The sequence below is a fragment of the Cervus canadensis genome, chromosome 1, assembly GCF_019320065.1.
Source record: "Cervus canadensis isolate Bull #8, Minnesota chromosome 1, ASM1932006v1, whole genome shotgun sequence".
NCBI lineage: Eukaryota > Metazoa > Chordata > Mammalia > Artiodactyla > Cervidae > Cervus > Cervus canadensis.
Genome location: NC_057386.1, coordinates 33,480,427 through 33,754,117, shown reverse-complemented (window position 1 = coordinate 33,754,117; position 273,691 = coordinate 33,480,427). Strand labels below are relative to the sequence as shown.

The following is a 273,691-nucleotide window of genomic DNA, read 5'->3' as shown; positions in this document are numbered from 1 at the left end:
TAAGAGCTTCCTCTGGAACCAAATACATTTCCCTTAGTTATTTTCCCTCACCTTTCCTACCCTCTCTCCCTAATGCCAACATTCATCCAAGCCCATAAACATGTGAACACATACTATGCGTGTACTAGAGGCACAGCCACACACAGGAATTCTTTTCTGTATCCCCAGATATCTTTCACTGCCTGAGATCAACTGTCTCCTGTCCTGGTCTCAAAGCCTCAAATTCTTACCTCACACAGGTTCCCCATCTCCTTAGAGTCCCGAGCTCAGCTCTGCCACTTCATCACCATGTGCATCTTCACATGCACTGGTCAGCATGCTTCCACCCACCAGGGCCAGGTAACCTGTTGTGATCCTCGCCCCCTGGGGCTCCTGGGAGGTAGAAGATAGGGGACCAAATGCCTGGGTCATCAGCCTGAGTTTCTGAGAGGCTCTCCTACCTGCAGCTGGACTGGTACTCCTGGATCCCGAATGGTCCATGCACCATGCAGAAGCCTCCGCCCATCTCCAAGGATGTGACAGAGAAGGATATAGTAGACTCACTGCCCAGTCTGCATCAGGCCCGAACACAGAAAACCTTCATAAAATTCCTTGGCCGACGCCAGCCTGTCATGGTTAGAGATGGATGCCTACGCCCTGGGGGAGAAGGAGCAGTGTTCTTGGCTGAGGGGTCCACGGGCTGAGCCTTTTTGTTCTCCCCTGTCAGGTGGCCTTGGGGCAGCACAAAGAAAGCTATTTCTCTGACCCTGGGCCTCAAGCTGTGCTGAAGCAATTCCAGGAGGAGCTGGCTGCCCTGGACAAGGAGATTGAGGTCCGGAATGCAGGCCTGGACCTGCCCTATGAGTATCTTCGACCCAGCATGGTAGAGAACAGTGTAACCATCTGATGCCTTGCACACATCATTCCCAAACTTTGCCCTCCCTAAATACCCTTTGAGTACCCCACCCTCCTTGGCCACAGCCTCTGGTGAACAGATTGTCCCCTAAGCGGTGGTCAGTGCTCAGGGATGCTACATCACCCAACTCTAGGGAATACATAATGAATCATTCCCACTGAATTTTGGAACTCATCCCTACCCACAGCTGCCCTACCTTAATGTCCACCTAGCCCTACACTTCTTTGTCCTTTGTCCCCGTCTCCTCTTTCTCAAAGAACCTAGTTTGTATATAAATGATATGAAAAGATATATAAAATAAATGAAAAGATTTAATTAAATAATAAAGTTGTTTATGCATGGTGAAGGAAGGAGGTAGGAAAAAAGATCTTAGTTTGTTTCCTGTCCTCTCATTCAGATTCCAAGGAAGAAAAATAAAGATGCTTTCCTGGAACAAAAATTTCTTCCTGTAATTAATGCCTCCTTCAAGGGTTTTCTTAAACCTTTTAAACCTAAATTAGGGAAGTTCTGACTGATTGCCCAAAGCATTTAATACCAGCAGAGTTGTATAAGAAATTATAAATCAGGGTTGAGAGCAGTGTGGAAGAAAAGAGAAGGCAAGGAGGGCCTATTGGTAGAACTGAGAAATCACCAGGGAAAATATACATGTGAAATGTCAAGCGGTTACCCTGGATGACTAGGTCTGTACCTTTGACAGGGGCCAGTGAAATAAATAGGGGCATGTAGGATTTAGAATAGAATCCATTTGAATTCTCCTTCTAGTTGTAGGAAAACACATTTTAAGAAAACAGTCCTTAAAAACAGGAGTTTCACACCCTGGAAGATTCTTCTTGTTCTTTTCCACCTGCATCTGTACAGAGACACATGTGGAAGAGAACAAAAACATCTTCTGTATGAAGAGGACTCTCACCAGAAACATACTGCTAGGGAGCAGATCAAAATTATACTTCCAATATGAGTTTAGAAAAACCTCATGATTTAATCACAACTGTGAAGGAATATCAAAAAGAAGGGGTAAGAAGGGAATTAGCAGAATTATTAGAGAAATGGAAATCGAAACTACAATGAGGTACCACCTCACACTGGTCAGAATGGCCATCATTAAAAACTCTACAAAATCCAAATGCTGGAGAGGGTGTGAAGAAAAGTACTCCTATACTGTTAGTGGAATGTAAGTTGATGCAGCCACTATGGAGAACAGTATGGAGTTTCCTCAGAAAACTAGAAACAGAATCATCACACGATCCAGCAATCTCATCCCTCAACATATATCCAGGCAAAACTAATTCAAAAAAGTACATGCGCACTATTCACAATAGCCAAGACATGGAAACAACTTAAAAGTCCATTAACAGATGAATGGATAAAGATGTGGTACATATATACAGTGGAATACTACTCAGCCATAAAAAGAATAAAATAATGCCATTTTAAGCAACATAGATGCAACTAGAGATTATCATATTAAGTAAAGTCAGGAAGAGAAAGACAAATATCATATGATATCACTTATATGTGGAATCTAAAATATAACACGAATTAACCCATTGATGAAACAGAAACAGACTCACGGATACAGAGAACAGATTTGTACTTGCCAAAGGGGAGGGTTTGGGGAAGCGGGAGGTTGGGGTTAGCAGATGTTAGCTATTATCCATAAAATGGATAAACAACAGGGTCCTACTGTACAGCATGGGGAACTATATTCAATATCCTATGATAAACTGTAATGGAAAAGCATATTAAAAAAGAAGGTATATATGGACCTCCATGGTGGCTCAGTGGTAAGGAATCCACTTGCCAATGCAGGAGACACAGGTTGGGTCTCTGATCCAGGAAGAACCCACACGCTGCAGAGCAACTCGGTCCGCGCACCACAATACGGAGCCCCTGCTCTAGGGCCCGGGAGCCACAACTACGGAGCCGCTGTGCTGCGACTCCGGAGGCCGCCCTGCCCTAGGGCCAGAGCCCCGCAACAAGAGCAGTCACACAGCTAGGAGCGTGCGCGCCACACTAGAGTAGCCCCCGTTCACCACAACTAGAGAAAAGCCCGAGTGCACAATGAAGATCCAGCACAGCCAAAAATAAACAGATGTCGTTTGTAAAAATCATTTTAAAAAAGCAATATATACATATAAAACTGAATCACGTTGCTATACAGCAGAAATTAATACAATATTGTAAATCAACTATACTTCAATGAAGAAAATCAATGGAATATGAAAAAAAAGAGTTAATTAAGAGAGCACATGTTAGGGGAAGATCAGGAGCACAAAAAAGAAAATAAAAATATTTAAGATATATATATATATATAAAAAGAAGGGAACTAGCAGAATTCTGGGAAGAAACACAAGGCGAAAGAAAAAAACATAGAAGAAATATAAGATAAAATTAGGAAGAGTAAAACAGGGACTAGACATAGAAAGCACAGTATAAAGGTTAGAAATCTAAAAGCTAATAAAACATAATGCAAATCAAAATAAAGATGAAAGGTTTAGAGGGAAAATACACAACGGGTATGAATGACTGGGAGTGAAGAACAGACAGATTAATTGCAATTCCTAAAAAAAGCAACAATGAGATAGAACAGTGGAATAGAATACATATGTTAAAATATATATAATGGAAGAAATCTCTCTTGAAATAAAAATCTACATATTGAAAGGAAAAATCAAGTATCAGTGAAAACTGACCTAGAATTGTCAACTCAGAGGTATATTCCTAAAGTTACTGGATTTTAAAGGTGAGTAAACAATCCTGTAGGCAGAAGGGCAGGAAGATCAAGCCACAGCAGTCAATGCCAAACAGCAGTGGGTCCATCCCTTCAAAATATTCAAGGAAAAAGCTAGCCAAGGATTTTTCCTGTCTCTGAATTCTTTTTTCTTTCTCTCTCTCTTTTTTATTGTGTTAAAATACACATAATATAAAATTTGCCACCTTAACCATTTTAAAGTATAGCAGTTCAGTGGCATTAAATACATTCACACTGTTGTGCAGACATCACCATCATCCACTGCTCTCTTCATCTTATAAAACTGAAACTCTATAGCCATTAAACAATAATTCTATATCCTACCCTTCCCCCAGACCCTGGAAACCACCATTATACTGTCAGTCTACATGATTTTGATTCTTCTATTTTATATAAGTGGAATTATATAGTATCTATCTTTCTGTGGCTTTGCATGAACCCTGACTTCTCCATTTATTCATCTTGAAACTGATTTTTTTAAAATATGGGGACTTCTCTGGTGCTCCAGTGGTGAATAATCTGCCTGCCAATGCAGGAGACACAGGTTTGATCCCTACTCCGGGAAGATTCCACATGCCACAGGACAACTAAGCCCGTGCATCACAACTACTGAAGCCCACATGCCCTAGAGTTCAAGCTCCACAACAAGAGAAGCCACTGCGTTGAGAAGCCCGTGTACTGCAAGGAAGAGTAGCCCCCTCACCACAGCTAGAGGAAGCCCACTCACAGCAATAAAGACTCAGTGCAGCAAAGAATTAATTAATTAATTAAAATAAAATTTTAAGATATGGTGTGAAATAATAGTCCAATTCCATTTTTTCCGCACCTGGATAATTAGTTATCCCAGCACTGTTTGTTGAGAAGTCCATCTTTCCCAACTAGGTTATAATGCTGACATAAACCAAGTTGCCGTGTATGAATGGGACTGTTTCTGGCTATTTTATTTCCTTTATCAGTTTGTCTTTCTCTGTTCCACACTAACATAATTACTACATTTTTATGATGAACATAGCCTATTATTTGAAAATAGATATTCATTTAATTTGTCCTTAAGGGTGCTTTCACTTTTCTTCGACTTCTGGCCTTCCATATAAATATTAGATTCTGTTTGTGAAGTTCCATAAAGAAAACCCGTTGTGAATGTGTCGCTGTTGTCGCTCTGGGTCTTACATTGCTGTGCACAGGTTTTCTCTAACTGAGGTGAGCAGGAGCTACTCTCAAGTTGTGGTGTACAGGCTTCTCATTGCAGTGGCCTCTCTTGTTTCAGAACATGGGCTCTAGAGCTTTCGGGCTTCAGTAGTTGTGGCACTTGGGCTTAGTTACCCCTCAGCAAGTGGGATCTTCCCAAACCAGGGATCAAACCCATGTTCACTGCATTGGCAGACATATTCTTATCCATTGGATCACCAGGAAAGTCCAAACCTGTTGTGATTTTGACTGGTATTGTATTGCATCTACATGACTTTTTAAATCTTAAGCTAACTTTGTACATTTGAGATGTATCTAACCCAGTCATTTTTTATATTGCTGAATTCAATTTGTTAATATTTTGCAATTTTTACCTCTATGTTATTAAGAGAAATGCCTATAATTTTCTTTTCTTAAGCAATCCTTCTCTGATTTTGTCAAGGTTTTAACTGCCCAGTAGAGTTATTTGGGTAGGGTTTCTCTTTTTGTTGTTGTTGCTATTTTTGGAAACATCTTATCTAAGACTGGAATTATCTTTTCCTAGAATATTTTACACAACTCTCTAAAACTTCTAGGTCTGTTTGAGTGTGTATGTGATTTTTGTTGCTGTTGTTTTGTTTGCTTGTTTGTTTTGGTAGGAAGATTTTTAACTATATGATAAAATTCTTTAATAGTTTAAAATATATTTAGGTTTTCTATTCTTGAGGAAGATTTAGTTCTACTTTGGGAATTTGTCAACACTTCATCAAATTTATTATCATTTTGTATTTACAATATTGTTTTATTTATCAATTACCCTCAGCAGCAAAGGACACAAGGCCAGAAATGAGAGCGTAGACATTCCCTATGAATACCTAAAACCCAGCAGCATAGAGAACAGCATCAGTAAATTAGCCCCAATCTATTCTCTTTTCAAAGACCTCAGACCACCATGATAGTTACAAAAAGGAGAAGAAAAAATCCACAAAATATCAGGGAGCTGAATCAATGAATTAAAAATTTTAAGATAATACATTAGGAATAAAGATGCAGTTGATAGGATCAGTAAAGTAAAAAACTGACTCCTTGAGAAGACCAACAAAACTGACAAACTTCTGCAAGACCGGTCAAGCAAAAAAGGATGGAAGTGCAAATAAACACTTCCAGCAATGAAAAGAATCATATTAACAGCCCTAAACCTGTTCTTCTTATAACAATTGACATAAACAGAGATAAAGGACATGGAATATCAGTCTCTGATCCAGAGATAAAGATGATGAGGGGTTTGGGGGGGTGGGGAAGGAGAGGGGGGCCTTGCTAACAGAACAGGAATTTCTGGGACTCTCACTTAAAACTTTGATACACACTATTTACAATAGCTCAGTGGTAAAAGAATCTGCCTGCCAATACAGGAGATGCAGGAGACTGGTTCTATCCCTAAGCTGGGAAGATTCCCTGGAGTAGGAAATGGCAACCTACTTCAGTATCCTTGCCTGGAAAATTCCATGAACAGAGGAGTTTGGTGGGCTGCAGCTCATGGGGTCACAAAAGAGTCAGATATGACCAAGTGACTGGGCACAGCACAGCACATTTACAATAGCCAAGACAAGGAAGCAACCCAAGTGCCCATTAACATATGGTTGGATTAAGAATTATCATATATATATATATATTTTTTTTCTTCCCAATATACTCAGCCATAAAAAAAAGAATGGGGTTTCCCTGGCAGTCCAGTGGTTAAGAACCTGCTTTCCAATGCAGGGGATGTGGGTTTGATTCCTGGTCAGGGAAGTAAGATCCTACATGCCATGGAACAACTTAGCCCGTGAACTGCAACTACTGAGCTCAAATGCTTTGGAACTTGTATGCCACAACTAGAGAGTCTGTGTGCCACAACAAAACAATAACAACATAATACAGTGAATAAGGTAGAAACAGACACATACGGCCCATTAAAAATCACCCACTGCTGCTAACCTTTCAACAACTCAGTCACCATCTCACCCAGCAGGAGGTGGAGTTTGAGCTTAGAACTTGCCTTCTCAGAAGGATTGTAAAAGACAGTCTCAGAAATAAACTCTCAGAATTTTTTCACTGGTCATAAGCTTTTCTGGAGAAACTCTGTGAGGTAAAGATTGAAAGAACATGAAGACTGAGTTTCAGAAGAGGAGTGGATGAGGGAGGTTAAAAGACTGAGTCTGAGTTTATGAGTATGGGCACGACTAGGCTGGAGAGAAGAAAAATTGAGTTAGATTGTTCATCTAACAATGGACATTTATGTGAAGAAATGAAGCAGACAATTGGACCAGGATTACTGAGACCCAAATTAAACTATCAAGACTGAATATGGGTAGGCCAAGGACTCACTCCAGTCTTCAAATCATTCCACCATAATAAACAATAGCACAGAGAACTGTATTCAGTATCTATGATAAACCATAATGAAAAATAAAATGCTAAAAAAGAATGTACATATATATATATACACATAACTGAATCACTTTGCTGTACAATAGAAATTAACACAACACTGCAAATCAACTATACTTCCAAAACAAAAAAAGCCCGCCATAATCTGCCAGGAGAATCTGGTACAATCATTCTTCTTTTACTGACAAAATCTGCCCAGGCATCATTGGACATAAGAGGCTCTAAATCTTTTTTAATGTTGATTCCTGTATGAACTCCACACCCCAAATTTTCCCATCAATCATCTTTCTACCCTCCTTTTATACCAGGCTCGAAACACCTTCAGGAATCTTGGTCACATCCCTCTGATGCGACTTTGATCAGTTCTTACCTCTTACTCCATCTGTACTCATGCAGGGCAGGCGGCACTGTTGCACCAAATCCAGGTGGGCACATTCTCCGTGAATGGTTTACACTGCTGTATGTGACATGGTGGCCACCTGTAAACAGTAAGAGAAAGGGTCAAGGGTTGTGATGCCAAGTGTTCTCTTTGAGCTAGAAGTTCTAGACTAGAGGTCACCATTTTGTCTCCGCTCTCCACAACAGCCAAGCAGCAGCTCCTGTTATTCCACTGCTGCCCCCTAGAGGGCTCTCTATTTAAACCGTGAACAATAAACTGAGGAATTAAAATGTGTGGTTCTAGAGTGTCTCATCTTCAGACCAGATGGGTTACATTTTTCACTATGTGGACTGGCTGAAATTGAAGCAACAATTCCGATTACTTAGAAAGAGGACCGCTGACACTTAACTGGATCGAATGTTACAGCATGAACACTAGACGTGGCAAAATGATGAAGTTCCAGCAGCAGGCTCTGTAAATTATCAGGGATTCCTAAAGCACTCCCTCTTTTCTATCCCTGCTACGGTTACTGTGAGTTGGTTTTTGTTTTTGCTTTTGTTTGAAACCTATATTGTATAAGTAATGTTTCTTTTATTCCTTCCTAATATGGCTTATTTTTATTCTCTCACTTTGTGAAAAAAAAATTAAGCTCATTTGAGATTTGCTTATTTTATTGGTTTTATTTTTAAATGCTTTATGTGTATTCTTGTTTCTCCATCTCCTACATTATCAATTCGTGTTATTTGCTTCCTCCTACTCTCTTCATGTTTAAAGCCCTCTACTAATCTTTTAATAACAGAGAAAACTAGGTGTATAGGTACATGAAAACTCTCAGTACAATCTTCATAATTTTCCTGTAACTCTAAAACCAATCTTAAAGTTTATTTTAAAGATTAAAAGATTGGCAAGGGTATACAACAAACTATTTAAAACAGAAGTCATGATCTTAATAATAGACAAGGTAGAATATGAGCCAAGAAAGCAAGGTTACTTGAGAAAGCTAAAACTGGCAATGAAAATAAAACAATTATGAATATTGATTTACCAAATAACATAAAAGTAACCTTCAAACAGCAGAAATTACAAGGTAAGCAAGGAAAAGGAAACAGAAACATGCTAATAAAAAGGAGGCTTTAGGGACTTTCCTGGTGGTCCAGTGGCTAGGACTCCATGTTCCCAGTGCAGGGGCCGGGGGGGCCGGGTTGGATCCCTGGTCAGGGAACTAGGTCACATATGCTGCAACTAAAAGATCCTGTATGCCGCAACTAAGACCCAGCAGTCAAATAAATAAATACATTATTTTTTTTTTTAAAAAAGAGGCTTTCATTTACTTGTCTCATCCAATCCAAAATAAGTTATAATTTTTTTAAAAAGCTAAAAACAGAGTGGCCCTAAACAATACAATTAACATAGCAGACCTTACTAATATACATCAAACATTACATCCTGAAGTGGAGGACACTCCGTTTTTTCAACTGTCCAATAGTATTTATGAAAATTCATCATATTTAAGACTTAAGGACTATTGCAACCCCCCACCTACAGAAATAATGCACAAACTATCCTATAATCACATTGCAACAAATGGATTTAATAAGAAAATCAAAGAGTCCTCTCTATTTGGAAGTTTAAAAATAGAACTCTCTTTCATATAATTATTGGATCAAAAGGGAAACATACCCAAAACCAAGGAATTAATGGAAATAATAATAAAAATAACATAAAGAATATATACCAGAATCTATGAAATGCAGTTCAGGTAGTACTCAGAGGAATACTTCATCATCTTAAATACATACTTCAAAACAAAATGCAGAAATCAGAATTCCTCTTTAAAAGTTAGAAAATAATAACAAAATAAACTAAAGGAATGCTGCAGAAAGGAATAAATGCAAAAACAAATTATAATAAATTCTAGAAAACAAAAAAAGCAGAACTACTATATAAATCTAAAATACTTTCTTTAAAAGTAAATAACTCATTAGCCCAAACAAAACTGAGGAAGTGAGAAAGTGCAAATACAAAAAAGAACAAATAATGGAAGGAAATAAAGAGATAGAAGATATTTAAAATACACAGAAGGGGAAAAAGTGGAAGCAGTGACAGATTTTATTTTCCTGGGCTCCAAAACCACTGTGGACAGTGACTACAGCCAAGAAATTAAAAAATGCTTCCTCCTTGGAAGGAAAGCTATGACAAAACTAGACAATGTATTAAAAAGCAACGACATCATTTTGCAGATAAAGGTCCATATAGTCAAAGCTATGGTTTCCCAGTAGTCATATATGGATATGAGAGTTGGACAATAACGGAAGAATTGATGCTTTCGAATTGTGGCGCTGACTCTTGAGAGTCCCTTGGACTGCAAGGAGATCAAACCAGTCAATCCTAAAGGAAATCAGCCCTGAATGTTCACTGCAAGGACTGATGCTGAAGCTGGAGCTCCAACACTTTGGCCACCTGATTTGAATAGCTGATTCCTTGGAAAAGACCCTGATGCTGGGAAAGATTGAAGGCAAAAGGAGAAGGGGGTAGCAGAGGATGAGATAGTTAGATAGCATCACTGACTCAATGGACATGAATCTCAGCAAATTCCAGGAAACAGTGGAGGTCAGAGGAGTCTGGTGTGCTGCAGTCCACGGGGTCCCAAAGAGTTATGACAACATAAGTTAGCGACTTAGCAACAACAACAAAATACCATAACTGACTTTGCTCAACATCATGCAAATAAATTTGAATTGACTGATAACTGTTTAGTAAAATAGACTGTTTTCAGTCTAGAACTTTTCATGTATACTGTTTTGGTTTTCAGTGAGTATAAATTTCCTCCCCGTGAATTCTAAATGGTTCTTTTATATGTGCTGGTTAGCAGGGAGCTAGAGTGTTGGGGAGAAAGAGAGGCAAGTTTTCAGCTTGTGTGGTCAGGCAGCCAGGAAAGGCAGGGATGCACAGAATCCAGATTTCTAGGGGAATAATGTTGTAGGGGGCATTTAACCTTGAAACACCAGCATGCAACTCCTAATCTGAGCCAATACCTTCAAAGAAAGGATAAAGTGGTCTTATGTTGGAGCACTCCCTGACTATTCCAGAAGCCAAAGCAAACACTCTCTGGAAGAAAGCGTCTTCCACATACTAAGATCAAGCAATGCCTAGGAAATCCCTTGGATGGAGGAGCCTGGCAGCTGCAGTCCATGGACTCACAAAGAGTCAGACATCACTGAGCACGCAGGCAATCAATCAAATCAATGGATTCACAAAGATTATCAAATATATAAGGAAGCCAGCCACTATGAGTAAAAATCAGAAGTAGCAAGAAAAAAAAAAAAAAACAGTTAGATTCCAAGGGGATAAAGCTATTAGAAGCAACAAATACAGGGCTTCCCTGGTGGCTCAGGTGTAAGGAGTCTCCTGCTAAAGCAGGAGACATGGGTTTCATCCCTGGTTTGGAAAGATCCCACATGCCTCAGAGCAACTGAACCCGTGCATCAGAACTACTCTGAGCCTGTGCTCGAGAACCTGGGAGCTGCAACGGCTGAGCCCACAAGCCGCAACTGCTGAAGCCTGCATGCCCTAGAGCCTGTGCTCCACAATAGAAGAAGCCTGTGCACCACAGCTGGAGCGTGGCCCCCGCTCACCACAACTAGAGAAAAGCCTGCGTGCAGCAATGAAGATCCAGCACATCGAATAAATAAATAAATAAAAATTTTAAAGTGACAAATTCAGAATATAGAACACACATACACACAAGAAATGTTAAAGAGTAAAAAGAGTTGATTTACAAATGAAAGCATATAAAAAGATGATCAAGATTGGATAGATCAGGAAAAAATATATTCTAGAAATAAGAAAAAACAGGATTGTTGAAATTAAAGTCTTAAAGGGTGGCTTAAAAAGCAGATTTGGGACAATTGAAGAAAGGATTAGAGAATTAGAAGATTTGTCAAAAGGATATATCCAGAATATGAGAAAAATAGATATGGAAATGAAAAATATAAAAGAAAGATTTAGAGACATGGAGGATAAAATGAGAAGGTATACCATAGAAATAACTGGAGTTTTGAAAGGAAAGTATGGTCATAAGAGACAACAGAAATATTTTAACCAATATTGGTTAACAGTATTCTAGAACAAATGAAGCATTTACACTCACAGATCAGTGTATCCCAAAGAGAAAAAAATGAACATAAATTCATAACCAGAAACATTAGAGTAAAATTTCAGAATAGCACAAATGAAAAGGTCCTGAAAACAGCGGTAAAGAATGAAAGATCATCACCAAGAGCAAGAGTTAGCATGACAACAGAAGTCTCAGTAGCAACAGTAGAAGCCAGGAAACAATGGGATTGGGGATTTATCACATTCAAAGAACGCACAGGTAGACCAAGAAATGTGAACACGCCAAAACTCAAATGTGTTTTCAAACTAAAAAAATAATAATAAAGAGGAAATTTATGTCTAAAATTATACTTGAAAACAACTTCTGGAGTCTTCCCTAGTGGTCCAGTGACTAAGATTCTGTGCTCCCAGTGCAGAGGGTTGGGGTTTGATACCTGGTCAGGGAACTAGATCCCACATGTTTGTATACCACAACTAAAAAAAGACCCTGCATGCCACAATGAATATTGAAGATCCCACATGCTGCAACTAAGACCCGGTGCAGCCAAATAAATAAAGATAAATATTTAAAAAAGGAAAGAAACAATGGAGGCCAAAATAAAGTAGAATCATATTTCTTTAAGGGATGAGAGAGGGGAAAAAAAAAAACCTGTTAACTCAGAATTCTATATCTGGACTGGAAAAAAAAAACTGGAGGATGATGATGAAATAAAGACATTCTCAAATGAAGAAAAACTAAGAGAATCCATTGCCAACAGAGATGCTCCAAAAGAATTGCTAAAAGAAGTTATTCAGACAGAAGGGAAATGATATGAGCAGGAAACTTGGGTAACTGGGAATAAAGAGCAACAAAAATTTTAAATATCCTCTCCTAGTGAATTATTCAACATGTTTGATGGTTGATCACAAGTATTATAGCATTACTAGGGCTTCCCAGGTGGCAGGGTGGCAAAATATCCACCTGCCAATGCAGGAGACACGGGCTAGATCCTGGGTTGGGAAGATCCTCTGGAGGAGGAAATGGCAACCACTCCAGTATTCTTGCCTGGAGAATCCCATGGAGAAAGGAGCCTGGTGGGCTACAGTCTGTGGGGTTGCAGAGTCAGACACCACTAAGTGACTGAGCGCACACACACACATTATAACATTATAATGGGTTTTAATCTATGTAGATGTGATATAATAGGCTGACCTCTGATTCCATCTGCTTCTCTGAAAGCAACTGCTTCTCCCTCTGCTCAGCATGTCTTTTCTCTGCCACGTGGCTTCTGGTTTTTTTGTGACTTCTATTTCCTACGGTCATCTTGGCTTCTCTCCATCTTGGATGCTATGGCCACTGCCTGATTTGTCTCTGTGGTTTCCATACCATTGCTGCCACCAGAACCACACACACGCACTTACTCACATCATAGCGAGAGACTGGCCCTGTTCCTTCTGGTTTGGTCAGTAGCTCCACTCAAGTGTAACTCTTAGGGTCCTAGACAGCTTATGATTTGCCTGTGGCTGAAAAGCAGTTTCATTTTGTGTAAAGTAAGAACACCCAGAGCTTCCCCTCAGCACAGGCTGTGGACGGGGACTATTTCCTTCTAAGGGGATGGCAGGCATGATGGCTGCCAGGTGGAGTACAGCTGCACTAAACTGTTAGTCTGAGAACCATGTCATGCACTTTCACCCTTCTAGGCCTTTATATGGTCTATTCTTTCTTCCTGGAATGTCTTTTCCTCTTCTCTGCCCAGAAAACTTTAAAACCCAGCACAAGTCACTCCATTCCCCCATGAGTCCTCCTTGCCCATTACATTCATTCTATTCAAGCATTTAATATACTGTTTGATCCTGTCTATGCATTTGTCTCCCCAAGCTTTTAAAAGGGATTCAGGAGATAATCGTTGCTGTTTTCATTACCAAATATGTTCATTCATACATTCAGTTAGTCATTCAACAAACACTAATTAAATGTCCACTGTGTATCAGTCACTGTATCAGATATTGGGATGCAAACGTGAACAAGGCAGACAGAATCTCTCTCCCCTTGGAGATTAGTGTGTATTGCACTATGTGGCACATAGTAAATGCTCAATAACTTATTTTGAATTGAATTGCACTTGCTTATAGTTCCTCTACCAAAGAACTTTTGGCAGGTAACTTTTGACCTTTCTCAGACATCAAAGCCTTACACATGCAAAGCAGTGCACAGTAAAGTGTGCCATGGGTACCCGCCTACAATTTCAAGAGGTTCTTCAAACTTTTTTTTTTAATCTTCTCTATTAGTGTTTATTTATTTGGCTGTGTCGGGTCTTAGTTGCAGCAAGCAGGCTCTTCCTTGCAGTGCAAGGGCTTCTCTAGCTGTGTTGCACGGGCTCTAAAGCACTCAGGCTTAGTTGCCTTGCAATATGCGGGATTCTAGATCCCCGACCAGTGATCGAACCTGCATCCCCTGCACTGGAAGGTGTCTTCTTAACCACTGGCCCATGAGGGAAGTCCTGGTGCTTCAAACTTGACTTAATCAAAAACCAACTTGATCACATTTCCCAATCTTTCCTTACATGTCCCACATCTCTGTAAATGACACCATCATACACCTACTTGCCCCAGTCAAGAACCAGGGAGTCATACTGGATCAATCTCTTTTGCCATCTCTCCCTCTTCTCTGCCCTCTCTCTCTCTCCTTTCTCTCTCCCTACCATCACCAATGGAACAACAGTCTTGACAATTCCACTTCCTTAGCATCTCTTTCACCCTCCCCCATCTCTGTTCCTGCTAACCCTGCCCTGTTTCTGGTCCTTATCATCTCTCACCAGCACTCCAAAGAACTTTTCTCATGGGTCTCCTGTTTCCTTTGCAACCACATCACTTACGTCTTCCTGGCCCCAACCTCATGGATTTCCCTGAAATTTCACCAGCATCCTGGAACTCTTGCTGCCTATTTGCCCAAAATGCCTACCTTCTCCCCAATTCTCCTCCATCTCTGCCAACCTGGCAGATGCCTACTCAAATTTCAAGACTCAGTTCAACCTGCTCCCCAATAAGTCTCTTCTGTCTCCCCAACATAAACTGACCCCTCCCTGCCTTGTGCTCCACATCCTATACAGAATTCATTCACAGTAGTACACAGTTGCATTTATTTTTTTATCATTTTGTTTCCCCCACCAGGCTAGGAACTCCTTGAGGGCACAAATTTCATATTCTTAACGCCTTGTGTATAATAAGGGCTTCCCAGGCAGCTCAGTGGTAAGACTCTGCCTGTCAATGCAAGGAGATGCAAGAAAAGTGGGTTCTGTCCCTGGGTGGGGGAGGGGTGGAGGAGGAAATGTCAACCCACTCCAGTATTCTTGCTTGGAGGATCCCATGGACAGAGGAGCCTACTGGGCTACGGTTCATAGGGTCACAAAGAGTCGACCCGACTGAGCACGCATGCATATAACAGGTGCTCAGTAAACACTTTGTGAATGAATCCAGTAAACAAGCAAAATACTTTCCTATCTTTACCCTTCTTTTTCTGTGAAACAAGCAACCAGTCCTAGGGAACTTCCCTGGTGATCCAGTGGTTGATAAGAATCTGCCTGCCAATTCAGGACATGGGTCTGATCCCTGGTCCAGGAAGTTCTCACAGGCCACAGAGCAACTGAACAGAGCACTGCAACTAGTGAGCCTGCTCATCACAACTAGAAAGTAGCCCCTGTTTGCCTTCAACTACAGAAAGCCTGCGTGCAGCCATGAAGACCCAGTGCAGATAAAAATAAATAATAAATGACATTTAAACATTACTAGCAATGCAAAGAGGCAAGAAAATATTACCAATAATCAGAAGAAAATAGAGTCAATGAAAACAAACCAGATATGACAGAGATGATGGAGTCAGAAGACAAGGGCTATAAAACAACTACTCTAAGTATTACAATAAGATAATAAAGAGAGAATTAAAAATACAAAATAATCAAATGGTAGATCGAGAGAAGATAAATATAACTACAATAAACATTTCACAAGACACACGGACTCACAGATTTAATAACACACTCTTCTGTGCATAATAGGATAGTAGAGTGATCACAATCTCAAACATTGCTAATGGGGATGTAAATGGATATCATCCTTCTGAAGGGCAACTTCTTGGTAACATCTAACAAGATCACAGGCTTCCCCGGTGGCTCAGATGGTAAAACGTCTGTCTGCAATGCAGGAGACCCAGGTTCAATCCCTGGGTCAGGAAGATCCCCAGGAAAAGGAAATGGCAACCTACTCCAGCACTCTTGCCTGGAAAATTCCATGGATGGAGGAGCCTGGTGGGCTACAGTCCATGGGTTGCAAAGAGTCAGACACGACTGAGTGACTTCACTTCTTCAACAAGATCACAAGTGTATCTACCCTTTGAGCCAGCAGTAATGTTTCAGAGAATTCATTATTCAAGTCTACTTGCACACAGGCAAAATAATGTAGGGGAAGGTTAATCATCTCCTTATTCGCTTTAGCAAAATATTGGGGGAAAAAATCTAAATGTCCATCATTAGATGACTGGTTAAGTACATCATAGTAAATTTATTCAAAGGAATAGTCTACCATTGTAAAAAGAATGAGGAAGTACTCTGTTCTGATACAGAAAGATTTCCAAAATACAAATTTAAAAGCCAAAATTAAGAACAGTGCGTTTAGTATGCTCTCTTTACATGCATTCACTTTGTTGGCTTGTTCATGAGAAACTCTAAATCACATGACAAATGAATACCATGGTCTCCAGGAAAGATGTGTGTAGGAACTAGAAAGACTGGAACAAGAAGAAGGTTTTCATTCTCTACCTTTCTATTTATTCTAAAAATTGAAGTGAAACTAAAGCAATTACAAGTTCTTGGAGACAGTAAGTATTAGTACTATCTTATAGGAAGTGATTTGTCTTTAGGGGTCCAGAAACATAAAAATATCCATGACCTTTTCCCCATTAATTATTCTCCTGGAAATTTACTCTCTGGGAGGAATTCAATAGGGACTTCCTTGGTGGTCCAGGAGTTATGAATCTGCCTTCCAATCAATGCAGGGGATGGGGGTTCGATCCCTGGTGGAGGAACTAAGATCCCACGTGACACACGGCCAAAAAAAAAGAAAGAAAGTTGAACTCATAGACACAAAGAATAGAATGGTATTTGCTAGGGGCTGGGGGATATATATATCTAATGTATAACATAGTGACTGCTGATAATGCTGCATTATATAATTGAAATTTATTAAGAGAATAGAACTTTAGTGTTTGCACCAAAATAAATTTGTTGTTGTTGAGCCACTCAGTTGTGTCTGACTCTTTGTGACCTCATGGACTGCAGCACACCAGGCTCCTCTGTCCTCCACTATCCATGGAGTTTGCTCAAATTCATGTCCATTGAGTTGGTGATGCTATCTAACCATCTCATCCTCTGCCATTCCCTTCTCCTTTTCCCAAATAAATAAATAAATGGTAAATATGTGAGATTATGGATGCGTTAACTCAATTGTGGGAGTCACTTCACAACATACATGCATAATCAAATCATTAAATGTACACTTTAAATTTATTAATATTAAAATTTTATTTATCAACTATATTTCAATAAAGCTGGAAAAAAATATTTGGGAGCCAAAGTACTCGTGTCCGACTCTTTGAGACCCCATGGACTGTAGCCTGTCAGGCTCCTCCGTCCATGGGATTTTCCAGGTAAGAGTACTGGAGTGGGTTGCCATTTCCTTCTCCAGGGGATCTTCCCGACCCAGGGATCGAACCCGGGTCTCGCGCATAGTAGGCAGAGGCATTTACTGTCTGAGCCACCAGGGGAGAGCCCTTATGGGGGTTAGCCACATCCATATCCTCTGATATAGCTTACTGTACGTGTGTACCATCCTCTCATTTGCTTACTAAATATGGCATGCTAGATTTTTTCTTCATGCCAAAACAATTTATGTCCATTGCAGAAAATGTAGGTAATGTGGATAAACAAAAGAGAAGAAAAAATAATATGAAAACCACCCAAAATTCTGCCACCCAACAATGTTACCTTTTTGTACACTTCCTTTCCATGTAACCAGAGAGGAGACCTACAGTGCATACTCCTCCATCTAAAAGAATTTCCCCTCTTACAGCCCCTGCTGCTAATGCTGCCTTAGTTTATACCACATAACTCCATCCCACAGGTCACCAGGATTAGACACCCTCCCTGTATTAGTCAGGGTTTAGTCAGGAAAGCAGACACCACCCTGGGTTTTTCAAACCAAATAAAGGAAATTGGTTCCACAGGAAATGGAAAAGCTGAGAAGCCAAACACAGGATGGTGAGGAGACGGAAGGTTAGCAACTGGCCAGAAACAACCGCTGCTCTGGGCAGAAGGGACGGCAGGAGAAGGAGGTTTTATCAGAGCACAGAGTCTGGGGCCAGCAGAAGGAGCCAGAACCAAGGAGGCGGGGCGGGGGGGACTTCCAGGGAGCTGGAATCACAGAAGCAGGGTCTGTTGGTGGGGGAGAGGAGACTTCTTGGGAGAGAAGTAGCCACAGTCAAGGACCTCACAAGAAGAGAGAAAGAGGGGAAACTATCCCAGCCTTTTCCCTCCTCCTGTTCTCCAGCCATCTGTCTTCCCTTGGCCAAACTTACCTAGAAGGCTCTGGGCTAAAGAGCCTGAGTAGTGATGGGGAAGGGGACAAGGGAAGGGGGAACCTATGTAGTATTTTTTTTTAGTTAATTAATTAATTTTGGCTACACTGAGTCTTATTTGCAGCTTGCAGGATCTTCCATCTTCCTTGTGGCATGTGGGATCTTTAGTTTCAGCATGTGAACTCTTAATTCCCACACCAGGGATTGAACCCGGGGCCCCCTGTATTGGGAGCACGGAGTCTTAACCACTGGACCACCAGGAAAATCCTACCCATGTAGTATTCTTACCAAAACGGTTTAAGCTGAATCTAATCAAGAAGAAATAATCAGGCAAATCAAATTGAAAGAAATTGTGCAAAACAGCTGTCCTAGACTCTCCAGAAAGTCAACGTCATAAAAGATGAAAAATAGCCAGAGAACTTGTCTAAATTAAAAGACATTGGGGAGACATGAAAACTAATTTCTGTGTGCGCTCATTATTTGAATACTGGATCCAAAAAAATAATATGTAAATTGTGGAAATATGAATCTGAGTAGCAGATTAGATTACAGTTGTATATAATTGCTAAACTTCTTGAGTGTGACTGTTTGACTGTGGTTATACAGGAGAATGCCCTCAATCTCAGGAGATATACACCAAAGTATTTGATATCTTCAACTGACTGCATACATATATACATGGAGAAAGAAAGTGTGATCAAGTAAATGTAGCAAATGATAAAATCAGTGACTCTAAGGAAAGGGTCTATTGATTTTCAATGTACTATATGTGCGATTATTCCAAAAACTGAACGGTTTTCAAACTAAAACCTTGAGGAAAAAATTAGGCTTTGGCCAGTGGAATAAGGTGAAAAAGATGAACTGAACCAATCAGTTCTTAGGAATTTGAACCTAAAAGCATTAAAAGAAACTGTTAGCTCCAAGGGAGGTAGGTGCACTGCAGAAGTGGCTGGCTGGTGGGATGGCAGATGAAGAAGAGAATCCCACCTTTGAGGAAGAAAATGAAGAAATTGGAGGAGGCGCAGAAGGTGAACAGAGTAAAAGAAAGAGAGTTTTTTCTAAAGAATTAAGGTGTATGATGTATGGGTTTGGAGATGACCAGAATCCTTATACTGAATCAGTAGATATTCTTGAAGACCTTGTCATAGAGTTCATCACCAAAATGACTCATAAGGCAAAGTCAATTGGAGGAAGTCATGGTCGGGTACAAGTTGAAGATATCATCTTCTTGATTCGAAAGGAGCCAAGAAAGTTTGCTAGGGTTAAAGACTTGCTTACTATGAATGATGATTTGAAACGCGCTAGAAAAGCATTTGATGAAGCAAACTATGGATCTTGACACCTATTGTACTTTCTGAAGCTTCATTATCTTCTGGGGAAGCCATACTTAGTAACTATATTTTCCACAGTAAGGTCCTGATACCTAACCATGTGAATGAAAAACGGAGAACCACAAAGTTTTCAGGCTTTATTTTCACACCTTCAATTTTAAAGTGATATATGAGCCTTTAATTGCCTGCCATTATATTACCATACTTGAATTACTTATTGGATTTTAATGACCACATGTAAGTCAAACTATCTTTGGATTGCAGACCATTCAGTTTCTTCTGCCTCTTGACCATGTCAATGGTAAATTAATATTTATATATGCCATTAATTATATTGGGCCATTGTAGGTTGTGCTGTAGCTGTTTAATATGTGAAATCTAAATGGAACCTTTGACTTTGATAGCTAAGATGTGTTTCATGTATTTCTAAAGCTTTTAGACTGCAGTAGTATAAGTTATTAAAAGATAGTGAACTGGTTTAGGTTTCTTTTAAGAAGAGAATGATATTAGAAAATATAGCCTTTTGTAGGAGTGTTTATTTGTCTTAAGATAATTTGTTTTAATACTCTTTAGATAACAAGAGTGATTTAATTTTAATTTTTTATTTTTTGAGAAACTAAAAATTTCCTATGAATATTTCTGTGTTGGAAGACTTACTGGATTAAACATCTTTGGGGTTTATAATATACTATTCATCAGGTTTTTAAAAAATTCATTTCCCCAGGTTAGATTAAAACTTCTGAAAGTGCTTTCAGTAGCAGGAATGGCATTGCTGAAAAAGTTGATGGCAGGTAAGCATTTGGGGTAGTGTTTTATTAACATATATGTTAGTATTTATTTATTGTGAAAATGTGTACTTGACTAAAACCATGTGTGGCCATGGAAACCACTTTTGTAGTTCAGGATATACAAATTTTGTGTGTTTTTAGCTCATTGTATTATTCCTGCATTAAGCTTAAAGTAAGGATTAAAACAGCATTTAAAGGGATCACTGGATACTACTCTTTGTGAAACTGAATGTTTTGTGTGCCACTTATAAACATTATCTATGAATCAGTACTTAGGAAGATTTCACTTTCTTAACCTATCAATATAAGGAATAAAGTATGAAAAATTAAAAAGATTACTAAAAAAAAAAAAAAGAAACTGCTAGTTAGCAATAAAGTTGTAGGTGACAGAAAAACATGGCTGGAGTTAAGTGAAAGAAAATGAAAGTTGCTCAGTCACGTTTGACTCTTTGTGACTCCATGGACTATAGCCCACCAGGCTTCTCTGTCCATGGGATTCTCCAGGCAAGAATACTGGAGTGGATAGCCATGCCCTTTTCCAGGGGATATTCCTGATCCAGGGCCATCTGAGTCACCTGGGAAGTCCAGCGCAACAAACTAGGGAATTCCCCGACAGCCCAGTGGTTAAGACTCCATGCTTCTGCGGCAGGGCAGCAGGTTGGATCCCTGGTTGGAGAACTAAGATCCCGTATGCTACAAGGGCAAAAACAAAACAAAAACAAAATAAAAAGTCCCAACAAACTAAAATCATATGCAAATCAAAATTATGTGGTGGGAGAAACGCTACGTGGTACTGTTCGAAAAACAGCAGCCACGTATTCTTCCCATCTCCATAAGCACACGCCACGTCTCCCATCAGGAGGTAAAGTCTATTTCTCCTTTCTGATATGAACTTGCTTTGACCAAAGAAATGCAGCAGAAGTGACACAGTGCCAGCTCTGGACCTACAGCTGAAGGTGCTTGACTGCTTTATTCCTCTTGGAGCCTTGAGTCACCATGTAAAGAAGCCCTGCTGGAGAGACTGGTCCAGCCAGCTCCCAGCTATTATAGACACCTTAGCTGAGAAGCCACACTTGTCAGTGAAGCCAGCATCAGCCTCCAGCCCCAGTCAAGCTGACCCAGCCACCACCTGACAAAGCAAGGATGAGCTGTCCCTGCCAAGCCCTTCCTAAATCACTGTATCATGAGCCAATAAATAAATGGCTATTCTTGTTTTAAGTTAAAGAATTTGGGGGAGGTTTACTATGTAGTCAATAGGGAACAGAGCAGACAGTCAGGGACACAGAGATGCCTATAAGGAGAGTGAAAAACTTCCTGAGTTTTATCACTCCAGGTCATGCCACAGGTAGACTCAAAAAAACCCCCACTCCTTTCTTGAGTTAAATTAAGCAGGGATTGGGAGTTTGGGATTAGCAGACACAAACTATTATATACAGAATGGTCCTAAAGTATAGCACAGGGAACTATATGTGATAAACTGTAATGGAAAAGAACATGAAAAATGTTCTTTATATATATGTATATGTATATATATATATATACATATACATATAACTGAATCAATTTGCTGTACAACAGAAATTAACACAACAATGTAAATCAACTATACTTCAGTAAATGTTTTTAAAAAATGAATAAATTAAGCAGGTCTCTGTCCCCTGTAACAGAAAGAGCCAGACACAAATGTCCCCTATCTTTTCTCTTTGCAGATGTTTTCATTTTTCAAAGGGTCTGATGAATATCTCTTAGTTGTGCTTGTCCCCATTCATTTCCGTATTTATAAACAGCACCTGATTTTTTTCAATGGTTTGTTGTAAAATGCATCATCAAATAAAAGGGGGGATAAAATCATTCATGCAACCTAAGTATAATTATAGTGTAAACAACCATCCACTAAGTTTGAGATATAAAACAAAGCCAGTCTTTCCAAAGTCTCTGTTTACTCCTCAGTTGCAGTCTCTTCTCTACCTCCCAGCACTAAACACTGTGATGACTTCTGCATTGATCATTTTTTCTCTTCGTTTTTCCACCTAGATATTCATCCCTAAACATGACTTAGTTCTGGAAATTTGAGTAGCAAGAACCAGTGAAGGAGGGTAAGGAAAGGGTGATGCTTCAACTGTTGAAGGAGATGAACTGAACTGTCTCTGGGTCATTGTCTGGGCTTCAGCTTCCCTGAGCATTTACAAGAGACTTTTATGGGAAAATCATTGAGTAAGACGATGAGTAACACTAGGCATCAGGCTCAGCACCGTTGAGACATGAGGCAGTGTCGCAGCATGGGCCAGGTTTTAGGTGTTCGGCCAGGACACAGTCGGAAGGAAAGGCTGTTCTGTATCTTCTGTTCACCAGGACTTGCCCTCCAACTCTTCCAAGAGGTCAAAGCAGAGCATTTCTAGACACTATCCACAGCAGGTCAGGCAGCACGGCATGCAAGAGTGATCAGCGGGTTGATGAAGTTCAGAGAAAAATTTGGGCCAGACTCTCTGGGCATTTTGTCCTTGATTTAAAAGTCTGTATGAGAGTGGGGGTGGGGGTGGGGGTAGGGGCAATAGTGGTGGTGGCCCTCCACCATTTTGTCTCTCTCTGGGGTTGTACAGCTTCAGTCTAGTTTGTTTCCTTCCGCATCTAGCACACAGCTGTCATCCTCAGATTGCCCATTATCCTCAGATTCCTTTCACCTTTCTCCCGTGTCAGATTCCTATTTATGGTATTCCATGCTGGAGGAGGAAATGGCAAACTACTCTAGTATATTTGCCTGGAGAATCCCATGGACAGAGGAGCCTGGTGGGCTACAGTCCACGGGGTCACACAGAGTTGGACACGACTGAGTGACTGAGCATGCATGCACGCCTTCCTCTTGGTTTATTCTCTTGTTCAAAAAGCACAGCCTCCAGTAGCTTCTTCAGAAAGGATGCATGGGAGGGAAATGCATCCTTGAAATCTTGCCTATCTGAAAATGTCTTTATTTATCCTCAAATTTGACTGATAATTTAGTTAAGTGGAGAATTCTAGGTTGGAAATCATTCTGCTTCTATATTTTTTAAAAATTTGCTTTATTTATTTATTTATTTTTTGCTGAGCTGAGTCTTCATTGTGGTGAATGGGTTTTCTCTAGTTGTGGCATGTGGGCTCAGTAGCCCCTCAGCATGTGGGATCCTAGTTCCCCAACCAGGGATTGAACCCAAGTTTCCTGTACTGGAAGGTGGATTCTTAACTCCTGGACCACCAGGGAAGTCCCTGCTTCAGTATTTTGAAGGCATTGCTCTGCTGCTTCCAGTGTTATTCACTGAAGTATGAAAAGCCAAATCTAATTCCTGATCTCCATCTCTTTTTCTTTCTCAAAGATTTTTAAATCTCTTTGACCCTGTGTCCTGAAATTTCATGATGATGTGTCTGGCTGGGTGGGACTGTTTTCATCCTTTTTTCTGGGCATTCGAAGGACCCTTCAGTCTGGAAACTCATGTCCTTGGTAAATTTTTCTGTACTGTTTTATTGATGGCTCAGATAGTAAAGAATCTGCCTGCAATGTGGGAGACCTGGGTTTGATCCCTGGGTTGAGAAGATCCCCTGGAGAAGGGAAAGGCTACCCAGTCCAGTACTCTGGCCTGGAGAATTCCATGGACTATACAGTGGGAAAGAGTCGGGCATGACTGAGCGACTTTCACTTTCATCGATGACTACCTCCTTTAAATGTTCTCTGTTCTCTCTGTCTAGAGCTCCTATTATTCAGATATTGAACCTCCCAAGCTTATACTCTAATATTCTCATCTTTACTCTCCTATCCATCTCTTCATCTTCTTCAGGATTTTTTCAAGTTTATCTTCTAACTCTTCTATTACATTTTTCAGGTCTACTATCCTGCCTTAATTTTTAAGGCTCTTTTTTATTCTCTTAATATTTATAATTATATAATCCTGTTCTTACAACAGACCTCCCAGGTGGTTCAGTGGTAAAGAATCTGCCTGCCAATTCAGGAGACACAGGAGACTCGGGTTTGATCCCTGGGTCAGGAAGATCCCCTGGAGAAGGAAATGGCAATCCACTCCAGTATTCTTGCCAGGAAAATTCCATGGACAGAGGAGCCTGGTGGGCTACAGTCCATGGGGCCAAACAGAGTTGGACACGACTGAGTGAGCATGCATATGGGTTCTTATAACATGAATTTGATATATTCTCTTATCTTTAGGAATTTATTACTGAGAGATTTTTAAAGTATTTATACCCCTGTACCCTGTGTGGTTGTTTTGAAGAAGGAATTCATAGGGCCTGGACTCCGTCTCAGGCCTGTCCATGCTGGCCGTGCTCGGCTGCCTCTCCAGCGGACTCTGAACTCTCTGCTTAGTGCCTGTGGGGACGACAATGGAAGGATAAGACCCCCTCCAGACAGGGGAATCTTGAAGATCACATCCAGGCTACTCATTGCCTAAGAGGAAGCATACCGTAATCACCCCTGTCTCCGGACAGGTCATAAACTTTTTTTCGTATCTATCAGGATGTAATCACAGGCTTATTGATTATTAACTGGTTGGAATGTAACTGCGGGCTTATTGACTATTGACTGTTTGGACACGTACACATGGGGTAGGCGGTGGGTTTAGACACGTACACATGGGGCAGGTGGTGAGTTTGGACACATACACATGGGGTAGGTGGTGGGTTTGGACACGTACACATGGGGTAGGTGTTGGGTCTGGACACGTACGCATGGGGTATAAAAGATTTTCACAAATGCTGGACGGGGTCCTTGGCTAAGAGGAGACTCTGCCTTGGGCCCGCCGGCGTAATAAACTGCACTCCACTATCTGCATTGTCCTTCTGAGTGAGTCTGTTTCCCGGAAAGCGTGGCTATAACAGTTTTGCTATTTGTTTTTTTTTTTTTTAACTCTTACCTTCAATGTCAGAAGCAGCATCTGATTCTTTTGCAGGGAACTTGCTTCTACCCACATTTTCAACCCATACAAGTGGACTTATCATTTGCTAATTCTTTTGTCCTGAATAATACATTTAACTTGCTTGGGCTTTAGTTTCTTCATCACTTAAATGAGGATGATGATAGAATCTATTTTATTGGGGTTGTCAAGGATTAAGTAAAATAATACAGAGGACACTGATTAAGTGCCTTTTCAAGCTTGGGAAGTCTAAATTGTCCAAGGTTACACAACTAATCATAGAAAACTCAGACTTACATTTATGATTTGACACATAATTAGTACTCCATAAATTTTACTATTATGTAATAACAGTTTAGAAGAAAGGAGGACACGATCCAAGCCTGGCCAAAGAGATTCAGCACTGGGGTTGTTACTGGAATGATTTGAAAGGAAAGACTCTTTTCTTATTAGGTTATTAAATTGATAAAACACCATCCCAGAGCTGCTACTAGCCTCCTGTGATGGTTAATGTTTTATGTAAAATTGACTAGGCACTGGATGCCCAGGTTGAACCTTATTTCTGGGTGGTCCCTGAAGGTGTTTCCAGAAGAGACTAGCATTTGAATGAGTGGGCTGAGTAAAGCAGAAGGCCTTCCCCAATGTGGGTGGCCTTACCCAATCCACTGAGGGCTGACTAGAACAAAAAGGTGTGAAGAGGTTGCACTCTGCCTGACTATTTAATTTGCCCTCAAGCACTCCCAGTCCCCAAGCCTTCAAACTCAGACTAGAACCTATGCCATCCGCTCCCCAGCTCTCCAGCCTTTGATGCACCATCAGCTCTCTTTGGTCTCCAGTTTATAGACGGCAGATTATGGGACTTCTCAGCCTCCATAATCACATGGGCCAGCACCTTATAATAAATCTCTTTCTAGTATTTGTATTCACATATAATTTATAACAATATATAATTTAAGATTCCCTAATTTATACAGATAAAAATCTGGGGACCATGTAGGAATGGATAATAAGATGATAGTGGAAGGAACATAAAGTTGATCAGGCCAAATTTATTGCTATGGGCTCACTAAGCAGAGATTCTGCATTTAGTCTGCAGCTTGGGAAGTTAGAAAGGGCTCTGACAGGTTGATTGGCTGAAACATGGGCCAAAATGCAGCAGCGGGGGCGCGCAGTGACTGAATTGGAAATGCTGAACCCGCCTTGGTTGAATGTGGAGGAAAGGATTCAAAGGATTAGGGAGATGGGAATGTTACAGGGGATCTGTTATTTATGGCTTACCCACCTGGGAGGGTCTGGAAGACAGCACCACCGCTACTGTGAGAAGTAAACTTGTGAGGGGAGCCTCCTCAGAGCCTGGAGGAGCTCTGAAATTGCTCTTCGCTATAGGCCAGACCTCCCAGTGAGAACTGCAGCCAATGAACTGGGAAACCTAAAGGCTATGGGAATAGGAGACCCAGGTTCTATCCCTGGATCAGGAAGATTCCCTCAAGAAGGAAATGGCAACCCACTTCAGTATTCTTGCCTGGGAAATCCCATGAACAGAGGAGCCTGGCGGGTTACAATCCAGGGGGTCACATAACAGTCAGACATGACTTAGTGAATAAACGACAACAACAAAAGGCGACAAGAGTAACTGGATTCCAGGATGGCGAAGGCCAAGTGGTAGCACGCAACTGCCCAAGGACAAGATGGGCTTGATTACCATAACAGATAGCAGAGTCAAAGTAGTAATCAGAAGTATTAATCAGACTCTTGCTGACCTAGTTGGATGGTTGATGATGGTGTTCCAGAAGTGAAAAAGATAGGAAGCCTATTAAACTTGATCTGTATAAGCAAAAGAATTCCAGGTCAAGTGAACAAAATATAACTAGAATAATGGTTCGACAGTCAGTTCCCAGACTTGAGCCAGTTTACAGACCCAGAACCCCTTGAATGAAGGGGAGGCCAGTCCCCTTGAGGAAGGACCCTGGTATGCTACCCCAAATTTATGCTGTTGATCTTTCTTCCAGCCTTCCCCTAAGGGGACCAATAGCTATTACCAGAGTAACTGTGCATTGGTGGAAAGGAAACAGTCAGACCTTTCAAGACTTTTGGGCATTGGCTCTGAACTGAAATTAATTCCAGGAGACCCAAACTGTCATTATCAACCCACCAGTCAGAGGAGAGCCTAATGTAAGACAGGAGATCAATGGAGTTTTAACTCAGGTCTGTCTAATAAAGGTTCAGAGGCCCTTGAATCCATCTTGTAGTTATTTCCTTGGTTCCAAAATGCTTAATTGTAATAAATATGCTCAGAAGCTAGCAGAATCCCCTCACTGGTTCCCTGAACTGTGAAATGCTAGCTAGCATGGTAGAAAAGGCCACGTGGAAGCCCCCAAAGCTGCCTCTATGTAGGAAGGTAGTAAACCAAAAGCAATACTGCATTCCTGGAGGCATCACAGAGATCAGTCCCACTATCAAGGATGTCAAGGATAAAGGGGTGTTGATTCCCACCACACGCCCATTCAACCTGCCTTTCTGGTCTATGCAGAAGACAGGTGGGTCCTAGAGAATAACAGTCATAAGCTTAACCAGGTGATAACTCTGATAGCAGCTACCATACCAGAGGTGGTTTCTTTGAGCAAAGTAACACATCTCTTGGCACCTCACCTGCAGCTACTCATCTGGCAAATGCCTTTTTCTTTGCCTCATCAAGCAGTCTGCTTTAGGTGGCACTGCCAATAATAGACCTTTACTGTCCTACCTCAGGGATATTTTACCTCTCTAGCCTGATGTCATAATTTAGTTCACAGGAATCTTGATCACCTTTCCCTGGGGCTTCCCTGATGACTCAGACATAAAGAATCTGCCGGCAATGTGGGAGACCCAGGTTCAATCCCTGGGTCGGAAAAATCCCCTGGAGAAAGGAATTTTATCCCTTTATGGCAACTCACTCCAGTATTCTTGCCTGGTATCCCATGGACAGAAGAGCCTGGCAAGCTGCAGTCCATGGGGTTGCAAAGAGTTGGACATGACTGAGAGACTAACACCTCACACACTTCCTTTCCACAAGCTATCACTCTGGTGCACTGCACTGACATATCCTAACCAGACTAGTGACTAGAGCACTAGTGAGCAAGAAGCAGCAACTACTCTACACTTGGGAAGACTCTTGCCCGCCAGAAGGTAGGAAATAAACTCAACAAAAATTCAGTGAGTAGAAGGTAGTTATCAATACCAGCCACATGGCTAGTCAGAGAAATGAGGATTGTTAACTCATAGAGGTTTCCTTCTTATTTTGTTATGATTGTGTGTAAGTTATCTTCTCTTTCCTCTCTTATTTCCTTAGCATGCAACATAAGATGTACTGACTTGAGATCACAGTATTTAAGCATTGTTAATTCTACATCATACAGTTTAAGATAGAGGATAACAAGGAGAGTAAACATCACTCAGGGGCTTTACCTCCTCTTCTGAGGAAGGGGCTAGTGCATTTTCAGTTGTATTGTGTCCGGTGGAATTAAACCTTTGTTATTCTTTACTTGAAGATTAGTATGGTTTAAGGAGATACATATGACCGTCAGCTTAACAGGGGGTGGACTTGTGATGGTTAATTTTATGTGTCAACTGGATTGGGCCACAGGGGTGCCCAGAACAGCTAGCTACAAATTATTTCTGGGTGTGCCTGAAGGTGTTCCAAGAGGAGATTAGCTTTTGAATTAGTGGACTGAGGAAAGAAGACGGCCCTCCCCAGTGTGGGTGGGGCTCATCAAACCCACTGAGAGCCCAATAGAACAAAATGGTAGAGGAAGGCTGCATTCACATTCCACCTGATCCTTTGAGTCAGGACTTCAATCTTTTGCTCTGAGCAGTTCAGGTTCTTGGGCCTTCAGACTCAGCCTAGAATCGACACTGTCAGCTCTCTGGCTGTCCGCCTTTGAATTACACCATCAGCTTTCTGGGTCCCCTTGGCTCTTGTTTATCTGGAGAAAACTGACTAATACACCCTCTTTAACAGCTCTCAAGGAGAGTCTATGTGAAAGTGAAGCCAACACAAAATAAGAATTAAGAGATGGAAACAGATTACTCATGATGACGTGAGTGCCCAGATCCAACCTGCCTGAGGTATTATGCGCCCTTTCTAGTACTATGAATCAATACATTTCTTTCTCGGAAGCCACTTTTAGTTGAGTTTTCATCACTTGCACAAATTGCAACACAATGAGAACATACCATTTTGAACTTATGTATTTCACTTAATGTATCATTACCATATTTTCATGTTATTAAATTATACTCCAACATTATTTTCTTTGAAGATGCTTGCTCCTTGGAAGGAAAGTTATGACAAACCTAGACAGCATATTAAAAAGCAAAGACATCACTTTGCCAACAAAGGTCCGTATAGTCAAAGCTATAGTTTTTCCAGTAGTTATGTATGGATGTGAGCTGGACCATAAAGAAAGCTGAGTGCCGAAGAATTGATGCTTTTGAGCTGTGGTGCTGAAGAAGACTCTTGAGAGTCCCTGGCAAGGAGATCAAACTAGTCAATCCAAAAGGAAATCAACCCTTAATATTCATTGGAAGGACTGATGCTGAAGCTGAAGCTCCAATACTTTGGCCACCAGTTGTGAAGACCCAACTCATTGGAAAAGACTCTGATGCTGGGAAAGATTGAAGGCAAAGGAGTAGGGTGCTGCAGAGGATGAGATAGTTAGATAGCATCACTGACTCAGTGGACATGAATTTGAGCAAACTCCCAGATATAGTGGAGGACAGGGAAGCCTGGCGTGCTGCCATCCATGGGGTTGCAGAGAGTCGGACAGGACTTAGTGACTGAACAATAACAACAAATCAGAACTAAGAGACACTCAACAATTTCCACACAAGTTTTAACCCTCACTGTTAAGATACATTTTTCCCCCCAACCCTTCCAGTATTTTTGAGGCTCCACCTTCCTGAAGGTTGCCCCCATACTCAGGAGGAACAAGATGGTAAATCCTTCTAACAGATGGAAATGATAGCAGTGATAGCCATCTAATTCCACATGTGAACATCTATCCATAATTGTTCTGTTACTGGAGACAGGGGCAGGGGGCAGGCAGGGCAGGTTCAAGGGAAACTCCCTCTTATTCTTGAATAGCAACAATTAAGTTTAAGTATGGAAAAGATCCTGATGCTGGGAGGGATTGGGGGCAGGAGGAGAAGGGGACGACAGAGGATGAGATGGTTGGACGGCATCACCAATTCAATGGACATGAGTTTGAGTAAACTCTGGGAGTTGGTGATGGACAGGGAGGCCTGGCGTGCTGCGATTCATGGGGTCGCAAAGAGTCGGACTCGACTGAGCGACTGAACTGAACTGAACTGAAGCAAAGCTGAACAGGATTTATACTCAAAGAGCTCAAGTAGGAATTCTGCAACAAAGTTCTTCCTTTGTTGCGACATTTATCTTTTGCAAGGAGGGTAGAACTTTGTGGTTATTTGTTTAATATATAGTCTGTCATCGCCATCTTTTTCTCCAGAAAGGAAAAAAAAAAAACAATTTTATGACTAATGTCAGGGAGTTTTTCTGCTTATAAACAGGAATTTAAACAGTGTTTCCTGAGAGTCATAGAGTAGGAGTATTTTGAGTACGGGTCATACAAATCCACTTAAACCAGCTTACATTTACGAAGGAAATTGTATTTTAAGGACCTGGAGTTAGCCCCAGAACTCAAGGGCAGAGATCTGACTGGTCCTCAGAGTCTGGAATCAGGGACTAGAGTGCTTCCAGAGACACCGGAAGTCCTGTTTATCTCATCAGTCTGAGCTGAAGTCTCAGCCTTACTTCCAAATTCCTGGGAAGGATTGGCCAGCCACAGTCAGGTACTTATCTCTAAAGCAATCAACCTCACTCAAGAAAAGGGTGTGAACCTGAGGATTGGGGGAGGTCAAATTCCCAGAAACCTGGCATTGGGAGCAGAGCAATAGATAAATGAGTCCTTCGGGTGACTCAGAGCCCCAAAGCCTCACAGAAGAAGAAGCTTGTAGTTCAGTCGCTAAGTTGTGTCCGACTCTGCGACCCCATGGACTGCAGCACACCAGGCTTCCCTGTCCTTCACTTATCTCCCGGAGTTTGCTCAAACTCATGTCCATTGAGTCCGTAATGCCATCCAACCATCTCATCCTCTGCAGCCCACTACTCCTTTTGCCTTCAATCTTTCCCAGCATCAGGGTCTTTTCCAAAAAAAAAAAAAAGCTTAGAGGAGGGGAAAAAAATGGGGAAGGGGCAGACTTCCTGATTTGGTCAAATATTCTAGACACTCCCTCTTGGGTGGAGGAGGCTGGATTGATTCCTGGCATCCTGGCTATTTCCATATTTAGCAAACAGGTGAAGGCAGTGCCCCCTGGGTCAGGATTCTGACCATGGCCATCTTCTCTTCACATAACCATCCTGGCAAAGCTCATCTATTTCCAATGCCTTGAAACACCATCTATATGTTGACTGTTGTTGTTCAGTTTCTAAGCCATGTCCAAATTTTGCGACCATGGACTACAGCACACCAGGCTGCCATGTCCTTCACTATCTCTCAGAGTTTGCTCAAATTCATGTCCACTGAGTTGATGTTGCCATCCAACCAACTCATCTTCAGTCATCCCCTTCTCTTCCTGCCCTCAATCTTTCCCAGCATCATCAGGGTCTTTTCCAATGAGTTGGCTCCTCGCATCAGATGGTCAAAGTATTGGAGCTTCAGCTTCAGCATCAGTCCTTCTAATGAATATTCAGGGTTGACTTTCTTTAGGATTGACTGGTTTGATCTTCTTGCTGTCCAAAGGACTCTCAAGAGTCTTCTCCAGCACCGCAATTCTTTCAACAGATGAAAGCATCAATTCTTTGGCTCTCAGCCTTCTTTATGGTCCAACTCTCACATTCATACATGCCTATTGGAAAAACCATAGCTTTGACTATACAGACCTTTGTTGGCAAAGTGATGTCTCTGTTTTTTAATATGCTGTCTACATTTGTCATAGCTTTCCTTCCAAGGAGAGTCTTTTAACTTCATGGCTGCAGTCACTGTCTGTGGTGATTTTGGCGCCCAATATTTTGACAGCAGAGTCATCCATATAGCAGGGCATAAGCCTAGAAGCACTGGGAGCCAAAACATATGAAAACCTTCTGGGAATGGATCCAGCCATGAGAATCCTAAATAATTCAGATCAATTGGCTTTGGTGTGGTAAATGAACTAGATGCAGGTCAGAGGGGGTGGGCAAAGGTGGACAAATTAGGATCCTGCTGCAATAGCCCAGACAACTTCAACAGGGGAAAAGATCATGGAGATGCAGGGATACTAAAGAATTCAAGAGACATTTAAGAGATAAAAATCAACAAGGCTTAGAAAAGGGGAGGAGACAAGAGTAACTTCTAGATTTTGACATGCATAACTAATATCTGATGAAAATGATTCAGAGGTTGGGAATACTGGAATAGGATCAGGTTTTGGGAGGAAGATCATGAGTTCAGGTTGAATGTGTTGAGGCTGATGGGTCTTTTAATATTGAAAAGATGATACACATCAGGCAACTGTGTACAGGGAACCTGGTGGAGAGGTGTGGGCTGAAGGTATAAATGTAATCTTGTTACAATTAACTTATTTTTAATTGGAGGATAATTGCTTTACAATATCGTGTTGGTTTCTGCCATATATCAACATGAATCAGCTGTAGGAATATATATGTCTTCTCCCTCTTGAACATCCCTCCCACCTCCCACCCCACCCCATCCCTCTAGGTTATCACAGAGCACTGGTTTGAGCTCCCTGTGTCCTACAGTAAATTTCCACTGCCTATCTAATTTTACATGTGGTAATATGTATGTCTCAATGCTACTCTCTCAATTCGTCCCACCGGCTCCCTCTCCCTTCCACAAGTCTGTTCTCTATGTCTGCATCTCCACTGCTGCCCTGCAAATAGGTTCATCCATACCATCTTTCCAGATTCCATATGTATGTGTTAATACATGATATTTGTCTTTCTCTTTCTGACTTACTTCATTCTGTATAATAGGCTCTAGGTTCATCCACCTTATTAGAACTGAGTCAAATGCATTCCTTTTTATGGCTGAGTAATATTTCATTGCGTTAACCTCTGAGCCACCAGGGAAGTCCAATATTCCATTGCGTATATATACCACGATTTCTTTATCCACTTATCTGCTGATGGATGTCTAGGTTGCTCCCATGTCCTAGCTACTCTAAATAGTGCTGCGATAAACACGGGTGCATGTGTCTTTTTAAATTATGGTTTCCTCAGGGCATATGCTCAGCAGTGGGATTGTTGGGTCATACGGTAGTTTTATTCCTAGTTTTTTAAGGAATCTCTATACTATTCTCCATAGTAACTGTATCAATTGCTGGCGAGGGTGTGGAATAAAGGGAACCTTCTTGTACTGTTGGTGGAAACTCAAAACTAAATGTAATCTTAATCCTTGTCACCATGCAGTGCTCTAGTCCACCCCCAACTTCCATTCACAGCCTCTTGACCATATTGCCTAATCCACTGGTCTCCTCCAATCTACTGACATGGAAACTTCAGTGAATGGTTCAGAATGTCACTCCCCAATGTGGAATCCCTTCCATTAATTTCATGATAGAATTTCCCAGCAGGGCACAGATTCCTGGTATTTGCCTAACTGCATCAGACTGGACACAATAGAAGGTCAGATAATAATCAACCTGACACTGGTATAGAAGGGCAGGATTCAATAGGACACAATCAAAAATCTCTTTATTCCTTTTTAAAAAAAATATGTATCTATATATGGCTTCCCTCATGACTCAGTGGTAGAGAATCAGCCTGCCAATGCAGGAGGCACAGGTTTGATTTCTGCTCTAGGAAGATCGCACATGCCGCGGAGCAACTGAGCCCATGAGCCTGTGGTCAGGACCCGGACACCCAACTCCTGAGCCTGTGGTCGGGACCTGGACGCCCAACTCCTGAGCCTGTGGTCGGGACCCGGACGCCCAACTCCTGAGCCTGTGGTCGGGACCCGGATGCCCAACTCCTGAGCCTGTGGTCGGGACCCGGATGCCCAACTCCCGAGCCTGTGGTCGGGACCCAGATGCCCAACTACTGAGCCTGTTGTTGGGACCTGGATGCCCAACTACTGAGCCCAGTGGTGGGGCCCTAGTGCCAGTGCTCCGTGACGAGAGAAGCCACTGTAATGAGAGGCCCACACCCCACAACTAAAGAGTAGCCCCTGCTCTCCATAATTAGAGAAAGCCTGTGCAGCAAAGAAGACCCAGGACAGTCAAAAATAAATTTTAAAAATTATTTTCAAATATGCATATATAAATCCCATTTTGTTTTTAATTTTATTATATTTAAATTATTTTTATTCATTTGGCTGTGCCAGGTCTTAGTTGCAGCATGAGAACTCTTATTAATGGTTGCAGCATATGGGATCTAGTTCCCTGACCAGGGATTGAATCTGGGCCCCTTGCATTGGGAGGACAAAGTCTTAGCCACTGGACCACCAGCGAATCCCCAAATCTCTTTCTTCTTAACCCTCCACTGTTCTCAGACCTGCTGTGTAGCATCTCCCTTCTGGACCTCTGGATTATATTACCACCTGTAGCTTTCTTTTAAATTGTTATCAAAATATAAGATATATATATAGAAAAGTATATATATCATGTATATATAGTCCAGTGAATTTTCACAAACTGAATAGACTTGTATAAGTAGCAGCTGAGATCCTATAGCCTCTTGTGTTATTTTGGCTGTTGGAATTAGGATAATTTCAGATATTAAAAGGCCTAGTCTAATCTATTACTAAATTTGCACTTCTCATCCAATTCAAAGTATATTCACTTCCTCCTAGTTCAGGTGTGAGACTCAGAAACCCTACAAAAAGGAAAATGAAGGGAGTAGTCTATAACTTTAAATATTTTCTTTCTGGTTTTTCCCTTCCTTCCTCTCCCCTACCTATACTGCTCTGGCTTCTCCAGAATCAAGATGAGGAAAAGGATGAAAAGTGAAAGAGCAAAGATCAGGTACCTTTCTGTGTACCTCCCCAATCTCCCGACGGTGTAACTCAAATTATCCCAAGAATTCTTTCTCCACACTTTCCTCATATCCAGGAAGCAGCACAAGGCAGCCTCCTTTTTGTGGCTCAACCAGCATCCACCTAGGAAGGAGAGGGGGGATCCTCTTGGAAAGCACTCCAAGTCTTACTTTTATTTTTTGGCTGGCCTCACCATACAACATGTGAGATCTCAGTTCCCTGACCAGGGATCCAACCTGCACCCCCTGCATTGGAAGCATGGAGTCTTAACCACTGGATCACCAGGGAAGTCCCAAAAGCACCCCAGGTTTTTACAAATGGTTCTTTCCATACCACCTAACTTGGCTACACTGGGCCACCAACTCTTCAAAAAATTGACTGCACACTTTCTTCCTGATTAATCCCTTTCTTCTGTTAAATATAGATTGGAATAGAAGAATTACAATTCATAAGTACAAAAGCAAGGACAGACCATCACCATTTTGTAATCCTTGATGAAACAACAGATCTAGGTAATAGCCATAACAACTAGTAAAATCATTAGGCAAATGGTTAACACGGCACTCTACAGTGGATGTATCAAGCTGATAACCTACTCTATTATTACATATTAATATATGTTAATTTATGGAATAGCAACATATATATAGTGTGTGTGCTTGGTTGCTAGCAGCATATTGGCATAAGGATAGATGTATAAATCACAGGAATAGAGTACAGATATAGACCCACATATATACAGTCAATTGATCATGAACAAAGATTCTGAGGTAATTTAGGACAGTTTTTTCAACAAAAGATTAGTCTTCTCAACAAAAGGTCCTGGAATAATTGGATGTGTGTGCATGCTCAGTCATGTCCAACTCTTTGCAACCCCATGGACTGTAACCCGGGGCTCCTCTGTCCACAGAATTTTCCAGGCAAGAATACTGGAGCAGGTTGCTATTTCCTTCTCCAGAGGATATTCCCGACCCAGGGATCAAATCTGTGTCGCTTGCGTCTCCTGCACTGGCAGTCAGATTCTTCACCACTGAGCCACCTGGGAAGCCCAGAATAATTGGATATCCTTATGCAACCCATTTCAGTATTCTTTCCTGGAAAATTCCATGGATAGAGAAGCCTGGCAGGCTACAGTCCATGGGGTCACAAAGAGTCAGACACGACTAGGCAACTAACACACACACACACATATGATACAAAAGAACAGATCTTAACCCTTGCCTCATACCATACACAAAAATAACTCAAATTATAAGCTTCAGTAATAACTGAAACTATAATATGTTTAGACAAAAACATAGGAGAATTTTTTAGTTTTGATTTGGGTAAAGTTTTCTTAGGTAAGACAAAAAACGTATCAATTATGAAAGAAAAAAAACTGATAAATCAGACTTCATCAAAAACTTCAAAAGACACTATTAAGACAATGAAGATGCCACTGCCAAGACCAAGATGACCACAAGAATCGCAGCATTCCTTAAGAATGTCTGAGCCAAGGAACCAGGCACCCTTCACCATGGGGCGGGGGGGTGCCTCGCTGTAATTCTGCCCGCACTCAGTCCCACAGCAAGTACTCACTCACGATCAACCAGGCCACAACACAACTACCCAGGGAGAGACCCCCTCTCCAATGGCACCAAATAAATTTGTGAAAACCACACACACACACACACAAAAGACAATGAAGAGACATGCCACAGACTGGGAGAAAATATCTGTAAAACATTTATCTAATAAAAGAATTGCATCCAGAATATATAAAGAACTTTTACAATTCCATAATAAGAAGACAAAAAACACAATAAAACAAAATAGGTCAAATATTTTAACAGACACATAACCAAAGAAGACATATGAATGGCACACAAGCATATGAAAGGATGTTCAAGATCATCAGTCACCAGGGAAATGCAAATTAAAACTGGAATGACTAAACCTTAAAAGACTGTCAATACCAATGTTGGTGAGGATGCAGAACAACTACAACATTGCTGGTGGGAAAGTCAAATGGTACAATTACTTTGGAAAACAATTTCACAGTTTCTTATAAAGTTAAACATATAATTACCATATGACTCAGCAATTTCACCCCATGTGTTTATCCAAGAGAAATGAAAACATTGTCCACACAAAGCCTTGATGATGTATATTCATAGAAGCATTAAATCATGTTCAAAGCAGAATTATTCATAAAGCCCCAAATTGGAAACAATCCAAACATACTTCGACAGGTAACTGAATAAACCAACTGTGGTATTTCTATAGAATAGATTATTACTCAAGAAAAAAAAAGTGTCAAAAAAAAAGGAATGAATTGAAGATGAAATAGATACACTTCCTCCTCTACTTCCCACTAAGTACAGCTAAAAACTATGAACATCTACATAAAAAAAAATTAAGAAGACTCTAAAAGGTAGAGATAATACGACAGACCAGCTAGGGACCTTGGGAACAACATGGCAGTGAGTTTCCTGGGTTTTCTTTTTGCCTCACATAGCTCAGTCTGGACGCTGGAGAAGCTACCAACCTGGAACACCAATGGGCACAAACAAAATAATCCCCAAGAAATCTATCTCGTCAAAAGAATAGAAAAGGGGCAAATCAGCAAGACAAAAACCTCCTTCCTTCCTTCCTGTTCCAGCCAAACACCATGGGAAGAACCATAGCCCTATCACCATTGATATCAGCTGAATGGGGAGCTCAGACTTCCACTCTTTTTCTTTTTTTTTTAAACATTTATTACTTATTTATTTAGCTGCACCTGGATCTTAGAAGCAGCACATAGGCTCTTCAATCTTTGTTGCAGCATGTGGGTTCTGTAGTTGTGGCATGCAGGATGTTTATTTTAGTTGTGGCATGTGAACTCTCAGGTGCGGCATGTAGGATCCAGCTCCCTGACTAGGGATTGAATCCAGGGTCCCTGCATTGGAAACATGGAGTCTTAGCCACTGGACCACCAGGGAATTCCCTAGACTTCCATTCTTGCCTGGCTGTAAGAAGGTACCTCTACGGTACTGCTTTTCATTACTGTCTGATACTGAAAACTGTCCTTTTCATTATAGGGGACTGGAATGCAAAAGTAGGAAGTCAAGAAACACCTGGAATAACAGGCAAATTTGGCCTTGGAGTACGGAATGAAGCAGGGCAAAGGCTAATAGAGTTTTGCCAAGAGAACACACTGGTCACAGCAAACACCCTCTTCCAACAACACAAGAGAAGACTCTACACATGGACATCACCAGATGGTCAACACCGAAATCAGATTGATTATATTCTTTGCAGCCAAATATGGAGAAGCTCTATACAGTCCACAAAAACAAGACTGGGGGCTGACTGTGGCTCAGATCATGAATTCCTTATTGCCAAATTCAGGCTTAAACTGAAGAAAGTAGGGAAAACCACTAAACCATTCAGGTATGACCTAAATCAAATCCCTTATGATTATACAGTGGAAGTGAGAAATAGATTTAAGGGACTAGATCTGATAGACAGAGTGCCTGATGAACTACGGATGGAGGTTCGTGCCATTGTACAGGAGACAGGGATCAAGACCATCCCCATGGAAAAGAAAAGCAAAAAAGCAAAATGACTGTCTGAGGAGGCCTTATAAATAGCTGTGAAAAGAAGAGAAGCAGAAAAGGAAAGATATTCCCATTTGAATGCAGAGTTCCAAAGAACAGCAAGGAGAGATAAGAAAGCCTTCCTCAGCTATCAATGCAAAGAAATAGAGGAAAACAATGGAATGAGAATGACTAGAGATCTCTTCAAAAAAATTAGAGATACCAAGGGAACATTTCATGCAAAGATGGACTCAATAAAGGACAGAAATGGTATGGACCTAACAGAAGCAGAAGATATTAAGAAGAGGTGGCAAGAATGCACAGAAGAACTGTACAAAAAAGATCTTCACAACCCAGATAATCATGATGGTGTGATCACTCACCTAGAGCCAGACATCCTGGAATGTGAAATCAAGTGGGCCTTAGGAAGCATCACAACAAACAAAGCTAGTGGAGGTGATGGAATTCCAGTTGAGCTATTTCAAATCCTGAAAGATGATGCTGTGAAAGTGCTTGCACTCAATATGCCAGCAAATTTGGAAAACTCAGCAGTGGCCACAGGACTGGAAAAGGTCAGTTTTCATTCCAATCCCAAAGAAAGGCAATGCCAGAGAATGCTCAAACTACCGCACAATTGCACTCATCTCACACGCTAGTAAAGTAATGCTCAAAATTCTCCAAGCCAGGCGTCAGCAATACGTGAACCGTGAACTTCCAGATGTTTAAGGTGGTTTTAGAAAAGGCAGAGGAACCAGAGATCAAATTACCAACAGCCGCTGGATCATCAAAAAAGCAAGAGAATTCCAGAAAAACATCTATTTCTGCTTTATTGACTATGCCAAAGCCTTTGACTGTGTGGATCACAATAAACTGTGGAAAATTCTGAAAGAGATGGGAATACCAGACCACCTGCCTTGCCTCTTGAGAAACCTATATGCAGGTCAGGAAGCAACAGTTAGAACTGGACATGGAACAACAGACTGGTTCCAAATAGGAAAAGGAGTACGTCAAGGCTGTATGTTGTGACCCTGCTTATTCAACTTATAAGCAGAGTACATCATGAGAAACGCTGGGCTGAAAGAAGCACAAGCTGGAATCAAGGTTGCCGGGAGAAATATCAATAACCTCAGATATGCAGATGACACCACCCTTATGGCAGAAAGTGAAGAGGAACTAAAAAGCCTCTTGATGAAAGTGAAAGAGGAGGGTGAAAAAGTTGGCTTAAAGCTCAACATTCAGAAAACTAAGATCATGGCATCTGGTCCCATCACTTCATGGGAAATAGATGGGGAAACAGTGGAAACAATGTCAGACTTTATTTTTTGGGGCTCCAAAATCACTGCAGATGGTGACTGCAGCCATGAAATTAAAAGACTCTTACTCCTTGGAAGAAAGTTATGACCAACCTAGATAGCATATTTAAAAGCAGAGACATTACTTTGCCAACAAAGGTCCATCTAGTCAAGGCTATAGTTTTTCCAATGGTCATGTATAGCAGTGAGAGTTGGACTGTGAAGAAAGCTGAGTGCCAAAGAATTGATGCTTTTGAACTGTGGTGTTGGAGAAGACTGTCTGAGAGTCCCTTGGACTGCAAGGAGATCCAACCAGTCCATCTTAAAGGAGATCAGTCCTGGGTGTTCATTGAAAGGACTGAAGCTCAACTGAATGCTGAAGCTGAAACTCCAATACTTTAGCCACCTGATGTGAAGAGCTGACTCATTGGAAAAGACCCTGATGGTGGGAGGGACTGGGGCAGGAGGAGAAGGGGACGACAGAGGATGAGATGGCTGAATGGCATCACCGACTCAATGGACATGATCTGAGTAAACTCGAGGAGTTGGTGATGGACAGGGAGGCCTGGTGTGCTGCGATTCATGGGGTCGCAAAGAGTTGGACACGACTGAGCGACTGGTCTGAACTGAACTGAAGGTACTGCTGGGGTGGTTGGGAGAAAACGTGGTAGAGATCCGGGACTTTCATCCCTACTTGGAGCCTCCCTTCACAAGGTGATCACACACTCCCATCCCCACCCAGTGATAACAAGGTGCCACTCCCACTCCCCACCAGACTCAGAGGAGGCCAAGGGCATTGATAGAGTAGATTAAAAAACATGACTCAATAGATGCAAGAACACTATGCTGAGTGAGAAAAAAAATAAGCCAGTCTCAAAAGGCCATATACTATTCATTCCATTTGTATAATATTCTAGAAATGACAAAATTACAGAGATGGAGGACATATTCATTGGTTGCCAAGGGTCAGGGATGTTGAGGAGAGAAGGGAGAATGTGAAACCAGGGAGGATGTGTGCATGTGTGCTCAGTCATATCTGCCTCTTTGTGATCAAACCCTAGCATCTCCTGCATTGGCAGGCGGATTCTTTACACTACATCACCTGGGAAGCCCTGAAACTGGGAGACCTCTGGGTTAAGGGAACAGTTATGTATCTCACTTGCAGTGGTGGTTTCACAAATCTATACATATGATGAAATGGTAGACAACTATATACACTTATTGTACCAGTGTTAATTTCTGGGTTTTGATCTTGTACTATAGTTAACATTAAGGACCTCTTTGCAGTTTCCTGTGAACATTTAAATATTTCAAAATAAAAGGTTTTTTTAAATGAATGAACTAATGATACCAATAATAAAGTAGAAATCACAAAGACACTATGTTGAGTGGATAAAGCCATATATATATATATATACATATGTGCATTTTTAAAATATGATTCCATTTATATAACTCTAGAAAAGAGAAATCTAATCTATAGTGACTGAAAGCAAATCAGTGGTTGCCTGGGGCTAAGGAGGTTGACAGGTGTGGGGCACAAAAGAACATGTTAGGTTAATAAAAATGTTCCATATATTTATGTGGTCACAGATAGAAGGTCAAAACTCATGGGAATTTACACTTAAAATGAATGCATTTTATTGTACCTAAAATATTCCTCACTAAAGCTGATTTAAGATCACAGTAAAATGAAAGAAGACTATCAAATCAAAGAAAAAAGAAAATATTTTAATGTACAGTAAGATATTAAATTTTATGTTTTCATTATAAAATATGGCATTTTTTGGCCATTTGAGTATAAGATGGATGAGAAAGTCACATCCAATTATAATGCCCAATATTTACATAAAAGCCTTGCTAACACTGACACTTTGCATAGATTTTCCAGGTAATATTCAGACATTGTATACCCTCAGATCATCCTCAAAAGACTGAGAGCTGGAGCCTTCAAGGCACATGTGTTGATCAATTACTTTTCTAGCTATGTATGGTGTAGCCCATCTGAAGCCAGAAAGTGACCACAGTTGTACAAATATAATGGACGGGAAGTGATCCTTCAGTATAAGGGTTTCTTGATATAATCCACTCTTATTACAAGAGAGAAAGGGTGAGATCTAGCCACCTCCTGAAACAGTCAACTTAGTACACAGAAGTACAGAGTCACCACCATATAACACCAGAGAGAAAACCTCAATTTAAAACTTTTCTAAAAAACTGCAAATTATTGATGACAAAATCTCTACACTACCTTCACAGTTTTCCTGTAAATCTAAAACTATTATAAAATTAAAGTTTATCTTTTAAAAGGAACTTATCCCTTTATAAAATAACCCACTGAACTTTATATACAAATACTGTTGACGCTGCGACCTGAGCAGGAGTTGTGACATTTTTGAAACATGAATCCGAGAAACCTGCATGACGTCACCAGCTTTACGTGCTGCTTTTTGATATTAGGTGGAGACCACAAAAGTGCTCACAGATGAATGCTCTAGAGTGGATTTGTGGAAGAGAGACTTAGAAAACTGCACTCAAAATACACCCCCCAAAACCTATCAGTTAACTATTGCTGCTGCTCATAAAAATGTTTTTAGATGCCAGGAATGATGGAAAAGATAACCAATACTACTATAAAATGAACATAAACTTGTTGACCAGTAGACAGCTGCTCTCTGCCTACTGATGAAAAGATCTGGAATAATAACTGTGAACAAATACAAATTAGATGAGAGAGGCCACATTAAGGAGGTCTACTTTTTTCTTTACTGAAGTCTGGTTCATTTATAATGTTATGTTAATTTCTGCTACACAGCAAAGTGATTCATTTTTACATAAAATGTATTCATTTTCATATTCTTTCCCATTAAGGTTTATCAGAGGATACTGAATATAGTTCCCTGTGCTATGCAGTAGGGCCGTGTTGTTTATCCATCCTATAAATACTAGCTTGCCTCTAACCCCAAACCCCCAGTCCTTCCCTCTCCCACCCCCACTCTTGGCAGCCACAAGCCTGTTCTCTATGTCTGTGAGTCTATTTCTGTTTCATAGATATACTCATTTGTAAGGAGACTTACTTTAAAGTAGCTCATCTAGGCCAGCTGGTGGACAGAACTGTCCTGCCACCCCTCCGAAGCTAGACAGGTAGGCACTGTGACAAAACCCAGCCCCACCCCCCAAAAAATAGCTACCACAGTTGTTCAGAAGAAGGAAAAAAAACCACCCAGAATTTCTACTGCCAATTATATATAAAAGGAAAGAGGAAATATTAAATAGTGACTCAAAGTGAAAATATAAGGCCAGTCACTGGGCAGTCTTCCCATACCCAAATGCAATGCCTTTTAAACTAAATGACTCACCCAGAGATTTTCTAGAAATAGGAAAAAAGTCAGGAGATGCCAGGTTCCCGCCCCTGAGAGGAGAAAGTCCCAGCAATTAAGAAAAGAGTACCAGGACTTCCCTGGTGATCCAGTGGCTAAGACTCCGAGCTCCCACTGCAGGGGGCCCTGGTTAGATCCCTGCTCTGGGAATTAGATCCCACTTGGTACCACTGTGGGTTTGCATGCTAAAACGAAGATCAAAGATCCTGTGTGCCACAACTAAAGACCTGGCACAGCCAAATAAATAAATAAAAATAAATATTTTAAAAGGAAGAGTACAACTTGGAAAAGGACCTTGGAAAGAGAGTGAGGAATCCACATCCAAACCCACTTATACATATTCTAAGCTGCCTGGGGAGAATGGCACTCACAGGCTGGCATCATGTTCTAAGTCACTATCTCTCAAACTCAGACCACAGGCACCCAGGTGCTCCAGCCTACAGACTGTCACCGCCCTATACTTCACATTATTAGCATTCTTTCTATCCATGTATCAGAAAGTCAATTCAAAGTGGCTTTTATAAAAGGCAAAGACATTGATTGGTTCCTGTAATCTGAAAAGCCAGGAGCAATCTGACCTCAAATGTGGCTGAATCATGGGGTTCAAACAATACCATCAGGACTCAGTCTCTCCCTCCATGATTCAGCTTTGCTTTCCTTGACGTTGGCTATATTCTCTGTTAGGTTTTCTTTAAGTGGAGGCCACTGCCGTCAACAGGGTTATAGTCTGCAAGTTTGGGAGCCACCGTAGAAACACAGAGACTCCGTTTTTTCCATTTCCATCCAAGTCCAAGAAGCAAGCATCTTTGGCTCTGATCAGCCCAGCCTGGGTCATGTGTCCACTTCTTAAGCAATCACTGCCCAAGAGGATATGTTACTGTCATTGACTGGTGTTCAATGGGTCACTTATAATAGACAAGGATCAAAATCATTAGGCAACCTGAGATTCACCAACAATCCACATCTGAGTAAGAGCAACAACAGTCAGCACACACACAACACCCAGGCCTCTCTAGCAGACTGAGCAGTCTTTCAGAGTTTGTTCTCCTCAAGATAATAATAACAAGCATTATACTTTAAAAAAGCTTCCCTGAGGAGTCTGGAATTATTATGAGCTAATATATGTAAAAAGCACTTAGAAGAATGTCTGACCCAATGTAAATACTACAGAACTGTTAATTATTATCATGGAAGAAGGATCCTGGAGAAGAAAAAATATCATAACAAGCAGGGTGGAGGTATAGAACAGTTTAAATATTGAAAGGAGGGACTTTCCTGGTGGTCTAGTGGTCGAGACTCCACACTTCCACTGTAGGGAGCACGGGTTTGATCCCTGGTTGGAGAACTGAGATCCTGCATGCCACGGAATGGTGTGGCCAAAAAAAAATTGAAAGGAGTGTAACCTAATTTTGTAACAAACTGGTAAAGCAGGATATATTGGTTAAACTACTTTTTGCTTCTTTGATCCAGAGTTTGCCACAAGATTGTTTTAAAATATCTTTTCAGTCATCTCTACAAGGGGATATGGGAGCGAATAAATACTCAATACTGATTACAAGATGGTGGACTAATAGATGCTGGAGTCCACCCTCCTATAGCAAACTCTACCCATAATGGAAATGAATCTGAAAAAAAAGCACGTGCACACACACACACACACCTAGATCACTCTGCTATACACCTGAAACAAACACAACATTGTACATCAACTAAAGTTCAATTTAAAAAATAAAAGAATAAATAAAATAATGGATGATCTTTTAAAAAGTCAAATGGCTCCAGGGTATGTGTGGAACAATCAGCTCAGGTCCCCAGAAAGGCTCAGAAATTAGAGTTCCAAAGACCCCTGAAGACAGGGGTGCAGGTTAAGACTGAACACAGTAAGACTGACTGAAAATCTGTATGAAAAGCAAGCAAACAGCCTCCATTAATCCCTGGGTTAATGAGCTGGGGCTCAAGTTCATCAGAGAGAAATTTCTGGTGGCACAAATGATCGCAAAAAATTTTCAGAATACACAGAGATAGCTAGTAGTAAGTCTTTCAACTGATCCTGTCTTTATTTAAAATTTTGATATTTTGTTGTTAATTTTTTGCAATAATTTTGATTTTTTTCAAATATTGCATTAAAATACTATTTACCTTGATTACCAGGTTTTGAGGCACCCAAGCTAAGTGCCTCACTTGCCTCTCTTTAGTCCTCAACTAGGTTACTGCCTTTTCAAACCTTTAGTACAAATCTGTTACAAGGAACAGCTTTGGGTTAGTGATTGCTTTTAAACATGGTCCAACACAGGGTGGAGCAGAGATTTATCAGCAGTGGACAAGACATGAAAATCGTCTAGAAATCAGTGTGATTAAGAAATCTGGGGCTTTCCTGATGGCTCAGTGGTAAAGAATCCACCTGCCAATGCAGGAAACACAGGCTCAGTCCTTGGTCTGGGAAGATCCCACATGCTGGGGAGCAACAAGGCCTGTGCCACGACTACTGAGCAAACCCATGCTCGAGAGCCTGGGAGCTGCAACTACTGAGCCCCGGTGCTGCAAACACTGAAGTCCACATGTTCTACAGCCCATCTTTTGCAACAAGAGAAGCTACTGCAATGAGAAACAGGTGCGCTGCGACTAGAGAAAAGCCCGTGCAGCAATGAAGACCCAGCACAGCCAAAAATAAATAATTAAGATTATTTTTTAAAAAAAAGGAAAAGAAAAAAGAAAAAGAAAAAAAATAAATAAATAAAGGAAAAGAAATTTGAATACATAGAATTAGAACAAAGAGTTTAGGCTGGTTTTGGGTATTGGCAGGGATCCCAGAGAAGGGGTGGAATTTCTGTGTTCCCTATACCCTCTGATGAACCCCACAACTCATTTGTCCCTTAATCTTTGTCTCTCCAAGATGGAATGAGAAGCCTGAGATGCCCCGGGTCTGGGCTTGCAGTTCAGTCCTGAGAAGAGAGTGCAAGGGTTTGAGACTGGATCCCTGAGGAACAGAGATAAGCAGTGGGGGCTGGAGAAAGTTCCAGGATTAACTTCTCAACGTCTTTACAGAAATGTTGAGAAGAGTCAGTGTCAGAACAAGTAAATCCAAGTAGTTTCAAGATGTCAATCTATTGGAAAGGGATTCTGAGAGGCCTTTCTTGATACAAGGTTTACATAAAATGCTAACTGGTAACATACAAGTGTGGGTCCCTGCCTGCTCTACCAGTGATGCTGGGGAGATAAGCATGAGGGAGGGGCTCACATCAGCCTCTGCCAGAGGGAGTCTCAGGATAATGTTTTGGATGATTCCAATCTTTGATTTTTCTTGCATCAGCAACTAAGCAGTGAGTACTGCTAGGGGAATCACACCCCAAGTCATGTTTCTCTACCTTTTTTCTGTGATTGCCCCCTTACAAAGCCTTTACCGTCGTGTATGTGCTTATGTATGTGATCCCTGGAAGGGCCATAAGCCATTATAGAATCTATGATGTTGTGGCTCCACCCATGAGAATGCATGGCCTGTAGCCAGTTCTTCCCCACACTTTCTGGACTTTATTTACCCCCTCAGGGTCTTCCCCTCATCACTTACACTCTTGTTCCTCCACATCTCAACCTCTCCACCCACCTCCAGCCATGGCCCCCTCTCTGTTCCCTGCCTGGCCCACTTTCTTTCTTTCAAGAAATTCTGGTTTAATTGAAATGGGGTGTAAATGAAAGGCCTTGTAGTACACTGTTAGGTTTAGAATTTTAGATGATCTACTTTAAAAAAAATTTTTTAAGAGTAATACATTGTAAATATGTTTTATTTTAGTTTTTGGCTACGTGACATGAGGGATTTAGTACCCTGACCAGGGATGGAACCCATGCCCCATGAAATGCAAGCATGGAGTCTTAACCACTGGACCACCAGGGAAGCCCCCAGCCTTATTTCTTGAAGGGCATGCTACACTCTGATCTGCATTCTGTTTCCTTCTGTCTACTGAACCTGTTCTCCATAATATCACAAATGAACTCCAAGCCCCCTAACCTCAACACATACTCTTCCACCCAGCAATCTCCATGTCAAAGAAACCTTACCAGCATGTGCCTAGAAGATAGCAAAACTGGACCCTATGTTTCACAACAACTCTTTCTAACCACAGGGATTTTAAATGGTTGTGAATATTGAGTAACATTGCTCTGCCCAATCCTTAGTGGTCCTAACTTAAGACTCCCTTGGAACAATAGGACTTGTCTCTGCTGTGTACAAACCTGTGGACTCTCTCCAGGGTACAACTTGCAACTTTTAATCATCATAAACATTAAGAACAGCACCTTTCAAGCAGTCAGAAATCCCTGACTTAGGCTCCTCCATGAATAATTCAGTTAACTAGTGGGTTCCTCTGCCTGACAAAAAAAGACACTTAATTTTGTTGACTATTTTTATCTGTTCATTTTATTTTGTTCTTGTTTCTTTTATTTGGTGGTCTTTCACCCTTTGTACCTTTTCTTGAACTTTAACCCATAGAAATAAAGCCACCAAGTATATAAGGATATAAATACAAACATGCTTTCTGTAACATTCATCATATGTCTAAAAAGTATAAACTGAATGATCACTGGCAGAGGAATGGTTAAAACCAACGTGGAGCACCATGAAGCTGTTAAAAGAAAAAGTCCAAGGAGTTCTCTGGTTGTCCAGTGGTTAGGACTACATACTTCCACTGCAGCAGGGTATGGGTTCAATCCCTGGTCAGGGAATTCAGATCCCACGTGCCAATAGCCTGGCCAAAAAAGAAAGAATGAGTCCAAGGTATAACTACTGAACCACAGAGATGTCCATGAGGTAGAGCTCTTAAGTAAGGAAAAAGTATACAATATGGCACAGATTTTTTAAACAAGAACCAGCCACTCCTAGAAGTGTATTCATCATTGACGATGATTCTATGCAACCCACCGAAATCTGAGCAGACTCTCTTTGGGGTTGACTTGGGGATACTTGTTGGGATCAAAGCAGCAGAGGTGGTAGGGACAGGCAGCAAGGGGCCAAGAATCTGCCAGCTTTCTTCTCTCTGAATGAACATAGCTCCCTGGGAGCAAATCTTTGACTCTCCTCTGAGCATTGAGCATCCCCTCACCAGCACCCTTTTGAGGTCCCACAAAGGCTCTTCCCTCTCAGCCCCATCCCAACACTCCCTTCATAGGCAGAGCTGGTGGATGAGGATGAGGGGGCAAATATGCCTCAAGGACCAAGACTCTACCTGGAAGAAAAGAGATTGAGACTGAATTCTTTTTCACATTGTTTGATATGAATGAAGTTCTCTCTGAAAGATTGAGAAGGTTCCAACAGAGATCCACCAGTGGGAAAGAACCCTAAAGTTCTCCAAAGGGAAGCCCCTGTGAGCAAAGTCATCTGGTCAAATGACCAGGCTCAGCATTGAGACTCAAGGTTTAAGGGGCTGAGGCTGGACATGGCCTGACCCTGGCCCCTGGCACCACGGTCACGCTGGGAGACCCTGCATGAGCTAAGAGCTGGGAAGCCCAAGTGTGGGTCACTGTTGTGGCCTGTGCAGCAGGTCCACGCAGCACTAGACATGACCCATCAGATGGTGCAGGAACGACGTTTCCCTAGTGCCACCAATGAACAAGAACAGAAGTGAGTACCACACTCAGAGAGGGGGGTGCTGGGCTTCCTGAACACGGGGGAGGGGTACTCAAATTACTAACTGGAAAAATATGTGATATAAAGTCTACCCTCAAATCAGAGCCTATGTTTAGTTTAAAGTTACACAGTTTATAATGCTGTGTTTGTACGTCCAATTTGTCCTCAAGGAATAAACACAAACTTCTCTAGTCCTGTGCCAAATGTGGGCTCCAAACACTCATGGAGTGGGGACAGTGGGGTGACCCTCTAGCCAACTGAAGTCTAAGCCACAATGGTACAGGAGAAAAGAAGGGGATGAAATTGCTCTTGTGTTCAGAACACTTAAACAAGACTTTTTGGCTATGAAATGCAAGGTCCATCCCCCTTGCCCACAGTCCCTGGGGAAGTATCTAGTGAGAGAAGCTTTGATCAAGCAGCTAAATTGTTCTGCAAAGAGAGATGGTGGGAAAGTGAGACAGAAAACAGGGCCCTGGGGATCTGGAAGAAGAGGAGAGTTCAGCGTTGGGGTGCACATATGGGCTTCCCTACTGCAAAACCCAGCCCCTGGTCCTTCCTGTGGTAAACAGAACAAATGTTAACTGTAAGGACCAGTAAACATTTTAAAATAAGAAGCTTAATTCTCCCTGTCGAAAATAAGAGACTTCTTCCAGCTCTTTCTTTTCTTTTACTATTTATTTGGCTGCATCAGGTCTTAGTTGAGGCACAGGCAAATTTTCGACCTTCGTTGCTGCATGTGGGCTGTTCAGCTGCAGCATGAGACCTCTTAGCTGCGGCAAGTGGGGTCTAGTTCCCTGACCAGGGATGGAACCCGGACTCCCTGCATTGGGAGTGTGGAGTCGTAGCCACTGGACTCACCAGGGAAGTATCTCCAATCCCTTCCTTAGAGCATTAATGTTAGAAAACTTGTAAGTTCTTCCTCTGTCTCTTTGAAATGTATGGGAATCTTTTTAGAAGCTAAACCAGCCTCTTGCAGCTTTATGACCCAGGAATGTCTCTCTCCCAAGGCCCTGGCAGTCATCTCTTTGAAATGGAAAAATCAGGAGAGAGAGCACCCCTATCTCCCAGTTTCTGTGAGAGGGTAGGACCCTAACTGAGGTGAGCACCTTGCTCTGACATGCAAAACTACCCCCTGTCATAAAGATATGAGGATACTGGTTTTCCTATGATTAACCCTATTAATAACACCAAGGATCACCAATCACCAGGTAAAGTTAGGATAAACAGTGTGTGACAAATGGTGCTCTCAAGCCTCTTACTTGAGAACTAGTTACTGTTTATCTTGAGAACATGTGTAAAGGCTGCATCTGTTTGGCACTATAACAGGACGGGATTATTTTATCTTTACAATCTCTTAGCAGATGGCCTGTGACGCACATCACATTCTGCTAATGCTTATTCAAGTATAAAACTATTTTCTTTCCTCCACTGCCTTTGTGGAGAGCTTTCCCTGGGTTGGGAAATCTTGTTTTTCATTATATTTCCCAATAAAATGAATAAGCTGCAAAAGAAAAAAAAGAAGTGAGAAGGTTTTGAGGAGTAAGACCTCTAAATGGAAAGGACATGGAAAAATAGTATGGGGTGAGGAGAGGCAGAGAAAGTTCTAGAAATACTGATGCCAACATTCAATTGAAAACTGTTTCCAGAATGTAAGTAATAGAATAATAGCAATGAATACATATGGAGACTACTGCCAGGTATTGTTCTGTTTTAAACATTAACTTATTAGCATATGTAGTAGCTTGGATTATTGTTCTTAATTATCCATCCCCACCCCCACCCTGCCTCTGAGTACGCTCCAGCAGGCATAAAAGGTGTCACGGAACAGCAGAGAAGCAGGCTGAAGTATGGACTAGTCTTGGAAGTATGACGCAAACTTTCATTTTAGGTAAGAGTGACACTTTAAGGGCACGTGTGGAAAGGCCAGGTTCAGCTACTACAAAAAGATGGGGAATGTGAGCCACACTATTTGGATATTACAGGATACCCCAAACTGGAGGAAACTGTGCTGGGGGCCAGCAGATACCAGCCCCGAGCACTGAGGATGCAGTAGGCGGGAGTGGGCCCAGAAGATAAGAAGGGGAAGGGCACCCAGTAAGGATCAGACACTTCTGTAAGATCTGGAGGCTGGAAGGCAGGACTGGAATCCCTCTCATGCCCACCAAAGGCAACATGTCAAGTCATTTTTGAGGGTCTGGCTCAAGAAAGCAGGTTTACCTTGCCCTGGCCTAGCCCAGGCTGCCAAACATGTCCACTGTGAGCCAAATGCTTATAAAGACTAGGGCCAAGAAGACTTGGGTAGGGACCAGCAAGAGGCTTCCTGGGTGGGTGCTAAAGCCTGAGCCCTGAATCATCCTCCTGACAAAGTCCCACCGCTGCTCCCTGGTTCCCCAGTTTCTGGCCCTGAGTGCCACAAATGACCAGGAAACAGTGGGGGTGGGTGTGTGTGCTCAAAGTGGGATAAAGACAATGGGGAAGATGAAAGAAGTAGAACTTCATGATTAACAAGAACTTTACACCTGATTTTTTTTAGGAAAAAACTGGATTCTTGTGGGGAAAGCAAGCACCAGGGTCAGTGAGGCCAGAATAAAAATGTACCTGGAACATATAGAAGAGAAAGAGGCTGCATTCATTCTGGAGGGACAAAGTCCATGGGAATCGCCCAAGAATGCTGGGTCCCTAAGTGGCTCCACATTGCACCCTCACACCTGGGTGCCTAACATTCTCTGCACCCACTATGAAGACAGGACAAAAGGAAGTGCTCACTGCCCTGCCTCAGTTAGGCCTCCCTCAGTATCTGAAGAGGTTGGCAGGTGGCGCTAGCGGTAAAGAACCCACCTGCCAATGCAGGAAACATAAAGTGATGCGGGTTCGATCCCTGGGTCCGGAAGACTACCCTGGAGAAAATGGCAACCCGCTCCAGTATTCTTGCCTGGAGAATCCCTGGGACAGAGGAGCCTGGTGGGCTATAGTCCATAGGGTCCCAAAGAGTCGGACACAACTGAACCGACTTAACATGCATAGCATGCAGTATCTGACATGTATGTGTCGGGGGGGGGGGGGGGGGTCCTAACCCAGCCAAGTTTGACACGAGGTTGGGGGTGGGGTGGGAAGCGAGTCTCTTAGCCGTTACTTTTCCAAGTTTTAGGCAACCTGGGGAAACTCTGGTCATTTATTGAAGGGCTGCGCTCAAATCAGGTAGCAATCCGAAACTGAAGACTGACTGGGCTGAACTGGATCCAGAGAAGCCCACTCCCCAGGAATGTCCCAGCGCAGTCACCCAGGTCAACCTTCCAGGGCTCGGCTCACCATCTTCCCCAGATCCCAGCCCACAAAAGCAGGAACTTCCTCCTTCGCTTGGAAGACCAACACGCTCCCTCTTCCTTCGAGCTCCCCCAAAGTCTCGGCGACCTCGGGGACTGTTCTCGTCTTGCTCCCTTCAACCCCGAGTCCCCTGACCTCCTCGGGAGGAGGAAAACCCGGCCACATCCGTTCTCTCGGCTTCCCCCAGGCCGGGGCCCCTTTATCTCCCTCGCAGCTGCGCTCGGGCGGGGAGGCGCGGCTCTTCCACACAGCCGGCTCTGCGGCGGCTCGCAGGTTCGGGCTAGTCTGGGGCGGAGACTGGGAACGCCTGAAAGTGGTGAGGAGGGCGGGGACGCGGGCCCATCTTTAAAGGCCCGGGACCGGCCCTGAGGCGCCTCAACACCTGCCGGCGGCCCCGGGCAGCCTCGAGAAGCGCGCACGGACCCGGCTCCCCTCGCTTCAGCCGCCGGGGCGGCCATGGGCCACTACCGCATCCTCGTGGCCACCGGGGCCTCGCTCTTCGCCGGCTCGCACAACCGCGTGCAGCTGTGGCTGGTCGGGGCGCGCGGGGAAACGGAGCTGGAGCTGCAGCTGCGGCCGGCGCGGGGCCAGGTCAGCGGGCGAGCGGGGAGGCGGGAGGCCGGCGAGGGGGCGGGATAGGGGGCGAAACGACAGCAGGACCGTGTCCGCTGGGGCTTTCAGGTGTTGGGACGCCGGTGCCTGGGCCAGGAGAGGATCGGGAGCCAGGGTCCAGGCAGGGCGCACACCCTTCTCCCTCCCCGACGGCCCTGGTCCTCACAGCCTCCAACTCCTTCTCCAAATGACCCGTGCCTGTGTCAGTATAGGATCTGAAGTCAAGCGGGATGCTCCTAGTGAGGAGGGCGCGGGGGAAGCTCAGTTAAAGGACCGATTGAAGTGCTGATGCTCAGACATCAATTAAAGACACTGCGGGCCACGCGCCGGGCTCCCTCATTCTGCCGGTGTGATAGGGGTGAGACCCACCGCGCAAGCGTCCGGAGGCAGAACGAGGAATGCTGTATTTGAAGGCCATGCCAACCGAGGCTCCACAAAGGTCCCCTCCTCTCTTGTCCCCACCGCATTACTTACGCCCCGCCCACCCCGGCAAAACGGCCTCTCCTGGAACCCTGCTACTGTCTCTGGGTTCTGGTCCCACAGGAGGAGGAGTTTGAGCACGAAGTTCCAGAGGACTTGGGGCCGCTGCAGTTCGTGAAGTTGCGCAAACACCACTCCCTGGTGGACGACGCGTGGTTTTGCGACCGCATCACGGTGCGGGGCCCTGGAGCCTGCGAGGAGGCCGCGTTCCCGTGCTACCGCTGGGTGCAGGGTGACGGCGTGCTGTGCCTGCCAGAGGCCACCGGTGAGGGGCAGTGTCGGGAGGAGGGGTGTACGGTCCTGGAGAACAGATGGGAAAGGGGGTGGGAGTGGGTAGCTGAGGAAGGTCAGAGGCCCTTGAGCAAAGTGAGCGTTCAGCAAGTTAAGTATGGAGAAGGCAGAACACCGGAAAGTTATAAAATACCAAATTATACACAGAAGAAAAAAAAAAAAAGCTCCAAGTGGAGCTGGACAGGGACATAAGTTCACGTGTAGATCCCACCCTCCAAGAAGATGAGGGCAGGGGATGGGAGTCCATCAATGATGGGAAACAGAAGCGCCCAAGTAAAAGCAGAAAGGAGATCTGTATGGGATGAGGAACAAGTTGGGGCAGGGCAGGTACAGGTAGTAAGTGGAATAGCAGATGGAGGCGACCCTGAGAGGAGTCAGCTATGGGAAATAATAAACAATGTTTGTTATTGTGACTTGGAGAGCTGGGTTTGGTTGGAAAAACACGGAAACAAACCATGAGGGACAGGGTGCACACTGACAGCAGGTGGGGGTGAATGAGGACAGCCAATACAGAATCTGTTACCATGGAAAATAGCAAGAGAGATGATCATGGAGGAAAATGCAGGCCAGGACAAGTAAGGATAGAAAGACATCACTTTGACACTGGTGAGTATACATGCAGCTAAGAGCAGGAACAAGGTGATAACAGACTCTGAGGGTCTAAGCAGAGTGAAGTCAGAGAAAGAAAGCAAAGAGCTGTTCCTCATAGATTTCCAAAGACGGCTGAGGTGTGGTAGGTGAGGTTCAGCACATGTGAAATTAACCAAGGCAATATATAGCAGAAAACAGGTAAGGGCATATGGGTGACTAAGATTTTATCACTTTTTTTTTTTTTTTTGGCTGCACTGCTCAACATATGGGACTTTAGTTCCCCAGCCAGGGATTGAACCCATGCCCCCTGCAATGGACTTGCAGAGTCTTAACGACTGGACTGCCAGGGATTCACAAGATTTTATCACCTAAATTACAGTGGTTTTTCCAACAACAGATACTGATGAAATAAGATCAAGCGGGGAAAGGCGAGTTAATGGACAAGAAAAGATGTCAAACATTAGATTGTCTCAAGGCAAGAGATGAGGGATGAGATTAACAAAACCCAGAGTATCCAGTTGGCAATGACAAGGTAAATGTGTCTCAGAAATCAATGGAGTGATGCAAGGCCAGAGATAAAAGCAACAGAGCAGAACTGAACACAGGGCCCATGACTGCTGAAAAGGAAGATGAGGACAAGCGGGGGAGAGCCCAGGACCACACAGACTGTGGCCAATTGTCTTAACATCTCCCCAGCCCGTCTGGCAGGAAACAATGCATTGGACGTGTTCCAGAGACATCGAGAGAAGGAGCTGAAAGAAAGACATCAGATATACCGGTGACCACCCACCCACAGGGCCTCTCAGCAGTAACCCCCTTCCCTGACCCCGCCCCCACTACTGACCTGGGCACCCTTCCTGAAGCCTTGTCCCCATTTCCTAGCTGGGCCACCTGGAAGGAAGGGTTACCCCTGACAATAGCTGCGGGCTGTGAGGACGATCTACCTGCAAATATGAGATTCCACGAGGAGAAGAGGCTGGACTTTGAGTGGACACTGAAGGCGGGGTGAGAACAGGCCTGGAGTTCAGAGTGGTGAAAGGGCCGGGAGATCTAAAAATGGTGGTAGATGGTGAGGGGCTGAGGGATGGGCGAGTGGGTTCACACCTTGATTCCCGTCTAGGGCTCTGGAGATGGTCCTCAAACGTGTTTACACCCTCCTGAGCTCCTGGACCAGTCTGGAGGATTTTGATCTCATCTTCTGGGGCCAGAAGAGCCCCCTGGCTGGTCAGTGGTTCCCCAGGTCTCTATAACCTGTTGATGGCCTCTTTTGATGTCCCGACCTTCACACTCCACAGTCCCTCATAAGTGTTTCGCAGATGAGACTATATTGTGCTGGGTCATTTCTCAGAGGCCCCAAGATGAAAAGATAGGGACTGGATACAGGGTGGTCACATGCCTACATCACTGGGGTAGGGCCTGGAGGAGGGACATCCCAACTGTGTAAACCTCCTCCTCCACTCCACTCCACTCCACTCCACCCCGACACCACAGAGAAGGTTCACCAGCGCTGGCGGGACGATGAGTTGTTTGGCTACCAGTTCCTCAATGGCGCCAACCCCATGCTGTTGAGACGCTGCACCTCTCTGCCCTCCCGGCTGGTGCTGCCCTCGGGAATGGAGGAGCTACGGGCCCAGCTGGAGAGAGAACTCCAGGTATCCCTCCCACCCTGCACTGTTCTCACCTTGGCAGTGCAGCCAGAAGTGGTGAAGGGGAGGGACCAAAAATGAGTTGAAGAAGGGAGGCTGTGGTAACCCTTGGTCCAGACTCCAGTGCTGGAAAAACTGGAGGTGATACAGTATGTAGGGAAAACTCTGGGGAACTCCCAGCATGGAGGAGAAACAGGATGGATCCCCAGGGCACAGACAGGGCTGGTGGTGTTACCAGGGACAATGTTGTCTCCTGGTTGATGTCAGTGCCCTGGACACCAGTGTTCAAAGGGAGGAAGAAAGATGGAAAATGTGCCATCATGAGGGGAGAACTGTGGAGGCTGCTTGGGTTTGGAGGAGGTGAGCTGCATGTGAGGACGATGAGCTAGGCCACATGTGAGCATGTCACGGGCATGTGTGCTGGACTAGGCGGCAGTGCTGGCAGGGCAACCTCTGCAGATTCCTTGACAGAGGAGGTGAGTTTTGGAGTGAAAGAGCGTTGGCTGAGCTGGTGACAGCTGAACACAGGGAGCAGATCACTGCAGGATGGTGGGGTAGGGGCCTGGCCATCTGGACAAGGGGCCAGTGTGCACACTGGACTGGGCAGGCCTGTTCTGAAATCAGACCTGAACAAGACACCTACCTTCACTAGGCTGTTTGTCACTTAAAATGAGAGGAATCAGCCAAGATGCTCTGGTTCTGCCAATAAGACTCCGTAACTGACACAGGATGATGGCAAGAATCAAGATAAATATCTTAAAATGTCTTCCCCCTTTGCCCCTGCCCTCTTGGGTTAGACTTTAAACTCAAAGGATGGATACATTCCTCCTTTCCCCAGAATGGTTCTCTGTTTGAGGCTGATTTCATCCTCCTGGACGGAATTCCAGCCAACGTGATCCGAGGAGAGAAGCAGTACCTGGCTGCCCCCCTCGTCATGCTCAAGATGGACCCCAGTGGGAAGCTGCTACCCATGGTCATCCAGGTGAGGTGCCCCAGGCACCCCCTCCCAACTTTGCTGCTGTTCACCTCCACCTCTGCACTTGAGGACCCAGCCCCCTGGTTCTTGGCTCTCAAGCTCCATCCTCACACAGTGAGACCTGTCCTCATGTCACTCTGCTTACAGCCTAGTTTCTCCTGACTCGCCCAACTGGAAGGACTTGTTCAAGAGTCATAATGGCCTTTTGGAGTTCTCATCCTATACCCAGTGGTTCTCGAACTGTAGTGTGCCTCAGAATGACCTAGAGGGCTTGTGAAAACACAGTTTGCTGGGTCCCAGCCTGAGATGTTCTGATTCAGTCCGTCTGGGATGGGGACTGAGAATTTGCTTTTCTAAGTTCCAAAGTGACGTGGATGCTTTGAGATTGGGAACACATTTTAAGAGTCACTAATTAATCCCTCAGCCCACTCTCTTTTCTCCCACTGTTCTCAACAGTCAGTTTAACAAACCCTGTCAACTATCTCATACACCCAGCTTCCCCTTCCATCCCCCACCATAACTCAGACCCCCATCACATTTCTCCCAAACCACCATCAGGACCTCCTCACTGGACTCCCTGCTTCAAATCCCCTGCATTCACCCCAAAGACCATGATGGGTGCACGGTGCCACAGCAGTGAGAGGAAGGGTGGAAGGGGCCTCATTCTTCCTCCTCTTAATCCTCTAGATTACAATCTTCTGGATGGCAATAATCGTATTTACTCATCTGTTTCCCCAAGATGGCTGACCATAAGGTCACGCATAAAGTGGGAATTCAATGAAGCCTTAATTTCTTTTTCCCAGATCCAGCCTCCCAGCTCCATCTCCCCGACCCCACCACTGTTCCTGCCCTCAGATCCTCCACTCGCCTGGCTCCTGGCAAAGACCTGGGTCCGAAATTCAGATTTCCAACTGCATCAGCTCCAATACCATCTGCTTAACACCCATCTGCTGGCTGAGGTCATTGCTGTGGCCACCATGAGGTGCCTCCCAGGGCTGCACCCTATCTTCAAGGTACCACCTCTACCCTCCACGTCCTACTTCATTCAGACCCCAGAGAAAGGAAAGAGGCCAATATCACATGATACTGCATGTGTGCATGCTAAGTTGCTTCAGTCGTTTCTGACTCTGCGGCCCTATGGACTATAGCCTGCCAGGCTCCTCTGTCCATGGGATTTCTCTGGGCAAGAATACTGGAGTGGGTTGCCATGCCCTCCTTGGGGGGATTTTCCTGAACCAGGGATCAAACCAGGACTTTTACATCTCCTGCACTGGCAGGCAGGTTCTTTATCACTAGCACCACCTGGGAAGCCCCATCATACGATATTATAGCAGCAAGAAAAAATTTATCACTTTGTAAAAGAAGGGAGAACAGAAGAAAGAAAGACTATCAATATTTTGAGACTTGTGTTTTAATTGAGTCACTTAACATTTCTTCAGGACATATTACAAAGGAACCCTCTGAAATTCTCAGATATGACAATCTAGCAATGGGCCGAAAGTATAGCCAGAATATTGCCAGTAAACCAAAAGCCTTGTTCCTGCCTTAGTAGATTTACGATTTAGCCAGAAAGACACATGGTGCCCATAAGAACTACCCAGAGAACAATACCTGGACCTAGAATTTGAAATCACAAGACAGCTGGTAAACACTAGAATACTGATGGAGAATGTTCCACCCCAACTGAGAGTGCTAAGTAGGAACAGAGCAAGAGGCAAGGAGAGCGGCCCAACAGGGTGCTTATTCCAGCCCAGGAGAGAAATGGAGAAAGACATGTGTTGGCAAGGTGGTGACAAGAATTTAAAAAAAAAAAAAAATCAGGGACTTCCCTGGCCATTCACTGGTTAAGACACCACACTTCCACTGCAGGGGGTACAGGTGCGATCTCTGGTCTGGGAATTAAGACCCCACATGCCACATGGCTCAGCTAAAAAAATAATAATCATCAGACTTGGGGAAGAGAAGGAACAGTAGCTGCAGCAAGCCTGGGTATCAGACCAGAGCCAGAAAAGTCAGAGGTCTAAGCTTCTACAACACTCAGGAGCCCAAGGGTGGGTGTGGGAGACTGACCTAGAAATCCTATAATTTTATAAAAGAGTGAGCTCAGCATCTACTGATCAGCTGACAGCAGCAACAATAAGACTCATGCTTGCTTAAAAATGTCCTCAAAATTTTGATGACATCTTAGATATAGGGAACAAGGCAAAAGGGACGAAACTGCATATGAACATATGCATACGAAACAGGCTTATGAATCAGAACAACTGTCAGAAACAGGAAAGATGGGAAAGAAGCCAGCTGGGAAGCAAAGATGAGATTCAGTTTGAGGTTCATGGAATCCGAAGTGTTAGCAGGACACACAGGTGAGCACCTGGCAGGGAGAAGGACTGAACTGTACTTCAGCTAGGGGCCTGCCAGGTCCCTTAAAGCCTGGCCAGCAGTAGCTGTGGCCTCTCGGGAGGCTGGGGTGGCACCGACAAGATGGAGTCCAGTGTGATGAGCAGAATCTTGGATTTTACTCATCTCATGGTGCTCCTACACCACTATCTTCTGCTCACCTTGGATAGGCTAAGCCTCTATTCACACTGACAATATCCCCCCTTTACGAGTTGAGCCCTGTGCCCACCTGTCTCCACTCCCAGAGAAACATGTCAAAGAGCTGCGCTGTTATCAGCACACACAGGAGAGCCAAGCCGGCCAATGTCCCAGAGGTGATCTGTGCAGGCTCTGGATTCAGACTGCCAAGGCCTGACTCCTGAGTCCTAACCTCTGTACAGGTGTGAGCTCAGTGTCCTCATGTCTAAAAGGGGACGAAAGGAACACCATCGTGGGGCTGCTACAGGATAAAATGACCTAATAGTATGACACAGGCTAAAAGCTAAAAAAAAAAATTAGTTCTTGCAATTTTTATTATCACCACCTTTTTGGGGGGGTGCTGTGCTGGGTCTTCATTGCTGTGCACAGGCTTTCTCTAGTTGTGGTGAGCGGGGGCTACTTTCTCATTATGGTGTGTGGGCTTCTCACTGCAGTGGCTTCTCGTTGTGGAGAACAGGCTCTAGGGCAAGTGGGCTTCAGTAGTTGCAGCTTGTGGGCTCTAGAGCTCAGGCTCAGCAGTTGGCATACAGCTTAGTTGTCCCCCTGGCATGTAGGATCTTAGTTCTTGGACCAGGGATTGAACCAGTGTCCCCTGAATTGGCAGGCGGATTGTTAACCATTGGACCATCAAGGAGGTCCCGATTATTATTAAGAGTTGTTTGTCCTCAGGCTTCTCCTCTCCTCAAGTGGATGTTAGGCTTTCTATGACACTCAGCAACTTTCATGAACTTTCTGAAGTTTCAGTCAATGTGAGCTGCTTTGGCCTTCTGACCCCATAGTTCTCTCTGGCTCATTCTGTCTCCAGCAACAACTACTTAGATAAGTACCAACCCTTTGTGAAATCTGTACATAAACTGGGTGGAAATGAAAACAAAATAGTCTGAGATACAAAGAAATGCATGGAAGATCAGATGGCCTTTTTTAATAGCTAAGGGAAAACTATTTCTTGAAAAGCTTGCAAAATAGAGGGAGTCTAACTGCCTAATTTGGGGTGGGAGGAGATTTGATAACAGCCTCTCTGCTGCTGCAGTGGCTCAGCTGGGAAAGAATCCTCCTGCAATGCAGGAGACCTGGGTTCAATTCCTGGGTTGGGAAGATCCTGTGGAGAAGGGAACAGCGACCCACTCCAATATTCTGGTCTGGAGAATTCCATGGACTGTATAGTCCATGAGGTCGCAGAGTTAGACATGACTGAGCGACTTTCACTTCACCTCTGCTGCTTACACAGGTGGCACAGTATGGCTCCTCCTCACTGAAGGTACCCAACCCTACCCCTCAAAACCTGACAATGAAGCAACCAAAGGATGGAAGTGTGACTTTGGGAATGAGTAGAGAGACTAATTTAAGCTGTGAGGATGACAGAGTATAAAAGGAAATCAGCCCTGGAGTAGGAAATGGCAACCCACTCCAGTATTCTTGCCTGGAAAATCCCATGGACAGAGGGGCCAGGTGGGCTACGGTCCATGGGGTCGAAAAGAGTTAGACCCGACCAAGTGACTGAGCGCTTCAGCACATACTATGATTTAAAATGGTGGTTTTCTTTTGCATTCCTACCAGAAGAGTCTGGGACTTCCAGTGCTTCCATATCCTTGCCAATATGTTTAGTCTCTTTAAACTTTTGACCTTTTTAATAAATCTGTAGTATTAAAAAAAAAAAAGAAAGCAAATTAGGGACCCTGGTGGTCCAGTGGTTAAGACTCCATGCTTACAATGCAGGGGCTGCAGGTTTGATCTCTGGTCAGGGAACTAAGATCCCACACACCACACAGCCAAAGGGGGAAAGAAAAAAAGTAAAAGCAAACCAAAAGGTGCTGATTCTCAAAGGCCACCTACACTCCAGGTAGAAATCATCAAGATAAATAACAGCTGCTACTCAAGGGCATCACTCATGTAAGCATCACTGCAGCCTCTGAGACAAAAGACAAAAGACCCGCTGTTGTCACATGAGGATAGGAGATGAGAAAGGTCAACATTTAGAGGGTCCTGTACCTTGGATAAATATAAAGTGACTGCTGAAGTGAAACCCAGGTCAGTGTGGCTGGAGAGAATGACGACTCAGAGAGGTGACAAGATCATGAGATGGTATGATCACGGAAACAGGAAGAGACCAGCCTGTCAAGGGAGGAAAACGTCAGGAGGAGAGAAGGCCATCATGCTGCCTACAAGGAAGGACCTGAGCATGTCCCCCATAATCGACCCCCTCTGTTCTCCCCTATCCTAGCTCCTGATGCCCCACATCCGCTACACGATGGAAATCAACACCCGGGCACGGACTCAGCTCATCTCAGACGGAGGCATATTTGATAAAGTGAGTGGGGCTGCATCACTGACCGACTTTCTACCATCTCTTGCTGCTTTCAAGATCCCAGACCAACCTGGATGAATGTCCTGACCCTTAAACCTATGAGCCCTTTATATCCATGTTTCTAAATGTGAAAACCCCACATCTGAGAACCCCTTGTATACTGTGCACTGGCTTCTTCCTCAAGGCCTTGCATCTCTCTTGTCCCAGGCAGTGAGCACCGGTGGAGGGGGCCATGTGCACTTGCTCCGCCGGGCCCTGGCTCAGCTGACCTACCGCTCCCTCTGTCCTCTTGACGATCTGGCTGATCGCCGCCTGCTGGGAACCCCGGGTGCTCTCTATGCCTGTGATGCTTTACGGCTCTGGGAAATCACTGCCCGGTGGGTGAGGGGGAAGTCAAGAAATGAGTCAGGGGCGGGGGGTGAGGGGGAGAGAAGGCGAGTGGGGCTCTGGTCCCAAGGTCAGCATGGGGCAGAAGGAACATGAAAACAAGAAGGTCCAGACAGGAGAAGCAGAGGAAGGGATCCTGGGGAGAAATAAGGAAGAGTAAGGAGTCAGTGGATGGGGTCCGAGGAGCAGACTGGGGACAGAGAGCATAGATTGGGAAAGCTGTGGATGCAGAGGCTGAGGGATCTGGACAAATCAGCGGGTTTTTTTTAGGAAGAAAGGCTGTCAACAATGTCTGGGAATGTCTAGAACTAAGGACCCACATGTCCTTCCTCTCTAGGCTAGTCTGTAGAAACAGCTAGGAGTGACCCAAAAGGCAGGCCTAGAAGACTCTATACTCAGACACAGCAACAGTCAGCTGGCCAGAGACCATGGAAAAGTATAGAGGTCAGAGGCCGGAGCCTTCTCCTCTTAAGGAGCTCACCTCCCTTCTCCCCGGGGCAGGTATGTGGAGGGGATCGTCCACCTCTTCTACCGCGGGGATGACGTTGTGAAAGGGGACCCTGAGCTGCAGGCCTGGTGTCGGGAGATCACTGAGGTGGGGCTGCGCCAGGCCCAGGAGCGAGGTGAGATCCCTCCCAGAGATGGGAGTTCCTCAGACACTGAGTTCAGAACCCCACCTGTCCATCACACCCCCCGCCCTCCACACTTCAAACATCTGAATACCATTCCCACCTCCTAAGACTCAGGACAATTCCCAATGCCCAAGGATCAGCCTCCTCAGGGACCCTGACCATCATCCTTCACTTCCACCCCCTCCCCTAACCTGCCACAGCATGGCACCCCCCAGGAACGGTGGGGGATCTTCCCAGGCCCCGCTGGGGCTCACGTTCTCTCCTCATGGCTATCTTTTCCTTCCTGAGAATATAAATGGGAAGAGTTTTCCACCAAAGTCCATGATGACCCCTTCTGTTTTCCCTCTTCTTCTCCTGCTTCCCACTGTCCAGCACATACAGACAAAGTCCAGGCCCACTGCACAATGACCACAGTACAAGGTCATTTCTAGATGTAGACACAATGCTTCACAGGCTTTGGCTCAACCCTGAAGTCAGTGTCCCCTTGGGGCTCATGTCACTTTGGCCGATCTAGCCTCCCCCACAATCAAGTCACTGCCTTCAGCACCCCCACTGGCATTCTACCCTCTGGGGAAGAAGCAGCCTTTCTCAATTCTTCCTGGCTTCCTCCTCCTCTCTCTAACACACAGAGGCCAGCATGGCCTGCTCCAAATCTTCCTTCCATCCCTGTCCCTCACATTTCACACCGACATCTCTGCCTCTGTGGAGCAACTACAGATATTTACTGGGGAGTCGCTATGGCCAGCCTCTGGGGGTGCCGTGAGCACTAGCCTGACACTCGCCCTCAAGAGGGAGCGTCCCTCTGGGGCATCAGTAGCTGCACCACCCCCCTTCCAGGACCAAACTTTCTCTAGTACATCTGCGTCTGTCCCCTGGGCTCCACAGGCTCCCGGGAGACCCCTCCTCCTCTCCTTGGCCATCTTTTCCCCAACCAGCATCTACATTTGGAAAATTAAAATAAACATCCACATGTCAACTTTAGCCTCCAGTAAGTGCTTCTCATTCTCTATTCATCCACTCTCCCTCAGTTCTCACAGCCCACCTTTGCCTCATTTTCTCAACAGACTTTTTAGGGGAAAATGTGCTAAAATAAAAACAAACCTGAGATTAGCAGTTAGGAACCCGAGCTCAAGGTCAGCCTCTGCCTTTTCCCAATTACCACAGTCCTATTGTTTGTTTAGCCGCTCAGTAGTGTCCAACTCTTATGAGACGGCCTAGACGTAGCTCACCAGGCTCCTCTGTCCATGGGATTTCCCAGGCAAGGATACTGGAGTGGGTTGACATTTCCTCCACCTGGGATCTTCCCCACCCAGTGAACTAAACCCATGAACCCACATCTGCATCAGCAGGTGGATTCTTTATCACTGAGCCACCAGGAAAGCTCTAGAAGCAGTTTAATCTCTTTAGTCTTTGATTTTTTTTAATCTATAAAAAGGGAGTGATTACATTTGTTCACCTTAACTGACAGGATTACTGGGTCTCTGAGCCCCCACCTCCACTGTAAATTGAGTGGCTTGAACATAATCTTTGCAGAAAGCCTCTCTTGCCTGTGACATTGTAAATCTACAACTTCGCTTATCCTTCACATTATAAATTAGACACCTGCAATTCCCTGTCTGCAAACAAGAGGAAACATCCCTAAATTCTCAACTACTTTTTGAGGCAAAGGGTTTCTGATCACTCAAACCTTTTCAGCCCCCCACCCTTCCAAAATAACAATAATTGCTTATTGGAACACTTGTTCCATGTCAGGTGACTAACTCATTTATAAAGTAGGTATCACTCTCATTTTACAGGTCAAGAAATTGAGGTTCAGAGAGCTTAAGTAACCCAACTGTGTTACTTGAGTCTGAGTTGAAGCCCACATCTGATGCAAATATATTTGAACAAATGAACCAAACAAACATCCATCAATGCCAAAATGTAGACATCCAGACATCGGCCTTTATTTCTCTCCTCTCAGACTGTAGCCTCTAAATCCTGTTCTGTTTCTGCCCAGGTTTCCCTGTCTCCTTCCAGTCCCAGAATCAACTCTGCCATTTCCTTACCATGTGTGTCTTCACGTGCACTGCTCAGCATGGGGCCATCAACCAGGGCCAGGTATGGAGCACTGAAAGCCCAGATCCCTGAAGGCAAGTGTCTGGACTTGGGGGATGCCCATGGGAGAGATGGGGTTCAAACCCTAAGTACTAGGATCCTAGGGATGCAGTTTCTTCCCCCAGCTGGACTGGTATGCCTGGGTCCCTAACGCCCCATGCACAATGCGGATGCCCCCACCCACCACCAAGGAAGATGTGACAATGGCCACAATGATGGGCTCACTACCTGATGTCCGACAAGCCTGTCTTCAAATGGCCATCACATGGCATCTGGGTCGCCGCCAGCCAGACATGGTAAGAGAGGACTCTGGGGAAATGGAAATGACAGTTGGAAGGGAACAGCAGAGTGAAGGGCAAGGCTCTAGGTGTGTCTGCCTTTGAACTCAAAACTGACTGATCCTTTGTTCTTTCTTAGGTGCCTCTGGGGCATCACAAAGAAAAGTATTTCTCAGACCCCAAGGCCAAGTCTGTACTAAACCAATTCCAAACAGATCTGGAAAACTTGGAAAGGGAAATTACAGCCCGCAATGAGCAACTTGACCTGCCTTATGAATACCTAAAGCCCAGCCACATAGAGAATAGCATCACTATTTGAGCTCTAGGGCACCCCCCGCCAAGGGAAGACTGCAGATCAGCTCTGGGGCTGACAATTCCATCTTGAGTTTCACCGTTTCCTAAAGTCTCTGCTGTGTTGCTGTTCAGTTGCTAAGTCATGTCTGACACTTTGCAACCCCCTGGACTGTAGCACACCAGGCTCCTCTGTCCTCCATTATCTCCCAGAGTATGCTCAAATTCATCCTGCTGCTGAGGTTATTTCTTTTCCCAATTAAACCACCTACATCTGTATCCTATGAGCCCAAGGGCCTTTGTAGGCATGCATGCTGAGTCGCTCAGTCGTGTCCAACTCTTATGCAACCCCATGGACTGCAGCCGGCCCCTCTGTCCATGGGATTCTCCAGGCAAGAATACTGGAGTGGGTCGCCATTTCCTATTCCAGGGGATCTTCTCAATACAGGGATCAAACCTGTGTCTCCTGCACTGGCAGTTGGATTCTTTACCACTGCACCACCTGGGAAGCCCCTAAGGCAAGGGTCTGATAATATGTCAGGCTTTGGAGGCCACACTGACTCTTGTCACAGCTATTCAACTCTCCTGTTGTAGCACAAAAGCAGCCACAGGCAACATGTAAATGAATGTGATTATGTTCCAATAAAACTTTATTTATGGACAGTGAAATATGAACTTGTGTCACAAAATATTCTCTGTTCAGTTTAGTCAACCATTTTAAAATGCAAAAAACAAAACCCTGTGGATTTTCGCCCTCAGGGGCAGTACCTGCACCACGGTGCCCCTGCAGCAGCCTGAGGCACTGACCTTACCTGAGAAACATCCAGAGAATGCTGGAGGGCAGGGAGGGCCGGGACGATTTCTTGGAGAAATCCACAACCTCAACTCATCCTCCTTTCCCAGAAGCTTGACTTCACGCTTGGTGGCCAACTTAAAAATTCCTGACTCTACCTTGGCAGCTTTTCCTCCACCCCTGTTTATCCTATTCATACACCTACCCCAAAGTCCTGAATGAGAATGGTGCTTCTAAGGCAAAAGAAAAACTTTCACTCCAAAATGCTCTCCTTCCAGATGGTATCAAACAAAAGAGATGCAAGATACATGTCTGAAGGTCACTTCCCCAGGAGCTTCAGTGCCCTGGGGTCTCTAAGTGTTTCCCAGGTTCCAAGTTCTCTTTCAGGATCCTTTAAAGAACAATATGTACAAAATAAAGGGGGAAATATCACAAAGTTATGCTAACCACTGGCAGTGTCTGTCTGGTTCTGGGGTCTTGGGATCAAAATGACCCCTCTCAATTATACTATGACCACTGTCCTCACTAGAAAAGGTACAAAAAACTCAGTGAAAAATTATGTTCTTCAAACACCACTATTTCCCTGAATAATGTTTATACATCTGTTTTTCACCAGTGAGGTATACAAAATTTTTCTTTGGAAGGTATATAATCTACTCATATCTTTAAAATCTTGGACTCTATCTTGTCCAAAGTTCCGTTTTCTCAGTTTACAGTAAGGAAGAAAAGTGACATTTCTGTGCGCTTATTGCCTTCTCCAGCACATTTGGCAGGGCCACTCACCTTAACAGTTTGTTCATTGAGTCCGCTTTCCCTGGACTTTTCCTAACGCCCTTATTTTTCCTGGATTTGGTATCCAAAACTCTTCAGTATTCCATGTTTGGCAACAAAATGTTACTTAAGGATTTCCAATACCAAGAACTCTCAGCAATTTTAAAGCGTTCTAACCACGACAGCACGCCTGGGCTCGGGAAGGGGTTGCCATCTCCTTTTACCGTGTCAGAGTGTCTATTTCAAAGAGTAGGGATGAGTAGAGAGGAGACAGACGTGTTCTCTCGGTGTAAATCTGTCTCAATTACCATTTTCCCATCGCCGGACACCACTCAAGACTAAGGTATCTGAGACCAAAATGACACAATCTCAATCCTCGGCTGCTGACAGTCCATCGCCAGGTTTACCTGGAGCTCCGCCAGAGATAAACGCTGTTCCAAGACCAGGCTACCCCTTCTTCCTCGTCACGTGTCTTGACAAACTTGGTCACGTGACACCCTGGCTCCTCCCATTCCAAACTGGAGAGGGGGGTAGCCAAGAAACCGGAGGACTTTGCTCCTACAAAACTCGCGCCCCAGTTATTGATCCACAGTGGTCAATAACGGACTCTAATTCCAGAAACACCGCCGTTCCTCGCGGAAGTCCCGAGAGGACCCGGAGGCGGCAGCGTTCTCCGCCTGGCGCCCCCCGGCCCGATGGTTGAGCCCGGAGACCACGCCCCCTCGGTCTCCCTCCCAGCTCTGCGTCCTCCGCAGTTCGAGTCCCCAAGTTCAGCTCTCTTTCCAGCTCCTAGGGGCTTCCTCTCACCGATTTCCTACCTGGCCCATATCTAGGCGATCCCCGACTCCTTTCTTCATGGCGTCGCTTCTGTGCTGTGGGCCCAAGCTGGCCGCCTGCGGCATCGTCCTCAGCGCCTGGGGAGTGATCATGTTGGTGAGGGGACTGCCGGGCGACTACCGGAGAGGAGAGGGCCTGAGGGCCTCATTGTTGGAGGGCTGGAAGGCTAGGAGACTCCAAGCCTTGAAAAGCAGCAAACAGGCTGGAGGGGGTGGTTGATTAGCCTCTGGAGAATGAGACAGAACTGCATTGGGAAATGGGGATTTGGAGGGGAGAGGGGAAGCTGGAGCTTGGAATGGGAGCCGGGGCTGGTAAATCTGGAGTACCCTCAAGGTAAGAGGAAGGAGACCTAGGTTCTTGAGAGATCCTTGAGCTGAATGGAGTGCAGTGGGGAGAGGGACCGCTTGTTCCCGAAATGGGTAGCTGGGCCTTGTTTCCTCAGAACTCTACCCACTCCACTAAAGGGAGAAATATTATGGAGAAGTGCCGATTCTCTCAACCCCCGCTTCGCCCTGTCCCGTGATAATGACGTCTCCAGAGAGGAGGATAATCAGGGTTCCTGGGTTGCTTACTATTCCTGCCCTTGCCCCAAACACGTCTTCTCTGTGTCACCATTCAAGCTCTATTCCAGGTGACCGGAGTCCAGATCCAGGAACAACCATCCCTAATCCCAGCTCATTCTGGTTAATTCCCAGACCCAGATGTTGTGGCAACATTCGAAGTGGGAGGAGTTCAGGCAGCGACCAGGTCAGATGCCTGAGTTAAAACAACCTACCCTTTCTCTTTTTTCAGATAATGCTCGGAATCTTTTTCAATGTCCATTCTGCTGTGCTAATTGAGGACGTTCCCTTCACGGAGAAAGATTTTGAGTAAGTGGAGAGGCGGGGGATGTGGTCAAAATTGGCGGGGGGCGGGGGGATGGCGCGGAGAATCGCAGGAGCCTGGACACTTGGGGCCCGGAGGCTGGGAAACTGGGTGCTCTAGCACCCAGGAGCAGTCTTGGGTGTCAGAGCTCAGAGACCATCCTAAACCCACCACTTCAGATGTGGCTGTTAAGAATTTTACTGGACTTCTCTGTGCCTCCGTCCACCCCTGCAAAGTGGATGCTATAACAGAACTCACCCCAAAGGTTTATGAAGATTGAATAAGATAATACACGTTAAAGCGTTTAGAACGGTACAGGGCACATAGTAAGTGCTCCGTAAATGTGTGCTGTTAATGTTTCTGATATTTCTCTGCCTAATCCCCACCCCTAGGAATGGCCCCCAGAACATATACAACCTTTACGAGCAAGTCAGCTACAACTGTTTCATCGCGGCGGGCCTTTACCTCCTCCTCGGAGGCTTCTCTTTCTGTCAAGTTCGGCTCAATAAGCGCAAGGAATACATGGTGCGCTAGAGCACGGTCGCGCTCCCCGTCTCCAGCCCCCTCCTCTATTTAAAGACTCTCCCCACCAGGTCACAGCCCCCCGACCCCCATTTTCGTGCCCTCTGCGGACTAGGTTTTCTTGGCGAGAGACCCAATCCCTTGTTCTCCAACCTCTGGCGCCCGGCTCCTGCGGAGGGAGGTTGGGGTTTTGGCCGTTCCCTGTCCCTCCGGCCCCCTCGCCTCGTCCCGTTCCACAATAAAGAGAAACTGCTCTCTTAAGACTTGTGTGTGTGTCTGGGTTAGGAGGCGGGTACCAGGGCTAGAGGTCGGCCTCCAAATAGGGAATCCCGACCTCTCGACGGAAGTGTAGTGAAACCGGGCCGGAAGTGAGGCGGTGTCTTCCACTCTCCTTCCCGCGCGCCGAGGCGGCCTAAGTAACCGCGGCTCGTGAGGCGGTGAGCGCCCAAGCTGGAGCCAATCAGCTGCGGGAAGGGGCGGGACTTCCTGCGCGGGGGCCGGAGCCGTTGCACCGCCTGGCTCTTCGTGGTCCCGGCTCCGAGGTAGCGGCGGCGGCGGCGTCTCAGTGAGGAGGCGCGCGGGGCCATGACGTCAGCGTCCACAAAGGTTCGACCTCTCTCGCGGACAGCGCTCCCTGGCGGCCACGGGAGGGCGGGCCCCCCAGTTGGCTCGCGGCTCTTCCGTCCCGGGCGGGGGGCGGGCGGGAGTCCAACCTGGGGTGGGGCTAGGGGCTCCGGGCGGGACGGCGCGGGGCTGTGCGCCGGCCCCCCGTAACGCTGCCCCGCCCCCAGGTCGGAGAGATCTTCTCCGCGGCGGGCGCCGCCTTCACGAAGCTCGGAGAGCTGACGATGCAGCTGCATCCCGTGGCCGACTCTTCCCCCGCGGGGTACGTGAGCCCGGGCTGGGGACCTGGACGCTGAGAGCAGACGCTGGGACTCGATCACAGACACCAACACTCTCTAGGGCAGGGACAGATGTTAGTTTCCCTTCGTGCCTGGCACAGCGCAGAGTAGGTCATAATAAATGATTATTGAATGAATGAATGAATGACAGATAAACCACAGACTGAGGCTCGTAATCCGGACTCATTTCACAGTTCTGTCCTGCTGCGCATTGGCAGAGCATAGACCACCACCACTACGCATTCAGCCCAAATCATGTGGAATTCCGTCAGACTGCAACAGATTGTCTTTAGGGGTTCTGTTTGTAAGACACCGTCCCCCACGCCCCGACACTTGTTGAACTGGTTTCAGTGGGCTGTTTACAGCAGCTGTTTCACGTTGATGGGGGAGCGGTTTTCTTCTAAGGTTGTTGCATTATCGTTTGGATGAGGGTCCTCAGGGTTCCCGCAGGGCCTTAAGAATTTTTTTGCTTTTTTTGTTTGTTTTTTAAAGAGGACCTCTTCATGGAAGGGGCCCCGGACATTGCAGGGAGGAGGCTGGTTGCTGTGGAATGCGTAGCCTGTGGGCTGGCTCCACACCCCTCCTCCCACTTTCGCTATTCCCCTCTCCCCTTCTGACAGTGCCAAGTGGACGGAGACGGAGATAGAGATGCTGAGGGCTGCTGTGAAGCGATTTGGGGACGATCTTAATCACATCAGCTGTGTCATCAAGGAACGGACAGTGTGAGGGAGGGCTGGCTGGCAGAGAAAGGGCGGTGGGCAGCTTTCTTCCTCCATACCCATTTGTTTCATCTTCCTCAAACTCCCTTCCAGCTCAACATCTTTCCTACTCTGTTAGCAACAGAGTCCCTCGAGAACTGAAAGAATAAAAGAATTGTCACAATTGGTCAGAAGTTACTAAAATGCTGTGGTCATCAGGACCTTACATGAATTTAATTTTAGGTTGCCCAGTAGTTTAAGATACCCAACAGTTGAATTTGCTAATAGGAATTCCCTGGTTATTTATACAGATCTTTTGAACACTCCTGTGGTGTTTCCAGGGATATGATCCTGAACTAGTCGATCAGGATCTGTTAGTAAGTTTCAATCTACCTGTAGGTCACCCAGGCTTACCTGGTAGCTTTCCACATCCATGCATCTCTCCCACAAGAGAATTAGAGGGTGGGCCTTTCCCACTCCTCAGTTGAGGGACTCCACTCTTCACGCTCCATTTGCCTTCATTGGCTGCAAAGCTTCCAGGAAAACAAGAACCCTAGCAAAGGTCGTTGAGGCCCTCACCTGGATTCCTATGAAGGAGCTCCCCAGTGTTCCTTCAGAGTGGCCCATCTCCCCTTCCCCCACCCCCTATTCCCTCAGCCTTTCTTATGACTCCCTTCCTAACTTGCTCTCTCGTCTCTTTAGGGCTCAGATAAAGGCCACCGTGAAACGAAAGGTATATGAAGACTCTGGTATCCCCCTTCCAGCCGATTCACCTAAGAAAGGGCCCAAGAAGGTGGCATCTGGTGTACTGTCACCTCCTCCAACTGCTCCTCCACCAAGCAGCTCCAGTGTCCCTGAGGCCGGGGGTCCCCCCATAAAGAAACAGAAGGCTGGTGAGGGCTGTGGAGTTGCTGCCTGGGGATTAGATGTCCCATCCGAGGTTCAGTGAGAAAGTTGGGCTTTGGTCAGAGGACAGATCTCTTTTCCTATCCCAGTGAAGTTTACAGAAACTGGCTGGGGTGGGCAAGGGAGGGAAGGAAAGGTTGAAAGTTTGGGAAGTGGGTGGGGTGGGGGGAGAACCATCAGGGAACCTAGAACCTAGCTTGTGCCCCGCTCCCAGATGTGACACTCAGTGCTCTGAATGACTCGGACGCCAACAGTGACCTGGTGGATATTGAGGGGCTAGGAGAAACTCCTCCAGCCAAGAAACTCAACTTCGACCAGGGTAGGAGTCCTCTTCCTCCCACAACAGCTGAAGGGATGGGGGATGGTGGGGAGGGTCTCAGCAGGAGCCCCCTCCCATGAACTGGGGAAGAGAAAGTTCCCTGCTATGCATGCAGGGTCAGGTCTATAAGGAGCCAGGTGCTCTGGGTAGGCGGGAGTCGTACTTGGGACTCGCTCCATCTCGGCCCATTTTACTTCCTGTTCCAGACAGCCTGACCCTGGATTCTGGCCTTCTCTTGACCTCCGCTGATCCTCCTCTGCTCTCGTGCTGAGTCTTCCACCTCTGACCCCTCTCACTGTTCACCCTGGACCTGTGGATCGCTTGGGACTCTGAGCAAGGCCTGCATGAGACAGGGTGGAAAGGCTGCCAGGGGCGGCCCACCTTGCTGTTCCTGTATGAGCATCTGCACCCCAACCCCTGGGTCCCCCCCAACTGATGGACGTTTTTATACAGAAAACAATAAAGATCTCCCTCTCAGCCTGGTGCTTTCTGCCTGACATTACTGGAGTACAGGGGACACTCTCTGCTTAGCTCCTGGGGCTTAGCCCCTCCTCGGCAGCTCTCACCACCCTGCCTGGAGCAGCACAGCCAATATTGGCAGGCTCTCTTCCCAGTGCCAATATTTCTGTGCTGCTAGAGCCAGGGGAGCTGGGCGTGGGCAACAAAGACTCCACTTTGCTCTCTGGAGGTAGCACGTACTCCAGGGTCTCTGGCAGCCAGTACTCCTGAGACTGCCTTGGGGACTTCAGAGGGGCAGCTTCCAGGGCTTTCACACCTCCCATTCCCCGCCCTACCCCACCCCACCTCCCACCTCACCAGAAGGCCCCAGATGTTTTCTGTGTCGCTTCTCCAGGGTGGCCTCCCGGGCCAAGCCTCAGCGGTGCCTCCCCCACCCTCGCTCTAACACCACAGTGTGGTTTGGACGTGGCCACAGTGCCGTACAAACCACAGTGTGCTGCTGGGGCGGGAGCAGGACTGGGTGGGTTGAGAGGAGGGAGCACGAGACAGTGCTGTGAAGACCCCCCACCACCGAGGGTGGGGAGATAGAGAAGGCTGAAAGGCAAACATGGCCCCAAGAAGGGTTGGGGAAAACAAGAAACTCGAGCTAGGAGCTGAGCAGGCAACTGAAGGGAGAGGGGCCTATGGGGTGAGCTTACAGTGTAGTAAGACTGGAACCATCTTCCCTGTAGGAACTCTGCTCAAGGGATCCCTAGTTTGGGGGGGGTGGGATCTGAGGAAATAGGGAATGACTGTGGGGGACCAACAGACTGCCTCTCGACTCAGCAAGGGCAGGGACCTAAGGCTTCCTGTGTCCGTTCCTCCCCTCCCTGGGTCAGAACCCAAGAGAAAGCAAGGAAAGACAGAAGGCCAAGGACAGCAGTGTTGGGAGTTGGCAGTCCAGAGGTGGTGGGGCCGGAACATGGTGGGGAGAGGGGGGCCGGAAGTCGCCCTGGGCCCTGGGCCTGCCACAAGATGGAGGCCAAAGGCAGGAAATGGAGGCCAGGGGGAAAGGGGAGCAGCAGGGCCCAGGAAGAGGGCCTTCTGGACCTGGGGGCCAGGTATTCAACCCCCAGGACTGTCCCCACTCCTCATGGCCCCCCAGGACCCAAGTCCCACCCTCCGCAACAACCCCTACCAGCCTATTCACCAGGCCCAGGAAGGCGGGCCCACCCCAGAAAGCCACGTTTAAGCTGACAAACATGCCTCTCCCCACCCCCACCCTAGGCCTTCCCTCAGCCTTTTTCTCCTGTCCAGGACTTGATTTTTAAAAAACACCCCCCAGAAAGCAAAATCCAAGGGCCAAAATCCCTTCCGCAAATCAAAATAATATCCTCTCAAACCCAAAAGTTACCCTCCCTTTACCACCCCCGCTTCCGACACACCCCCCAAAACTCTTAGCAATCAAAAAGATCTAAGATGGTGGTGTAAGCAGTCTTTTTAGGCCCCGGGGGATGCCAGACCCCCTCAGACGAGACCCCTATCTGTCCCACATCAAATCCTGCCAAGGCTTCCTGCTCCTCACACGCCCCTCCATAACCCCAAAACTGAACAGCTGCCCCCAGCTCCCATCCTCGGCAGAGCCTTTGTGGGGATGGATGAAACAGAAATCAAACACTATACTAACGGCTGGGGATGTTGGGGGGCCCTCTGGTCTCAGTCTTTGGTTTCTATCTGGGGGACTGCAGTTTCGAGGTGTAAGAAAAAGCCTCTTCAATCATCCCCCCAATTTTAAGACTGACAAAGCCCAACCCCACCCCAGCACGCACCTCCAAACCTCCCCCCCAACCGCCACGTCTCTCCTGAAAACAGGGGACACTTTCCTCCCCACTTACCTCAGCTACTCTCCCCTGAGATCCTGGTCCCCTATTTTGAAGGGAACAAAATTTGGGGTGCATCCCTCACATTTGGGGTGCAGGAGAAAGGAGCCGCCCCAGTCGCATCGCTGGCCTCCTTCCTCTCGGCTGGCTCAGGGAGTGGGGAGTGCCCTAGGGAGGGGGGACCCCCACAAGAGAGCACAGGAGGGGGTTCCTCCACTTCCAGTCAGAATTGGGGACACCCCCCCCCAAACCCGTCCCAGCCCATCCGTCTCCAACTCGGCGGGAGAGGCAGCTGCAGTGCCCCAGTCAGATTCCCCCAACACTACATTCCTCACCCCATCTAGAGGGGTCCCGGGGGCCCCAAAAAATCCCAAAAAAATCTAGGATGTTGGCAGGACGGTCCTGGACTAGCTCCCCAAATTTGGGGTCCTCAGATCCCCCCGTTTTTTCAGGAAAATTCCGTCTTTCACCTGCCTCCCGCCAGCCCTGCTCTGTCCCGATGCCAATTTTGGAAGTCACTCCCTCCTTCCTCCTCCCGTCTCTCCAGGCCCCCCCGCTCGGGGGCTAGGGTCCAGGACACCTGGCTTCCAGGCCGGGGGAGGGGGGCACTCCTCGAAGGGCTAGGGGCCAGGAGGTCAAGCTCATAGCCCCAGTCTTAGGGAAGCAGGAAAGCCCGATCCTCCCTTCCCCTCCCCCCTGGCTGGTCTCCGTGGTGGTTTAGGAAAGCCTGGAGGATTGGAATCTGCCATTGCTGTTGCACAGGCAGTTTTTTTTCCTTGGGTTGGGGGGGTGGGCGGTGGGAGGGAGAGACGGGAGGAGAGCCGAAGAGAGCAGGGACCAGGGTGTGCAGAGCTGGCCTGGCTTACCCCCCAGCCCCTGCTGCCGTGGGGAACCCCCCCCATCTCACCCACACTCGCAGTCCTCTGTCTGCTTTCTGTTTGGGGCTCTTATCCTAGAAAATCAGGGTACAAGATTCACCTCCTTGTACCTCATCACCACCTCTCCTTGCCACAATTTCAACAGCACTGCCCTAGTCAGGAGTGTCCACCTGACCACAAGATACCCCACTTCCCCCCACCTTCCCCTAAGTCAAGGTGTGCACCCTTAATAAATTGGGGTTCAGAATCTGAAACTACCTTTTCTCCCTCAGATCTATCCAGGCCACATAAAAATAAGAAGAGATACACTCCCTTTCCAAATTTCTTCCTTCAAATCTTGGGCATATTTGGAGGTTCACTAAAGAGACTTCTAGAGTCTAGGGTGAGAGGGAGCTAAAAGCAAAGGATATCCCAAACCATTATCATAGTCCAAATTAAGTGAACCCTAAAATCAATCTCACATCATGATCCACCACTCAGCTTCAACAAATGCACCAAAGAGTGGCAAAACACCCCAAAATAAGGACACCCCAAAACTTTAGTCTCCTACCCTCGGCCCTCACCTTGTTTTTTCTCCTGGAAAAAGCCTCCTGGCTCTCATGCATACACAGAAATATCACCCTCCTCAAAGTCAGCTTGCACAACATTCATATATAAAGCCTTGCTCCCTGGCAAGGACCCACAATCACAGAAGGCCTTCAAATTTGCTCCCAGGTTCCTATTATGTTCCACCTCAAGGTAATAAAAACCCCAAACTGAATTTCATGTCCCCCCAAATATAATCTGAATCTCAAAACTTATCTGGTACCCCCATCAGACTGTACCCTAAAACCACCATGATTACTCTACTTGAAATCAGATAGGCCACAAACACCAATGACTATGAATCCCCTAAACCAAATTTTCATCCATCTCTGAAGAACACGTCGCTGACTGTGGGTGTCAGAATCCCCAGAACTAATGTAGCTTCAAATCAGCTCCATGAAAGTGTTAGTCACTCAGTCGTACCCAACTCTTTGCAATCCCATGGACTGAAGCCCACCAGACTCCTCTGTCTATGGGATTTTCCAGCCAAGGATACTGGAGTGGGTTGCTATTTCCTTCTCCATGGGGTCTTTCCGACCCAGGGATTGAACCCAGGTCTCCTGCATTGCAGGCGGATTCTTTACCGACTGAGCCACCGGGAAGCCCAGTGTAGCTTCAAAATCAGCTCCGTACCTCTGACTTACTACTGGCCCTCAACCCTGAATGCAGCCCTCAGGGCCCAGAATGATTAGAGTAACTCAACACCCCACAATTGACAGATAGACCAGATAACATAAAAGTAACTCCACCCTGATACCAAAGGAGCCACAGGTCTAACTCCCACCTCCAACTGGGCAGAGACCAAAGTAACCCTCATTTGCAGAATCCACCATACCATCTCCAATCCCTAGTTCCCCATTCCCAATGTCTCAGCAGTTCTTTCCTGCACCCAAAAAAAGACATCCTCAGTTCTGAAGAGGAGGGCCCCAGGTCTCTATATGCAGCCTCATGGATTATGGCCAGTCATGGCTACTCTGGGCAACGGTAGACGTTCCTGAGCCCAAATGCAAGTCCTGCTTGGCAGCTAGACTCAGCTCTGGCCCCCATTCTCCAAATGAACCTCGTCTCCCCAAACAAAATACGAGGGTGTGACCCGTGCCTATGTCCCAGCTCAGGGACTTAAATTGGGGTTATCAGCCCCTTCTGCCCTCTCTCCCTTCTGTTACCCTGAGGCCCTCCCTTTCCTCTTCTGTCTGTTCAGTGCATCTAACTTTTATATTAATGTTCACTAAAAAATTCACCTCTAAATACAGATAATAGCATCTAGGTTAATAAGAAAGAAATCCTGGGCTCCCAGGGCTCAGACCCCCCTCTCTTTGTCCCACTCATTTCCCTGGTTCCCAAAGCCCCGGATTTCTCACCCCAGGCAGGAATCCCAGGTTCAGAGGGAAGTCCCCTCTTGTCGCCTAACTCTCCCTCCCTCCGCCCAACCCTAGTCCCCTGGACAAAGTAAATGCGAGCAAAGAGGGGAAGAACGACCGCCCAGACCTAATCGATCCTGCGCCCCCGGCTGAATGGACCCCCAGCCGAGTGGAGACGAAGGGCGCTGCGAGGCTAGTGCTCTTCCGCCCCCTCGTGGAAGGAGCCGAACATTGCCGAGCTTCGCCTGCTTGCCGCGCTGGACCGCGGCGTCCCGCCAGCCTCTAAGCGTCGCCGACGGGCGGGTGCTCGAAGCCCTAAAGAGCTGGGCCTGGGGGAGGGCGAACGGGCTTTGGGCGGGAATCTGCCTCTCTGGATCCCTAAAAGGATTCAAAAGAGCATCGGGAGCGAAAAGTTCGGACCCTAGGTCTCTTGAGCGTCTCTCGGCCGCCACCCGGGGCTTTCCCCACCTCCTCGAGGGGAAGCAGCTGGCGGAGCCGTCCGGTCGCAGGACAATGGAAGGAAACGAACTAGAAATCATATCCGCCCCCTCCCTAACGCGCCCGGTCAGAGCCCCTCTTTTGCAGGCCCCGCTAGAGAAGCCTGTTGAATGACCACACCCTCCCTGTCTGAGACCCCACGGAAGCCCACTGTCTCCTCCCCAAACCGGGTGTTTCTTTGGGCTCCCCTCAATCTCCCTTAATACCGTACATTGCCGGGGCGGCGGGTTGCTGTATTCACTCCCCTGTAACAGGCTCCTTTCTAAAACCAGCACATCAATTTTCGCTGTCCCGAGTCCCCCGACGACCCAGGTCACCCAACGACTTAGTCACCCATGTTTCCCATCTCAATATCCCCAACCTCCTCCCCAATACCAATGTCCCACCCTCGGTTCCACTTTCAGTGGCCCAAGACCCCTTACGTTACGACCACCCAAGCGTTTCCGAGGTCCCGCCCTGGAGCCGGAGACCCCGCCCCGGGTTCGCCATCTGGAGAGCGAGGGAGGAAGGAAGGATACAGACCCAGGCGTTCACCCCACCTCCACCCCCGCCCCCGACATCCCGGCCAGATAAAGGAGCCGAGGCCAAGAGGGGAGGGAGACCCCGCCCCCCTTGAGAAGAGAAGCTGAAGCCCCTGCAGGACGGGGGTAAGAACCAGAGACTGAGGGAGGCAGACTCCTGGGTCCCTTAAGAGGGTTGGGGCTTGTTGATGGTAGGAAGACCGAGGCCCAGAAATTGGGCTAAACTAGGGATCCAGGACTAGAGAGTGGAATTTCGTGGTTCGGGGAAGGGAGCTTCGATTGGGATATGGAGGGATGAGGACCACAGGTCGTCTGGGGTCTCCAGGCAGGATCGTACACCTGAGACCAGGCGCGCGGTGAGGCAGAGGGGAAATGGGGATACTGGAAGGGCATTGGGAGTCTAAGTAAAGGCGCTGTGGACTGCATTCCCAACGCTTGCCATCGACGCAGCGGTGTGGGAAACTTCAACTCGCTCCAAGCGCTGTGTTAGAAGAGGAAATCGGGCGATACTGAGGTTGAGGGCTGACAGAACGAGATGAATTAAGTAAAACTGCGTGAGCCGGGGCCGGCGGCTTTCCCCTGCACCTCAGGAGGAAGAGGCAAACTGCGGGAGGGAAGGCGTCTTGGGACGACAAGGATCCCTGAGCCCCGTCCTTGGCACCCGCAGGCCTCCGTCGCTATGGGTTCCACCGCTACTCCGGAGGGAGCGCTGGGCTACGTCCGCGAGTTTACTCGCCACTCCTCCGACGTGCTCGGCAACCTAAATGAGCTGCGCCTGCGCGGGATCCTCACTGACGTCACGCTGCTGGTTGGCGGGCAACCCCTTCGAGCTCACAAGGCAGTTCTTATTGCCTGCAGGTTCGAGGGGTGGCTCATGGAGTGGGGTGGGACCAAATGGGAAAGGGGCGGAGCTATAAGGTCTTTGGGAGGACCCGGAAACCAAGCCTTCCACAAACAGGAGGCGGAGCGACAGGGAATTGAGGGCGGGGTGAGAGTCAGGGAGGCGGGGCTTTCTATAGGGTCGGGGCTTTCGACAGGGTCGAGTCCCACCTTGGTTCTCCAGCCCCTAACCCGACATATCTTCCCTCTCTCCAGTGGCTTCTTCTATTCAATTTTCCGAGGCCGTGCAGGGGTAGGGGTAGACATGCTCTCCCTGCCCGGGGGCCCCGAAGCCGGAGGCTTCGCTCCGCTTCTGGACTTCATGTACACTTCGCGCCTACGCCTCTCTCCGGCCACCGCCCCAGCAGTCCTCGCGGCCGCCACCTACTTGCAGATGGAGCATGTGGTCCAGGCATGCCACCGCTTCATCCAGGCCAGGTGAGGGAGCCCCAACTTGGTATTCCTCGTGGGTGAAATGGCATCCCCGGTATCAAGGGCAGAGGCCAAGATTAGGGAATAGCACTAATGTCCATCGCACTTTTTCTCAGCTGTGAACCTCTGGGCATATCTCTGCGGCCCCTGGAGGCAGAACCCCCCGCGCCGCCAACGGCCCCTCCACCAGGCAGTCCCAGGCGTTCGGAAGGGCACCCTGACCCACCTACTGAGTCTCGCAGCTGCAGTCAAGGGCCCCCCAGTCCACACAGCCCAGACCCCAAGGCCTGCAACTGGAAAAAATACAAGTTCATCGTACTGAACTCTCAGGCCTCCCAAGCAGGGAGCCTGGCAGGGGAGAGGAGTTCTGGTCAACTTTGCTCCCAGGCCCGGCTCCCCAGTGGAGACGAGGCTTCCAGCAGCAGCAGCAGCAGCAGTGAAGAAGGACCCATTTCCAGTCCCCAGAGCAGGTACAGAAACTGGAAACCACCCCACCCCACCCCAACCCCAGAATTTATAGCAGTAGCCTCAGCTCAAGAGGCACAACCATTGGGCCTGGGTGATCAATAACAGGAAGTGAAGGAGTGGGCTTCACCTTAGGGAGCTGGCCAGAGGCCAGGCTTACTTGGTGAGGTGAGCCCTTGGCAATACAACTGGATGGGGCACATTGGTCAATACCCCACCATATGATGTCTCCTAACCATTTTTCTGGGCCTTGACATCTGCCTAGGCTTTCTCCAACTGCTGCCACTGTACAGTTCAAATGTGGGGCTCCAGTCAATACCCCCCATCAGCTCACACCCCAGGCTCCAGAGACCACTGGGTCACCTTCTGGGAGGGCTCATCCACCACCAGGTAAGAGCCTCTCCTTCTACCCTCCTTGGCTTTTCTCCTGTGGCTACTCAAGGCCAGTTGGGGCCAAAAGACCTCAGGGAAGGCCTAGTCCATTTTCAAATTAGAATCACCTAGAGAGCTTTTTAAAATCCCATTGCCCAGGTCACACCCCATAGATCAGAATGTCTGCAAGTGGGAGCCAGGCATCAGTATTTTTTTTAAAGCTTCCAACGAGCAGCAGTGTTTGGGAACTTCTGGCGTGTTCCCATCCAGGGCTGAGTGGTCAGCCCAGGGCTGGCAAAGCCTCTCTGGCAAGCTGTCATCCAGGGTGGTGCAAGAGAAGAGAGGGGGGGCTTCCCTGGTGGTCCAGTGGCTAGAACTTCATGCTCCCAATGCAGAGAGCCTGTGTTCAATCCCTGGTCAAAGAACTAGATCCCACATGCCTCCACTAAGACTGATGCAGCCAAAGAAATAAATATTTTAAAATTAAAAAAGCGAGTGAGAGAGAAAGAAACTTAAACTTCCACCCATAAGTAGGGGCCTCCACCTCCTACCACCACTATTGGATTGATGAGCAGAATACTCTCAAATTATACAGACATAGAGACAGATCCTGGCTTGTCCTCTCAAATAACCATGTGACCCAGAGCAGGTCAAATGAGCCTCAGCAGCTTTAACAGTAAATTGGGGGGGGGGGGGGGGGGGGGGGGGGGGGGGGGGGGGGGGGGGGGCGGGGTGGAAACAAAACAAAACCTGCTACCCTGTGGTCTGAGAATTCACAGCTATTGTTGTCATGACTCAACCTCTCCCCAGGAGGTGAATTTTTCAGCTGCCAGAACTGTGAGGCTGTGGCTGGGTGCTCATCGGGGCTGGACCCCGTGGCTTCTGGGGATGAGGACAAGCCCTACAAGTGTCAGCTCTGCCGGTCTGCCTTCCGCTATAAGGGCAACCTGGCCAGTCACCGCACGGTGCACACAGGTAGGGGAGGAGCAGGGAGAAGACCCTGGCCTTTGTGCCCCCTGCTATTCTTCTTGACCTCCCTTCCTCTCCGCCTCCAGGGGAAAAGCCCTACCACTGCTCCATCTGCGGAGCCCGCTTTAACCGGCCGGCTAACCTGAAAACGCATAGCCGCATCCACTCGGGAGAGAAGCCCTATAAGTGCGAGACGTGCGGCTCGCGCTTTGTACAGGTACGGAGTCAGTTTCAGAGCCTGATCGCAGGCAAATTTTCGAGAAGGCGAGGTGGGCCGAATGGGGAGGGTTCCGTCCCTCCCAGGGGCGCGGCCTGAGATTCCCTCCTTTCCCAGGTAGCGCATCTGCGCGCGCACGTGCTGATCCACACCGGGGAGAAGCCCTATCCTTGCCCCACCTGCGGGACTCGCTTTCGCCACCTACAGACCCTCAAAAGTCACGTTCGCATCCATACCGGAGAGAAGCCTTACCACGTGAGTACCCGACCTGGCCTAGCCCTGATGCTAAGTCGCTTCAGTCATGTCCAACTCTGTGCGACCCCATAGACGGCAGCCCACCAGGCTCCGCCATCCCTGGGATTCTCCAGGCAAGAACACTGGAGTGGGTCTAGCCCAAAGTCTTGGAATTACCTCCTGTTTACCGACGGGCGGGGCTCTTAAAGGAGCGGGCCTGGAGGCCTTTAGATCGAAGCTAGGTGGGCGGTGTCCTTGTGAGAAAGGGGTGGGGCCTGAGGTAGGGGTGGCAGTCCTGGACGGGGCTCGGTCCTCCTGAAGAGGAGGTGACAGGTGGAAAAACGCTTTGCTGAAGGGGGGCCTCCTAGGCCTTCCGCCGAGGATTTGGGAGGATGTGGGGACTCAAGTGAAAAGTGAAATCGCTCAGTCGTGTCCGACTCTTTGCGACCCCGTGGACTGTAGGCCACCAGGCTCTTCCATCCGTGAGATTTCCCAGGCAAGAATACTGGAGTGGGTTGCCATTTCCTTCCCCAGGGGATCTTCCCGACCCAGGGATCAAACCCGAGACTCCCGCATTGCAGGCAGACACTTTAACCTCTGAGCCACCAGAGGTTAGAGCCATCTCTGAGCTATATCCCCAAGAGCTTCTCTCAGGTGGAGTGCTAGGCGGTTCTCCCTCGCTCAGCATCTAAAAGGTGGTCGTGGGTGGCGAAGAGACCTGACCCGGCTGTCATCCTACAGTGCGACCCCTGCGGTCTGCATTTCCGGCACAAGAGTCAACTTCGGCTACATCTGCGCCAGAAACACGGAGCTGCTACCAACACCAAAGTGCAATACCACATTCTAGGGGGACCTTAGCCGAGTGCCGCCCCGGCCCCACTCCCTTCCCGGAAGACGGAAAGCTGCGGCTCACGCCTGGGTTCGCTGCGAGGTGTGCGAGGCCCCTGGATATCAGCGACGGCCACCACCTTTAATTTCTCACTGCGGGAAGCAGGGGTGGGAGATCCTGGCTTGATCTGCCTGTTTTGCTGGTCAAAACCTCTTCCCCGCAGTCAACATTGTTTCTGAGCAGAGAACAAGCTAGGAGCTGGAGGAGCAGAGAGACTGGAAGCCTGATTTCCTTAAGGAATCAGGCCTCCACCTGCAGCCCCCGTCTCATTTATCTGTAAATATAATTTATTGAGGCTTCTGGGTGGCACCAGGGCCTTCATACTATTGCATTTCCCATGTCCTTCTTCTACAAGTGTGATCAAAAGTGACCTGAAACTTGGAATGTGAGTGAGGTCACAGCTCTGCTGGCAGAGATTAGCACTTGGCTGCCTCCTTTGGCTTGAGTGTTTTATATTATTATTGTCTTAACTTTTCTTTAGAATTGTTCTTTTCCCACTTGCTTGTTGGTTTGTTTAAAATGGAGAAAAGGGTTCCCTGTGCCCTGCCCCTTCAATTCTAGGTCTGGAACCTTTATTTGTTCTAGGGCAGCTCTGGGAACATGTGGGTTTGTGGAATCGGGTCAGGAACCCTCTCTAATATTCTGAATATTGTAGGTTTTCTAGCAGGCTAGCACTGGATATAGACTTTTTCTGTTCTTCAAGGAACCTATGATGAAGTGGAGGTAATATATACCTCCTGGAGGCAGTTGGTGTGGGGCCTTTGTCAGTCCTGGAAGTTGGGGGATGACTTGAGAGGCTTTCTCGTAGGCCCCTGACTGTCCTATTAGTCTGGTCACCTAGGTTTGGCTCCATGGTAGTTTTGGTTATCTGATAGAACTCACCCAGGAGCTTGAGTTGAGCCCACAATCCTCCCACTAGGGCCTGTTCTTAGCACGAAGTTGATCCCTCCATGCAGGAGAGATCTGCAGTTCCATATCAGAAATGATGCAATCTTTTCTGAGTCTGCCCAGTCTCTAAGAATGCTATGACGTAGGGGAGAATTATCTTGAGTAAAGACTATGACCCTTCCTTTACTGCAGAGCCACCTAGGTTAGAATGTTCCTTGGGGGTTCTACATGAGATGAGCCTCTTCTTCCTTTAGTAGGTATTTGGACATCTTCTGGCAAGTGTCCAGATTTCAGAAATTTCTTTGCCTCTAGAAGTCACAGGTGCTTGGTAACTTTCTTACCTTAGAAAAGCTGAGTCTGTGACCTGGTCTTCCCGTCACTACATTCCTGTCTGGAACCAGTGAAAGCACTAGAACCTTCCACAGGGAGAGAAAAGGGGCTGAGTTCCATTATGGATTTGCTGTAGTTGGGATTATGATCGAGATTAGTGTTGGGATTAAAGATTTAAAAGACTGACTGATGGACCATCTAGTTAACCAAGTATCCCGTAGGATTAAGAGGCTGTTTGAGGGACACAGTCTCTGGTGTAGGCCAAGTAGGTAGAAAGTTAGAAATGGGTTGCCTCTTAACTGTGTGGAGCGTCTGGAATGTTAGATGATACTCTGAAGTATTACAGTCCTGCCCCTGTTGCTCTGGGGCCTGTTGGTTTAGGGACATGGGGTAGAGGGTAAGAAGCACTTTGAATTTGTGGGATGGAGCTTCCTCAAGACAGGTCAGTCCTAGTGGCTGTCACTTGGGGACTGGCTAGAAAGCTACTTTTTCCCTCTTTCCCTCTTAACCTCAGTGCAGAATTGAAGGAGGGAGGGAAAGCAGAGGAAAGAGTTGAGAAGAAACTACATATATATATATATTTTAAGGAGATTGGATGAGCAGGTGGAGAGTGCCAAGGGGTGGAGATATTAGATCGTGCAATATCAGAATCATGGAATAAAGAAGCCTCTCTGTGCTGCCTGTTGTGTCCTAGGTTCTTGCCTGTGGTGATCTGGGGATTGGGGAAAGAGGGTTCTTCCTCATGGACACCATCTTGGATTCTGTGCCCATCCCACTGTCCCATCCATTTTAAGTGGCCCTTGTTCTCCTCTTCCCTGCCCTTGCCTTCCGGTTCATTGTGTAGGAACCAGTGACTTCATGAAGTCTCTCCGGAGCCACCTGCATCCTGCTGCTCTGAAGTCACTTCCTGCCTGAGGTGTGGAGGCAGCAGGGAGAAACCAGGAAGCCACAAATAATACCAAGATGCTGGGGGATGCATCTGTGCAGGGGAACTTAATGCTTGGGACACCCCCTGCCACCACGGAAAATGGATAGGACTTGGGTCCCCTGAGGACAACAGGTGTTAGAGGGGGCAGTGAGACCATGTGGTTAGAGCCACTACCCCTCCCCCAGCAGTGATGTCTTGGAATCCATCCAGTGCCTAGTACTCGATTCTCTTCCACCCTTTCTCTTGTCCTGTGTGTCTTGGATGCACAGCTTTGTTCTGCCCAGAGGGTGAAGGGTCACTAATTCTGATAAATTACCTCCCTCTTGGACTTAAATTCCTTATCTGTGAAATAAGTCCATTAACATGGAAGGAATAATTTCCTTCCAACATTTATAGTTTGTGGTTGTGTGTCTCAGTCTTTTAAAACCCATGACATGGGTTAGATGTTTTTTTAAGTACAAAACAAACTAAAACCTCCCTTCCTCTCCCTCTACGGCTTATCCCCTGTTTAAAATAAGACCAGCTAATATTACTTACCTCCTGCTTCATGTGCATGCTAAGTCACTTCAATCATGTCTGACTCTTTGTGACCCTATGGACTATAACCCACCAGACTCCTCTGTCCACAGGAGAGATTCTGGGATTCTCCAGGGAAGAATACTGGAGTAGACTGCCATGCCCTCCTCCAGGCGATCTTCCTGACCCAGAGACCTAACCCATATCTCTTACATCTCCTGCACTGACAGGCAGGTTCTCTACCATTAACACCACCTGGGAAGCCGAAGGCATTTTAGTGTATAGATTTTCTAACTCAACCCCCTGACAACCTAAAAGTAGGAACTATTATTAGCCTCAGTTTACAAGTAGGGAAACCAACTGAGAGATTCAGTATCTTGGCCAAGTTAATAAGTGATGAAGCCAGGACTGGAACTACAATTTGATTCTACAGACTGTACTCTTAACTATTATGTTATATAACCACACCAACTTCTACATCTTTGATACAGTCCCTTCCGGCCAAAGTTCTGACTCCACTTACAAAAAAAAAAAAAAGAGAGAGAGAAAGAAAGAAAAAAACTTTTTAGGTATGACTATTTTTATTTCCCACATATAAAAAAGTATAAGGCTCAATATGCTTTTTAAAATTACACAGCCGCCCTCCCCACCCCAGCCCCACTTGTCTGACCCCTTGAGCTCAGATTTCAAGGTCAGTGTTTTAAGGAAGCTTGAAGCCAAATCATTAGTGCTACATGAGGTTGGAAGAACTGGGTACTGGTTGGGAAGGAAGGGCTGATTGCACCAGTGGTCATGGCTTGTCTCTTTAGTCTATCCCATCATGTGGTTAGGAAGTGGTTGTTACCAGAGGGCAGAGGGAAAGTTTCCAGTCCCACTGAAGACGGGTGCTGGTGGGGCTCTAAGTGAGTTCACAGATGCACTTCCTCTGCCCAGTTATTTTTGGTTTCTGTGACCTGTAGGTTTCCTGTTAGTGGGAACAGAAGGGACAGGAACAAGTTCGCATTACAGAAATATATGCCAGGAGTCCAACAGCCCATTCTCCTCTTTCCTTGGCCTCTGAACCCTCTCCGGGATCCAGGCATCTAGATTTAACCTTATCTCATAATCGCTCTACGCCCCCCACCCCCGCCCCGCGTTTCAACTCCTGGACCCCTCATTAAATAGGTTTTCCTCTCCTGAACCAGTTTATCCACCACCAACCCCCACGGACTCCTAACGTGCGCATCTCTGTGCAGAAGTCCGGTCAAATTAGCCCGCTAGGTGGACAGGAGACCGAAGCTGCAGCAGGACACGCTCCTGGGTCACGTGGGGCCCAACTATTTGGCCTCCGAAAGCCCCTCTTCACGCATGCGCCCCATTCGTTGCCCAGTACAGGACAGGTTCTAAACTCCGCCCCGTCTCTCTGGCTCCGCCCCCTGCTGAGGAGTCCCGCGTCCTTATTGGTGAGCTTCGATGCAGACCCGGCTGGCCAGGTGCTAACACTTTCAATGAGAAGATAGATAACCCACCTGGAGACGGGTGCACCTCAGGGGTGGGGCCCAGTTCAGCCACCTCCCCCGTCTGTCCCGCCCAGGCCTCGACTCCAGACTTGAAGCCGGCGGAGCCACGCCCCCCGGCGCTGAAAGTGGGGGCTAGCGCGGGCCTGGTCTCCCCATTATAATCTCCCCCACTAGGGGAGAAGCGCAGGCGTCTCACGCAGCCTCTCTGCAGCTTTCAAGCCTTCGTTGGTACTTTCCTCTCTGCCACTCTCGCCTCTCCGGCGCGGCCCCAAGCTGTCCGGCTGGGTGGGTGGGCAGAGGTGGAACGATCCGCTCCGCTCCCGAAGGGGCTTAAAGAGGCAGTCCTGGTACCACCCAGATGGCATATAGGGCCGAGCCCCCCGACGGGGGCTGGGGATGGATGGTGGTGCTCTCAGCGTTCTTCCAGTCGGCGCTGGTGTTCGGGGTGCTCCGTTCCTTCGGCGTCTTCTTTGTGGAATTTGTGGCGGCGTTTGAAGAACCGGCCGCGCGAGTCTCCTGGATCGCCTCCATAGGAATCGCGGTGCAGCAGTTCGGGAGTGAGTGCTGCTCCTGGGTCCCTCGACCCTCGGAAGGGAGTGGGGGATGCGGGGACGTAAAAGACATGGGGAGGGGGAGCGGTGCTGGAGAAGGACGCCTGAGATCTCGCAGAACTCTCTCTTCTCCAGGCCCAGTGGGCAGTGCGCTGAGCACGAAGTTCGGTCCCAGGCCTGTGGTGATGACAGGGGGCATCCTGGCTGCGCTGGGGATGCTACTCGCCTCCTTTGCTACCTCCTTGACCCACCTGTACCTGAGTATTGGGTTGCTCTCAGGTGAGACCCTGAGCAGGGCCGGTGAGTCAAAACCTGAGTCTTTTTGGCCTCAGGACTTTTACTTTCTTCCTGCTCCTTCCGAAAGACTTAAGGGAAACTCAAAGAAAGTTTTGGCTAGCACCTGTGCCCTGAAGGGAATTCTTAACAGAGGTAACTAAAGTGATAAACAGGTTAGGGGAAATCAGGAAATTCAAAGATCCAAGGCAAGGACTAGTGGAACTGGAATGTAAAAGGAATAATTACTGTAAAGTTGTATAAGATACTTTGGCTGTGAAATAAACATCATTATCCTATTTACAGATGCGGAAAGTCTTTAAAGCTTATGCAATTTGGCAGATGAATTTCACACAGCCAGCAATGGTAGAGCCCAGGTCTAACTCCAAAGTTCTGTGGTAGTGACTTTACAAACATTGTCTCTAAGCTTCCAGAGTCTGCTAAGTTGTATTACCTCCATTTTGCAGATGAGATTGAGGTCAGGAGGTTAAGATACACAAGGTCACACAGCTAGAAAGTATCGAGCCAGGGGTGTGATTTAGGCCTGTGCTCCATTTTGTTGCTGGGCAGTGTTGAGTTCTTTAGGGAGTGTTCTGAGTTTCTTAAGGGGTCCTCAACTCAACCCCCATTTTTTCCTTTTGACAGGATCTGGCTGGGCCTTGACCTTCACTCCAACCCTGGCCTGCCTATCTCGTTACTTCTCTCGCCGGCGATCCCTGGCCACCGGGCTGGCCCTGACGGGCGTGGGCCTCTCCTCCTTTGCTTTTGCCCCACTCTTCCAATGGCTGCTCAACCACTATGCCTGGCGGGGGGCCCTACTTCTGGTGTCTGCCCTTTCCCTTCACTTGGTGGCCTGTGGTGCTCTTCTCCGTCCACTCTCCCTGGCTGAGGACCCTGTCGTGGGTGGCCCTAGGGCCCAAATCACCTCCCTCCTGCGTCACGGCCCCTTCCTCCGTTACACCATTGCCCTCACCCTGATCAACACTGGCTACTTCATTCCTTACGTGCACCTGGTGGCCCATCTTCGGGACCTAGGTTGGGACCCACTGCCCGCTGCTTTCCTCCTCTCGGTGGCGGCTATTTCTGACCTCGTGGGGCGTGTGGCTTCTGGGTGGCTAGGCGATGCTGTCCCAGGGCCTGTGGCAAGACTCCTGATGCTCTGGACCACCCTGACTGGGGTGATACTGGCCCTGTACCCTGTGGCTGAGGCGCCCACTGGCTTGGTGGCCCTGACTGTGGCCTATGGCTTCACATCAGGGGCCCTGACCCCAGTGGCCTTCTCCGTGCTGCCTGAACTGGTGGGGACTGGAAAGATATACTGTGGCCTGGGACTGGTACAGATGGTAGAAAGCATCGGGGGTCTGCTGGGGGCTCCTCTGTCAGGTAAGGGGAATAGGATTTCCAGGTAGGCCAGGGCTACTGTGTTTTACCATGGTGGGGGGAGGGGAATTGACATAGTGTGTTAATACTGCCCTCTGCCATGGTAGATACACAGCTGATATGGTCAGTGATAGCAGCCTTGAAACAGGTCCAGGGGAAAGAAACTGGGGCTGTGGGAAGATTAAGAGGACCTCTGATGCACCGTTGCCAGTGTACCTACAGCTGGGCTTTTCAGAGGACTCTGCCAGACATAGCATGCTTGGCCCACTGGGCCCCAGGCCAGGGGTCTGAGCCATCTGGTCAAAGTTCCCCGTGCTTCAGAAGCCAGAACCTTCAGATCCTTAATGTTTTCCTCTAACTATTAACTGAAGGCATGGAAGGGAAAGAAAGGTACAGGTGTGGCTGACTCGATCTGTATCCCCAAATCTGGGGATGCCCTAAACTGGCTAGTTTGGCGGTCCTTTCTGAAGGCAGGAAGGTGGTTGAAGTGACATTTTGAAGCCCCTTGGGAAGCCAGAGTTCTCAAACTCACCCAGTCTGAACTCTTCCAAGATGATGGGTTAAGGATCATTTTCATCCCTCCACCCCAAAATGTGTCAGAGCCATCAGTTCCAGGAGACAGATCACCCATGTGTATTCTTTTTCTCTCTTGAACCTAGGCTACTTCCGAGATGTGACAGGCAACTACACAGCTTCTTTCGTGGTAGCTGGGACCTTCCTTCTGGCAGGAAGTGGAGTTCTCATCACTTTGCCCCACTTCTTCTGCTTCTCAGCTCCTACCTCCAAGCCCCAGGACCATGTAACAGAGGCACTGGATACCAAAGTCCCCCTGCCTGAGGAGGGGCTGGGAGAGGATTGAGCTCCAAGAAGGGGCAGACAGACCCACAAAACAAGCGGTTGGTGGCTCCAGGTCTTCTGCCCCATCTTGGCACCCACAGAACCACAATGCCTTAAGCATCCTGATCTGCCCCCCTCCCCACCCTGCCCCTCAGAGCAGGCCTGGGGCTCCTGCAATGTGTGTGCCAACCCTTTGTATTTTCTCAAGGATTCTTGTCTCTTGTTTGCTCCCACAACGTTTTCAGAAGGATCCAGTTCAGCCTGCTCCACTGAGCTATGAATCAACTGTGGAAAATCAAAGGCCAAGATACTTATCATAGTTTTTTTTACATGTGATCTCTAGTGTTGCCCTCCTTGGAAAAGATCTGTCTTTGGGATAAAACTGAATAAGAAAACTGGACAAAATTCAGAACCTCAGAAAGTGCTTGGGCCCATAAGTCTGAGTGGGCTGAATGGGGTCACACTGGGGAATGGAGTGGAGGTATCCAGGACCTCTGGTGACCCAGAGCGTTTAACCCTGGACTCTGCTCTCTGGACCACAGTCCCTCCCACTTGCCCACCGACCTCCCTCTTTCCTACTCTCCCCTGTAAATTAGAAATTAAGAAAATGGTGTGAGATGTGGGAGAGGGGTGCTAGTTTGGAAGGGAGAGATACAGCTAAGAGTGATGAAGTCTAGGATGCTTGTATTTTCCTCAGGCCAGTAAAGGGGGACTGAAATGCAGAAAGACTTATCTGGGAAATGAGGATGGGGCAGCTAGCACTCATGAGCACCCCCCTTCCCCCAACAAACCTGAAGCAGACAGACAGTTCCTCAAAGGTTTCCTGTTATAATGGCAAGCACTTGGGCAAAGAGAAATGGACTGACAGGACAAACACCCTTCCCACCTGCCATGGCTTAGGGGGATCCTGTTCCCATCAACCAGCTTTTCTGGATATCTTAAGCAGAATGTTTGCAGCATAGATTTCCTGAACAATTGGAGCTTGCAGGAAAAGCAGATAAAAAGTCTTTATTGGGGGAGGGGCTCAACAAGTGGTGTCCAGAGTGGAGTGAGGGTCTCCCGGGGAGAGCAGGGCAACCTGAGGTACCGGGAGCAGCTCCCCCATCTCAGGGGGTGGAGTGCCTGGACGTGAAGCCGGACGGCAGGAGGGCAGCGCCTTGGGCAGCCCCAAATAGATGAAGCTGCCAGAGAGGACGAAAGAGCCGCACGTGAGGAAGGAGGTGGTGAAGTCTCCAGTCTCATCCCTTAGGAAGCCTGAGAGGAGACGGAAAGGAACTTAGAGGCCTGGGTCCCCAGATGCAGGTGGGGGGTGGGGGTGGCGAGCGGATCTGCTGGCTCTGGCCCTTACCTGACAGGGGAGGGCCTAGAAGCCCCCCGAGGCTCAGCAGCATCATCACCAGCCCGGTGGCCTGTACCACATTTCCGATGCCCACCAGCTCCGGGAGCACACAGAAAATCAACGGGGCGTAACTTCCGGCGCTCAGGCCGTAGGCCCCAGCCGCGGCCAGCAGGGGGCCCCCCCAGCTGTCCTCGTTCCCCCCCACCGGCACCAATCCCACCGCCAGCAGCCCCAGGCCTGTCAGAGCCCCGCATATCGTCAGCAACCGCGGGAGGGGCACCCAACCCTGGTCCGCCAGCCAACCGCAGAGGAGCCGAGCGCCGATATCCCCCATCGCAGCCGCCGCCACCACCAGCGCCGCCCCATACCCGCCCAGGCCCCGATCTAAAGCGTGAGGAGCCAGGTGCACGTAGGGGATGAAGTAACCGACCCCCACTAAGGCCGTGCCGAGTGTCAAAACTAGGAAGGCCCGGCGTCTGAAGAGACCGAGGCCGAGGGCAGCTAGAGGGCTTCGGGGTGGGGCCAGGGGGTCGCCAGGAAGAGCAAGGGGTCGTAGCAGGGCACCACAGGGGGTGAGGTGGAGGGTGACGGCTCCGAGGAGGAGCAGGGCGCCCCGCCAGCCGAAATTATCAAGGAGGAGCTGTAAAGCGGGCGCCAGGAGCAGCGAGGAGGCCCCGTTGCCCGTGAGTGCCAGCCCCACGGCCAAGACTCGACGGCGGGAGAAGTAACGGGAGACGGTCCCCAGGGCAGGGGCGAACACCAGGGCCCAGCCGGAGCCTGTGAATGGATAGGACCGGGTAAAGAGAGAAACCAGGGATGCCAGGCCCTGCCATCCCAGCTCTGTTTCTCGCAGGAGGCCCCCGCCCTCTTGGCTTCCGTACCCGACAGGCTCCTAGCTCCACCATCACCCTCTTAAGAACCCGGGTATCCCTCTCCCTCACCAGCAAGGACGCCCAGGCCAAGGTAGAGGTGCAGCAGACTGTGTGCGAAAGCCGAGAAGACGAAGCCGAGCGAGGTGAGGACGCCCCCAACCATCACGACGGGGCGCGCCCCCCAGCGGGTGCTCAGGGCACTGCCCACTGGGCCTGGAAGGGGGCGGAGTCAAGGGAAGACACGCCCCCTGGACCCCCAAACTCGCTCCAACACTTCTCATTGCCTGTTTTCCTGGCCTAAACTTCTCCCCCGTCTTATAGCAACACCACCACCACCACCCCGCCCTGCTTCGTCTCAAGACCTACTCAATTTTAGAACTTAGAATATTAAATTCGACCTAGCTCTGAAGGTCGAACTCTAAAGGTCGATTTTTCTTAGGTTGTTTGGTAACCAGTCAGGTGTGTCCCCTACCACTGCTCTCACGGCACCTCCCCCGACCCCAGTTCCTGCCTTCCACCTCGGGGCCCCTCCTTACTGGCTGCCTGCTGCACTGCCAGGGCCAGGGCGCTGACCCATGCCGTCTCCTGAGCGTTTCGGTCAAAATACTCCGCGAAGTCAGGGAAGGCGAGGCCCAGGGAGCGTAACACCCCGTAGGAGAGCCCATTCACCGCGAACCCTGCGGCCGCCACCACCCAGCCCCAGCCCCCGTCCGGGGGTCCGGTTGGCTTGGGGGTCATCGCCTCCTGGGGAAGGCGGAACATCTATCAGAGAAGTCGCCACATCTGTGTCTCCTTCAGGGACCTGAGCGTACCTGAGATCCAGCCCTGAGCGCGACAGGACGGAGGTGGGGGTTGTGTGTGGGGGGGGGCGGGGGGAGGGGGGTGATGTTCGGGCCTTGGGCTAGAACTCCAGGTTCGCGCCGTACAAGAGCGGGATAACAACCAGATCCCCCAGTTCTGAGACTCCCCCTCCCACACACACCAGGTTCCCCTTACCCGACCTCTCCGGGCGATCCGGGGGAGGGGAAGGGCGAAGAATGGCTCGGCCCGGTTTTCTCCCCGCTTCCCCGGAGGGCGGGGCCTTAGAGAGGAGCAAATGCAGAGATGGAGCCCCACTTGGACAGGCTCTCAAGGTAAACAGGGCGCCTGAGCCACCTGGGACGCGGGGGGTGCCGAGGGCGGGAGCGAGCTGAGACAGCCAATCCACCGAGCCGAGTCCCACGGGGATTGAATTATCCATTTACACCCCCAATCCCGAGGAAGGGAGGGGCGAGGAATGAACACCTCCCCGCCCATGCCCACGCACCTGCCGCTGGCTGCGCACCCGGGAGATGCATGGATTGCAATAGCCAGCCTCCCCAACGTTGGTAGGCAACGCACGGGGTGGTTGCGTGGTCCCATAGGAGTGGGACCCATGGGGGTGGTCCTCACAAAGCCTGAGGGGATGAGTAGCTCCAATGTTCTCAGGGAACGTTGCTGGAGAACCTGGTAAACCTCCGGTGTTAAATCACAGACCTCCATGCAGTACATGTTGCGTGCTCAACGACAATACGCCCTCCAGGACAGAGCGGCAGGAAGAGGACTTCCTTGTGATGGGCCAGGCATATATACACGTCATGTTGCATCTTCACGATCACCCTGTGAAAAGGTGTTCCCCCCATTTTACAGATGAAGTCACTGAGACTTAGAGTAGTTAGGTGATTTGCCCGAATCACCAAACTTAAAAAAAAAGAAAGAAATATTTGAGTTTGGGTTTGTCCAACTGTGATCCATCCAAGAACACACCTACTATTGAAATAGAATCTGCCACCACGGAGGGAAACGTCCTGGAGACAATTTGATGCCAAACTGACCTGGAAATGGTAGATTGATTCTGAGCTACGGGTTTCTGGGACTAGAAAGGATTCTTGAGATCAGAATCCCTGAAGATTTAGATGGGAATTTTAAAAACAAAGTAAGAAATCCGAAAATTGAACCCAGGTATTGATTTCTTGGAAAAACTTTCCTTTTTACATTAAGATTAAGGTTATCATTGATTTACTTTGAAGCAAGGGATGTGTTCTCTGGTGTAATTATTAAACAACATCAGAGAAAACCTGGCAGTTTGCATTACAGTTTGGCCGACAGCCACATTACCCAATAGCCACATGGTGGCAGTGTTTCCTAATTGTTGAGAAACTCTGCAAATAAACAACTTAATTAGTGAAACTGTAAACCTAACAACACAATATGGTCTTCGAGGGCTCTCTACTGCCCATAAGAGGAAACAAAAGAAAACAAAACAAAATTCTCTACTTTGGATAAAAGCCTTTCCCAGTCAGAGGTAGACCCAGACTATCTTTCCATCCCAGCCCCCCTCCCCTCTTTTCTACACTCTTCCATCAGATATTAGCAGCTCACCTGCTCTATGGGCATTTCTAGCTTTTTATCACTCCTTAATTTTTGAATATGTCATGCTCTGTGCTTGAACTGTCCTGGAGGGGGTACAGGAGCCTTGCCATGTACCTACCACCCTAGGAAAGTGGTCTCACCAGCTTCCCTAGTCTGGTGCTATTGTGAAAGACACCTGGAAGGCAGAACCAGCCTATCCTCAGGCAACAGGGAGGGCAGGGACCCCACTTCCAGCAATGGCCCATGAGGCCCCTGCTCCAAGCTGAATGAGGCCAAGTGAAACAAAGCACTCCCTCCCCATGGTGAAGTAGAAATGCAGGGGGATGACAGAGGAAACTGGGTCTTTAGGGCCTGGGAGTTGTACAAAGTGATGCTGAGCACCTTTACAAGATACTTATGAATCCACACCACTATTCATGCCTGGAGAATCCCATGGACAGAGGAACCTGGCAGGCTACAATCCATGGCATTGAAAAGAGTCAGATGCAATGAATGACTGAGCACACAAACACATTTTGTAAGAATTTTGTAAGAATATTGTGTAAGAATTACATCTCAATAAAACTGATTTTTAAGGTTAAAAAAAATCTTAGATTGGTGAGGATGTGGAGAAAAAGAAACACTTAGCACTGTTGATGGAAATGTAAACTGATATAGCCAGTATATAGAAGTGCCTCAAAAAATTAAAAATAGAACTGCAATGCTGTGCTGTGTTTAGTCTCTCAGTCATGTCTGACTCTGCAACCATATGAACTGTAGCCCAGCAGGTTCTTCTGTCCATGGGGATTCTCCAGGCAAGAATACTAGAGTGGGTTACCATGCCCTCTTCCAGGGGATCTTCCTAATCCAGGGATCGAACCCAGGTCTCCTTCATTGCAGGCAGATTCTGTACAGGCTATCAAAGAGATATCTGCACTTATGTGTCCATTGGAGCATCATTCACAATAGTCAAGATGAGGAAAGAACCTAAGTGTCTATCAATGAATGAATGGATAAAGAATAATATTATACTCCATTAGTTTGTTGTCCAGTGGCTAGTCATGTCCAACTCTGTGACCCCATGGACTGAATGAAGCATGTCAGGCTTCCATGTCCTTCACTGTCTCTCAGAGTTTGCTCAAAATTTTGTCCATTGAGTCGGTGATGCTATCCAACCATCTCATCTTCTGTCACCCCCTTCTCCTCCTGCCCTCAACCTTTCCCAGTTTCAGGGTCTTTTCCAATGATTCAGCTCTTCACATCGGGTGACCAAAGTATTAGAGCTTCAGCTTCAGCATCAGTCCTTCCAATAAATATTCAGGATTGATTTCCTTTAAGATTGACTGGTTTGATCTCTTTGCTGTCCAAGGGACTCTCAAGAGTCTTCTCCAACACCACAGTGTGAAAGTATCAGTTCTTTGGTGCTCAGCCTTCTTTATGGTCCAACTCTCACATTTGTACATGACTGCTGGAAAGTAGTATATATGATCTATACATCATATATACCTATATATAATATTCTATCATATAGCCCATATGTATTGTGCATGCTGAGTAGCTTCAGTCATGTCCAACTCTTTGTGACCCTATGGACTGTAGCCCACCAGGCTCCTCTGTCCATGGGAATCTCCAGGCAAGAATACTGGAGTAGATTGCCATGCCCTTCTTCAGGGGATCTTCCCAACCCAGGGATGGAACCTGCATCTCTTATGTCTTGTGCATTGGCAAATGGGTTCTTTACCACTAGTGCCACGTAGGCAGCCCATATCCAATATATACATATACGTATGTATAAAATGACAGCATGTTATTCAACCTTGTGAAAGAAGAAAACCCTGCCATTTGCAACAACATGAATGGAACTCAAGAGCATTTATAACAAATAACATAAACCAGATAGAGAAAGACAATACAATATGGTATCACTTATCTGCAGAATTATTAAAACAAGACAGAAAGTGGAAAAGTGGTTGCCAGTGGCTGGGGTTTGGAAGGGAATAGGAGGAGGTTGGTAAAAGGGAATAAACGTTCAGCTATAAGATGAATAAGGTCTGAGAATCTAACATTAAAAAAACATGGTAACCATAGTTGATAACACAGTATTGTATATCAGCACCAATATACAATATACTTTTGGGCCACACAAAAAGTCATCTCTACTCTTTAAGTGGTGCATTTTACTGTGTAAGGATTACACTTCAGTAACACTGATTTTTCAGGTTAAAAAAAAACTTAGGTTGGTGAGGATGTAGAGAAAAAGAAACACCTATGCACTCTTGATGGCAATGTAAATTGGTACAGCCAGTATGGAAAGCATATGGAAGTTTCTCAAAAAATGAAAAAATAGAACTACCATATGATCCAGTAATTCCATTTCTGGGTTTATATCCAAAGGAAATCAAAACAGGATATCAAAGAGATACCTGCACTCCCATGTTTATTGGAGCATCGTTCACCATAATCAAGATATGGAAACAACCTAAGTGTCTATCAGTGGATGAATGGATAAAGAATAATATAATATTCTACCATATATACATATATAATATTCTATCATATATATATAAAATGACAGAATATTATTCAGCCTTGACAAAGAAGGAAATCCTGCCATTTGCAACAATATGAATTGAACTAGAGGGTATTTATATCAAGTAATATAAGCCAGACAGAGAAAGACAGTACTGCATGATATCACTTATCTGCAGAATCATTTAAAAAAAAAGTCAGGAAAAAAAATAGAAAGTGCTAAAGTTGTTGCCAGTGGCTGGGGGTTGAGGGGAATAGGAAGAGTTTGGTTAAAGGGAACAAGTTTTCAGCTATAAGATAAAAGTCTCATAGCTGAGAATCTCGGAGAAGGCAATGGCACCCCACTCCAGTACTCTTGCCTGGAAAATCCCGTGGATGGAGGAGCCTGGAAAGCTGCGGTCCGTGGGGTCGCTAAGGGTCAGACATGACTGAGCCACTTCACTTTCACTTTTCACTTTCACGCATTGGAGAAGGAAGTGGCTCCAGTGTTCTTGCCTGGAGAATCCCAGGGACGGGGGAGCCTGGTGGGCTGCGGTCTATGGGGTCGTACAGAGTCGGACACGACTGAAGTGACTCAGCAGCAGCAGCTGAGAATCTAACTTAAAACATGGTGACTGTAGTTGATAACACTACTTTATAATTGAAATTTGCTAAGAGAGTAGAACTTAAGTGTTCTCACCTAGGGAAAACAATAAACATGTAAGGTTGTGGATATGTTCATTAACTAGATGCGAGAATCCTCTCACAAAGTATACATGTATCAAATTCTGATATTTAAATATCTTACAATTTCATATGTCAATAAAGCAGAAATTTTTAAAAATATCTTAGGAGCTCTAGATAGTCTTAAAAGTTAAGGGGAATAAAAGAACCTCAAATGGCAGTGCTCTAATCTCCCAGGGTTTATTGCTCTCCTACAAGGAAAAGTGTCCCCCTTCCCCACCCTGCCATTTCCCAGGCAGGGGGCCACTCTCTTAGTTGCCTTTGCTCAGTCCAGCCTCGCAGATCTAGTGGTAGAGTCTTTGGCAGGCATCATTCACCATCGGGGTAGAAATGGGCACAGTCCTCACCCCCACCCAGCTCATGCCCATGAAAGTCATCTGGCTGGCCTGGCTTCCAATTCCTGAGGGGGGGGGGGGTGGTGAGAGGAAAACAGCCAGCTAGGAAGAACAGATGGAACAGAATCCAGGCTGGGGAGAAGGGGCTGTGGGTCAGACCCTGGAGGAGCAGAGCTGAAGGAGGAAAAAGGCACAGAAAGCCAAGGCACTCACTTGATGTTGGTCTCATAGTCCGACCCATCCACCCATTTCCAGACTCCATCTGGATCACTGAGGCCCATACAGGTGAAGTAAGGACGTAGGTTGGCCTGGATAAAATCCTGGGATGACAGAAGGACAGTGGTGACTCCCCTGACCCTGTCCCCCCAGGCCAGCTCCTTGGACTAGCAGTTCTGAACTTCATGGGTTCATTAAAGCCATGGAGGAGATTCAGGGTGTTGATCCCAATGCTGGGACCAATGGAACCTCTGAGGATCTGGCTCAGATGGCAGTGGTTGTTAAAACTCCCCCAGGTGATGCCAATGAGACCAGTCTTGGGACCTGAGCTCGGGGGGCTCACCTGCTCCTCTCTGGAGTTGATGACTACCAGGTGGGCATTCTTCAGTTGGCAGTCTTTCTCAGCTTCTGGCCAGGGCTTCCCCAAGGAAGAAAACCAGTAGCAGCGGCCTTCATGCTCCAGCCAGTTGGCGGGACAGCAGGCTGTGTTTTGAGAGACTAAGGGGCGAGGGTTGGGGGAGTGGCTGAGATGCTGCCCAGGGGGACATGGGCAGGAACTGGCTCCAGGCATGCCCCACACAACTCTTACAATTGCTCTTGAGAGCATCCATCTTGCAGGTCAGGGAGTTCAGGTTCTTGGCCAGCTGCTAGACTCGAAGGAGCATTTCAGAATCACTTGGAATGCACACAGATGGGCAGTGGGTACAGTGCTCTGGGTGTAGCTTCTGCTCCATGAGTCCCTGGAGACCGGGGGTCCATGCCCAGGACCCAGCCTAGGAATGCCCCTGCCTCCCACATGCCTCATGCCCAGGTAGAAGGCAGTAGGGGCCTGACCTGCTTTGAGTTCTTCCAGTTGCTTCTCCAGCCTGTTCTCCAGAGAAAGCACCTTGTCATTCAAGCTACGGGCTGGAGGGGAGGGCGCCCAGCACCTTGTGACTGCTCCCACCCCCACCCTCCAGTCTGAGAGCCCAGCCCCCATCTCTCCACACCCTCTCCCTGAGGGTCTCTTACCAGCTTGCAGTTCTTGCTTGTGACTTTCCACCTCAGCTTTCAGTGATGTTATCATTTCTTGCAAGTTGCCACCTGGAGAACTCAGGAATCAGCCTCCACCCCTGCTCCACCCCACCCCACCTCAGTCCAGAGCCCCTTTCATGCCAGGCTCACCCTGGGAGTTCAGTGCCTGGACCTCAGCCGTAGTGTTTGAAGTGAAGTTACTGAAACCTGTTCTCAGGGTCTGCAGGTCACTCTGAAACTTGAAATCTGATAGGCAGATGGGACAATCAGTGCTAAGGGTTACCAGGCCCTCTCTGCGCCAGCTTTGGGCCCCTAACATGCATCATCTCATGGGTCCCTTCAGTGACCCCACCCAAAGGACTGGGCCCTATTGTTATCTGATACCGCAAGTGAGGCAGTTAAGGCTCAGAGAGAGGACATAATTTGATACCATTCCCCAGCTGACAAGTGACAGAGCCAGCAGTCATCCTCATCCAACCACTCTTGCATTCAGCATCCCCACCACACCTCATTATTTCTCTCTTCCTTGCCCACCATGTGCCACTCACTTTGGTATCCCATCACACATACACTGGCCAGCAAGAGGCTGAGGCCCAGGGAGAGCAGGAGGAGGCAAGGGCTGGAGAGGAGCCGCTTCAGGAAGGCCTGGAAAGAAAACAGCACTGCAGGAGGAGAGGGTGTCAGGAGGAGGGGGTCCAGGTGGTGGGACAGACGGGGCCGAGGATGGGGCCACAGGGACCTCTCAGGGAGGAGGCCGGGGCGGCTCATGCTGGTGGGAGACCGGATGAGAACTGTGGGGCAAGGGGTGTCCAGGTCTCTGACTCCTCATGGATCAGCCCAAGTGCTCAGATACAGGGGCCCCTCACACGCCTGGGGACACGTGTACATAAAGACACACAGACAGAGGACCATCGCGATGTGTAAGGTCCTCTCATCAGAGTTGGGGATGTAGCAGGAGGACCCAGAGAGAGCTAGGGGCAGCCCACACTCTAAGCTCACAAGGTTTAGGGCAAGCTCACACTCAAGGGTGAAAACACATTAGAAAGACAGTATATGCTCTTGCCTTTCCTCAGCGCACATGAAGTCAGACCCACTATGGATCTTCAATTCTCTTCAAATTGGGTCCCCCAGAGGCTGGGCCCTGACCCTGTTCAGAGTGGGGGAACCCCACCAGGACATATGGTAGAGGTGCAGACATCACACTTGACAGCAGAAAGCCTTCTAAACATATTAAGAAGAGATTTTAGCAAAGGCTGTTTCCCCTTTCCCTTACCTTCTGTAAACCCCTGGCTTTTTTTCTCACTCTCCGAGTACTGAAGGTCTTCGTACTTCACTGACATGTTTGGACCAACACGGTCTCTGAGACTGTTGGAGCAGAAGTGGAGGCTGAGCCAGTGGGCAGCCTGGGGCAGGAGCGGGATTAAAGGGGGAACACAGGGGCCAGGGAGGAGCTGCAGGCAGGGCTGGAGGTGAGAGAAGAGTGAGGTTTGAAAAGGAACCCATGGTGAAGGCTAGAAATGGGGACGGGCTTGGGTTTGCAGCTGAGGTCAGAAGTGGGGTCAGGGATGGGGTTTGAGCTAGGGTCGGGTTGAGTTTGGAGTGACAGTGGAGGTGAAGTTGGAGCTAAATGCATTGTGAGGACTGGGTCTGATGTTGGGGCTGGAACCAAGGTTGCATCTCCTACTAGGATCAGTACTCACGCTGGGGTCAGTACTGGGGTCAGTACTCGTGTTGAAGCCATAAATGGAGATGGACCTAGGCTTGGTGCTGAAGTTGAAAATAGGACAGAGATGAGGTTCAAGCTTTCGAGGGGTGGGGAGCAGGGCAGGCTGGTGTTGAGTCAAGCTAACTTGGGAATTCTCTGGCAGTCCAATGGTTAAGGCTCCATGCTTCCACTTCACAGGCCAGGAGTTTGATCCCTAGTTCCTAGGATCCTGTGTGCGCTGGGCTGCCCCCAATTTTCAAAAAAAAAAATGATGTAAGAACTCTGGGGGTGAAACTGCCACTGGGGTTGGTATGGGGTTTGAGATGTGGCTGGAGTTGGGGCTGAAGACAGGGCTAGAACCAGGCTAGGGAAGGGGCTGACTGTGAGTATCAGTTTGTGACCAAGGTTGTAGCTGCCCTAATTTAATCCGAATCCAATGAAGGGAATAGAGTCTAAAATCTCCACTGAGTCATTAAATCCCCAACCTGCCCCCTTATATATCTTACCATTCAGTTCCACCAAAGACCCATGATCCCTTCTCCCTGCTTTCTCTGACATCCTCCCTGCCCTTTTAGTCTCACATGCATCCCCAGCCTCCTTACCTGTGAGAAGTCAAGAGGCTGTGATTTTTGAGTTCTTTGTGCAGCAATGACCAGAGTCGGAAAAAACTAAATCCCGGACAGTTGGGATGGGGGTGGCCAATGGAAGAGTCACCTAACTCAGTGGAGACCTGCTGGTCACTGTGTCTGAATGACCAAGAGTCTATAACCCGGGAGACTCTCATTTCCTCAATTTGGGGCAGTAACTAATAAGAAGGAATTGAAATCAAAACTCAGGCAGAGGTGGCGTGTGTGGGGCAGCTGGACTTTTTCAGACCTCCTGTGACTTCCTCAGTTTTACTATTTGGCAGTGAAACATTGGATCAGAAGGAACCAGAGTTCCAGTGTTGCTCTGTCCCACACCTCCTTTCAGTTCCTTGATCTCGGAATTGTTGATGTCTCCATCATTGCAAACCCAGGTCCAGAGGCGCCCTTTGCTCTGCTCTTGCTCAATCCTGACCCAGGGCCCCTGGCATCTTCCTCTGGGGCCTCAGCCAGAAAGATCCCTGAGTTCTGGCCAGCTTTCCTTGTTGTCAAGTCCAAGCTTGTTCTGATCACTGAATGACAGGGACAAGGTGTTGAGGCAAGGAAAAAGACTTTACTCAGAAAGCAGGTGCTGGAATGCCAGAAGATGGCAGAATAATGTCTCAAAATAGCCATCTTCATGGGAAAAAAAAATAGCCATCTTCTTTTATAGAACAGAGATGGGGTCAGGAAAGGGGTGAGGAAACAAAGTAAAAAGGCCATTAGTCTTGCAAATATCTCCTAGAATGGCAAACCTCAGGTGGGGATGTGTTGATTTCTTCCTTCCATCCACAGGTGGACAGGGTCCTGAACACTTTCACAGTCAGGCAGAGGGGCAGATGCTCTGAGGTAGGTCTTTATGTATGATTATAATAACAAAATCCAACTCAGAGAAACAGTTCCAACATGGAGTGAGAATTGGCTTTTCCCTGTCACATCCTCATTTCATTTGAAAGGAGGGAAGAGGTGGCAGAGAATAGGATCTCCTGGCTGGAATGGGAAGGGAAGATCCAGGAGAAAGAACAGAATATATTGAGCATCAAATCCGTGATGAGGATTGTGCCAGACATTTGCATTAACCATTCAATTCCCACAAGATTGTTGGGAGGAATTTCGGATGAAGAACTTAGGTTCAGAACCATCCTGTGACTTGCCCAAGATCACTTGCCTGGTAAGCTTAAGAGCCAGAATTCCAGCCTAGGGCTGCCCCACACCTTAGCCTGGGCTCTCTCTGAATATACTATCTTCATGAAAGGGGTTCAGTTTAATCCTGTCAGCTCTTAAATCCCTCTAAGGGGTTTTCCCTGAATTCACACACACAATCTTTTCATAGGAAAGATTCTTAGTGTCTTAAAAAGGGAAGAAGGAAAGCAAATACATTTCAGACTCTATTTTCTAGTTAAATGGGATTGTGCTCTGATAATTACATTTTAAAACTCATTTAACATTGTATCAAGAATATTTGGCCACATCAGTTCATAAAATGTCCTTTATTCCTTTTTTAACTTCATCTCATTTCATAAGTTGTGCCATAATTTATTGACTAAGCTTTTTCCCTTATGATAAACATTTAGGTTGTTTCCAGTTTTCTTTGGCTTTCTTGCTTTGCATTTATTTGGTGTTTTGATTAATATCTGTTACAGGCTGGGTTTTTGGAATCAATGTGGAGACTGAATTTGGGGTACAGTTTAGTTATTAGGGATCAGAACCTGTGAAGGGAAGGGGAAAGAAGGTGGTGGTAGAGGGGGACGTTAAAGAGTTACAAAGATCCCACAAAGCTTTAGCCCATCTGACAGGGGCTTCTAGGGGTTCACACTGCATTGGCTGTCAGAGCTGCGCATTGCTGCACGTAAATGGGGCTTTTATTACCTGATCTCCCTCAGTTACCTGATATGGCTACCACAGCAGGGGTGGGACCTCAGGGGAGGGGGCTGTGTGCACAGGTTACACACCCCGTGACTGGGCACCAAGTCCTTTTTGGAAGTGAGGTCTGGCTGTCTTATCTTTGTGTCTACCCCAGTACTGCTTTGCATTCACACATTAATTGGGGGATAATCAAATTTTTGCTTTATTGAATCTTTCCCACAAAGAGCATGGTATGTTTCTCCATTCATTTATCCAAGTGGTAGGGACAGAATGAAGGGACAAAATAGGTGATTAAATAGTTAATCCCACTAGGGGTTTGTAAGTGGAAAAATATGGGAGACCCCTATAAGTTAATGATTACTTGAGAAAGCAGGTTTGCTTAGCAACAGAACCATGCAACAGAAGCACGGGACATGCCCCAAAACAATAAAGCAATAGTTGCATAAGACCTACGTAATGAGTGCCCAGTGAACTCAGTCAGTTAATGATCCCTGGTACATGTTCTCTGAATACACAAAAAACAATAATTTGTGGGCCTATCTTGACCACACAGGGACAAGGAAACTCCCCTGCTCAACTTGGAGGAGGAGCTGATGATGGAAGCATGACGTCTACTCAAGAAAGACAAAGAAGGGTTTCCCCCTCTGCTACTTTCCCTTCGATTAAAAAACTGCAGCCCACTAAGTTTTCAGGGTGCAGCATTTCTCACCCACCTGCTTGTAGGCCCCCAAGTATCCTAGTCTAATAAATAGCTTATCTACCACTTTGCTCTTGCTGAATTCTTCTCTGCACTGAGACATAAAGGACTACAATACTGGAGCTCTTTGGAGCCCACCTGAAATGACACCAATCGGTTTCACAAGCATTTACACATCCATTCAAAAATATTTATTGGGTGTTAATAAAAGAAAAAGTCACATATGGAGGTATGGGAAAGTCATTCTGGCTTTTTCATGAGCTAACTTGAACTTTATGGCCAAGTTATGACAGTGTGTTTGTGAACTATCAAATACACATTATGCATCCACTTTAATTATTTAAAGGGAAGAGCGCACTGACCAGAAGTAAAGAATGTCCATGTCAAAAATAAAGATGAAATTCTCCTCTTCCTGGGATGCCAGTGCTGCTCCTCCTTTGATCATAAGACTCCCTTCCCAGGTGCCAAGGCCATGCTTCTTACTGTGTATGTTTTGGTCTGGTTGTTTTTAAAACCTTGAAGAAACATATTTCTGAATTATTTAATGTTCTGACACAACAGAAAACTGTGCTGAAACTCCGGACCAGTTAATTTCTCAGAGAAATCTGAGAAGTTGACTTCGGGGCTATAGTCCTCAGCTGGGCTCAAACAGAATTCTATTCTTATGATGGCTTATTGATTATTTTCATCAACAGTGTCTACAATATGCCAGGCCCCCTCCTTCAGAAGAGACATCCTACAGAAGTAAACAGGTGAGAAAGGACCTGGTCACAAAGCTTATATTCTAGTGGGTGATGGATAAACAGAATAAGTGAGTAAAACACGTATAATGTCACATAGTGATAAATGCTAAGGAAGACAATATAGTAAGGAGGTGGGTATAATAAAGTCAATTTTTAACAGGGTGTCAAGACTAGGAGGTCAAGAACAACCTTACTGAGGGACTTCCCTGGTGGTCCAATGGTTAAGAACCCACCTTTCAAGGCAGAGAACACGGGTTCAATCCCTGGTGGGGGAATTGAGATCCCACATGCCTTGGGGCAGCTAAGCCCACAGCAACAGAAGATCCAGCATGCTGCAACTTAGACCCGATGCAATAAAAAATAAATTTTTTTTTTTTCAAAAGAATAATCTTAGTGGGAAGTTGATATCCAAGCAAAAGCCCAAAGGAGGTGAGGGAGAAGTAGATGAGGCTCAGCTAGGAAACCTGGAGCTCCAGCTTTTCAGGGCCTGTAGGCTATTGTCACGGATTTGACTTAGAGGGGCAGGCTTTGTGGGGGTCAGAGCAGAGGACTGAGTGAGCTGATTTACATTTTAACTGTGACAACGTGACTCTTGTGAATTTCAGGAAAAGGGACCAGAGTGGGGGGTGGTGGCGGGAAGGGATGAGAGGTAAATTAGGAGCTTGGGACGAGCATATATACACACTACTACATAGTGGCTCAGCTGGTAAAGAATCTGCCTGCAATGTGAGAGACCTGGGTTCAGTCCCTGGGTTGGGAAGATCCCCTGGAGAAGGAAAAGGATACCCACTCTGATATTCTGGCCTGGAGAATTCCATGGACTGTATAGACCATGGGGTTCGCAAAGAGTTGGACACAACTGAGTGACTTTCATTTTCACATATAAAATAGATAACTAAAAAGAACTTCCAGTATCACACAGAAAACTACTCAACATTCCGTAATAACCTATATGGTTAACAAATCTGAGAAAGAATGAATATATTTACAGTATATATATAATTGAATCACTTCGCTGCACACCTAAAACTAACACAACGTAAATCAACTAGATTTCAATAAAATTAAGAAAAAAACTATTGTAATATCTGGGTGAGAGATGATGGTAGTTTGTGTATGGTGCTAGTGAAAAACATTTTGATTCTGAACACATTGTGAAGGTAGAATTGACGGGATTTTTTGCTGATAGATTGTATGTGGATCTCACACACACATGACACAGTTCTCCTTCTACGCCTCTAAATAAATGAAACTTTGAGCATTTTCCATAAGTTGCTAACTCTCTAGAAAAAACAACTTTCCCCCTGGCTATGCGATGCTGATGTCTTAAGATCTGTCATGACATTTTGTGAATAGGATAATCATTGAGAGTTTTGTTTTGCCATCAGGAGCAGACTGATAAAATGTTAAATCTGGTAATTGTGCAGAATTTTTCTTTGGATATGTGGTGTGATTTACTTGATAAGGTTGCCCTACCAAAGTCTGATTCCCTTACAATTTTTTTTTTTTTTTTTTAGTTTCAGCACAGGAGTTTAATTTATATCCCTCTTACTCATTCCTTGTAAATATATTTATTATCCATATCGCTATTTAATTTTTCTCAAAAACTGTTACACAGAGGCTTGTATTGTTTACATATCAACGGTGACACAGGTCTGAAACAGACACTTGTTCCTGTCCTCCTGGGAACCCACACACAAAAGAGCCAACAAATGAGAACTTAGTCAATATGCTGTTGAAACTGTTTACCTCAGATTGGGACTTAAACCCAGCCAAAAGCCAGTTTGGGACTCAAACCCAGCCAAAAGCCAGTTTGGGACTCAAACCCACATGGCTGGGACTCAAGCCCAGCCAAAACCCTGCTTGGGACTTGAACCCACATGGCTGGACTCAAACCCAGCCAAAACCCATGGTACCTGGTTTCAGGACCTAATGAAGCTTGGGTTCTTGATGTCTCACCACAGTAAGAATTCAGTGAGAGACAAAGTGATAGGTAAGGAGTGGATTTATCCAAATACAGAGTGAAGCACACTCCACAGTGTGTGGGCCATCACAGAGGGCAAGAACGGTGAGGAAATGCAGTGTTGTTAGTTTTTATAGGCTAGGTAATTTCATATGCTAATGAGTCAATCATAAAGGACTGACAAGCCAGTCAATGGTAAAGGAAATCAGTCCTGACTATTCATTGGAAGGACTGATGCTGAAGCTGAAATCTCAATACTTTGGCCACCTGATTCATAGAACTGACTCATTGGAAAAGACCGATGGACAGGGAAGCTTGGCATGCTGCAGTCCATGGGGTCTCAGAGAGTCGGACATGACTGAGTGGCTGAACTGAATGAGTGGGAGGATTATTCCAATTATTTTGGGCAAGGGGTGGAGATTTCCAGGATTTGGGCCACTGACCACTCCTTGGTCTTTTAACAGTGGCTTGGAACTGTCAAGGGACCTCTGAGTGTGTCATTTCACTTGCTGATTGAGGATCAAGGTCTAGCCTTGTCTGCCATCTTGGTCCCATTTGAGTCTAATCAGTTTATGTTGTGTCCTTGGTCTATGTCATTCTTTCAAAAGTTGTGCCCTGCCCCTTTCCCTCCTGGTACACTTTCAGTGATCCAGATAATGTTCTTTCTTTGATCTGAGGTGGCATTTAATTTTTTTAGAGTAAGAAAAGATTAAGTGTAGCGTCCTCCTTGGTAGTCCAGTGGCTAAGACTCTGTGCTCACAATGCAGGGGGCATGAATTTGATCCCTGATCAGGGAACTAGACCCTACGTGGCACAACTAAGAGTTCGACAGCCACATCTAAAGACCCTGCATATTGCGATGTTAGGCAAATTAAGAGGGAGGATGTCTCCTCCAGGCTTCAGAAACAGGAGAGCAGACCCTTGACCTTGCTTCTGATCTGCCTGGACACTGTTTCAGATACTGCCTGGATTCCATGCCTGCCCTCAAGCATGTCACTTGAGATAAGAAAGGGAGTGGGTCTTGGAATTCTAGGGCCCCCGGAGTTTGGCCAGCTGCTCAGGGTTTAATGAAATCCTAAGACTCACAGATAAAACACACCGCATTGTAACAAGGTTAAAGTGAAACTAGTGCTGCATTTTTGCAAGCAAACTGCTGAGGATATCAGTTTGCGGCCTGGGATTACAAGCGGGAGCCTCCGAAACTGCACTCTGAAGTCTCAACCCATGCAGTGGATGCACTGCACTTTTCCCAATTAGGATTCCAGATTGCTGTTACTTGGGACTTCCCAGAGCTGTTACTCCAAAATTTGAAATTCACAAGAGCACATCCACAGCTTCCCTGCACTCTTCTTGCCTCTCTCAAATAGCACTCCAGGATCCCAACAAAGTTTGCAGCTTAACTACGGGCTTCCCAGGTGGCTCAGTGGTAAAGAACCCATTTGCAGTGCAGGAGACGCAGGAGACTTGGGTTCAGACTCTGGGTTGGGAAGATCCCCTGGAGAAGGAAATGGCAACCCATTCCAGTATTCTTGCCAGGAAAATCCCAGGGACAGAGGAGCCTGGCAGCCTACCGTCCATGGGTTTGCAAAGAGTTGGACATGACCGAAGCAGCTGAACACATTGGGCTAAGAGGAGGCGAAGAAGCGGTCCTCTCTCCTGTATGACTCTCTGGCTACATGCACGAATTCCCCCGAAATCATCTCAACTCCCCACTTCTCACTCTCTGGGAAGGAGAATGGTTTCTTTTTTTATCACCTCTCAGTAAGTCCTGACTCCCTGTCTCCTGCTCCTCTCTGAGTTTCTTTTCCAGGTTTATTGAGATATAATTGACACATAACATGGTGTGAGTTTAAGATATACAATGTGTTGATTTGACATATTTATAAGTTGTAAAATGACTGTCTCCACAGTATTACCTACTACCTCCAGCCCATTTCATATTTACCATTTCTTTATGTGTGTGTGTGGAGAGAATATTTAAGAACTCCTCTGTTAGCAACATTCAGGTATATGATATAATATCATTAGATATAATCACCATGCTGTACATTAGATTTCCCAAACTTGTGAATCTTATCATGGAAGTTTGTGCCCTTTGACCTATATCTCCCCATTTCCCCCATTCCTCGGTTCTTCTCGGCTTTAAATGTATTAATTAAATCATTTGTTAACAATCATTCTCACTTTGCAGAATTCAACCAACTTTCTATCGAAAGAGGAAAAGCATCACTTAACTTCCTATTTCCAATGGCCTTGCCATGTCTCTCAGTTCCTTAATCGGGCTTGCCACATTTTTATTTATCCCATTAGTCTTTTCAGAAGTGAGATTTTGGGAATTCCCTGGTGGTCCAGTGGCTAAGACTCTGTACTTCCAATACAGGGGGCCTGGTCAGGGAACTAGATCCCATGTGCCACAACTAAGATCCTATGCAGCAAAAAAAAAAAAAAAAAAAGACGTGAGATTTTGTTAAAAGGATAAACAAGCCACAGATTTAGAGAAAATGCTTGCAATCCACATCTTCAACTAAAGGCTGGTATCTAGAATAAATAAAGAATTCTAAAGACTCAACAGTAAAAGAAAGAAAATCCAATTAGAAAATGGGCAAAAGACATGAAGAGACATTGTGTCAAAGAGGATATACAGATGGACAATAAGCACATAAAAAGATGCACAATATTAGCCATCAGAGAAATGCAAACTAAGATCATAGTAATATATTTCCTCACACCTATCAGAATGGTTAAAATTCTTTTTAAAAATAGTGTGTGCGTGCTAAGTTACCTCAGTTGTGTCCGACTGTGTGACCCCATGGACTATAGCTCATGAGGCTCCTCTGTCCATGGGATTCTCCAGGCAAGAATATTGGATTGGGTTGCCATGTCCTTCTTCAGGGGATCTTCCAGACCCCAGGATCGAATCCACATCTTTTAAATCTCCTGCATTGGCAGACAGGTTCTTTACCACTAGCACCACCTGGAAAGCTCAAAGCAACGAATGCCTCTGGAGGCACCGCTGGAATTAAAAAATAGTGATAGCAACCAAATGCAGGTGGGGATGTGGACAAACCTCTCTGGAGGTTTCCACAGGAACCCCAAGGGCAATGGGCAGGGCAGAACACAGCATGGGACACAGCAGCAGAACTCTGAGCAAATAGCATCAATGCCTTCATGATGGCCCCAAGGACCACCAAGCGCCTGGCTCTCAGCCACGCATCCCTTACACCATATCTTTCCTCTCTCCCAGATGAAAGAAGCCTGGAGAGAACTGAGTGTAATGACTGTGAGCCCCCCACCGAGGCTTCAGTGGTGCTTTTCAGACCCGTGGGATAAAGGGAACATCACAAAGTGGGGGAGGAATTTCCTGTCCAAGAGATCAGGCCTAGAATAGGGTCAGCTCTCACTGCAGCACATCACAAATGGAAAACGTGGAAAATGGTGACAGATCATTTTCAACCTAGAATTCCATATTTCCACAAACGATCAACCCTATCCCAAGAGTCCATTCCTTTCCCAGGAAGCTACAGGAGGGGATGCTTCAACAGAACAAAGGAATAAGCCAACAAAGAACATACGGATCCAGGGAAGAGAGGATCCAACCCAGAAGAAAGAGGTGGTCCAGGGATTTCTCAGGAGGAGTGGGAAATCCCAAGAAAACTGCTGGCAGAGGGAGGGGAGAGGAAGGGGGAGCCAAAGTTACAGAAGTGGATCAACAGGAAGTCTATGGGAGCTTGAACTCGAGGGGCCAGCTGTAGGCCCCTTACAACGTCTCTGAGGCCATGATCACAATTTTTTTTTATAAATTATGAAAACGACTGACTATTGACTTGGCCACTGAACAACCACAACAACATATATAATAGTCAGTTCTTTGCAACCCCATAGACCACAGCACACCAGGCTTCCCTGTCCTTCATTATCTCCCAGAGTTTGCTCAAACTCATGTCCATTGAGTCAGTGATGTCATCCAACCATCTCATCCTCTGTTGCCCCCTTCCCCTTTTGCCCTCAATCTTTCCCAACATCAGGGTCTTTCCAGTGAGTCAGCTCTTCACATCAGATGGCCAAAGGACTGGAGCTTCAGCTTCAGCATCCGTCCTTCCAATGAAGATTCAGGGTTGATATCCTTTAGGATTGACTGGTTTTATCTACTTGCCGTCCAAAGGACAATATAATATATATAATAATGTATATTATATAGATAATATAATCGGTTAGGATGACCACCATCACTTTCCACTTCAACTTCCCCTCCTTCACATCTTCCTCTGTGTCAGGTGGCATTTTTTTAAATCCAACCAAGAAATTGGGTTGGAAAAACAGGTTTGGCTTGAATGAAGAGGGACCCAGTTACTTGCTTTACAGTCAATTTATCCTTAGGGTTGGCCCACCTACTCAGTCATGGCTTTTGGGGGTATTGTTGGCACCCATTGTGCAGACTCCCTTGGGGGTGAATGAAGGTGGGCCATGAGCCTCCCTGAAGCACTGGCATCAGTAGTAAAGAAGAAATATGCTGGAGGAAACTCTCAGTGATCTTTCTCTTCTGAAAGTCTCCTTACAATACCTTTGTCACAGGCAGAAGGAAACAATAAGTATGCAGCCAAAAAGCGGGGGAGCAGGGGAGAATTGATTTCACAGGTGTGTTGGAAGGTTATTAAAAATGTTATATCAGTTGTCTGGATTTTGTGATGTTTGTAGCAGCTTTCAGCTCTTGTGTCTTCTTTTCTAATTTAAGGAAATAGTAACTTTTATGCTTAATTTTGTATTCATAATTTTGCATCTTTCCCTAAGGAGGGCATCCCAAATCGTGTACATTCCATGCCCTGTAAAACTTGGATTCACCCTGATGGCTCTGGGAAGAGTACAACTGAAGTGCTGGCGACGTGACCAGATCAAATGTGGAGAAAATTACGTTGTCAGGCTTTTTACAGTTAAGGAAGATTTAGCAATTGATTCACAGAATCTGAAGCAAAATTTTCAAGTATTCATTTCAGAAGAAACAAAAGTTGTTCAAAAAAGGAAACGTAAGCAGATTATACTACTTGGCTCAGCAATTAACAATACTGCCACAGCCCTAACTGACACAGATTCTGAATTGGGATCCAAGTAAAAACTGTTATAGACTAAATTGGAAAATTATACCCATCTACATGATAAAAAGTGACTGAATAATGTCTACAACTGATGAATAAAGAGATATCAATTTGTGTGTGTTATTTGAAAGTACAAATGTCTAAGGGAAACAGCTAAAACACTGAAAGTGGTTTCTCAGAACAGCAGGAATGGCTAAAGAAAAAAAAAACAGGGTCTGGTAACTGCTTCTAGCCCTGCTGCTGCTGCTGCTGCTAAGTCACTTCAGTTGTGTCCGACTCTGTGAGACCCCATAGACTGCAACCCACCAGGCTCCCTGTCCCTGGGATTCTCCAGGCAAGAGCACTGGAGTGGGTTGCCATTTCCTTCTCCAATGCGTGAAAGTGAAAAGTGAAAGTGAAGTCGCTCAGCCGTGTCCAACTCTTAGCGACCCCATGGATCGCAGCCTACCAGGCTCCTTCATCCATGGGATTTTCCAGGCAAGAGTACTGGAGTGGGGTGCCATTGCCTTCTCCGCTTCTAGCCCTACAAGACTTTAAATTGTATGTATTATTTCTGTCATAAGTTTTTCAATTCAATGCCAATTATATACATTTTGAAGGAGAAGTCCTAGAAAAACTTGCAACTGAAAATTGGGAAGTTTTGACCCAGAACAAGCTTAGAAGCAAAAATTGCTTGAAGTATTACATGTGAAAACAAAAATAGCAGCTACTTGCCCACCACAGAGGATGATTTAATAACATCTGGCACACCTATATTTTGGAATTTTCTACCCCGGCTAAATTCAATGAAGTAGAACCTCTCAGGGAACAGCATAGATTGAATCAATGTCCCTAGGACATGGAAACAGAGAAGGCAATGGCACCCCACTCCAGTACTCTTGTCTGGAGAATCCCATGGACGGAGGCACCTGGTAGGCTGCGGTCCATGGGGTCGTTAAGAGTCGGACCCGACTGAGTGACTTCACTTTCACTTTTCACTTTCATGCACAGGAGAAGGAAATGGCAACCCACTCCAGTGTTCTTGCCTGGAGAATCCCAGGGACGGGGGAGCCTGGTGGGCTGCCGTCTATGGGGTCGCACAGAGTCGGACACGACTGAAATGACTTAGCAGCAGCAGCATCAGGACATGGAAAAGTGAAAAAAGCTACCTACATCATGATATGTGGTATCGCATATGGGCACGTACGCAGGAAACTTCCTACAGAAACCCTGATGTGGTTCATTTTTATGTGTCAGCTTGACTGGGACACAGATGGTGGGTCCAACGTTATTCTGGGTGTGTCTTTGAGGGTGTTTGGGGACGAGATGAACATTTGAATTGGGAAAGCAGATTGCCCTCCCTAACATGGGCTGGCCTCATCCATGCCACTGAAGCCCTGAATAGATCAAGAAGGCTGGCCCTCTTAAGGTGAGAGAGTTCTTCCTGCCTGGCCCTCTCCAAACCAGGACATGGGTTGTTTTCCTACCTGCAGACTCAGGTGGAGACATTGACTCTTCCTGGGTCTTGAGCCTTTAGACTCAGACTGCATCTTACTCTGATGGATTTTGGGGGTTTCCAGATAACTGACTCATCTGCTGAACTTATCCATACTCCCATGAGCCAATATATCTCCTATTGGTACACATAGATCCCATTGGTTCTGTTTCTGTGGAGACCCTAGACTAATACAATATCCATGAAATGGTTAACTCTGGGTAGAAGTAGGAGGGGTGAGGGGAGGACACGCGCTCTGTGTGTGTGTGTGTGTGTGTGTGTGTGTGTGTGTGTGCAAAACATTTTTTACTACTAGTTTATACTACTTTTGTAAATAAAAATAAAACCAAAAAACCTAATTGCTTCAAGACTCATTAACTCATTGGTTGTAGTGATCTTGGAGGGTGCAGTTTACCCACTGTGGAGACTGTTGGAGACACCCTGTACTGGAGAGCCCTCCAGGTCAGTCTGGGGTCTTTTCAATCCTGCTTCTCTTAGCAAACTTTTTCACTGGCCTTTGCCAGCCCAGTTCACAGTTCCCAGACTGACAGGTGTTCTTTGGAACAGGGATGTTCAGTGGAGCCGGGGTGTTCTTTGAAACCTCTTTTACAGTGAAGCCCTCAGGGCAGACTGTGGCCCCAGCCACGCCAGCCCCACCAGTGCCATCCAGGGGCCCGTCTGGCCTGCGTGCTTTAAGATTAGGTGTCAAACATAGAGCGTTGGTCACCAGGGGATGGTGGGGGAGGGGGAGACGATGGTCAAAGGGTGCATGTTTCCAGTTTTAAGAGGAATAAGTTCTGGGAATCTAATGTACAGCATGACTATTATAGTTAATAATACTATATATTTAGTTGAAGGTTGCTAAGACAGTAAATGTTAAATGTCCTCACTGTAATAAATGGTAATTGTTTAACATGAAGGTGGTGTTAAACAAAGCTATGGTGGTTAAAAAAAAAAAAAAAGATTAGGTATCAAGCCTTGTTTTACATCCTTGGATATGTTCCAGTGTCTCCTGGTTTACAGCCTATGGGAACTTGAATAGAATTTGTATCCTACTGTTGTGTGAAAACTGTATAAATATTAATTATGTTGAATTGGTTCATAGTGCTTTTCAGGTCTGCTAGAGCCTTTTACTTTTCTGTCTATTCGGTTTATTAATTTTTGAGAGTTTGATATTGAAACTCCAGTTAAAAATCTTTATCTACTTAAAAAAATAATTTGTAATATATAGTGAAACTATATATAACTTTGTTCTGTATTTTCCAAGTCTTCTATAAATGTGTTATCATACTTCCATAATTCAAAAAATAAAAAATAAAATATTAAAAAACCAAAACAGCAAATTACCAAACAAATAAGCAAATCAAAATATAAAACTTCATAGGTAGGGGAGTGTAAAAAAAAGATTAAGTGTCAGGGACAGCTGTCCAACACTTGAGCTCTCTCTTCCAGACCCTCTCCCTCCCTCTTCTTTGAATCCTACACTTTCCAGTTCCAAATAACCAGTCCACACAAAGTTTCAAACATTCGTCCTTTTCCTACTCCCTGATAGGTCAGCAGGTAAAGAATCTGCCTGCCATGCAGGACACACAGGAGACATGGGTTCGATCCCTGGGTTGGGGATAACGCCCTGGAGAAGGAAATGGCAACCCACTCCGGTATTCTTGCCGGGGAAATCCCATGGACAGAGGAGCCTGCCAGGCTACCGTCCAATGGGTCGTAAAGAGTCACACATGACTAAGTGGCTAAGCACAAGTTACACATTACTCCAATGAGGAAGCTGAAAATTATAGTAATAATAATTACAGTGAATTTCAGAAGAAGGCAGGATCTTCAGGGTCAGAGCTTCTTCAGCCACGTGCTTCTATCCCTCTTCAAGTTCTCCCCATACTTCTGAAGACTCTCCTCTCCTTCCTTTCTTCAAAATGCCCAGGCAGGGGGGTTTGTGGGTCAAGGGTCTGCTGGAGGCTGGGGGAGGTGGGCGGCTAGACGGTGATGTTCTGCTTCATCTCACACACCCAGCGTTTCACTTGCTGGCAGAAATCGTCATTCCAGCGCCCATCCCGTTGGATCTCTGCACAGTCCTCGCTGCCCCCCAGCTCGTGCCCCCGCCAGTCATCGGGCTGACTGGCAGCCCAGTTCCTAGGGCAGGACAGAGCTCCGCTCTAGATGGCCCCCTCATCCCAGCAACCCTCACCCCCCATCTCAGAAATGCATGGTTTTGTGGGGTTTGGGGAGTTGTGGCGGCAGTCTTGGGAGCTGAGAATCAGGGTGAGGGGGGCAATGGTGGGAGGAGTTGGTCCCTGAGGGAGGAGTGGCAGTGTACTGGGGGCAGAGACCAGATGGCCATCCCCAAGACAAATTAATGGGGAGAGACAAGGAGAAGCCACTTACTTGTAGCTGTGCCTGTAGTCTGTGTCGTCCACCCATTTCCAGAAGCCATCGCTGTCGGTGAGACCTATCCAGGCTCTAAAGGGGTTCGTGTGTTGTACAATGAACTTCTGGAAAACAGGTGGAGGGAAGTTTCTAGTCCCCTGTGCCTCCATGCAGGCCTTAGCTGTGGCTCCCTCACCCCACCCCTCAGTCTGATCTGTCCCCACCTCGAAGCAACAGCTCCCAATATAAGTTCCTGGCTTTTTCTTCTGTAACCATATCTATTATTTAGTGAACATTTACTGGGCTAAACCTTGCACTAATTGCTTTACAAGGATTATTTTATTTCATCCCCAAAAAGCTCTGTAAATTGGACACCCTAATGATTCGCACTTTTCATGCGAGATTAAGGAACTGAGGGTATCTGTGGAGCCCAGGGTATCAACCCAGTGCCTGAGCTGGTGACCCTTGTCCCTTGACCTGGCCTCCCACTTCATTCCTAACTCACGGCTGCTAGACCTCTATTCTAGTCTTCTCCCTGTCTTCTGCCCACAGCCTCAAACTCTTGGATCCTGACCCCTGCCACCCCCAGGGTGACCCAATGACCCAGTAAAGATCTGAGTTTCACTTGCCTCTCAGGTACATTTATGTGCTCCTACTTCTACATACGGGTTTCCCTGGTGGCTCAGATGGTAAAGAATCTCCCTACAATGCGGGAGACCTGGGTTCAATCCCAGTCTTGGAAAGATCCCCTGGAGAAGGCAACAGCTACCCACTTCAGTATTCTTGCCTGGAAAATTCCATGGACAGAAAAGCATGGCAGGCTACAGTCCACAGATTTGCAAAGAGTCAGACACAACTGAACAGCACTCACTTTCACTTCACTTCTACATGCAGCTGTCGTTTCTGTTGTTCTCCAGGCCCTACAGCTTCCAAGCTTGGACCCACTGCCCAGAGCTCTGCTATGACTTGGCTACAGGGGCTCTGGCAGTCTGGCTGAAAATAAGCAGACGCCCTATATGTGAGGGGCAGCCAAGCTGTCCAGTTGGCTGGACAAAAGTGGTCTTTGAGATAGCTTCCCAGGATCCATGCATACCTCCTAAGAGGAAGTGGCTTTCTCTTAAGAGATATGGTCTTTCTGAGGCCTTAAGCCTCAGAGGGTTTGGGAGGGCAGTAGCATAGGGTGTGGTCACCTTGTTTTATGAAGGAAACAGAGGGGGTAGGTTCACCAACGTGCATATGTAGCAGTTTCCTTTGATAGCATATGAAGGGTCTCCAACTGCATCTGGAGGAAATTTTCCTAATTCCACTCTCCCTTTCTAGACACCTAACTAAAACTGCAGTTAGTCACCTCATCTGAAGGCAGATACAGTAGCATTCTTGAATTCTGGGCTTTCCTGGTAGCTCAGATGGTAAAGCATCTGCCTACAATGTGGGAGACCGGGGTTCAATCCCTGGGTCGGGAAGATCCCCTGGAGATATGCTAGACACCTGTAAATAGGTCAATATCCTGTGCATGAAGGGACAGCTCTCAGGGGCTCCTAGGGCTATTCCCCAAATTCAGGAGGGTCAACGGAGCTGGAGGGAAAGTGCCTGGAGGCAAGATATTCTCTTTGCTGCTGCCCACCGTCCCAGTCCCCTCTTCCCATCACCACAAGAAGTTGAATAACTGAATGAACAATACAAAGCATCAATATCCAGCCCTCTGTGTTGAAGACTGAGTGTGTGTGTGTGTGTGCATGTGTATGCTCAGTCATGTCCAACTCTTGGTGACCTCATGGTCTGTAGCCCACCAGGCTCCTCTGTCCATGGAATTTTCCATGCAAGAGTACTAGAGTAGGGTTGCCATTTCCTACTCCAGAAGATCTTCCCAACCCAGGGATTGAACCCACATCTCCTGCATTGTCAGGCAGATTCTTTACCACTGCACCACCTGGGAAACCCAGGTGAAGACTGAGGGGAGGGATGAAGTAGTGTCAGATGATCAGAAAAGATAGTCCATGAGAACAAGTCTGCCCTATTCATGAGTAAATAACAGGCAAGAAAGAATTCAGCCCATTCAAAGAAGGAGCATAGGGGAGTTTTATCATGGAAACTGAGAAAAAATAAAGAAGATGGAAAGGAAGAGGAGGAAGAAAAAAACACTGTGATATCAAAAGGAGAGGTGAAAAATATACTTTGTAAAGAAAGCATGTTTCCAAACCTAAGAAGCTTTTGGAGAACAGCTTATATCCTCAGAAACATTAAAGAGGAGATGAACGACATAAAACTACAAAAGAAGAGATCAAAGAAGAAAGATAACAATGATAAATAAAAAGAAGAAAGTGAAGAGAAAATTTTGAGCTACATTAAAAAAAAAAAAATTCAACAAAAAATGAAGTCTGAGATACAAAAGACAGGCTTGAGAAAAGAGCCCAGAAAAAAAAGGAAAAGGGAGAAAGAAGGCGGTAAACAGTAACAAGATGATGGCTATGGAGGGTAGACAATGGAGATCATTTTGAATGGTGTGCTCCAGAGGAAAAGAGAACCAATGGGCAAGAAAAACTATTCAAATAAATGGCTTAAGAAAATCTTCCAAAACATATGAAAACCTAACTTTATGTGTCAAAAGAACTCTCCTAGCCTTAGAGCAAAAATATAGAGAATGTGCAACACTGAGATATATCTGAGATTAATGAAATTCAAAGAAAAACTATTTGCACACACACGTAAGGAATGTGGGAGAGATATGAATGAGGCATTATAAACTTCAAAGTTGCTAAGAGACTAGATCTGAATTGTTCTCAATAAAAAAGAAATGATGATTGTGTGAGATGGTAAAGGTAAAAGCTAACACTACTTTATTCATCATATTGCAGTATATAAATATATCAAACCAGGGTGTCGTGCACATCAAACTTACAGTGTTACATGTCAATGATATCTCAATTTTTAAAAAGAGAAAAGAGTGAGGTGTGTGAAGAAGTGTACTGGTTTCCTCATCTTTCATATCAAAGTTATATAAACTCTTTTATTTTTTAAAGTCAAGAAGTTTCAGCCCATTATTTAAAGTTATGACAGTAATTACTAGTGTAGCTAAAAACAAGCCACATTTAGTCCAAAATAACACAGTGGAGAAAACAAAAAGAATACATCTCACATAGAAAATGGGAGAAAACAAAAGAAGCATATAAAACAGGAAAAAAGGAGACTGATTAAAGATATCTATTTTAAAATACATGCAAGTGGGAGAGCCCAGAAATAAACCCACACACTTACGGTCAATAATCTACGACAAAGGCGGCAAAAACACACAATGGAGAAAAGACAGTCTCTTCAACACGTGGTGTTGGGAAAACTGGACAGCTACATGTAAATCAATGAAATTAGAACACTCCCCCACACCATATACAAAAATAAACTTAAAATGGTTTAAAAACCTAAATATAAGACATGACACCCTAAAACTCCTAGAAGGGAACATAGGCAAAATATTCTGGGACATAAATCACAGCAGTATTCTCTTAGACCAGTCTCCCAAGGCAAAAGAAATAAAAGCAAAAATAAACAAATGGGACCTAGTCAAACTTAAAAACTTTTGCACAGCAAAGAAAACTATCAACAGAACAAAAAGACCGCTTATGAAATGGAAGAAAATATTTGCAAATGATGCAATTGACAAGGGGTTAGTATTCAAAATATTAAAACACGTCATACAACTCAACATCAAAAAACAACTCAACAAAAAAATTGGCAGAAGACCTAAACAGACATTTCTCCAAAGAAGACATACAGATGGCTAGCAGGCACGTGCTCAACATTGCTAATTACTAGAGAAATGCAAATAAAAATCACAATGAGGATTTACCTCACATAGGTCAGAATGGCCATCATCAAAAAATCTACAAGTAATAAGTGCTGGAGAGGGTGTGGAGAAAAGAGAGCCCTACTATACTCTTGATGGGAATGTGAATTGGTGCAGCCATTGTGGAGAACATCCTGGAGGTTCCTTAAAAAACTAAAAATGGGGACCTCCCTGGGGGTCCAGTGGTTAAGACCCCAAGTTTCCACTGCAGCGGGCAGAGAGGGGTTTGATCCATGGTGGGAAACTGAGATCCCACAGGCTGAAAAGCAACTAAACCTGCTCACTGAAACTATTGAGTCTGTGCACTTACAAAATGAGAATCCGGACACCACAATGAAAGATCCTTTATGAGGCAGTGAAGATCCTGTGTGCCCCCACTAAGACCCAATGCAACCAAATAAATATTTTTTAAACAGGTAAAGTAAAACAACTTATATACAACCTATAGGAGAAATACCTTAAGCTTGGCTGAACAACAGAGTAGCATCATTTATGGGGGGTGGGGTGGGGGTGCCTAAAAAATTCTCAATACTCAGGATGAATCCAAGATTAATTAATTAATTAAATCATAATCCAAGATTAATTATATTAATTAATCAGAATTAAATTAATTAAATTTGAGTGCAAGACCAAGTGTCAATATGTTTTAAACTCCTCAAGAGGTTACAATACACTGCGATGGCTGAGAATCATTCATCTAAAACAGAGACTCAAAATGGTTGGAAATAAGAGGGATGGGCAGAGATACATGAAGCAAATGTAAGTGAAAAGAAATCAAGGACCAGTCCCTTCATATCACATGAAGATGAATTCAAGGCAAAAAGCATTAATCGGGACACTGATGTTCATTTCAAAATGATAAAGGCACCATCCCATCCTCCATAAAGTTGTAGGTGGCATGAACTTGTGAGCCAAATCACAGACTGTCTTAGGCTGATTCGCATGAAACTTTATAGGCCAATACTGATAGAATATTGGCAATTTCAATCTGATCAGTAAAATAAAATATGTCTGTAATCCATATATATATATATACACATATTTATTTATGACTTACTAGCTGTGCAGTAAGTTACTTAACTTCTCTGTTCTTTAGTTCCCTCATCTCTACCCTCACCTCAAAGTGGGGATAACAAGAGTGCCTACTCCATAGGGTTGTGAGGGTTAAAGCAATGGATATATGAAAGTGCCTGACACATAGTAAGGGCTCAGTAAATGTTTTCATTAATACCCTCCTTTGCCCAAACATGTCCCACTTGTTCGAATGGGTTGAGTCTTCCCTCTGGACTTTGGAGTTGTGATCTGGTGGCAGCAGTGGGCAGGGAGACTTGGGGCGCTTTGGAGGGACCCAGTAACTCATGCCAGGCGCGTTCCTGGGAATCCCACCCACTCTGTTCCTTTCACCCAAAGACCCATCACGTTTCCCAGGCCAGCACAGAGCAAGCAGGGACTGTCAGCACCTCCACAGTGTTGTTCTCCACCGAAGTCCTGGCCCTTTAGTTCATCCTGCCACTCATTCTGTCTCCTGCCCTGATCCTCATCACCTGGTCTCCTGGCTCCTATCCTTTGCCCCGACTCCTGGATGTAACCTCCCACCTCTTAGAATCAATGGCTGCTCCATCATGAACCTCCCAGAGTGGGGACAGATTTCTGCTTCTGGATTCTTCCTCGGGTTAGAAAAAAATAACAAAACCAGCCTGACCCAGCCTCCCAGAGTTTGCATTCCCAAGGTTTCCTCCTGCCTTTGGGAAGGTTGTGGTTTCACCTGCTCCTCTCTGGAGTTGATGACCACCAGGTGGGCATTCTCCAGCTGGCAGTACTTCTCAGCCTCGAGCCAGGGCTTCCCTGAGCGAGAGAACCAGTAGCAGCTGCCTTCATGGTCCACCCAGTTCACTGGGCAGCATTCTGTGCCTGAGGGGGTTGGAGGGACAGAGGGAGATGAGCTCCAGCTGGAGGGGACAGGCAGAGGGACTGGAGACGCACCCCCCCTAACCCCGCCCCACCACATCCCTACCGTTGCTCTGGAAGTGTGCCATCTGACAAGTCAGTGTGCGCAGATCCGTGGGGAAGTGCTTCAGATGGAGCAGCAAAGTGGCATGATCTAAGGGTCAGAGTGGTGGCAAGGGTGTGAGGCTCTGTGCATGGCCCACAGACCAGGACCCGAGCGTCTGGCTGGGGAGATACATCACTGGTACACACACGCACAGTCAAGAGAGAGTCTCTGACCTGCTTTCAAGTCTTGCTGCTGTTTTATCAGCTTGGCTTCCAGAAATTTCACCGTGTCACTGGCGAAGCCTCCTGCAACAGAGGAAAGCTAAACTGTCTCCCCTCCGCTCTGCCTCCCCAACATTTCTCCATCCTCATGCCACGGACGCATCAGTCCAGGCCACCATCACCTTGACCTGGGATGATGCATGCTCTGTTCTCTGGCCTCCCCAACCCCACCTGCCCTTCTCCTGGCTGCAGGGTGGTGTTCTGAAGCACAACCTGCTCAGACCTCTTGCCTGTTAAATCTTTCCCGTAGCTCCCTATGTTCTCAAAGTAAAGCCCCACAAGTTAGCACAGCTTGCCTGCATGGCCTGGCCTCTACCCACCTCTCTAGCCACATCCCACCCCTCCAGCCACACTGGAAATGTTGAGAGTCCAGGACATGCAGTGGTCTTCCTCACGTCCTGGTCATCAGACTCTGCTCTCTACCTGGTTCCCACCTCCATCCTCTACTCTAACCCTTACTCATCCTTCAGGGACCCTTGGCTCAGGAAGCAGCATTCTTGGAACCCTTGCCTGGCTTCTCAGGTTGGGTTATCTGCCCTAGTCTGTGCTTCCTTCCCAGTATCCTCCACTATTGCACCCAGCATGCATGCATGTATGCTTAGTCACTCAGTCATGTCCGACTTTTTGCAATCCCATGGACTGTAGCCTGCCAGGGTCCTCGATCCTTGGGATTCTCCAGGCAAGGGTACTGGAGTGGGTAGCCATCCCCTTCTCCAAGGGATCATCCTGAACCAGGGATCGAACCCAGTTCTCATGTATTGCAAGCAGACTCTTTACTGTCTGAGCCACCAGGAAAGCACCCAGCATGGAGCCCAACCAACCCTCACTGCTAAACCAACCCCTCGACCACCCAGCACATCCCAGTCCCTCCCCTCAGGGCTCGCCCACTCACCGTGGGAGCTGAGATTCAGGATGTCCTTCAGGGTGCTCGATGAGAAGTTGCTGAAAGTTTCCTGTAGGGTCTGCAGCTCCCCTTGCAGCTGTGCCCCTTGTCAGGAGACCAAACAGGACAAAGTGGATTGTGCTCTGTCCCACCTGACAGCCCTCATCACTGTCCATGGGATGGTCCCCTTCCCCGCCCCAGCACTGTCTCCTTACTGCCTCCATCTCTTCCCTATCGTGGCTCTCACCGGCCCCAGCACTGCCCGAATCCCCGCCCCCATCGCTGCCCCACCCCTGAGACCCTCACTTTGGGACCCTGTCACACAGATGGCCACCAGCAGCAGGACGTTGAAGACCAGGACAAGCAGACTGAGGTGGAACTTGGAGCAGAGACGCTGCAGCACAAGAGGCTGGGGAGGAAGCATCCCTGCAAGAGAAGGGGTGTCAGGACAAGGGGTGTTGGAGGCAGGGGGCCAGAGAGCCAACCTCATGGAGCATCAGAGGAGCAGAGTCTGAGGAAGTACAGCCCTGCGGGGCGAGGCCAGGCGGAGAAAGTAGATTCCGAGATGAAAAACACTGGATGAAATTAATAGATGAGACATGCATACATCTCAATGAACTTAGAGGCATAGCAACAACAACTGTATAAAAAGAAACGCCAGGAAAGAAAAGAATCCCACACTCCCCCATAAAATAGAAAGAGCACCAATGAGCTGTGGGATCACTAATATATGCATAATTGATGGAAAGGGGAGCTAGAGAGGCAGAAAGAAATTTGTTTTGAGGAAACAATAGCCAGGGTATCTCCAAATCTTCTGAAAACTCTAGGCCTATAAAAGGCTGGGGAGAGTGGAAGCTGCTCCCAGGTAAGCAGGTGCCAGCTGTCAACCCACTTGCAGGCGGCAGAGGCTGCTAGAGGCTGGCTGATGGTTGCACCCCTCAGGCACACTCTGCCAGGCTGTCCACCCTGCCTCTTTCAAGCGAGCCCCCTGTCCCGTGAAATCCAAAACCACTGGACTGCTGATGGGAATCTAGGTTGCTTCCATGTCCTGGCTATTGTAAACAGTGCTGCGATGAACATTGGGTTGCACGTGTCTCTTTCAGATCTGGTTTCCTCGGTGTGTATGCCCAGGAGTGGGATTGCTGGGTCATATGGCAGTTCTATTTCCAGTTTTTTAAGGAATCTCCACACTGTTCTCCATAGTGGCTGTACTAGTTTGCATTCCCACCAACAGTGTAGGAGGGTTCCCTTTTCTCCACACCCTCTCCAGCATTTATTGCTTGTAGACTTTTGGATAGCAGCCATTCTGACTGGCGTGTAATGGTACCTCATTGTGGTTTTGATTTGCATTTCTCTGATAATGAGTGATGTCGAGCATCTTTTCATGTGTTTGTTAGCCATCTGTATCAGCAGACGAATGGATAAGGAAGCTATGGTACATATACACAATGGAATATTACTCAGCCATTAAAAAAATACATTTGAATCAGTTCTAATGAGATGGATAAAACTGGAGCCCATTATACAGAGCAAAGTAAGCCAGAAAGATAAACACCAATACAGTATACTAACACATATATATGGAACTTAGAAAGATGGTAACGATAACCCTATATGCAAGACAGAAAAAGAGATACAGATATATAGAACAGACTTTTGGACTCTATGGGAGAAGGCGAGGGTGGGATGATCTGAGAGAACAGCATCGAAACATGTATATTATCAAGTGTGAAACAGATCTCCAGCCCAGGTTGAATACATGAGACAAGTGCTCGGGGCTGGTGCACTGGGATGACCCAGAGGGATGGGATGGGGAGGGATGTGGGAGGGGGCTTCAGGATGGGGAACACATGTAAATCCATGGCTGATTCATGTCAATGTATGACAAAAACCACTACAATATTGTAAAGTAATTAGCCTCCAACTAATAAAAATAAATGAAGAAAAACAAAACCACTGGACTCTCTCCAAGCTTCCTGCTGAAACATGAATCCTCTCATTCTCAGAAGATCCAACAATATCCAAAGTTACTTTTGAGGGTTTACTACCTACAGGGCAGCTGGTGGGACCCAAAGGGGCAGAGGGGTATAGGTGGGTGTGGCCTCTGCCCCACGCAGCCTGTTGAAAAGACTTGTGAACCTGCTACCGGGGAAAGGAGAAGCCCGGTGGGACAGCAGTTTTCTGCCCTGCCCAGCTCCCACCCTCAGCTGCAACAGCGGCAGTTCTTCCAGCCTCAGGCAGGAGGGGGTCCCTCCTCCCAGCCCAGGCTAACCAGTCCCCCTCCTTGAGCTTCTACCCCCACCCTCCTGGTCTCCACAAAGCTTCACTCCATCACCAGCACCCATACCTGGCACCCCCTCCCACATCCCAGCTCCCGCCCTTCATCTTGGAAATGGCTCCGCTCTTTCTCGCCTGAAAACCTTCTCCTAGACACTTGGGGACTTCAGTCAAGGTTTGCTAGATAAGGATCCAGTCAGGGAGCTTGGAGGGGAGTGGGGATCTTCCAGAATTTCTCTGTGCCCTTTCCCTCCAACACACACCCTTCCCCTCCCCCCTACCACACACAGCACATACTGGTCAGGTTGGAAGGAAGAGGGGAGACCCCTTTCCTGGGGTCCTGGGGGTGGAGAAGGGGGTGAGGTCAGGGGACAGTCCCTGGTCACAGGGTGAATGTGGCAAAGGCCTCGGAGGGACAGAGAGTGACCGGGAGCTATACGAGGGTGGAGCAGAGCCCCAGATACAAGACACTTGCCTTTCCAGAATGGTCCTTCTCTCCTGGGGCTGTACCCACGAGTGCCTGGGCCCTCGTCTCTGCCGAGCTGGTGGTCGTTCTCCTCGGAGTCCAGCTGCTGGATGTCCTGGAAGTCCCTGGCCATGCTGGGTTTTGGGTGTGGCTAGACCCCGCCTGGGCTCGGGGCTGCTTCAGGGCTGGGACTGAGTTGGGGCTGATGCTCCTGCTAAGATGCTAAGTGAGGTGGAGGCTGATGGATATAGGCTCAGAGTGGGTCTAGGCGATGGCTTGGGTTGGATCTGAGGTTGGAGGGGAGATGAAAGCTGAAATACCGCTGGGTCCCATCCCCTCTCAGGAGACCGCTTAGGCCTCGAGCCTCCCCTCCACACGTGCCAATCACCTCACAGCTTCCCATCGACCGCCCCCCCACGGTCTCTGAACCAGGGTCTGTCTAATCCCAGACATCCCCAGGCCCGCCTGCCTCCCCAGTGACCTCGGTTTACCTGTTCAAGGTCTAGAGGGCCGCCCAGGCCCCAGGACGCAGGACGGCTTGAACCAGGAGAACTGGGGGCCAGGCGGTGCTGGAGGAGAGGAGGGAAGGGGTGAGCACTAGTTCAGGCGAGGGCCCTGAACCCGTGTGTCTGAGCGTCCAAGCGCTTCTAACTTGGCATCTCCCTGGGACTTTGGACAGTAAACAGAGTGGAAACTGAGTTGGAAACTCAGTCAATATGTGGTGGGGGCAGAGGGCAGGGCTGTGTCTCTGTCCTTTACAGAGAAGGGGTCTCCTGGCCTATCCTCTCTACCCTCAGAAGTTAGTCACCTCACTCTTCACGGCACATTTGGGAGGGGGCCCAGCCAGGAGGAACCAGGGTGCAATTGGCTAGTTCCTCTCTGCCCCACTCCCCTTTCACTTCCTGCCTCAGATTCCTGGAATCGTTAGTCAGACAACCCTGACCAGGATTGGAGGGGCCGCTTCTGCGCTCTTGCCCAATCTGGCATCTGAGTCAAGGCCCCACGTTCTGTAGGCTCAGCCATCAGGCTTCCCAGCTTTGGGCCAACTGGCTTCACTCTCCATGGGAGTAAAGCTCCTCAGAGACCGGAAATTCAGGGAGGGCGGAGAGGAGGGAAGAGCATCCAGAAAGCAGTGGATAGGAGAGGTTCAACCTTGTAAATAAGCCCCTTCTGTGGCCCTGGCTGGCCTTCCCTGGTGGCTCACTGGTAAAGAATGTGCCTGCGGTGCAGGAGACTCAAGTATGATCCCCAGGTCGGGAAGATCCCCTGGAGGAGGAAAGGGCAATCCACCCCAGTATTCTTGCCTGAGAAATCCCATGGACAGAGGAGCCTGGTGGGCTGCAGTCCACGGGGTCACAAAGAGTCGGACACGACTAAGCGACTGCGCAGGCCCTCTCGTGGCCCTGGCTCCGGAAGCCTTGGGCCTCACATACAGGCACGGTGCTAAATGACCCACAGACATGCTCTCTGGTAACTCTCACGACATGTCACAACAGATGACTTCACTTCTGCTGCTCCCACTTCACAGAGGAGAAAACAACCGGGAGGAGATTAAGTGACTTGACTGTGTAGCAGGGGACGGTGGGGGCAGGGAGGGGGAACAGTGGGAGGCAAAATGGATCGAGGGAAAATGCCATCGCATCAGAGTGGGGGTCTTCACAGTCCTGTGAGGAAGACGGGGCTTCACGAACCGAGAAATCATAGCTCAGCTGGTAAAGAATCCGCCTGCAGTGCGGGAGACCTGGGTTCGGTCCCTGGGTTGGGAAGGGCCCCTGGAGAAGGGACAGGCTACCACTCCAGTATTCTGGCCTGGAGAATTCCATGGACTGTATGGGGTTGCAAAGAGTTGGATATGACTGAACGACTTTCACTTTCACCATCTACACTTGCGCTAACAACATCTTGGGAGAGAAAACCCAGTTTTCATTCCTGATTTTATATATATATATATATACATACATATATACACACACACATACATACACATCAGTTAATTGGCTGCACTGGGCCTTCATTATGGCATGAGGGCTCTTCAATTGCAGCATGTAGGATCCAGTTCCCTGACACCATATGGAGAGAGAATACAGAGGAGAACCGAGGCCCCCCACATGTGAACAAAGCCTTCTGGGAGCTTCCAGTCTAGCCAACAGCTGAATGCATCCAAGTGTATGACCCTAGCCAAGACCACATGGTCTACCTGGCCTAGCCCTGCATGGGTTCCTGACCCAGGGAATCTTGAGAAATAAATACAATTGACCCTTGAATGGTGCAGGGATTAGGGGCACCGACCCTCTCCCTGCAGTTGAAGACTCGAGTATGACTTTATAGTACCCTTTGTATCCCCTGATCAGCGTCTGCAGATGATGTAACACATTTTTTGTGGTAAAAAAATCTGCTTATAAAGTGAAACTGTGCAGTTCAAACCCATTGTGTTCAAGGGTCAATTGTAGTTGTTTGTTTTAAGCCACTGAAGCTTTGGGTTAGACTGTTATGCATCAATAGGTAACTGAAATAAAATATATTCTTAAGTATGCATCCTTATCAAATATGTGGCATAGTTTGTGTGCCTATTTTTTAGATAGATAAGTGAAGCGTTTATACATCTCATTTGTTCCTGACTTTTTCACCCAAGAATAAATGTTTAAGATCTACCCATGTTGCTATTTGTACATCTGGTTTGTTGCTATGAACCTCTGCACAATATTCAATGGTGCATATCCATCATTGTATATTTACCCAGTCCCCAAATGAGGAACACCCAACTACCGCAATGGACACATCATGTCCCCATGAGGACCTAGGTGAGACTATCTCTCAGGACTATATCCAAGACTGAAATTGCCAAGTCACAGAATATTCTCACACTTAATTTAATGCACACACACACACACATTTTTTTTTTTTTTTGCATCAATGAGATCCTATTCACAATACTATTTTTCAGTACAGTTTTTATTCCCTTTCATTTCCCACTTGCCTCATGCTCCTCGTCCACTCACTGCATCCTCCATCCTTGCCCCTCCTGTGATATTAATGGTCTTACTGTTTTATCTCTGCTACTAATGCTTCATCAAGTTCCCATGTGGAGCTTGGTGAGAATTTCCCTGTGAACAATATCCGGGAGTGAAAGTGTCACGTCACAAAGGATTCTCAAGCTTAATTTCACCTGAGTCCAGCCAGGCTATACATCTTCCAGAATGGCCATGCCCATTGACACTCCCATCACCAGTATATGAGGGCTTCCTCTTTTGCTTCATCCTTCTCAACATTTGTTACTATTCAGCTTCTCACCACCCTGATGACATTTCACTGCTCTTCTATGTTACATTTCTGGTTAATAGAGGGTTTGAACATTTCTCCATCTATTTTCTATTTGCTCAGATTTCTTCTTGTATAGACGGCTTTTCCACGTCCTATATCCCTTTTTCTATTGGGTTTCCTGTATTCACTTTGCTGATTGGAGGCATATCTTGTATATTCTAGATACATGTTCAGAAAACAAGAAAGGTCTCTTGAAAATTAAAAATATTTTTTGTTGTTAGTAAAGCCAAAACAATTAATAGAAGTGCTGGAAGATAAAAATTAGGAAATAGTTCCAAAAAAGGGACAATGTTTTGTTTTGTTTTTTAATGAGAAAACAGCTAAATTGAGGGCATTTTTTACTCCCTGGCCTCATGTTTCCATGTATACTTCCTGCTAGGGAAGTCTCCAGACCTTTCTCCAGACATCCCCACCACACCTCCCCAGGAGAGGAGGTTTGCCTGTGGGGCTCTCCTTGGTTCTCTCTGCTCAGCCAGTAATCTGTGTTCTGCGAGGTGACACTGAGCCCACCCCTGCAGAGAAAATGTGCTTTGCCCAGCTCTGCCTGTGACTAGGTAAACATGCCTGTCTAATTCTTGGATGAAATATTAACAAGTCCTTTTGATTTAAGGGGCTTCCCTGTAACTCAGCTGATAAAGAATCTGCCTGCAATGCAGGTGACCCCAGTTTGATTCCTGGGTCGGGAAGAGAAGGGAAAGGCTACCCACTCCAGTATTCTGGCCTGGAGAATTCCATGGACTGTATAGTGCATGGTCTTGCAAAGAGTTGGACATGACTGAGAGACTTTCACTTTCACTTGATTTAAGGTTTGAAGCCAAGTCCACCTTAACTGTGTATCAGCAAGAAAGCTAGCAACTTGACATCATTTATCTGTCTACTGTGTCTTGGTTCTCAATTGGTTTCAAACCTCAGAGGAAAAGAAAGCACCCCCCTCTTTTTTCACCAGCCTTGTTAAATCTCCACGAATAATATAAAAGATCAATTGATCCCCAACACTCAATTAATAGTTCTAGAAGATACAGAAGGAAGTAAAAGGGAGAAAGTTATCAAAGAAATAATACAAGATTGTTACTTAGAATTAAAAGCATGAGGCTCCAAATTTAAATAACCTACTAACTGCCCAGCTTTTCATTAAAGAATGACCATGGGACATAACTGTGAAATTTCAAAATACCAGCAATAAAGATTCTAAAAGCTACTGGAGGCAGGAAAAAAAAAAAATCACCCAAAGAAACAAGAACTGGAACAGATTCTGCTTTCCAGTTGCTACACTCAACATCAGGAGACAGGACAATGCCTTCAAATTTGCAAGGGAAATTTTTTTCAACCTAGATTTGTCAGTGCAAATGATCATCGGCATGAAAAAATAGGGGGAAAAAAGAAGAGAGAGTTTTCAAGGACTTCCCTGGTGGTTAAGACTCCAGGCTCTCAATGCTGAGGGCCTGGGTTGAATCCCTGGTCAGGGAACTAGATCCCGCATGCAGTAACTAAGACCCAGCACAGCCAAATAAATAAATTAAATAAATACAATTTTTAAAAACTTAAAAAAAAAAAAAAGAACTTTCAGACATACCAGGGCTCAGAATATTTATATCGTATTTCTACTACGTTTACAAGTACCATAGAAAGTGAAGAAATAATCTACAAACAAGATACACAAAAGAATATCTCAGTATATATGTTATTATTAGATAAAATCTTATTAAACTCTTTCTGTATTTCTGCCTGCAAGTTGACTTTTTCTCTTAGAATGCTAACTAGTGAAATTTGAGAACCTGGCCTTAAAAATGCAAGTCATAATAATAAATTTAAGAGATCTATGGAAAAGATGAAGGGCTTTCCAGGTGGCTTAGTGGTAAAGAATCCACCTGCCAATGCAGGAGACATGGGTTCAATACCTGGTCAGAGAGGATACTACATGCAACTAAGCCCCGTGCACCACATTACTGAGCCTGTGCTCTAAGAGCTGAGGAACCTCAACTACTGAAGCCCTTGCATCCTAGAGCCCGGGCTCTGCAACAAGAGAAGCCACCCCAATAAGAAGCCGGAGCACCACAACTAGAGAGTAGCCCCCGCAAGCCACAACTACAGAAAAACTCACACAGCAACGAAGACCCAGCACAGCCAAAAATAAATAAATAAATGCGGTCAGCCTTATTTAAAAAAAAAAAAATACTGCAACAGGCTTTTCAAAGTCACTTCGTATTTTGGTTTACTCTTTCACCACTTAAGCGGCTAGGTTTTTCTTTCCTTTTGCTATTATATTCCCAACATCCAGGATAGTAGCGCCACCTCGTGGTCATACCTGTATGATGCACGTGTCTTCGAGGAGGGAGACTCTGCCAGGGACCTGCGCCTTAATATTCTTTTAACATCTTACCGCTCTCCACATAGCTGAAGCGAACATGAAACAGCAAAAGGGATCATTCTAAAAATGATAAATAGCTAAAAATTTCCCACAAATCAGTTCCTGGGGGAAATGTGGCAACTTCTTCCTCTGATCATTTCTGTTTTATTAACTTTCATTCACTTAGTTCCAATCCTATACACTTTCTGGTTACTCTGAGTTAGAGTCAGTAAAGGTTTATAAAGACTCTGAAGGTGTCACAGGGGCATGAGAAGATGATAGTTTCTGTGTAATGACCAGATCCACTTAATTCAAGTTCAGAAACCAGGATGACTGAGTTTATAAGCCCCAGGTTTATAAGAAAGGCCTTCCCAGGTGGCTCAGTGGTAAAGAATCTGCCTGCCAATGCAGGAGACATAGAAGATGAAGCTTCAGTCTCTGGGTTGGGAAGATCCCCTGAGTGAGGAAATGGCAACACACTCCAGTATTATTGCCTGGAGAATCCCATGGACAGAGGAACCTGGTGAGCTACAGTCCATGGGGTTGCAGAGTTGGACACGATTTTATGACTGAGCACGCACAAACACACACACACACACACACACACACACACACACACAGAGGTTTACAAGAGCTGGAGTGGGGAGGGGTTCTTGAGTTCTACTTTTGTCAACTACAAACGTGCTTGCCAAGGGCATTTTTTGTCTGCCTCTGTAGACTGAACCCTGTGCTGTTACAGCTGTCGACCTTCAACACCCCCTGAAGGGAGTCCAGGGTGGAGAGTGAGGCACTGTGTGCTCCAGGGAAACAGGTGGAACGGGTATTTAGGTAGTTAGGTATTTTCAGGAACTGATTTCATGATCCCAATCCTTGCATCTCCTCATATCTAGAAAAGCAGGAAGTCCCTTCACGGTGACATCAGTTCCTCATGATTAGCAGAAAATCTTATGTAAAGTAAGTGCCTGATTGCATTGAACTCCCCCTTTCACCCAAATCATATATATTGACCTTGCCCCCCTACCTCTTTCTCAGAGCTATCTGAGATGCTGTCTCCTGGGCTGCAGTCCTCAATTTGCCCCCAAATAAAACTTTTTTTTTTTTTATGGCTGAACAGAAATTTATCTAAATTTATCTGTGTTCGAATTCTGATTCTTCAAAGAGCATCAGTTGTTTCAATTTGGGTTAAGCCATGCTTAAGTAGAATACATACAAAATGATTGTTTACAGCACTTTTGACAGAAGAGCAGAAAATTCTGTGTTGTTTCACCACACCTGCTAATTTTATTTTGATGCAAAACCTAACTGCCTGTCATTTAATGAATAAAGTAATTTCCAAGTGCCCTGCCCTGCCCTTTTTATATATGAGTTCTGATACTGTCTTCTTCTCCGTACATGCTCCGTTCCTGGCTTTTGGCTTATGTGGAGACTGTGAGCTGTTACCCAGGGCAGCCAGTCTCAGCGTCCTCACTCCAGTGTGCATCTCGTTTCTCTGCCACAAGCTTGATGAACTGAGCATGACTAGCATAAAGCTTGAGTTTATCGCTGATGTCCATCCGTTTCACCTTTCCAGCATCATCTCCAGCTTCTAAGGTAAGGTTATCCATTATTTCACCTGTTTCATCATGGTAATTCACAGCTTCTGTCTCCATCCATGCATTATCAGTGTTTTGAGGATCATCAACATAACCTTTATATATCACTAGATGTTCCTGGCTGAAGAGCTGGTGCAACTTTTCCTGCAATTCTTTCTTCTCAGCACTGGATTTCTGTAAGGAGTTGAGCACTTCCTCACCAAATTCTCTTTTCAGTGTGGCACTTCTCTTCTCTCTTGGATCCACCATCCCCCCTGGGATTGCCCATTCTCCACAGTCTTTCCTTTTTATTGCAACAAACTGTGAGATGTTTTTCCCAGAAATGGGATGGGTGGTTTTATTTCCACTTCTATCCCTTTTCCACCTGGTTATGATGGGATCTGCAGCATGATTGGGGCCCCATCGCCCCAAAAGCCCCCGGCCAACCAGTCCAGTCCGTCCTGCAGGATTTCTAGGTCTTCCATTTTCAACCTCATACAGGCCATTCTGGCTCTTTCTCTCAACCTGCCCATCCTTTTCATTAAACTTGGGAGAGAAGTTGCTTTCACTGATCTGAGGATCTGCCCACCGAGGTCCAGCCAGGACAGAAACTGCAGTGTATTCCACAGGATTATAGTCACGCCACTCAACAAACCAGCCCACTTTATCATTAGGAACCTGGCTGCGTTGAACTTTTGAACCTGGATAAGGAGATGTCCGAGCCTTGTTGTGGGAATGTTTGGTACCATGAAAACCAGACATCATGTTGGAATTCACATGAAATCTGCAGGATGAAAGTGAGTTTCTCTGTATGACAGCCATCCATGTCTCTGCAAATAACACAGTTTCATTCCTTTTCATGGCAAAGAAGTAGCCCATTGTATATGTACCACATCTTCTCTATCCATTCTTCAGCTGATGGACATGTAGGTTGTTTCCATGTCCTGGCTAGAGCAAGATATCCTGGAATGTGAAGTCAAGTGGGCCTTAGGAAATGTCAGGCGAGTGTATGCTCCTCGGTTCTTTGTCTCGTCACAACAAAGATTTGGAGTGACGGACATTAAAGCCCCTTGGCGGGTCACAGCTCTCGGCGGACAGACCGTGTTATAGCTCTTAAATAAATCACTGTTACAGCTCAGTGTTACAGCTCTATTTATTTAGATGATAGCAGGAAAATCCATCTTCAAGGTGTGAGGGCACTTCGATCCAAAGATGGGAAGAGAAGAGTGCCCCATCGTGTGGGAGAGAGAGAGAGAGCCAAATAAAACTTAATTTGCAACTCTCACCTTGCGCACCTTTTCAGTCCACACTTTCCACAAAAGTACTTAATTATTGGGCAGCTTCTATCAGATCTTTGCTTCCCTGCTGTCTCTTAGTCAAATTAGGAAAGTGGAGGGACCTACACAGAGCAACGCCACTCTCCCCCTGTCTTCGTTCTCCAGGAAGGAGTGAGAACCTCTTGGCTTTTGTGGGAGAAAGATGGGCCACTCCTGCCAAGCAGGATCAACAAACACCTCCAAGGCCAAGGCGCCTCTGCCAGCATCACCCTGCGGATGACTCAGCAGCCTGCCAGCTTGACAACTGACCTCAGCGAACCCTTGAGCTGTTCCCTTCAGGGTAAGATGCAAGCATATCTTTGTTGTTGTTTTTCGGTTGCCAAGTTGTCTCCGAACTTTAGATCCCATGGACTGCAGCACACCAGGCTTCCCTGTCCCTCACTGTCTCCTGGAGTTTGTCCAAGCTCATGTCCATAAGCATATCTTTACCCATCATCCTTTTAGCATCCCCCTTGGCAGTTTCTGACAGGGAAGTTCCATGTGGTTTTGCAAAATGCAAATCTGCCTGAGAGCACCTGGGAGCAGAGACTGAGGAGGCCAGTGTGCTGGGAGGCCAGCGGGACCCAGTGGCCTTCACCCACGTTGAAGTCTCCCGCAGTTTCCCAACATCTGTGCTGGAGGCAGAGGCAGGGCTGCCCTTGTCACCAGCTCTGTCCAGGAAGCGTGATGAAGGGCATCTGCCCTTCATCTGCCAGGCCTCGGGGTGAGGGTGAGGGGTGGGTGGAGGTGGGGACCCATGGCCCACTCCCTGATCTACCACCCTCTGCCTCTGCTAGGGACCCTCTGTCCCCCCACCCCCATCCGGAGAGCACTCTCCATCCTCTCCAGGCTCAGGCTAGACTCAGGCTCAGTCCTGGGCCTCCTTCTGGGCTGGTTCTGAGTGTAAACCGCCATCTGGGGCTTAAACTGGTTAGCAGTTGGCGGTGGGTGAGTTCCACACTTCCTGATTCCATCTTGGATTCATCTCCCAGGTTGCTCCCCACCCCTTTCACACCACACAGGCCTCTGGGGTCTGTCCCCGGACACTCCCAGTGCAGCCCCCTCCCTCCAGCCCCGGTTCAGGGCCGCCTGCCTGCCTGTGGCCCATCTAGGCAATAGCTTTTCTTCTAACTAACTTTTTGGTTTTGTTTTAATGTGGACCATTTTTACAGTGTTTATCAAATTTGTCACAATATGATTTCTTTTTAATGCTTTGGTTTTTTGGCCATGAGCCATGAGGAATCTTAGCTTCCCAACCAGGGATAGAACCAACACCCCCTGCGTTGAAAGGCAAAGACAGACACTGAACCTCCAAGGAAGTCCCTTTAATTAACTGTTCATGATGAAACTCGGTATCTGATTAGAGGAATAGAAGCTTGTTCTGCTTGCCCTAGCTGACAGGTAAAACTTGCTAACAAATCCTTCGTCAGCAAGTGACCTTGCAAAGACAGTGCTCTGCTAGAAGCCCTGCATCCTCTCCTCAGCTGTTTAAGTCGGGAGCCCAGTGGCCTGCCAGGGGAGGGAACGCAGGATCTGTCCCCAGGTTTTGCCAAGACCACTCCTCTCCGTAGGCCTTGGCGCAGAGAGGCTGCTGAGAGGATCTGGGGACATTTCACTCACTCCTGCATATATACCCCACCTCTGGCAACCACCAGTCTGTTCTTTGGATCTATGATTTCAGTTTCTGTTTGGGGAGTTTTTTTTTTCCCTAAGATTCCACATGTGAGTGAGATTATGCGATATTTATCTTTGTCTTATTTCACTCAGCATAATGTCCTTACTGTTGTCAAAAATAGCAAGATCAAAAGTCTTCTTTACTTGAGGAAATGACCTTAAAAAAAAAAACACAGGCCCTCCCTAGTGCATCTCTGCATGCTAAGTCACTTCAGTCGGGTCCGACTCTGTACAATCCCATGGACCGTAGCCCACCAGGCTCCTCTGTCCATGGGAGTCTCCAGACAAGCATACTGGAGTGGGTTGCCATGCCCTCCTCCAGGGGACCTCCCCAACCCAGGGGTCAAACCCATGTCTTTTACGTCTCCTGTATTGGCAGGCGGGTTCTTTACTACTAGTGCCGTCTGGGAAGCCCAAACCCAGAAAGGGCTGATAACAAAAGAGTTTACTTGTTCCTAAAACAAACCTAAGTTATTATTTCCCTCGTGGGAACATGACCCTCTTTTCTTTTTTTAGGTTCGTGAATGTTTGCAATAAAAACACAGTTAGGCGTTTGTTTGAGGACTGAGCCTCTCCCTTGAACCACAAGCCTTGTGGTTGGAGCACCGTCCTCTTGTTAGGGGAGGTTAGAATATCTTTATTATGTTTCTGAACAGTATCCAAGACAAAGAATACCAGTTGGACTGTTGTTGTCGAACTGGAGTTGTTAGATCAAAAAATGTTATTTATATGTTGAATTGAATTGCGAATAACTAATTTTGTATTTTAGTTTGTGAGTTGTTCTCTTTTTCTCCCTAAAAGCAGAAAGCACAGCCCTGCTTCGGGAGTGGGTGGGAGGGCAGAATGTTTTCCCCCTGCGATAAAGCCGCCAACCGCAGGAGAGAGAGAAGGAGCTGACTGAGAAGGACGACAAAATACAAACTGAAGTTCAAAGCTGCCTGTTGAACTTTTGCTCCTCTCACTCCAGAAATTTCTCCACAGCAAAACAAACTGCTAAAAATGCAAGGCCGGCTTGTTTGATAGCAAATCCCCTTCTCCGCTTTATGGATGATGGAATGCCAGTCGCTATGACGATGAGGGTTTAGATTGGAGGAAAGAAGGCTTTTCCTCTGCTGCATGGCCTAGAAACCATAGAGGGGATAGGGTGGGGGCATGTGCCTAAAAGGGAACAGGGAGCTAACCTCTTGACAGCATTCCCAGTGTGTGTCTGTGTTCAGAGCAGTGCTATCTTGGGACTTGCCTGGTGGTCCAGTGGTCAAGACTCCACGCTCCCAAAGCAGGTGGAGCAGGTTCAATTCCTGGTTGGGGAACTAAGATCCCACATGTCATACAGCGTGGCCTAAAGAAAAAGAAAAAAAGACAGTGCTATCCTTTCACATCGGCCTTCTCTGCCCACACCGGCTTCATGCAAATGAGGAATGCCATCAATCAATTGGGATTCCAAAACAGGAATTCATTAGTACAAATCTTGCTGAGTGCCTTCCTCCCTTGTAGGGTTTTATTCCTTAATAATCCTAAATGCTTTGGAGAGAGATTTTTTATTGGTGGATTTGGTTCTTTGGTAGCATGATGGGTTTTCAGAGATGACTCTGAATTTTACAAGCATCCATCCAGGAAGGAAGCTGCCTTTGTTTGCTAGCACTGCTGTGACAAAGTACTGCAGACTGGAGGGTTTAAACAACAGAAATTCATTTTCTTGGAACTTCCCTGGTGGTCCAGTGACTAGGCTCTCTGCTCCCAGCAGAGAGGCAGGGGGCCCCGGGGTTTGATCCCTGGTCAGAGAAGCCGACCCCACATGCTGCAACTAAGATTCACTTGCCACAGTTAAAGATCCCTCATGCCACAACAGAGATAGAAGATCCCACGTGCTACTGCAACTAAGACCTGTGCAGCCACATAAATAAATTTTAAAAAAAGAAAGTTGGAGATCAAGGAGTGGACAGGGTTGGTTCCTTCTGAGCGCTTCTTTCCCTGGCTTGTAGACCGCCGTCTCCTCCTCTGTCTTCATGTCATCTTCACTATGTGTGTCTGTGTCTAAATTTCCCTTTCTCAGTCATGTGGATGGCATTACTGACTCAATGGACACAAGTTTGAGCAAATTCCGGGAGATGGTGAAGGATTGGGAAGCCTGGAGCATTGTAGTCCATGGGGTCGCAAAGAATTGGATACAACTGAGCGACTGAGCAACAAGGAAGTCATGTGGATTAGCACCCACCCTAATTACCTCTCTTTAACTTAATTATCTATTTAAAGTTCCTGTCTCTCAATACATTCACATTCTGAGGTTCTGGAGGTTAGGACTTATGTATGCATATACGGGGGACACGACACAGTGCATAACATAGTAAAAGTATGGTACAAAGTTTGTGCACCTAGTCTCTGATGGCCAACTTGAAGATTTGCTTTCTGGACAAGCAAAGACTGCTTTTGAGGACTGTTTCTGTATTTGTACACAAGCAAGGAATAGCCTCTGAACATAGTCCTTTCTGTGGCTTTCAGTTCAGTCGCTCAGTCGTGTCCGACTCTTTGTGACTCCATGAATCACAGCACGCCAGGCCTCCCTGTCCATCACCAACTCCCGGAGTTTACTCAAACTCATGTCCATCGAGTCGGTGATGCCATCCAGCCATCTCATCCTCTGTCATCCCCTTCACCTCCTGCCCCCAATCCCTCCAAGCATCAGGGTCTTTTCAAATGAGTCAACTCTTCGCATGAGGTGGTCAAAGTATTGGAGCTTCAGCTTCAGCATCAGTCCCTCCAATGAACACCCAGGACTGATCTCCTCTAGGATGGACTGGTTGGATCTCCTTGCAGTCCAAGGGACTCTCAAGAGTCTTCTCCAACACCACAGTTCAAAAACATCAATTTTTCAATGCTCAGCTTTCTTCACAGTCCAACTCTCACATCCATACATGACCACTGGAAAAACCATAGCCTTGACTAGACAGACCTTTGTTGGCAAAGTAATGTCTCGCTTTTTAATATGCTGTCTAGATTGGTCATGACTTTCCTCCCAAGGAGTAAGCGTCTTTTAATTTCATGGCTACAATCACCATCTGCAGTGATTTTGGAGCCCAAAAGAATAAAGTCTGACACTGTTTCCACTGTTTCCCCATCTATTTCCCATGAAGTGATGGGACCAGATGCCATGATCTTAGTTTTCTTAATGTTGAGCTTTAAGCCAACTTTTTCACTCTCCTTTTTCACTTTCATCGAGAGGCTTTTTAGTTCCTCTTTACCCCCCACCAAAAAAAAAAAGGAAAAGAAACTGACTTTCACCAACTGCTATAATATTGATCTTTGGTCTCTTAGGCTCAGGGAGGCCAGTCCTAATGTCTTTGGTCGTAAATGCCCAGAGTGAGACAGGAGAACTCTGCAGTCCACAGGAGTCCTCCTGACTCCCCCTGAGAGATGCCCGCCTGCCTTTCCCACCTGTCCAGGGCTCTCCTCCCACTGTGGAGGTCTGCCTGTGACCACCTTGAGGCACCCTGGGGTGACCCACAGCCAATGAAGATTTGACTAGGAAGCTGTCCCTGATCTGATCAAGCACAAGCTCCCAAGGTCATGACATGGCCAGGCTGCCGTCGGTGACACACATGAGACTTTAACCATTGCCCATTTTGAGCTGTAGGATTAAAGAGACAGGTCTGTGTGACACCTGTTATCCCAGGTATTTTATTGTTACGAATGTACTTTTGAGAGATTCTGGCTTCACTGAGTTAGTCAAAGGAGCTGAGAGCCGCTCTAACAATTTGGTTGGTTGATTGAAATCTGGTGGAGGTTGTTGTTTGCTGTTCAGTCACTAAGTCCTGTCTGACTCTTTACAACCCCATGGACTGCAGAAAGTCCTCCACTGTCTCCTGGAGTTTGCTCAAATTTGCGTTCACTGAGTTGGTGATGCTATCTAACCATCTCAATCATCTGCCGCCCCCTTCTCCTGTTGCCTTCAGTCTTCTTTCCCAGCATCAGGGTCTTTTCCAATGAATCGACTCTTCACATCAGGTGGCCAAAATATTGGATCTTCAGCTTCAGCAACAGTGTCCCTGGTATGCAGAGGAAAGAATACAAAACCTGGACCTCATGCTGGGGCTGTGGGCAGGTTGGAAACCAGCCAGTCACCCACCTAGTAGCCGTTTAGCAGGTTAATGGTGTTAGACATCATGGAGGGGGCAACATATATATCAAGTCGTTATTCAGCATATAGATTTGCCTTCACTGCCTGAAGTGCTTCTGCCAGCACCACCATCCATGCCCAGACTTTCAGAAAGCCTTACAGAATGATGGATCATGGTTTCAAGGTAGAATGGGATTGCTGCTACACAGTGGGTGCAGGGAAGAATATATCTAGAATTTGAGGGATTTGTGGGCAGCCCTTGGTCCATCCAGACCTTGTAGTAAAACTTACTAGAAGACTACAACAATCTAATAAAGGCAGAAAAACCAGGGACTCAGACTCTTCAGGAATGAAGGTTTGTGTTTCCCACCAGAGAAAGGAGCCCTGTCTGCCTGCTAGAGTGCTTGCAGAGGGCAGAGGGAACAGGGGATGGCTAAGTGGAAGAATGACATTATAAAAATGAACTACAGGAGAATTCCCTGGTGGTCCAGTGGTTGAGATGCCATGCTTTCAGTGCCGGGGCATGGGCTCAATTCCTATTCAGGGAACTTAGATCCCGCATGCTGCTTGATGTGGCCAAAAAAATTTTTAATAAAAATAAAATAAATAAAAATGAATTACAGCTCTGTACCCACAACAGAAATAAGGACTGTAGCAGATATGTATTTCTTCTTCCTTGCTTGTTACAAATTTCAATACATTAACCAAGTATTTCCTTTTCCCCCTCCTCCCTCCTCCTCCCATTTCATATAAAGAGTGGCGGTGGTGGTTAACTTTAAATATTATTTTCCAGATCACATAATATCCAAATGTGTTTGTGACAGAGCTAGGACAGAAATTAGCACCCAATGATGGATAAGGGGAATTCTAAGACTTTCTGTCTCCTCTTCTTTGGGCATCTTTACTGGAATGAAAAACAGTTGTCCCATGTTGGGTAGAAGTGTGATACTGTTATTATTGTATGGAAATGAAGCATGAGCAGAAGGGTGATAATACTGAACTGTCATTGGATTTCCTAAATAAAGTCTATTTGGTCATAATGATCCCAATTCTTTTTTCCAAACAATTTTTTTTTTGTTTGTTTGTTTGTTTTTTTTTTAATTTTTATTTTTTTATTTTTATTTTTTTTTAATTTTTTTATTAGTTGGAGGCTAATTGCTTCACAATCCAAACAATTTTTTAAATTGAAGTATAGCTAATTTACAATGTTGTGTTGGTTTCAGGTATACTGCGATGTGTTTATGTGTATATATATATTCTTTTTCAGGTTCTTTTCCATTACATATTACTACAAGATAAAGAATATAATTCCCTGTGCTATACACTAGGTCCTTGTTGTTTATCTATTATATATATAGATATTGGGTCCCAGTTCTTTTAATGTGTTTCTGGATTCTATTTGCTAATATATTATTTATCAGTAGTTATTTTGTATCAATATTTATAAGTAAAATAGGTAAATAATAGTTAAATAGGTAAATTCTTACAAAGCTTTGGAATTAATGATGTATCACCTTAGTTAAAATAATTTGGAGATTTTTTTCCCTTCTTTTTCTGTGCCCTGGAACAGTATTCAAATAATCTCTAAAGGTTTGTTAGAATTTTTTGCAAAACCATCTGAGTCTGATCTTTTAGGGAAAGCTGTTGGCTCTTGGAAAACTCTCCTTTATTAGAAATGTGTTTAAATTTCCTCCCTTCTGGGATATTTTTGATGAATAATTTTTAGAAAATGATGCAGCTTTTCAAATTTATTTTTTGTGAACAATGAATAAGTTAGCTCATAGTCTCATCTTCCCTCCTTCCCTCTCTCAACTCTATCACCAACCTTTTGTTTTAGTCTTAGTTCTATGTTAATTATATTTAACATTCACTCCCCTCCTCTCACTAAGATTTACTCAGTTATCCTCTGGTTGACTCCAGTTCATCCTCTAGTAATTTCTTCAAGAGCTCATGAGAATAACATTCCTAAGATTGTACATCTTCAAAACTGCCTATGATTTAGAGAATAAAAAGACAAGCCACAGTCTGGGAAAAAAGTATTTGCAAAATATATATCTGATAAAGGACTTGTATCCAAAATTTACAAAGAACTCTTAAAGTCAACAATAAAAAAATAAACAGGGATTTCCCTGGTGGTCTAGTGGTTAAGAATTCACTTTGCAATGCAGGGGATGTGGGTTGGACACCTGGTTGGGGAACTAAGATCCCGTATGCCATGAAGCAACTAAACCCACGAACCACAATTAGGGAAGTCATACACCGAAACAAAAAATTCCGCATGACACAGCCAAGAACCCACAAAGCTAAGACTAACTAAGAGCTGATTAAGCCAAATAAATAATACATTTTTTTGAAAAAAGAAAATGAACAGGAATTTTCTTTGTGGTCCAGTGGTTAAGATTGTGCTCCCAGTGCAGAGGGAGATTCAATCCCTGGTCAGGGAACTAGATCCCCCATGCCTCAACTAAGACCCAGTGTGGCCAAATAAATATTTAAAAAGAAAGAAATAAAACAATTCAAAAATTAGAAAAAGATCTGAATAGCCATCTCACCAAAGAAGACACATGGATGGCAAAGAAGTGTCTGGAAAGACGCTCCACATTATTTTTCACTAAGGAATTCTAGATTAAAACAAGAATGGGTATCATGTCACACTTATTAGATGGCTAAAATCCAAAACACTGGCAATGAATATTGGCAAAAAGGTGGAGCAACAGGAACTGTTATCACCTCTGGTGAGAATGCATAACAGCACAGCTTCTTTGGGGGTAATTGGGCAGTTTCTTACAAAACTATACGTAGGCTTACCTTACAATCCAGCAATCTCTCCCCTGGGTGTTTACCTAAACAAAGTGAAAACATAAGTACACACACACACACACACACACACACACACAAAACCCTGTAAAGAAATGTCTACAGTAGTTTTATTCATAATTGCCAAAAATTGGAAGCAATCATGAATAAGTGAACTGTGGCACTTCCCTGCAATGTAATATTATTCAGTGCTAAAAAGAAATGACCTATCAAGCCACACAGGAAATTTAAATGCATATTACTAAGTGAAATAAGCCAATCTCCAGAATTCCTTGGTGGTCCACTGGTTAGGACTCTGCAATTCCAAGGCAGGGGGCACAGGTTCGATCCTTGGTCATGGAACTAAGATCCCACAAGCCTCTCAGCCCAGCCAAAAAAGAAGCAGCAGCAGCTAGTCTATAAAGGCTACATGCTATATGTTTCCAACTCTGTGAAGTTTAGGGGAAAGAAAAACTATTGAGACAGTAAAAAGATCAATGGTTGCCAGGAAGAGTAGGAGGTGGAGGAGAGAAAAAGTCGCCTTTTTATAAAACTCCTGACTCATATTTTCTTTGCCTGAATATTTTGTGCCATCTCTTCTGGCATTTGATCTGGGTCTGCAGACATCCAAGCGTAGCCTGTTTTTTATCCCCTTATAAGTGACTTGACCTTTTTTCCTGGCTGCTCAAAAAATTCTGTATTTTTTAAAATTCAATAACTTGATCAGTTTTTCCTGGCATTTAGCTTTTCTCTTTCACTGGATAGAGTCAAGTCTCCTGTATCTCAGAAACACTTTCTTGAATCATATACTCAAATGTGTGTTCCCCAAACTTCCTGTTTCATTTCTCTGTTTGTGGTGTTTTTCTTTCATTGTTTCCTGTAATCCAGTCAGCCCTCATTCCACATGCTGCTGTTGTCCTGTGATTTCTTTTCTGAGCAATTGCATTTCTGCCTTCTTATCTTTCTTCATCAGAATGATTGCTTAATGCTTTTTTTTTTTAATTCCTAGTAAAATGTTTAATCACTGCTTTCAACTGCTACCTGGCAAAATTTTTCCTGGTGCATACCCTTCACCTGTTTGTGCATTTTACACCTATTTCTCACATTTCGCCCCCTTCGGTATATCCGCTTGATGCTGTGCTAGTTATCTTTTTGGATTCGTCATTGAATGAGTTGGGTTTTCCTAGGTTAATATTTGCAGTGTCCTGTCCAGCATCGCAGCCCAAGGCCTCTGTCTGACTGCTTCCTCTAAACAAGACTTCACTGTGGGAGTCTATGTGGAGACCCAACTCCGCTGCTTCACAGAACAGGCAGTGAACAGAATAACGGCTCCAATCTCACTCCCTCTAGTTCCTGCTTCCTGCTCTATCACAAGGATACACTAGAACTGTCATCTCGAGACTTCCCTGAAGGTCCAGTGATTGGGACTTCACCTTCCAATGCAGGCCAGGGCAGGTTTGATCCCTGGTCAGGGAGCTGGGATCCCACATGCCTTGCAGCGGAAAAGCCAAAACATAAAACAGACACAACACTGTAACAAATTCAATAAAGACTGTAAGAATGGTCCACATCAAATCAAAAAAAAAAAAAAAAAGAATGGTCCTCTCACCTTCTGAAAGCGTATTTTTGTTTAAACTCTCAGAAAAATGCAGCGCCCCTCCATCCTCTTGCCTGTTCCTACCTTCCCTTTCTCCTAATCACCGTCTCTGCCTTTTCGCAGCTGGAATTTTGGTGTCTGTGAATCAGTCTATTTTCTCATTTTGTTGAAAATGGAATTTTCCATTTTCTTTATTCCTTTTATGTGATCTTCAAGCAAAGCATTTAAAAAGCTGACTTCTGTGGCCGTGTTTGGATTGGAAATCCCTTCTGGAGATTTGAGGATGCTAAAACAGAATGGCCAGCGGCTGCGGTTATGGCCTCATGGAGAAGTGGGTCTGTCAGAAAGATGCCAGCATGCAGAAAGAGTGTCCTGACAGCATTTGGGGTCCTTCCAGGAGCCTCAAGATCAGCTCTACCCCTGTCCTTCACAAGGTTTGGTTTTATGAGTCAATAAACTCTCCTTTTGGTTTCTGTCACTTTCAAAAAGGGAGTTCTGACTAATACAGGGAGTAGCCACGCTCCCTGGTCATCTTTTCCTTGTTAGCTTGGTTTGTCCAGGTCCCGCTGCCCCAGTCTGACACATAACACAAAGTGGCTGTTGATCCCCAGTAGGAGTATAAAATGGGTCCCCTCCTATAAACCAGCATCAAACATGCCAGGATGCAAGAAACAGTCAACCACAGGAAGCCCCGCATCCTTCTACCTCATCCAGCATGTCAAGTCCACCCTCCAAGCCATGTTTCCCACATCATGACCACATTCTCTCTGTCCCGTGTTCCCGTTCCACCTTGGACATCATTTCTAGGCTTGGCTGTTGCTCCCAAGGCTACCTCCAATCTCTCAAAAGGATGTGTTGGGTAGTGGTCCTGGACCCACAGAAAAGGCATTTCAGAGTTAGAGAGGCTTGTTATAAAATGATCAAAGATTCATGAAAGATATAACAATGGTACGATTTTATGTACTCAATGAAATAACCTCAACAAATATAAAGGAAACACTTACTAGAACTACAAAGAGAAACTGACAAATCCACCATTGCAGTGGAAGATTTCAACATGCTTCTTGCAATTATAGCAAAGACATGGAAACTCTGGAAAACCCAATTTAAAAACTCGATTTAATAACATATAGAAAGTCAAAAGAATTAAAGATTACACAGTCTACTCGACACCTGGAATCTATACTAAATTGGCTGAGTAACAGGCTGGAGGCAAATCTCAACAAGTCTCAGGGAAGATATATCATATAGATCTTTCACCGAAACTCAGCTAGTAAGAAGTCATTAACAAGTAGAGAAATTGAAACATTCTTGTACAGTTGAAAATCTTTTTCTGACTGCACCTCGAGGCACGCGGAATCTTAGTTCTGACCCCTGTGGAGTTTTATTTTTAATTGGAGAACCACTTGAGTTGGTTGGTTTCCCTGCTGCCAGGAAACATCACAGCACCTTGGCACAGCATGGAACAGAGCTGGGGCCGTCCGCCCCGTGGCTAGTGGGGTAGGGTTCGGGGTTCGGGGTTCAATCCCTGGGTCAGGAAGATCCCCTGGAGAAGGCTCGTTCCAGAGGGAAAGTCCTCTCAGGGGACACAATAGGGCGGGGGGTGGCAAGAAAGGCTAACTAGAGCTTGTTTTCCTCTCTTCTGACTCCCCTTCCCCGTATGCACGTGTGTGTATGCACACATATACACACATACAGACACACATACACAAAGAGACATGCACGCTTACACACAGACACATATATACACCTACATACACACACTTACACAAACATACAAACCTACACACAGACACATAAACACACACGTAACACAGTAACCCAAATATTCTTGAGTTTTCCAGCCTCCCGTGCCTTACAATCTCTTTTAATGCTTCAGACAAGTCTATGACTCCTCAGTCCTGCAATGCCCCTGCAAGTCTGCCTCCCTCAAATCCAGGCCACAGCCTTTACTCCGAAAAGCAAGGTTAGCCTGAGGCCATAAAAAGGAAGATAAGACAACGACTGCAGAGGGAACAGGAGGTCAGATGGGGAATTTTTGATGAAAAAGCCTTTGAATGTGGGGAGCATCCATGGAGAGGGAGAAGATGAAAATATGGAGAAAAGCAACAATCACCGGAGTGATTTAAGAAAACATAGAGCAACTGGAGGGATTTTTAAGAATCTCTCTGCAATGAAGGAGATCCGGGGTTCAATCCTTGGGTGGGGAAGAGCCCTGGAGAATGGAATGGCAACCCACTCCAGTATTTTTGCCTGGAGAATTCCACGGGCAGAGGAGCCTGACAGGCTACAGTCCATGGGATCTCAAAGAGTCAGACATGACTGAGCAACTAACTCACTTTTCACTTTATTATTACATAGATGGGATTATATTGTACATATTATCTTGCAACCTGGAATTTTTTTTTTTTACTTACTTTCTTTCTTTTTTTAAAGATTCTTTTTTTGACCTGGACCCGATTTTCTAAAGTCTTTACTGACTTTGTTACAATATTGCTTCTGTTTTATGTTTTGGTTTTGGGCCAGTAGGAATGTGGGATCTTAGCTCCCCTACCAAGGATCGAACCTGCACCCCCTGCATTGGAAGGCAAAGTCTTAACCACTGGACTGCCAGGGAAGTCCCTCTTCTGCTCTAACTACTCCCATAAATTTGCATCTTGCATTCCAGACTCTGTTCTCTGGGGGAAAGGGTCCAGTGGGCAATACCTAACATACAAGCCCATCCCTACTACATCACGGAGGCGAGGGGGCAGGTATGGTCCCCCTTGGGCTTCTCATGCCCTCAAGTAAATACAGAATGAGGGATTCCCTAAAACTGATGACAAGTGTTTACTGCAATATCCTGCCTCTCTGTTGGGCTTTTTTTTCCTTCTTGTTATTGTAGGAGTTCTTTATACTCTGAATATTAATTACTTGTTATAAACATTGCAATTATTTAATCCAAGTCTACCGCTTGTTTCCAATTTTAGTGAAGTCAAATCTGTCCGTATTTTCTGGAGAAGTAAAATATCATTTCCCCGTATTTCACTTGTAAAAAAATCTACGATGTCCTGTATTTCTATTAAATCATATCCGCAGAACTGCATTTTCTGTTTCAACTGTAATGAATAAAACACACACAAAAAAGAGAGAATAATACGATGAACACCCAAGTACCGTTGCTCCCTTCAACAATCAACATATGACAGGTTTTGTTTCTTCTACACCCATCCCAGCGTGCCCCCCGACCCCACTGAACTGTTTCAGAGCACATCTCAGACATGTGATTTCACCTGTAAATATTTCAGCATGGATATCTAAAATAGAGAATCTTCTGGTGTTTCAGCTGTGCCCTGTGGCATGCGGGATCTTAGTTCCTCGAAAGGGATTGAACACTTGTCACCTGTGCTGGGAGAGTGGAGTCAACCACTGAAAGGTCAGGGAAGTCACTATTCTATTTTTAACTTAACCAAAACACATCCTATTATACCAAAAATAACTGACAATAATGCCTTAACCAGGTAGTATTCAAAATTACCTGGTATTCCCAGTATGTCTTTTTTCCAAAAAAATTCTATTTTTATTTTAATTTATTTTAAATTAATTTTTATTGGCATATAGTTGATTCAGTTCATGCATGCTTAGTCGTATCTGACTCTTTGTGACCCCATGGACTATAGCCCACCAGGCTACTCTGTTCATGGCATTCTCCAGACAAGAATACTGAAGTGGAAAAAAAAAAGAATAATATTGAAGAGGATAGCCATTCCCTTCTTCAGAGGATTTTCCTGACCCAGGGATAGAACTCAGAGCCTGGAAGGTTATAGCCCAAAGGGTTGCAAAGAGTCAGATCTGAATGAAAGACTACAGATATTCACACATTGATTTTTTTTTTGTTTTTGTTCTTTTCCTGGGCTTCCGTGGTAGCTCAGATGGTAAAGAATCTGCCTGCCGTGTATACATACAGTAGTGTATATATGTCAATCCCAATCTGCCAGTTTATCCCTCACCCCCTTCATGCCTTATACCATAATTTTAGAAAATTTCTACATTATAGAAATTAAAGTTTAGAAAATAAATATGTTTATTTTCTATATCTACGGCTTCCCTTGTTAAAGAATCCACCTGCAATACAGGAGACCTGGGTTTGATCCCTGGGTTGGGAAGATCCCCTGGAGAAGGGAAAGGCCTGGAGAATTCCATGGACTGCATAGTCCATGGGGCTGCAAAGAGTCAGACATGACTGAGCGACTTTCACTTTCAACTTTCACTATGACTCTACTTCTGTTTTGTAATTAAGTTCATTTGTGCCATTTTTTTTTTAGATTCAACGTATAAACAACGTCATATATTTGCCTTTCTCTGTCTGACTTACTTCACTTAGTATGACAATCTTTAGGTCCATCCATGTTGCTGCAAATGGCATTATTTTGTTCTTTTTCATGGCTGAGTGATATTCCATTGTATGTATATGTGCTGATGTGCTCATTTGGGGCCAACTCTTTGCAACCCCATGGACCGTAGCCCGCCAGGTTCCTCTGTCCATGGAATTTTCCAGGCAAGAATACTGGAGTGGGTTGCCATTTCTTTCTTCATGTATGTATATACCACATCTTCTTTATCCATCCATCCATTGATGGGTATTTAGGTTGCTTTCATGTTCTGGTTATTGTAAATAGATCTACAATGAATACTGAAGTGCATATATCTTTTTGAATTATATTTTTATTTAGATATATGCCCAGAAGTGAAATTGCTGAATTATATGCTAACTCTAGTTTTACTTTTTTAAGGAATCTCCATACTTTTCTTCATAGTGGCTGCACAAATTTACATTCCTAGCAACTGTATAGGAGGGTTCTCTTTTCACCACACTCTTTCTAGGATTTACTGTTTGTAGATTTTTGATGTTGGCCATTCTGATCAGTGTGAGGTGGTACCTCATTGTAGTTTTGATTTGCATATCTCTAATAATTAGTGACAGTAAGCATTTTTTCATGTGCTTTTGGGCATCTGTATGTTTTCTTTGGAGAAATGCCTATTTAGACCTTCCACCAATCTTTTGTTTGGGTTTTTTGGTTTTTTGTTGACATAGAGCTGCATGAGCTGTTTGTATATTTTGCAGGTTAACCCTTTGTTGGTCACTTCCTTTGCAACTATTTTCTTCCATTTTGTGTGTTGTCTTTTTTTTTTTTTTTATGATTTCCTTTGCTGTGCAAAAGCTTTTAAGTTTAATTAGGCTCTGTTTGTTTATTTTTGTTTTTATTTCCCCCATAATGTGTTTGTACAATTGGTGTGTTCAAATCAGGATCTAACATCCCCACATTGCACATACTGGAATGCCTCTTAATGCTCTTTTAAATACATGACAATTCCCCCTCCTTCTTTGTATCCTTTGTCATTTATTTGTTGAAGAAACCAGAAATTGGCTCTGTAAAGTCCACCCCTTACTGGATTTGACAAAATGCATACCTGTGTGCTTGCTCCTCTCCCCACTGAATTTCCTGTAAATGAGTAGATAGCACTAGAAGCTTAATTAGATTCATGTTCAAGGTTCTCTTAGAAAACTCTTTCCCAGGTGATGCTGTTTAGCCCCCATTGCATCAAAATGGGAGATACATAATGTCTGCAATTTTTTAAATTGACCTCCTCCTTTCTAATCATTTTATTCTTATTTCTCGCTCTGGATCAACGAAGTCCAGGTGATGATTCCCCTCTTTTTCTGGGTTCTGTTTCTTGAAAGTGAAAGTGAAAGTTGCTCAGTCATGTCTGACTCTTTGCAATCCCATGGACTATACAGTCCATGGAATTCTCCAGCCCAGAATACTGGAGTGGGTAGCCTTTCCCTTCCCCAAGGGATCTTCCCAACCCAGGGATCAAACCCAGGTCTCCTGCATTGCAGGTGGATTCTTTACCAGCTGAGCCACAAGGGAAACCCGAGAATACTGGAGTGGGTAGCCTATCCCTTCTCCAGTGGATCTTCCCAACCCAGGAATCAAATCAAGGTCTCCTTCATTGCAGGCAGATTCTTTACCAACTGAACTATCAGGGAAGCCCTGATAAGAAGCCCATGTTTCTTATCTCTCCCCTTTAAGGACCGTAGCAGGGTGGAGGCTGAGATGTGCATGAACATTTTTCCTAGAGATGGACTAGAGGTGAAGTGTAGGCTCCTCCCACTCTCAGCTCTCAGCTCTGGTCTACTCAAGGTCCTTCTCTCAATGATGGCTCTTCTTATCCTGGTCCCGTCCTAGTCGCCTCCCTTCCTTAAGCAACCACTTGAATGGGGTTGACATGTCCTTGAAAATGTATGGATTCTTGAAATGTATGTAGTGCTACCGTGTGTGTAGACTATTGATTTTTATCAGTGTTCCTGGGTTCTAGCCAGCATTCTGATTTTTAGTTTTTTCATTTAATGCTGATTTTAGGCATCTCTGCATCCATACTACATGTGTGGACACGTAGTCACTGCAGATTTTTTTTCTGTGTGATATGCTTTAGAAGTTTTTTTCCAGCTTTATTGAAGTATGACTGACAAATAAAAATTGTATATATTTAAGTTGTACAATGCAATTTTTTAAAGGTGTACAACATGGTGATTTAATGTGCATCTACACTGGAAAATGATTCCCACAAACTAACACATCCATCACTTCACATGGCTACCAATTTTTTGTGTGTGTGTGATTAGGAAACTTAAGATTTACTCTCTTAGCAAATTTCAAATATACAGTATGGTATTGTTAACTGTGGTCACCATGCCATACATTAGATCCCTATTCCATGCCATTGGTCTATTTTTTCTGTATCATTACCCTACTGTCTTTTTTTTTTTTTTATCTTACACAGAAGGTTCTGTTTTTATTGATTAGAATTGTGTATAGTTTTAATTCTTTTCATCACACATATAATACACAGTAACCAGCAAGTAACATGCTAAAATAACTTATTGACAAATTCTAATATTGAACACAGAATAGTTCTATCTCTATTAACAATGAAAAACAAAACCACTCAGTATCTTGGAAAATTTAAATGCAGGCCATTATTTCACAATTTGGAAATCTGCATAGTCCAGCTTTACGATGACCTTCTCATTGTGGAAGCTTGCTCTGTCGATGTGCGATTTGGGACTTCCTTTTGTCTCAAGCCATCCCTGCATATGACGTACTTTGGAGGTGGGCCCTTGCAACTGTCCTTGCACTGTGCTCTGGTCAGTGTTCTGGACCCAGCCTACTAATCCAAGCTTTTTACCCTCAGCCTGAGTGTACTTGCGGAAAAACACTCCTTGCACCTTTCCAAAAATTTCATAATCCACTGATATCAGGGTATCCCCTTCTGCCATGCTCATGCTCAAACCTGGGGCCCGTACCAAGCAGCCGAGCGTGCCAAGAAAGGCGATCAGCATGCCCACTCCCGCTAAGAGGAGGGCCGACACCGGGATCTTGCGGCAGACTGACCGGAGGACGGATCTAGGCGCTCCGTCTTTTGCCAGAGAAGGGCACACCCCATGATCGGAGAGCATCGCTCTGGGCAAAATACAAGCTCTTTGATGGAGCCCCAGAAGAGCCTCTCCCACCCCCTACCCACGTTCCCCAAGGGCAGGGCTGGACGGAGCTGAAGAGTTGGCGGGACACCCCGTCTAGTGACACTGCTGGACCGCGCCCGCAGCCCCGGCGGCCCTGGGTGCGCGGACTGCAACCCTACTGTCTTTATGAATATGGCTTTGTAATATAGTCTAATAGTATTTCCCTCGTGGTCCAGTGGTTAAGACTGCGCTTCAATGCAGGGAGTACAGGTTTGATCCCTGGTTGGGGAACTAAGATCCGATATGCCCTGTGGTGCAGCACGTGGGATATATAGCTGATTCACTTCATTGTACAGCACTAACTAACACAATATTGTAAAGCAATTATACTACAACCAAAAAAGCTAAAAAATAAAACTATTTATCTGTGTTTCCTTTATTCTTCTTCATATTTGTTTGTTTTCTACCTTTTTCAAGTATCAGATTTTCTTTTATTGAAGATATCTACATTTTTATTTTCTAGTGCATTAAGTTTTGCTTTAAAAAAACAAACAAGTTTCTCCCCCGCCCCCACCAAAAAAAAAAAAAAAAAAAGCTCTTTCTATTTGGGGAATTTATTGTGTCATTCTTTTTTTAAAGTTCTTTTTAAAATTATTTATGTTTCGCTGTGCTGGGCCTTGGTTGCTGTGCAGGCTTTTTCTCTAGTTGCAACATGCAGGCTTCTCATTGCAGTGGCTTCTCTTGTTGTGGAGCATGGGCTCTAGGTCACACACAGGCTTCAGTAGTAGTTGTGGTTCCCAGACTTTAGAGCACAGACTCCATAACTGTGGTGCCCAGGCTTAGTCGCTCTGCAGCATGTGGGACCTTACCAGGCATTGGCAGAAAGATTCTTTACCACCAAACCACCAGTGAAGACCTATTTTGTTATTCTTTTTCAAGTATCTTGAGTTAAAAATTAAGCTTCTTTCCATTCAACCTTTCTTATTTTTTCAAAATAAATGCACTTAAGTCTATATAATTTTCCTTTAGGGAATTGCTTTATACTGTACCACAATCTCAGTATGCAGAGTTCTCCTTGTTTACTTCTAAACCGCTTGACTTTCATTTTTATTTTTTCTTAAATTCAAAGTTCTCTAGAAAGATGGTGAGAAATGTATACGTTGATAGATCTTTTTTGGCTATACTTTCATATTTAAATCTAACTTCATTTATTTATTTATTTTGTGGTCAGAGCATTGCTCCTTTTTAGAATCAGTGGAGGTCTTATTGGTAGGCTAACACTTTGTCTATATTGGTTGATAAACCCATGTTGCTGTTTTTCAGTTGCTCAATCATGTCTGACTCTTTACGACCCCATGAACTGCAGCACACCAGGATTCCCTGTCCTTTACCATATCCTGGAGCTTGCTGTCCATTGATAAACCCATCAGTGTCCATAAAGTCTTCAACTGTTTGTCCTGTTAACTCCCATCTGGGTTGTAGGTTCTATTTGTTGGACTTTTCTCTTCCATGGTATTGTTGATTTTCCTGCCATGTTGATGATTCTGGGTTGTGGGTTCATCTTTGCATCTGTTAACTATCTGTGGATGCTGCTTTTGTTCACACTGGGGTGGTTCTGTTTCTGTGGGCATTGCAGAAGGTAAGATAGTCCCAGTGAAATGAGCAGGACCCTGCAGGGACCTCCAGATACAAAAGCTCCTCTATATCCCCAGTCTCTTGTTTATTAAAAAAAAAAAAAGCTGTTGATTTCCAAGCCTCCCCTGAGTCACAAAAGAGCAAGCTCAAGAAGTTAATGATTAGAACAACAGTCACAGAATCTTTAGTTCCTCCCTGAAGGACATAGATAACAGTTTCTGATGCATATTCCTGTGTTGTTTTGCAGATACTAAAATTGCCACCAAATGAAAAAAGTTAACTGCCTGATGACTGCATCCAGACTGTAACCATGACATAAGCTCCTCCATCTCGCACAGATCAAGACCTGTAGGAACAAATCAGCTCTGGAACTGAAGATTAACTATACTTAAGACGTTACAGCGTTTGGGATGGACATGTACACACTGCTATAATTTAAATGGATAACCAACAAGGACCTACTGAACAGCACAGGGAACTCTGCTCAATGTTACGTGGCAACCTGGACTGGAGGGGAGTTTGGGGGAGAATGGATAAGCGTGAGTCCCTTCACTGTTCACCCAAAACTATCACAACATTGTTAATCAGCTATCAGTTTAGTTCAGTCACTCAGTCATGTCTGACTCTTTACAATCCCATGGACTTCAGCACGCCAGCACTCCAACTCCCAGAGCTTGCTCAAACTCATGTCCATTGAGTCAGGGATGCCATCCAACCATCTCATCCTCTGTCGTCCCCTCTCCTCCTGCCTTCAATCTTTCCCAGAATCAGGGTCTCTTCCAATGAGTTGGCTCTTTGCATCAGGTGGTCAAAGTATTGGAGCTTCAGCTTCAGCATCAGCCCTTCCAAAGAATACTCAGGACTGATTTCTTTTAGGATTGCCTAGTTTGATCTCCTTGCAGTCCAAGGGACTCTCAAGAGTCTTCTCCAATACCACAGTTCAAAAGCATCAATTCTTCAGCGCTCAGCTTTCTTTATGGTCCGACTCTTATATCCATACAAGACTACTAGAAAAACCATAGCTTTGACTAGATGGACCTTTGTCAGCAAAGTAATGTCTCTGCTTTTTAATATGCTGTCTAAGTTTGTCATAGCTTTTCTTCCAAGGAGCAAGCATCTTTTATTTTTTTATTTTATTTATTTATTTATTTATTTATTTGCAAGCATCTTTTAATTTCATTGCTGCAGTCACCATCTGTAGTGATTTTAGGGCCCAAGAAAATAAAGTCTCTCTGTTTCCACTGTTTCCCCATCTATTTGCCATGAAGTGATGGGACCGGATGCCATGATCTTCATTTTTTGAATGTTGAGTTTATGTTATGTTGAGTGTTAATGTTGAGTGTTAATCGGCTATACCCCAATACAAAATAAAGTTTTAAATATATGAAAAAGAGGACACTGACCAGAAGACCACTGCATGACCAGTTTATAGATGATTGTCAGAGCTAACTCTGTTGTTATACACAGAACTCCTGCCCCACCTATGTACCCATGAAACTCCCCTTTAAAACCTCTTGCCCCTTGATTGGCAAGGAGGAGTTGATTTTTTGGGATATGAGTCATCTTCTTCCCTAGATTGCCAACTTCCACAATAAAGCCATAGTTCCTTTTACTCATCTCTCAGTACTGTATTCTTGAGAGATGAGCAACCAAACCTGAGTTCAGTAACAAACCATTAATAATGCTATTTTACAGCTGAAACACAGAAAGCAGACTAGCTTGCCCTAAATTGTATACCTGTAAAAAACAAATCCAGGCCTCTTGGCCCAAAGTGCAGACAGTTCTCAGGATGACCCATTGCCTGCCCAAGACTTCCTAGTGCTGACCAGCCCACTCCCGATTCCTAACCCCCAGCAAGCAGACAACTCAATGTTTTGTGTATTTCTCTTCTTTTTACTCTAAAAAAAATCCAGTTGACAATAATAACCTGCAAACTATAGAAAGCAGCATGGGTTTCAATCTCCTCGCCCCTCTAAACATCATTCTACATTCCTCAGACACCATCCTTCCCCCTTTCCTCTAAAATCTTAGATGAAAATCCAGAAGCCCCCAGATAGAAGGGCCCCAAACCAGGACCCCTACGTCAGGTAAAGGCATTGAGGAAATAAATTAGGGGAGAGGAGGCTCTTAGCTGTCATCGCCTCTGTCCCGTGGGGCCTCACAGACCCAGCGGTAGGGCCTCGGGCAGACGTCATCATTCCAGCGGCCGTCCTCCGTGAAGTGGGCACAGTCCTCACCCCCTCCGAGCCCGTGCCCGTACCAGTCGTCTGGCTGCTCTGGCGCCCAGTTCCTAAAGAGACCAAAGAGATGTGGACCCCAGCGCCTGAGACCCTGAGCCCAGCCGTGGACCCCCCAGCCCCTGGGACCTGCCAGGCTGGGATGATGGACCATAGATGGAGGGGCAGAGCCTCGGGGACGCACACACTCACTTGAAGCCTGTCTCGTAGTCCGTCCCGTCCACCCATTTCCAGGGCCCATTTTCATCCGTGAGGCCTATCCAGGTATTTACAGGGCCCATGTGGTGCTGGATAAATTTCTGGGGAGAGAGGAGGGGCTGGTGACCTCTCCTTAGACCTGCCAACCTCCCAGCCGGGCCCTACCAGAACCTCACCTGCTCCTCCCAGGAGCCCACCACCACTAGGTGGGCGTTCTCTAACTGGCAGTACTTCTCAGCCTCCGGCCAGGGCTTCCCGGAGCGAGAGAACCAGTAGCAGCTGCCTTCATAATCCATCCAGTTCACTGGGCAGCAGGCCTTTTCAGAGCCTGGGGCGGGAGGCAGAGCGGGTGTGAGGGGCTATGGGGAAGTGGGTTGGGCAGGCAAGCAGGACTGAGCACCCCCCACCCCCTCACCATTGCCCTGGAGGACAGACATCTGACAGCTCAGGCTTCGCAGGTCAGACACAAACTGCTTCACGTGGAGCAGCAAGCTGGAGTGATCTGGGGAGACAGAGGGCAGAGGGGGAGGGGGATGAGGGTAGGGAAAGGCAAGGAAGTCACGATGAACACTGGGGGCTGGGAAGGTTCTGTCATCTGCCTGCTGGGGCGTGAAGATAGATCGCAGATACTTCAGCCACAATGCCCCTTGGTTTGGTCTGAGAGACCTCGATATCCCGAAAGCGCAGGCGCACTCACATCCCCGCCCCCCCCCCCCCGCCCCCGCCCCCGCCTCCGCTGACCTGCATTCAGTTCCTGCTGCTGTCTCTCCAGCTGGGACTCCAGGGACTTCATCTTTCTGCCCACATTTCCTCCTAAGGGAGAGACTTGCTCAGTGTCTCAATGGCCCTACTGTTCCCAGCCCCCCAGCCCCAGCCCCAGCCCTCCTCACCCTGAACGCTCAGGGCCTTGACCTTGGCCTCTGTGCTCACTGTGAGGTTGCTGAAGGTCTCTCTCAGGGCCCGGAGCTCCTCCTGCAGCTTGGAGTCTGGGCAGAAGACGGTGCGGACAGGACAAAATGAGGGGGCTGCTTCCCACATCACAGCAGCCAGCTCTTCCGCCCCCCGCGCCCCCCCCCCCACCATCAACTTGCTCCCTTCCCAAACACCCTACCCCCTGGGGAACCCACTCTGGGATCCGATCACACAGAGAACCACTAGCAGCAGGAGGCTAAGGCCCATGGCGACCAGGAGGAGGCTGGGTCCGGTGCAGAGACGCCGACTGAATGAATGAGGAGGAGGCGGCCCTGCAAGAGAGGAGGTCAGGGGCTCAGGGACAGAGGGGAACCTGGGGCAGCTCTGGGGTCCTAGGAGGAGGGCAGCCTGAGCCTCCTGTAGGAGACTAGGAGGAACTTTATGGATGAAGAAATCTGGGCGGTAGGTGACCGGGAGGAGCTGGATGCATCGAGAGGTGGGAAGCGGTGCGAATCTTTCTGCTGGAGCCCTACCCAGGCTCTAGGCCTTTGCTGGCACCTAGTGGCCGGATCGAGTCACTGCCGCATCCGAAGGCAAAGCCTGGAGAAGGGAGTTTGCAAGCTGGAGGCGAGGGGGCGAGGGGGTCTTGCAGGTGGGGCAAGAGAAACGGGTTTCTTGCTCTCCCCTTGGATCCCACTCCTCTTTGTCTGGGCGCAGGGAGGCAGAGTAACCAGACTTCAGGTCGACCAAGTTGTGCCCACCCGGGAGCCCTGTTTCAGTGAGCTGAAATGCGGGGGCTTCCCCTCCGTTTTTGCTGGTAGTCCATTCCCCCACCCCAGGGCACTGCCCACTCCCTTCTGCCAAGCACTCCATCCTGGCTCAGCCCCAACAGAAACATCTCTACTCGCAGGAGAAAGAAAGAGGGCTTGACTCATCCTCCTCCAGTCAGAGCTCCCTGAGGCCAGCCACAGAAATTTTCTCCTTGACCCAAAGGATCCCTGACACCTGTGCACTCATACATACTCACACTCACACACATACACTTGGCCAAGGCTCACCGGTGTTGGAAGAGGAACGAAGAAGAGGGTCTAACTTCTTGCAGTTAACTCCCACATCCCCTGGGCAACCCCCTCCCCAGGGTCCTGAGAAGTCGGTGACAAGGCGAAGGGCAGGAGGGTCATGAAGGAGCCTGGGGACAACTGCCACCAAGAAAGGGTCTCCAATACTACACCCTGTGAGCCGGGCAGACCCAGGGAGAGGCAGGGTCAGGGGAGGGGGCGACAGCCATCTAATGCTCGCCTTTCAGAAATGGGGGGAGGTGTCCCCTCACTTTTTCTGTGCTGATGGTCATTCTCCTCATTGTCCAGATGCTGAAGATCTTGATACTCCTTTGTCATGGTAGGGCCGGCTGGGCCTGAGACCAGGTCAAGGCTGGGGTTAGGGCTGAGACAGAGGCTGAAGAGCTGGGGTGTGGGGTTCGGTCTCTTTCCAGGTGATCAGTGACTGCGTGGAGATCTTTCTTCTTGCTCCTGTTCCCTCCAGGCCTGACATCCAAAATCTATCTTCTGAAGTTTTTCCACTCTGTCTCCACCCCTCCGGACGTGGATTCCATTCATCCCCTCCCCCACCCCACTCCACAGTTAGTTCCTCCACCTCCTTTCTTCCCCCCAACCCCCTTTCTTCCCCTTTTACTTGCCAAAAGTCTCAAGGTTGATTTGTGGGTCCCTCAATGCTGCACAGATCCCAGGCTAAGAAACAGGCTGAAGCCTGGAGAATTAGCACAGACAGCTCTGGGTGGTGGGAGGGGAGGGGGCAGGGTCCATTCAAAGGCCCTGAGCCCTGTGTGTCTGCCTGTCTGTGTGACTGTGTGTCCAAACACACCAAACCTGGCATCTCCAGTGCCCGGGACTTTGGACGTAAACAGAGGTAGAAATGGATTTGGAACTCAGGGTGGGTGTGGGGGTGGGAGCAGGGATGAGTTGCCTCACCTTTCCTTCCCAGGGATGGAGAGTCTCTTTGTTCTGTTCCCCATCCTTGCATGCAGCCACCCCACTCAAGGAACTGTTTGGGAGAGGTCCAGACCAGGAGGGGCTGGGGTGCAGCTGGCTGGTTCCCCTCTGCCCCACTCCCCTTTCACTTCCTGTCTCTGAATTTCCCAGAACTGTTGATCTCTCCAAATATCTCTGACCAGGATCAGAGGGCCCGAGCTCTGCTCTTGCCCAATCCAGGCCTATGACCCTGGCATCTGAGCCTGGGCCCGGCTTCCTGGGGCTCAGTTACCAGACACCCCAGCCTGGGGCTGAATGGCTCTCCTGGGGAGTAAAGTCCTCCAAGCTGCCTGGGGGGCAGGGGGCGGAGGTGGCAGGAAGGCAGGCTTTTCCCCACTCAGCTGGATTGGTGCCAGCAAACCTCCAGTGACTCCTGTGTGCTTCTCCCTTGTTGCATGTGTCACTTCAGTCATGTCAGACTCTTTACGACCCTATGGACCGTAGCCCGCCAGGCTCCTCTGTCCATGGGATTCTCCAGGCCAGAATACTGGAGTGGGTTGTCATGCCCCCCTCCAGGGGAGCGTCTCAACCCAGGGATTGAACCTGCGTCTCCTGCATTGCAGGTGGATTCTTTATCCAGTGAGCCACCTGGGAAGCCCTTTCCCTCATTACCTCCTCTCATTAGCCCCAGAGCACACCCCTATTTGATTTGGAAATGAGGAAACTGAGGCCCTGAATGGTAAGAGCTTACCCAGAGTCCAAACAGCAGAGGCAAGCCTGGAATGTGAACAGCCAGACTCCCGGGACCTGTGTGCTACTCCCAGAACCAGGGTCCCATCCCGTCACCACAGCTGGGCCCTGGGGTCCCAGAGATACTAAAAGTGGTCCCTCACAGCCCCATGGAGAGTTCACGGAGGGCTAAATCCTGGGAGTGTATGGATTGGAATTATGCTAAATTAGAAACTGGGCTTCCCTGGTGGCTCAGTGGTAAAGAATCCTCCTACCAATGCAGGAGTCATGGGTTTGATCCCTTGTCCAGGAACATCCCACATGCCAACTAAGCCCAGGCACTGCAACTACGGAGTCTGTGCTCTAGAGCCCACAAGCCCCAGAGCCTGTGCTCAAGAGAAGCCACTGGAATGGGAAGCCCAGGCCCCACTAGAGTGTAGCCCCAACTCGCTGCAACTAGAGAAAAGCCCACACAGCAACTAAGACCCAGCATAGCCAAAAATAAAATAATCAATTAATTAAAATTTTTTTAAGAAGTTGGACAATGTTAATGACATTAGTAAGTCTTGCTTTAGACCCCAAATATAACATCATGGGAATCCTATGTTATGATTACTTCAGTGAGAAAACTAGATCCGAGTTAGAAGAGTTTACATTATGTGAGATATTCAGGAACACGTCCCTTGCATAAAATAAGAAGCCCTGGCTGCACCCTCGTTTGTGTCTTGAAAAGCTTCACATTGTTTGCATGTACTGGGACTGTGGCCAGTAATTTTGGTGACTACTGGGCTGTTGATTTCGCTTGCTCTGATATTATCAGTTACAATCTGCTTTATTCAGGCAAACAAACCTATGTTGTTTCGGTCAGAATACCGGTCACCCTTACAGGAGTGAGGATTGGAAGGAGTTTCTGGGTGATGGAAATATCCCACTGCTTGATCTGGACGCCGGCTGCAAGGCTGCAAGTTTGTAAAACCCATACACTGAAGATCTGGGCATTCTTCTATTTGCATATTATACTGGAATAAGATGTTCTTATAAGCTGGTTCTACGCTATAACCATGTTCTCAAACCCATTGCTTAGGGAGCAGTCTGTGAACCAGTAATGAAAAACACCCCAAAATCAACAACTTCAGGGTGAGAGTCAGAGGTGATGAAACACCATGAGGAAAGCCAGATAAACAACATGATACACCCGCTGGCTGACTTACAAGCCAGCTCTCTCTGTGAGACCAGAGATAACCCTGAGAGACCAAGAAGTAGCTAAAAACAAAACCATGACACATGGTGGTAGACACATGCACCTTGAGAACTCTTTACATCTATCCCTTTAAGAATATATACCTTGGGAATTCTCTGGTGGTCCAGTGGTTAGGACTCTGTGCTTTCATTGCAGTGGCAAGGGTTTGATCCCTGATTGGGGAACTAAGATCCCGCAAGCTGTGTAGCACAGTCAAAAAACAGAGAGCGAAAATATAGACTTTGCAAGGTCTTCAGAGACAGAGCCTCATGTGTTCATTTTCTATCACACCCCAAATGTAGTGGCTTGAAACGACACCCATTTATTAGCTCACAGCTCTGTAGGGCAGAAGTCCAAGAGGAACCCCAGCTGAGTTCCCATCTCAGGGTCTCTTGAAGCTGAGATAGAGGTGCTGGCAGGACCGTATTCATTTCTGGATGCAAAGGAGAAGAAGAATCTACTCTCAAACATGTTCCAGTTGTTGACAGAATCCACTTCCTCGCAGCTGTAGAACTGAGGTCCCCATCTCCTTGCTGACTGGTGGTCGGGGGCCACCCTCTGTTCCTCGAGGCCACTTGCCTTCCTCATCACATGACAACCCCACCCCCACCCCGTCCGCAAAGTTAGCAACAGTGCCTGGTGTGCTCCTGGAACTCCAGATCTCTCTGATTCCCCCTGTGCTCCTGGGATTAGATTAGGCCCACCTGGAGAATCTTCCTGTCCTAAGGTCAGCCGTGTACACAACATACACAAAGGCTTAAGAATGGGAGTCCAAGGGACTTCCCTGGTGGTCCAGTGGTTAAGACCCCACCCTTCCAATGCAGGGGGTGCAGGTTCAATCCCTGGTCAGGATCCTGTGAGGTGCAGCCAAGAAAAGATCTTTTGAATTAAAAAAATTTTTTTTTAATTGAAAAAAAAAGCGGGGGGAAGTCAGAGGTGATAAAACACTTTGAAGAATGCCAGATGAAGGACACAATACACTGGATGCTGAATTACAGGTCAGCCCCCTGTACTATGTGTATGGCTATCTGTAAGTTTCACTACATACAATGTAATGATTGAGAGAGCGCCAGCAGCATGCTCACAGGTGCTGGGGAGGACAGCAGGGTTGTCGGAGCCACTTTTAGAACTCCACCTCATTATGCAGAGCAAACCTGTTCCCTCTGAGTACTCGTCCCCTCAGGATGCAGAGAGCAATTCAGAGAGCCTGGGCTCCAAACCTGGGAATCCCACCTCCAGGGTGGTCGTGAAAGGCTCCCTAGAGGAGGTCTGTGAAGCTGGTCTGAAAAAACAGGAAGGATTTTATCAGTTGTAATAATCAAGTTTCTCTTCAGTGGGATAAACGGCCAGAGGGGTGGCTTGGGCCACCCTGAGGAGAGCCTTGAATCTCAGGGGAAGGTAGCTTGAATGTCATTCAGGAGCACAGAGGTCTCCTGACTGGGAGGACATGCGCCCCAAGGAAGTCACAAGATCATCCATTAAGCGAGTGGCAAGAACATTTAGGGAATTTCCTGCTGGCCCAGGGGTTAGGACTCCATGCTCTCACTGCTGAGGGCCTGGATTCAATCCCTGGTTGGAGGACTAAGGTCTCAAAAGTTGTATGGTCCTGCTGAAAAAAAAAAAAAAAGATCCTTTATATATATTTTTATCTCTTTTCTTTAGAGGTCTACTTGGGGAGATGAGTTATAATGTACATAATAGACTTGTACAGTGGTATATGTGTATTAGTGATCTATTGCTGTAAAATGATCCCTCAAAAAAAAAAAAGCAATTTAAAACAAGGAATATTTATCATCTCAGTTTCCAGGAGTCAGGAATCTAGGTGCAGCTTAGCCAGTTGGTTCTAGCTCAGAGTCTCTTATGAGGTTGCAGTCGGATGTCATTCAATGCTTCGTTTGTTTGAAGACTTGACCGAGACTGCAGGCCCAGCTTCCAAGGAGACCCACAGGACTGGCAGGTGAGTGCTGACTGTTGGCAGGCGGCCCCTCCACAGGACTGCTTGAGTGCCCTCACAACATGGCAGCTGGCTCCCCCCAGAGCAAATGATCCGAGAGCACAAGGTGGAGGCTGCAATTTCTTCTATGATCCAGCCTCAGAAGTAATGCTCCATCATCTCCACAATGTCCTAATGGTTCCTCAGTGCAGAAGGGAACCACGCCAAGAGTGTGAATGCCAGGGGGTGAGAATACTCAGGGGTCATCTTGAGGGCTGACTCCCACAGGATGGCCAGAATTATTAAATGAGTGAATATACACTGGGGGACACTCACTTGAAAGCATTTTACTGATGTTGGCACCTGAACAACAAAGTTAAAGACTACAGCGGCCCATGACGTGTCAACCCACTCTAGTATTCTTGCCTGGGAAATCCCATGGGAGGAGGAGCCTGGCAGGCTCCAGTCCCTGGGGTCACAAAGAGTCAGACATGACTCAAGTGAGTTAGCACGTACACACGCATGCACAGGAGCCCATGAGGAGCTGCAGGCAGGGCAGTGGTGAGGTCAGAGCTGTAAGCTGAGCAATGGCCTGGCTTTGGGGTGGCCGACGGGTCAGAGATGCCCTCCCCGAGAGACAAAGAGCTCAGCCAAGAGGCCGCTGATCTGGTCCCATTGAGAAAGTGTGAGGCTTGAGGCCAGAGAGGGAAGGTAACCCGGACAAAAGTTTGCAGAGGACTAAGTGGACCTCTGGAGACCAGAGATTTCTGGTGATGATAAAGCCAGAGTCCTGGGTGCTGCCCTGTGATGAGGGCATAGTGTGAAGAAAGCAGACCAGGATAGAGTTTCCACCTGTGGGGAGAAGCAGAAGAAAGAGCCCCAGGAAGTGGGGGTGACCTTCAGGGCCAGATCTGGGGAACCCAAGTGCCATATTAAAGATGGTCAAGGAGAAAGGGGGCTAGGCCTCCTATCAGGGTGAGTCAGGAAGAGGGAAGTGCTTTTCTGGCAGCTGGAGGCAGAGCCCTGGGCAGCTGGGGGATGAAGAAAGGGTTGGTGGGGAGAGGGGGTGTGTGGACACTGGGAAGGAAGGATACTGATGGCCAGAGGTCCCCAGGAAGGATGTAAAGGGGATGGAAAACTAGCGCAGCAGAAAGAACCTGGAAGCCACTGTCAGATCTGAGTTCATTTTATCTGGAAAGTGCTTTAATGCCCACCTGAAAGTCAGGTCAAGGTTAAATAAGCTCATGAGTGGAAAGCCCTTAGCACAGTGGCACATACCAAGTGCTCTGTGCACACTATTTTTATCATTGTTATTAGCAGGACAGCCAAGAGTTGCATTATCTCAGAGCCTCTGCAAGAGGGGAGAGGGGAAGGCTGGTCAGCAGAGCAGGGGGTGTCTTTCCCCAAATCCCAGAGGGTGTGAGCAACTTCCCAGGGACAGAGCTGGGGTCCTGGGGTGTTTTCTGAGTTAAGACAGCCCCCTCCCCTTCTGTGGAGAAGGAGATCTGGGTCCTGACCCCTCAGCCCTTGCCCACACCTCTCTGAGTGCTTTCAACCTGGCATTTGGAGTGGACCCCAGACACAGAAGGTTGGAACTGCAGCCGCCTCTCATCACCCTGCAGACTGCAGAGTCACATACCCAGTATCCCAGTAGAAGAGGTGATGACAAACAGCCAGAGGGGCACAGAGGAGGCTCAGTGCTGACCTTCCAAAGACGGTGACCTGTGGTTCCCCAGATCTAGCCGAGGCTGACTTGGCCTTGGGTGGAGGGAAGACAGGAGAGGCTTGGGAGATGCACTCGGGCTGGAAGGGCTCAGTGCCAGGAGTTTAAAAGGTGACCCGATAAGCCCACCCAAGGGCTACAGCATCCCCTCCCTGGGACAGAGTGAGAGCCCCCCTGCCCCGCCCCCTCCCACTCCCACAGGTGGTCCTGGCCCTGGCTCCAGTGTTTTGTGCTGAGACATCCAGGATCCTGTGATCCAGGACTCTCTCTGGGACTCCTCCTTCCTACTTTGATTTAGAGGGTGAAAATTTTAAAACTCCAAATGCTTCCAAGTTTTCTTTAACTTTCAGTTTTACTCAGTAACAGAGAATAGATCAAGAGGCCAAGAGCAACCATCCTTACCACATTCTAATATCCGCCAGGCAGTGTGCCATAGGTTTTATGTGTTTTTTTCCGTTTATTCCTCACAAGAATGCAACCAGGTGGTTATTGTTCCCATTTAACAGCTAGGGAAACTGAGACCCAGAGAAATGGAGCTCCTTGGCCAGTGAGTGACACCACATCTCTCATCTGAAAACTCAGGACCACCTCCTCCCTGGCTCTCTACTGCCCCCTATGGTACCTTCTCCACCAGGACCCTGGTCAACCTGGCCACTCCCATCCAAGGGGACTTTTCACAGCGTTTATAACATCCACGTGATGTTAATGTGGCTATACTGAGAACACAGGTTTTGCTTCTGTCACTGTAATTTTATTGCAGTGGTGACAGTGAGACCTGTAATTATTTTTTCTTTTTTTTGCTAGGCTCATGAGTAAAAATTGGATATAACAAGGGTTTTCAATATTAGGAAAGATGAAGGAATAAATAGCAACCTACTTGCTACATTTAACTTCTAGAGTCTTAAAGTAAATTACTTGAGGAAATTGGATCCCAAAGATTACAGGTGGGGAATTTTTAAGTGTGTCCATATTCCACTGGTGCTCAAAGAGGCTCAACTAAAAGAATTATGGGCTGACTTACATAACAGCTGTGGATTGAGCAAAACTTTTTTGAAAGAGCTATCTTATTTTGAAGATTATGACTGTGGAGGAACCAAGGTGATTGGCAGTGGAAAGAATCAGTGGAATTTTAAGGAATGCGAAACTCATTAAAATTTTATTGACTTAGATAAATTTTGCCTATGTTATACACAATTCAAAAGAAAGAAAAAAACTCTTTACACTTTAAAAAAAAAACCCAAAAACCCACCTGAAGTCCTCAGGCCTGGCCGACTCCTCTGACCTCCTTTCTACTTCTCTCTCTCCCCCAACCCTGCTCCGCTCCCTGACCTCCTCCTGCTCAACACTACAAACTTTTTCCTACTTCACTTCCTCTACCTGGCACACTCCCCTACCCCAGACTTTGTCCGCTCTCAACTCAAAGGCTGCTCCAAGAAGAGACCTTCCTGACCACCCTGTGTCAACCAGCAAGGACACACCCCCAGCAGTCACTTCCTTTCTTCAACAGAATCATCATTACCTTAAATTCCCTGAACACCCTTACTTCCCACTGTCTGTCTCTACTGAGGAGACCCAAGTTCCCTGAAGGCAGGGATACTGTGTCCCCAGCATTTCAACACTGCCTGGCACCAGGGGAGATTCAAAATAAGTTATTTGTTGAAGGAAGTAGACAGGGGTGGAGAGGACATAGGCTTTTAAAAAACAATAAATTTTAAAATAAATAAAAGTGGTGAGGGGGGAAGGAGTCAGTTTTTGAACTCATTGGAAAAGTCCCTAATGCTGGGAAAGATTGAGGGCAGGAGAAGAGGGCGGCAGATGAGATGGCTGGACAGCATCACTAATACGACGGACATGAACTTGTGCAAACTTTGGGAGATGGTGAGGGACAGGGAGACCTGGTGTGCTGCAGTCCATGGGGTCGCAAAGTCAGGCACGACTGAGCGACAACTGTGTGGGAGCCCACTGTAAAGAGCTCTTTATAGATTTGGAAGAATTCATCCCAAACTGCTAATATGCTTCTCTCTAAGGGGATGTGGAATGAGATGGGGAAGGAACTTTTTTTAACCATATGTATTTCTATATTTATTTGCAGTTTTATAAGGTACATGTATCAGTTCTGTAATCTAGAACACAACGCATGCAGAAGCAGGGAATTTTACCCCTTCTTGGTAAATTCTCCTTAACCCCTTAGATACAGACGCATTACCTGCACACACCTTCCTCGGCTCACAGCTTTCTCCCTTCGGGCCCAACAGTGGAGAATGTGAGCACAGCCTCAAACCATTTGCTCCTACGCAGAACCATGCTAAAAGAAGGGTTATGGGGGAAAGTGGTGCTTCTCCATCCAAGCAAGACCTCAGAATCATCAAGGAGGGTTCTTGAAAGGCAGACGGCTGGGCCTGGCCCCCAGGACTGGCCTCTGCTGGATACAGTGCTGCTCAGAAAACCTTGGGGCAGCCCAGAGAGGACCTTTGGTTTAAGGGTCACAGCTCTGGGGATCTCTGCCTCTAGCCTTGGATCCAGTCAAGCTAGGGCAGCCCCCCACCCTCCCAACCCCCTCCCATACCTACCTCCCCACCCCCATCACCTGAACACTGCCCCTGAGGGTTAGTCTTTTCCATCCAACTCTTAACTTTGTCAGGGAGGGCTACAAAAAAACTGCCCTTTTGCACAGTTCAGGACTTAACCACCCCACCTCAGCCTTCCTTTCTGGGGTCCCTGAATGAGAGAGAAATGGGTAGGCGGGATCCCCCCAGCGGTGCCAGCAATGGCTCATTTATGCTGTAGTTGAGGCTGGAGTAAGAGGAGCCTGTCAAGCATATGAACAGTGGCAGACGTGAAGCTGGGAACCAGTACCCAACAGAGCACCTGAGAAGCTTCAGTTAGGACCAAAAGCCAGGAACATCTGACTCCCTAAAAGAACCACATTTTCTCCTTCGTAATATATTTTATATGTATACATATACATATATGCATGCATACATTCTTAGTCGCTTAGTCACGTCCGACTCTTTGGGATCCCATAGACTGTAGTCTGCCAGGCTCCTCAGTCCATGGGATTCTCCAGGCAAGAATACTGGAGTGGGTTGCCATTACCTTCTCCAGAGGATCTTCCCTGACCCAGGGATCAAACCAGGGTCTCCTGCATTACAGGCAGTCTTTACCGTCTGCACCAAGAGGGAAGCCCACATACATACATATATATACATATACATATATGTAATGGACCATTTCCCTTTTTGCCTTGTGTACCAGGAAGTTCAGAAATCATATTCATCCTCACAGCTAACACATCTGTTTCTATTTTTATCTTTGGTATCGCATTCTATTTCCCCACCCTATTATCTGCAAAATTGCTTCAAATATCTCCTACAATCGGGATGGGGAATACTTAAAAAAAATAAATAATATCTCCTACAGAGAGGGGGCAGACATAGAGAAATCAAATGAAAAAAAGAAAAAAGAAATCCAATGAATAATTATGCAGCATTTCTTATGGGCACACTTCTGTGAAGGTCATTGCCAGAGACCAGCTCTGTCCACAGCTCCATGAACATGAATGAACCGTCTTCTCTGTTTTTCTTTAGAGACTGACAGCAGACTCTATGCTGCCCGACAGGGCTGAGACGGCTCAGAAAAGGGGTCAGGGCTGGGCTACGTTTGCAGGTCCTCTTCCTGGCTCTGTCAGGGACCTAGGATGGAACTCCAGACCCGCCCCCACCCCAGGCCCATTCTTTGCTGGAGCCTTGATCTGCAGATGCCTCCAAGGCCCCCTTCAGGCCACTCTGTTCTGTCTGGGGGGAGGTGGGGGGAGGTGAGGAGTGTGGGAGGAGAAGGATCTGACTTTACCTGACCCATCCCTATACTCCCACCCGGTCTCCCTCCTCACCCAGGTCCCAAATAACCAGGCCACACACCGGGTTTCAAGTATCCGTCTCTTCCTTTCACTCTCTCGAAAGAAAAAATAAATAAATTGCAGAAGGCGGCAGCATTTCCAGTCTTCCCCTGGCTCCCAGACACCCAACCCCCAACCCTGCCCCCCCTACCCTCCCCCCCCACATTCCCACTCCCTAGACCCATCCCTCCCCATTCCCAAAAGAAAAAAGAAAAAAAAAAGAAAAAGATCCCAGGAAAAAAAAAAAAGCCACAGTTAGACCTTCCACTCATGCAAACCGGCAAAGAAAAAAGGTGGGGGGCATGTGGAAGGCAGGGGGCCCTTGGTGGAATCCCCCCACTAATCCCCCCAAAACCACCTTTGAGAAGAAAAAAATGGAAAAATAAAATGAGAAATCAAGGGACCTGGGGAGTTATGATGGGGGTAGGAGTGACCCCAGACCCTGCCTCGGGGGGAGCGCGGAGGCCTGCAGCCCTGCAATGGGGTGCTCCTGGAGGGGGGCCCTGACTTCTGGAAAGTGTGTGGGAGGAGATGGGGGAGAGCAGGTGGCCCCCCAGTGGGTGTGTGTGTGCGTTGGGGGTGGGCAGAGGCAAGGGGTCCTAAGGAGCCAGGGCTTGGGATCAGGAGCCCGGGGCTCCTCCCAGACCCCAGGTTCCTGGGGTTCCGCAGCCCAGTTCTGGGGTGCAGGGATACATGCAGAGGAGTGTCCCCCCTCCAATGGGCTGGATCCAGTTAGAAAGGAAATAAATAAGAAGGGGTGGGAGGGAGGCTGGGGGTTGGAAGGGCTTGGGCAATTCAGTCCAGACCAAGGGCCTGGGCGGTGGAGGCAGGGCGAGTCCAGGCCAAGCCAGGGCAGGAATCAGAGTCTCTCTCGGGCAGGGACCCAGATGTAGGGGCCTGAGAGGTCCTCGATGACTCGCTTCACCTTGTGGTAGATCTCCTCAAAGCTGTCGCCCTCCACGATGGCTAGGGGCGAGGAGGGGGCGGGGCAGGGAGTCACGCCCAGGGCAAAGGGCACCTTCTCCTAATTCTCCAGTCCATGAGCCATGGGATGCACCCACCCAAAGGGGATACCTCCTTCTAAACCACCCACCCTGTGGGGGCCCCTCTTTTGAATCTGAGCCAGAGGCACCTCCTGTGCTGGCCACGGGCTAGCCTCAGCCTCACCTGAGAAGCACTCCGTGAATTCCTGTTCCAGCTTGGTGGCTCTGTCGAAGGCTTTGCGGGCTTGCTCCTCTGTGATCCGCTTATTAATCTCTCTGTGGAGAGTGAGAGAAACACAGACCTGAGGGTGGGTCCTGCCCTGCCTTTATCTCCTCTGTCCAGGGATGTTAAGTTGCAACCATTCTTTCCTTTTTTTCTTTTTTTAATATTTATTTGACTGCACCAGGTCTTAGACGGGGCATGTGGGATCTAGTTTCCTGACCAGGGAATGAACCTGGGTCCCCTGCATTGGAAGTACAGAGCCTTAGTCACTTGACCACCAAGGATGTCCCCAGTATTTTCTTATCTAGAGCATGAAGCAAAAAATACAATTCCCAATATCCTCTGGGGCCACAGATGGGCCCCCTCCCCACAACCCACCCCAGCCAGGTGTGGCCACTTCAGGGACCTCTCCAGAGCCTCATCCTTCCAGCCGGCAGCCCAGTGAAGGGATTCAGACTCTAACTCCCAACAGCCCCGATGCCCAGCAGGTGTATGCCCCAGGGGTTGCTGGGAGTTGTAGTCCCGCCTAGCCCAGGGCAGAAGAGGAGGGAAGAGGCCTGGGCTTCCCTGCGCCCTCTGGGTTCTAGCTCCAATTCCCCTCAGGGGCTGCTGGAGCTGCTGTCCAGGGTTCTGAGGGAAGAGCTCAACACAGAGGCCAACTGAGGCCCGGGGCTTGGTATGGGAGAGCCGAGGGGAAACCCCCTGAGACCATACTCACAGAACATTCTCCAGGGAGCGGGGGCGGATGAAGATGGCGATAGGGTGCAGGTGGGCCGCCTGCAGCCGCCTCACGGCATTGGCCGAGACATCAAGGATGCAGTGCTTCCCCTGGGGGCAGGCAGGGTGGGTGGAGGGGGACCAGCAGGTGGTGGGAAAGGACAGACAGAGGTGGCAGGACAGGACCCACACACAGGACGTGGGAAAGTGGAGGACACAAGATTGGCCAAAAGGGAAGTGAGATGGATGTCAAAAGACGAATGGGCAAAGAGAGTGGAGGCAGAAAGGGTATAGACAGACAGAGTGAAAAAAGGAGAGGGACAGACGGAGAGCAAGGGAGGGGCCAGCACAGGAGGGAGGGGATGGAGGGAACAGAGAGGACAGGCAGGGAGGGGACCCAAAAGACAGCGCAGAGCAAGGCCAAGGGGGCGGAGTCAGGCAGGTGGGGCGAGAAAACGAAGGAGAAAGGAAGTAGGATAGAGGGAGGAGGGAGGGGAGGACGGTCAGAGGACAGACAGATGGAAGGAACAAGGAGAGACAGATGGGAGGAGGAGAGGCAGATGGAGAAAGGAGCCATGGAGGGAAGAGGGCAGGGTGGGGGCAGCGGGGAGAAGGTGATGGCAGAGGAGTGGGAGAGGCAAGTGGAGACCCCAGGAAAGGCAAGGGGAGGGGGGAGAGGGCCAAAGGGGAGCCAGCAGAAGGGAGGGACCGAGTTGTGGGGGGCCAAGCCACCAAGGGCAAGGCCACAGGAAGAGAGGTGAAATGGGGCAAGGAGAGGGGGAGAGGGGACAGATGGCAGCATGAAGTTTGGGGTCAGGGACCAAGGGAGGGAGGGAGGCGGGGGGTGGGGAGCAGGGCACCGGAGAGCAGGCAGGCAGATAGAGTTGCCCAAGAGGAGAAGGAGGTGGAGGAGCGGAGTGGAGACCCAGCAGGGAAAGAGACAGAGAGAGAAAGAGAGTTAGAGAGCTGAGGAAGGCCATGGGGGGAAGGAGGAGGAGGACGGGCCGCGGCTCCTACCTGCTCTGCCACCTCTCGCACGGACTGGACGCTGGTTCCATACAGGTGGCTGTTGTACTGGCCGGCCTCGATAAACTTGTGGGCCTGAATGTCCTTCTCCATTTTCTCCCGGGACGACACAAAGTGGTAATCCCGGCCATCTATCTCGTACTCCCGCTTGGGCCTCGTCGTATCTGCCAGGAAGTCACCCCGCCCCCCAAAGATCTAACCACCATCCCTCCAGCTTCAACCCTGCCTACGGTGACCCCCCAGAGAGCCCAGCTGGTCCTCCGGGGAAGGGGGCTGCTGGGGAGACCCAGGCCAGGGGAGACGGGTGGAGCTGCTCCCCCAGCATCTCTGGGTCATCCAAGTCCCCGGCCTGGTATGGTCCCAGTGGACGTGAGTGTGGCTGAGCAGCACCCTTGTCTGAGAACCCCTGTGTTCAGAAGTGGCTCTGCCTGTGACCCTTGGGCCCCACCCCCCACCCCCACTGCCCCCCAAGGCCCTGCACTCACGGGGAACACAGGATCCGAACTTGTCGGGGAACTCGGAGAGGAGATCATCGTTGGCGCGGTCCTTGGTGGGCCCGAGGATAATGATGGGGCGAGCATAGTGCACTGAGGAGAGCGTGGGGGTCAGGCGGGGGCAGAGATCGGGGGTCAGGCGGTGGGGGGAAGGGAGGGGCAGAGCCGGGACAGGGGGTCTTGGCCAGGGCGCGCTGCCAGGGCTCACCTTCCATCTGTGTCACCGTCTCGTAGCTCAGAACCGAGTCTTCTCGACCTAACAGGAGGCAGGACATCTGCAAGGGCCTTGGAGGCAGGGGATGCAGGGCCCCCACCTGCCTTCCTGAGGACTCAAGAGAAGCCCAGGGCCCCTCTCCCCGCAGGTCTTCCCAAACTGACCCAACCTACCCTGTGATCCAGAGCTGGAGCCCCAATCCTAGGGAGACAGAGCAGGCCATGTGGTTGGTCAGGAGTCCAGACCCACGAGCGCCACACCCCTGCCCCCCACCTCCGCTCTTCCACCAGAGCTCCCGGCCTTCTCCACTTACCTTGGCCTTTAACCGTGACCACTCCCGTCGCTCAACCCTGAGGGATACATGGAGGGATGGGGGTAGAGAAATGCCCAGTGAGGAGCCCTCTTGCCCCCACCCCCAGGGCAGCTGAGAACTCCGTCTCCCAGCAGCCCCTGGGCCCCACGCTCCTAAATGAGGTGTTTGTCCCAAGGGCTCCTGTGAGTCCTGGTGCCTGGGAAGGGTCAGCAGACAGATCCCCAAGAAGCTGGGGGTGGACCCATGCCCTCCCTGCTGGCTGCCCACCCTGTGGCCCTTGGGAGCTTCAGGGGCAGGCAGGCTCACCGCCGCTTGCTGGGGATAAAGCCGATGTCATCGGTCTCGCTGTCGGAGTGGACCCGCCGCGCCTGCCACCACTCCTCATCGCTGGCGTCAATGACATGAAGCACGTCCCCGAAGCGGAAGCTCAAGGCCTGGCTCAGGAAGCCGCAGTCCTTGGTCTTGTCATAGTCAAACAGGGCCCTGAAGGGCAGGCAGCCCCCAGTCAGTCTGGTGAGGGCCAAGGCCCCCGAGACCCAGCCCAGAGGTTCTGCCTAGGGGTCTACAGACCCGCATGGCCGCTGGTGGCTCTCCCAGAGATGCTGTGGATTCTGAGGAACCCCAGAACTGTGTGGGAACCTAAAGCTCTACAACTATGAACAGCCACTCCATCCTCACTGTGTCAGGGATCAGACAGCCTACGGATCGGGGGCGATTTCGAGAGTAAGATTGAGAACAGCGCCCTCCTAAGAAAGCAGCTGCCATATGCAGGCACGTCACAGTCAGAGGGTAACATGGACCCAAGTCCAGCTACCCTCAGCAGTAGGGTAGCCTTAAGTGACAACCTGTAAGTGACAACTCCAGGGTGAGGACAAGGGAGGGAATGACTGCAGAAACACCAGAGATGCCGAGCAAAGCACCAGGGCTAGAAAGATGGGAAGGGACTCCAGGATCATCAGCATCATCTGGGAGTTAGAACTGACCAGCCCTGGGAGCCAACTGGACCCAGCAAGGATAGAAGGGCTGAGCGAGGCTCCAGTTTGAGCCAGCCGTCTCGGCAGACAGCGGTGCCATTCAGGAAGAGAGACACCAATTGGGCAGGACAGAGAGCATGAGCACACGGGAGAAGAGGTGAGCTAGGTTTGGGACATGCTGAGTGTGAACACCTGTGGGACAACCCCAGGGATGTGTCCAGAAAGCAGATGGCTGGAGCTGCAGGTCTGGACCATGGGAAGAGGTCAGGCCTGGGCTGACTACTCTGAGAGACACGGGCAAAGCAAGCAGCAGGGGAAGCTATGTGAGCGGACCGGGAGCCCAGAGGGAGGGAAGGGAAGAGGCTCGGACAAAGCGCCTATGCCTGGGGCAGACAAGAAAGAGGAGCCAGTGGGAGGAGCCCTAAGAAGGTAGCAAGATGCCACCTGGGAGACAGGGTCAGCTTGGAGACAGCGGTGGTCCACTTCCCCTGGAATGTGTTATCCCACGGGGTTGGGCAATATTCCAAAAGTTGAGAGGTCCCTTACTCTGCCAGGCATTAACCTTTGAGTTACCAGGCCTTGCGGCAGCTGGGGGTCCCAAGGAAGATGCCAGGGTGACTAGGGGCTCGAAGCAGTAGGGATCACTGAGGCTGAGGCTGTTTTCTAGTCGCTATGGAGTGTTTCTCAATGCTAACCTGTGCGTTTCCAGCCCTGGTGTGGGAGGCGGGACAGGTGCCAGGCAAGATTGAGGAGCGAGAGCTGGCTGGGGGACAAGGGGCCATGGAATAAAGAGAGGCCCAGCCAGGAAGCATCCAACCTGATATAGAAACCCCTTTTGGGGTTGCTCCGCAAGGAGGCAGTCCCTGAACCCAGGCTGCTGTTCATGAGCTGTTCCCGAAGGTCGTGGATCTTGGCCTCGAACCGGCTGTACTCTAAGGAAGGACAAGAAGGTTCCTGAGCTCTGGCCCCTCCCTACTGTCAGCCTCTCCCCTCCCCTTCCCCCAAACTCTGCAGAAGCCAGGAGACAGAGTTCTGAGCACCATCTGAGAGGGGGAGCTTCAGGTTTGGTTATTCCCGTTTACTCAGCCGTGTCTAACTCTTTGCAAACTCATGGACTGTAGCCTGCCAGGCTCCTCTGTCCATGGGATTTCCCAGGCAAGAATCCTGGAGTGGGTAGTCATTTCCTTCTCCAGGGGAATCTTCCTGACCCAGGGATTGAACCCATGTCTCAGGGCCAGTACCTTCGGGTTTATACTGAGCGATGATCGTGACTGTCTGACCCGCATTCTTCAGGGCAATGGCAGCCTGCTCATGGCTGGCATTGCGGAGGTCAACGCCATTGACCTAGAGAGAGCGGGGAGAGCTTGAGTTACTGGAGATGGGGGCCGGGCTCCAGCCTACATGCGCCCCGGCTAGAGGGGAGGGGACGGGCTGGGCAGGGGCTGGCCTTCCCTTACCGAGAGGATCTGGTCCCCCTTCCGCAGCTCCCCACTGAGGTCTGCAGGGCCACCAGCCAGGATGAAGGAGATGAAGATGCCTTCACCGTCCTCGCCACCCACAATGTTGAAGCCCAGGCCTGTGGAGCCCCGGTGGATCACAATCCGCCTCGGTTCTCGGGGGACGTCTTCCTCCCCGAGCAGGTCCTTGGCCACGGGGGAGTAGCGCCGAGGGGAGGTGGGGGTCATGGCGGTGGGGTAGTCAGTGCCCAGGTAGCTGCTGTGACTGATCTCATTGTCCAGGTGCTGGGAATAAGCTGAGGGAAGACATGGGGGAAGGACGGATGCAATGGAAAATGCACGGAGGGAGACAGCGCCCACCACTCCACCTCCTCCCGAGGAAAGCAGCAGAACCAGGCTCAGGAGAAAGGGATGTCACTGTGCCAGAGAAATGAGGCTGGGGTGTACAGGGGACATCTGGTCACAGCAATATCAGGGGGCAGGAATTCAAAGGTCATGGTAAGGGTGGGTTCTCCTAGGAGCGAGTGGATCTGAAGGGTACACGACCTAAGTATGCCAAGGGTATGGAGCCAAGGGGAATATTAATACCAGGCTTTGGGGATTTTCGTTCAGTTGAACCATCTCTCATATCATCTATAAAATTCCTTTCCCTTTGTTTCCCCCACTTCCTGGTCATTCGTTTGGTGAGAAAACTTGGTCATTTGTCCAGCAGATTTCCCCACCTTCTTTTAGGAAACAGTGGGAAACCCTAACAAGTAGATCACTACTTACACCCCTGCCCTGCATCTCCTGTCAAGTGGTCACCTGTATAGAGACTCAAGTTCAATTTTTGACAGAAGTATTTCCTAGATGCTGCTGCGTACTTTCTGCATCATGACAGGACGCGATGTCAGCTTGCATCTTTTGAGATACAAATCTGTAGGTTGGGGTCTTGTCAGCCTGACCCATCCATTATAAAGCTCACCATTAGCCTCCCACCTAAGAGTTTTAGCAGCCACTGACCATCACTGCCTGGACTTGGCAGTTCACTGAGGATGGCAAATAGTGCCCATGTATATTTCTTTTTTTTTTTTTTTTCAGGGAAGAACATTTATTAGTGATAATTTGTCTGTAAAAAAGAATGTTCCCAGGTCAATCACCAGTCACTCTACAGTGCAATATGCATAGGAAAAGAGAATAAATGCTTGACTCTTTCCCTTTGCTTGCCAGTATTCAGAATGTACAAGTTCCCTAGCATCTTCCAAAGGTACCTAGTTGTTTTGAAGTATCCTTATAATCCTGTAGATTTTAAAATATTTACTGAGTTTTGGTTGAACAACCAGTTTCAATTTGGCTCCTGTCTCTTTGACACAATCCATGAATATCTTCCTTGCTTTCTTCTTTTTCTAAAGGTTTAAATGGTAACTTGTTCTTTTAATGATTTTGCTAGAAAATGGGAAAGTTCTCAAGTGAAAACTTGGTGGCTCAGATGGTAAAGAATCCACCTGCAATACAGGAGGACCTGGGTCCGATCCCTGGGTCAGGAAGATCCCCTGGAGTAGGGCATGGCAACCCACTCCAGTATTCTAGCCTGGAGAATTCCACGGACAGAGGAGCCTGATGGGTGACAGTCCATGGGGTCGCAAAGAGTTTTGCTAATATGAAAGATGTTACAAGTTCATCTTACACATTCCTTGCTCAAGTCTTAGATCTGGCCCTTTCTCCAAGGAGTAAAGGTTCCCTCTGATAGGTTATGGTGTCTAGAAACAAGACCGTGTGATTTTAATATGGTCTTACAGTATGATTTCAGATTTGGATGAAGTAGTCATATCTCATTATTCTTTTCCAAAAATTTCTTAGCTCTTCTCCCAAATGTAATTTTCCAGTTGGGGGTGGGGGGATGAACATTAACATTCTGATGAGGATTGCATAAAATTAGAGAAAAATTTGGAGAGGGTTGAGATCTTTAGCATATTATGTTTTTTGCATCAGGAAACATGCTGTGACTTTCCAGTTCTTTAGTGTTCTTTTACGCCCTTTGGTAAAGTTTCATCATTTACCTGATAAAATCTGACACAGGTCATTTACTGTATAAATCTGCCCTCTGGTCAAGCTTATTTTTCTAAGAATTTTTTTAGAGATGTTTTTAATGTTAAAACATTTTTAAAGTCTTTATTGAATTTGCTATAATATTGCTTCTGCTTTATGTTTTGGTTTTTTGGCTGAGAAGCATATGAAATCATAGATCCCCGACCAGGGAACTCATACCCTCTGTATTGGAAGGTGAAGTCTTAACCACTGGGCCACCAGGGAAGTCCTCCAAGAATTTTATAGAGCATCTTCCCTATGGCAAAAAGGATCTTTTTACCCATTATATTTTCTTATTGCCGGGAAGTTATGAGTTCTTGCTTTTTAATCTTACATACGGCCACATTCTTAACCCTACCTATTATTTTTAAGGTTTTCATTTAATTCACTTAGATTTTAATCTAGATGGACAAAAATATAATTTACAAATAAAGATAAGTCTATTTCTCCCCATTGAAATGTAACATTTATTTATTCTTTTTTCTCTTGCTACACTGCCTGAAATCTTTACAGCAGTGATTCGCAAGCAGGGTAATTTTGCAACCCCCTTGCCCCCAGGGGACATTTGGCAAAGTCTAGACATTTTTGGTTGTTCTGACTGGAGGGGAAGGGTATCACTGTCATCTGATAGAGGCCAGGGCTGCTGTTAAACATACTACCATGCACAGAACAACACCCCCCACAACAAAGAATTGTCAAGGACAAAAATGTCAACAGTCCCAACACTGAGAAACCCGACTCTAAAGCCATGTGGACTAACAGGAGCAGGAAGAGGTTTCCTTGCCTAGTTCCTAACTTAATGGACACACAGATAGGATTTTATCATTACAATGTGTTCACTGTTGACTTCTGGTAACACTTTTCGATCATGTTAAGGAAAACTCCTCTGTTCCTAGTATACTAAGTTTTCTCTCAGAATAGGATGTTGAATTTAATCAAATGCTTTCCCCACATCTGTCTAAAATGAACATACTGTTCTTTCTACCTTTTTTTTGGCACACCAAATGGCAGGTGGGATCTTAACTCCCCAATGACCAGTGATCAGGGATCCAACTCTGTGCCTCCTGCAGTGGAAGCATGGAGTCTTAACTGCTGGACTGCCAAAGAAGTCGTCCCTCCCTTAACTTTTTAAAAACAATGACTCATACCTAGAGGTTTCATAATATGGAAACACCTCTAATTCCCTGAAATAAACCCAACTTTGTGACAATGTTACTCCCTTAATATACCACTGTGTTTGTTTTGCAACTATGTTATTAGAAACTTTTACATCTCTGTTCAGAAGCAAAATTAACCTATACTTTCCTCTTTTTTTTTGGCTGAACCATGGGGTTGCAGGATCTTAGTTCCCTGACCAGGGACTGAATCCAGGCCACAGCAATGAAAGCCCAGAATCCTAACCACTAGGTCACCAGGGAACTCCCTACTTTCTTACATTTTCCTTGTGACCATTTTTCAAATGCCCTTATAAAATGAAATGTGAAACATTTTATCTTCCCCTATGCTCAGAAAAAGCATAAGAATTACCTATTCCATGAGGATTTGATAAAATTAGCCATAAAACCATCTAGTGCCTTCTGGGGGAGGGACTACTGACAATCTTTTCTAGTTCTTTCATGGTGACCAATCTTCCATCTATTCTCCAACCAAAGGAAGTGACAGAGGTTGTGGCCAGCTCAGGGGAAGGATCTGAAGAGTCAGGGTCAATGGGGACGTCATAGGGTGACTGGTGGGGGGGGCATGGGGAGCTCCAGGGTTTGGAGGGCTCTCACAGGTCGTGATGTCTGGGGGAGCGTAGCTGTCACTCAGGTAGGCATTGCTGGGCTTGGCCACCTTTAGGTAGACCACATCGTACGTGTTCTTCAGGGCTGCCACAGCATCCTCATGCATGACGTCCTCCAGCCCCACGCTGTTGACCTGGGGCCAAGGGAAGCAGAGCTCAGACGGAACCAGAAGCAATCTCAAGACAGACATGCCGAGGGCGAGCCCATCAGGAAGCCTGGGCAGGCACCAGGCCAGCAGGCAGGGCCCAGGTGTGGGCTAGAAGAGTGATGGGGGTCCCCACTCACCGCTAGGATCTTGTCTCCGATCTGTAACCTCCTGTCCTTGTGGGCAGCACCCCCTTCAATAATCTTGGTCACATAGATGCTGTTATCTCCGGGGATATGTTGGTTCCCGACACCTCCGGCGATGCTGAAGCCAAGACCTGGGCAGAGGGGAGGGCAGAGGTGGGTCCCTAGGTCCCCTGGGGCAGAGGACAGCGGGAGGAGGGTGGCAACCTAACTGGGTCGCTACCTTTAGGCCCCTTGATGAGCTTGATCTCCATAAGCTTCTCAGCCGGGGGCTTCCGGCGCATGACGTAGAGGCGGACAATAGAGCCTGCCTCTTTGAGGGCCTCCACCGCCGCTGAGTGGGTCACCTCCCGCACGTCCACTTCATTGACAAACAAGATGCTATCGTTGACCCTGAGGGCAGCAAGGTGGGCCTGAGCCAGGAGCTTCCTGCCGCCCTGGTCCTCCCTTTCAAGGGAGCCAGCATCCTAACCCGTCTCCTCTCCCCACCTGAGACGGCCGTCCTGGGCTGCAGCCCCACCGGGAATGATCTTGGTGATGAAGATGGAAGGGTCATCACCGATGTGGGGGTTATCAGTGCCACCTGCGATGCTGAAGCCCAGACCTGAGTTACCCTGGGCAGAAGGAGGGGAAGAGGGTCAGCTCCCCTCTCCGCCTACTCTAGACGGGGCAAGAGGGGAGGGGAGATGGTCGGGGAGCTGTGACCGGAGCAGGAAGGGACAGGGTTAAGAGGCTGGCCACTGAGAAAACACGGGCACAGAGAGAAGCACAGACAGGGGGCGAGGCGGGAGGACCTGGGCTGCATGAGCCTGCTCACCCTTTCCAATGTGATCTCCTCGTATTCCATTTCCCCCTCTGTCCCGTTCACCTGCAACTCCAGCACGGGCCAGAAACACAAGAGACGTGAGACAGACTTCCTGCCTGAGCACCTGTCCCTACCCTGCTGCTGGGACCTGACCTTCCCTCCTCCCTTCTGTAAAAGCCCCACAATCTAAACAACTCACATATCCCGGGGCTTCTAGGGTATCTGTGTTGACAATCACAGGGGGAGAATTGGCCTGCGAGGGAAAAAAGGAGATGAAAAGCTGCCTGAGCCTTGGCTCGAGGGAGCCCGTAACCAAGAGATCCCCCCACCATGGCTACCCTCTCAGCCTCTTAACCTGGCCTGCTCTGTTCCCTTTGACTCCCTGAAGGACCTAGCCTTGATCCACGTTACAAACACACAGGTACACGTGCTGGCCCCAACTCTGCCCAGCCCAGGCCCCCTGCATGTGGAGGTGTCTGAGAAGCAGGAAGAGAGAGACAGCCAGATTGGGGAGCAGCAGATGGTAAAGAGCCGGGAGAGGGGGGGCCGGCTGGTGGGGGGAGCTTCTCACCGGATGTAACACCACAGAATGCTACATGCCTTATGTACTACACACACATACCACAAGGCTCCTGTCCACTAGGTCCTACCCCATCCCTGTCCCTATCTACCCGCCTACACCCAGATCTTTTCATAACCCTCCCTCAGACTTGCCCCTCATTTTCACACACATGTGCCCTAAACCCTGAGCCCCCAGAATCCGGGGTTCCCCAAGATGCAGGCCCCACCCTCCTTCTCGCCCACCCACCATTCAATCTACTCCTTCCTTTAGGGATCCTGTTGCCAAGCAACGGTATCTAAGCCCAGCCAAGGCCTGAGGAGACCCACCTCCTGGAGGCCCTGTCGCCAGGACAACGGGAGGGGGAGATGGGGCGTGGCCTAAGAGCGACCAGATTCCCAAAGGCAGAATCTGGTCCGCTAGCCCCGCCTCTCCTGCTCTGGGCCCCGCCCCCCAGGTAGCCCGGCAGAAAGAAGTCCAGGCTGAAGAGGTTTGAGGGCGCAGCGCCTCCTGAATAACCTTCCTTCCTCCCTCCCCTACGCCCCTCACCCTACGCAGTGGAAAGAACGTCAGGAAAGGGGAGTGGTGAAAGACATCCGGGTCCTAGCCTCTCATTACTCTTACCCCCACCCCTGCCCTATTTCATCCGGGAAAGGGTTAAAGTGGGGTGTGCCCAGGCCCCTGACGTCAGTCGCCTCGACACAGCAGGGTCTCTAGATTCTAGGGCAGGGCCGCTTTAGGCCGGTCCTAGGGGCTTCCCCAGTTGCCAGGGCAACCGAAGCCACGTTTCCATAGCAATGGGGAAGGCAGCCAAAAGCCTCCTTCCGGGGTCCCCAACCTGTCTCCTCCTTAAACAAATATTTATTTGGAGCCTACCAAGCGCGAGGCACTCATTGAGGATTCCCCAGACTCCTGGCTCTCTCCTTCCCAAGGGGTCTTTCCTCTCTCCTACTGCGATATGTCAGTACTACATATTTTCAAGCTCCGTGATAGATTTCATACCCATAAATCTATTAAATCCATCCTCTGACCCTTCAAATCTCAGCAAATGCTACTGCCCAGCCAATAGCCACTGACTGCCTACATCCCATCTGCATGTCCATCCTCTGTCCCACAGCCTGTCTTCAATTGCCATCCCCAACCTTACCCTAGACCTTCCTGCCCCAGGCTCCATCTTTTATCCCCAACTACCTTCATCTCATCTCATCTGTGTAGCTGTAGATAAAACACCCCTCTCTCCACCCCATCCGATATCTTCCAACCCCAGCCTCCATTCTCCATCCACTTCCCCGCCCTGTGCTCCTGTCCAGGCCCATCCAGCATCAGTCTCCTGCTGTTATCCTCCATCCTAACTTATGATTCCTCAGAGAGATCACCACCACTCTCCCTTACTTCATTCTCTGACCCTCAAGATTCTACACCCAAATCACAATCCTTCATTCTCAACCCTCTGAAAACTGAGGCTTCTCCTGTCCCCCAGCTCAGGCCTTGTCATGGGTCCTCCCTCCCACACCCAGGGCCTCCAGCACCCACTTCCCTCTGCTTCCTGGGCACAGATTCCAAGTCTCCCTACCTCTGTACAACCACCTTCGCTCCTCTTCCCCTTCCCCAGGGACTGAATGGCCCCATCTTGAGGGGAAAAAAGCGTCTTCTTTCCTTAGTCCTTGCAGCCCCCAGCATTCCACAGGAATCCTCTGCACCCATCTCCTCCTCTCCTTGCCCTCGATCAGCTCAACCTCCTCCCTGGTTCCATGTCTCATCCTTGCCTGTCTCCTGACCTAGGACCTCTCACCTTCCTCTTGTCTTTCCACTTTTCTACCTGCATGAGAATGGTATTTCCCTCTCCAACTCCTCTCCAACCACCTCCTTCTCACTCCAGAACCTACTGCTGCCCAGCCTCTGCCTCCTCATTCCCAGGCTCAGGAACTCAGGAACCTCCTCTCCATCTTCTTGGTGAAACGTCAACAACCTCCCCCTTCCCGGGACATCCCACAAGATCCTAGAATCTCACCCCTGACCCCAGTGTTCCCCTGAATCTCACAGCCAGCCTGGTACACTCCATTCCTCCCAGCATACACCCCCAGAAGAGGAGACTGAGGGGGAAGAAGATGGGAAGTGGCCTGGAGAATGGAAGATCTCAAAAACAGGGCCTCCCCAGGACTGGAGAAGGGAAAACATAACTGTGAGCACAGAAAAGAAAGGGAAACAGGTGGTGGTGAATAATAATGGGGGGGGGGGAGTACAGAAAGAAATCTGCATGGAGGTAAGTGTCCAAGAGGAGGAGAGAGAGGAGGCATAGGAGGAAAGGACAGAAGTGATGAGTAGGGAAGGGGGTTAACATGGAGAAAGGGAGCCGGCTGACCCAGGCAGAGGACTCATCCTGGCCAGAGAGCCTGAGCTGGGGATCGGGGAGAGGAAGAAGGAGAGTGCGTGGGAGGAAGAGAAAGACAGCATCCAGCATCAGCCAGCAGAGAGGGAAAGGCAGAGAGGAGGGGAGACACAGGAGGGGTGCAAAGGCCGAGGCAGGGGACAGAGGCAGAAAGGCCGGGCAACCAGAAATCTCAGACCAGACAGATGGAAAGGGCTGGAGAGCCAGGCCCAGAGGCCGGAAGTGGGGGGAGGAGGCAGCGAAGGGCCAAGAGCAAATGAGGGCAGCAGGAGTTCTGAACAGAGCTCTGGACACAGAAAATGGAAACGGAGGTGGGGGTGTGTGAAGGAATGAAGAGGGCCCAGGCACGGGGAGCATCCTGGGGAACGCTCGCATCTTAACGCACGTGTGCGCACACAAGGGCTGTAAACTCTACACCCGCTCCCACTTGCCTGGCCTCTGTTTCTCCTCTTTAGGAACCAGGTGTTTCCAACGCCCCCAATGCCCCCTCCCCTGGCCCCAGGAGCCCAAGCCCAGCCCCCCAGCCCCAGCTGCCCCCCACCTCCGGCTCTCGCCCTACCGGGCCTTGGGGGTAGTTGTAGCTCCGAGGCTCCGAGGGCTGCACTGGGGAGGGGGCCGCCTGAGTCTCCTACCTTGAGGGGGGAGAAGTGGGCGTGGCCCACGACCCCTTGGACGGCCTCGAGGTGGGACAAGTTCCTCTCCGCCACGTGCACCAGCTCGGGGGCGTTTACCTGGTTGGGGAGGTGGGCCGGGCTGTGCTCCAGAGGGGGCGTGTCTTCATCTTGGTAGCGGTATTTCTGGGGAGGGGACGGAGGCGTCACGGGGGCCGGCCCAGCGCCTCGGGCTCCAGGCGGCCCGCCCCGGCGCGCCTGTGCTCCCCCGCCAGTGCAGTGCGGAAGGCCCTGGGGCCTGACCAGCTCCTCCCCCTCCCTGTCCTCCAGCCCATTGGCTCCCCTCTCTCCACCCTCCCCACAGCCCCCTCTCCCGCCAGGCCCTTGGCACCTCTCCTCTCTTTCCAAATCTGCACCCTCCCCGCAACTCTTCCTACTCCCAGCCTAGGACCCCCGCCTTCTCCGCAGCACACCTCCTCCTCTGAAGTCCGTTTCTTCAGCCCTTTCCCAGAGCTCCAGCCCCTCGGCCACGTGCACCGCTCCCCTTCTCTACCTCCATCCCCAGCATCCTTGCTTGCCTCATCAGCTTCCCCCCACTTCCTCTTCACCTTAAGCCCATTCCCCATGTTGTAACCTCCCTCCTTCGAGTTGCTTCTCCCATTCTGTACTCCATCCCACCCCGCTCCACCCTCCTTGCCTCAGTCTCCCTACTGCAGCCACTGCCCCAGGAGGGAATCACTCCCCATCACCTTGCACCCCGGGGCAAGGACCACTGTCGAGCCCTTCAACTAGCAGGTACTTGGCATCAGCCCCCCTCGCAGGACTAAGCTAAACCGGTCCAGCTGGCCTTGCTGGTTCCCAAGTCTTCGGCAAGGGGGCCCCAGGACTCCCCCACCTCTACAAATGCCCAGAGGCCAGCCAGCTAATCGGATATACTAGAAGAAGGGGGAGGGTGGGGGAGGAACAGAGACGGTAGGGCTCAGAAAGGGGGCAGGAATGCATGCCAGCTTCCAGGTTCCATGACTGAGGAAGTAGGTAGAACCTCAGAGTAAATTCCTGGTCTCCCTTTGGCCTTTAGGAGTGAAAGACCCAACCTGACCCCTGATTCCCCTTCCTAACTCACTGCGTACCATCTCAGGGGCCTCCCTTACTAGCTTAATACGGACACCAGTAAATGAGATTAACGGAGGGACCAGAGAGAGGAGGGCAGCTGGAAACACTAATGAAGGGTAGCGCCTCTGCCCACCACAGAAGCAAACCCTCCCCAAGGCCAGGTTCTGTGGAGCAAGGGGAGGTTACCATGTGTAGGGCTCTCTCAGAGACTGGAGAAGACAGAATAAGCTCCCCAGTACACATGGGTAAAAAGAGAAGGCAAGATTTCCCTCTCAAAAAAAGTATCTGAGAAGCTGAGAGGACCCCAACATTTGGAGGACAACAGTTACAAGATCAAACTGGAGGAAGCTTATCAAGGTCAATGCCTGACACAGTATGACTCTGAAAATTCTGAGGATGAGGAACCAAGGCTGAGGATGTAGTCCACTTTGGCCATGGTTAAGGATAAAGTAAGAGAATAGGAAGAGGAAAATGGTCCATTAAGACTCTCCAATCCAGAACACAGAGACAGCTGAGATCAAGGAGCACCTAGATAAATTTTTTTTTAAGGCTGCACCATTGGGCATGCAGGATCTTAGTTCCCTGACCAGGGATCAAATCCATGCCCCCTGCAGTGGAAGTGTGGAGTCATAACCACTGGACCCTGCCAGGGAAGTCCCACCTTGTTATGTTTGAAGTCTTAAGGAAAGAAAAGCAGTTCATCAAGGTACACTTTGTTTTCTGGCCCTGGAGACAGACTTGGAGAAAGAACTCCTAGCTCCCTCCAGGTTTCCATACCAAGAACACAAAAAGTGGAGAAGGGAAGTTAGGGGAAGTAGAAACTAATATAATCCTCCTCCAAGCTGGGCCCTCTTGGGTAACAGAATTCAATGAACTGAAAGAGGTTGTTGTGCCACATTCTGAAAAGGTGGTCTTTGGCCTGGATAGTGCAAGAGCTGAGGGACAGAGCCCCAAAACTGGAGGGGCCAAGGAGGGAAGAAGGAGACAAGGAGACTGCTCTCTTCTCTCTTCACAAAGCCCCCAAGTCCCTGTGTGACAACTGAGGTAGGGCTAAGGGTTGAAGCTTCAAGTTTGTGGAGTTTGGGACAGGGCAGGGAGGGTTTGAGCCCAAAGCCCCTCCATCTTCGCCCCACCTCACAGACAGAGAAAATTCCTGAATCCCAATGAAGAAATCTCAGGATGCACACAATGAAAATGGAAGCATGGAATGGGACATGTCATTGTTTATTCTAGAGGAGATGAAAGAAAATCTGTAGCACACTGAGGCTGCAGGCGCCTCTCCCTTCCCTACCCCCGTGGGGGGTGGGGTGTCTGGGACTGAGAAAAAGGCTCCTGATACGGTGACAAAGTCAGGGAGATGGGGAACAAGGAAAGGATCCCAAAGTTCCCAGAATGTGGCTGAAAGTGGTTAGGGCCTATGTTCAGTCCCTGGAAATTTTTAAAGTAAATGTAGTAAAGAAAAACCTCTGGAGAGGTGGGGGTGGGAGAGTCATTAGGAAACTGCAAACTGGGAGGTGGGGGTTGAGGTCAGCACCTCTCATCCCAGACTAAAGGACTACTAATGCAAGGCAGGCTAGGAAGGAGGGTCCCCTCTTTTACGCTACTGGGGCTCAGGGCCGCGACCAGCGACAGCTCCAGTACAATTGGGACCAAGTCTGAACCCCCAATATAGTAAGGCACAAGTAATATTATTAAGGCACAGGCATAGAATAAGTCAAAGGCCTGGGGGGTCGCTGTTGCTCTTTTCCCTTTGGCCCCCTCTTCACAGCCCCAGTTGCAAGAATGACCTGGAACGGAGGCTTGCACCCCCAGAATAGAGGGTTGTGAGTGAAAGTGAATGATCATAGGAGGGGCGACCCACTGCGCCTGTCCGCGAGACACTGCCACCCAGAGACCCCGCCAAGCAGAAGGAACAGCGACAGCACTTGAAGCTTGCACCCCGAGATTTGGGGGTCCGGAAAGAGGGGAGCGGGGCCGGAGCCCGTACCGCGGCACGTACCACGCAGAGACACATGGAGGCGAATCTGTTCCGAGCCGACATGGAGAAGGGGAGAGGGACTGAGGGGAGGGGATGGGTGGGAGAGCAAGGGTCCCGGGGTTGGGGGGGGGAGGGGCAGAGGGGCGGGGGCTGCGGCGGCCGCGGCAACTGGAGGCTGCGGCCGGAGTGGTGGGGGGGGGGGGGGTGACGGCGCCTGCGCAGTGCGGGAGAGCGTCACGATGGGAGAGAAAGGGGTGCGGGGAGACCCTCTTAGCCATCAACTTCCCTGGTACCAGCTGTTTCTCTGTGAACTTCACTGTGCACAGTATACTCCTATTCATTCACAAATACAGACATTCCTAAAATTACCAATTTATCGCTCTGGTTCTCTGGGATCCCTTATGCTATCTAATCTCCCACCCCTAAAACCACCAAGCCCCTATTACAAAACCTCCCTGGACTCTCAGGGTGCAGGGAAGGAAGCAGCACTTCTCCCTCACGTCAGAAAGATCCCCAAGGGATCTAAACTGCCTCCCACAATCCCCTCCCCCCAACCTCCCCAATGATTGTTAATGTGGACAACATCCCCACAGATGTCAAGACGTCTCCTATTCTAACCATCAGTAAAGCCCCACATGATAGCCAGACAACGTTTTCCAAGAGTTGAAAGACCACAGATCCTGTTGTACCCTTAAATTAATATACCCTTTAAATCATCCCTTTTAAAATTACATCTGTTCCCCCAGTCTGCTAACAGAGACCTTGAAATTAGTGCAGCTATTACCGTTGTTCTAATGTAAACATCCAAATAACCAGTCCTCAAATTCACTTGGGGTCCCCTCTCCAAATTCTTGAACCTAATGAGATACTCATGACTTTTCTAACATGCCCCAGTACCACCAGATCCCATTTCAGGGAATACTTAAGGGACCTTAAAGCTGACCTTCTGAATTCAGTTGCAACCTCTTCAGTTTATTACTAGACTTTTAGATTAAGAGATATTTCTCTATTCCTTTTCTGTACTCTTTAAATGTATACATTATTCCCTTTTCTGGCTGCCCTCCCCTACACCTCAACATTCCTACCCACCCCCCGGCCATGATTCTGAATTTCAACTCTGTTGGACGATTACTCCCAAATTTATCTATCTCCCCGACACCGACGTCTCAAAAATTATTTACCAAAATAAGATCTGGCCTGCAATTTCCAGTGACCCACAAATCTCCCGTAACACCCCAAAATGACTGCCTCAGATCTCTTCCATTTTGTCCCAAACTGAACCTGAAAGCACCTCTTCTAAATATTCTCCCATTGAACTCCCACTTTTCCAACTCTTAAAGCCCAGCGAGCAATCTCCTAAAATCTTCTTCTCTGGCTTTTCTAAAATGCCTACAAATGGTAGAGAGGACGGATTTCCCTAGAACCTGATCCATGCCCCCTCTCTTCCCGTTGACTGGAATCTGTTAGATACGCCCCCACGATGACCCCCAAGGCCCTAGTTTCATATCTGGATAGAATGCTTGTAATCCTCAGAGGGAGCCAGTGCGGAAGGGGCTGAACTGGAAATTCCTTACAGAAAAGAAAATGTACAGGCCCTAGTTCTCCACCAGTGGGCGCTATGGCCATTAAGACCCTCCCCCATCCCTCATTTCCTTTTTCCCTCCATTTTCCGTTTCCCCGTTGCCTGGCAACACAACGATCAAGGACTTTGCCGTCGCCTAGCAACCGTCTCCCTGGAACATAGCGTTGAGGTAGGAGGTTGTGCTCTGATGAAATCTTAACAGTCCTCCATCTTAGGAAAACTGAGACGTCAGATCGCCCAACCCCCGGATTCTCCTTTCCAAAGACCCCTGCTGCCCGCAGTTTCTTGGACAAGCCCCTCAAACCCTGTCTCCTCTTTGCACATGGGACCACGCCACGCCCCTGCCGGGTCAGCCCCGCCCTCATTTACCCAGTCCTAAGGCCCCACCCCTTTCTGAGGTTGTTTGCCCGCCTCCCTTGGTAGAGTAAGCCAGACCCCGCCCACCTGCCTCCAGGAGACCACTCCTGCGTCCACTTCCCGCCCATTCGCTCCCCCGGCCTCGCCCACACTGCCCCTCCGCCACGCCCCAGTCGACCAATGAATGAGGCCGTAGGCCACACTGCCCCGCCCCCGACACCTTAGCTTTGCCCAATAAGGACCACCCGGAGGGTTTAACCGCTTCACCTCAGGGACTCTAGCCAAATACCCCCGGTCTTTTCCCACTTTCCTCCCTCCCCCACTTGTTCTGCTCCGCCCTCCGCCACCCTCGCCCGGCCCTCAAGTCCGCCACGCAACTTCAGTCGTCGCCGGTTACCATGGCAACGGCGGCAGCAGCGCGGGGAGTAGGGGGAGGGACGGGGGCGGAGTGGGAGAAAGAGAGATGCTCAGAGACACCGGCAGAGAGCGAGGCAGAGAGTAAGATTAAGTGATAGCTATAAGGCAGAGTTAGCGCAAGGCACAGGGCCTGGCACATAGTAGGCATTCAATAAATATTCCTTAAATTACTGCGGCAGAAATCTAAATATAGGCGATGAAAGATGGAGGAATCAGATGTAGCTGGGAAGCTCAACGACCGCAAAACATGAGCACCCTCTACCCCACCCAGCATTCTGGGGGGACAAGTGCCATGTGCCCCCCCTGCTGGCTCGTCCAAAGCGAACCCTCCGCTGCCCTGGATAGAGATGAACCACAACTCCCAACAGCCCCAGGGGCAGCAACCCTCTAACACTGACGGTTCTCCTGCCTCAAAGCCTTATGGGACTTGGAGTCCCCGCCATCCCGAGACTGACAAGTTTTCCGGCCAAGGAATGTGGCAAGCCTGGGTCTCCACGCCTCTGTAAAACCCCAAAATGCATGATCCTCTCTGCGCAAGACTCTTTCCTTCGGGGATGCTCAACCCTGGGCTCCATCGAAGAAGCAGGATTCTTGAAGGGAGATGAATAAACCCACCCTCCCAGAATAGCTACCAATGCAGACAAGGCCCTCACCCTCCCTTCTCATATGTGCGTTCACGTGTTGGAAGCAGAACCCACACATTCCAACTGGCTTTCTGTGTACACCTGCACATAAGGGACCATAGCCAGAAAGCCTAAGACTAAGGAGCAGATTAAGGGCAGGAGTCAAGAGGAACTGAGACTCAGACAGACCTTAAAGGAGAAAAGGCCCGAGAAACTGAGGCACAAAAATCCACTGCAACTACAGGAGATGGGAAGAAGAAGCAATATGGGAGAAAGCCCAAAGCCCACAGAATGGAGGAAAAGCAAGGAGCCCTCAAGAGAGGGTAGGGGCTTGAACCTAAAGGTTCTCAGCCTTCAGTCTCCTCCAACCATGCTCACACATGCACAACGCATGTGTAGATGCATGTGTATACATGTATGTGAGTTTGTGGCAGGGAACATGTGTGTCCTCAGCTCCCTGCCCTGAGAATCTGCAGTTCCCACTAAATATAACCCCCTCCCCAGCCTGTGACTCACCCAGACCCCGCCTCCCCGGCCCCCACTTCCTGTCCCACCCCCCAACCCCCAGCTGCCTGCCAGCCGCCCAAACCTCCCTCCACACACCAGGCTTCCAGCTTTCCAGTCCCATAGTCTTAGAGTCAAGACCCAGGTATTCTGCAGCCCACCAGAAGCTTGCCAGTGTTCCCCATCCCGGAGTTCCTGCACTTGGCAGGCTCACAGGGACACCCTTGTACAGATCTTCACTGCTGCCCGCCCGGCCCTCCTCCTACACCTTTTCACCCTAGTAATTTTAAATCCAGGTGTCCTCCCCCACCTTGATACCAAGGGTCAGGGGTAACAGGAACATTCCCTTCCATCTGCTCATCTCCCTCTTTCCGAACCAGGGTAGATACGGTGTAGGAGGAAGTGAGGATGGTGGACACCTGCCTGGGCCACCCCCAAATTTTTCACCACGCACCTGGTACCCCTCCTCAAATCCCCTCTCCCCAAGCCTCTCATCCTCCTCCAAAGAAGCTGGCAACCTTAGCTGCTGCAACCGTCTACCTCCCCAGGGAGTACCCCGAATCCTAACCTCACCTGGTCCAATCCCTCAGGTGATTCTCTGTCAGGTTCCAGTTCTCTGACAACTCCCAACTATCCCCATTCCATATGACTTATCCTGAAATTAACAGTCCCCTCGAATTAAGAGCACCCCCAAATGTATCTAAGATGCTTCTTTTATAGTCTGAAGGCCCACTCCTTCCCTGCCAGCTGACACCCCCAGACCAGTCAGGTACTCACAACCAGTAACCTTCTACCCTCAAGCCAGGAGGCCCCTGAAATTGGACAAGGCAACTGGAAGCCAGCTTGTCCCCCAGGAGGGAAGAGGAACCCCCCCCCCAACATAGTCCACCTTCTAACATACACCAAACAGAGCTCCCATGTGAGCCAGGCTTCTCCTTAAATAAGTCTCCCTCAACATCATTGGTGAATCTCAAAATCCACCAGATCCCCAAGGCACAGAATACCCCCCAATTTTCCATTTCTCTACAGGTACAAAGGGATCACTCCAGGGGGCACCTGTGGCCAAACCCAGCATTTTCTCAGATGTGAACCCCAAACTAAATTATGACCCCCCCATCTGCTGATGCTCTCATTCCAGGGCCCCCAGCCGCAGATTAGGCCTGATTAACCCCTCCCCACGAACTCATACCCTCCCCCCAGTTTACAGGCCCCCCTATCATGCTTACCTTGGTTGTCACTATACAGAGACAGTCCATGTTGGGGGGCCTGGCCGCGGCGGCGGGTAAGGGGCTCTGACTTCATCGGAGTTTCGTTCCTCCCCTCCGTGGGTTCTCACCCCTCCCCCCTCCGCACCCCACTTTTGCAGGGGGGGCCAGGATGGGGGGAGGGGTGAGAGGGGAAAGAGGGGGTTGGAGAAGGGAAGGGGAGGGGAGCGTGGGAGGGAGGGGAAGGGGGCCCTAAAAGGGGTCCCCAGTGGAGGGGAGGGGGTTTAGGGAGTACACCCCGATTCTCAGGAGGGGCGGGGGCACCGGGGGCTGGCAGCCCCGGGGTTCGGGGGCTGGGGCATGAGCTGAGGTGGGGGAGGGGAACTGGATGTCGGGGAGCCCCGGGGTAGGGGAAGGTCTTGCCTAACGGCCAGGGGCTAGGGGCCGTGGCGGGGGAGTAGGGTGGGGGGGTTGGAGGCGGCAGCGGCCGAGGGAGCCGTGGAGCCGAGGAGGGAAGGGGAGAGAGGAGGAGAGAGGAAGCAGGGGGAGGGAGGGAGGGAGCGAAGAGCGAGAATGGGGGGGTGCTTCGGTAGAGTTAACTCCTTCCGCGCTGGCAGGAACCCGGATAATGGGAAAGGAGATGGAGGCAGGAGCCCAGAGGCCCTGAGGCAAACATGGAGTCCCGGCCAGCCACCAGCGAGGACAGCAGAAAGGCAGTGAGGAGGGAGTTTATTTCTCAGAGGAGGAAGCACCCACCCAGCCTCTCAAAGACTGGGAGCACCCAGGGTGGTTGAGATACTGGAGAGAGGCCATGGTAGGGAGTAGGGAGTGAGGGAGGGGCTGGCAGGAGGGAATCCCTGGGGGCCTAGGGCTCCCTCAGGATTTACAGGAGGAAACCTGAAAAGTGATTGCATCCTGGACTTTTAAGTGCCTGAAACTGGGGCAGGTAAAGAAGAGGGGGAAGCGGGAGAGCAAATGGGCTACAGGACTAGAAAGAGAGCACTCCCCTCGCCCCTGACTCAGGAGGTCGTCCCCGAGGACCCCCAATTCTCAGGCTCTTATTAGCAGTAGTTTGTTCACCCCTCCAGCCCTGCTGCACCCTCAGGAATTCAGAGCCCATCCCCCAACCCCCTTACCTGACTCTCTGAGATGGAAGCCTCATAATAGTCCAGGATGTCTGTCATAGGAACAGAGCTTGAGTTACCCCTCCCACCCCAGGCCTCCCTGGCCACCCCTGCCATCACCTCACCTCCATCCCCATCCGGTAAAGGAGGAACTCCTCCAGTCAACACTGGTGGACACTGACCCCTGATCTCCAGGCTCCCAACCAGCCCCCAAGTTCAGTAATCGCCCTCGCAAGCACAGGCCAGCCCTTGTCACTGCTGCCCCTCAGAAAACTGGGGCTACTCACCCAGCAAGGCTTGGAAGAGGTCACTGTGCAGCACCGAAAGGAGAGGGGGTGCCCATCGCAATAGTGGGGGTGCCAAGAGCCAGAGGGCCGACTTGGGAGCTGGTGAAATGCAAGTAAGGGGGAGGGGTTGGGACAAGGAAGAGAGAGGGACCAACACCCTCACACACACTCACCTCCTCTTCCCCAGTCTTTGCCTTCTCACCCCAGACTCTCTAGAAAGGTCCAGGGTGAGGGATCCCTGGATCCCAGGCCCCATCCACCCCCAGGCCTCCCCTTCACAAGGACGCCTGTTTTTCACCTCTTGGTCCTGGTCCCTCAGACATCTCTCTTTCCTCTCACTTTAATCTCTCTAATCCACCAGGGTTGGAGCTGAGCTGTCTTCTCTCCACCCAGTGTGAGCTGTCAGGTAAAGTAGGCAGTCTCTGACCCGCCCACCGTCCCATTCTTCCCGGGTTCCCAGGTACTATCACCACCACCACCACCACCTTCCTCCTTACACCCTTGGCCCCTCTCCCCAAAGCCAAGCATGACCACTACATTTTCCTGAGGGCCAGGAAAGAGGATTAGCCCCAAAGTGCCCTGCTTTGGAAGCCCTAAAAGAAAGGAAATTGTTACTGTCTCCTCCTGAGTTTGTCCTCAGTGAGAATGGCAATAAGATGGTCATACATTACCTAGGATTTCTTGACCCAAAGCTAGATGTGTGTGTGTGTGTGTGTGTATGTGTGTGTGTGTGTGTGTGTGTGTGTGTGTGTGTGCGCGCGCGCGCATGTGTGTAGGGGACAGGACATGAGAATTCCTACAGTTCCTCTCAGGCTTGGGAAGAATCCATCTGCCCAGAGGTCCAGAGGTCTGGCCTAGACATAGTCTCAGGGAAGAACAAGAGAGCACAGACAAAGATGTTCGGGAAGGTGTCAGAGACCCTAAGGGAAAGGCAGCAAACCTAGGGGGTCCTCTGTGAAAATTTAGGTGTTTCCAGAGTTAGTGACAACTTCTAGGTCTCAAGATAATATGCCTGGGCAATTCACACCCACCTGGAGTCACCCACTTCTTTATTTCCCTCCCTTTTGTGTTGGCGGAGACGGATTTGAGCGGGACCTCAGAGTCCTCTTTCCTTGCCTCTGCCTCTGGTATCTTTCTTACACTTCTCTCTTTCCATCTCTCCCTTCTAACTCCAGCTGGGAAGTCCTCCCTTCAGTCTACCCTCCACCCCTCTGGGGGCAGATGCCTAAGTTTCTCCCTCTTCTGTCTTAGCCTATCTCATCACCCTTGCTGCTGGCTACACTCTAGTTCGTACAAACTAGTTCATCTAGTTCGGATGAAGCTGTTTGGGGGAAGACAAGAGTCGTTTGGAGATGACCCTAGGTCAACCAGATTTCAGGGGGCTATGTGGCACTCCGGAACCACAACTCCCAGCATGCTCCGGTGGCCGGAAGCCCCGCCCACCATGACCCGGTGCATTGTGGAGGATGAGTCAGGGCCGGGGAACTAGACTTTGGCAGACCCGAGGTAGCTCTAGGTCAGCTTTTAGGGCATCGGCGACCGAAGCAGTTCAGAGATGCGGGCAGCGAGAATGGCTCCGAGCGTGGGGCGGCAGCTGCTGAGGCTGCGGAGCGGAAGGTGTGTGTGTGACAGGGGAGAGGGGGGCAGGAAGCCCGGGCACTGGGCCAGGACTGAACCCCTACTCCCCACAGCTCGTGGCCCAGTGCGCTCCTGGGGCAGTCCCGGCCCGGCCCTGCCCGGCGACCCTATGCGAGTGGGGTCGCCCAGGTAAGTGACGGCGACCTTTAAGGGGTGTGAGAGCCGGAGTCCGCTTCGGCTCCCACCTCTCCGCTGCCGGCAGGGGTATTTTTCACACTTTTCATGCTCCTCGTATTTTTCACACTTTTCATGCTCCTCGTATTTTTCTGTTTTTGTTTTTGTTTTTTTTGCTCCTCGTATTTTTCTCCCCTTTTCCTGATCCTCTCTTGGTCCCTCCTAGTCACCTGCCAGTCGCCTGGCGCCCAAAGTAGGGGAAAGGGCAAACCAGGATGACCTGAGGATGAAACTAGGGGAAAGGTGTCAGATGCACCCTCCCCTCTTACGCTTTGCTGTTTTTGGCACTTCGGAATCCCTTTCCCCAGGCGGCTGTGGACCAGTCTGATTCCCAGCCTTCTGAGTCTTCGACCAGGGAAAAACGGGCCAACTCGGTAGGTGGCTCCGAGCTGTGGAGGATCTAAGCCAGGGGCAGACCTACCCGACACTCTTCCCTGATACCCCTCCCTTCTCCCTGCGCAGGTATCTAAGTCCTTTGCTATGGGGATGTTCAAGGGCCAGCTCACCACCGATCAGGTGTTTCCATACCCATCTGGTAAGGAAATGAGTAGGCAGAGCCGGGCGGGGACAGGCAGCTTCCCCTGACCGCCTGGCCTGACCTGCCCTGCCTTCTTGCCACTCCAACCACCGCAGTGCTCAACGAGGACCAGACACAGTTTCTCAAAGAGCTGGTGGGGCCTGTGACCCGATTCTTTGAGGTGAGCAATGCCAGCCAGAGGAATAGAGGGCGTGGTTCCCGATGGAGTGAGGTTAAGGAGCCTTATTAAAAGGAACCTGGAGGTGAGATCCTGTGCCTTCCCCAGGAGGTGAACGATGCTGCCAAGAATGACATGCTGGAAAGAGTGGAGGAGACCACCATGCAAGGTCTCAAGGAGTTGGGGGCCTTTGGTCTTCAAGTACCCAATGAACTGGGTGGCGTGGGCCTCTGCAACACCCAGGTGAGGGAGTCCCCACAGTCACCTCCTGCGTTCCAGTCTTCTACTTTCTTGCCCCCGGGGCAAAGGTCTCTGCCATGAGCTGCCCTGGGGGCCTGTGGGATAGGGCCGTGGACCTCACCCACATTCCCAAGTCCTAAAGGATCTCGAATGTGGGGATTGCCTGAGGATGTGGTAGGGTACTTGCCTCCCACCAAGGCCTAGAACAGACCCGCCAGTGTCCTCTGTCATTGGCCCACTTGCTCTGTCTATTCACTTTGCAGGGACACCCAAGTTGGGCTCTTTCCTGCTGCCCATGCTTCCCTGTTAAGGGCGAGTCCCCATTTAGCCAATTACAGTCCCCAATGCCTGTTTCCCCTCCAGTATGCTCGATTGGTGGAGATCGTGGGCATGTATGACCTTGGCGTGGGCATTGTCCTGGGAGCCCATCAGAGCATCGGTTTCAAAGGCATCCTGCTCTTCGGCACAAAGGCCCAGAAAGAAAAATACCTCCCCAAACTGGCATCTGGTGAGGCAGCCCCAGGAGAGCCAGAGATTGGGGCTTGGTGGATTAGGCCAGCCGTACTTAGATCACCGCATAGCTGGGTGTGTTAGCTAGATTGGGGGGGAGGGGGTCGGTGAGATTCTGGGAAAGACATTCAGAAGTCACTGAATATCGCTAGAGGCCTTAAAGGGGGATGGTTGTGCTCCATGGGTGGTGGCACCAAAGTGACTTCCGTGCCCATCGGAACCCAGGGTAAAGGAGCGCTCTCTCCAACAGGGGAGACTATAGCTGCCTTCTGTCTAACCGAGCCCTCCAGTGGATCAGATGCAGCGTCCATCCGATCCTCAGCTGTGCCCAGCCCCTGTGGAAAATACTATACCCTCAACGGAAGCAAGATTTGGATCAGGCACTCTTCCATTTTTCCCTCCTCTCCACCCTCTGCCCAATCCAGGCCCCACCACTCCATCCTCCATGCCCTGACCGCCTCTCGCTTTTCCACAGTAATGGGGGCCTGGCAGACATCTTCACGGTCTTCGCCAAGACACCAGTTACAGACACAGCCACAGGCGCTGTGAAGGAGAAGATCACAGCTTTTGTGGTGGAGAGGAGCTTTGGCGGCGTCACCCAGTGAGTGGGCTGGGGTGGAAGAGGGGGAGCCAGGGAGCTGGTGGTACTGAGTTCCAGGGCAGATGGCCGCCACGGGTCACCCTGGGGATGTGTGCAAAAGCCAGAGCATCTGGACAGCATGTTCCCTCTGGGCCTAGTATGAAGGAAACTGATCTCAAGTTTGGCTTCACCAACCATTGAGCCCAGAGCACAGCAGCAGGATAAAGCCAGGCCTCCTCAGCCCTCTGGGTATGGGGGGGGAATGCTGCCTGCACCTCTTTGGGTCTGGTTCATAAGGAATGAGGGACTAATTTCCCCCCACCCCAATGGCAATTTCTCCATCCTGTCACAGTGGGCCCCCTGAGAAGAAGATGGGCATCAAAGCCTCAAACACAGCAGAGGTGTACTTTGACGGAGTACGGGTGCCAGCAGAGAACATACTGGGGGAGGTAGGGGGCGGCTTCAAGGTCGCCATGCATATTCTCAACAACGGAAGGTTTGGCATGGCTGCAGCCCTGGCAGGCACCATGAAAGGCATCATTGCTAAGGCAGTAAGTACCCTGCCTGTCCCAGGCCAGCCTGAATCTAAGCCTAAGTCATACTGTCTCCCTTGCCATGTGTCCCTGTCCCTTGCAGGCCCTCCCTCCACAAGAGACCCCTCCCCACCAGCAGATCGCTTAGGTCTCCATCCATCCTGGTCTGACTCTTGACTGTGGCCAAAGCCCATCCCTCCCAGCGCAGCCCAGCCCCTCTCCCAGAAAGAGGAGACTAGAGAACCATAGTGGGACACATGTGCCCTCTTCCAGGTGGATCATGCTGCTAATCGTACCCAGTTTGGGGAGAAAATTCACAACTTTGGGCTGATCCAGGAGAAGCTGGCCCGGATGGCTATGCTGCAGTATGTGACTGAGGTGAGTGCCACCCCCTGTCCCCAGAGCCCTTCTTCCCAGATGGGTCAGACTACAACTCCCAGCAGCACCTGGGGCAGTGGGTCTCCAGCTTTACACCAATGCCCTAGGGGATGCGGGGAGGCATAGCCAGCTCAGCTTCTGCAAGATGGGGAGAGCCATGCTGTTCCACCGAGGTGCTTCCAGAGGTCCCTTAAGTGTAGTCTGTCCCACCCCACCCTCACCTCCTCACCCCTTCCAAGAAGTCAAATGCCTGCAAGCCCCTGATGAACTGACCAGGGGACCAAATACTTGGACGTGCCTAACCCATGGCATCGGAAGGTGAAGGGAAGGGCCAAAGGCCAAGGCAGACCTGGTCTTGTAAGATCTGGGTGACCAGGTCAAGTCTGATGCAGCCTTTTTCCATTTCCCTTCCTATGTCCCAACCTCAGTCCATGGCGTACATGGTGAGTGCCAACATGGACCAAGGATCCACGGACTTCCAGATAGAGGCCGCCATCAGCAAAATCTTTGGCTCGGTGAGGTCCCAGGCCTGTGGGGAGGGAGAGCCACGTTTGGGAGCTTGGCTCCAAAAGCAATCTTGGGTGTTTCTGTTCTTAGGAGGCAGCCTGGAAGGTGACAGATGAGTGCATCCAAATCATGGGGGGCATGGGCTTCATGAAGGTACAGACGCTTCTCTGCCGGGGTGGCTGCAGGGCCAAGAGGAGGCAGACGCATCCCAGCTGGGACATGTGATCTGTCTTCCCCTGCGGTAGGAGCCTGGGGTAGAGCGTGTGCTCCGAGATCTTCGCATCTTCCGGATCTTTGAGGGGACAAATGACATTCTCCGGCTGTTTGTGGCTCTGCAGGGCTGCATGGTAAGAGCGAGGAGAATAGGGGAGTTGGTGGGGAGGATAGTGAATCCTGACTATGGGGCCCTCCTCCCCCACAGGACAAAGGGAAGGAACTCTCTGGGCTTGGCAATGCTCTAAAGAATCCTTTTGGGAATGCTGGCCTCCTGCTAGGAGAGGCAGGCAAACAGCTGAGGCGGTAAGCTTAGAGACCAGGGCATGGTGGGGCGGGGCGGTGCATGGCAACTAACCAGTCACCCTCTGGCTTCCTCTTAAGGCGGGCAGGGCTGGGCAGTGGCCTGAGTCTCAGCGGCATCATCCACCAGGAACTGAGTCGGAGCGGTGAACTGGTACGTAGGCAGTCAAGGTGGAGGGGCAGCCTGCATCAGAAGCTGAGGGTCCAGGACCGGGCTTCATCTCACCCTGGGCACCATCCCATCTCCTCAGGCAGTGCAGGCTCTGGAGCAGTTTGCCACCGTGGTGGAGGCCAAGCTGATAAAGCACAAGAAGGATATCATCAGTGAGTGAGCGCGACCTCGTTCCCACCCCCATTTTCCCTCTCCCTCTCCTTAACCCACCACCCCCCTCAACCCATCTACCTGGCAGATGAACAGTTTCTGCTGCAGCGTCTGGCGGACAGTGCCATTGACCTCTACGCCATGGTGGTGGTTCTGTCCAGGTGAGGAGGCAGTGGGGGAGGCCTGAGTTGCAGTGGCGGGTCGGGGGCGGTCCCTGGGCCAGGGTCACAGCCCAGATGTGTTTTTCTCCTGCTTCCCACTAGGGCCTCAAGATCCCTGACTGAAGGCCACCCCACAGCCCAGCATGAGAAAATGCTCTGTGACAGCTGGTGTATCGAGGTGAGATCCAGAGTTACTAAGTACAGGGGGCTTGAGGGGATTGAGGGGACAGGTCTGAACCCCCTCCTTCCCCCTCCCTCCCCAGGCTGCAGCCCGGATCCGGGAGAACATGACTGCTCTGCAGTCTGACCCCCAGCAGCAGGAGCTCTTCCGTAACTTCAAAAGCATCTCCAAGGCCCTGGTGGAGCGGGGTGGCGTGGTCACCAGCAACCCCCTTGGTTTCTGAGTACTCTCAATTAGAGCCTGGCCCAAAATGTGCCTTTTCTCAAGCCAAAGCCCAGACCCCTTTCCTGCCCATCCTGGTTCTACCTTGAAGGGGGCCCCGGCCCATAACTGTGCCTGCTCTGAGGGAGCACTTACTGCCTCACAAAGAAAGTTTCTAACAAGTAACACTCTGTGACTGTATCTCTGTCCTTTCCCTTGCTGCCTGCCTCCCTCCCAAAGAAAGGAGCCAGAGGCGTGGGGAGTTTGCCCCTATTGCTTTATTTAGTGTTTTATACAAGTAACTAAAATAAATAGAGTAACAAAAGCAGCTACATGGCCCCCAATACCAACTACCCCAGCTTCCTTTGACGGCTGTCTAGGGGAACCAACCCCCTTCCACATCCCAGGGTACCACTGACCACCCTCCCACCCTGCTCAGCACGGAGCTGACTGGGTGAATGGGTAAGAAGGTCACATTTAGGGGTTAGAAGGAGGGGCCCAGGAGACAAGGATTCTTCATATAAAAGAAAAATTATCTACTAAAAAAATAGCCCCCAAAATGTAAGAAAATCTATTTTAACCCCCCCAAAAGGCTTATAAAAAACAATAAAGCTAAAAATAACCAAAGGTCCCTTGTTGAACCCCCAAAAAAGGGGGAGGAACCAGGCACTGCTGGAAAGTCACAGTGGCAACAATCAATCTCACAGCAGACAGCAGCCCACAGGACAGGCTGAGTCCAAGCACCAGAGGAGTGATGAACACATGATTGACAAGACATCCAATCACAGGACAGGCGCACCAAACACTGACAGCCGAGCCAATGTGGCCCCACCACGGGCTCTACATGACATCCACAAAGAACTCACTGGGGTTGCCCATGGCCATGTGGAAGCTTTGGCGGCTGGCGGTCAACTCTGGGGGCACAGAGCCCAGGTCTCGGACTGGAGGGGCCCCTGGAGGCTGCACTGCTGGAGGGACAGGGGGTGGGGGCGGCGGCATCATGACCACCATCATGGGGTTATAAGGGAGGGCCATACCAGGAGGTGGGCCATAGGGATGCAGCCCCGGGTGGGCTCGGAGATTGGGAGCACCCCCTGATGAGCCCCTGGATGGGGGAGGGCCCCCATCACCAGTCCCACCAGCTTCCCCACCCCGCCGAAGGCTGCCGCCCCGGCTGGAGGGCTCAGACTCACTGCCACTGCCGGACTTGGACTCAGGGGCCCGATCCTCAGGCCTCCCCGTGCGCCCCGCCCCCCCATCGCTTCGCGTCGACCCACTGCTCCGGCTCCCTGTGGGGAGAGAGAGAATAGGAGCGACTGAGCCACAGCCCAGGTCCTTCGGCCTCCCCACTCCCTGCTCCAGCCTCTGCTCCCTGGCTTCGCCTTGGCCCCCACATCCAGACCCAGCTATGTGGGGATCTGTCGGCAACTTACCCTCGCTGTGCTGGCTGCTGGCACTGCCTCCGCCGTAGGTGTAGGATGAGAGCTCGTGGTAGGGTGGCGGCTGAGGACTGTATGGGTGAGGGGCTGGGTACTGGTATGAGAAAGTGGGCAGCAGGGGCCAGGGGGTGGCCCCAGGCAGAGGAGCCAAAGTGTCCTGGTCCGAAGCACCACTGGAGCCATCATTGTCATTAAGAGACAGGTTGACTAGGTCTGGAAGGCAGAGAAGAGATCAAGGGTCACTGCACTGAGAAGCCAGGATGCCAAGATACCGAATGAGGAACTGGGAACAGCTTCCCCACAGCCATCCGTGGCAGAGGTTAACAGGAGGGCCTCTGAAACGTCCCACTTGCCCCAGCCGTCAGGGCAGGAATGCGGCCAGGGCCACCCTTAGTCCCTCGTCTCCCCTCCCCAGCAGACACAGCCCTGAACCCGCACACAGCTCATCCAGCACAACAGGGGTGGACGTCAACCCCCATGCCCGTCATCAGCCAGTGCAGGGACCAGTGAAGGACGCATGCTGCTCAGCGTCCACAGCAGCCCTGGCTGGTTTCCGGGCTAGGCCTGGGGCTGGAGACGCAGGACAAGGCCGCCAGGGCCGCTCTACCTGGGCTGGGACAGGGGCACTCACAGCTCTCACAGCCACCACTGAGGTCTCCGAAGACGTAATAGCACTGCTCAGAGAAGGTGATCTTGTTCACAGTGTGCCGGATGAGGCCTGCCTTGAGCAGCCCACTGGCGTACTTCCGGGCCTCCCGCCGCTCAGGAAAGCCCTCCACGTGATGGTACAGCCAGTCCACCACGTCCGAGCCTGGATTGCCGAAGACAGAGAAAGGCCTCAAGTTCTCTCTAGCTTCCAACCCCCGTTCCCAGTTTTGGTCTCCTCCTCTTCCTCCCCACACACCACCTGCCCAGAGCCCAGCCATACCCAGGAAGGCGTTAGGGATGGTAATCTTGAGCCACATGCGGTCCCGAACTTCCAATCCCGATTCTGGAGCAGCCATGGCCTTGGTCACAGACGCCATGTCTGTGTGGATGGAGAGGCCCCGGCCCTCACAGCCTGATGGGAGGACAATCAGGGAGTCAGAGTTAGGACCAAGGCCCACAGACCAGTAGAGTCACGTCATACCAGGTGGCCTTCCAGGGAGCGAGGATGAGATAGGCCGGGGGGCTCACCATCAGGAAGAGAGGACCCAGAGGTGATAGTACTCATGGACGAGGAGCCTGGATAAGCTGGGAAGGTGCCAGTCAGCGCAGCAGAGTGTGAGACCCAGGCAGCAGGGTCAATCGGCTGGATGGGCTCATCTGCAACAGTGAAGGCCACCAGGATGGTCACCTCTCAACCACAAAGAGCCACCCCCGTCCCTCCCCGATTCAGACTCCTGTTCCAGCTCCGCCGTGCCCCGCTATTGCTCCACTCCCTGTAGCGTGGAAGCCAAGAGTACCCACTCCTGCCATGTCCTCCTAGCTGTAGGACCCCTGAACATCACTCACTTCGGGGGAGAGTGAAGTAGGCCTGGGGAGAGGGATCCCAGCATTTGGCCACTGTCAGCACGATGGGGCTGTGGGGAAGAGAAGGTCAGTCAAGTGGGGGTAAGGGCAGAGGCCTGAGGAGAGGGGAGAGCCTGGAATGAGAATGGGTGAAGGACAGAAAGAGGGAAAGAGGAAAGACCACAGGCACAACTGGGCCTGACAAAGTGACAGTGAAAGGCTCCACAATAAGGGTGACTAACACAGGTCACTCTTAAAAACATACTGCTGAGTAATTTAAGAGAGAACACACTGCACGATCCCACTCAGAGAAAGTCCAAAAACAGGTAAAACTAAAGTGTGTTGTTCAAAGACATGTGCACGGCCAGTCAAATGAAAGCCAAGCAAACTATTGTGGTGATGACCAAAGAATCAAGAGACTGGTTACTTCTGGGAGAATGAGATGGGAGGGAGCAGGAAGGGACCCTTTGTGGGTCAGCAAACTTCTAGGTCATGACATAAGTGGTGGGGATATGGCCACCCGTTCACCCCAGACTCATTACACTACGCATTTTTGTTTTATCAATTTTTTGACCAGCTCTATGTTTCCCCACTCTGTATTATGACCAAAAAAAACACGTGAAAAGGCAAAGAAAGAGGACTGAGGACTTGGACCAGCTCACAGGCTCACCCTGGCTTGTGCACGATGTCCCTCAGCACCCGCACCGCATCATCGTTGCTCATGTTCTCAAAGTTCATGTCGTTCACCTGGCAGGAGGGACAGTGGGTCAAAAGTGAGAGAGAGGAGCTCAGAGCGCCAGCCAAGTCAGTGAGTGGCCCTGCTCCAGCTCACCTGCAAAAGCATGTCCCCGGGTTCGATGCGCCCATCGGCTGCCACAGCCCCACCCTTCATGATGGAGCCAATGTAGATGCCACCGTCTCCCCTCTCATTGCTCTGGCCCACAATAGAGATGCCTAGGAAGTTGTACTTTTCTGTGGAGGGAAGCCAGGTGATGAGGGGAAGCGCCAGCTGCATGCCCCCCAGGGACCCTGGAGACCAGATCTTCCCGGCCCCTCCATACCCATGTTGAGCGTGACTGTGATGATGTTGAGAGACATAGTGGAATCGGTGACGCTGCTGAAGGACGAGGCCTGTGGTGGGCAAAGAGGGAGGAGCGGGACGGGCTCTAACACCCCAGGACAAGCCCCGGGATTCCCAGGCCTCGGACCGTCTAGGCCAAGGCCCAAACTCCCAACTTCCCCAAGGGAGGTCCAGCTGACCCACAAGAAGTCCCTCACCCTCTCCAGGCGGGGTGGCCGCTGTTTCCTCCGCCGCCGGTGGCGCTTGAGGAGGCGGGAGGCGCTGCTCTGCTCCGTGGAGCTGCTGAACCTGCTGGGAGGTCAGGCAGTGGTCGTGGGGCCAAAGGAAAGGACGGGAAGCGGGGCTAGTGCCCTGGGGAGGTCCGAGGAGCCTCACCTGCTCATGGTGTCATCCTCGTCCGAGTCGCCCAGGCTGGTGCTCTCCAGCTCACTGGTCATGAGGGTGGAGGAGCTCTCATACCCCGCCAGGTGGCGCTCCAGCCTGGAGGGGCCACTGGGTCTGTGGCCCCCCGCTGAGGACGAAGAGGCACCTCAGGAATCAGGCTCCTCACTGCATCTGGCCCAGATGCTTCTGTTCAGTGGGAGCCAACCCCTCCCCAGCTCCCGCTCTAGCCGGCCTCCGGGCCCGGTCCCCCTCACCGCCATGCTCACTGCTGTCTCGCCTGCGAGGCCGCTCCCGCCTCAGAGACACCACTGACTCTGTTTCTGTCTCGGGCTCCAGGTTTTCCCGGCTGCTGGACACATTAGGGCTAGATGGGCAGAGAGGGTTCCCGACCCACATCAGTGGGACAGGCCCCCAAACCCTTGGCTTCCCCTCCCATGGGGCTTGGATTCCTTCCTTATGTCCCTCCCCTGGATGCAAGAATCCCAAGGACTCACTGGAAAGATGGAGGCCTGGAGTCCCCAATGCCACTGGTCCTCTCTGGTGGCAGAGGGGGCAGAGGTGGGGGTGGAGGCGCCAGGTCTGTCCGAGGCTCATGGGCTGGGGGCGCCATCTCAGGTTGGGGGTTATCTGATGACACTAGCTAGGAGGGTATAAGTGATTTAAAAAAAAAAACCAACACAGCTCAATGGGGAAGTGACGGCCTATGAGGTGGGAGTATGAGAAAGAACTAGAAGAGGCAATGGGGCCTGAGAGAACCTGGAGAAAAGCACACAGAAAAAGAGCAGCAGCAAGTGTCAGAGGCTCCAGAAAGAGAAGGCTGAGAGGCTGCAACTGGCTGGCTCTCCCAACAGCTAAGGAGGACGAAAACTTCCCAACGGTCTAGTGGTTAGGACTTGGCAGCTTTCACTCTAAAGGCCAGGTTCAATCCCCAGCTGCGAGAGCCACATAGTGCATGGCCAAACACAAAGAAACAAACAGGTAAGGAAGCAAACGGTCAGAGACTCCAGCAGCTGAGACGGGTGGGCACAGGCTGAGGCTTGGAGGAGCTGGGTAGTGCCAGAGGGACTGGTCCTTAAAGCCAGGCAGCTTACCCAGGATACTACCCTTCCGTTGAAGCAGGGAAGGCGGGCATTGTCATCTGAAATCTCTTCCTTCACCACCCTGCAGAGAGATAAGATAAAGGTCAGTGAAACTGGAGCAGCTTTCCCCACTCCCACCTGCATTTGAAGTTTCTCCCAATCTTCATCCAGCTCAGGGATGTTGATTTCCTCCCACCACGGCAAATCCTCTTCTCTGACATTGAGACACTTCACCCAAGAAATCACCAAACTGAATTCCCTTATTTCTCCTTCTCTCCCCAGTTCATCCTTGGGCTCAGTGTTGATTCAGAGCTTTCCAAGAGTCTGATTCAAACCTCTCAGCCCAATTTCAAAGACCTTCCCCTAAGGCTGCCCTAGCTGCCCCAAATATCTAACCTTAGAAGCCTCATGAGCAGCCTGCCTCCAACTTCCACCCCATTCCACACACAATTGCCCCACAAAGGCTTTGTGGTCCTTGTCTATGTCTCTAATCTTATGCTTTCCTTAGTTTTCGCTAACTCACTTCCAGATGGATGTTCAAATGTACTGGCACATCTAGTAAAAACACCCATTAGATCAAAGAATGGTACTCAGTAAACTGAGCTCCTAAGGAGTGCTGAAGCCCAGATCCCCGTTCTTCTGAGCTTCACCTGGCACAAACTCTGCATTAAGCAATTTGCTCCTCCTGACAGACCCCAAAGCCCAGCCCTGAGGGCTATCTCACCCATGGGTTCCTTCAATGGACCGAACTTGCTCCTTCTTTTCATCCACCACATGAAATCATCAGTGACAATTTTGTTCAACACCAAGTCCCTGACCACACAGAAAAGTACCTGATGCTGCCTAAGCACTAACAAATACCTGTTGGCTGGGTGGGGAAGATCCTTTGGAGAAGGAAATGGCAACCCACTCCTGTATTCTTGCCTGGAAAATCCCATGGATAGAGGAGCCTGGCAGGCTACAGTCCATGGGGTCGCAAAGAGTCGGACACGACTGAGCGACTTCACAACATTCACACACAAACTAATAAACATACTGACTACAAGACATTCTTCCCTGAACACTCTCACACACATTCACCCCCAAAATAGGACCTCCTGTCTAATTAACCCTTTAGCCTAACATGATTATAGGACCCTGGATATATGTCAACTCAATCCCATCTATTATTAATGTGATGACACAGCCCAGTCACTACCAATCTGTCTCAGTGTAACAGTTGTATTCTTCACAACATAATCCAATCTCAACTTAGTCCAGCCTGCCAAGTGATTTTATCCTGTATTGTTGTAGCCGAGTTGAAGAAGTAGACTCCATGCTAATAAAGACAATGACCATTCATCAAGAACATACCAGGCACTTGTGCTAAGCATTTTACTCTGGTTAACTGTTTCACAGATGAAATCAATGAACAAAGTTAAATGCCCCAGGTTATATAGTGCTGACAAACAGAAGAACCTAGAATTTCAATACAAGGTAACTCCCTAGACAGTATCACCATCCCAAGGTCCAAGTCTTTCTAGGTAAAGTCCAGTCTGTTCAGCTTTCCTAGAATCCAGGCTATCCCAGCCTAAGCCAGCCTCCCTTCAAGAGATGAGACTGAGGACAAAAAGTACAGTCCTAGAGGTATAAAACACAAAAAGGCCTACCCTGAATTATTTAAGGTTCCAGACTATCCCAAATTATCCAGGATAACCCAAAACTATTCCAGTATAGACTAGAATGTCCCCACACACAACTGTCTACACCAATATAGACTAGAATATCCCAATACAGCTGTCTGTACTAACAGAGACATGGTCAGCCCTGTGTACCCCTATATTGACTATCCCAAAAAAAAACTAGGCCCCCAAAGAAACGATGATCAATCAACAGAACCCAGTGCAGACCATAATGGCAGCCCACTGCCTTAGTACAAACTAGAATATCCCCCAATCCTGTCTGCCTTAGTATCAGAGAGAACATGCCAAATTGGCCCAGTATAGCCCAGTTGACATCAGCAGGTTTCCCAATATCCCTCCACAACCTGTGTGGCACAGGACTGCTCACAATGTACCAGAGGGTACTAACCTACCTCATCGCTGTCCAGAACACCCGAAAATAAAACCAGTGTGCCCCAGTCTACTACAGTACAGCCTAATCTCCTCTAATCTGGTTTAGCATTGCCCAGTTTGTCCTCCTACAGCTCTCCGTGCGCCTCAATCTATCCAGGCATAACATTGTCGGTCCTGGGATAACCAATCTACACCAGCACAGTCAAATCCTCTCCACTAGTGCCCAGAAAATCCCAGCATGTCCCAAAGTAGCCCGGTGACCCTCATACCACCCACTCCACAAAAGCACAGCCCCCATCTATCCTGGTCTAGGCCTCGCGCTCACCCGAAATCCTGATCCATAGACTTGAAAAAGTACTTGGCGCCCGCGGGCCGCTGCAAGACGCTCTTGAAATCTCCGAGGGTGATGCGCTCGGCGGGGACGGGGATCTTCACCAGGTAAGGAGTCTCTTCTTCATCCAGGTGGTAAATCACCTTCGTCTCCCCAACACCACCGCCCCCCGCGCCGCTGCCCGCCATGGTCTCGCCCGCGCGCTCCCGGGCTCCGCCGCCCACCCAAAGGGGCTGTTCGCCCCCGCCGCGCCTGCGCACTCCCGCGAACCGACGCACGAGCACCAGGACCGACAAAGCGCCAGAGAAGTGCGAAAGGGAGGAAGGCGGGGGTCAGCAGGGTGGCGGCGGCGAGAGGGGGGCGGGCCGTGGGGTGCTACCCAAAGCCGCGGGCGCCGCCGCCGCCGCCGCCGCCACCGCCTTCGCGAGTGCCCTCCAGCGCCCCGCCCACCTCTCCCCACGTCACGTGATCAGAACCGACCCACCCCCTCTTCGAAACGCCCCCACCACGTGATCCTCTCGTGGTCACGTGACCTGTCGACTCCGCCTTGTACCCCCGCCACATGATTGCTGCTTTCAGCAACGGTCTCCCAACCTTCTGGGGCTCCGCCTCCATGTGTGTCCCCACCCGCGTCCTCCGACTACCCTGACCAGGTTGGGCTCTGCCCTCAGGGGGCAAGCAAGCAACGCCTGCCCGCTTTATCTGCTCTGGCAAGGAGCTCCAAGCAACTTCATGCGTTGTAGCGCGCGTGTGGGAGGTGCGGGTGGGAATTGGGGGGGGGGGGCGGGAGGTCCTTGACTGGGGACGAGGCGGGGCAAAACCAATTGAGGTCTTAGGGTTGGTGGGAAAGGCGCAGTCAGGTCATTTTTAGTAGAGAGGTGGGTTTCAATCCCACCTCCAGCCCGCTTTTCCAAAGCCTCCCTCCCCAGCACAGTCAGTGAGGGCTATAAACACAGAAGAGCCCACTCTGCTTTATTTACAACACGCAGGCTGTCTGTACAAACAGCTGGCCAGTATTATTAAAAACAAAAGAGGTGAGGAATCGTCACCTTTCTGTTTTCCTTCCTCCCTCGGCCAAGCTCTGGTTGGCACTCCACCACTGAGCTGCCACGCTCAAAAGGGGAAGCCCAAAATTAAAAATACAACCGGTGTAGAATAAATGGGGAGTGAGATAGAAGAAAAGATGAGGGAGGGGAGTGCTATATTTACACTAGAGTTTTATAGACAACTGTCCCACTCCATCCCAGTTCCAACCCTGGCCCAGAAACTGAGCAGTGGCAGGGACAGTTCAAGTGTCTAGGGACCCAGAGAGCCTCCCACCCACAACTGCAATGGGTCCAAGTTCAAGTCCACAAGGTGGGAAGGAAAGGTAGGGCAGGAAAACCACTCATTTCCAAACCAGTCTCCCTTGGGAATTTCTGCCTCGAAGTAGGACAACATCCCAGCTTCAGGGGACATGTCGACCCTGAAGCTCAGTTCCCAAGTCACGTTTCCATTTGAAGTTCCAGCCTGGAGATGGCATGTGTCAGGGCTCTCCAGATTTCGGAGGCCCCCCTAATCGCCGGGCCTCTGGCCGCAGTTCCTTGCATTTCTGGCAGTAAAAGAAGTCGGGGACATTGGTCTTCTTAATCTTAGCACAGGAGAGGTGGATCCACGTCCCACACAGGCTGCACTCAATCATGGGCCGGCCTGCAAAGGGCTTTCGGCAGTAACACGTGATCAGATCCCATGAATCATCACCTGGGAAAAAGAAGGTATGTTTGGTGTTCTGAGTTCTTGGATCCACACTACCCCAAGACCATCAACCCAGCTGCCCCTGGGCAGCCCCAAACTTCTCACCTGATTCTACCATGATGTCCTCATCCATGACCCGCATCTCGCCTTCACTGGAGCTGGCATCTCCATCTTGGCTTGTTTCAGTGCTGCCCACCTCCTTGCTTTCACCGTCAGTGGGAGGGGCTCCTTCGGGGTGCACTGTGGCAGGGGGTCTAGGAGCCTCAGGTGTTGGTAGCACAGGGGCTGGGGCTTCCCCTCCTACCATTGCTGCCATCTCTTCCTCCTCCTCCTCCTCCTCCTCCTCCTCCTCCTCTTCAGAGTCTGTATCGCTGGGGGGTGCCCGGGGAGGCCCAGGAGGTGGGAGTCTATCCCCCCGTTCTGCCTTTTTCAACTTCCGCTTCTTGCTCTTCTTGATTCGAGACCTCTTTTCCCCATCCCCAGGGGCTGGGCGGGGCCTCCGAAGTACCCCAAAGCCTGTCCCCCCTCCTGGCCCCAACTTTCGGTTCTTTCGGTCCTTCTTTCGAGGAGGCTGGGAGAGGTCCCCCTGGGAAAGGGGCACTGGGGTGAGAGCAGCAGGGGGCCGGGAGGCATGTGTCAGGGACGTGGGGGACAGCGGAGATGCCATTTTGGGCCCATCTAGATCAAAGAGAGAGTCCTTGAGTTTCATCTTCTCCAGCAAAGTGGCACTGTCAGGGGCCTGCAGACGAGGGAAAGTGGACCTTGGGGGTCCTGGCTGGGTGGGACCTGCTTGAGCCGCCCTTCTCTTGGATGACTTTGCTTTCTTAACAAAGGTCTGGATGGTTCTGAGATCTGAGGGGGCTGAGTCCCAGCCATCGCTATCTGCCGCACTCTCACCTCGCAATGGAGAGCTGGAGCCGGAGGCTGGCCAGTCACTTTCCTTAAAGGACAGAAAAAACCAGGGTCAGAGGGGGCCCAGCCTTATCTCAGCCCCTCTACATACCAAACTTAACAGATGAAAATATCCCTCCAAAACCACCAAACCGCACTGTATTCAGAAAACTTATCACTATCCCAGTTCCCCTCAGCATCTCCTCTTGAACACTTCCATGTTACCTCTGCCCTCAAATTCTCACCATCTCCCCAACACCTACTGCCTTCACAACACTGCATCCCCTAGACCAGAGCAGTATTTCTTCAGCTGTTTCTGTACAGCTTCATTTGTTACTATCTCCAGCTTCCTAACACTTATCCCAGAGGACCTTCCATTAAGAACACCCCAAAACCATTCACTGCACTCAAGTCACTATCTATTAATCCCACTCCCACCCCAGATACTAGTTCTCCCATCAGAATTTCCATTTCCTTAAGTCTTTCACATGTAATTTCGAGGCTTTGTCTATAAAGTAACAAAGTTTCATAAGCTCAAGAGCTCCTCTACAGCCCTAGGACACCACCCTCCAGTCAGTTCTCCTTCTGTCCCTACCTCCTTGCTAGGGGGGATGTAACCTGCATAGGCCAAAACAAAACTGCAAAATTTGTTGAAATCCTCAATTGTTCTCCGACGTTTCTCTGGTGGCTGAAAGGAAGGAAATATCTATCACACAGAGTTTAAGAGGGGCATCTCCAAAGGCATAGTCCCCCGAAGGAGGAATCAGGAAAAGGTTGGCGGGGGGGAGGGGGGGGGGGTGGCCTGCGGCGGCGGCTGCAGTAATATTGGGCTGCAAAGGAATGGGAAACCCTCACCTGAGTCTCTGGTTTAAGGGTCGGAGGTGGATCTGTAAAAGCAATAAAAGCTGAGTCAAGGCACTAGGAAAGAGTCAGTGTGAAACCCCACCTCTCAACCTTCGCGGTCCCAAGTGAACCCCCTCCACTCCCAGGTCCTTCAGCCAGGCGAGCAGGCCCCCAGCGGTGCTGGGCCTGCCCCTGCTCCCCCTTCCGCCCCGCGAGGGGCGGAGCCTGGGCGCGGCGCCCTCTCAGGCCTCGCTATAGCGCTCCCCTCCCCCCCCCAACCGGAGGCCTGGCGCCCCGCCCCCCCCCAACTCACGGTTTCTCTAGACTCCGAGCTCCTCGGTTCTCTCCGCGCCCCACCCCGCCATACCGCTCCCTGGACCGAGCCCGGGCTGCCGCCTGCCCCTGTCCTTCACACGCGCTCAGTGCCCCGAGTTCCCACCCCGCCGCGCTCTACCGCCCCGGGCCCTCCGCGCCCGCACACGCCGCCCGCCGGCCCCCAGGGTCCAGGATGACCACGCCGAACCGCTCCCCGCCCTCCGGCCCCTTCTACTCGAGCACGAGGCCCGGCGCGCCCCTCACCCCCCCCCCCACCTCCAAACACACACGGGCTCACACATCCAACGCCACTTCGCGGCCGGGACAGACCAGAGAGCTCTCACCCGGACGCGGCCCCACCTGCCCCCCCATGCCGCGCTCCCCACAATTTCAGCGTCCCTCCGCCCCCATCCGGGGCTTTGGCCCCTCCCCGTCTCAAGCTCCTCGGGCTCCCCGCCGGGCCCCCGGGCCCAGTTCCGAGCTCTCTTCGGCCGCCGCCCCCCCCTCCGCCCCCGGACTCGCCACCAAGTCACCAGACTACGGACCCCTAAACTCTAGCCCCCACCCCAGCTACTCTGCCTGCCCAGCAACCCCAGCTGCCGCCGCCGTTGCCCCCCTCACCCTCCGCAACTCCCAGGCTCTAACCCTCGCCGACCAAACCCCCCCTCCGGCGCAACTCGCCGGCCTTAAACCCCCACCCCGCCCCACCGCCCCCAAAACTACCCTGCTCTCGTCGCTCCCCGGCTCCCTCTCCCCACAGCTACCCACAGGCATAAGTCCCTCTACCGCAGACAATGCCCAGGCCCCCTCTTCTCCCCACAACTATCTGCCCACCCCTCCAACAATCACCGGGCTACCTCCGGCGGCAACTACCGGGAGCTCCGGCACCACCGCCACAAACTCCCCCACCTCGGCGAACTACCGAGCTCCTCACTCAGTCCTCTCCTACATCCTCTCTCCTCAACAACTCTCCGGCTCCCAGATTCCCCTAACCTCTCAGTTCTAGGGCCCCCAACCTGCCGGAGGCCCTTTCGGCCCCTAACCCTCGAAGCTCTGGTTTCCAGCTCCCACTCCCCCATCCCACCCCACCCCCTCTACACACACATAGCGTCTAATCTCCAACTACCCCCAGCCCAGTCTCGCACTCCTCTTTCCTCCAAGGTCTCTCAACTCGTCACTCTCCCACCTTCAGGGGCAGGCCCCCGACCCCCTCCCCGCGCTCCCCTGCTGGGCTCCGGGGCTCGACCTCCAAGTTTGCCAATAGATTCCTCGCCCGCCCCCCGCCGGCTCAGCGCCCTGTGCCGGTCGAGAGCTTACCTTCGGGACTGGGCTCCGCCATGGCTTCCAGCATCGCCCCCTACCCTCCTCCCGGTTCGGCGCCCCCCTCCCCTGAGCCGGGGATCCCGGTGCCGCCTCCGGTGCTCGGTGTTCCTACTGCCTCGCTCCACAGAGGTGTCTGTTTCGGCTCGGTTGTGACTCGAGTCCGCTAGCCGCTGCCGCCACCTCCCTCTACCACAGCCTCCCGCACTCCCGGACCGGGCCCCCTCCCCCCGCGCCGCCGGCCGCCTGCTCCCTCCTCCTCTCCACCCTCCCTCCTCTTCTCTCCCCCTCCCTTCGCGGGCGCTAACGCGCAATGCATCAAGGGGATTGTAGTCAGTCCGCGGTGAGCGAGAAGGGGCCTGGATAAGCATCCGGAACTTCAACTCCCAGCAAACCACGGGTTGGCGCAGGCGCACTAAACTGCTCTCCTCCCCCGGGGAGTGGCGGGGAGATTGGGAGCAGAGGGGAGAGCGGAAGAGTGCGCGCAGGCTCCTGGGAAATGTAGGCTAGGCGGAGCTAAGAAAGAACGGGAAGAAGGGATTAGAACTCTCGGCCACCATACTGCTTCAATTCTGCAGCTTTATACGCCCGCGGGGACCACCCCACTTCCGGCCAGACAGAGGTAGGCTGCTGGGAGATGAAGTTCTCCTGGTGATAATGGCTCCCTCCTCCCAGTCGTCTCCCTCCCTTGGATTCCACTCCAGTGGATCCCTCATGCCGGCACAGAGTCTGGCAAAGCGACATACATCTGAGGACGGAGTCCTTTCACTAGCTCCCATACTCGAAAATCTCTTCCTTAATCCAAAAAGTTACAATACACTTGAAAGCAGGTGCTTTCAAACTTTATCCACAGGAACCCACTGTAAAAAACTTTAATAACCTCAGGACCCAACCCATATACACGTATATAAAACTGAACTTTCATGAAATGATATTCAGTATTCCATCCATCACAACAAAAGCACACTCTTTATATACATAAGGAGAAGCTCAACATAAGCAGAACAAACCAAAATATACTATTCCCTCTAACCTACTCTTTCCCCACCACTTGAAGAGAAGAACAAAAGGGGGAGGGGAACAACACAAAGAAAAAATCCAGTTCAGCTTGGTGGTTTCCTCTTTATTGATGTGCCTCCTACCTTCCCCCACAATTTCAGTCCCTTCCATCTACCCCCCAAAAAGAAGGTAGTGAAAAGAAAGGATTGTTGGGGCTCTGAGCCCCTTGGGCAGTTAGAAAGGGAACAGAAACCAAAACAATCACCAGATGTGACAGAGATTGACAACCAAGAAGTCTAAAGCAGAATGGGAAAAGTGGTAAAGAAAGGGGAAGAAAGAAAGGAGAGGTATTAGAGGCCATCTCCCCCATTAACCCTTGTGTTAAGAGGGTCTGGAGGAGAGTCTCAAACATTAGGAAGTGCAGGTCCTGAAGAAGGGAGGTGGTGTTTTAACCTCAAGGAGGAGTAAGTCAAGGAAGTGGGGCCACCTCTCTCTTTGTAGAATGGGACCCCCCATCTTAGGGGCAGCAGCTTCACAGACCGTAGACACTTTCATCACTGTAGGCAATGTATAGAAAGAAGTCTTCTTCATGGTGTTCCTGGGATGAAGGTAGAAAATAACAGCGTTCAGGCATCTGAGCTTTAGTTATTTGAACCACCCACCATTGGGACATATTCTTCCACAATCACTCTTTTTGAAGACCCCAAACACCAGTGCTTTGACTCTCCCTCTCATTTGCTCCAGAGCTGGGCAGTATTATCCTATCCACAGTCTTGGACAATAAGATCTCAAACTGTTCTCTACTGCCGTGGAACACGGGAGTGGCTAGACGGGAGTCTGGACCACAGCAGTTACTCTGGCTCACTGCCCTGTCCAAATCCCTAACCCAGGACGATGCAGAAATCTTAACGGTGAATATAAAACTGAGAGCTAAGTAAGCCAGCTGGTCCAAGAACTGCTGACTTCAAACTTTCTGCCTCTCAAGCGCTTCCAACTCCTCCCCAAAGCCTCCTCTACTTCCCAGGCACCATACCTGGTACAGCTGACCCATCGTGGCACTGGTGGGTGGAATGACGTTGTTGACGAAGAAAAACAAGGCATCCTCTGCTCGGAGATGAATTCGCTTCCGGATTAAGAAGTAAAACTGACCAACTGCCAAAGATACAAGGCCTGATAAAGTCAGAGATCACAAATACCCTCAAAAGAACACTGCTATGTGGAGTCTCCTCCATCAGAAACTGCACTCCCAAGCCCAGAAAACAAATCTGGGTATTGGGTCAGGTTCCCACCTGTAAGATCAGAAGGCACCAGGTATTTCTTTTTGTCCAGGTCTCCTATCCGAGCTTTGGGAGCCTTTTCTACTATCACCTGTTAAAGAGAAGATAAAAATTAGCAGACATTAGGTACACAGACGCACAATTCCACCTGTCAAGAACTCAACATTCCTAGCACCAACACGTACCCCAGACTCATTTTTCTTTGTCTCTTAACACGCGGCGCAGCCCTAAATAGGAATTCTGACCCCATTGACTAATTCACCTAAACATCCAGGATCCCTGAATACGGCGTCATAAAAAACAATTATGTTAATCAGACGAGGATGACTTATTGGGGCCAACAAGAGCTTCAATTTCAAAACCCCTATGCTAAGCTCGGACTGTCAAACGCCCCACAGCCTCCCACACGAACCCCAAGGTCTGTCTCTCGAATCTACATCTCCTCACTTTCAGCTCTATTGGTACCCCATTCCTTTCACCTCCGATCCCAGAAACAGCGGTTTGGGGCTCGTTCCCAACGCCGCCACAACCGGCAACCTGATGCCTGCGCTGTGGGTCCCAGACTCAAGCCCAGGCTGTGGCGTCAGCGCCAGCGCCCCGCGCCCTCGGCCCTGGCTACTGTCCTCACCGGGACCCGGTCCGGGTATTTCTTTCGGATCTTCTCGCCCTCAGAGCGGCGCTTCTCGAACGGATGCTCCTCTTTATACACGAACTTCATCCTCCCGGGAACCGGGTTGGACCGGGCTGGGCTGAGGGAACCCGGGGGGGGCCGGGACGGGGGGCGGCGGCGACGGCAGCGACGCGCGGGCGGATTCAGCGGAGCGATCCCCGGACTTGCGCCACTTCCCTATTCACCAACCCCGCCCCCGGCCAACAGGGGCCTCCCAGGCTGCTATGATACGCCACTGGCGTAACTGCCCTAACGCCAGTAGCGTAGCACCACCTACTGACCTCCTCTCTCAAGCCGTCAGCGTAATCGCTCTGGAATCAATTTGTAAATTACGCACGCGGCGTAGGAAAGATGGTTGCCTTTTGCTATCGTCGGAAATAACTGAAAATCCATTTCCCGACTTTCCCCCCAGGGACGTAATGATGAAAAGGACTAAAAGATGGTAATCGTAATTTGAGACTTGGCTCTCCAAAAGCTCTTTTCGGAAGTAATGCAGACGAAAAGCAGATAATTACAAGGATAGCTATTCACGAAACCTGTTGGTACGCTGAAGGCGGCCGTTGACACCAAAACAAAGTAGTACCTAAGTGGAGGAAGTGGTCTCCGGAAATAGAGGAGGGCAGAAACGAAACCTGTGTTTGGAGAGACGCACTGGACGCTTAAGTTCCAGTAAGGAGTGGACCAATAGGGACTGGAGAGGAGGTCTGAAAGGTAAGGACTACGTCAGCGCGGAAGAACACTGCTGCTGTGTGCACGATTAAGTCATGTGATCTCAAAGGGCGGAGCATCACGTGGCGGGCGCGAGGAAGTAGAGCCGGCTTGGGCTTGGGGAGGAGGGCCCCGGGGGAGGTGGGGACGTGGGGACGTGGGGACGTGGGGCAGGGCCAGCCTGCCTCTCGAAGGAAGCGTCTGCTTAGCTAGTACATGCCAGTCTTCCAGATGAAGCCCGGCCTTTCTTGTCGTCGAGGTTTCTACTCTTTTAATACTTCGACCTACGGCACTGAAGCTCAGGTTCTCTCAGGACACACAGCTATCCCTTCACTCCCCGCCAGGGTGCCCATCCTGTCACTAAGACCGTTCCTGCCAGGGAGAACCAACACTCCCCTTTCCCCTACCCTTAGGGTCTACAACAGGCTTTTCTCTCTGCCTAGTGGACAGGGTGGATGTGAACAAAAACCCCGCCCTCATTCCCCCAAACCCCAGAGAAGGACCTAGGGCAGCTTTGGTTTCAAAGTTATAATGCATGGTTTAAAAGAGAAGAAAGGGAAAAAAAGAGAAAGCTGGTTACAGATCTGAGGGAATCTAGGAGGAAGGGCAAATAGAGGGAAAGTAAGGGAGGGGACAAGTTTGGGGAAAGTCCAGTGGCCCAAAATCCCAGTTTCCCACCCACAGCCCAGCCCTTGGAGTGAAGAATTAGATCAGTTTTGTACAAGAGTTTTTAAAAAATCAAATCACAACAAAGCTGGCTTGGCTTCTCTTTTGAGCCTCCCGGATTACCGAATGTCTCTCTCACTCTGGCCAGTCGTGTCTCTCCACCAGACACTGTTGCGGCTCTCCTAGGTCTCCGCTTATGTCCCAGTCTGGGGTTTCCAGGAGTGCGAACACGAAGTTAAGAGTGAGGCTGCTTCAGAATCTGGCCCTTGTGTCCATCCAGACTCCGTAGGGAGTGCAAGGCTCCCAGGGCAGAGAGGGGTGGGAGGGGCAGACCCTGCCCAGGCAGTCCTCACCGTTGGACAGGGCATCAGACGGCATCCCGAGGGCTCACCCTCCCCTTCCCCCCCACCCCAATTCAGGTGGAGGGGGAGCAGCTGTCACCAGAGCCTATGTTGGTGAAGGTTTCGGCTCAGCACAGAACGAACATCAGCGGTGAACCTGGGACGACAATAACTTGCATTGGTAGAGTCCTCATGGGGACAGCCTCCTTACACTAGTGTAAAGCAGCCTCACTGAAAACATGGGACAGAAAGGACCACCATTTTCTCTTGAGACTGAGGTTCAGTTTGCCCAAAACCCAATGGCTAAAGGTGAGGAGTTTTCTTAAGACCTAGGTTCAAAAATTATATTCTTATGGAAAAGAGATAAGGAAGTAAAACGGGACAAACTTTTATTCCTTCTTGGGATCCCCTACCGCTCTTCTCAGAAATCTAAGTGTCTAGCTTCCCTTACCTGAGGGCATCCAGCATTGGAAGCAGGTTGAGAAGGGCGGTATCACTGGGATCACTGAACCAGGATTTGATGGGGATGGCATTGTCTAGGGTGGGTGAAAAGGCACATGAGAATAAAGGGTTCAAGAGAGAAAGGGTGTTTTCCCTTTTATTTGGGGGTGGTTAACTTTAAAATACATAACCTCCCTCGCAAACCCAATGACCTAAGTAAAACCTTCTGTATTTATCTTCCAAAACAAAATTAAATTTTAATCACCATATCTCATACTAGGGTAAGGCTTCTAGTCAAACTTCCGCCTTGTGTCTTACCTAAAGCAAATTTTATATGAAAAATCTGATTTATGAAACAGAAATGGGGGGCAGGGAACACTCTTATATGAAAGAGAAACAGCTTGCATCCTGACCTACTGTAAACCAGGGAATCCCAGCCCCATGCATTCAAAATACCTCCTTAGAACCACTTTCTTGTCCTGCCAGACTCACTGCCTTCTCCCTTACCTGGATGGCTCCTGTAAGCCCCTGGGGAGTTATCCAGAATCACAATGCTGGAGAGGTCACTGTGGACCACAGAGAGGTCCTTGATGTAGCTGCCCAATTCCAAAGTGCAGTGCTGGAAGGCAGGGTGGGCTGGGCATCAAAAGGAGACTCGCCCTCTGTGATTGCTCCCCCAATCCCAACAATGCCCACAAGCAGCCAGTTCCCACAAAAGGGGATTATGTAGTACCCCCACACGCAGCCTTAGAAGGTCCCATTCCTGGGCAGTTGCCTCAAACTGAAGTCCCTCCCTGATGGCCTGCCTCCCCAGCCTCATTCTTAGACTTAGATTCTAGTCCCCTACCTGTCTGTAGTATCTCCTCTTGAGAATGCTTCTGCTATTATCCAGTTTATCTGCCACAGCAGAGCCATAAATCTCCATGCTTGCTGTGAACACCACCAACTCGTACCACTGGCTCACCTGAAATAGATTGGAGAAGAGGAAGCTGTCAGAAGAGGTGATTGTTCATTTGGACATATAGTTCCCTTTTACTAAGACTCCAGTGTAGACCTTCAGGCTTTTCAGCAACATTGAATGTCTCTGAGGACACAAAATTTTGAAACTGTCCTCAGACTCCCAAGTTTTAGGCATCATACCCCCTTAAGATTCAGAGATGCAAGAACAAGAGAGCAGGAAAGCCACGAAAAAATAGAATTGCATCAGCACAATAAATGAACCCTAACCATGGAAAGCCATTCTCTGACCATCCAACAACCTCCCCTCTCCAAAACTGCCCCTGCCCATTTCTCCTGATTCCTTAATTCCTCCAAATCCTCTACATTCTCAGAGCCCTAAAACCATTCCTTCATCCCAGAACTGCCTTCAGCTTCTGCAAACTCACCACTTCCAAGAAGAAATCCACATGGGGCCTCTTATGTACAAAAAACCGGACAGGATGTTTGTCTATTACCACCTGCGGAGGAACATACCAGGGCTGGGAGAAATCCTAAGCACCTCCACCCAGGCCTCAAGGACACCCCCTACCCTCCCACTGCTTGCTCCCCTTTTTCAGGCTGCCCCCAGGGCCCAAGGACAGGGCCAGGGACGAGATACTCTGGGATTGGGAAAGAATCTGAGCAGAATTACAGACACAATTTATTCCATCACTTCCCACTCCCACACACCTTGAGAATGAAGTCAGGAGGCGTTCCAGGCCGGACTGTGGGCCTTAGGACCCCATCATGATGGGAGTGAATAAGTGTCTCATCCAGATCCAGCACCAGGATCTTCCTCTTCACCTGGCCTGAACCACAAGGGGAAGGGGTAACACCAACCTACCTCCAGCCAAGACCTTGAACCCGACCTCACCTAGGGTTCCTCCCAGCCAGCATACTCACTTAGCCGATTCCGGGACACAGGAGATAAGGGAAGGATGTCATATCGAACAGTTTGGTACTGAATTACCTAGGAATAGCAAGAGAGAGGGTTAAACCCTGGACAAGGAAATCTTCCCCACTAACAACAGGAAGCACATGTTGAACATTTACTAAAACTTGAAGTGAAAGTCACTCAGTTGCATCCAATTCTTTGCGACCCCATGGGTATAGTCCACGAAATTCTCTAGGCCAGAACACTGGAGTGGATAACCTTTCCTTTCTCCAGGGGATCTTCCCAACCCAGGGATCAAACCCAGGTCTCCTGTGTTGCAGGCGGATTCTTTACCAGCTGAGCCACAAGGGAAGCCCCTATAAATTGGGCATGGTATCATTTAGGATTACTTACGTAATCCTCAAAACAACCCTAATAATAATTATAACAATAATATCACCCATGTTTTAAGGATGAAGAAACCAAGGCTGAGAGAAGTTAAATAACCTAAGACCACACAGCTAGGAATTAGTGGTCTGCCCCTCCAGTAAGAATGAAGACCATCAAAGCATGGATGTTGTCTTGATCATGGCTGTATTCCTAGAACACTATTGCAAGGGTGGTCACTCCACACTAGAATCAATGAAATGGTGGAGCCATGATTGTACCCCTGCAGTCTGACCCAAGAACCTGTCCGGTTATCCACGATATTATCCTGCTATATGGAAACGCATGGCCCTGCCCACCTCCACCTCAAGAATCCTTTGTGACAACTCCCATCACCTCCTGTTGGGAGCTGAGCACCTCAGAATCCTTAGCGGACAGAGGGTAGGTGTCAGGAGGGGAGGTCCTTGGGTCACTAAGGGGAACAGAGAATGAGGGAATCCAGGGGTTGTCAGGTCAGCTAAGTTCCTCTGGCTGGGGGCCACCAGGCCTATTTTAACCAGCCACCTGTCCATTTCTGTCTCTACTAGCCAAGTCACAAGCTGCAGAGAGCCTCAGCCTTCTGAACAGCCTCCTTATCCTGGTACCCAGGGCAAGGCAGAGAACACCGGAAAGCCCCACTCACTAGGCAGACTGATAGAGCACCAAGAAGGTCAGAGTGAAGGGCTGTGAGTGCGAGGTGAGGAAGGGACAAGGATGTCACCAGCCTGGCCTTACAGCTTCTCCGCCTCTCTAGAGACTCCTGTTTCCAACACTCAGGTCTCTCGCATGCAGAGCTTGGTGATTCCCTCCTCTGCCCTTTTCTTCTAGGCACAGTCCATCCCTAGGCTCCAAGCCTCACCAGAACCAGGCTCCCCACTTGCAAACCAAAGGGCCCTCTCCCCCTAATCCCAAGGCATCTGCCCTTCTTTTCTCGCAGGGCTGCAGATGAGGGCCGCGACAGCTCGGGTGTCCTGTTCTGCTATCTCGGGTTGCACATGCTGAGCATGTAGGGAATGCTCTAAGCATCTGCCAGAAAGGGGGCAGGCGGGGGGTGGGGGGGGGGCGGGTAGAAACCAGACTGGAAGGAAGGAAGGAAGGGAAGACAAAAGACTGGGAGGTCAGGGAACCTGTCTCTAGATGGGCTGGTTGGTGCACATCTCTGCACCCAGAAAACCATTTTCTCCCCTAAAAGAAGGGGAAGCAAGGGGGATGCTCTCTGCAAGGCCAGGAAGAGAGGACAGCACCTAACATGGAAGGAAAACCCCAGGAGCTAGCCACATACGCATCTCAGCATCTCTGACCTCAGATTCTTCTTAGTTCCTAACCCTTGTCTTGGGGAAACAGTCCTGCCTACAACCATGACCACCCAGAAACAATCCTCACCCTAAATCAAAAAGTGAAAGTAGACTGATAAAGGAGACACTGAAGCCAAGGCCAGGCCCATTCCACCACTACCACTCAGGGTTGTCTGGAAATTCTTTGACCTAGGCAGCCCCTACCACATTTTATTTCTTCCAGTTTTATTGAGTTATGCCAGAGCACAGACTGGAGATTCTCGACACCCCAACTCCCTGAGTCCTCCCCAGCCTCCTTCAGTGGATTCTCCCCCATGGGGGTGAGAACACACAGCACATTTATTAAATTATGTTAGCCTAAGGAGCTTTGACCTTGGAGAAAAGCTATGGGGGAGGGAACCCAGAGATACACTCCCCACAGTATCCCTCACAACACTGGGGTCTCCTGGAAAAACAAGCATGCCCTCAGATTGAAGTCTTTACAATTGACAAGCACCGTCTTCTGATGAGAACACTCAAACTTTAATGTGCTCCCTTCTGCAAATAAAGATGACTATCATAAACGCATTTTTATGCGTTTTTCAATCCCAGAGTCATGATAAGCCTAAATATTCACACTTACACTATGAACTGGGTTTTGAGGACCTTTTGGTTAGAGTTTCCTTAATCTGAACCGCAGGGGCTTCTCCTGCATACCCAGGGCTTTTCCTAAGTTCCCACTCTTGTTTGTCACATACGCTCTCCCACCCACCCCCACCCTTGGCACAGGAGCCGGTATATTCCTTGTATTAAGACCAAACACACACTGAGACTCCAAATAATAGGAGGGTCTTTGACTAGCCCACACCGATGGATCTGCTGCCATCAAACAGGTGTCCCCCGCCTCTCGGTTTCTTTAGCAACAACTCCAGCTTTCTTAAAGAGCGCCCCACCCACCACCCTGGCCCCCAAGAATTGCCAAATCCTTTTACCGTCTAGCCCCCTTCCACCATCTCGGTTCTACCGCAAGGGTCTTCCTTTTTCCCATCCCACCTCATGCCCAGCTACGGGTGTTCTAATTCTCTAGCGGTAGAAGCTGCCGCCAGGACTCGGTTGCTAGGCCCAAACAGAGGCCCGACACTTTCCGAAAACCCTTGAGCACCGCTGACAGAGGTCCCCACCACCACCAGCGCCCACCCAAGGCTCACCGTGCGGATCTGCCTCCGCAAAAGGTAAATGAAGAAGCTCCAGAGCTTGGCGGCGAAGGCCACGAACGTACGCAGCCCCAGCAGACACTGCGTCCGCATCATCCCGATGACCCCGGCACCGCCGGCCCCGGGGCCCCCGCGGCCCAGCTCCGCCAGCCCCCCGGGGGCAGCCCCCCGCCACCGGGAGGGGGAACGGGGGCCCCGAGTGGCAGAAGAGGCTGCAGAGAGGAGCACGGAGCGGGCGGCTCACAAAGCCACCCACGACGAGGGAAAAGCCCAGCGGAACGGGGAGCTGGGGGACAGGCGTGGGCAGCCCGCGGGGGCCCACATGGGCGGGGAGTGGCACCGACGGCTTCGCCGAGGTTGCGGGCCGAGATAGGTCGGGCTACAGTGGGGTCCTCCGAGACCAGGAGGGAAGGGGATGGAGAGTTGGGGGAGGGGGCTATGGGGGAGGGGGCTAGGGAGAAGGGAGGGAGGGAGAAGGAAGGGGGAGGGGAAGGGGGGAAGCGGAGGGTGGCCCGCTGCGCAGGCGCGCTAGGGGGCTGCCCGCGGGAAAGGGGCGGGCGGGGGCAGCGGCGCGCGAAGGGCCGAGGAGGCGGTGGCGTACGGGCCGGGTGAGCCAAGGATCCAGGAAGAAGGGGAGGGGGAGCCGAAGGACGCGGATGGCTGGACCAGAGCGGCCTCCCCCTCCCCGAGGTCGGGGGCGCCTCAACCGCTGGGGAGCGGGGCTGCAGCCTCTGCAGCTGGATTTCCCACTCTGACAGGCGCCATTTTACCGCCCAAAGGGCTCCCTCCTCCTTTCTTCCCCCCTCCTCTTCCCCTCTGACACTACTTCCGGTGGTGACGTGTATTCGCTTCACCTGGACTAAAGTTCCCCCTACTCGGTCTATGGGGGTGGGGATAAGGAAAGTGGGGCGTGCTCCGAACAAGTCCCCAATATTGCGCATGCGCGGGGGGGCGATGGGTGGGCGGAGCCTGGAGCACAGCAGGCCCGCCTTGAATTGCTTGGGCTGAGCGGAGTGACGTCACTTTTCCCCGAGGCGCAGACCGTCTAAGGGCTCGCGCGACCACCTCCCCCTCTCACGGACAACTGCCCCAACGGCTCTTTCCGCCCCGATCACGGTAAAATTGTAGAGAGGGGCGTCGTCCCTACGTGTGTGTACCACCAGTCAGGAGGCACTATTCCCTGTTCGCCTTTCTGGGATAGTGAACCTAATCACTTCTCCAGGCTATACCAGGTCTCAGTGGTGGGAGGGATCGCGGATGTCTCGCCCCTTTCACGTGGAGGGGGCGGGGCAATGGACAGTGACGCCATCAGAGGGCGTCCGAAGAGGGACGGGACGCATTTTGGGGATGTTGGAGTCGCTGTTGGCTCTTGATGGCCTGGTGCTGCTTCGGGGTGAGGGTCGAAGGCACAGGGGCTCTGGAACACGGCTCAAGAGGCGGAAGTGGAGGCGAGGGGCTATAGGTCACAAGCCAGGGGTGGAGGTCTCGACTACTTCGTGAATACGAAAACCTCAGTGTTCTCAAGCTGTTTGTCATTCGCTCTTTCCAGACTCCGTGGAGTGGGAGGGGCGTAGTCTCTTGAAGGCGCTCGTCAAGAAATCGGCGTTGCGGTGAGTATCCCGCAGGGTCTTGCCGTTTCATCCAATAAGGGAGCCTGGGTCCCACTCTGACAGTCCCCCTCATCTCTGCCTCAGTGGGGAGCAAGTCCACGTCCTGGGCTGTGAAGTCAGCGAAGAAGAGTTTCGTGAAGGTTTTGACTCCAGTATCAACAGCCGGTAAGTACAAATTGGAAGAAATTTAATTGAATTTGAGACTAATGTTGCTGAGAAATTTCCCTTCCAGCAACAGAGAAAAAACCTGTTATGTACTAATGTGAAAGTGTCAGTTGCCCAGTCGTGTCCGACTGTTTGCTACCCCGTGGACTGTAGCCCAGGCTACAGTCTGGGTATGGGATTTCCCAGGCAAGAATACTGGAGTGCGTTGCCATTCACTTCTCCAGAGGATCTTCCCCACCCAGGGATCGAACCCAGGTCTCCTGCTTTCAGGCCAGTTCTTTACCATCTGAGCTAATCAGTCTAGTGATCAGCGTACATCAACACTAACTGCAAGCTACATAGGGATTTGTCCTACAAGCAGAAGGAACAATTTATGCATAATTAGGGAGATATGGAAGCCATCCGGTTTCCCTGGTGGCTCAGTAGTAAAGAATCTGCCTACTGTCCAGGAGATGCGGCAGAAGCCGCCAGTCCAATCCCTCCGTCAGAAGATCCCCTGGAGAAGGAAATGGCAGCCCACTGTAGTCTTCTTGCCTGGAAATCCCATGGACAGAGGAGCATGGTGGACTTCAGTCCATGGAGTCACAAAAGAGTAGGACACGACTTAGTGACTAAACAACAACATGGAAGCCATACCTGTTTGTGGGAGATGGAGGAGCTTCCTGAGGTCAGACAACGAGCAGTATCTGATAATAGTGAAACGTCTTACAGAGCATGAAAAGGAAAACTTGAAAGGAGAGTGATAACATCATACCTGTTAGAAAGACTCCACACTGTGGAGAATGGGTTGCGGGGTGGGGGGGAGCCTGGACTTAGGGAGACCAAGTGAGGAGGGTTTTGCAAAAATGCAGGTTCTCTCAGATGTAGAAGTGCTGGTTAAGGGCTAGTTGTGAACTAGGAACTGTGCTTGGTTAGAGCAGTGATTGAAGTAGAATTTGTATTCCAATGAAATCTCAGAGAATAATGGTAGGAGACAGAGGCCTGGCTTAAGGCAGGGTGGACAGTTTGGGACAAATGTAAAAGGATGTTAGCAGGTACATCTTCCAGGACTTACAGACTGATGTGGGGCAGAGGAAAGCACCCAGATCAGGAGGTCCCTGAACCCATGGCTGGTTAAGAAAAATTATTTCCTGGTCTGTGTAGTTAGCTGGATAACGGTAGTTTACATCTGCCCAAATTTTGTATCAGTTGTTAGAGTAGACGTGATGCTGTAAAGATGACAGTCACAAGAGAGGCAGAAGATACAAAGGAGGTGTCTGGGAACAAGTTCTGCCACTGTGAAGCTTTCCCAGGATTTCTAGTCCATGCCAGTTTCTTTACCTGAATTGTTATTTCATCTGTAGTTAGTATGACAGGACTTGCTGCTTGACCTTCTCTAAGCTGTTCTACAGGCAGGAACCATGTCTCAGGTCTTCTCCTTCCTCTTTATCCATTCAGAGAATGATACATTTTAGGCACCACTCAGGAAATATTTGATAATGATGATAGTTAACATTTATTAAGTGTTTAGTACTTGTCAAGCACTGTGCTAAATGTCAGGAGGTTGGTATTCCTGTCTTATAAGTGAAGAAACTGAGTCTTAGATGAAATAATGTATCAGGTGACCTTGGGCAAGTAGAACCAAGCTTGGAGCTCAGGTCTGTTTGACACCAAAGTCTGTGCTGTCAGTCACTATATTCTACTTCTCAGTTTTAAAAAAAAAAACCTTTTCACTGATGTTTAAAATATTAGTGAAAATCAAGGAAACAGAACCACAAAGATCAGAAGCCAAAGTTGGAGATGGCAGGGGCAGGGGAGTAGTATAATCATGCCTTTTATTTTCCCTTTACAGATTGGTTTACCATGATCTCTTTAGAGACCCTCTCAGCTGGTCAAAACCTGGGAAAGCCCTTCCTGGCGGGCCCCTGGAAGCCTTGAGGGCCCTGGACAAGAGGACAGGTTCTGGCCCTGCCACCATTGCTCTTGATTCCCTCAGCTGGTTGCTGCATCACCTTCCCTGCCCCACACTCTGCCAGACCCTGCATGCGCTGAGCCGTCAGGACTCCTGCCCTGGTGAGGCTTCTTGTTTCTTCCCCTCATACATTCCCCCTGCCAACCATGTGCCCCTCTCCACCCTAACAAGAAACATATCAGGGATCTCCAGTTGAGCCTTCTTCCATCACTTTTATCTTTATTCTATTTCTTGGTTGCTTCATAATGCTATCAATCACTCTTTTTTTCTTTTCCAAGTTTTTTTTTTTTCTGTCACTCATTCATTCATTCAACAAATGTTAGGTATATACATACGCTCTGTTGGGTCCTTGCCTTCCAGGAGCTCAAAGTCCCATAAAGGGTACAGACTAGTAAACAAGCAATTTACTGGATAGTCTGATAAGGATTGTGATGATAAAGGGACATGCACAGAGTACCTTAAGGAAGGCTTGAAGATCAAAGGGTCAGCCAGACCAGTTTGTCCAGCTGATAGCTCTGGGACTAGCCCTAAAGTACAGTGGGTCCTAGGATGGGCTTTAGTCAGATACCCAGCTCGGTACACAGCTGTTTGGTCTGACAGTGCTTCAGTTTCCTCTGGAGGATGGAGTTTATATAGTATTAGGATGAACCACTTGGAACTGCTGTTTTTATAGGTCAGATATGATCAGATGTTAGCAATTTCATACAGTTCAACCTAAAAATGCAAGTCTTTAGTGCCTGACACTAAATGCAGCTAAAAAGAAAGATGGGAGGGGATCTAAGGCACCGACTGGGATTTTTGGCAAGTTCCAGACATTGCAGGTAGTTCAGTGTACAAGAGCTGAGACTGAAAGCAAGTAGAGAACAAACATTGAAAGTGTGAGTTCCTTCCTGGAGGCCTTGGGGCGCTCCTGAGGATTGAGGTCAGTGCAGTGCCTTGATTCGATATACGCTGGAATAAGAATGTGTATTAAGGTGAGGCCTGAAAGAAGTCAGAGCAGGGTGGTGAAACTAACCGAGGTCAGTCAGGATCTGGCCAGAGTTCTGAGATGTGGGCCTTTTTTTTCCTCTTCACTGTTTGATCCCAAGCATCCCTGGAATGCTCCCTACTGCCCTTCGTGCACATTTCTTGTCCCTCTGCAGGTGATAGCCCCCCACGTGAGCAAGTGCGTGTGCTGGGCCTGCTGCATGAAGAGCTTCACGGCCCAGGCCCTTTGGGAGCATTGAGCAGCCTTGCTCAGACCGAGGTAACCCTGAGCGGTACGATGGGCCAGGCATCGGCTCACATCCTCTATCGGAGGCCAAGACAGCGCCCCACCCACCAGGTCAGGAGAAACAGGGGACTGAATGTTGGGGTCAGACAGAGAGGGAGAGCAGTAAAACAGATGATGTGATGGAGCACTTCCCTGGGCCCTCATCCTTGTAGCATTTCCCCCATTTTATCTCCTATGTGAGAGGCCTTGTGAGGTAGATTGTTTTATTATCCCCATTTTATAGCCTGGAAAGCTCAAATCCTATAAGCTTAACCAGCAAAAGACACTACCTTCCAGGAAATGGAAAAGGAGAAAAAGCCAAAAGTGGTCCCTGTGGAGAGGTTTGGAGGGCTGAGAGGTGGAATGCAAGAGCCGGAAGAAGGCAGTCACATAGGTGGCTAGGAGCTGGAGTGGCAGGTCCTGGTTCTCTGGTTTGTTCAGTAAGAGAAAAAACTTTCTTAACCCTCTTCTTACTTCTCTCCAGACTCAGTGGTTCTCCATCCTTCCTGACTTCAGCTTGGAGCTCCAAGCAGAGCCGCCACTGGAATCCCGGCCCCGCTCAGATCCTCATACTCCCTCGGTACCTAAGACAGCCAGGGCAGGAACAAGGGGATGGAATTTGGGGTCTGGAAAAAGGAGAGGGGGATAAAAACTGCAGACATTGGGGGCGTGGGGTCAGGGATTCCAGGGATGGCGCAGAGCAGCAGCTTCTTCTGTACCTGCAGGTGGACCCCACTACTCATTTGACTTTTAACCTTCATCTGTCCAAGGAGGAGAGAGAAGCCAAAGATAGCCTGACTCTACCCTTCCAGTTCAGCTCGGAAAAGTAAGGTTGGGGCCTCAGTGCCCAAGCCCTGAGTTGAGCCCAACATTGGGCCTAAGAGGTGGGGCGACAGCAGGTTGTTGATTAACTTTTTCAACTTTATAGGGGCTGAAGTCCACCTCCAGAATCAAGTCTGGGGAGTGGCTCTCTACCCACCCAAACTCCAGCAATGTCAAAGGAAGGACCTTGATGTCTCTTTTCTCTCCATTAGAGCCTTGGGTCCCAACTCCACTGATGTCCCCAAAGTAATCTGGGCCTGGGCTGAGCCAGACCAGACCCCAGGGAAGTGGCCCTATCTCCAGGTAGCAGCACTGGGAGGGCAGAAAGCTAGATGGTATGCCAGAGGCAGGTTAATAAGGGCTTAGTAGACACCTGTTGTTCTGTGCCCAGCATGTGGGCGGGTGAAGCAAGACTACACAGTATCCTTGCCCTCAGGCTGCTAAGAACTTAGGGTGTTACAAGAGCTGTCTACGAGTATCCATCCCTGTACCAGTTGGTGCTACACAAGGTCGGACAAAGGGATTTAGACCAAGAAGACATGGAAGCCAGAGAGGGAGTGACTGTCACACAGAAAGAGGGTGTCCAGACGTGACCCTTTACCCACCCTCCCCAGCACCAATTCTCCCCTTATCTCTCCTCAGACAGCAGGCTCTACTGCGCCCTGGGCTGGGCCAGGCTACCAGCCACATCTTCTATGAGCCAGATGCTTATGATGACCTGGATCAAGAAGACCCAGACGATGATCTAGATGTTTGACTGTCTAGGAGATTTGACTAGACTGCAGTTGGAGGGGAAGAGGAAGACTGTGGGCCCGTAACCGTCCTTCAGTTGTGTGTGTTGGCCTTAACCTTTCTCTGTTCCATCTTTGTTTCTTGTTTCCATGGAGGCCCTGCCCTGTGACCCATGAGCCAGGGAACAGCTCCAGTGAGAAGAAAGTGGGCTGGAGGCATAAGAGAAAGTGACAGATAAGAACACCACCTCCCCCCAAGCCTAATAAAATCTTTTATTTTTTTATTAAAAGCAAAAGTTCTTTGGTTGCTGTTTAAGCAAGACTCGCAAGTAGACAGGACTGGAGGCTGGGAGTGGATGAGGGAAGCCCAGCCCCTGAGTCGTTGCAGATGCCATGAAGGAGATGGGAAAAAAGCCTACTTTCCAAAACATATTTTTATTACTGTATAAAAAGCACACCCTCCCTTTTTTGTCCCCCCCACCCAACCCCCCCCAGGAAACTGTACATGGTGTGCTGGGCTAGAGTGACCGAAGGCTTCTGCTTGGCACCCTGCCCACAGGCTGAGCTCTCTGCCCCAGGTCCTTTCATAAGGAGGCGCCTGTAGGCTGCCAGGTTGGGGCAGGGGCATCCCAGCTCACACATACTCCTTGGCAGAGTTGGGCTTAGGATAGGAGCGAGGCGCACGGTATCCAGCTTTGCTCTCACTCCCAGGACAGGAGCAAGAGAGCAGCGCACCTCCCAGGAGGACCAGAGCAGACCCTGCCCAGCCAATGAAGATGGCAGGACCAAACTCATACCTGTGGAGAGAAGGGATTGGGGTCACGAACCCTGGTCTGCCTCTCCCAACCCCAGACCCCTTAGGAGGTAGGGCTCTCATACTTACTTAACATTCATGGGGACCAAGGGGTTATAGAAATCTGAGACAATCTGATGGCCGTACCAGGAGCAAGCTATCAAGGCAGCAAGACCTGGAGAAAAAACGAGGATTCAGATACTGTGAGCCACCCGCCAAACCCACACTGTGTCCACACTTATCCCTTCAGGATGGTTAAGAGAGTCCTTGGCCCCACCTTGGACCTGTGGCTCACCTGCCAAGATGAAAATGATGCCTCCCGTCATGGCTATCCGGGCCTTCTTCACTTTGTCATCTCCCCCACAGTTTGTACACTTCATGCCCATCGTGGCCACGAATGTGGCCAGGAAGCCCAGCACCAAGGACACCACCATTAGGGCTCTAGTGGCCTGCATGGCCGCTGCGGAAAAGGGGTAAGAATGCCATCCTTGATGGAAATGACGGGGCGGCCCTTGGACCGCTTCAGACCCCGAGTCCCAGGCCGGAGCCGGCGGATCCCGCCCTCTCCGGACTCCGTGGCCTTCCCGCTCTGCCCCGCCCTCTCGGCTCTAGGATCCGCCCGGGGCGCCAGGGTTTCGATGAAACTGCCCCCGCGGAGGGGGAAGGGTGAAAGGGGACGTCGAAGGAAAACAGAGGTGGTGACCTGAGCCCCGGTAGCGGTGGCTGCAGCCCCGGTGCCACCCGCAGTCCCGGCTCTCGTCTCAGCTCTGACCCCACTATCGAGGCCACGGTTTGTGGCCTCGGCTAATCGGCCGATAAGATTAGAAGCCGCAAGCGGCGGCCCAGGGGGCAGACAGGAGGCGCGGCTCCTCGGCCGCCCTCGGTTCGACCCCGCGGCCCCCAACCCACCCCGGCGGCCTCCAGCCCGCGCCGCCTTTTGTCCGAGAAAAGGGCGGGAGATGGCGGAGACCTTGGCCTCGTCGGGGAAGGGGGAGGGGAAGGCCGCGCCCTAGGACTCAGCTTCCCGGGAGCGGCTTGGGCCGCGGGTCGCTGGCCGCTCGGCCTCGAGACGAGGCCCGTCCGTGGGCGAAAAGGGGCTCAGCCGGGCCCGCGCACGTGCAGTCCCAGGACCTCGGCCCTACCGCTTCCTCCTCTCCAGCCGCTCTCCGGGGCAACGCAGCGCGTCCGGCCGTGGGGCCTCGAGCCCGGCCCCTCACCCACCCCGCGACCTCACCTCTGGAGCATCCGCCCCGTCGGTCCCGTGGTCTTACCCGACAGGGCGAGCACCGAGTCGTACATTTTGCAGCTCATCATGCCGGTGCTCTGCGTGACGCAGTCCATCCACAGCCCCTTGTACATGGCCTGGGCGGTGATGATATTGTCGCCCGCGTACGAGCTCATCTGCCACTGCGGGATGGCGGTGCACGCCACCAGGCCCACCCAGCCCAGCAGAGCCATGGAAAAGCCCAGCAGCTGCAGGCCCGAATTGGCCATTTCCGCCCTCAGAATAGACGGGGGGCGCCGGGCGGACGAGTTTTTAAGTCACCCAAAGAGGCAAAAAAGAAGTTGGTCGACTGCTTGCAAATCTGGTCTCCGGAGTAAACACAAACCGACCCCTCCGGCAAGGCGAGAGTCTCACGGCAGAGGGAACAGGACTGGTGACCGACAAAAGCGATCCGCGAAGGCCTGGCGGTTCCCTCGGGCGCTCGGCGACTTTTCCCAAACAAAAGGTGGAGGGGCCGTACGGGCGCGGCCCCCGGGTGCTGGAAGTCCCCAGAGTATCCTGGGCTGTCGGCCCGAGGCTGCTGGGCGAACTAGAGGTCGCTCAGCGGTGAGCGGGCAGGTGCGGGCGGACAGGTGCCGCGCACCTGAGTATAAGTAGGGCGTCGGGGGCGCGCCCCCGCGGGCACCGGGAGCGCGAGGCGGGGAGGGACCGAGGGGCGGCCGAGGGTGACATGACGTCACCGAAGGGACACTCACCTGAGCCGGAAGTCCTTGCCCCCACCCCTCCTGGCTCAGGTGAGGAGGAAGAAACCTGAGCCCCAGCGTCACGCCTCTTCACTTGCTGGGCTCGGACCGCTGGAGGGGGTAGGTGGAGTCTTCTCTGGAGTCCCGAGTTCTGAGGAAGCCCCTCGGACTGGAGGTCCCTCGGGCGGAAGGACGTCCCTTCCCCGCTCCCGGACAGGTGCGCCAGGAACGCGGCGGAGCCTGAGCGGGAGAGATGCCCCAGGCTAGCCCTGGCTCCGCCTCCCCACCCCCACCCCCCGCAGGGACTCTCGGCTTCTACTCCGTGCGCCCGCTCTTTATCCCGCCCTACTTTCGCCCCCACCCTCTGTTCTACTCTTTTTCTCTTCAGTCTTCTTTCCTCGCCGACCCCACCTTCCGGGGACTCCTCAGAACTGCCCACTTCAGCTGCCTAATTAGAGTCTCCACCGCCAGAGCCACCGCCTAGCGCCCCTCACCGCTGTCGTCTCCACCAGACACCTGGCTTCCAGGCGCGGTGCCCCAGCACCCATCTCCTCCGCCCCCTATTCCGATCTTGGCTGGACGTGACTTAATGGCGGGGGCCCTTGGCACCCCCTGCCCCGCAGTTACTGTCCCATCCCGCCTCAAGGGTCCTTGCCGCAGAAGGAAGAAACCAGCGAAGGGAGGGAGCGGGGTAGGGCCTGGGTCAGAGTCTTGGCCACACCCACCATTCTCTTCGCTTCGAGTTTTTCCAGCCGGTCCTCCACCTTTCCCTCTTCCTCCTCCCCCAGCCCTGCACTGGTTTCTCACCCTCATCGGGAGCCTGGACCTGCCTGTCTGTGTGCCCTCTCCCGCCCTCTCACCGTGCCGTCCTCCAGAACATCTGGCTCTAATGTGGCCTTTGAGTCAGTTCTCAGACCCCCACCTTACCCTCAGGTTTCTTCTGTCACTCAACCTGAGTTCTGCCCCATCCCACCAAGCATCCCCCACTTACCCATTCCTCCCTCATCTGTTATCATCTCCCCTTCCTGTCCTTTCCGCTTCCTATTTTACTCCTCATCTTTTAGTCTACCTGTGTACCCTGTCTCCAGACCCCTTGGAGCCCAGCATCACCCAGTAGCCTTTCTTTGCATCTACCCGAGAGCACATCCCTGCTCTATCATGGTCGTTTCCTTTCAGTCTTTCCTTCTCCAACCTGACAACTCTCAGGCTCACACACCTTTCTTACTCTGTCTCTCTCGTTTCATTTTTTAACCTCAAGTCTCTCGTATTTCCCATCTTTGCTCCTTCTCAAACATTTCTGTCTTTCTTTTATTCAATAAAAATATTAATGGCCCTTCACAGTCGTCTAATTAACCTGTTTTTCTGTAAAATGCAGACTTTAAGGAACTCTTTATTATTCATTTTAATTTTTCTACCTTTGATTAATGGTGAGTTTTGTATTTTTTTAAGGTAACTTCCAGCTCTGAAAATCCACATTTCTCGTTAGTTAAATATATCCAGCTCCTCTCCAAGCTCAGTGAGACCATCTCAGACCAAGCCACCATCACCTCTTGCCTGGACACTGCAACCGCCTCCAAACCAATCTCTCTACTTCCCTGTTTGTCCTTCTAAAATCTGTTTTCCAGAAACAAGTTTTTTGTTTTTTTTTTTAATAAACTTTTAGCTTATCACTTCTTGTTTAAAATCCTTAAAAATTCCAACGGCATTCTTTGGCTCCTATTGCTCCACTGGATTTGCAAATAAATGTTACACTATGGTTTATGAAACTCCATGTGTCAGCCACACTTCCTGAACTATACTGTGTTCCTTCTCACCAAAGTGCCTCTGTGCTCTGTTCTCTATGCCTGGCTGCTCTTCTCATCTACCCCCACCCAACCTTCCTTCTACCCAGCTAACCGACTCATCCTTAGCTATCAACTCAAATATGACTTCTCCTGGAAGGCCTGGCCTGAGCACCCCACCCTGGACTGAGTCAGATCACCTTGCTGAATGCTGTCACTGCTACCTGTATTTTACTTTCAAGGTTCTTATCATGACTGGAAGCTATTCACTTTGTGTGATTCTTTACTCAACGTCAGTCTCCCCACTATACTATAAATTCTAAGAGATGTGTCTGGATTTTATCCCCAATAAATAGTGGATGAATAAATGACTAAATTGCAAATTAACATGATTTTCATCTACTGATTTGATATTTTCTGAGTCCCTGTATAATGTACCAAGCACCATGCTTGACACTGGGGCCACAGCTGTAAACAAGAGGACACTGCAGACTTCCTGGTGGGCCAGTGGTTAAGATTCAGTGTTTCCACTGCAGGGGGCACAGGTTCAATCCCTGGTCGGGGAAGTTCTGCATGGCATTCTATGGGGTCAAAAAAGAAAAAGAGGACGCTTCATTCAGGTAACTTAGATTCTAGAGGGAGGAAGCAGGCAATAAAGACATAAAATGGTGCATGTTTTCAAGGCAATAAAATAGGGTAATGTGATGAGGTTGGGTCCATTCCAGAGTAAGGTCAGGGAGACCTACCTAGGAAGGGACTGTTAAATAATGAGCCACCCAGGAAGAACCATATTATAGGCATAGGGAACAGCAAGTGCTACAACCATGTTTCTCTGGTCCCTTTGAGACTTGTATTAACTTAAAGCAGGATTGCTCCACCTCAGCACTATTGTGTTTGGGGCATGGTTCTGTGCATCATAGGATATTTAACAGCAGCCTGGACTTCCACTGATTTGATGCCAGTATCCTCTCCCACACCCCAGTGTGACAATCAAAAATGTCTCCAGAATAAACAAGGTCCTATTGTATAGCACAGGAAACCATATTCAATATCCTGTCATAAACCATAATGGAAAAGTATATATATATATATACATAATCACTGCTGTACAGCAGAAATTAACACAACATTGTAAATCAACTATGCCTCAATAAATAAATAAATAAATAAAAAAAGAAATCATTGTCTCCAAAGATCACCAGATGTACCAGTGATGAGATGAGCAAAATTGGTCCCAGCCTAGAACCACTGATTTAAAGTATCACCAGTCAGCATCACTGTGAGTTTTTGCTCTAGAAACCTTCAAGTAAAGAGTTGTGTGTGAGGAGAAAGTAGATGGATGGTTGGAATTAGCCAGGGTTGGGATTTTGCTAAAAAGAGAGAAAAGGGGGAGTTCCCTGGTAGCCTAGTGGTTTGGATTCCAGGCTTTCACTACTGTGGCCTGGGTGCAACCCCTGGTCAAGGAACTGAGAATCTTAAAAGCCAAGCAGTGTTGCCAAAAGAAAGAAAGAAAGAAAGAGACAGAGAATAGAGAAGGTATTTTAATTTGCTCGAGGGTGATTATGTGCTAGATCATTGCTATAAATTGGGTATTAACGAGAGCAAACATAAAAAGGAGTCAGTGGATAGTGAAATACTGATCCAGTCAATGGTTTTGAGGTCTCCGTAAAGTGAGAGAAGTGGGGATACATGAATGGATGATCTAGAAGCCTAGGAGGTGATCATCAGAGGTGGCAGGGTTGAATTCACGAAATTGGAAGAGGGTGTTTTTGGAGATAACAAAGCCACGGGTAGGGGCCTGAAGGTGGACTGAAGAGACAGATGGTTGAAGATGAGACTGAGGGCTGAGAGGACATGAGTAAATGGAGTACCCTCGTAGGTTTTGAAGTCAACAACAATGATGATGAGAACATACGCATAAAGAAGACAACAATGAGCTTGATCAATACTACAAGGAAGAGAAAGAAATACATTGTGCAAAGATTGAAAGGGTCAAAATAAAACTGATTTGCAAATGATATAATCACCTACTAGAAAATCAGATAAAAGCAACAGAGAATCTGTCAGAACTATCCACGGTGTTCAGCAAGTTTACTGTACACAAGATCCACCCACAAAGAGAGTCACTAGTATTTTACTATACCAGCAATAACTAATTAGAAAATATAATTTTTAAAATAACACTCAATTTTCAAACACTGGCAAAAATTATAGAACATCTTGGAACTAACCAAGTATTCATAAGACCTCAATGGAAGAAAAATTTTAACTCTACTAGGTCCATCTAGTCAAAGTTATGGTTTTTCCAGTAGTCATGTATGGATGTGAGAGTTGGACTATAAAGAAAGCTGAGCACCAAAGAGCTGATGCTTTTGAACTGTGGTGTTGGAGAAGACTCTTGAGAGTCCTTTGGACTACAAGGAGATCAAACCAGTCCATCCTAAAGGAAATCAGTCCTAAACATTCATTGGAAGGACTGATGCTGAAGCTGAAGCTCCAATACTTTGGCCACCCGATGTGAAGGACTGACTCATTGGAAAAGACTCTGATGCTGGGAAAGATTGAAGTCAGGAGGAGAAGGGGACGACAGAGGATGAGATGGTTGGATGGTGTCACCAACATGATAGACATGAGTTTGAGTAAGCTCCAAGAGTTGGTGATGGACAGGTAAGCCTGGCGTGCTGCACTCCATGAGGTCAAAAATAGTTGGACATGACTGAATGACTGCACTGAACTGAAAGAATATAGAAGATGAATGAATACAGAAATAGTCCATGCTCTTAAATGGGATGACTTAACATTATAAAGATATCAGTTGTCCCCAGAATAACATACAATTTGATATATTACCCAAAAAAATTAAATTGGTGTTTTTTTAAAGATATTAATAAGTTTACCTTCAAATTTTTTGAAGTAATTAAAACACATACACACAAATAGTTAGGTCTTCACTGAGAAGTAAGAGTAACAAGAGGGGTCTTGCTCTTCCAGAAATTTAAACTTGCTACAAAGCATTCAGCAACAATAACCGTATAGTATTAGTGCAAGAACAGAGATACACCAATGGAACAGAATACCAGAGACAGAGGTACTTATATATATATCAGAAGTGCGTGCTATATGCTAAGTCATTTAAGTTGTGTCCAACCCTTTTCGATCCTGTGGACTGCAGCCCACCAGGCTCCTCTGTCCATGGAATTCTCCAGGCAAGAATTGCAGGGAATTCTCCAGGCAGTTCTCTCTGCCATTTCCTTCTCCAGGGGATCTTCCCAACCCAGAGATCGAACCTGCGTCTCTTATGTTTCCTGCATTGGCAGGCGGGTTCTTTACCATTACTGCCACCTGGGAAGCCCGGACCAGAAGTGGACATGTGGCAAATGTGGCAGCAATATGAGAAAAATATATTGGATCCCTAACACCCCAAACAAGGATGAACTCTAGACGGATTAAAAAGGCCTAAACATGGAGAAGAAAATGGCAACCCACTCCAGGATTCTTGCCTGGAAAAGTCCATGGACAGAGGAGCCTGGCAGGCTGCAGTCCGTTGGGTTACATGACTGAGCACGAACGTGTGAGGAGGGTAGAGGGAGATGGGTTGGTAGCAATAAACTGGTAGAAATAAAAAAGAGAAAAAGACCTAAATGTGGGGACTTCCCTGGTGGTCCACTGGTTAAGACTCTGTGATCCCAATGCAGGAGGTGCAGGTTCGATCCCTGGTCAGGCAACTAAGATCCCAGCTGCCATGGTACAACCAACCAACCAAACAAAAATGTAAATCTAAAAACTGTAAAGTTATTAGAAGAAAAAGTAAGTTTTGATGCAAAAATGGAAAAGAACAAATGCAAAATTTCAAAATCACAAATCCTAAGGGGAAAATTGGTCATTTTGATGATACCAAATTTAAAGATTTCTGCTAAATGAAGTACCAAAGAAAAATTAACAGGCAGATGATAGAACAAGAGAAAATATTTGCAATATCCAAATATGACAAAGAACTAATATTATTTGTTTAAATGTCTTGCCAATCAACAGTAAAAATATTCCAAGAGAAAAATGGGCAAAGAATATGTAGAGGGGATTTGCCAAAAAATAGAAAGCCAAAATGCTAACAAGAGTTTAAAGGGATGCTCCAAGACATAAGTAATCAGAGAAAACTGAAGTACAATATCACCTTTCACCTACTGAACTGACAAAAATTGACAAACAAATTCTCATTTATGTAAAGTCTCATATAGCCCATTCTGATGGATCCTCTGGAGAAGGGAATAGCTACCCACTCCAGTATTCTCTCCTGGAGAATTCCATGGACTATATAGTCCATGGGGTCGCAAAGAGCTGGACGCGACTGAGCAATTTTCACTCACTTCATAGTCCAATTCTGGATTTTAAAAGACTGGCCATCTGAAGTGCTGGTGTGTGGAGGAACTGGAACTTTTAGATATTGTGGGTGGGCATGTAAAGTGGGACAACCACTTTAGAAAACAATTTGGCCAATTCATAAAAAGTCACACACTACTGTCTGTTGCTAAAGTTTCCCAAAGATGCAAGAAAAACAGTGTCCTGGCACTTGTTGTCTGTCTGACGGTGGCAGCCCAGATTGAATGGCGGAATACAGGTACAGATGGTTTGCAACTTAGAAATGACCCTGTGAGCAGTAAAACCTGATTTACTAAAAAAAAAAAAAAAAAGAAGAAGAAGAAGAAGAAGTTACACACACACACACCTATCATATAACCCACCCATCCTACTCTTAGGTATTTTCCAAGAGAAATGAAAGTACACGTCTATATGAAGACTTGTACGTAAATGTTCGTGGCAGCTTTATTTGTAACAGCCCCAAACTGGAAATAATGCAAATATCCACCAACAGATTATGGACAGTCTAACTGATTACTATTGATAATCAAATCAATAATATTTCACAATAAAAAAGGATAAACTCACAATACATGCAACAACATACATGAATCTCAAAATAATTATGGGAAGTAAAGAAGTCCAGACAAAAGGAGTACCTTCTGTGTGATTCTATTTGCATAAAATTCTAAAAAATGCAAACTAGTCCCTCATGACCGAAATCAGATCAGTGGTTGCCTAGGGGCTGACGGGAGGAATTACAAAGAGGTACAAGGAAACACTGAGGGTGATGGGTGTATTTATTATCTTGATTCTGGGGACAGTTTCAGAGGTGTATACATATGTCAAAACATCAAATATCAGCTGTTAACTAGATGTATTGTGGTAATCATTTTGCAGTATATACATATATCACTGTGTTGTACACCTGAAATTAAAGTTACATGTCAATAACACCTCAAGATAAAATCTTAATTTATTTATTTATTTGGCTGCATCAGGTCTCAGTTGCAGCATGTGGGATCTAGTTCCCCAACCAGGGATGGAACCTGGGCCCCCTGCATTGGGAGCAGGCAGTCTTAACCACTGGACCACCAGGGAAGTCCCAAGAAAAAATCTTTTGCCTTACCAAACTGTACATTTTAAATATGTACAGTTTATTGTTTGTCAATTCTTTCTCAATAGAGCTTTTCAAAAACCAAACAAAAACAATAAACTGTATCTATTTCTGTCTTTTCTAAGCACTATATGAGTATTACAGTATTCACCTTCATTAAAACCCTAAGATGTGGATACTATTATTATTTCCCTACTCATTTTACAGATGAGGTAAACAAGGCACAAAGAGCTTAGGTAACTTTCCCAAGGGCGCAAAGTTATTAACTCTCAGAGCTGGGACTCAAACTCAGGCAATTCAGGCCCAGAGTCCATACTCTTCACTCAGCTGCTTCTGGGTGGCTGCTGCCTAAGAGGGTGGTGTGGTAGTAGCAGAACTCTCCGGAACTGCTGATGCAAGTGGAGACTGTGATAGTCATTCTCAAAAGAAAGCCGGTAGTTCTTAGTCAAATTAGGTAGAAGCATAACCTATGACTCCGGAGAAGGCAATGGCACCCCACTCCAGTACTCTTGTCTGGAAAATCCCATGGACAGAGGAGCCTGGTAGGCTGCAGTCCATGGGGTCGCTAAGAGACACGACTGAGTGACTTCACTTTCACTTTTCACTTTCATGCGCTGGAGAAGGAAATGGCAACCCACTCTAGTGTTCTTGCCTGGAGAATCCCAGGGATGGGGGAGCCTGGTGGGCTGCCGTCTATGGGGTCGCACAGAGTCGGACGTGACTGAAGTGACTTAGCAGCAGCAGCATACCCTATGACTCAGCAATTCTGCTCATGGAGATAGATATAAACAAAGACAAAGACATAGGCAGAGGCAGAGACATAGCTCCATGTTCACTGCCACATTATTTGTCGTGGTTGGGAAGTGGCGGTGATATGGGTGCTTATCAATGGGATGACTGGCATTGTGGAGCATTAGGCAATGGTACATTATGCAATGAATCAATAAATAATGCGATAAAATAATTATGAAACCATCACTTGGATAATCACAGAACATGAATGGGTTTTCAAAACATAGTGCTTACTGAAAATAAGTAAGATCAGATTGAAAGATATAAACAGATGTTGTGTACTGGGTTGTGCTCAGTTGTGTCTGACTCTTTACCACCCTATGGACTGTAGCCCTCCAGGCTCCTCTGTCCTTGGGATTTCCCAGGCAAGATACTGGAGTGGGTTGCCATTACTTTCTCTAGAGGATCTTCCCAACCCAGGAATCCAACTCACATCTCTTGCATCTCCTACATTGGTAGGCAGATTCTTTACCACTGAGCCACCTGCACATAAAACAATTCATATTTTGCAAGAGTACAACAAAAGGGAGCCTTAAATGCATTGGGATGGTGGGTTTTTGAGAGAAGACAAATGAGAAATGGATATGGAAATTTAAAAAAGGATAATTTTTTAAATAAATACAAGATAAGACATTGATCAGTGTGGATCATGTACCAAGAACTGTGCCATTAATTCAATCCTCTGTACCTGAGACCCTCATATATTGACAAAAACAAAGGGAGGAGACAAAGGGAGGAGATGGCATTGCTAGAGCTCAGGGGTCTAAGGTTTCCCTCTAGAAGCTGAAAGTGAAGTGGGCCTGAAGAGTAGGAGCTGGAGGCAGAGAGAGTGAAGAAACATCCTGTCTTTCTCCTGCCCTCCAATCTCTCACCTCCTATGGGCTACATCCAGTCAGAAGACAGTGAATATGGGAATTTGAAAACAAAAGCCTGAAGGGATCAGCTCCCCATGTCATTGGGCAGAGCTTAGGAAGGGCTACAACTGGTTCTGAGATCAAATGAGCCAACGATAAATTTCTAAGCAAGATGAACACACACATGCTCCAATGCTAAATGCCCACTGTGTCCTGTGTCTCATTTCTTCCCTTTCCATCCTCTCTCATTTAGTCTCTTTCTCCCACCTTCCCAGCCATTTCTCTCCCTCCCTCCTGACTCTCCTTATTCCCATTGTCTCTTCTACTCCCCATCACTTTTTCCCTTCTTTTTATCTTCTTTATCTAGATCTGACTTGCTTTCCTTGATTCTACTTTCCCTGGGGCTTAAACTCCTAGAAGCATCAGAACAAAGCATCTGAATGAGACTGAGAAAGTTCCTTGACCCGAGTACCAGGAGAGACCCCAAGGCCTGCACGCTATCTGCTACCCTGACTTATCATCTGCCTCCCACCTGTGCCTCCCTCCAGCTCCCTTCTTTCCTCTTGGCACCTTTCTCAGCTTTCCCTCTCTCCCTGCCCTCTTCCCTTCATGGCATTCCAGCATCCCTGGTTTTCCTTTTACCTTCCCAATTACCTTCCTTCTCAACTTCCAACAATCACTTCTGCTCCTTTTTATTCATAAACAATTTGTTCTCAACTAGCAGACTTTAGTTCTTCTACTTTAGTTCCCCTTGGTCAGGTATGTGGAGCCATTTACCAAAGGGTTCCCCCATTCATGACTGCTCCCCAGTCCATATTCCTGACCATCAGGAGCAGACCCTCATTTCATTCATTCAACAAATAAATATTGAGTGCTCACCCTGGGTGGGCTGAGTGTTGAGGATACAGAGGTAAACAAGATGATTATCTGTCCTCAGGGTTAATGTGCAGAGAAGAAATTATGACCATGTACTTACTATACTGGGGACACATGGTCTTCTGGAGCAAAGCCAAGGAAGGTATCTCAGGGGGGGGGGGGGTAAGGGGGAAGAGTTTTTCAGAGGACAAATGGGAGTCCTCTGGTATTCCAGACTAAGGGATTAGTAGCCACCAAGGGGTGAAACAGTGCGATGTGTTCTGGATACAAGAAATAGCTAGGAATTGACTAAAACTTGAGGGGAGGGGATAGAATGTGAGGCAGAGATAGGAGGAAAGGCAAGAGGTTTTGTTCACTCCGAGAGGGGGTTAGAACTTGACAGTGGGCAACAGAGACTTCTGAGGGGAGAGTGAGGAGGTTGAACTCTTTTTGAATTGTACTCTGCCCCTCCCTGTAGGGGAAGAGGAGCAGGAAGATCAGGCAGGGTGATGGCTGTCTGAACTAAACTGGCCACAGTACAGGTGGGAAAAAATCAGATTAATATGAGGGTTTAGGAGGTCAAAACACCAATGCTGATAACTGGATAAAGGTGGGGGGTGCAGGAGAGGAGGAACCAAGCATGACTTCCTCTTTCTGATAGGAGTGACAGGCTGGCTAACAGGACCGTTCACTGTGATGAGGAAGTTAGCCGGAGGAGCAGGTTTGAACATGCTGATCATGTGAATTGCCCACCCAGGCGGCAGCTGAACAACTCGAATCTGAAGCTCCAGAGAGAGGCCTGGGCTGGAAGTAATGGAAGCCTTAAAGATGTGGAATGAGGGGGGACAGTGGGCCGCAGACCACCCCGGCCCGATCCGCTGAGGATCCGCGCTCTCCCTCCAGGTGGCACTAGAGCCCCGTGCTTCTGAGTCCGGTTCTTCGCAGCGCGCGCTGTCTTTGTGCAGAGCGTCCTGCTGCTGCTCCGGGGACTTGCCAACTCTAGGTCGCGCCCTCCTCGCTGGGCATTCAAACCTGGAGCGACCTCCAGAAAGCGTGTCCAACTCTTTCACGCGGCCAGCACATTCTTGGCGGCTCAGGCACCTCAGGGCTGGTGACGTGGTTGGTGTGACCACCAGTCCCTCCGGCCACCTCCAGGAACCAACGTGGGGAATGGGTGTAGGAGAAGGGCCAGAGAGGCAGGGCTCCGAGCACGGATGCATGGAAAGACGACCCCCGAGGACAGACACCTGAGCCGCTAGGAACGGAATTTCCTGTGCCCCGGGTCATCTCCGCGTGGGAAGCCTGTCGCGGATCCTTTAAGGCTCCATCTCCCTGTCCTCCCCCGCCCTGGACAGGCTGGGACACCCGGGACCTGACATTTGGCGTCTCCCAACGTGGGAGCTAAAAATAACTGCTGTGGGTTACTCCAGGCCATTGCTCTGCACCCACCCCGCGCGCCGGCTAGCGCTCAGTCTCCGGCCGCCCTAGTTCTCTCCTGGGCAAGTGTACCTGGCCTGTCCCCTCCCATCCCGTGGAAGTCGCTTCTTTAGCCCCGAACCTCGGCCGGTGGGCGGAGACTTCACATGAAGGGGAACAGGGCCTCCAGGTTTCCCAGGACCCTGTTCTCAAAACTTCCCGGCGGCAGGCTGGCGGAAACCCGAGGGGCGTGTCTCCCGGGCACGCTGAGGGGCGTGTCCTCCCTGGCTTACCCCGCAGCCGGTGCCAAACTCTCAGCCCCAGGCTCAGGGAGGGGCGTGGCCTGCTGGGGTGTGCGGGCTCCTGGCCAATGGGTGCCGTGAAAGGCGTGGCCCTAGGGGCTGCGGGGGCTGCTCTTCGGGTCTTTTCCCCCCAGCCAAGCTTCGCCAGATGCCTGGGAGCTGCTGTCTGGCTCCTGGGCTTGTAGCTGTGGGTCCCGCCAGACTCGCCCTCCTCACAACACTCCGGGACCCCCATCGCCCTCGCGTCCTCCGCCCACCAGGCTGGGGTCGCAGACCCCCCAGTCGCCTTCCTCTCGTCTACTGCAGCTCCTGCGTCTCCAGTTTCTAAGACAAGATGCCGTCGGGCTTCCAACAGATCGGCTCTGAAGTAGGATTTAGCATGAGGGGGCGGGACGGGGACAAGGGTCCCGCTTTTCTCGGGCTGGGGTCGCGGTTGGGGTCAGCTAGGGGGCGGTCCTTGCGCAGGCGCAGGGGGTGGGGTGGGGGACTGGCTATTTATACCCGAGCAGGACAACCCGTGACTGTCAGATTCCAGTCACTCCAAGAGGCAGAATGAGTCTGGGGGATCATTGTGGGCAAGAACCACAGCTGGATTCTGCGCGTCCTGGGTTCGCCCTCTTCTCTAGCTCGCGGCGCTTTGCGCCGGGATCGAGGACTTCCTGCCCTCAAGAAAGCAGATTCAGGCGAGTCTTGCCCTCCAGGAGCTGTCCGTCTGTCCCGGCTCGCCCGCCCGCAGTTTTTCGAAGACCGGGGGTGCTCCGTAGGTCCACCCCCACCCCCACTCTTGGCAGTCCTCCAGGACGCTGAACTTTCCCTCGGCCCTACGGTTGGTGGAGGGGTAGAGGGGAGTGTCAGCCCTCCCTCCCCCAGCTCAGGTTTCCTTTTGGAGACAGTCTGTGCCGCCAGCGGTCAGCCACCAAGGCTACCGCCCCTCACACCACCTTCCCGCCCCCATCCCCTGCGCAAGGCTCGCTCAGGCAAAAGCCAGCATGGCCCCCTGCCCTTTGTCGCAGCTTGGAGGGGGAAGGGAGGCCGGGGCGGAGACAGAGAAGGCCATAAGCCAGGAGGAATGACCGCGTTGTCCTTTTTGGAATTGTCCTTCTTGAGCCTATTGGGGGCTTCCAGGAGCCCGCGGAGAGAACCCGTAGATGGAAGAGAAGAGGACAGAGACTGATGATGCTAACACACTTGTTACCTTATAAAAGCAGCACTGTTGGGGACACTCAACATTCAGTTTTTATTTTCACACTTTCACTTGACAAGCAACATCACCCCTATCTCTTCAGTTCAAAGTGAGGAAGTGACTTACCTAAGGTCACACAAATCTGAACGGGGGTCTCTTAATGCCAAGCCTGTCCCAAGGGCAGAGAGGAATTGTGAGACCCAGGTTCTCAAACGTTTCTCTGCTTGCTGGACTCAAACATCAGTTTCTCCTTCATGCCCTGGTACTCTTGGGTTCTTCCTGCTCTTGTTTACACCGAGATCTTCGATTGATTCCTAATATGGTCCACTTTCCCTCATCCCACATGTTGGATGAAACCCAGCATCTTTAGGCTCCTACTGGGCCTGGGCCCCTGAAGGAAGGAAAGATGCCACAGTTCCATGTGACATGCCTCCTCTATGCTTCTGCCTGCCCAGGATGGGGAACCCCCTCGGCAGCGAGTCACTGGGACCTTGGTCCTTGCCGTATTCTCCGCTGTTCTTGGATCCCTGCAGTTTGGCTACAACATTGGGGTCATCAATGCCCCCCAGAAGGTGAGGGGCTACAGTTGGCAGAGTGGGGTGCTCAGACAAGGTAGTGGGGTGAGCAGAGAGGGAAGAGTCTAGCAGCCAATCACTCCTTTGCTGTGCCCCCAGGTGATTGAACAGAGCTACAATGACACCTGGCTGGGGAGGCAGGGGCCTGAGGGACCCGGCTCCATCCCACCAGGCACCCTCACCACCCTCTGGGCTCTCTCCGTGGCCATCTTCTCTGTGGGTGGCATGATCTCATCCTTCCTGATTGGCATCATCTCTCAGTGGCTGGGAAGGTATGGGGCTGGAGAGTGAGGGTGGAGGGACAGGAAGGGAGCCAGAACACGGGTTCCTGGACTCACAGCCCCACTCTCTGTCTGCCAGGAAGAGGGCCATGCTGTTCAACAACGCCCTGGCAGTGCTGGGGGGCACCCTCATGGGCCTGGCCAAGGCAGCTGCCTCCTACGAGATGCTCATTCTTGGACGGTTCTTCATTGGCGCCTACTCAGGTACCCACGGGCACTGTGGCCCTGCCCAGGGCCTTGCTCTCCTTCACTAACCCTGGCCTTGGGGATGGTGATGGGGGTGGGTGGGCAGCTGCCCTGAGAAGCTCTCTTCTTCCCTCTGCTCAGGGCTGACGTCGGGACTGGTGCCCATGTACGTGGGGGAGATCGCCCCTACTCACCTGCGGGGCGCCCTGGGGACCCTCAATCAACTGGCCATCGTCACTGGCATCCTAATCGCCCAGGTGACTGGGCCTGGCCTCCTGGGAGGCTGGGCAGGGGGTTGGGGTTCTGGGTACAGGCTGAACATCCTGTCCTTCTTCCCTGCTTTCTTTCACAGGTGCTAGGCTTGGAGTCCATGCTGGGCACGGCCACCTTATGGCCACTCCTCCTGGGCATCACTGTGCTGCCTGCCCTCCTGCAGATGGTCTTGCTGCCCCTCTGCCCAGAAAGCCCCCGCTACCTCTACATCATCCGGAACCTGGAGGGGCCCGCCAGAAAGAGTGAGCTCCCGCACCATCCTGCAGGCACTTGTGCCTCTCCCAGGCCCTCTGCCTGCCCTCTCAGGCCTGACCCCCCTCACCTCCAGGTCTGAAGCGCCTGACGGGCTGGGCCGACGTGTCTGAGGTGTTGGCTGAGCTGAAGGAGGAGAAGCGGAAGTTGGAGCGTGAGCGGCCCTTGTCCTTGCTCCAGCTTCTGGGCAGCCACACCCACCGGCAGCCCCTCGTCATCGCCATTGTGCTGCAGCTGAGCCAGCAGCTGTCAGGCATCAATGCGGTACGGGCATCAGTGCAGTGTGGATGCAGCCATCTCCAGGAGGGGCAGGGTTAGGGTACAGCCCCAGAGGAATGAAGGGAGCAAGCCCCCGCTTTGTTAAAATTCAGGGTTAGTCCAGCTTGGTGTGGCTTCAAGGGAGGAAGGAACATCCTTGTCATCACCTTTTCTTCTGGCCCACCTCTAGGTTTTCTATTATTCAACCAGCATCTTTGAGTCAGCGGGGGTAGAGAAACCAGCCTATGCCACCATCGGAGCCGGCGTGGTCAACACAGTCTTCACCTTGGTCTCGGTAACTGCTGGCCTCTGGAAGGGTCCCCACCATTACATACCTGGGTGTCTCAAAGGTCCAACCTTTGGCTGACCCACCCATCCAACCCCTCCCACATCCCAAGCTCTGAAGGCCCCTGGCAAGCCCTGACTCTCTCTGCAGGTGTTCTTGGTGGAACGGGCTGGGCGCCGGACCCTCCATCTCCTGGGCCTGGCAGGCATGTGTGGCTGCGCCATTTTGATGACTGTGGCTCTGCTTCTGCTGGTGAGGCCTGAGGAGACGGAGGGGGACCAGCCTCCAAACCCCAGGGAACTGCCCCAAGGGGCTCTGAGGACAGCCAGGGTCATTCCTCAACATACACGCCTTTGACGCTGGGCCCAGGCCATGTGCCAAGACCATGCCCCCAAGGGACCCAGGCTGCATGCACTTCCTCCTGCTCTAGAAGGACACTGTAGCATTAGCCTGGCAGCCAGTGGGGAGAGCCCCTGTCAAACCTCAGGGACAGTAATTCCTACGAACCCAGCTCTAGAATCATGGGGGAATCGACATAAGAGCTGAGAGACCATATGTTCCCTCTGCCCTGAATCATCACAGGGCAGCCAGCTGAATGTCAAATGCTTGAAGGCTTGTTGCAACCTAGGTGGCAGGTCCCCTGCCTGTGAATGGCTGGTAGGGGTCGATGCCAGTTTCCTGGGTGGAGGGCAAAGGAAGATCCTGAAAGACCTGACCTGATTTCTCCACCCTCCCTGCCCGGCCCCCAGGAGCGGGTTCCAGCCATGAGCTATGTCTCCATTGTGGCCATCTTTGGCTTCGTGGCCTTCTTTGAGATTGGCCCTGGCCCCATCCCCTGGTTCATCGTGGCTGAGCTCTTCAGCCAGGGACCCCGCCCAGCGGCCATGGCAGTGGCTGGGTTCTCCAACTGGACGTGCAACTTCATCATTGGCATGGGTTTCCAGTATGTGGCGGTAGGTCCCCTGCCCCCGCCCCCATCTCCCACACCGTCAGCCAGAGGAGGGCAACGCATCACTAGCCCAGATACTTTCCACTCAGCATCCCCCCCACCCTGCCTCGCCCACAGACTGCTGGTCGGGGGATCACTTTAGTGGGCCACGTGGGTCCTGAAGACCACCTGCTCCACCAGAATCAAAGCAAAGAAGGGAACTGAGCTAGATGGAAAATAACAGAGCTGTCTTCAAAGCCAACTAGTGGCATAACTTACTTAGGAATAAAATTACAAACTTCATATTAATAGTGCAAATGGCCAGGAATCCACTGAGTGCAGTAACTCAGGATGGTAAAAGAGGGAAAAACCAGGAGAGATGGGGTTCAGAGAATTCTCTTTTCACTAAATTCTCCTGGTAATTTCCATTGCCCACCAAGGAGCAACCTGCTTCGTGCAGTGTCCCAGTTCCCTGTGAGGACCTTTGGCCCCAAGCCAGTCCTTTAGTCTTGGCTTGCCCAAAGCCACCCGTTCCCTCCCCTCTGTCAACACCTCTTTCTCCATTTGTCCCAGGATGCTATGGGTCCCTACGTCTTTCTTCTATTCGCGGTCCTCCTGCTTGGCTTCTTCATCTTCACCTTCTTAAAAGTGCCTGAAACCCGTGGCAGGACGTTTGACCAGATCTCAGCCGTCTTCCGCCGGACACCTTCTCTTCTGGAGCAGGAAGTGAAACCCAGCACAGAACTGGAGTACTTAGGGCCAGATGAGAATGACTGAGGGGCCACACAGGAGTAGGAGAGCCAGTTCTCTCCACTTGCCCAGAGACCTCCCTCCTTTCCTCTGCAGCACTTTAACCCTCTCTCCCCCATTACTTCCAGGGCGGAGAAAACCCCTGCAGCCTGGTGGGATTGGGAAGCTGGAGGGAAGGGTGGTCTGAGCACCCCCTCATTCCCCTCGTGTGACCTCTTCGATTATTTGTATTGTGGTTAGGCAGTGGCTGTGGGGTGGGTCAGTCTCCCCTCCATCCCCTCCTTCTTCAGTAGCCATCCCCACCCCGCCTCAGCTCCAGAATACTTGTGCCCTGGCTAGTGAAGGGGGTTTACAGGGAGGAGAGACTCTAGGACTGACTTTCGGGTGGGGGTGAACCAAAGCCGAGAGCAGGACAGGAGAAGAGAGATCCAGTTCCTGCCACCTTGGACTTCTCCCTCTCTGGCACTTCCTCGGAATTCTTGCCACAGACTCTGGGTGAAAGGGGAGGGGGTCTGTCTGTCCCCTCCAGGGCAAAGGACACACCCCCCTTCCTAAGATCTAATCTCACTTGTCATATGGCAGGCTCAGTCCTCTTGCTCAGCCTTCCAGGGCGAGAGGGAACACACGTCCATCCATGGTGAGAGGAAGGGACAGTGGGCTCCCCTCTAGACTCAGGGTTCTGGGCTCCACCCCCGCTGCTCCCAAGGCTGCCAGGTGGGGGCCCCAGCTCTTCCCTCCTCTCCCATCCTGGGAGGGTATTATCCCACAGGCTTTTGACCAACTAAGGGCAAGAGGGATTTGAAAGGCTGCCTGTGAACACTGGGCTGGGAGGAGCCTTCAGATATTTTTGTATATGTTTGAAAAAGCAGGGGCAGGGAGAAGAAACTGAAGGTCTGTTGTACTAAATGTATATATAGAGATCCGTATATAAAGTTACTGTATGAGATGTGCATCCTGTCGTGTGGAGGCACTCCAAGACGGGCTGAGACCCGGACCGCAGCCTCCCCACCCCCGCCTCTTCTCCATCCTGCCTCAGTTCCAGGCCACAGAATCCTCTGGACTGGATGCTGTCACTCAGGCCTCCACTTAAGAGCTGGAATCATTGCCTTTGTTAACAGTAGTAAAGCCTCAGTAAGTTGACGCTGCAGCTGCCAGACCCTGCTCTTGGCAGTTCAGGAATCACTCATTCGACCAGGGAGGCAATAGTCCCATTTCACAGATGGGAAAAGTCAGTGTCCCAGGGATGAAGGCACTTCTGCAGAGCTGCAAAGCTAGAACCGTGGGAACAAGGATCCGAGAGCAGGCCCTGCCTACCAACCCCTCTCTCTCCTGCCACCCTCAACAGTGCATTACCAACAAGGCGAACAGAAAAGAGGCAGAGACCAAGACAACAGGAAAGCCCGTTTTTGTTTTTACTGGAGGCTCAGGTGGCACATGACAGTTCATAAAATGGCTTCAGAGGTAGGGGGAGCAGGGAAACAAAAAATAAACTGGGGTGGGAAAGAAAAACAACCAGGAGGAGGGAAGAGCTGGCTGGTTCCTTCTCAGCCTGATTTAGGGGAGGGAGTTGATGCCTCTGAACAATAAGGATGGATCCCTTCCTTCAACCCTTGGTAAGGGAGAGAGGAAAAAAAAAAGCAAAAGGCTGTTGCTTTGGCCCTCCTGAGTCTCAAGGAATGGGGGGAAAAGCCGGTGTTTTGATGTCATGAATTATGGGAAAGAGGGGAGGGAGGTGCTGGGTAAGATACAGGTCAGTTGGAAAAACTGGCAGATACCTGAGAGGAGGAGAGATGGAAAAAAATCACACCAGCAACTTGTCACCACCCAGCCCCACCCCCGCCTCTTGGTACCCAGCCCTGGGCCTGCCACTCACCAGATGGTGGCTCTGGGTGTCCTTTGAGTTGGAATCACTCCAGTATGGTGGTTGGGGGGTCCCCACTGTTGATGGGGGCTGAGGTCTAGAGAGAACAAGGGTGGTTGGCTGAGACCCTCTTGTTCTTCAGGGCCCCCAGTTTCAACCTCTTGCACCTTTTCTGTTCCTGTTCCTCCCTCAATTCCCATCCACAGGCTAGTGTGGGGGCTCCAGCAGAGCCAAGAGGGAGTCTGCAGGGTGTGACGTGGGCTCCAACGCCTCTGCTGGGCTTTCCTGGTGGGTGGGTTGGCGGGTGGCTGCCAGGGGTGGACCTGGCAGTCCTGGCTCTTGGGTGTCAGGCTGCCTTGAAGCCAGGGTGAGTGGGGGCAGGAGAAGGGGGGACAAAGAGAGTGGGAAGGAAAGGGAAAGGAAGTCAGGAGTGGGGGAAGAAGGGACAGGGGGAAGTTGGCCCCAGGCTTTTCTTTCCTTCTCTGGCCCCTGACACGGACAGTCCCAGGTCCTCACCTCTGGGGCTGTGGACTGCCTGGGTCCCGGGGGCTGCTGCCGTCTCCGCTGGAAGTAGGGACGGTTTCGTGGGCGCTGGGGCTCAGGTCGGGAGCCGTCAGTGGGGCCTTGGCTGGGCTTGGTCTCGCCATCCCCACCTTCTGTGGTGGGCTGCTGGGGTGGCCTGGGGCGGAAAGGCCTGGGGCGAGAAGCGAGGACCCTGAAGGGACAGGAGCCCAGTGCAGACCATGTCCCTCCCTCCTAGGACCCCCCCAGCAGGGGCAGACTAGCCTGCCTTCCCGTCCCATCCCAGGGGTGCCTGCTAACTCTGGGCACCTGGGCAGTAATGGCTCAGTGGCCCAGCCCTCCTGACCTCTGGCTTCAGGCCTCTCCCCTTCCCATCCTCGGGTCCCCACACTGGCTGGTGAAGGGGAAGCCAGGGTCCAAGAAAGGGAGTCTTACCTTCGGTACCTGGGCCGGAATCTGGGTGGGGGTATCCGCTCATCCCCCTGCTGCTGGTCTCCCTCCAACGGGGCTGTCTCTTTGGGTTCTACCCCATCTGTGCCCTGGGGACACACAAAGGCCGGGGGGAGCCGGGTGGCACTAGCTGCTTTGGTGTCCACGGCTCTTCCCAGCCCACCTTCCACCCTGCTTCCTCTGGGCTCCAGCCTCATTAACTCTGCTCCTTTTCCAGGATGTGGGCAGCTGGTTCCCATGTTCCCAGTCCCCCTCACCTCTATGGGCTGCTGCTGGTTGGGGGGCCGAGGGCCTCGCACGAAGCGCCGTCGGTAGAAGAAGGGTGGTGGGCGCCGTCGTCTGGGCCGCTGCCCGGAGTCTTCAGCACGCTCCCCTTCGCTGCCTGGCTCTGTTCCACCCGATGGAGCCTCTGCCACCATGGGTGGCGGGGCAGCTGGGCGGGGCCGGGGGATGAATCGGCGGAACCTGCGTCGGTTGGGGGCATAGCGGCTGCCCTTCACTGGCACCCCTCCAGGCCCAGTTACGTTAGCAGCTTCTGCGCCCTGGGGAGGAGGTGGGGAGGAACTGGTGAGAACCAGCTCCCATGACAGATGCACAACCCTCCCAGTCTGGCTTGAATCACTGTCTTCCATCCGTCCAAATAACTGCCCCCTCTCCAGCTCCTCTAACTTCTGGTTCTTTCCACCCTCCCCAGAGGAGCAGGGGCCAGTGGTGTTGGGACCCTTCTGGAAGGGGCCACATTTGCAACTGGTCCTTTTGAAATAACTGCCACTGGACCCTCATGAGGCTTAGCCTGGAGGTGTGGTGGGGATGGAGAAAGAGGGCTGGCAGCAGGGGAGCATCTCCTGGAGGGCTGATTCTGAGAGAACATGGGCACAGGTGCCCCATGGAGAACAGACATGGGCCTGTTGAACGGCAGGGAGCACCCTGACTGTGACAGGGACACCTTCTTTCGGACACCCCTTGAAGCAGCCAGAGCCTTAAGGACAAGTTCTGCTCAAGAACACGGTCCCAGCCCCATGGCCTGTGCTGCCCGGGCAGAGCCTGGGGGCGACCTCCAGGCCACCCTCCCCTGGTTTGGCGGGCTCTCCAACCGCAGCCCCCGAACCTTCTCTCCTTCCACGACATCGAACTCCACGGTCTCCCCATCCCCAACGCTGCGCAGAAACTTCCTGGGGTTGTTTCTCTTAATAGCTGTCTGGTTAAGGAAAGGCCAGGAGAAAGGTGAGAATGGCTGGGATCTCTCGCACCCCTGTGGGGCCCACCACCCACTTCCATTCTTTTCAAAATTTTACTTGTGAGCTGGGGCTGGAGGGTGAAGCAAGGAGAAGGCAAAGTTCAGCAGGGGAAAAGCCACAAACTAGGGGCCGCTGAACAACTGTGTAGTTACCACGGTCCCCAGGACTCACTCCCTCCTCCCCTGACCCCTCAGGGATTTCCAGAAGGGAAGCAAGAAACATGAACTCAAAAGCCAAACAAAAGGCCAACAGTCTTAAGTTGCAAAGTGGGTAACACATACTGTGTTTCTTACCTCAGTCCCACTGAGCATGCTTTCCACCAAAGCAGTGGTTCTCAAACTGTGCGTGCATCACTATCACCTGGAGAGCTAGTTAAAACAGGCAGCTGGCCCCACCCCCAAGCCTGATTGGCTAGGTCTGGGGTGGGCCTGAGAATCCAGATGTCAGGAGATGCTGCTGGTGCGGGGACCACACTTTGAGAACCACTGTGCCCAAGTAGCGCTAGCCTGTGTCCTTTCCCTTGGACAGTGCCTGTGATTCGCTCCTGGGATGTTCACAGGTCCCGTGCCCAGAGGGCAACTCTTACAGAGACAACCCAGCACAAGTGGGGCCAATGCAGTTAATACAGCACCTGTGGGATGGATAGGGAACTATTTCCTGGTGGGAGGTGAAAGCTGGAGAGCCAGGACTTGTGCTAAGAGGACAGTGGCAAAGACCATCAGGGAGGGCGGGTTCCTCCCCTCAGAAAGCCATCCCAGCTCTTACCTGGTGAACAAAGACATCCTCCTTGGTGTCATTCCTGCAGGACAGGATGGGGTGTTAGGTGATGATTTTGGTAAGGCACTCACCTCCGCTGAGGCCTCCCTAGCTGCCCATTCCCAAGACCTGTGGCCCCATCCTCTCCACCTTCCATTGCTGCTTGGGGTTAAACAGGGCCCAGAGAGTGAGACAAGAGCCAATAGGGCCCCCTGAAGCGGGTATGAAGAGCAGATCCCTAAAACCTCCATGAAAAACTTGGGCTTCATGAGGAAAGGGCTGCAGGGTTGGCAAAGGCACCTTGAAGGAGCTGGTTCAGCCTTTACCTGTGGAGCTCTCCACCCTCTACCCCGGGGCACCTTAGAACCTGGTAGTGCTGGGTGTCACTGTCCCAGCCAACAACCCCTGCTCCCCAACCCACATCGTGGGTGGAGAATTCCTCTCAGTCTCCTTCCTTCTGCAGTCAAGGAGGGAGTGAGTAGGAACAGGAGCAGAGGTGCAGAACACCTTTGAGGAGGGGAAAATGTGTCAGAAACTGGCTCCAAACAGCCCACAAAACTTTATTCTCAGCCTGGAGGTGAACCCCGTCAGGCCCCCTCTCAGCACACCAAGAGATCAAGGGCGAGAAAGAAGATATTAGATCATTCTGTCACTACTTTGCCCATCACCCTAGTTTACCCTAGCACCCCAGCGGGGGGTGGGTGTGAAGAGGTCTTCCCTCAGAACCTTCCAGGAGTCCTCAGTTTCCAGGATTAGAGAAGGACCCTTCCCTAGAACAAGTGTTCTGGCTTTAAAGCACTTGGATCTGCACAAAGGTCAGCCTGCTAAGAGGGAACTGAGGCCTCCCAGGAGGGCTGGGCCGGGCAAGGTGCCTGGACTGGGGAAGGGCCCACTGGGGGAGACCTGACTCGGCTCAGAATCTGACACTATGGCCCCTCCCAGTTTGGGGAGTGCGGGGGTGCTGCAGAAGGAAAGCAGCAGCCTCAGGCTGGGCTGGTGCCTTCTTTCCCCAACCCCCACCAGACTCAGTCCAGTCAGGTGGGGGATTCAATGAGCTAACAGCTCTCTAAGGGGGATGAGTTATGAGAGTGCTATGTGTGCTGCCCGAAACAGGAAATGAGTGAGGATTCCGGCCGGAGGCACATTCTGCAGGTACATTCTGCCCCAAAGGCGGTGGCAAACTAAACCAGAAGGTGACACAGACCAGCTGAGAGGATCAGAGCCAGATTTGCCAACTTCCTAGATCATTAACCCTCTGCTGCCCTTGAAGATGTGGAGAAGGCTTCGTCATGCCCACATCTGTGCTGTGGTTAAAGACTTTCAATAAGCATCAGCTGGACATTGCAACCATGTGCCTTGGCAGGGGTAGAGATGAGGCTGGGAAGGTGTCCAGTCCCATAGATCAGTTTGGAAGACACCCATTCCATCCCCTCCCTGGGTTCCTCAGATACCTGTTGATGAATCCGTAACCATTCCGCACGTTGAACCATTTGACAGTGCCCAGGACTTGGATTGCTGCCAGGCAGAGATGCAGTGGGGGCAGTAAGATAGGGGGAAGAGATGGAGTTGGACTCAGTTTTGGGACACTCCAAAATCTAACCAACCTATTATCTATTAAGCTAAACTTCATGCGAACCAGGTTTTACCCAGTAGCTCCAAGGCATTCTTACCCAATTCCACCAAATGGAACCGGCCATAGAGCGGGGCTCAGGGTTTCAAACCTCTTCCGATTCTAAGGCATGTTCCTCACATCCTACAAATCTAGGCCCTTAACCTAGAAGGGGGTACTTACCTGGTTCCACCCTCAGGTCATAACTGGGGTCTCTCTAGCCCTCCTATTTTAAGGGTCACTAGTGCACTTGCGTTCCGGGCTCAGATATTTACCTAATACTAGCCCAAATCAACAAGATCAAGTCTCCCGCCCCGGGGGCGTGGCCAGACCCTAGCTGGACCCGCCAGCCACTCCCTCTCACCCAGGAAGACACTGCAGAATTTCCCACTAGGGAAACTCACTAAGGTCCGCTGGTCCTTTGAGCCTCGAGCCATACCGGCCTTCGGCTTTCCGGACCCCGCCGGGCTCCACGATGCCCCTCCCCCAGCCCGTCGACCCCCCGCCTCCCCCTCAGAGCCGCCGTGGCACGCGCCCCGCCCCTCACCCAGCACCGGCTTGTCCGCCTGACTCCGGGCCGGGGGCGCGGGGGTTCCCGAGGCCGCCGTCGCCGGGTTGCCAGGGGTGCGGGGGCCTGGCGCCGAGGGGGTCCCAGCAGCTGGGCCCGAGGCCGTTCCGACCCCGCCGCTGCCCGCCCCGCCGCCTGCTTTCTGTGGCTCCCCTGCGGGCACCGGGACCACCACCGCTACCACCCCTGCCGCCGTCGCGGGCACCGTCGCCGCGGGGGCCGCTGTCGCCACCACTGCCGCCTCCGCCTCGCTCATCCCGCCGGGTCCAGTACCGGCCCCCGCCGCCACCACCACCACCTCCGCCGCCGCCGCCGCCACCGCCCCGGCCCCTCCCCCTGGCTCGCGAACCCACCGCCCCGCTCTGTCCTCGCGCCCCGAGCCTAGCCTGCACGCCGGCAGCCGGCCCTGAACCGAGGCCAATCGTAGCCCGCAGCCGCGGCGCGTGCAGGCCCCGCCTCCCGGCCACAGGCCAATCCTAGCGGAGCAACCCCAGGGCCCGCACGCCAGCCCCGCCTCCCGGACTTCGCGCGGAGGCTGCGGCCCCCGCCCGCAGCCTAGTAAGTACACCTGGGCCACGCCCCGAGGCCATCACATGACTGTCCCAACCCAACCCATTGGCCGACGGCCGCTTTCCCCTCCCCCCTCCGCCCCTTTCCACCGGCCGCGGGAAATCAAACGGGCTGGTCGCGCCCCAACCGCCACCTGGCCTCTGCGTGAAGGGCGGGGCGAGGGCGCAGCTCCAAGGTTGCCCCTGACAACCCGGGCGGGGGCCTGAGCCCGTAACCTTGGTCCTGGCTGTGGGCTGCACGGCTCACTTCCACCCTGGAGACCACCTTTGCCCTCACACCGCCGGGTGTGGTTGCTTTCTCCCAGCCTGCCCGACCGTCTCCCTAGAGGATGCCCTGTACCCTGGTCTGCGGTGCGGGATCAGCCCGCGGGGCCAACCAGACTTTCCCAGGTCACGGTTGCTCTCTCAAGCCCAGCACTCTCACACTTTTTGGGCCGTTTTTGACGTACAATTTACATACAGCAAAATGCACAATTCTTCGCTGAGTTTTGATAAACGCGTTCATCTATGCAATCAACACCCTAATCAAGGTGTTTTTCCCTTGCTGTTGAACCCTTTCTGGGCAGGCCCAGACTCCTCACAAACCACCGCTGACCTTTTCCACCGGAGATCAGTTTCAGGATCCACAGTACTGGGTGCTTTGGTCTCCAGCTGGGCCTCGCTCTCCAGCTCCCTGCCCTCTCCCTGGCAGCTCCCTTCACCTTTCTTTTATCCAACTAGCCAGGCTCTTCACTCAAGCCGAAGTGACATAGTGACACTATGTCTCTATAGGTGACTTCTTCAAGTACCATCTTATATATCACTCCTCACTATCACTTCATCCTTTACTTTTCTCATGGCAGTTTTGGAAATAGAAATTGCTTATTTACATTATTCCTGCCCCCTCCGAAACTCTAGACAGTGAACTCCATGGCAAGAACTGTGTAGTTATGTCTGACGCCTGGAACAGTCTGGCACAACATAGGCGCTCCCTATTTCTTGAGCAGATAAATAGTCCCCATTCCACAGATGAGGCTTCCCTCATAGCTCAGTTGGTAAAGAATCCGCCTGCAATGCAGGAGACTCCGGTTCTATTCCTGGGTCGGGAAGATCCCCTGGAGAAGGGAAAGGCTACCCTACCCACTCCGGTATTCTGGCCTGGAGAATTCCTTGGACTGTATAGTCCATGGGGGTCACAAAGAGTCGGACACGACTGAGAGACTTTCACTTTCATTCCACAGATGAGAAAACTGAGGCCCGGTGCGAGGCTTGCCCCGGGTTTCTTGGGAGCCCTGGTGTCAGGCTTGGAAGCCACAATCTCCCACCCAGAAAGCTGTGGCTCCAGAAGTCTCTCCCGCCGAGGGCAGTCTCCCGACCCCAGCAGGACGCGTATTTTTAGCCGGGACAACAAGCCCCGGGGCACCACACGTGCAGCCACGCGCTGCCCGGCCCCACGTGCGCTTCCCCAGTCCCGGAGTACCACCCCACCCCGCCCCCGCCAGGCAGGCAGGCGTCCCCTTTCCAGCTGCGGCCGCTTCCAATCCCGGTACCGGCGCGCCCTCTGCCTGCCGCTTCGGGAGGCGGCCTGCCCTGGCTTCCTCTCTGTCCTTCCGACTGCTACCCAGCCCGCCCCACCGCTCCAGCCCTTTCGTAGTTGAAGATTCTATTTGCCAGGGTCCCGAAAAACAGACAAGATGGGAAAACAACTAAATCAAGTCCAGGATGTAAAGGATACAGAAATGACCACCCTCTCTTAGACTATTAAGGACCGACTTACCTGTGTCCTCCCTGGCTTCCCTGGTGGCGGTAGTGGTAAAGAAACTGCCTGCCAATGCAAGAGAGGTAAGAGACGCGGGTTCAATACCTGAGTTGGGAAGATCTCTTGAAGAAGGGAATGTCAACACATTCCAGTATTCTTGTCTAGAGAATTCCATGGACAGAGGAGCCTGGCGGACTATTGTCCACTTCAGCATCAAAGACTGAAGCAACTTAGAATGCACACCCCAAGCTCCAGGAATAGGAGAAGCAGGAGACCAAGCCTGGGGGAGGCAAGCAAGGTAACTCATAGTGTGACCCAGGCAACTGAAGAAAAACCACAGAAACGCGGGGAAGGTACAGAGGGAGATCAGGTGTGGACTGGAAGGTTAGAGGGTGAGAGAGAGGAAGCTCATAGGAAGGGTGAGCCCTGTTGGTAGTAAAATTGAAAATGGCAGGAGACCAAGGGTGGGATGGTGCTACAGGAAGAAGACTTTCGGCAGACGAGGCATGAAACAATACTTAGACATGCAGCAGTTATAAACTCTCCTTCCCCTTGGATAAGAAATAGCAGGTGCCACAGAGATTTGCAAATTACTACCCCTGTTCAGTTGAAGGGTTTGTGCATGTAGTTTTCCTCTTTTTTCATTATTTTTAACTGCTGTAGATAACAAGGGCTCCAGGTTTCCTCCTCTTTCTGTCCCTCTCTTTCTGTCATTTCCTGCCCACCTGCAATCTGGCCGATCTTGTTCACTGTTAATAAATAAATAAAAACCCCTGCCTGCTCAACTCTTGCTCTGCATCTCTCCATCAACTTAACAGCGAACTTCCTGAAAAAACAAGTCTTTACTGTCTCTACTTCCCCATCCTTCTTTCATACCCCACCAACCCAAACCTGGTTTCTGTCCCCAGCACTCCACTGAGATGGCTTTGGCAACGGTCCACAACCTCTTCCTGAGACATTCGGGACCTGGTTTGGGGTTCTCTTTCAACTCCAATCACAGAAGTGTTCCTGCCAAAGCTTCCACAGCCTAACCTTCCTCCATGCCTGCATACCTGTCCTCCTGTGCCTTGTTCTCCACCAGCCTCAGTCTTTCCTGGACTGTCTTCTGCTCCCTGCCTTCTGTAGGACATTTTATCCTTTCTCCTGATTTTGATGACTCTGCTACTGATGGTTCTTAAACCCTGTGTCTCCAGCCCTGAGTCTTTCCCACCTTCTTAGCAGACTCTGAGACAGGTATCCTCTAGCCAACTGCACCTCGGGCTTCTGAAACCTAAGTCCTCATCCAGGTTCCTCTTTCCCCACTCCCATGCTGATTTATGTCACCATTTATCCACAATCATTCCTTGGTAGCCATTCATTCTTTGTAGAACAGTCCCTGGATGCCCAGGCTCAGCACAGCAAATGTGAAGATTTATGGTACCAAATTGAAATATTTGAATGATTTACAAGATACCGTTGCCTCTGTCTGGCTCCTAGAACCAAACACTCAGCAGCTTTCCCCTCTGACTTTCTCCATGCAGCCCAAATCAAGGTCTGCCTCTTCTTACACTTGCTCTCTTATTTCTCAGCTGCTACCGAGTGTTTCATACCTACAGCTCCTTCTCTCTTCCCCCATTTGCTCTTTAGCTAGTGTTAGCTCTGCCCTCTCCTTTTCCAGGTTTTGCTAGCACTCTGCCAAATCCTTGACCTTTTCTCTACCCTCTCTCTACCTCCTGTCCTAGCTACTGTGTCTGATATTGCTTCCTGCCTCCTTCTTGAAACCTCCTCCTTGTCTTGCTTGGTTTTTTGTTTTTGTTTTTTTAAAAAACTAATTGCAGTAAGAGTTAATATTATTGAGCACTTAGTATGTGCCACATGCTATGTTAAGCACGTTCAATGTCCTCATTCATTTACTCCTTACAACAGTCCTGGGAAGTGGATACTAGTATAATTATGCCCATTTTCCAGATAAGGAAACGGAGGTGTGGTGAAGTTAAGCAATCAGCCTAAAATCAGACAGTTGTGGAACAAGCCAATCTGAGAATCCAGTGCAGAGTAGCCCACCTCCAGAGCCCAGCTTTTAAGCCATCAACCTCCTTCAACTGTGCTGGGACTCCACTTTTACATCTTCCCTAACAATCCCTTGGCCCCACTTTCCCTCTAGTCCTTTCCATATGTCAGACTTTTCCTTCAAAACTAATTTTTTTAATTTATTTTTTAAAAATTGAGCTATAGTTGAATTGGGGCTTCCCAGGTAGCTGAGTGGTAAAGAATCCACCTGCCAAGCAAGAGACAAGAGTTCCATCCCTAGGCTGAAAAGATCCCTTGGAGAAGGAAATGGCAACCCACTCCAGTATCCGTGCCTGGAAAATCCCATGGACAGAGGAGCCTGGTGGACTACAGTTTATAGGGTTGCAGAGAGTTGGACGTGACTGAAGCAACTAATCAACAGCAACAACACAGTTGAATCAGAGTGTTGTGTTAATTACTACTGCACAGCGAAGTGACTCAGTTATACATATATACACATTATTTTTCATATTCTTTTCCATCATGGTTTATCACAGCATATTGAATATAGTTCCCTGTGCTGTTACAGTAGGACCTTGTTGTTTATCCATTCTATATATTCCAGCCTTCAAAACTAAATTTCTTAAAAGACTGTTTGTGTTACCCAGGCACTGCTTCCTCCCTTGTTGGGGGGATGGCGAGTGTACATGAGGAAAGACACTGACATCTGCCCAGTTACTTAGTTCAAGGGGTACTTTTTTGCCTTTGTTCTTTCACCTCTGTCTATGTGACAGATGTGATTGGAGACCATCCCCGTCTCAGACTTCTTCGTGGACTCCTCGGTCTCTTATTTGTCCCTTCCTAAAGGCCAGAGTCCCCAGTTCTCCTGTCCTGGCTCTATAACCCTTGGAGAACTTGTCCACTCACACTGCTTCAGCAATGACCTGTTATGGGTAGAACTGTGTTTCCCTAGAAAATGTGTAGGAGCCCCAACCTCTGGTACCTGTGAATATGACCTTATTTGGAAATAAGGTCTTTGCAGATGAACTCAAATTAAGATGAGGTCATTGGGCTGGGCCCTAATCCAATACGACTAGTGTCCTTCTAAGAGGAAAGTACCATGTAAAGACAGACGCATAGGAACATTACCGTGTGACGATGGAGCAGAGGCAGAAATGCGGCAGCTGCAAGCCAAGGAGCCCCGGAGTTACCAAAAGCTGAAAGAGGCCAGGAAGGATCTCTTTTCAAGACTTGGAAGAGAGTGCGGCCTTTGCCTGCATCTTGACTTCAGACTTCTGTCCTACGGAACTTTGAGAATGCATTTCTGTTGTTTTCAGCACCAAGTCTGTGACGCTTTGTTACAGCAACACTAGGAAACCAACAGACAACCCAAACACAGATTCCTCCCACCCAGACCACCCTCTTCCTCAGCTTCCAGAATACTAAACCTGTTCTCAAAGTTCCAGGGATTCCCTGTTTGAATTAACTTCACTGACATTTACTGAGTACCTTCCTCTGACCATGGGATGGGGAAGACAAGGGTGGATGGAATGATCATCACAGTGCTCCTTAGCAACTGTGTGCATCTTCTAAAAATAGTTCAAGTGGGACTTCAGGTGGGACTAAAAATAGTTCTGTGGTTCAGTGGTTTGGACTCCATGTTTTCACTGCTGAGGGCCTGGGTTCAATCCCTGGTGGGGGAACTAAGATCCCACAAGCTGCACAGCTTGGCCAATAAATAACCAAAAATAGTTCCAGTGGTTTGCAATAAAATATGCATATTCATATTCGACCTCTGGTCAGGAACTAGGATCCCACATGCCTCGAGGTGTGGCAAAAAAAAAAAGAAATGCTGAGGAAATGGTGGTGAATTGGAAAGACTGATGCTGCAGCTGAAGCTCCAATACTTTCACCACCTGATGCAAAGAGCTGACTCATTGGAAAAGACCCTGATGCCAGGAAAGATTGAGGGCAGGAGGAGGAGGGGACGACAGAGGATGAGATAGTTGGATGGCATCACCAACTTGATGGACATGAGTTTGAGCAAACCCTGGGAGATGGTGAAGGACAGGGAAGCCTGGCGTACGGTAGTCCATGGGTTCAAAAAGAGTTGGACATGACAAGATACTCCCTGACTTCACACAGCTTACAGTCTAGTAAAGGAGATAAGTCAACAGAGATACATGATAATATCAGATATAATAAAAGCCATAAAGGAAATGCATAGATTGATGTGATGGAGGAGAGGAGGATGTAGGGGAATAATCTAGAATTAGGCTGTCAGGAAGACACTGCTTAGGAGGTGTGTCGCAGTTTATGCCTGAAGGATGAGAAGAAGGCAACCAAATGTCAGGATTAGGGAAGAGAGCTCCAGGCACATGAAAAAAATTAGCGCAAAGGCCCTGAGGCAGAAAAGACTGGAAGAAAATATGAACAAGGAGAAGAATGACATAAGCAGGGTCAGACCAGCCAAGGTTTGGAATCTGGATTTTATCCTAAGAATGATAGGAAGTCTTTGAAGGGTTTTAAAAGTGGTAGTGAGTGATATGGTCTGTTTTATTTTTTCAATAAGCATTTTTTGGGGAGGCTGCTCCTCATGGCTAGTGGGGTCTTAGTTACCTGACTAGGATTGAACCCACACCCTCAGCAGTTAAAGCATGGAGTCCTAACTACTGAAGACCACCAAGGAAATCCCCAATAACTTGTACCTTTTAAAGCAGTTTTAGGGGCTTCCCATGCAGGGGGTGCAGAACTAAAGATTCCACATGCTTAGCAGTGCGACCTGAAGATGGCAATGGCACCCCACTCCAGTACTCTCGCCTGGAAAATCCCACGGACAGAGGAGCCTGGTAGGCTGCAGTCCATGGGGTCGCTAAGAGTAGGACATGACTGAGCGACTTCACTTTCACTTTTCCTTTCATGCATTGGAGAAGGAAATGGCAACCCACTCCAGTGTTCTTGCCTGGAGAATTCCAGGGTTGGGGGAGCCTGGTAGGCTGCCATCTATGGGGTCGCACAGAGTTGGACATGAGTGGAGTGACTTAGCAGCAGTGGCAGCAGTGTGACCAAAAATAAATAAGTATGTAATTATATATACATATATTTGTGTGCTCAGTAGCTCCGTCATGCCTGACTCTATTCGACCCCTTGGACTATAGCCCGCCAGGCTCCTCTGCCCATGGGATTTTCAAGGCAAGAATACTGGAATGGTTGCCATTTCCTTCTCCGGGGGATCTTCCTGATCCGGGATCTAACCTACATCTCCTGCATCGCAAAGGGATTCTTTTACTACTGAGACATCAGGGAAGCCTATATATATAAACAATGTTAGGTTCACAGCAAAATTAAATCGACAACACAGGGATTTCTCATATACCCTCTGTCCCCAGGCACATACAACCTCCGTTACTTGATTTATGTTTAAAAAATACTACTTGGCTGCTTGCTTTGGGGAAAAAAAATTGGAGGGAGGCAGAAGTGATGGGGCGTGGATGAATGAGGATGGAGAGAAGTGACCAGTTTGAAGTATGTTTTGCAGACACAGAAAATAGTGTCTGCAGGGTTTGGTGGTGGACTGGACGTGGGGGTGAGAAAAAAGGAATCAAGGAATCTAGGTTTTTAGCTTGAATGTGGGTAGATGATGATGCTATTTATTTCCATGAAAAACCCTGGAAGAGGAACATAGTCAGGAGTTTGGTTTGGGGCTTCTTTGAAACATCCAAGAAGAGAGCTCAGGCAGGCATTTGGAGGGATAGGTCTGCGGCTCAGGAGAAAGTTGGGGCTGAAGTCAGGCATTTGGAGCCCTGCGCATAGATAGGATTTACAGGCCCAGGTCAGGCTGAGCTCCCTATGAAGTAAGTGTTGAGCTCCCTAAACTCATAGGTGAGGAGCTGGTCTCATGCTAAGTGGCTAAGAGGCTAAGTGACTGGACCAAAGTGATGCTGAAAACAACTTCTATGCACCAGTGCCGAATAGAGTCTGAGACACAGACAAGAGTTTTGGGTGAAATAGAAAAGAATAGCTTTATTGCTTTGCCAGGCAAAGAGAGGCACACTGGACTCATGCCTCTCAAAATTGTGCATCCAGACCCTAGGAGGAATTAGTGAAGAGTTTTTATGGCAGTGATTCAAGGGTAAGATATGGGTGTGTGCAAGCCTGGATTGCTTTAATCCTCTCTCAGGTGGTCTCTTCATCTTTCTTTCTTGTTTTTTTTTTTTTTTTTTGGTCTGGGATCTTAGTTCCCCAACCAGGGATTGAATACACACCCCCCAGCAGTGGAAACAGAGTATTAACCATTAGACCACCTGGAAGTCCTTGGTCTCCTAATCTTTTTTTTTTTTTTTTAATGTGGACCACTTTTAAAGTCTTTATTGAATTTGTTACAATACTGCTTCTGTTTTATGTGTTTTGGTTTTTTGGCTGCAAAGCATGTGGGATCTTAGCTTCCCGATCAGGGGTAGAACCTATGTGTCCCCTGCATTGGAAGGTAAATGCTTAACCACTGGACAGCTCATAGAGGAAGGAAACTCCGTGAGATCATCACAAATGACTCTAGAGTATTAGCTGTGATCATCATTAATTAGGCAAGTACCTAAATTAATTTTTATTGGAGTATAGTTGCTTTACAATGTCGTGTTAGTTTCTGCTTGTACAGCAAAGTGAACCAGCTACACATCCACATGTATCCCTTCTTTTTTGTATTTCCTTCCCATTTGGGTCACCGCAGAGCACTGAGTAACATTCCCAGTGCTATATAGTAGGTTCTCCTTGTTGTTCAGTCGCTAAGTTGTGTCCGACTCTTTGAAACCCCATGTACTGCAGCACACCAAGCTTCCCTGTCCTCCAGTATCTCCTGGAGTTTCCTCAAACTCATGTCTGTCGCCCCCTTCTCCTCCTGCCCTCATTCTTTCCCAGCATCAGGGTCTTTTCCAGTGAGTCAGCTGTTTGTTTCAGGTGGCCAAAGTACTGGAGCTTCAGCTTCAGCATCAGTCCTTTCAATGAATATTCAGGGTTGATTTCCTTTAGGATTGACTAGTTTGATCTTCTTGCTGCCCAAGGGACTCAAGAGTCTTCTCCAGCACAATTTGAAAACATCAGTTCTTTGGTGCTCAGCCTTCTTTATGGTCCAACTCTCACAACCACACGTGACTACTGGAAAAACCATGGCTTTGACTGTATGGACCTTTGTCGGCAAAGTGATGTTTCTGCTTTTTAATATGCTGTCTGGGTTTGTCATAACTTTCTTTCCAGGGAGCAAGCATCTTTTAATTTCATGGCTGCAGTCACTGTCTGCTGTGATTTCAGAGCCCAAGAAGATAAAATACATATTAGTGTATTTGTGTCAATCCCAATCTCCCAATTCATTCCATCTCTCTTCCCCCCAACCTTGAGGTATTATTTTCTTGGATCTAAACCCTTCAAGAAGGGCTCACACCCAGTCAAGTTTGCCTTTTCCCTCTCCTACTGAGCTCCCAGGCCCTCCCTTACCCTGTTGAAGATCAATCTTTCTCCAGGTTCCTTAGCTCCGGTGTCTCCCCACCAAAAGACCTGCCAGGCTTCCAGACTGGGTTTGTTCCCACCTTCGTGCTCGCTCAGCCCACACGTGCCCTGCCATTGGCCGCTCTGCTCTGCTCTGCTCTGCTCTGCAGCTGCCTGGCTACTGCTTCACTCTGGCCACAAAGTGGGCCTCGGTTTCCACCTGGAGAGTGAGTGACTGAGCAAATGAATGATCACAGCTAATGCTCTAGAGTCATTTGTGATGATCTCACTGAGTTTCCTTCCTCTATGAGCTGGGTCCCTATTCCGTCTCCAGCCGATTTCCTACTTGCTTGGTCCAGTTTTTAAGAAACTTTCTGACTTCTCTCCCTAACACCTGGGTTCTGCAAGACCTCTGGGAATGAAGGGTGGGAAGAATTTCTGGTCTTTTCTTTCAGGCCCAGAACCACTCGTTCCGTTCTTCTCCATCTCCACCCTCTTAGCTTCCAAAGAAGCAAGGTCAAAAATCACAAAATATCCCTCAGGCATCTTCTCAGAGTGCTCCTCTTATCTCAAACCAACTGCCACTCATAAACCCATCAGTCACTGGTACTGAACTGAGCCAAGGTTATACATCTGTTAATCTCCTCCTCCCAACTGTGGGGCAGAAACCACACTGCTAAACTCACCACCCTTGTATCAGGTGTATCTGGCACTTAATGGACTCAATAAATGTTAACTGAATGAATGGATGAGTGAGCAAATGCAGTTAAGGTTTCTGCTCTGATCCCAGCAGCTGGGTGCTACAAAAGTGGGTCCAAGAACCCCTCACCACACACCCTCACCATAGCATTACCCATTTGCTCATCCTCAAGCTTCATTTGGCTTCCCAGATGGTACCAATGGTAAAGAATTCACCTGCCAATGCAGAAGACATAAGAGATGTGGTTTGGATCCTGGGTTGGGAAGATTCCCTGGAAAAGGAAATGGCAACCTACTCCAGTATTTTTGCCTGGAGAATCCCATGGACAGAGGAGCCTGGCAGGCTACAGCCCATGGGGTCACACAAAGTTGGACACAACTGAAGCGACTTAGCACACATCCACAGCTTCATTTGGTGTGTATGACTTTCATGCAACCCTTGAAGATAGAAGGGACAATAGTCCCTACCAAGGTCCTCTGATAAGGATAAATTCTCACTGTGAAACATCTGTACCACAGAAAACCCCCCACCACTTCCCCGCCAGTCCTGGCCTGGCTTTTCTTTGCATCTGGAAATTCCTTCCATCAGTCAACAATTTATCTTCACATGCAACACAGAATCTGTTCACTAGGACCTGAGATGTATTTTTCAAAGGGCATAAAACCAAGGATGAAGGAATACATGATTCATAGCAGTTGCCTCTGGTGTTGGGTTTTGGGTTAACATTTTTCTTATTCTTTTCTATAGTTTCCAAAATTTTTTCAACAATAGATTTGTATTTTTATAATAGAGGAAACTTAACAGTCTTTTTAACCATGTAAAACCATTCCTCTTGATACAACTGGAGACCTTTCCCTTCCAGGTAAGGGAAACATGTTACAAAGCATAGCTGATTTTAGGACTTGCCTTGTGGTCCAGTGGCTAAGACTTCGAATTCCCAGTGCAGGCGGCCTGGGTTCAATCCCCGATCAGGGAAATAGCTCCCATGTGCCACAGCTAAATCTAAAGACCAAAGATCTCATATGTCACAACTGAGACCCAAGGCAGCCAAATAGATAAATAAATATTGAAAAAAAGATTTGTCTTCAACCCCAGTCCCACCCACCTTTCTAAGCCCAGCTTTGCTGTGAGACTAACGAGCACACACCATCTGGCTCTGAGCAAGAATTGTCCCCAAGAATCTCAGAATCCCAGAATCTTTAGTGGATTTCCCCATTCCTGTTTTACTACATTTATCCTCAGGAATGACTTGATTAATACATTATGTCCCCCAAACACACAGATTTGAAGACATCTTTGACCTACCTTTTGACCTCATCTTCCTCATTCAACTACCTACAAAATGCCATCTATTAGATCTCCAAAAGGTCTCTGGTGCTCATCTTTTCCTCTCAGCCTCACCACCAATGCCTTGATCCAGACTTTTATTCTTGTCTGCTTGGGCTACTGCCAGAGGCCCTTCACTGGGCCTTGCTTCCAGTCCAGCTCTATTGTTTCCCCTCAAATATAGTAACTTTAATTCTTCAGAGCAGTTATAAGGTTCACATCAAAACTGAGAGGCAGGTATAGAGATTTCCCATATACATATGCATCACCTCCCACATTATCAATATCTCCCATTAGAGCAGCACACTTGTCATGATTGACGAACCTACATTGATACATCATTATCACCAAGTCCATAGTTTCCATTAGATTCACTCTTGGTGTCATAAATTCTGTGAGTTTGGGTGAATTTATGATTGTATCTACCACATAAGTACCATACAGAGTAGTTTCATTGCCCTGAAAATTCTGTGTGTACTGCCTTTTCATTTTGATCTTCTGTCACCCACGGCTGAGACGAGTTTTCTAGAGCACAGCGGCTTCAGTGACTGGCGTTGTCTCTCCAATACATACAAAAAAAGAGTGTGTTCTTTCGTACAGATGCAAGATTCCATGATCTTGTCCAGGTTTCCCTTCCCCATCTACCTTTCATTTACCATCTCTGCCCTCCATGCCCAACCACTAACACAACTCTCTCTCTTCACTCTGCCTGTCTTCCTCCACACTCTTGCTCACTGTTCCCATTGTTTGGAATGCACTTTTCCTTTATTTCTACCTTTCCCCCAAATTCCAACCATTTTTCAAAGTCCAATTATTTAAATGCTTCTTACCCCAGGAACTCCTAGTCCAAACTCATTGCTTGTGATCTGAACTACATGACAACTTTCCAAGGGCCTTCTTACTTCCAGTCTCTCACCCTTTCAACCCAACTCTTACACCATTGCTGGACTATCTTGATCTAACATTATTTGAATACATCAGAGTTGCCTTCCCTATATTTTCCTTATGTGTGGTGTGCTGCTAAATGGTTAACAGCCAGCTCAGGGTAAAGGGACCCTGATTTGCAATATTTGCCAACTTCCATGGTGTAAATACTTCTGTGGTGCCAACTTTAAGTTACTAATAAGACTTTATTGAACTCAGAATTAGTAGGAGATGTGCACAGTTGGTTCTCATATGCCTATATAACAGTTTCCCTGGTGGCCCAGTGGTAAAGAATCCACCTCCATGGAAAATCCCATGGACGGAGGAGGCTGGTAGCTACAGTCCATGGCATTGCAAAAGAATTGGCCATGACCTGGCGACTAAAGACACATGCCTATATAATCAACCTTCACCACACCATTGATTCCCATTTACAACTCTTCACTGACATTCTTTAAAATACTCTTTGTACTATACTTGCAGCTCTTTGTAAATCTAAAATTATTTCAAAATAGAACTTTTAAAAAGCCTACCAAAAATGTCTACCAGAACAGATTTAGACTCACTTCTTGCTGACAAACTTCTTTTCAGCAAAATGTGGGTACTCTCTAAACTGTTACCCTCTGAGAAAGGAATGAGGAAATAATGAATGCAATTAATTGCCAAGACATCCTCCAAAGCCAATGAAAGTCTATAGAGAGAATTCCTTTGCAGTCCAGTGGTTAGGACTCTGCCCTCTCACTGCCGAGGACCCTGGGTTCAGTCCCTGGTGGGAAACTAAAATTCCACAAGCCATGCAGTGAGGCAAAAAAAAAAAAAAAAAAAAGTCTACAAAGGGTAACTGGAGAGTTTTTCAAGAATATTTGAATTCTAAACTCAGTGGGTGGGTGTAACCATAAGAAGGTGGGAAAGGAATGTGATGTCATTAAGACAAGACAGAATCTGACCAATTGTATTTTGAATCAATTCTCAAAATCAGTTCTTGTCTTCTGTGTGGACTGAAGACAAATACTCAGTGTGCAAATCAGGAAAAAAAAAAAAAGGCCAGAAAGATTGTCTAATAATTTTCAGGGGAGTTTCAATCCAGGATTATCACTATTCCAGGATTCTTTCTGAAGGTGAGACAGGTAGGCCTCTTTTTCACTGAAGACAAAAGCACTATGGTCTTAGAGCTGTCATGAAGTAAGGGCAGTTAATTCCTTTACTTTGATTTCAAGGTTCCTTGACTAGGTTTTTTCTTTCCACTTATATTTTCTTATAGAGAGGATGAACACAGATGTTCTGTTGTCCTTGACCAATTCAATTCATTTATAAAGAAGTTGATATGCCATTTCTTTGTCAATTTTTTGTGAGTCCACTTGGTTTCAGTCAGGTGTACCTTCACTCAACGTTAAATTTACAATGTACCAAATAAATATTTGCCAGGCACAGTTCTAGGAGTTGGGGGCACAATGGTAAACAAAATCAGCCAGACTCCTGTCCTTATATATGTTATATTCTAATGGAGAAGACCAGACATTAATAAAGTAATCAAACAAATAAATGGATTTGTGGTAACCAACAATCTGTGGTAAATGATATAATGTTTGCTATGAGAACATACAACACAGGAAGTTGGCTTAGTCTGGTAGGTCAGGAAAGTGCTCCCTGAAGAAGTGACTTGATTGGCAAAATAAAATGTTGGGGCTTACAAAGCAGAGGACTGTACCCTGGGCTCTGGTAATTCCATAGATGCAATGCCAGCGTGGTCTCTCAGATACTGATTGTCTTATCACTCTACAACACTGTGCAATATTTTGCCCTTCCCTTTCTCTGAGTGTGAATGTCTTAGCCTTCTGTCAAAATTATTTGTGCCCCTTCTTTTTTTGAATGGGAATTGTTGGGAGCTGTCATCACTCAGCCCCTTTTAAAATCATGGAGCTTGTGACTTAGATCACCTAGGACTGTTTACCAATGTCTCAGAGAAGTGACCCAATTAAGAAGAAAGATGACATTACGTTTTTTTTTGGGGGGGGGGCCACCCTGTGCAGCTAGTGGGAATCTTAGTTTCCTGACCAGGGATCAAACCTGAATAGCCAGGGAATTCCCAACAATACATTTTTATTTTTAAAAAATAATTTTGTGTATTTATTTAAAGTATTTATTTTTGGTGGTGTTGGGTCTTCGTTGCTCCTTGGGCTTTCTCTAGTTGCAGTGAGAGGGGACTATTTTTCGCTGTGGTGTGTGGGCTTATTGCTGTGTCTTCCCTTATGGTTGAGCCCAGGCTCTAAAGTGGGAGGCTTCAGCAGTTGCAGCACACTGGCTCAGTACTTATGGTGCCTGGCTTAGTTGCCCCACAGCATGTGGGATCTTCCTGGACCAGGGATCAAACCTGTGTCTCCTATATTGGCAAGAGGATTCTTTACCACTGAGCCACCAGGGAAGCCCCCGAATAATACATTTTTTAAAATACATTTTTAAAGTAACAGCTTTATCAAGATGTAATTCACATATGAAACAATTTAATTATTTAAAGTGTACAATTCAATTTGTTTTCAATATCTGAAGAGAGCAAGCATCACTCCAATTTTAGAACGTTTTCATCACACCAAAAGACACCCTCTGCTCCTTTCCTTATAGTCATTAGTAATCTCTCTCCATGTCTTCATATCTCCCTGGGCACCAGGCAACCACAATCTATCAAATTTTGTCTCTATGGATTTGCCTATTCTGGACATTTCATGTAAATGGAATAATACATTACTGTATGTGATCTTTTGTGACTTTTATTTAGTATATGTTTCATAGTTATGCCATGTTGTAGTGTGTACCCAGTACATCATTCCTTTTTTTTCCTCTTTTTAAAAAAAAATTATTTTATTTTTGATTACTCTGGGTCTTTGTTGTTGCACACAGGCTTTCTCTAGTTGTGGTGAGCAGGGGCTACTCTTCATTGTGGCCTGTGAGCTTCTCTTTGCAGTGGCTTCTTCTTGTGGAGCACAGGCTCTAGGTACGTGGGCTTCAGTAGTTGCAGCAGGCAGGCTCAGTAGTTGAGGTTCAGTTCAGTTGCTCAATCGTGTCCAGCTTTTTGCGACCCCATGAACCGCAGCACGGCAGGTCTCCCTGTCCATCACAACTCCGGGAGTTCACTCAAACCCATGTCCATCGAGTCGGTGATGCCATCCAACCGTCTCATCCTCTGTCGTCCCCTTCTCCTCCTGCCCTCAATCTTTCCCAGCATCAGGGTCTTTTTAAATGAGTCAGCTCTTCGCATCAGGTGGCCACAGTACTGGAATTTCAGCTTCAACATCAGTCCTTCCAATGAACACCCAGGACTGATCTCCTTTAGGATGGACTGGTTGGATCTCCTTGCAGTCCAAGGGACTCTCAAGCGTCTTCTCCAACACCACAGTTCAAAAGCATCAATTCTTCAGTGCTCAGCTTTCTTTATAGTCCAAATCTCACATCCATACATGACCACTGGAAAAACCATAGCCTTGACTAGATGGACCTTTGTTGGCAAAGTAATGTCTCTGCTTTTTAATATGCTGTCTAGGTTGGTCATAACTTTCCTTCCAAGGAGTAAGTGTCTTTTAATTTCATGGCTGCAATCACCATCTGCAGTGATTTTGGAGCCCAGAAAAATAAAGTCTGACACTGTTTCCACTGTTTCCCCATCTATTTGCCATGAAGTGATGGGACCGGATGCCATGATCTTAGTTTTCTGAATGTTGAGCTTTAAGCCAACTTTTTCACTCTCCTATTTCACCTTCATCAAGAGGCTCTTTCATTCTTCACTTTCTGCCATAAGGGTGGTGTCATCTGCATATCTGGGGTTATTGATATTTCTCCCAGCAATCTCAGGCTTTATTTGCTCCTCAGTATGTGGAATCTTCCTGGACCAGGAACAAAACTGTGTACCATGCTTTCGCAGGTGGATTCTTATGCATTGTATCACCATAGAAATCCTTCATTCTTTTTTATTTTTGAATAATATTTCATTTTATGGATATACCATATTTTATTTATTCCTTCATCAGTTGATGGACTTTGAGTAGTTTCTACTTTTTGGCTATTATGAACATCTGTGTACAAGAGTTTTATAACTGAGGTGAATTCACATTTTTAAATAAACAGCTCAGTGGTGTTCACTGCATTCAACTTCACAGGTTGTACAACCACCACCTCTATCTAATTCCAAAGCACTTCATCATTCTAAAACCCCATGATCATTAAGCAGTTACTGACCATCAGTCTGCTTTTTGTTTCTTTGAATTTACCTATTCTGTGTATCTCACATCAGTGGAATCATATGTGACTCTTTTGTTTGGCTTCTTTTACTTGTAACATCTTCAGAGTTCGTCTGGTTATAGCATGCATTTATACTTCATTCTTTTGTGTGATTAATATTCTATTACATGTATACACCACAGTTTGTTTATTCATTCATCTGTTGATGGATATTTGCCTTGTTTCCACCTTTTTACTACTACTGAATAGCGTTAAGTACTTTCCTACAATGATTTGAGTACCTGTTCTTAATTTGGGGGTAATATAACTAGGTGGAATTCTTGGGTCATATGGACGTCTTTGAGAAGAGCAGGAATTGGACTTTTAAACAATGCACCCAGGAAATTTTTTTCCCAAAGGAAATGGCAGAAATTTCAGAAAATTGAGTGGGAGAATTTGGGGGTGATAGTAGAACGTGCTACATAAATGTATTAATTCAAGCTAGTGTTCGTAGTGCATATCTACCATGTCACCTCTTAGACAGGAACCAGATTCAGGATTTTGGATTCCAAGCCCAGCTATTTAGTTGCTTTTCTTGCTCCACAATATTGTCCACCAGTCTACGGAAGCAAACAAGGTAGCCACGAAGGTAGTGCTGAAAATCTAGAAACTAGAGGTAGACGACTACAAACTTTCAGGAAAAGCAGCAGCTTTCTTCCCTAGAACGAGGGCCAGGGAAATTCATTGCGAGTTTCTGGTTTCATGGTCACCTCTTATGAAAGGGAACATCAATGGGATTCTATATACCACACTTTATAGAGAATTCTCTTCTAAGAGGGGGTGTGTGTGCGTGTTTGAGAGTCGCCCAGTCGTGTCCGATTCTTTGCGACCCCATGGACTATAGCCTGCCAGGCTCCTCTGTCCATGGAATTCTCCAGGCAACAATACCGGAGAGGGTTACCATTTCCTTCTCCATTTTCTCAGGGTGCTCGTAGACAATTGTTTGGAGACCGCAGAGGACAGCTAAGGGAAAAGAGAAATGCCATGTAAATCTTATTCCAGGATTCAGCAGAACTGCCTCTATGGAAGCCATACGGACCAATACGGACTAAGAGTTTGAACAAGATGGTGGCTGGGACGGGACCGCTCTATCTTTCCGGGTGAAACTCTATGGCAGAGTAGAGGCGCACAGTTTTAGAGAAGTGAAGCTGAGATGGGTGGTAACTCGACCACACTAGCGCGCGGGGAAGACTGAAGCGGAAAGAGCTCTCTCGCGCATGTCTGGAACGGGGGAGCAGGGGGAGAGGGATGGGTTTTGCGACAAGGGGCCCACCCCACAGTACAAGTTTTCTGAAACGTGTGAGTCTTCCAAGACCAGCTAAAGTCGAGGTGGGGCGTTTCCTAAGACGCATGCGTTCTTGACAAGATCAGCAATACAGTGGCGTGGTCTTTTCAACGCCTGGCGTACAGACGACGTCTGAGGTGGAAGGGGCGTTCAGTATTCCCAACACGCATGCGCCTTGAGGCTGAGGCGTTTCCTTCAGAGGGTGTGGAGTGTAGGACTCTTTATTGCGCAGGCGCAAGGGTTGTCCGGTAGGGCTGGTGGTCTAACACGGGGAGGGCAGAGGAGGTTGAAGGGATTAAAAAACCGGATGCGCCTGCGCGTTGCCTACTGGTGGGACGAACTTAGGATTTGTGAGGGGCGGGGTCACGTATACGCGTCATTGGATGGGTAGGTGGGAGGGAGGGTGGAGAGCAGGGAGTATCTGTGCGCTTGCGCAGTGCGGGGGTGGAGGGCGGAGGAGATAGCTAGCACGCTTGCGCGGCTGTCACAGGGCTGCTTGGTTGGTCAGTGGGGAGTCGGCGCCTGCGTACTAAGACC

The 273,691-nt window shown here is 48.8% G+C and overlaps 23 protein-coding genes, 1 long non-coding RNA gene and 1 other non-coding gene across 57 annotated transcripts in view; 12 read left to right on the top strand and 13 right to left on the bottom strand.

The window, feature by feature from the left end:
• Positions 1-1,328, top strand: part of LOC122446320 (polyunsaturated fatty acid (12S)/(13S)-lipoxygenase, epidermal-type-like) — a 9,162-nt gene extending 7,834 nt beyond the window's left edge. For all 3 annotated transcript variants that reach the window (XM_043476375.1, XM_043476365.1, XM_043476384.1), the window contains 3 exons: positions 240-339; positions 447-614; positions 707-1,328. In XM_043476375.1, coding sequence (XP_043332310.1) covers positions 240-339; positions 447-614; positions 707-886 — 448 coding nt within the window. In that variant the 3' untranslated portion in view covers positions 887-1,328. The remainder of the gene's footprint in view (positions 1-239; positions 340-446; positions 615-706) is intronic.
• Positions 1,329-19,308: 17,980 nt separating this feature from the next.
• On the top strand, positions 19,309-19,686 carry LOC122446371 (transcription initiation factor TFIID subunit 13-like). Its single transcript, XM_043476488.1, has one exon. It carries the CDS (start codon positions 19,309-19,311, stop codon positions 19,684-19,686), a length of 378 nt encoding a protein of 125 aa, XP_043332423.1.
• A 32,769-nt stretch (positions 19,687-52,455) lies between these two features.
• ALOX12 (arachidonate 12-lipoxygenase, 12S type) lies at positions 52,456-66,412 on the top strand. Of its 3 annotated transcripts, XM_043476419.1 has the most exons (15): positions 52,456-52,829; positions 52,999-53,147; positions 53,712-53,913; positions 55,227-55,308; positions 55,413-55,535; positions 55,651-55,754; positions 56,022-56,182; positions 57,015-57,158; positions 57,956-58,165; positions 61,969-62,055; positions 62,260-62,429; positions 62,941-63,062; positions 65,071-65,171; positions 65,294-65,464; positions 65,586-66,412. In XM_043476419.1, exons 2-15 carry the CDS (start codon positions 53,013-53,015, stop codon positions 65,763-65,765), a joined length of 1,992 nt encoding a protein of 663 aa, XP_043332354.1. In that variant the 5' UTR covers positions 52,456-52,829; positions 52,999-53,012; the 3' UTR covers positions 65,766-66,412. The 3 variants fall into 3 exon arrangements, with proteins under 3 accessions (XP_043332354.1, XP_043332364.1, XP_043332344.1); XM_043476409.1 differs by having other exon boundaries at positions 52,823-53,147; XM_043476429.1 differs by lacking the exon at positions 65,586-66,412 and having other exon boundaries at positions 52,821-53,147; positions 65,071-65,203; positions 65,294-65,415.
• Positions 66,413-68,017: 1,605 nt separating this feature from the next.
• On the top strand, positions 68,018-69,785 carry RNASEK (ribonuclease K). The gene is made up of 3 exons (XM_043476502.1): positions 68,018-68,234; positions 68,931-69,007; positions 69,395-69,785. Exons 1-3 carry the CDS (start codon positions 68,157-68,159, stop codon positions 69,534-69,536), a joined length of 297 nt encoding a protein of 98 aa, XP_043332437.1. The 5' UTR covers positions 68,018-68,156; the 3' UTR covers positions 69,537-69,785.
• A 125-nt stretch (positions 69,786-69,910) lies between these two features.
• On the top strand, positions 69,911-72,826 carry C1H17orf49 (chromosome 1 C17orf49 homolog). Of its 5 annotated transcripts, none has more exons than XM_043476445.1 (6): positions 69,919-70,130; positions 70,316-70,410; positions 71,047-71,148; positions 71,827-72,017; positions 72,245-72,349; positions 72,556-72,826. In XM_043476445.1, exons 1-6 carry the CDS (start codon positions 70,110-70,112, stop codon positions 72,618-72,620), a joined length of 579 nt encoding a protein of 192 aa, XP_043332380.1. In that variant the 5' UTR covers positions 69,919-70,109; the 3' UTR covers positions 72,621-72,826. The 5 variants fall into 5 exon arrangements, with proteins under 5 accessions (XP_043332393.1, XP_043332410.1, XP_043332401.1 ...); XM_043476452.1 differs by having other exon boundaries at positions 69,926-70,130; positions 72,560-72,826; XM_043476458.1 differs by lacking the exon at positions 71,047-71,148 and having other exon boundaries at positions 69,911-70,130.
• Positions 72,827-78,495: 5,669 nt separating this feature from the next.
• BCL6B (BCL6B transcription repressor) lies at positions 78,496-85,194 on the top strand. 4 transcript variants are annotated; one of them, XM_043476224.1, is made up of 9 exons: positions 78,496-78,636; positions 79,178-79,368; positions 79,606-79,827; positions 79,938-80,291; positions 80,552-80,676; positions 81,469-81,633; positions 81,714-81,844; positions 81,962-82,099; positions 82,820-84,864. In XM_043476224.1, exons 2-9 carry the CDS (start codon positions 79,190-79,192, stop codon positions 82,934-82,936), a joined length of 1,431 nt encoding a protein of 476 aa, XP_043332159.1. In that variant the 5' UTR covers positions 78,496-78,636; positions 79,178-79,189; the 3' UTR covers positions 82,937-84,864. The 4 variants fall into 4 exon arrangements, with proteins under 4 accessions (XP_043332159.1, XP_043332166.1, XP_043332175.1 ...); XM_043476231.1 differs by lacking the exon at positions 78,496-78,636 and adding an exon at positions 78,721-78,866; XM_043476240.1 differs by lacking the exons at positions 78,496-78,636; positions 82,820-84,864 and adding an exon at positions 85,030-85,194.
• Positions 85,195-85,782: 588 nt separating this feature from the next.
• SLC16A13 (solute carrier family 16 member 13) lies at positions 85,783-90,833 on the top strand. Of its 2 annotated transcripts, none has more exons than XM_043476282.1 (4): positions 85,783-87,685; positions 87,815-87,958; positions 88,598-89,335; positions 89,992-90,833. In XM_043476282.1, the coding sequence occupies exons 1-4, from the start codon at positions 87,487-87,489 to the stop codon at positions 90,189-90,191; spliced, it is 1,281 nt and encodes a 426-aa protein (XP_043332217.1). In that variant the 5' UTR covers positions 85,783-87,486; the 3' UTR covers positions 90,192-90,833. The 2 variants fall into 2 exon arrangements, with proteins under 2 accessions (XP_043332217.1, XP_043332226.1); XM_043476291.1 differs by having other exon boundaries at positions 87,545-87,685; positions 87,798-87,958.
• A 318-nt stretch (positions 90,834-91,151) lies between these two features.
• On the bottom strand, positions 91,152-93,518 carry SLC16A11 (solute carrier family 16 member 11). Of its 3 annotated transcripts, none has more exons than XM_043476268.1 (5): positions 93,382-93,518; positions 92,917-93,124; positions 92,450-92,593; positions 91,518-92,285; positions 91,152-91,423 (listed from the first exon to the last, which is right to left on the bottom strand). In XM_043476268.1, exons 2-5 carry the CDS (start codon positions 93,116-93,118, stop codon positions 91,194-91,196), a joined length of 1,344 nt encoding a protein of 447 aa, XP_043332203.1. In that variant the 5' UTR covers positions 93,119-93,124; positions 93,382-93,518; the 3' UTR covers positions 91,152-91,193. The 3 variants fall into 3 exon arrangements, with proteins under 3 accessions (XP_043332203.1, XP_043332194.1, XP_043332186.1); XM_043476259.1 differs by having other exon boundaries at positions 93,377-93,516; XM_043476251.1 differs by lacking the exon at positions 93,382-93,518 and having other exon boundaries at positions 92,917-93,224.
• LOC122446316 lies at positions 93,088-104,524 on the top strand. The gene is made up of 2 exons (XR_006270844.1): positions 93,088-93,225; positions 104,315-104,524. It is a non-coding gene; the product is annotated as an uncharacterized LOC122446316 (long non-coding RNA).
• Positions 93,607-102,257, bottom strand: LOC122446300 (C-type lectin domain family 10 member A-like). Of its 5 annotated transcripts, none has more exons than XM_043476304.1 (11): positions 101,875-102,255; positions 100,841-100,932; positions 100,116-100,229; positions 99,718-99,813; positions 99,565-99,636; positions 99,388-99,419; positions 99,143-99,200; positions 98,897-99,051; positions 98,551-98,657; positions 93,896-94,018; positions 93,607-93,816 (listed from the first exon to the last, which is right to left on the bottom strand). In XM_043476304.1, the coding sequence occupies exons 1-11, from the start codon at positions 102,054-102,056 to the stop codon at positions 93,621-93,623; spliced, it is 1,227 nt and encodes a 408-aa protein (XP_043332239.1). In that variant the 5' UTR covers positions 102,057-102,255; the 3' UTR covers positions 93,607-93,620. The 5 variants fall into 5 exon arrangements, with proteins under 5 accessions (XP_043332239.1, XP_043332258.1, XP_043332268.1 ...); XM_043476323.1 differs by having other exon boundaries at positions 100,841-101,030; positions 101,875-102,247; XM_043476333.1 differs by having other exon boundaries at positions 100,116-100,212; positions 100,841-101,030; positions 101,875-102,244.
• Positions 104,525-115,245: 10,721 nt separating the features above from the next.
• LOC122446248 (asialoglycoprotein receptor 2-like) lies at positions 115,246-126,764 on the bottom strand. Of its 2 annotated transcripts, XM_043476201.1 has the most exons (10): positions 126,654-126,764; positions 126,337-126,414; positions 125,855-126,132; positions 123,409-123,528; positions 123,112-123,207; positions 122,172-122,243; positions 121,960-122,046; positions 121,711-121,856; positions 116,123-116,229; positions 115,246-115,870 (listed from the first exon to the last, which is right to left on the bottom strand). In XM_043476201.1, the coding sequence occupies exons 3-10, from the start codon at positions 125,976-125,978 to the stop codon at positions 115,714-115,716; spliced, it is 909 nt and encodes a 302-aa protein (XP_043332136.1). In that variant the 5' UTR covers positions 125,979-126,132; positions 126,337-126,414; positions 126,654-126,764; the 3' UTR covers positions 115,246-115,713. The 2 variants fall into 2 exon arrangements, with proteins under 2 accessions (XP_043332136.1, XP_043332127.1); XM_043476192.1 differs by lacking the exon at positions 126,654-126,764 and having other exon boundaries at positions 126,337-126,646.
• Positions 126,765-132,607: 5,843 nt separating this feature from the next.
• On the bottom strand, positions 132,608-133,885 carry LOC122446431 (ADP-ribose pyrophosphatase, mitochondrial). The gene has a single exon (XM_043476699.1). It carries the CDS (start codon positions 133,847-133,849, stop codon positions 132,950-132,952), a length of 900 nt encoding a protein of 299 aa, XP_043332634.1. The 5' UTR covers positions 133,850-133,885; the 3' UTR covers positions 132,608-132,949.
• Positions 133,886-151,398: 17,513 nt separating this feature from the next.
• On the bottom strand, positions 151,399-152,219 carry LOC122446386 (acylphosphatase-1-like). Its single transcript, XM_043476564.1, has one exon. The coding sequence runs from the start codon at positions 152,080-152,082 to the stop codon at positions 151,603-151,605; it is 480 nt and encodes a 159-aa protein (XP_043332499.1). The 5' UTR covers positions 152,083-152,219; the 3' UTR covers positions 151,399-151,602.
• Positions 152,220-155,129: 2,910 nt separating this feature from the next.
• On the bottom strand, positions 155,130-159,174 carry ASGR1 (asialoglycoprotein receptor 1). Of its 3 annotated transcripts, XM_043476183.1 has the most exons (10): positions 159,056-159,124; positions 158,764-158,834; positions 158,398-158,481; positions 157,283-157,399; positions 157,046-157,141; positions 156,897-156,968; positions 156,571-156,657; positions 156,332-156,483; positions 156,150-156,256; positions 155,130-156,010 (listed from the first exon to the last, which is right to left on the bottom strand). In XM_043476183.1, the coding sequence occupies exons 3-10, from the start codon at positions 158,462-158,464 to the stop codon at positions 155,848-155,850; spliced, it is 861 nt and encodes a 286-aa protein (XP_043332118.1). In that variant the 5' UTR covers positions 158,465-158,481; positions 158,764-158,834; positions 159,056-159,124; the 3' UTR covers positions 155,130-155,847. The 3 variants fall into 3 exon arrangements, with proteins under 3 accessions (XP_043332118.1, XP_043332106.1, XP_043332112.1); XM_043476171.1 differs by lacking the exon at positions 158,764-158,834 and having other exon boundaries at positions 159,056-159,174; XM_043476177.1 differs by lacking the exon at positions 159,056-159,124 and having other exon boundaries at positions 158,764-158,930.
• A 6,159-nt stretch (positions 159,175-165,333) lies between these two features.
• On the top strand, positions 165,334-165,466 carry LOC122425548. Its single transcript, XR_006264898.1, has one exon. It is a non-coding gene; the product is annotated as a small nucleolar RNA SNORA1 (small nucleolar RNA).
• Positions 165,467-168,601: 3,135 nt separating this feature from the next.
• DLG4 (discs large MAGUK scaffold protein 4) lies at positions 168,602-192,769 on the bottom strand. 6 transcript variants are annotated; one of them, XM_043476091.1, is made up of 21 exons: positions 192,670-192,769; positions 192,395-192,435; positions 183,600-183,665; positions 180,120-180,173; positions 179,933-179,983; positions 179,605-179,729; positions 179,339-179,508; positions 179,113-179,249; positions 178,816-178,960; positions 174,977-175,272; positions 174,761-174,863; positions 174,337-174,451; positions 172,852-173,028; positions 172,546-172,582; positions 172,406-172,433; positions 172,227-172,274; positions 172,010-172,111; positions 171,516-171,688; positions 170,500-170,609; positions 169,743-169,834; positions 168,602-169,541 (listed from the first exon to the last, which is right to left on the bottom strand). In XM_043476091.1, exons 5-21 carry the CDS (start codon positions 179,960-179,962, stop codon positions 169,435-169,437), a joined length of 1,995 nt encoding a protein of 664 aa, XP_043332026.1. In that variant the 5' UTR covers positions 179,963-179,983; positions 180,120-180,173; positions 183,600-183,665; positions 192,395-192,435; positions 192,670-192,769; the 3' UTR covers positions 168,602-169,434. The 6 variants fall into 6 exon arrangements, 5 of the variants coding, with proteins under 5 accessions (XP_043332026.1, XP_043332018.1, XP_043331994.1 ...); XM_043476083.1 differs by lacking the exons at positions 192,395-192,435; positions 192,670-192,769 and adding an exon at positions 191,280-191,789; XM_043476059.1 differs by lacking the exons at positions 192,395-192,435; positions 192,670-192,769 and adding an exon at positions 191,280-191,742 and having other exon boundaries at positions 179,933-179,992; positions 183,501-183,665.
• A 1,367-nt stretch (positions 192,770-194,136) lies between these two features.
• ACADVL (acyl-CoA dehydrogenase very long chain) lies at positions 194,137-199,491 on the top strand. The gene is made up of 20 exons (XM_043476158.1): positions 194,137-194,286; positions 194,361-194,436; positions 194,790-194,855; positions 194,944-195,016; positions 195,115-195,179; positions 195,285-195,419; positions 195,780-195,924; positions 196,177-196,306; positions 196,402-196,527; positions 196,859-197,057; positions 197,313-197,417; positions 197,846-197,932; positions 198,015-198,077; positions 198,170-198,271; positions 198,346-198,443; positions 198,522-198,594; positions 198,692-198,764; positions 198,851-198,923; positions 199,026-199,101; positions 199,187-199,491. The coding sequence occupies exons 1-20, from the start codon at positions 194,225-194,227 to the stop codon at positions 199,325-199,327; spliced, it is 1,968 nt and encodes a 655-aa protein (XP_043332093.1). The 5' UTR covers positions 194,137-194,224; the 3' UTR covers positions 199,328-199,491.
• A 74-nt stretch (positions 199,492-199,565) lies between these two features.
• DVL2 (dishevelled segment polarity protein 2) lies at positions 199,566-207,633 on the bottom strand. 6 transcript variants are annotated; one of them, XM_043476149.1, is made up of 15 exons: positions 207,159-207,633; positions 204,792-204,861; positions 204,195-204,340; positions 203,955-204,064; positions 203,692-203,827; positions 203,514-203,604; positions 203,297-203,366; positions 203,068-203,207; positions 202,906-202,982; positions 202,239-202,306; positions 201,921-202,049; positions 201,673-201,804; positions 201,376-201,555; positions 200,739-200,957; positions 199,566-200,594 (listed from the first exon to the last, which is right to left on the bottom strand). In XM_043476149.1, the coding sequence occupies exons 1-15, from the start codon at positions 207,350-207,352 to the stop codon at positions 200,146-200,148; spliced, it is 2,211 nt and encodes a 736-aa protein (XP_043332084.1). In that variant the 5' UTR covers positions 207,353-207,633; the 3' UTR covers positions 199,566-200,145. The 6 variants fall into 6 exon arrangements, with proteins under 6 accessions (XP_043332084.1, XP_043332039.1, XP_043332075.1 ...); XM_043476104.1 differs by having other exon boundaries at positions 201,352-201,555; positions 203,514-203,607; positions 207,159-207,616; XM_043476140.1 differs by having other exon boundaries at positions 203,514-203,607; positions 207,159-207,616.
• Positions 207,634-208,115: 482 nt separating this feature from the next.
• PHF23 (PHD finger protein 23) lies at positions 208,116-212,521 on the bottom strand. Of its 2 annotated transcripts, none has more exons than XM_043475990.1 (5): positions 212,265-212,521; positions 210,645-210,676; positions 210,385-210,477; positions 209,004-209,838; positions 208,116-208,904 (listed from the first exon to the last, which is right to left on the bottom strand). In XM_043475990.1, the coding sequence occupies exons 1-5, from the start codon at positions 212,296-212,298 to the stop codon at positions 208,690-208,692; spliced, it is 1,209 nt and encodes a 402-aa protein (XP_043331925.1). In that variant the 5' UTR covers positions 212,299-212,521; the 3' UTR covers positions 208,116-208,689. The 2 variants fall into 2 exon arrangements, with proteins under 2 accessions (XP_043331925.1, XP_043331934.1); XM_043475999.1 differs by lacking the exon at positions 212,265-212,521 and adding an exon at positions 211,246-211,321.
• An 848-nt stretch (positions 212,522-213,369) lies between these two features.
• LOC122446168 (GABA type A receptor-associated protein) lies at positions 213,370-215,395 on the bottom strand. Its single transcript, XM_043476044.1, has 4 exons — positions 215,172-215,395; positions 214,556-214,634; positions 214,300-214,418; positions 213,370-213,864 (listed from the first exon to the last, which is right to left on the bottom strand). The coding sequence occupies exons 1-4, from the start codon at positions 215,259-215,261 to the stop codon at positions 213,799-213,801; spliced, it is 354 nt and encodes a 117-aa protein (XP_043331979.1). The 5' UTR covers positions 215,262-215,395; the 3' UTR covers positions 213,370-213,798.
• Positions 215,396-216,434: 1,039 nt separating this feature from the next.
• On the bottom strand, positions 216,435-222,262 carry CTDNEP1 (CTD nuclear envelope phosphatase 1). Its single transcript, XM_043476024.1, has 8 exons — positions 222,130-222,262; positions 219,251-219,317; positions 219,038-219,156; positions 218,755-218,826; positions 218,217-218,333; positions 217,877-217,988; positions 217,380-217,464; positions 216,435-217,085 (listed from the first exon to the last, which is right to left on the bottom strand). Exons 1-8 carry the CDS (start codon positions 222,229-222,231, stop codon positions 217,025-217,027), a joined length of 735 nt encoding a protein of 244 aa, XP_043331959.1. The 5' UTR covers positions 222,232-222,262; the 3' UTR covers positions 216,435-217,024.
• Positions 222,263-223,429: 1,167 nt separating this feature from the next.
• Positions 223,430-228,962, top strand: ELP5 (elongator acetyltransferase complex subunit 5). The gene is made up of 8 exons (XM_043476011.1): positions 223,430-223,528; positions 223,685-223,745; positions 223,830-223,910; positions 225,742-225,962; positions 227,004-227,185; positions 227,598-227,693; positions 227,839-227,939; positions 228,578-228,962. The coding sequence occupies exons 1-8, from the start codon at positions 223,483-223,485 to the stop codon at positions 228,690-228,692; spliced, it is 903 nt and encodes a 300-aa protein (XP_043331946.1). The 5' UTR covers positions 223,430-223,482; the 3' UTR covers positions 228,693-228,962.
• Positions 228,963-229,085: 123 nt separating this feature from the next.
• On the bottom strand, positions 229,086-231,343 carry CLDN7 (claudin 7). The gene is made up of 4 exons (XM_043476035.1): positions 230,731-231,343; positions 229,755-229,919; positions 229,550-229,634; positions 229,086-229,463 (listed from the first exon to the last, which is right to left on the bottom strand). The coding sequence occupies exons 1-4, from the start codon at positions 230,951-230,953 to the stop codon at positions 229,301-229,303; spliced, it is 636 nt and encodes a 211-aa protein (XP_043331970.1). The 5' UTR covers positions 230,954-231,343; the 3' UTR covers positions 229,086-229,300.
• Positions 231,344-243,000: 11,657 nt separating this feature from the next.
• Positions 243,001-248,824, top strand: SLC2A4 (solute carrier family 2 member 4). The gene is made up of 11 exons (XM_043475962.1): positions 243,001-243,267; positions 244,539-244,655; positions 244,758-244,930; positions 245,019-245,143; positions 245,267-245,382; positions 245,478-245,640; positions 245,727-245,914; positions 246,099-246,203; positions 246,345-246,446; positions 246,944-247,147; positions 247,696-248,824. The coding sequence occupies exons 1-11, from the start codon at positions 243,235-243,237 to the stop codon at positions 247,897-247,899; spliced, it is 1,530 nt and encodes a 509-aa protein (XP_043331897.1). The 5' UTR covers positions 243,001-243,234; the 3' UTR covers positions 247,900-248,824.
• Positions 248,825-249,260: 436 nt separating this feature from the next.
• On the bottom strand, positions 249,261-255,370 carry YBX2 (Y-box binding protein 2). The gene is made up of 9 exons (XM_043475976.1): positions 254,856-255,370; positions 254,151-254,214; positions 252,709-252,742; positions 251,814-251,903; positions 250,963-251,247; positions 250,691-250,794; positions 250,250-250,427; positions 249,746-249,830; positions 249,261-249,647 (listed from the first exon to the last, which is right to left on the bottom strand). The coding sequence occupies exons 1-8, from the start codon at positions 255,130-255,132 to the stop codon at positions 249,780-249,782; spliced, it is 1,083 nt and encodes a 360-aa protein (XP_043331911.1). The 5' UTR covers positions 255,133-255,370; the 3' UTR covers positions 249,261-249,647; positions 249,746-249,779.
• Positions 255,371-273,691: the final 18,321 nt, after the last annotated feature.

Excerpts from the sequence above, each read along its gene's own strand:
- LOC122446371 (XM_043476488.1), top strand. The coding sequence starts at position 19,309 with ATGGCAGATGAAGAAGAGAATCCCACCTTTGAGGAAGAAAATGAAGAA.
- ALOX12 (XM_043476419.1), top strand. The coding sequence starts at position 53,013 with ATGGGCCACTACCGCATCCTCGTGGCCACCGGGGCCTCGCTCTTCGCC. Across the intron at positions 58,166-61,968 it reads GGCTGCACCCTATCTTCAAG|CTCCTGATGCCCCACATCCG; the intron begins GTACCACCTCTA and ends CCCCTATCCTAG. Across the intron at positions 62,430-62,940 it reads CTCTGGGAAATCACTGCCCG|GTATGTGGAGGGGATCGTCC; the intron begins GTGGGTGAGGGG and ends TCCCCGGGGCAG.
- RNASEK (XM_043476502.1), top strand. The coding sequence starts at position 68,157 with ATGGCGTCGCTTCTGTGCTGTGGGCCCAAGCTGGCCGCCTGCGGCATC. Across the intron at positions 68,235-68,930 it reads CCTGGGGAGTGATCATGTTG|ATAATGCTCGGAATCTTTTT; the intron begins GTGAGGGGACTG and ends CTCTTTTTTCAG. Across the intron at positions 69,008-69,394 it reads TTCACGGAGAAAGATTTTGA|GAATGGCCCCCAGAACATAT; the intron begins GTAAGTGGAGAG and ends CCCCACCCCTAG.
- C1H17orf49 (XM_043476445.1), top strand. The coding sequence starts at position 70,110 with ATGACGTCAGCGTCCACAAAG. Across the intron at positions 70,411-71,046 it reads GCCGACTCTTCCCCCGCGGG|TGCCAAGTGGACGGAGACGG; the intron begins GTACGTGAGCCC and ends CCCTTCTGACAG. Across the intron at positions 72,018-72,244 it reads CATAAAGAAACAGAAGGCTG|ATGTGACACTCAGTGCTCTG; the intron begins GTGAGGGCTGTG and ends CCCCGCTCCCAG.
- BCL6B (XM_043476224.1), top strand. The coding sequence starts at position 79,190 with ATGGGTTCCACCGCTACTCCGGAGGGAGCGCTGGGCTACGTCCGCGAG. Across the intron at positions 81,845-81,961 it reads GCGGCTCGCGCTTTGTACAG|GTAGCGCATCTGCGCGCGCA; the intron begins GTACGGAGTCAG and ends CTCCTTTCCCAG. Across the intron at positions 82,100-82,819 it reads CCGGAGAGAAGCCTTACCAC|TGCGACCCCTGCGGTCTGCA; the intron begins GTGAGTACCCGA and ends GTCATCCTACAG.
- SLC16A13 (XM_043476282.1), top strand. The coding sequence starts at position 87,487 with ATGGCATATAGGGCCGAGCCCCCCGACGGGGGCTGGGGATGGATGGTG. Across the intron at positions 87,686-87,814 it reads CGCGGTGCAGCAGTTCGGGA|GCCCAGTGGGCAGTGCGCTG; the intron begins GTGAGTGCTGCT and ends TCTCTTCTCCAG. Across the intron at positions 87,959-88,597 it reads GAGTATTGGGTTGCTCTCAG|GATCTGGCTGGGCCTTGACC; the intron begins GTGAGACCCTGA and ends TCCTTTTGACAG.
- SLC16A11 (XM_043476251.1), bottom strand. The coding sequence starts at position 93,142 with ATGTTCCGCCTTCCCCAGGAGGCGATGACCCCCAAGCCAACCGGACCC. Across the intron at positions 92,594-92,916 it reads GGCAGTGCAGCAGGCAGCCA|GCCCAGTGGGCAGTGCCCTG; the intron begins GTAAGGAGGGGC and ends GCCCCCTTCCAG. Across the intron at positions 91,424-91,517 it reads TCTAGGCCCTCCCCTGTCAG|GCTTCCTAAGGGATGAGACT; the intron begins GTAAGGGCCAGA and ends GTCTCCTCTCAG.
- LOC122446300 (XM_043476304.1), bottom strand. The coding sequence starts at position 102,056 with ATGAGAGTCTCCCGGGTTATAGACTCTTGGTCATTCAGACACAGTGAC. Across the intron at positions 99,814-100,115 it reads ATGTGTGATGGGATACCAAA|ATTTCAAGTTTCAGAGTGAC; the intron begins GTGAGTGGCACA and ends TCTGCCTATCAG. Across the intron at positions 99,052-99,142 it reads GGATGCTCTCAAGAGCAATT|TCTCTCAAAACACAGCCTGC; the intron begins GTAAGAGTTGTG and ends CTCGCCCCTTAG.
- LOC122446248 (XM_043476201.1), bottom strand. The coding sequence starts at position 125,978 with ATGGCCAGGGACTTCCAGGACATCCAGCAGCTGGACTCCGAGGAGAAC. Across the intron at positions 123,208-123,408 it reads CTGTGTGACAGGGTCCCAAA|GGGCACAGCTGCAAGGGGAG; the intron begins GTGAGGGTCTCA and ends TCTCCTGACAAG. Across the intron at positions 122,244-123,111 it reads CCTGAATCTCAGCTCCCACG|GAGGCTTCGCCAGTGACACG; the intron begins GTGAGTGGGCGA and ends CCTCTGTTGCAG.
- LOC122446431 (XM_043476699.1), bottom strand. The coding sequence starts at position 133,849 with ATGATGTCTGGTTTTCATGGTACCAAACATTCCCACAACAAGGCTCGG.
- LOC122446386 (XM_043476564.1), bottom strand. The coding sequence starts at position 152,082 with ATGCTCTCCGATCATGGGGTGTGCCCTTCTCTGGCAAAAGACGGAGCG.
- ASGR1 (XM_043476171.1), bottom strand. The coding sequence starts at position 159,107 with ATGCAAGGATGGGGAACAGAACAAAGAGACTCTCCATCCCTGGGAAGG. Across the intron at positions 158,482-159,055 it reads TCCATCCCTGGGAAGGAAAG|GCCCAGCCGGCCCTACCATG; the intron begins GTGAGGCAACTC and ends ACCTGGTCTCAG. Across the intron at positions 156,011-156,149 it reads GACTACGAGACAGGCTTCAA|GAACTGGGCGCCAGAGCAGC; the intron begins GTGAGTGTGTGC and ends TGGTCTCTTTAG.
- DLG4 (XM_043476059.1), bottom strand. The coding sequence starts at position 191,309 with ATGGACTGTCTCTGTATAGTGACAACCAAG. Across the intron at positions 178,961-179,112 it reads TCGGAGACAAGATCCTAGCG|GTCAACAGCGTGGGGCTGGA; the intron begins GTGAGTGGGGAC and ends CCTTGGCCCCAG. Across the intron at positions 172,112-172,226 it reads GACGGTGACACAGATGGAAG|TGCACTATGCTCGCCCCATC; the intron begins GTGAGCCCTGGC and ends CGCTCTCCTCAG.
- ACADVL (XM_043476158.1), top strand. The coding sequence starts at position 194,225 with ATGCGGGCAGCGAGAATGGCTCCGAGCGTGGGGCGGCAGCTGCTGAGG. Across the intron at positions 195,420-195,779 it reads TGGGCCTCTGCAACACCCAG|TATGCTCGATTGGTGGAGAT; the intron begins GTGAGGGAGTCC and ends TTTCCCCTCCAG. Across the intron at positions 199,102-199,186 it reads GTGACAGCTGGTGTATCGAG|GCTGCAGCCCGGATCCGGGA; the intron begins GTGAGATCCAGA and ends CTCCCTCCCCAG.
- DVL2 (XM_043476104.1), bottom strand. The coding sequence starts at position 207,352 with ATGGCGGGCAGCGGCGCGGGGGGCGGTGGTGTTGGGGAGACGAAGGTG. Across the intron at positions 204,862-207,158 it reads TCTATGGATCAGGATTTCGG|GGTGGTGAAGGAAGAGATTT; the intron begins GTGAGCGCGAGG and ends ATCTCTCTGCAG. Across the intron at positions 204,065-204,194 it reads TCCAGGCCTCCATCTTTCCA|CCCTAATGTGTCCAGCAGCC; the intron begins GTGAGTCCTTGG and ends CTGCCCATCTAG.
- PHF23 (XM_043475990.1), bottom strand. The coding sequence starts at position 212,298 with ATGCTGGAAGCCATGGCGGAGCCCAGTCCCGAAG. Across the intron at positions 210,478-210,644 it reads CCCTTAAACCAGAGACTCAG|CCACCAGAGAAACGTCGGAG; the intron begins GTGAGGGTTTCC and ends CCTTCCTTTCAG. Across the intron at positions 209,839-210,384 it reads ACATCCCCCCTAGCAAGGAG|GAAAGTGACTGGCCAGCCTC; the intron begins GTAGGGACAGAA and ends CTGTCCTTTAAG.
- LOC122446168 (XM_043476044.1), bottom strand. The coding sequence starts at position 215,261 with ATGAAGTTCGTGTATAAAGAGGAGCATCCGTTCGAGAAGCGCCGCTCT. Across the intron at positions 214,635-215,171 it reads AATACCCGGACCGGGTCCCG|GTGATAGTAGAAAAGGCTCC; the intron begins GTGAGGACAGTA and ends TCTCTTTAACAG. Across the intron at positions 213,865-214,299 it reads CGATGGGTCAGCTGTACCAG|GAACACCATGAAGAAGACTT; the intron begins GTATGGTGCCTG and ends CCTTCATCCCAG.
- CTDNEP1 (XM_043476024.1), bottom strand. The coding sequence starts at position 222,231 with ATGATGCGGACGCAGTGTCTGCTGGGGCTGCGTACGTTCGTGGCCTTC. Across the intron at positions 219,157-219,250 it reads TGTGTCCCGGAATCGGCTAA|GCCAGGTGAAGAGGAAGATC; the intron begins GTGAGTATGCTG and ends CTTGTGGTTCAG. Across the intron at positions 217,465-217,876 it reads GGCTTACAGGAGCCATCCAG|ACAATGCCATCCCCATCAAA; the intron begins GTAAGGGAGAAG and ends CACCCACCCTAG.
- ELP5 (XM_043476011.1), top strand. The coding sequence starts at position 223,483 with ATGTTGGAGTCGCTGTTGGCTCTTGATGGCCTGGTGCTGCTTCGGG. Across the intron at positions 223,529-223,684 it reads TGGCCTGGTGCTGCTTCGGG|ACTCCGTGGAGTGGGAGGGG; the intron begins GTGAGGGTCGAA and ends CGCTCTTTCCAG. Across the intron at positions 223,911-225,741 it reads GACTCCAGTATCAACAGCCG|ATTGGTTTACCATGATCTCT; the intron begins GTAAGTACAAAT and ends TTCCCTTTACAG.
- CLDN7 (XM_043476035.1), bottom strand. The coding sequence starts at position 230,953 with ATGGCCAATTCGGGCCTGCAGCTGCTGGGCTTTTCCATGGCTCTGCTG. Across the intron at positions 229,920-230,730 it reads CTCGGTGCTCGCCCTGTCGG|CGGCCATGCAGGCCACTAGA; the intron begins GTAAGACCACGG and ends CCTTTTCCGCAG. Across the intron at positions 229,635-229,754 it reads CATCATTTTCATCTTGGCAG|GTCTTGCTGCCTTGATAGCT; the intron begins GTGAGCCACAGG and ends TTTTTTCTCCAG.
- SLC2A4 (XM_043475962.1), top strand. The coding sequence starts at position 243,235 with ATGCCGTCGGGCTTCCAACAGATCGGCTCTGAA. Across the intron at positions 244,656-244,757 it reads TCATCAATGCCCCCCAGAAG|GTGATTGAACAGAGCTACAA; the intron begins GTGAGGGGCTAC and ends CTGTGCCCCCAG. Across the intron at positions 245,641-245,726 it reads GGAGGGGCCCGCCAGAAAGA|GTCTGAAGCGCCTGACGGGC; the intron begins GTGAGCTCCCGC and ends CCTCACCTCCAG.
- YBX2 (XM_043475976.1), bottom strand. The coding sequence starts at position 255,132 with ATGAGCGAGGCGGAGGCGGCAGTGGTGGCGACAGCGGCCCCCGCGGCG. Across the intron at positions 251,248-251,813 it reads ATGTCGTGGAAGGAGAGAAG|GGCGCAGAAGCTGCTAACGT; the intron begins GTTCGGGGGCTG and ends CCTCCTCCCCAG. Across the intron at positions 250,428-250,690 it reads TTCCGGCCCAGGTACCGAAG|GCCTTTCCGCCCCAGGCCAC; the intron begins GTAAGACTCCCT and ends TTCTCGCCCCAG.